We start from the raw sequence: 281,665 nt of genomic DNA on the forward strand, positions 1-281,665 counted from the left end.
TGATGTGCCATCATGGAGGAGGTGAGCTACCTGTGCACCTCTGTAGGGTCCAGGTCTCAACAGCCCAATGCAAAACTATTGAAAAAGAGTCAAAAAAAAAGAAGAGCAGGGAAAAATGTCAGCAGCTGTCACCAACAAAACCATTGCTGCTTCAGGGGTTGTCTCATTGTTGCCCCTCCACCGAACCTGCTGTTAATTCCATAAACACCAAAGCAACTGAAACTAATTAACTTCTGTACTAATTAAAAGACCAGATCAGTGTCCCAGAAGTTTAAATGTCTTGATATATACTCTGTTTAAAAAATGGTATTTTAATTGTTTTGAGCAGTTTACATTAAAGCGTATATTTTAATGTCCATCCATTTGTCTTTGCTTATCCTTTTCAGGGTTGTGGGGGATAGTGGAGTCTATCTCAGCTGTCTTAGAGTGGGAGGCAGGGTACACCCTGGACAGGTCACCAATGTGTCGCAACTATGGGCAATTTAGAGTTTCCAAATAGCCTATCCCCACTAACTGCATGTCTTTGGACTGTGGGAGGAAACCACACAAACACGGGGAGAACATGCAAACTCCACACAGAAAGCCCCTGGCCTGATGGTGGAATTGAACATTCTTGCTTGCTGTGAAATTGTTCTTGCACCGTGCTGCGCATAATTTAATGTGTTTTTTTTTTTTTTTTTAATGTCTAACTTTACCTTGTAGAATTACAGATTTCCCGCTAAAAGAAAAGTCCAGGTCAGAGTAGAGCTCAAAAGCTCAAGTGATTGATAGTTTGAGAGACTGTCCATCAGAAAATGAGCACCTACTAAAAAATATTCCACTAATTTCTGGTTTCAGTTAGGAACTTTAATCTTAGAACTGACCGACAAACACGTCATGAAAACCAACCAACAAACCATCGGACGTTTTAAGCGCCATTTCTGGTTTTAGTGACTCATAATTTCTAAAGTTTGATAACATGTATCCTGAAAGCATTTTGGCTGAGGACCAGTGATATCAAAACTTCTTTTAATCATTTAGTTCTGTTCTACGTTTACACACTGCCGGTGACACAGACTGAGGTTTGTGACATTTTCGATGAATAAAAGCTCGTTTCACACACAGACTGGTCTGTTACTGGGCCTGAACTGTGTTTTGTTCTGTCCCAGCTGCCAGCTGTGACTTTCTGTCTGCTGCATACAACAGCTGTTATCTCATCTAAACATTGAGTAAACACAGACAAACAAAGGCTGTACCAAGGAAGACATGTTACTGTGTGAAAACAGCAAATCAGAGTACTCTCACAGCTGAAATGCAGCAAAACAATGACTGCCACCGTGCAGGTACAGCAGGAAGAGACTAAGTAGGGCAGTAGGTCGTTTCTGTATGAGACAACTTCCTGAACAACAAACACTTCAACGTGCAAATTTTCATGTGTGAAAAAAACCCATCCATTCACAGCAAAGACGTCCACCTCAACATTTTTCTGCCATCACGCCCACTATCTCATCTAAAAAGTTTCTTGAACTTGCAAACGAGCCAAACTTGCCCAAGCTGTGATTGTGTTAGAGGTGAGTGATAGAGGATTTAGATATTTATTTATTTATTTAGATATTTAGAACATTTACATAATTTTCTATATTGAGACACTTTATTTTGCTTTTGTGGCTCTTTTTCTACAATAAATATATTGTAAGTAAATCCATCTTTCTTTCTAGGATATCCTAGGTTAGAGGTGAGTGTTAGAGGATAGAGATACTTTTCACCCCAAAAAGCCTAAATATGTAGTTTATTGTTGATTGACTGCTGCTGTGGCGTTCGTGTTCTTCATGTTTCTGGTCTTGGCCACTAGGTAGCAGCATAACTCCTCAAACAGAAGGCGAGCTGGAACTCGAGGTGACTGTTTACATGTCTGTATGAGCAGCAGCACGTACTTCACAATTTTAACAGAAGCTCTTATTATAAGGAAGGAAGCGGTTTAGTTTCTGAGTATTGATAAGAGTCTTTCTGTTTAATTTGTGCTCTTGTGCAATTTGTCCAATTCTAAGAGTTTTCATCTTGAATTTCAGGGTCTCTAAACTTCACTGAAGTACAGTCACACCCGTTACTGCCGTTTAGGATCCTAATTGAGTAAGACCAGAAGAATTCACTTCAAATATATCTGAAGCGTTGGCTTTTTTTCCTCTGATGGTCCTTTCACAAATCTTTGTCATCCAAGAGAATCACTTGCTCAAACAAATTCTTGTAAATTTCAAACAAAAATGTTCTCTAGAGAACTTTGAACTGGCTTACAGCGTAGAAAATGACTACAAGGACACTTACAGGAAACTTTCATGACTCTTCAAACTTCTTCAATTTCAAAGAGAAACTCCTCAGACCTCTCACATCTACAAGTTATTTTATTTTAAATATCCCGCACTGTTTGCTGCCCTTACACCACTGCACATACCAAACACAAAGAGCTATTTTGGTTTATTTTACAGAGCCAATAAACAGATCAGTAAGTATTTTGTTTTATTGATCTTTTATTTATTTGGACTTATTATTGCCATTATATTTACAGCATTGGACCGAGCAGCGAAGGAAACTCAGGCACAGGTTAAAGTCCAAAAAAAGTTGTTTTTTTTATTTAACCCAAAAACATAGTTGGTTAAATCATATAAAAGAAATCTAAATCTTGGGTCCATAAAAGATGCCAAAATAACAGAACTCCACTCGAAGTTGCCAACAAACAATACTGGTAACTCAAACAAACTGAGCTAATTAAGTGAGACAAAGGAAAAACTTAAATAGTGGCTGATCAGCCCACAAAAACACAACACACGAAACCTAACTGAAACTAATGTAACGAACTCCAATCCCCCCCATGATCCCGAGTTATGGAATGAGCCAATTTGCTGCTCTCCATATAGGCTTGCTCCGCCCCTTTTCCACCCCTTGGCTCCTCAATCAAGGGACTGCAGCAGCTGCAACTGACGTAACTCAGAAAACAAAGAGATTAAATCATACATAACAGTGTAAACTAAAATGTGCGCACTTATTTTAGAGTACAGTGTTATGTATGTGAATTAATTCTAAACCAAAACCAGTTATTCATTGTCCCGTAAATTAATTCCTAAAGAAAGACAAACGTCAAAGCAGTGTTTTGTATAAGCCTCAACACTGATATTACCACTGTGTGGCTGTAACTGCAGCCACACAGTGGTAATATCAGCAGCATATTTTTATCCAGTGAGACATTTTGCTTCACTTTTAGATTATTTAGATCATTTACATAATTTTCTATAATGAACCACTTTTATTTTACAGTGTTTTTGTGGCTCTTTTTCTAAAATAAATATACTGTAAGTAAATCCATCTAACTGCAGTCGATTAATTACCCAGGATAATATTTGAAAAGTGAAAAAATACTAAATTGATATCTCTCTTTAAATCTTGAGCTCTGTTGGTTTCTCTGAGCTTTCTGAAAGCACGTTGCACTCTTTGGGGATCTTGAATGCTCTGTTTTGCTGGTTTCATGGTTAAAGGATATGGGGGGGGGAAGCTAATATTTTGCATGCAAAAATCATTAATACATGAATTAATATAGTGAAGTAAAAGCATAAAGTTGCTCAGAGAGTTAGAGAGAGGGGAACTTTAGGTAAAATAAGTATCAGTGAAACAATAAAGAGCAGCATAAAAGAATACAACTTGCAGGTTTGCAGTCAGATTTACAGGTTTTGGATTTACAGAGCCGTGGTAAAATATTCTGTCTTTTATGAAATCAAAGTGAGATGCAGCATGACTCGGGAGTATCTGCATCTGAAAGCAATTTCATTGACCCAGGATCAGTTTGGAGTCGTGTGTGTGTTCTCAAAATAGGATTGCTGTCTGCATGGGGTGAAAATAAACATTCTTTTTTTATCTGCCGCTAATAAAGTTCATTTGTCCTCAAAAGAATAAAATTCTGTTTGTTTCCACATCAGTTTAGGACTTCTCTGAGGCTTAGACACGGTCAGGATGTAATCCTGGATGAGTTGTGAATCAGTTCAGTTCACTTTCTGTTCTATTTGCTCCAAAAAAAAAGAAATCTACTGTCAGCTTAACACTGTTTTCGCTTTAAATAATGTCAAGCTTTTAGCTAAGGGGTTCTCTCTCAAAAAGGACGTCAGTCTTTTGGTCAAATGCAGAGACACGACCAAAGCAAATCCAAGTTTTTCTAATTTTACAATGAAAAAAAACAAACAACCTTGGAACATATTTGTGATATAAAGGCTGCAACTTGGCAACAGTTTTATTGCTAATTGATCTCAACTGGCAATCATGAGCAGAAAAGGCCCAAAAAAACTGTTTATATTGAGCAACATCGTCTTCTGAGAGCTCTCGTTATAGTGCCTCAAATCAGAGTGGGGAGGAGGAGGGGTGGATGGGTGATAAAACGTTACAGATCAGTGTTGGCATCTTCAGCCTTTTGTTTGGAATAATCATTATCTTAAAAATCTTAAAATTAAGTTAAGATTAAGATTATAACTCCCCAGCCTTAAAATTTTGTGCATATATATGTAAGCGTACATTACCATGACATTGCCACAACATCAAAGCTTGGTTATAAATTTATATGTATCTTTTTTAACAGTTCAGTTTAAAAAGTATGTCAATCAGAAACAAATAAAACATATTTGTTAATTTGGACATAGCCTCTGGGTCTGAAAACTGAAGCCAAGAGAAAGTGCTTTATACCTGCATTCTTGTTGGCAGCCAGCAGGGGGTGCTTCCTTTCAACAAGGCTACTCCTGAATAAATGTTGCAGTTCAACTTTAAGGCCATCACAGCCTCGGTAAGTTTCCCTTCCTAACAAATGCTGCTGGGTTTTTTTTTTTTTTTTTTTTTAGTAAACCTAGGAGCTGAACTCACTAAACTGGGCGTCTTGACCGCATGTGTGCTATTGGTGCCTTTTTGAGCATATTAATGCAATTATTTAACAAATAATGCAGCTTGCTTGTTTTGGTGAGTGAAACGTACTTTATAAAAAAATTTACTTAGCAATAATTAGCATTAGCTTGGCATCCATGCTGCAAACATTGGCAGCATAATTTATGTCTATGCCATCTTTTATATACAGTATATGAATTTAATAAAAAATCCAACTGTATGGAAGTCAGTGGGAAAATTAGCTTATTTCTCACTGTGTATGTGACTTCTATCCTTCTATTCTTTTCTGCTTATCTAACATTTGGTCATGCTAGCAGCAGGCTAACCAGGGTATTTCAGACTTTTCAGTTCCTCCTGGGTGGTCCTGAGGTGTTTCTAGGCTTCTCCACCAGGTTCTGGGTCTATCCAAGGGTGTGTTCCCTTTTGGGTGTACCCAGAAAATCCCTAGGTGGCATCCGAACCAGATGCCCAAACCACTTCATCTGGCTTGGGGTAGCAGCTCTACCCCAAGATCCCTCCAGATATCAGAACTTCTGGTTTCAAATATTATTTTAAAAAGCAAGTTGTTCCTTTCACAAATTGTTCTCCCATTGAGAGTAAAACAAATGCTGAAGCAGGATTTGCTTAGGATCATGGCTACCTTTTGATTGACAACTTGTTTTGTTAGCATTTTTGGGAGGCATTAATCAATTTAAAGAGTACATCAGAGTTGTGTTCCAGGTTTACAATCAGTTTAAAACATCCTGGGAACATGAAGTGAAATCACAGGAGAGTCTTCTTGAAAGTGTCTCTGAAAGAATTGAGCGGCTGCTGAAGGACTTTCCTGGCTGCGCCATCTGTCAGTAAAGAAAAATGACGTCTGACATGATTTTGTCAAGGTCTCTTTACCTCAAATAAACATGGAGAATATGAGGACATCTGGTTGATCAAATTAAAATGTGTCCCTCATCTAATGACACCATCTGGCCCGCTGAGCTGTAAGCTTGCTAATTTATGATTTTTTTTTTTCACTGTGCTCAATGCTAAATCACTGCACATTAATTAAACGCACGGCACTTTCCTGTGACAGTCGACTGAAGTAATTCTGAATGAAACACAGAATCAGATCCAGATCAATCAAGAAGGGATCAATGAGTGGAAAGAGCCTCGTTCTAGGCCAGATTCGAACCTAATCTACTCCTCATGTCTCATGTTATGTAAAGTCAAACACACAGCTTTTAAAACTAGATTTGCATTCGGATTCTTCTCTTTCAGCTGATCTGCAAGGATGCTGCAAGAACATTAGCCAAAGCAGGAGGAGGGAGCACATTCCTCTGATTCAAACAGTTCAACTGTAGCAGGCTGAATTTTCTCAACCTGTAATTTTGGACTAACTAGCAGCACGAGACCTGTGATCTCATTTGTAGTTACAAAGCATTTATTGTTTACAGTATAATTACATGACATGAATAACCCGGCTGTACACATGGTTAATGTGTTAATGCCCTCAATACCCTGGCTTTTATTCTGCAATCACAGACTTATTCACTTGTCTTATTTGATTGTATATTTATTTATGTTTTATATAGTGTATATTTTGTATAACTTGTACAGCACTTTGGTCAATTAAGGTTGTCTAAAATGTGATATGTAAATAAATAAACCTGACTTGGTCATTCCTACCATAAAGTTGGGCATTTTCCCGCTTGTCTGTGGAGATAGGCTCGCTTTTGTATCAGTTTTTAACTTTTTTTTCAGTTTCAAAACATCAAGTTAGTGGCAGCGAGGATTCATAATGAGACTTCACTAACCGGTCTGATGTGAATTATGTCTTTTTTTCTCAGCACTGGTAAAACCTCTCACCCTGCTAACAGTACAGACAGCTGTGGTTCGTTATAGTGCACTGAAGATCATTATTGTGTAGAAAAACAGGACAGGGCAACGTATTTACTTTAAATTGTCCTTGTGAAATTTCAGTATTGGGTTTTAATAAAGTTATTTATTAGTCACCGACATAAAGGAGGCCACACGCACTCTTAGGAAGATGTTTAGTGTTTTATTTTCATTAAGTAAAATAAGGAAACCAAATAACTGTCTGCCAGCAAGTCAGTAAGTATGCAGTGTATGAGTGAGAGCATCCATGTAAAACAATAACACAAAGGTTTGTCAGTCAGTCAGCCTGTATTAGAGCTTCTGCCAGAGCTACACTACACTACGCCCAAACTGCTCAGGTGTGAGGCATCCTTAACGAGGTCAGCTCCACCCACTGATTACCTGGAAGAGACTGGCAGACAGAGCCAACGAGGAAAGTAAAGCATAAAAGGAAAATAAATGAAACTGGCTGCCTTCAATTCAATTTTATTTATATAGCGCCAAATCACAACAAAAGTTGCCTCAAGGCGCTTTATAATGTACAGTAGATGCAGAGAAAAGCCCAACAATCATATGACCCCATATGAGCACGCATATTGGCGACAGTGGGAAGGAAAAACTCCCTTTTAACAGGAAGAAACCTCCGGCAGAACCAGGCTCAGGGAGGGGCGGGGCCATCTGCTGCAACCGGTTGGGGTGGGAGAAGGAAAACGGGATAAAGACATGCTGTGGAAGAGAAACAGAGATTAATAACAGATATGATTCAATGCAGAGAGGTCTGTTAACACATAGTGAGTGAGAAAGGTGACTGGAAAGGAAAAACTCAATGCATCATGGGAATCCCTTGCGACCGGTGTGCACTGGTTATATTCAAATGACATCCACTGTAAAGTAATCTGTAACATTACGATTACCCACCAAGGAAAGTAACTTCTAAAAGTGCTTGGCTTCCCAAAAATGGTGAAACAATTACAGGGTAATGTAGTTTGATTTTTTTAGACTCCTCAAACAGCAGCTCCCTTCATTTTTTATCAAATTTGACCGAGACATGGTGTGTTTGCTGAGGACTTCTTTCAGCGGTGGATTAATACGCACTTCTTCTTCTTGCTTATGTCCTTCATGTCTGCAGTGAAGCACTTGTGGCACTTTCTGTGCTTTAGAAAGCCCTTTACCCTGTTTATTTTATTTCTGCATGAGTAGTTTTGCATCTTGTGTAACAAGAGTATGAACCAAAAGCTTCTCTGTGGGTTTTTTGTCCCTGCCTGTCAGCCCTCTTGCATACATACCCTGAAGCATTAATGAACAGAGATCTCGTTGTGAATAATGACACAGAAATGTCAGCATAAAGGCAGTGGCCTCCTTTTTGTTATCGCGTGTGCTGAAATATTGATGAGCCTCTCTTTTTCGCCATTGCCGTCTCAGATATTTGCCTCTGACTGATGAATGCTGGGGGATTTTTCCTGCCAGGCAACCAGGACTGTTTACTGTTAACAAGAGCCGCAATGCAGGCCTTGTTTTTAAAAATCACAAGGGGAGAGGATGGGTAACCATCCTGCGACGTGAACAGTTTGTCACTATTTTCATCTCACCGCGGTCTGTGCCCAGTTTGCCGCTTTCCTCGAGAGCTGCTTTACATGTCGCCTTTGTTTTTAGCTTCTGGAGTCTGGAGGAGACTCATTCTGCTGCTAATTTCACCGGCTCTCCCTCTGTGCTTCATTTGCTGAGCACATCACTACGGCTGTGATTTATCACCACTCTGTGGCTTTCTGGTAATTCCCAGGTGAAACTACCTGTCTTAACAACTGCCTAAAATAGAAGACTTATCACCAAGAAGTAGGCTACAGAGGATGTGAATTTTCCCTCCTGTGTTCATGTGTGCGTTTGGAGTTCATCCCACTGCTTAGAAATCATTTCCCGACAAGATTCACACACTACTGAAAGGGTTTCTCTATTCGTGTCGAGACAAATGAGGGCTCGTGAGTTGCTGCTGAATTAAAAAGATATTTCTGCAGCACATAATCTCTTTCAGTGTGATATGAAAGACCAAAACCGATAAATCATTCACCGAGAGGTGTGCTTACCACCCTTGTTCTTACAAGGGCTCAATCATAAGTAAGGATCTTTTTTTTTTTAAAAAGAAGAAGCTTTTCCTCTTCACAAGAAAATGAGGACTGTCTTGTCAGGAGAAGAATTTGCATTAACTTTGAGGGGAGACTGTATTTTTATTTTGTGCATAAAATTCCAGCACAGAAATTTTAAAAAATGGATGGACGCTCCTTTTTGTTCCATTTTACTTCCTGTTTTTGTTTTTCCCTCCAATGTGACCGTTTGCCTCACCCTGACTGGTTGTACTCTAGCTCTGTGTGCGTGTAGTACTGTTTCCCATTGTTAAATGTCAGTGAGCTTAAATGTGAGTATAGCTAGTAAAACAAACTTCAGAAACAATAACCTGAAGTAATTTTTTCAGAATAATTTTATCAGTTTCTCACAATGTTGTGGAAGAATTGTGGCCGACCCTCTTTACCGTACTGCTCTCAAAGTCTCCCAACACAGCATTTCAATTGGGCTGAGGTCTGGACTTTGCCTGGGCCTTTGCAACACTTTAATTTAATTTCTTTTTGAGCCATTCTGCTGTAGCTTTGCTCCTGTGCTTTGGCTCATTGTCCTGTTGGGTGAACAGGTTTGGCCTTTAACTGTCACATTTAAATCTGGAATACTTTGGTAAACAGAGGAGTTCATGGTCGACTCAGTGACTGCATTTTATGGCCTGAAGCTCAAGTGCATTTGGGTTATGCAACAGGACAAACCAGTACATCCACCTCTGAATGGCTCGAAAGGGAAAATAAAAAGAGGCCTAATAAAGACGTTCTTGACTTTCTTAGCAGTGCAGTTTCATTAGTGCTTCTCTCTTTGAAGGCTGATTTCCTAATAAAGACCAAACATGAATTAGATTGAGATACCTTTGCATGACCTTAAACAGGTATTCCGTGCCTGGAAATCCACCAATGTGTCTGAATTAAACCAATTCTGCAAAGACTGTGCCCAAGTAATGTGAAAGACTCATTGCCAGTTATCACAAACACTTGATTGTATACCGTATTTTCCACACTATAAGGCGCACTTAAAATCCTTTAATTTTCTCAAAAATCAACAGTGCGCCTTATGTCTGAATTCTGGTTGTGCTTATTGACCTCGAACCAATTTTATGTGGTACACAGCGCTCAAAAATCTGTCAAAAAATGTTTTAGTACGACTTTGGTAAGCTATGAAGCCGCACCGCTTTGATGGATTGTCGGAGAATTACGGCTGCCGTAGTCAGAAGACTCGCGGAGTAATCTGGGTCCAAAACTCCGCTTCAGGTCCCAAAGTCAAACAAACACTGCGGCATCACTGAGAGTTAAAAACTGTCTAAATTCTTTCATCTTTAATAAAATGATCAGCGTTGCTGCTTTACCAGGTGTAACAATTAAGTTTAACATCCAAGCATCCATGAAAACAGAATGTATTAAATTTAACAGTTAGAAGTTAGCAGGAAGTTAGCAGGAAGTTAGCTCGCTAGTTTCCACCTAAACATGATATAGCATGTTCTGACTGAGAGATTTCTGAAAAAATTAAGACATACAGCTTTGCTTTCACTTCCAACATAAATAAAGACAGAAAACTAAACAGCAGAGACGTTTGTAGGGTTACTGAAGTTGGACTAGCTGGTATATAATAATGTGATGGCTGCTACGTGATTGCTAGCGACACAGCTATGTTAGCATAACATAAACACAGTGAAGCTGTAGGATGAACGCTTATTTTTTTCCACTCGATAAAAGTTAACGTGAGGGTACCCGATGGTTAGGGACAAATGCAATCGCATGGCAGGATGCTGTAAACGGACCAAACTTCAGTCAGGAGAACAACTGAGAAAATCCATCTACAATACGAGGTTAGTCATTCATATATTGCAACATGGGAATAGAGCAGCTGTGAGAGAATTCAACATTAATGAATCAATGGTACAGAAGTGGAGGAAGCAAGAAGAATGACTTGAGTAAAGTTTGACGTATCTGTTTGTTTTGCTTAATGTGTCTTATGGTCCGAAAAATATAGTAGTTATTTATTAGGTTTAGGCCTTTTCCACACAGGTAGCATTGGATAGCTTTTATCAAAACATCATTTTATATTTATTCAGTTTATCTTTGCCTAATATTACAATTCGTTTGATGTGAAAGATGTAAGTGTATCAAATGTGGGGGGGAAAAGACATCAAGAAGGGAGCAAATACTTTTTCACAGCGTGAATGTGGCACTCTGATTTCACTGCTGTAAATGTTCAATGGATTTAATTATGTCATCATTGTGTTCTTCTCCGATGGTTTAAAGACACCCAGCTTGAAATTTAGCCACAACAAGATTACTGTTACTTGCATAATTATGGCCTTCAACAAAACAACCTTTCCTGCAGCTTCAGTGTTGCAGACAAATGTCCAAAGCTTTAATAAAATCAGAACAATTTTGTTCTTGGTATGAGATGACCATGAAAGCTGTCAGCCTTTTCTTATCTTGAAATTCCAATAAATTTAAATATGTTTAATATTTGCTTACTTTTTTTTTCTTGACATTATGCAGATAAATTCTAACCACATGAAATTAATTTCAGTCTCTCCATTCTATCCCAACTATTGCCACTGTCATAGCCACTATGTGCAGTGTCTTCTTTTTCTCGTGGACACACACACATTGGCAGGTCTGGCCAAGGGCAGGCATGCTGCTTTGTTCAACAGTTTTTCTTCTTGGAAATTTCCACCAAGGGCATTTTAGTTGTAATCTTGTAAGCAGTGACCCAGCAAGATTCCTGATCTTTGCAAAATCTCATGACTGTTATGTCATCTTTAGATTCAAGTGAGTGCTAGACCGTCTTTTCAGAGCCTTAAATAGATAATGGACATGACATCAGTGGACTGCAATGCTTTTAGATGCAAATCTTCAATAAATATTATTCTATTAATTCATTATGTAAACTCAGCCCTCAGTTTTAATTTGTTCTAAATCTAGAGAGGACAGAGGGCACTGAAGATGGGCTCTCCCAGCTTTTTAAGGAACCTAGACTGGATTATTTTGTGCTGTGTAAATTCAGAAATGTTTAAATGACGTTCTTAGCAGCGCAGTTTCATTAGTGCTTCTATTATAATCTCTCTTTGAAGGCTGATTTCCATGAACAGGCAGAGCTGCAGTCTCTTTTCCCTTCCATCAATTGGCCAGCACCTCAGCGAGCATGCAAACCCAGTCTGAGTTTCACAGCAGATGGATGAGTGGCAGCAGCATGTATATATCAGCACAGATGGATGGATGCCAGCAGCAGCAGAGAGACGGAGGCAAGGACTTTGCATGTGCTGCTGTTTTGTTTTTGTTTTTTTTTCTTTTGGATCAGACGGAGGCCTCTGGGCAGCTTTTAAATATAAATGAGTTAAGTATTGATGACACTTTAATGATGTATGAGAAAACAAATTGCCAACATCTTTAGTGCTCTTTCTCTGCATGAAGCCATAATGCTGCTCACTGATTCTCACTTCTCTTCTTTACGCAGCTTTGATAACTCTTTCATGGTACGGCTCATCAGCTTTACGACAGTTCTGCACTTCACCTTTGCTCTTGAAAATCAGAACCAATACACTTCTCCATTTCTCAGTCTCACTCTACAAGATTGTGTTAAACAGTCTGGTTAAAAAGGCTGCTGTTCTCTCTCAGGGACCAGCCACCACTCTTCATCCTCTTCATAGTTCCCATCACTTTTTCTTTACTAATACTCTGCACTTTAATACATTCATCAGCTCCTCACAGCACTCCTACCACCTTCTCAGCACATTTCTATCTCTGTCTTAATCACCCTGACCTGCTGAGCATCCTTTCTAAAAACTCCAGCCCCTCTTTACCCTCCACTGATTTCAGAACCTCTGCTGTGCATTGAAGTCTTTAGCTAATCTGTATCTCTTAATCTCCCATACAAGATGATATGATGTGCCAGGTTTCTAAAGACAGTTTGGGCACTTGGGGAGGCCTTTGATTGATGCCCAATCTGCAAATTACTGGGCCGACGGCTCCTTTGGGCCCAGCCACGTGTTTCTCACAATCAGTCCCTTACCCAAAGACATGGGCCCAGGGTGGGGCACTGGTGATCAGTAGATGTTGGCATCATAGGCATATTTTGAGTCACACTTAATTTAGACCCTCAAACAGAACCAGTTTTGCTTTGGAGACCCGACCAGGGTTAAGAAACCCCAGCAACACCCTCCTGGGATCACTCGGAAATGTGAAATGGTGGTGATTCATTGAGGAGGACAAGTCTGAGTCTGAATATCCTGTGTGGGAGGAATAATGTGGTAAGAGTGGAGCGGATGATTGGCAGATTGGTGCATTCAGCTTCTGCTGTGGTGAAAAAAAGAGCTGAGGGTGAACAGCAGTCACTTGTGTTCATCCATTCACAAATACCCACAAGCTGTGGGTAGTGATCAAGAGGAAAGGATCAAGTGTACAGGCACAGAAATGAGCTTCCTCTGTAATGTGTCTGGGTCAGCCTTAGACACAGGGAGAAGAGCTCAGTCATTTGAGAGGAGCTCAGTGTAGAGCTGCTGCTTCTCACTGAAAAGAACCAAATGAGGTGTTTCTGGCATTTTCAGAGCAGTCTGAGCCTGAGTTTGTGTCTCATCGGGATTAGCCGTGCAGACACTGACCTCATTATTTAAACTTTGGCTATGTTTAATATGGATGTCCACCAGTATATTAGAAAAAAAAAATAGGTCACCTTTAGGCTAGAAAATGATGGTAATTTAGGCTCTGGACATTTTTAAAAAGAAGACTAAGTAGTACATTTTGGGTTTTATTTAATAACATAAAATATAAGTGGAAGATTGTACCATTTTCTGACATTTTGTTCAATTCTCACTTTTTCAAACAGCTGTTTGGGGGGTAAAACTTCAAGGTTAAGCTTTGTTTTGTGATGCAGGCAGACTAAGAGGTTGGGGAATGGATTTTTTCACTAAGGGTTCTCACAGTTACAGAAGTACAAATCAGTGTCTGCAGACACGCGTGACAGTCTTCCATGTGTAGTGTAAGCATAAGCATCTGCCAATGCTTGTCTCGCAGTTTGTCCCCATGTATGTGTGTTTTTGTCTATGTGTGTGTGTGTGAGAGAGTGAGACACTGCAGCCTCTTCTGACCTTGGACGCCCGTGAAGCTGCTGGAAACATGCAGCAGCTCATCAAATATTTACGGCTCCATCTAATTCAGGACTTCATGTGGTCTTTCTTCCTCTGGCCTCGGGCGATTGGCCAGAGGCTGCCAGTGCAGGGAGGAAATCATCTGCTCTCAAGTCCAAACTTACTCTGAACACATGAAAAGCACCAGTCACGCATCATGCCTTTAGGAGCTGTTACACAAGCTTTCTGGGGTTTAAACTGTAGTCGGGTCTGTGCTCTGGAATTTACGTCTGAAGAATGTTTTGGTCTTAAAATGAAATGATTATTATAGTAATAACTGAGATTGTTTTGATGTTAAAATTAAAAATTTTAAAAATCTCAAGCCGGCTCTGTGACTGTAGGGGGAACAATACTGGTCAGATATTAAAATGGACTGAAATGTAATTAGAGATTCATCTCCCCCTTGTGAAATGTAATCATGTGTCACTATTAGATCAATATACCAATTAATGCAATTAGTATGACTTGCAAATCTTGTTTTGCAAGTTGCAACAGCAAAGTGTCTGCAGTTCCTCTAGTGGCCACTAGAGGCTGGCTCCACAGCTCCCGTGTTTAAACCTCACAGCATAAATAAACATGTTTGCAGCCTAGAAAACTGTTTTATTCACTGTAGGCAGTTTCCCCAATTTTGTTTCTTTACAAGGGTTTTTTTTTTTTAATAATCCATATAGAGACTATTAACAATTAAAGTGACACTGTTTCCATTTGATTGTGCCTTTTGACAAATAACATGGCCTGCTGTGTGGTACAACCCATGTAAGAAGCTTGTGCTTTTTTTTTTGTTTGTTTGTTTCTCTTCTCTTTACAGCTTCTATCCTTCCCTGCCTGTAGGCTCTGGGTTTGTTATAGTCCATATGTACTCATGTGAATAATAATAAAAATGAATAAATAAATAAAAAGGAAATACAATGTTTTTTGTCTTTGGGCAGGGGGAGCATTGACCCCTGAGGGTTGAAAGCCCTACCTTAGAGACAAGTCCACATAAGTACCTGTTGGGGTGGTGTGATCAGTCAAAACACCGTGGTTCACATTCCCATTCCCGCCTTTTTCCCCACTCACTGTTTAATTTTGTATTCACTCACTTCATGCATTTCCTTTCACTTGCTGATTAGAGTCAGTGACCTAAAACTATTTCATTAGGTTTAGGAAAGTAAAGCACAGCCATTCAAACTTTGCACTGAGAAAAGATGAGTTCAGAGTGACAACACCGTGTAACTAATGGCATCACCCTGTGCACACATACCACTGCTAACTGATCCACCGCAGCTGCTTTGAGAAACTTGCATAGTGTTACATCCTGAGAATGAGAACAGCCTGTGTGCAAACACTAGAACAGGACATCGACAGCCATACTACATGCATTACTGATTATATAAACTTCTGTGTGGATAACACTGTACCTACCAGGACTGTACGGTGTTTCTCCAACAACAAACCTTGGATTACCCCAGAAATTAAAACCGTCCTCAAGCAGAAGAGGAGGGCCTTCAAATCCAGAGACAAAGAGGAGTTGAAAAGGGTGCAGAGAGAGCTGAGGGGACTGATAAGGAATGGGAAGGAGAGCTACAGGCAGAAGATGGAGAACCAGCTTCAACAAAACAACGTTGGTGAAGTCTGGAGAGGCCTCAGAACCATCTCAGGCCACAAACAGCAGAACTCTCTGCCTGGGAGGGATGTGAGGTGGGCAAATGAACTGAATCATTTCTTCAACAGATTTGATTCAGCCATGAGACAGTCTGCAACATCGGCTGCAGACTCACCCACCCCCACTGCTGCTGTTCCACCTCAGACACTTCACACCTCCTCTATTCACCCTGCTCACTCCCCCCCACCCCCAACAACAGCATCCAATACACACTCAACACAAGGCTCCAGCCTGTCTCTCTCAACCACCCAGGTTAGGAGGGAACTGAGGAGGATTAATGGCAAGAAGGCAGCGGGCCCAGATGGCATCAGCTCGAGGGTCGTCAGGTCCTGCGCGGACCAACTGTGTGGGGTGATGGAGCACCTCTTCAACCTGAGCCTGAGGCTGGGAAGAGTCCCACAGCTCTGGAAAACCTCCTGTGTTGTACCAGTGCCAAAGACTTCACGCCCCAAGGACCTCAACAGCTACAGGCCGGTGGCTCTGACATCCCACCTGATGAAGACCCTGGAGCGGTTGGTCCTGGCTCAGCTTCGGCGCCTAATAAGCTCATCACTGGACCCACTTCAGTTTGCCTACCAGCCTGGCATTGGAGCGGATGATGCCGTCATTCACCTCCTACATCGTTCCCTCGCTCACCTGGAGACCGCTGGAAGCACTGTGAGAATCATGTTCTTTGATTTCTCCAGTGCCTTCAACACCATTCTTCCCTCGGTTCTAAAGGACAAGCTGGTGAACTCTGGAGTGGACCATCACCTCACTACCTGGATCCTGGACTACCTCACCGACCGACCACAGTATGTGAGGACTCAGGGCTGTGTGTCGGACAGGGTCGTCTGCAGTACGGGGGCCCCACAGGGAACGGTTCTGGCTCCGTTCCTCTTCACCATCTACACTGCAGACTTCTCCCACAATTCCACCCAGTGCTTCCTGCAGAAGTTCTCTGATGACTCTGCAATAGTCGGCCTCATCACTGATGGGGACGACAAGGAGTACAGAGGTCTGACCCAAGACTTTGTGGACTGGTGCCAGCTGAACTACCTCCAGATCAACGCCAGTAAAACCAAGGAGCTGGTGGTAGACTTCCGCAGGCACAAGCATTCTCCACTGCAACCACTGAACATCCAAGGTATGGACATTGAGGCTGTGGACAGCTACAGGTACCTTGGTGTTCATCTGAACAATAGACTGGACTGGACTCATAACTCAGACGCCCTCTACAGGAAAGGGCAGAGCAGGCTGTACCTGCTGCGGAGACTCAGGTCGTTTGGAGTGGAGGGCCCACTCCTGAAGACCTTCTATGACTCTGTTGTGGCTTCTGCTATCTTTTATGGTGTGGTCTGCTGGGGCGGCAGCATCCCTGCTGGGGACAGGAAGAGACTGAACAGGGTGATCCGAAAGGCCAGCTCTGTTCTAGGATGCCCTCTGGACCCAGTGGAGGTGGTGAGTGACAGGAGAACGGCGGCTAAGCTGTCATCCCTGATGGACAACATCTCCCACCCCATGCAGCAGACTGTGACAGCACTGAGCAGCTCCTTCAGTGGGAGACTGCGGCACCCACGGTGTGGGACGGAGAGATTTCGCAGGTCTTTCCTCCCCACTGCTGTCAGACTCCACAACAAAGACTTTAACTGAACAAGCACACACATCCACACATGTGCAATAACACTAAGTGCAATAATCCTTTCTGTCATCGTTGTATTTTTACTCAGTTGTATATAGTATTTGTATTTGTATTCTATTTTTATCTTATTGTATATTTATTTTATTTTATTCTACTGTATATAGTATTTTATTTTATTCTATTCTGTACAGTTGTGTACTGTATTTATTCTTATTGTATTCTAATTTTTGCCTCATAACTTTTGCACTGTCCACTTCCTGCTGTGACAAAACAAATTTCCCACGTGTGGGACTAATAAAGGTTATCTTATCTTATCTTATCTTATCTTATCTTATCTTATCTTATCTTATCTTATCTTATCTTATCTTATCTTATCTAACCAAAGCACTTTTAGCCACTGAAAGTTAAAGGTTTAGCATATAAATTCACACAGTTCTGTTTGATTCTTAAGGAAGATGCAACTTCGAAAGTTTTTTGTGACTCTTGCAGAAAAACTTCTCTCTGCACAAGCCCACGTGTAGAATAAGCCTCGTGTCATTAATTAAACTCAATCGAATGAGTTTAGTTTTGTCAAAAGTAGATTTCAGAGCATTCATGGTTATTTGTCACCTGCTAAGTTAACAGCACCAGCTTTATACTTAGCTCTGTACTTTGTAGATGTAGGACAAATATAAATTGCTACTGCCTTAAAGAAGGAGAAGCAAAAACAAGTTACTAGAACAAATAGTTGAAGAAATAAATACGACAATCCTTTTTTTAAAGCTTTTTGTCATAATCATGAGGGCCTCCTCTGCTAAAAAAAAATGCCAAGTTTGTGCTCAAATCCTATGCAAATTACAAAAGTAATAGATAGTAATAGATAAATAGGTTGGTGAATGTGAAGAATTGATAGGCAACGGATGTTGAAGAGAACTGACTGATACATTCTGAGACGGTTTTGGTTGCATGCAGTTAAACAGCACATGTGGAAAGCGAAAGACAGAATGGATTTGCCTATGTACAATCATGTGATGACATTATTACAAAAAATTGTAATAATAAAATATTATTGATGAAAAGTGTGTGATGTGCAAAGAACTAAGAAGCAGTTAGTTTAAATTTCAGATGGATTTTCACAATGGGTGAAACGCTTATTCAAACTTTAGTCAGGTTTCTTTACAGGCAGCAGCTGTCCTTATGTGTTACAGTTAAACACGTAAAGCGTATACTAAATAAACAAATTCTAATTTGAAAGAATTTACTCAAGTCCGAGCTTTAAATCTCCAGTCTATCAAATGTCACTAAGCAGTCTATAACTTCTCTTCATCCTCTCCTGTCATGCCTATCTTACATCTTTCTCCGTCTCTGAGTGAAGTTACCTCACTCCTTTCTTTCAGGGAAATACCTGTGCCCCCCAGCTGTGTGGAGTCTTTCATAAACTGTTTATGCTGAGTCTGAGTCTGCAGAGGGTCCCGGTGATGTGGAAGACATCATGCCTCGTCCCTGTACCAAAGACGCCACGTCCCAGTGGCCCCCAGGATTACAGGCCCGTGGCACTGACCTCTCACATCATGAAGACCCTGGAAAGGCTCATCCTGGACCAGCTGCGACCCATAGTAAGACCACATCTGGATCCCCTTCAGTTCGCTTATCAGCCTCGTCTCGGAACTGAGGACGCCATCATCTACCTGCTCAATCGTGTCTACACCCATCTGGACCAGCCGGCGAGCACTGTGAGGGTCATGTTTTTTGACTTTTCCAGTGCTTTCAACACCATCAGGCCGACCCTCCTGGGTGATAAGTTAGCAGCGATGCAGGTGGATGCTTCTCTGGTGTCCTGGATTGTTGATTACCTGACAGGAAGACCACAATATGTACGTCTCCCACAGTGTGTGTCTGACAAGGTAATCAGCAACACAGGGGCACCACAGGGGACTGTCCTCTCCCCCTTCCTCTTCACCCTCTACACCACAGACTTCAGCCACTGCACAGAGACCTGCCATCTTCAGAAGTTTTCTGATGACTCTGCGGTGGTTGGATGCATCAGCAGGGATGATGAGACAGAGTACCGGGCTGTGGTCGACTCCTTTGTCACGTGGTGTGAGCAGAATCATCTGCAGCTCAACGTGGCAAAGACCAAGGAACTGATCGTGGACTTCAGGAAGACCAGGAAACACTTGACCCCTGTTTCAATCCAGGGGGTCAGTGTTGACATTGTGGAGGACTATAAATACCTTGGAGTACACATTGACAATAAACTGGACTGGGCTAAAAACACCACAGCACTTTACAGGAAGGGCCAGAGTCGTCTCTATTTTTTGAGGCGACTGAGGTCCTTCAACATCTGCCAGAAAATGCTGAGGATTTTCTATGAGTCTGTTGTGGCCAGTGCGATCCTCTATGCTGTTGCATGCTGGGGGAGCAGGCTGAGGGTCACAGATGCCAACAGACTTAATAAACTAATCCGTAAGGCCAGCGATGGAGCTGGACTCCCTCAAGGTGGTGTCGGAGAGGCGGATGCTGTCCAAGATAAAGACAATGTTGGATAACACCTCCCACCCACTCCATGACATGCTGGTCAGTCACAGGAGCACGTTCAGTGAGAGACTGAGATTACCGAAAAGCACCACTGAACGACACAGGAAATCATTCCTGCCTGTGGCCATCTCCCTGTACAACGCATCCACTTAACACACTGTTTGCTGCTATAACTACACATGTTTCTTGTTCAGCTATTTATTTATGAGTGACTTATGTATGTATGTATATATATATATGTATATATTGTACTATTCTTAGTTAGTGTATTGTCTGTCTTGTCTTAATGTTGGTTTAAAATGGAGCACTGTAACAAAAAATAATTTCCCCCAGGGATCAATAAAGTATTCTGATTCTGATTCTGATTCTGATTCTGAAATACAGCAGCTGCACCTTTAGCTAGCAACACACTGTGCGACAAACTACACACAAACTGTGTTTACTGATGTTTGTTGAGCTGATAGAAACATTACATTTAAAATTACCTGCTGAAAGACTGTGACCACAATGTATGGACTGCTGTTCTGGATTGTTCTAGCCCTCTTTAACCGAGTCCAGGGCAATTAATGCATTAATCATTTATTTTTTACCTTTTTCATCTCTTCCTTGCGATAAGCCCGTTGCTGAATGCACAAATACGATTGTCTTGTGTTACTGTTTCCTTCATTTAGGTTCAAATGGGTTTAATACTGGGAGGGAGCTCAGTGAAGTGAATTATCTGTAGATATACATAAATATTGTTAGTATCTGTAGAACATATAGATATTTATTTAAAAACATAGGAAGCAAATGTAAAAAACCTGTCAGAAAAATAAATACTCAGAGTACAGATACATGAACACTCTAATTAAGTACAGCAACAGAGTATTTGTACCTAGTTATCTCTGTCTTTTATATACAGTCTATGGCTGTGTGAGGCAGAAGAAAGTTTTAAATTTCATGCTCCCTGAAATTTGTTATTCTTTAACAGGCACAGCTTCCACACTCACCTCTCCCACCCACTCCCACTCCGTCCCACACCATGACTGTAAATGTGTTCTGACACCGTTTCCATACAGATTTAAAGGTGTTATCACTGTCTCTACTTTTGGTACCTTGCAGAGTCAACCTGAGTTTGGGTGACAGAAAAGATGGAGATGAAAGCTGCTTCACACATTGGCAAGCTCCATCTGTCAGAAATACTGTGAGGTGACATGAGTGTGAGCGCTTTTATTGCCAAAGCAAGCGACGGGATTAAAGAGGAAAAGATTAATCACTCATGATTGTAGCTTCCTGTGAACGGAAACCATTTGTACTTCAGTTTTCAGCAGGTTTTGTAATCCAGCTCTGTTCACATGAATGTGCTAAGTCAAACTGCAAACTCTGGAGGGCTTTTTGATTTTATTCTCAGAGTAAATGTCTTGTCTGATAGTAAAATATCCAATCTTAGCCTTATCAGAGTTTTTTTTCCCATAAGGTTCATCTTAAATCTTTTCATGTGCACAGCAACGTAATGAATGTGGTTTATGGCCATGCTAGCATTAGTGTTTATGCTGAATAATCCAAAAGCTAATTGATGCTAAATGGTGCAAATGCAATGTCTCTCTGTTTGCGTTCTTTTCGCATGTTACATTCAACATACGTTGCCCTAAGTAACTTAATTTGAATATTGTTTGAATCACCACTAAATACAGAAAGAAGAATTTGAAAAAAGAGGCCTGGGAGGAAATCATCCATGGGACAGGTTTTTACCAGTTAGAACGAGCAAAAATCTGATCTATGGGGAGGCTTGTGTCTCCCAAAGACACCAACAGCACAAACACAGTCAAGGGGTCAAGTTCAGTAACAGGAATCAACGTGGCCACACCACAAGTTTAAGGCCTAACATCATCTGAATGAACAAATGATTAACAACAAAATAAATAAAATTCATAAAATTAACTTGATAAAAGATATTTGTGACACTGTAAAAATATTTATTTCTTCTGTAGTTGATGTCTGAACATGGGAGTCTCACGTGGCCACTAGAGAAAGTGGCGTTGCTTCTTCTTTAACTCGGTGCTTTGCGATGGGCAATAATGTGTTCATGCTAAAATGTCAAACGGAAAATCATCTTTTTTTATTCCGACTGAGAAAATTATCTCCGAATTCAGTCATTATCTATAAAATCCTAAGAATGAAGTGACTCACATGCTGTTTGTTACTTTGTTGCTGACAGTTACTTGCTACTAGATATTCAGAGCTCCCGTTGCCTAGGTAACCTGCTAATGTATTTTACCACCCTGCAATATATCAGTTAATGCTGTCCCTCACTGGTAATCACTTCAAAGTCCACCTCGAAGTTAAGAAAAGTTGAATTCGAGACTCGTCCACTACATGTTGCCATTTACGTCACTTTTAGTTACTTCCTGTGAGGACGCTTATGTACTCCACAATAAACAACCTTGGGCTTCACAAATCAGATGCTTGTGTCACCTTCACCAGGCCTGACAATCAAAATACACATTTTTACTTTTGTCTAATCATCTTCATCAAAACTGCAGATTAATGTGTAAATATGAGTATTAATATAGCCGCAGTAAACATTGATAATATTGTAACTGCTGCTTCTTGTTCGTCTTCTTCTTTCAGCTGCTCCCTTCAGGAGCCAGCACAGCACATCATCTGCCTCCATCTCACCCCATCCCGACTATCATTTCCTCTGTCATGCCAACCATCTGCATGTTCCCCTTCAACACGTCCGTTAACCTTCTCCGTGGGCTTCCTCTTTTCAGCTCTACCAAATTTCATGAAACAGAGCAGTGGTGCATCTTTCTTGGTCATAGTGATACTAGTCAAAGTCAGATTGATTCAAGAATTGAATGCCTCAATTAAAAATCAGCCATACGAAGGCTTTAGTTGGGATACATGCTTATTTATACTGATGCAGAGGATTTTAAGAAGAATATGTATTTGCAGCAGAGCACACACTGTTTTTGAACTTTATCCTGCTATTTTCCATTATACAGTAGATTAGCGCTAATGCTGGGTTTGCTTATGATTGCATGCATATACACACAGTCAGAGAACCTGGTGACCAGCATGTGTCCACATCCCTTCAAAACTTAAATACGCACATGTACAGCCAACACCACCTCACTGATTTTGTTTCACTGCTGTGCTCAGCTGCTTCTTGTCTTTTTAGTCTCTTCTGATCCCTTGATTGTAATTCAGCGGTGGAGGTGAAGGGCAGATGGAGGCGATGGGAAGATCTGCAGTGAGGAGAAAACAGAGGAAGAGGTTTCCTCAAGTGAAAGGTGTGATTAACAGCGAGGTTGAAGGTGACTCTGAGAAAAAAAAAAAAGAAAAGGAGCTGAGAGAGTGTAAGGATTTGTGCGTCGGTGGAAGTGAAAGTGCAAAAGAGAAAAGCAGAGGAGGGAGGTGATGTGTCGACAAGACGTTCGCTGCTGTTAACATCATGTTTTTGTGTCTGCGTGAGAACAGAGTGAAGACAAAAGCCACGGGAAGAGTTCAAAGCTCAGCCTGTCATTATTCAGATGTCAGGCTTTATTGTTTTCTTTTGTGAGCTTTTATGGAGAAATGTTAAGTCTCTCATCTCAACCACTAATCTACAAAATTAATTACACAGATTTACAGCACTGTGGTGCAATAGTCACAAACTGCCTTTCAGTCAGGACCACTTCAGTCCAAACAACATTGTTCCACCTTTCCACAGTTAAGGCCGGGCATGCAAATTAACCTTAAGTTCAGTGCACCTTTTTCCTTTACAGCTGTAAGCTTTCACCTTTTAGTTCAGCCTGAGGTCGACCCATGTGGTAACTCAAGAACGAGCCAATGTAGGTTTTTCAAATTCCTCCCATAGGATTTATCTACCAAGAATCTCAGATGAGTTTGAATCCAGGAGTTTTGTAATTTCAGAAAATCTTGTGATTACAATAACTCAAACAAGGCAATGTAGGCTTTGTAAATTCATCCCATAGGTCAATCTACCAGGTCAGCTTTTAGAAAAAACACCTTGTGCTTTTCAACTTTATGCTATAGGTGCTGTTAGAGTGTTAGAGGCTGTTATAAATGCTAATACTGATAGATCAATAAATAGCCAGTATTGGGTGATAATATTGGCCTTCAACAAATCACTCAGGCTCTCTAAAATGATATAGACTGAGCCATCAAAACTGCAATCTGCTCTTTTCAAGCATGAGTTTGGCTCCTGGCTAAAACTGAACAAACGTTGTGCTCAGTTTGTCTTGATTAAGAATATGAGCATGTCTGAAACTGTTTATCCAATCATCAAATCATCCGATCATTCATTACTTTTATGGCATTTGGGAAAGTCTTATAAAGTGAGCCAAAACTGCCAAATGCAACATGTAATAGACGATTTTTTAAAGTCAAATAAAATGATCTATGGAATATGTTCAGTGACAGCACACAACTGCAAAATGTTGCTGCAAAGCTCTGCATAGCACCTACAGACTACAGACACACAACCATGCTGGGAGTTTAATAGAGCACTTAATCACTCGGATTCTTGGTCAAACAGCCTTTGCAGAGCTGTCAGATGTATCTGCTGCTTGAACTCTGGGACGCACCGATGTGAGCGCAGATCTGAGCAGCTGTTAATCGCTGAGTCTTCGTCTTCCTTTCCTTGGGCAGTCATCCCGAGTCAATTTAGATTTTTTTTCACAGGGTTTGAACTTGAACTGAACTTCAAAAAACTTTAAATGTTATTGAAATCTTCAGCAGTTTTCTTATATTCTTATACACAGAGCTAAATCCATTCCCCACTGTGTGTTTACATTGGACTCAGAAAAGATGCTGAGCTTAAAGAACTCAGAATAAGCAGGGAGTAAAAACCCATCTATAACTCACACACCTGTGATCAGCAAAATGAAATCTACTTCAACTGACAGGACGTGCCTTGGGGTTTTCCCCTTGTCAGCAAGAATTAGGGTTTTGTCATGAACAGCCAAGGACCAGACAAGACAAGCAAACTTATTTTTGGAAGATGAATTATCTTATTACAGAAACATCCATGAGTGAGATATAACCAAAAGACTGGACTGTTAATGTAAGGTAGTCTTGACTTCATCATTCGATGTGTGGCAGTACTAAATGTGTTTGCATAATTCAAACAAATTCATGTAAAAAGTAAAATGCATTCATACAATTTGTGATAGGAACACACCATCACTATGATGGCAGCGTAACCTGAAGCCAGGTGATGCGTCTCATTTTGTAAACCAAATAGTGGGTATAAAAACACAAAGCCAAATATGCAGTAGAGGATTGTGTCACTGTAACTGTGAACTGTGTTTTTGTCCTACAATGAATTAGTTCATTGTGCGTGTCCTCATTCCTGGGGCGTCACTTCGTACAGCTTTACTGCTAATGTGGCTAATTTACAGACAAGGCGTCCTTAAGCATTTGTGCTTTGATGCATCGAGTTATGGCATAACTAAGAGTGATGTGATACTCACAATGCATCATTGTCAGGGTAACTATTATTCAATTCAATTCAATTTTATTTATACAGCGCCAAATCACAACAACAGTCGCTTCAAGGTGCTTTATATTGTAAGGCAGACCCTACAATAATAGATACAGAGAAAAACCCAAGAATCATATGACCCCCTATGAGCAAGCACTTTGGCGACAGTGGGAAGGAAAAACTCCCTTTTAACAGGAAGAAACCTCCAACAGAACCAGGCTCAGGGAGGGGCGGGGCCATCTGCTGCGACTGGTTGGGGTGAGAGAAGGAAGAAAGGATAAGACATGCTGTGGAAGAGAGACAGAGATTAATAACAAGTATGATTCAATGCAGAGAGGTCTGTTAACACATAGTGAGTGAGAAAGGTGACTCTCCCTCCCATTCTGCTTTTGAATACTCTAGTAAGCCTGCAGTGTGAGAGCGAAGTGCTCTAATAGGGTGATATGGTACTACAGGGTCATTAAGATAAGATGGGGCCTGATTATTTAAGACCTTGTATGTGAGGAGCAGGATTTTGAATTCAATTCTGGATTTAACAGGGAGCCAATGAAGGGAAGCGAATACAGGAGAAATATGCTCTCTCTTTCTAGTCCCTGTCAGGACTCTTGCTGCAGCATTTTGGATTAGCTGAAGGCTTTTCAGCGAGTTTTTTGGACATCCTGATAATAATGAATTATAGTAGAAGTAATAAATGCATGAACTATGAAGGAGAATATTTTAACCTATTGTACGCAGTGCCAAACCTAAGTGAGACATCCATGATGCCTAAGCCTAGAACCCAGAAGAAAAATCTTCTGGGAAAAATGTCAATGTTCACATTTTGGACAGAGAAGACAGATGGTTGAAAGAGGAGTGAAAGAAGCCATCTATGTCCACTGTGAGCGACCATCTTTGAACAGAGGTGGTATTTTAAGACACCAACTATCTGCCATCTATAATAAGACGCTTTAACACTCACTCACATCCTGGGCCATTTGACCTCAGTAAATCACATAATAGGGTGGGGCTAGGTTTCACAATGGGTTCACCTGAAACCTTAGCTTATTGTGAACCACACCCATTTTCACACCTTGGCTCGTGTGATTAGGTAGAGGGTCAATAGGGGGTCCATGACCCTCTTGGGACTCTCCACCAATTGCTCTTAGAACTGAAGAAGCTTCTCAGATGAGAGGTGAAACATCTTCAAGGAAACTTAAAGAAGTCCAGACGCTTTTCTTTCCAAGCTCCTTAGACTACGATTAAAGCGACAAGCCAAGAGATCACAGAAAAACACACTAGAGAAGAGCTGGGCTACACTAACTGAAAAGAGTATAACAATCCAGCGAAGGCCAGTACTCCACGAGGCCTTGAATACTGCCTGGAGTAATCAGCTGGGATGAACAACGGGTGAGTAAGTTGTGGGTGTTGAATCCAGGGGGACACAGAACCTTCAGGCGCCGCCGTGATGGAGAAGGTAAGCACAACCGCTAGAGCAGCATCCAAAAGACCGTGACAATTAGAGCCTCAGACTAAATTGCTTTATCTGGTTAATGCAAACATATCTAACTTCAGCCAAGTTAAACTGCGCTGATGAAAATATATTCCTAACAAATGCACAGAAGCAAGAGAAACGCTGTTTCACAGTGTTTGCAAGAATGATTCAGACATTTCATCAAGAAATTAGACTGATGGCTTTTTAGGGTTTTTTAATTAAGCAAACCTAAAGCTATTTTCACTTGGTTTCATAACTATAATATAATAACAGTGAAAAAAATGTATTAATGAGCCTCAGTCTTCACCTGCACTCTCGTGTTAGTCATTTCACATCTACACTAATTATTTCTGGTCAAAGGTAGAAAATAATGAATACCAAACAATGCAAATGAGTAAATAATTGATTTTCAGAAGCAAATAAAAAATAAATCATTGCTCTCGTGAAGCCTCACAGGCAGAGAGGTAGCAAAGGGCATCATTTTTCACTTTACAAATAAATAAAAATTCTCTACTGATCTTTGTGCTCATCAAAAGAAAACCAAATGCTAAATTTGCATTTGAATTGCCAAGATTATAAATGCCTTTTGTTTGCTTGCTATTAATAAACTAAGTTGTTCTTTTTCAAAGCGTGACTGCAGCAGACTGAGGGACTGATGTTGTGTAACAGCCCACTCATGTATTCAGTAAAAACACCGGCTATTCACTAAAGTCATTCTGTAAAGCTGAGTGATCAGCCACAAATTGCTTTGCCCCACATAAACCCAGTTAAGAAGGAATTATGAGGTTTGCTTAATTAATTAGTTCTGCGATTTTATCCTCACATAAATCATAAGTAAAGACAAACACGAGGTGCTTACGATAACAGCATTCAAAATTTATAATCCTTTATTGAAGATCCATCAAGTGATCGCCTAATGGGTGATCACAGTGCTGTGATGACTTATGCCAAGCACGTGACCTCAAAACCTCAAACATGTCCTTCTGGTAGTCATAAATCAAACCTGCAAACTTTTTGGAGGTGTTTTCTTCCTCCTAACTGCTTCATCTCAAATGTATCCTCAGTATTCTTTTATGTTTACAACAGCTGTCCTGCTACGTGATCCAAATTCTGCTGACTATCAGTAAAATTAATAAAAAACAACCCCCTGACATTACCCGTTTGGATACCTTGATAAAACTGAGGGAGAATACATTTCATTGAAGCTGCTGGGGTGGCTGTGGCTACGGAGGTAGAGCAGGTCATCTGCTAATCAGAAAGTTGGTGGTTCCATCCCTGGTTCACTGCTGTCCTTGGGTAAGATGCTGAACCCCAAGTTGCTCCTGGTCGGATTTACAAATTAATGCACAGTTCAAATTCAGCAAATGCACTGGTGATCTACTGAGAATGCTCTAACTGATAACCAAAGACACAGCCGGTTCATTCCAATAATGACCAGCAGCGTTCTCGCACCAGCAAACACAAATTAGTGGGACAAAAACAAGCAGACCAGATGAAGGACTGAGTAACACACTAAAAATAATGTTGTGTAAGTGTAGATTTCTTGCTGGAAACAGCATGGCAATTCAGAACCATGAGAAGCAGCTGAAGGGGAATCAATACAAGGGAAAACTCTTGTGTGGGCCTCTAGGTTGAGACAGCCGCAAAGCCATGAGCCAGAGGAGAGCTGGAGTGTGACAAACCATTCCACTATAATCTGTGTAGCAGCTGAATTATATGATATGAAGAAGAATGTAAAATATTTTTTAACTGCAAGATTCTTAAGTTAATTATGTTTTTGTGCCATGTGTCTATCCATCGCCCTTTTTCAGGCTGCAGGTATTTATTAAAGTCAATATTTCCCCTTTCATTTTACGATTCAGGTGTTAATCTAAACCACTTGAGGTCTACCAGTCACATTAATAGCTGCATTGCAGCAGACACTTTAATATGGTGTGCTCCAACAGAATATGCCTCAGCCTTGTAAGCAAGCCACGTTACATTTAGTTAAATTCTGCCCTGTTTCATCTAAAAGAGAAAGAAATAAACACTAACATTAACTGCTGGTCCTGGTCTATTTACAGGTTTTCTGCATTACTCTGTAGTTTCATGATTGCTAAGTCAGGCAAATTAACAAAGAAGCAGATGCACAATTATTTTTGTCCTTGAGATCACTGTTGGGCGCGTGATTCTAGTCTGTCTGGATTTTTATGTTCCCTCTTCTTGCAGTAAAACCGTTATCCTTCCTGTGATTTACTTTATGTGGAAGGTGATACTGTTATTATGCCTCTCAGCTGCTCACACCTGTACTTGCTTACAGACACCTCTACTGACTGGTGTAATCTCATGTGTGTATAAAACTGACTACAACAGTCTAATGTGAGTTAGTGTGTCTCAGTCTGTATACGTCCGCTAGTGCACTATGAGTACTACACCATGTTCAATATTTGGTATTCTGTTTGTAGTCCGTTTATATTTTGGTTCATTCTCTTGGTTTTGTATTACTCGGTTACCATCTTCTGTGATACCTTTCTGACTCCCCAGTCGTGTCCCTATATCTGCCCAGTCTGTTTGTGTTCTGTCTATGTAGTGATCTGATTACCCATTTCGTTTTGTCAAGTTTCAGATTCCAGTTACTTCCTGTTTTATTTTGATAGTCTCTCATCCTGTCCTATTAGTTGGATTTAGTTCAGCTGTGCGGTTTTCCCCAGGTGTATCTACTTGTCCCTAATCCCCTCTTATGTACTTAAACCTTCAGTTTGCTCGTGCCTTTGTTGTGTCCTCTCTCATCTCTCAATGCTCCTCTAATGGTGTGGCTGCTTCTAATTTTATTTTTCAGTCAATTTGCCAAAAAAATAACACCATCTGTTGCCAGCAAATAAAATCTGTGTTTTAAGCTTATTTCCGCTCTCATGAGTCTGGCTTTGGGGTCCAACAGGAATTTTTTAAAAAAAAATGCAAGCAATCATGGAGGGTAACCCATGAAGAAGAATAACAGACATGTTTACAAAAAGGGAAGATAGTCACTGAAGATAGTCCTATCTGTAGATTAGAGCATAAGAGTAAAACAGGTGTTCAGGTCCAGGCAGGCTTGGGTTTGGTATCTCCTTTCTTCTTCTGTCCATAGAAGGAAAAATGTCCAGGGCTGGCATTTCCTTGCTGGCCCACCTTGGGCTAAGTCTCTGTCACTTGGGCTTTTCTTCCCACATTTGCTGCAGTTCTCTGCCAGTGTCATCATGGTGGTAATCAGGCCCACTTCTTGCCCTCTAACCTTGTTTTTTATCTGCCTCTCAATTGCCTGCTTCAAGTCTGACCTGCAAACCTGTTTACCTGGATCCCTGCTCTCTGAGGGGTTTTGCAAACACCACAAGTCACCTGAACATGATTATCTCAGTCAGTTCCTTCACCTGCAAAGAAAAGTACTTACCAGTTACTCACCTAGCTGTCCACTCTTTCTGACTCTCATCCACATACTTGAGATATTCACCTGCCTGCCAGTAACCCCTCCAGAGCTCCTGTTTCAGAAAAGAAACTGTTCTCAATAATTACAATATTTCATTGAACTCACCTTGGCTACTCCTAACTCTCCTCCCTGTCTCCCCTCTCTGACAGGGATGCCAGGAATGTTTCAGTGTCCCACTGGGGAGCTGGAGGAGGTGGCTGTGGAGAGAGGGTCTGGTCATCTCCATTTAAACTGCTGACCCCACAACCCAGACCCAGATAAGTGGGAGAAAACAGATGGATGGACTTTTGTGACTGATCCTCTGTATAAAAGCTACAAATGCAATCCATGCAATGCATAAATTACAGTAAGAAAAGGGTGTGCAGAACACAGATTTTATGTCTGTGAAGGTTCTCAGTCATCCAGATCATTGTAGTCTAAGGAGCTTGGAAAGAAAAGCGTCTGGACTTCTTTAAGTCCAGACACTTTTCTTTCCAAGCTACTTAGAACACAGATTTTAAGACTTACCAAAACCTTGAACAAATCAATGAACAAAAGAGATCGTCAGCACAGATTCAGAGGCAAATCTGAACGTATTTACACACAAAAATGACGTAAAAATTCTATCATTATGTTAGTGAGGGCAGGAAGGCTCCTGGAAGTTTTGTAATTTGCATTTAGAAGTAGGAGGGGAAAAAAACTTAACGCTACCCAAGATTAATAAGCACTGCAAAATGCCCCTGAAAATCAGATTAATAGCTCGACACTATTTAATTTCAGGCCAGAACTCAAATTCAAAAACTGATTAAATTCTGCAATTAAGTACGCTGGACCCGAACCTGTGAACACTCCCACCAGAGCTGTCTGCCACTGTGTTTCACTGCTTCAGCCTCAGAGAGCACTGAATAAAAATCTGCTGCTTCTGGCTCGTCACGGGCTTTCTGAACATCCACTCGCTTGTCAAACAAAAGCTAAGCTCAGCATTTGTGATGGCTGAGTGATGTGTGCATCCAGAAAATGTCCATCTGGCAGTGGATTTCTCATCCATGTGTTTGTCTCCAGAGAGTTACTGCAGCTGAGTAATTTAACTGGGAACAGCTACAATGCAGAAACTCAAAACGCAAAACAAACACAAACATATTTTCAACAATATGAAGTTTACAAAACTTCATCTATTTAATTTCTCTGAGCACGCAGGTTCACTGTGTGCATTAGTTGCTGCTTTCCTCCAGAATGCACCGCTGTGAATGTGTCCTCTAGCTTGCGCTGAACAAATCTGTAGGGCTGCCTTATTTAATCTGTGCAATAGTATCAAAATAGAAGCATCCTGTCTCAGAGTGATGCTACAAAAAAGTAATGCATTTGTTATTTGTATGCTGGACTGTTGTAATTCCTTATTACCATAAGTACTAACAGGGACTAGAAAGAGAGATTATATGCATTTTAGCTTCCCTTAACTGGCTCCCCGTTGAATTATTCTGATTACATACAACATCCGATGATCAGGACCTGTCTTACTTCAAAGCCCTATTAGTATTGTATCACGTCGACCGTGCACTTTGCTTTTAGACTGCAGGCTTACTCGTGATTCCTTGAGTCTCTAAAAGTAAAATGGCAAAGCCTTCAGCCATAAGCTTCCTGGGAGCTCCCAGTTTGGGTGGAGGAGGCAGACACTCTGTTCTTTTTGACAAAGCTTTTAGTGAAGGCAGAGGTTAGTAAATACTAGTGATTAAATGCAGATTGGTGTATAAACACATAGTAAGTATCCAGCCCTATATGCCTATATTGTCAAAAAGCAAAGATTTCAGCCTAATCTTAAAAACAGAGAGCGTGTGTGTTTCCGAATACATACTTGGAGCTGGTTTCACAGAAGAGGGGCCTGAAAGCTGAAGGCTCTGCCTCCCATATCCTGGGAACCACAAGTAATCCAGCAGTCTGAGAGTGAAGTGCTCTATTAGAATTATGCAGTACTATGAGGCCTTTAAGATCACGTGGTGCCTGATTGTTTGTTGTTTTTCTCTGTCTATGCTCCTTTTTCTGTCTTTTTTCCCACCTTGTAGTTTTTCCTCCCCACTGTTGCCAAGAGCTGCTCAAAAAGGACCATCTGTCAACATCCTCTCTATAATATTGCAGGATCTTTACAATATAAATCACCTTGACATAGCTGTTGTTGAGAATTTGCACCATATAAATAAAACCAAATTGAACTGAACTTCATAAGTAGTCAGGGATCTCTTCCATATCGAATTCTCTTTTCACTGAAATCACAGAAAGAGAGGACTCCTTTTTTTTATTTGCTCTGCTGCGGTGAATCTGAACATGGCCTAAAAAGTAGTCAGACTTTGCATAATGTAGCAGGAATGAAAGTCTAAATATCTAAGTTTTCAGCTTACATAAATCCACAGGATTGTAATAAGTGTGAAACCAGAACGATGCCAAGAGTGGAACAATCCAAACTTGTGCGTGTTTATATGAAAACAGGCTGTAGGGTTGCAGCAGTGAGGGAGGCTCTCTCACTCCACAGTCCACCTGCTGCTAAGTGACGCAGACAGGGCTGCCACACACACGCGCGCGCAGGCACACACACACGCTCACCCCTGTAACCCGGCACTTTGCTGATGCAGCAGTACAACAGCCAGTGTGTCTCTCCATCTAAACAGTGTTACTTGAGAGCGGTGCAACATGACAGATAAGCCTCGTCCTTCTCTCCACTTGAAGGGCTGAGACGGCTGCTGATGCACACCGTTACAGATAGACGTGGGGGACCTGACGTCTGTGGCGTTAAACGCATACCAGATGGAGGGAGTCAGCTTTGTGCGTGTGTAAATGTGAGATTGTGTGTGCGTTTGTGTGAAAGAGACAGCTGACTTTAAATGTGAGAGAGAGAAAAAGAAATATCGTAGGAGAATGAGAGCAGAAAAAATAGCGCGAGTGTGTGTCTTTGCTGCAGCGTGAGAGATACCAAACACAACAATGGTGCGCACACACCAGTTCAAACCACAGGAGCCTAAATGATCAGCTGTCACATGTCGTCTTCATCAGCCCCAACTTTCAGCTGAACCAGAGTGTGATTATTAATTAACGAGAACAACCAGCTAAGCATGGAAATTGCTGCAATTATTGCAATTTTCAACATGACGTGGCATAAAGTCATCAAAATCAAATGCTCATTTGGATAATATGTGATGTATATTAGCACGCTGCACTTCTTAGTTTATTCATCTGCACGGTGGTGGTGACTCACCAGCAGGATTACTTTGTATTACCTGAATTGCCTGGGCTTCTGCTGCCAGAGAGCTTTTTTTGCCTCTACACCTGAGATCAGTCAAAAAAGTGAGATGCTCCACTCTGCTGGAGGATCTAGGAACCATAATCACCTCTCAGCATAACATTAATAATAATATTACAATATATCCATTATTGACAATATATCAATATTTCATCTTTAAGTGTGTCAGGATATGATTGGCAACAACAGGGAGACATATCTGAGTATATGGGCAGGACAGCTCGCCGTAGGGTTGGATGTGAGAGAGTGTGGTTGTTTGTCTCTCAGTGTTTTCCCTGTGATGGACCACTGACCCATGTAGTGTAAAATTCACAAAGAGCCACACTAGAAAATGGGAATCGGATCAAGGTCCTGACATGTTAAGTTTACTGAGAGGCATTAAAACAAAAGTTGCCTTCACGGCGCCTCATTTTAAGATTTGGCTTGAGATGACTCACTGGTGCACCGCTCGTTCCAGTTCAGTAGCTTTGTGTTTCCTGTCTGTAACTCCATATTTAGAGGTTTAGAGGAAAGAAAACAAAGTATATTGAATTAATCTGTATTCATTCATATCACAGCCAAATTAGAAACGAGAACAGTATGACAGAATTAACTGTCAATAATCCAGTAATTTAAAAAAATAAGGGGGTGTATTATAAAACCAGCTGGTTAGCACATCTGTACAATTCAGTGATTTGTCATACATGCTGATGTGAAAGTGCAGCTGGTACCTGCAGCTGTTTCACTTGCCAAACACTCGGTGGAAACTGGGGGTTTTCTCCTGGTGACCAGAATAATCGCTGTGAAAGATTTCATCACTAAAGTGTTAAAGGAATTATTAAAAATTTGTTCAGACCACAAACTCATCTCCATCAGACATGTTGGTAAATGTGATTAACAACAGAAAATTCATTTGTGAAGATGAGAAATCAGAGTAATTATGTATTCACTTGCTGCCACTACTTCTGTTTGCACGTATCTGATACACAGATCGTGGCTGATCTCAGGGCAGTCAAAGCAGAGCCAGGAGTAGCTTATCTAACATGCTGGTCTCCTGTCAGCCTCCCATCAAAGACCAGAGGGTTGTCCACAATATGCAAACAACCAGGAAAACCATACGCTTCAGAGCTTGACAAGCTGAAGCTTTGCAAGTGGAGCAAAGACACACCCAGGAATCATCTGTGGCTCAAAGTCGAGCTAAATCCAGAAACAATAATCAGCTGTAGCTTCGAGACGACAGTGATTTACACGATGGATGGAAATAGGCAACATGAGATCCTTTAGAGGACAGAAGACTGTTAGAAATGTAAGGAGAGAGGACACTTTTACTTTGTTGGGCTTTAATTGATGTCTATTTTTAGATGTCTCTGGGGAAGTATTACTTGCATTGGATGGATGGATGGATGGATGGATGGATGGATGGATGGATGGATGGATGGATGGATGGATGCATATCTATAGAGAGAGATCTATGTAGATATATACAGTTTAAGTGCTTGCATGGACATGCTCTACATTATCTCTCAGGTCTTTGACAATGAGGAGGTTAGTAATAGGGAAAGAGATCGCTTTCTTTTATGGAGCAAGACACATAAAAGTGTGTGTGTGGGGGGGGATCATGAAATCTACCGGCCTGTGGCTTCAACTGGACTGAAATCATCAGCAGACCTCAGTTTGAGTGTGTCACTGCAAACTAAACATCCCTTCTGAGAGAAAGCAAGGCTATTTGAATAGAATAGAATAGACAAGGAAAGCAAAGTGCAAGTTATATACTGGTGGAGTTATGAATTTAGATATCATAGATTTGATGCCATGTCCAGACTGCAGAAAGCAGCAGTCAGTACTGCCCTTATCTGACAGTGCAATCGAAAGAAGAACTCGTGCCAACTCAGATGAGCTGTTTTGTGCAGATGATTATTGTGGTGTTCCCTGAAATTTTAGTCCTTTGGTGCAAAAAAAGTTTGAAAACCACGGGTAAAGCTTTTTTCAGACATGGGATCATCGCTGGTTTCATCCAGTGGTTAAAGTGACATCATTCAGACATGAGTCACTTCTCTTTTAATGTTCCTCACAGCTTCACTGTAATAACACTAACTTGTGTTATTTTTTATTTTATTTAAATTAAATGACATGTAAATTTGATCTAAACTGAGTGACATGTAGCTGGCACAGGTTTGTTGGTCAGAGCGGTTGGAGGTGCTGCAAAATCTGCCCAGATGTTGTGAAACAACCTGGAATTTTTGACATACTGCTTTTAACATGCTCCGTATCTGGGTCAAACTAAATCTTCTTTTAGCATGCTAATATGGTAACTGGAACACATCCTCCATGTGCCCTGTTGGCCACACCTCAAAAACGATGACATGACTAGCAAGCCTTGTCATAAATATTCTTCCACAAAAAAAAAATCACGTCTTTTGAGATAAAAGGAGATATAAGATTTTTTTTTTTTTTAAATAAACAGAGAACCTGGAGTGTATGTTTGAATGCCGACATGCTCACAGAACATGTGGTTTCCCTTTTTCTGTAATTTACACAGACATGTAATAGTTGCATTGCTTGAAAATGAAACTTTAACAGTCTTCACACCTTTGCTGTGAATCTTCACACAAATTCCACTGTCCCTCTCTTTTATTTAAATGAGCCCCACATAACAGGATTCAGCAGGGAAAAAAGAAGCGTTCTTGAATTTCATCAGTTACAGGACAGACTGTCCTCGTGTCCCTGAAACAAACATTTCATGGTACGTGCAGCCATTTATAACAGTGCACAGGTTCTCTGAGGTCAGCGAGGGGTAACAAGCAAAGACCATCATGCACAAAATCCAGACTGTCCTCGTTTAGGTGAAGTGGGAAAGCACCTCCTTTGCCAGTGCACATCAATTTACTTTTTGTATTTATTTTATTTGTTTTTGTAGTAGTAATAGTATAAGTAGTGTATTCATCTGCAGATGTCCAGGTATCATAGGCTGAAAGGCAGCATACACCCAGGAAAGCTTTTGAGTCCATCACAGTGCAAAAACAGCGAGCCAGACAACCACACACTCACATCCACACTTAAGGCCAATTTAGATTCAACAGTTAACCTGAAAGGCCCATGTGGTCATTTCTATGGGGAAAACTAACATGGCTGATCACGCCTTCTGCCAGGCAATAATGAAAAGTGGAAAAAGGGTGAAGGAGAACACGCATGGGTGCACCTGACAACCAGGTTCAAACCCAGAACCCTTTCTTGTTTTTTTTTAAAGGATATGATCTAATAGCACTTCCTACCGGTATGCAATTTACAGCCTTTTGGTGACTTCAATATTTCATTGGCACAATTGTGAGTGCTGTTGTCTGTCTGGTTGTACTAATTACTGTTGTTTCTGTGGTGTTTGCTGTATGCACCTTAATCCATCTCTCACTTACTTGTAGCCTACAGTATACTCTATGTATAGAAGAATAGCAACAAAGTTGAGTTTATCGCCATCTGTGCTGCAGCACAATAACTTATGTTTAAAAGAGATTTAAAAATACTTTAACACAAACAGAGGTGTATTTAGAAGATACGTTTAAACAGAAAGCCAGATAGTTAAGTCAAATAAAATCAAGGTTAAGTTAAAGTAAAGTGCAAAAAAGGGCAAATAGGTGAATGTTAACATAAATAAATTAAATGAAGGAATAAAAGCAATAGAAGATTAAAATGTCAGTGTGCACGCTTCTTCAGGTTGTTTTACAAGTAGATGGTCCTGATGCCAAAACCGCAGTCACCTTTAGATCTAAGGTACACTCGCGCTGTCTTCACTTTAAAACTACAAATACACCCAGTGTCCATGAGGCTGATGTGTTTTATAACCCCTCAGTAGAAACCCAGTTTAAATCTGAAACGTGAGAGTTAGTGTTTTAGTCCAGACCAGCTGTGGAGAATAATCATGCAGGCACTCATATTTACCTCTTAGCATGACTTAAAAATCAAGTGAAAACACATTTCAGATAGGCTCACATTCCTTTTGTGATTTCAACCTTCACGTGTGGGTGTCTTCACATCGCCATGACTTTGTTTGGCAATGCTGGTTCTAGAATTGCTCTCATGCCATATTTGACTGGCAGTGCCAATGGTTTCTGCTCTGCTAATCTCTTTTTGCTGTTCTTGTTCATCACTTGTATTATTTTCAATGTAGAACCAAGCCTTTACTTGCATAAATGCATGCAAGCCTATTGCCCAGACACTCACCTAGACCTAACAAACAAAACAGGGTTTTGATGGTTTTATGTGGATGTGATCTTAGTTCTCAGCCATGAACAGCAAGAAGGGCCCCAGAGAAGAGAAGAGGTGAAACTAGGATACGAATTCTGCAATGCAGCCTGAGGCCAGACCCAGATGGGTTTTGAAAGATTACAGTAAAATCTTAAGATTCACTCTGAAATGAACAAAAAGTTAGGAACTGGGTGAGGCAATGATGCCACCTCACCCACTTCCGACCAACAGCCAAGTTACTCCCTTCAGAGGGAGCCTGAGTAAAGAGAATCCTTTATGGTAGTGTGTGAATGTGTGTGTGAATGGGTGAATGACTGAATGTAGTGTAAAGTAAAGCGCTATACAAATACAGGCCATTTACCCTTTTTTTTTTTTTTTTTTTTTTTTTAGAATGGAGGGAATTATGGAAGTCAAGGCTCCAGAAAATAAGAGGCTCAACTGAACGAATGGTTTATTTAATGGCACTAATTTTGTAGTACATGTTATAAATTGGATGTGTTTTTAAATTTTGAATTCATGTCTTTGAAAGCTGGTTGTCAGTTGGTGGGCATATGAACTGTACAGCTGTGTCACATTTTCTGTGGATAATTCAGCAGCAAAGTGATTCACACTAACTGGTAAGTGCACTGAGTGACTTTGTTGTGGGCCGAAGTCAAATTAGCTTTGAGAATATCGCGTTACAACCAGCCAGACTAGAGGTGCACGCCGGCCGCCGCAGAGGTCTGAGTGGTTGTTTTGCAGCAGCCTGCTATTGACTGGGCACAGCTTAAGAGTAAACAGTGCACCAAAGCACGGTGTGCAATGTCACGGCAGTTTTCAAATTAGAGGCTGCAGATGGAACATTTAAACAGTTGAATGGGAGGGCTTGCATGCACAGTAAGAATAGCTATGGACGATCATCCATTAATCTTCACCCAGCAGAGGCTAGCCTCCTGATGTAGCTACATTAAAGTTGTAATTTTGAGCTCTATTTTTAGTACAGCTGTGCCCAGAGTCCCTGAAAGTCCTTGGCTTGTGTTATCTAATCTGCAGGGAACTTACCTCCCCCTCAGCCTTTACACCTCAGCCTGAGTAAGCTGCACATCTCACAGAAAATCTTATCAACACTGCATCTAAAATGCAGAAAAGTACAGATTTACAAGCACAGTTTGCTTTGCTATATAGTGTACAGCACATTTAAGCCCAACAGTAGAAGCTCTTTTAGGCTCAAATTAAACCTGTATAGCCGAGTGAAAATCATGAAAATGCGTGCATGGTTGGTTGCAAATAGACAGAAGTTGCAGCACATAGATACAGTATCTGACTCAATCTAAATACCTGTGAACCCGAAGCATAACTGATTTATGAACTATGCCAAGGTACTGCAGATGGCATACCAGCATCTTCCATAGCAGCTGTGTGAACGAGTGAATGAGAAACACACTGTAAATAAGTTTGTAGAAGCACAAAGGTTAAATAAGCATAATGCATCTACCGACCATTGTTTCTGTGTTATAAATGAAATTGAGTTGGATGAAGAAAAGAAAAAAAAAACACATAAATAAACTGTAATCTGGAATAAAAATCAGATGGAATATTCAGTGTTCCCAGAGCACTGACTTTTCTATTATCAATAATCTTTATTATTCACCATTCATTACCAGCCATCACTAATGAGCAATAAAACAGCTTTTAGTTTTAGTACTAATTTCTATCATCCATGGAATCAGGTATTTTTCTGTGTATTACTGACTGAGAGTGAAACTGTCAAGAAGCTTTAGCTTTTGTAGCCTAGACATACACAACAAATCACATAAATATAGACTGCCTGAGCATTGTGCTGATTAGACACATTCAGTTTTTCCTAAATTTAAGAGTTAATAGAGACCAAGTGTGGGAGAAATTTATATGTTTAATCTCATTCATTTTAGATTATCTCAGAATATTTTAAGTTATACCTTTCTTTTCCAAGAGTCTGGGTTAACCACCAGGCACCTATTGAAACTCAATAAAAGGCTAGATTTTAGGGAAAATTAAACTGTATTTGAAAATATTTTATATACTATATCAAATATATGATAGTCATGGTAACTGGTGGGTGCAGACTTACAGTGTCTCTCTGATAGAATAGCATTAGCTTTTATGCAGTTTTCTGTGTGTTCATAACTTGAGAAAAACTCCAAACTGAATTATAGATGAAAAACAACTTGCAAAAAATAAGCAAATTTCTGATTTAATTTTAATCCAGTTCCATTCTTTCAGTAACATTTTTCCACTCAAAAGGTCCTTAAAGGATACAAAAAAAAATTCTACTGGAACCAGTCCCTGAGGATTTTATCAGAATGGACCTGGTGGGTTGTATGATATACGATCTTAACCTATATAATTTTAATATATTTAATCATCTTATAATTTCTTTTTTTTTTTTTTTTTTTTTTTGCCTGTCCCGTTTGGCTCTTTTGCCATCAGAATTGTTGTCTAAAGGCAAAGAAAGATGCCCAACGGATTTACTTTACCAAATTGACCATCCCAGCCTTGCCTTAATGGTCCATTTGATTCACCTTTTATTGTTTATTTTATTTTCACTTACTGAACATGGGACAGACTTGACTGGGGGAAAGAAGGGGAGAAAGAAAGAGGGAAAGAGAAACAGCTGAGAAGAGGGACGGGGGAGAAGGGCAAAAACCAAAAACCAACAGAATGAGCAGAAAAAGAAAAAAAAGAAGAAAAAAAGAAAAAAAATGCATATATCAATCACCTGGGTCACCTGCTGAGAAAGAAAAAAGAAAACAAGCAGAAGAGAACAAGAGTAATAGAATAAACAACATCACAATGATATATGGGAATATGACAGTAAATACTAAATATTAAACATTATTGTGCAGCACATAAGATCAACAGAACACAGTGTGCTTTGAGGTAGGAGCCAAAAAGGGTGTAGTTTGTGGGTGTGATCACCCGTGTGTACACCTGTGAGCATGGACGCGCTTGTTTTTTGTTTTTTAAAAGGTTCCTTCATGTAATGATCTGCTAGAGGGTGTGGGGGGGCCACAGCCCCGTCCTCCAGGGCATGAAGCAGGTATGGAGGAGATCAAAACTCCAGACATCCAGAGGCCCCCAGAACACAAGAGACCAAGGAAGACCAACAGAGGGGCAGCCGCGCCACTGTCCCTTATAGAAATCATCTTATAATTTCTACAGAATCATGGAGGAATTTAGTGTGCATCTCATTCTGCCAGATTATTCCTTGGGATTAAGTGGAATAGGTGTTGAAAAAGGGGACAAAGATAATTAAAGAATTAGTGTAATTATTAAAAAAGAAACAAGCCCACATTCTCATATGTTTTTACATTTTGGAAATATAATATAATATAATAACATAACTACAGAATTTTAAATGTGCACCTTTTAGACTTTTAACAGATTTAATGCTACCCCCTTTTATTAAAATTATGACTTAAAATTATGACTGCTCTGCAGGTTAAAATATTATATAGGGGAAAAAAGACTGGTCCCAACAAACAGATTTTTATGCCAAAATGTTTGTTTGTTTTGTTTTGCTTCGCTTTTTAAAAACTTTTTTAATGGGGGATTGCAGCTTTTATATTGCCTGGTCCTATTGATCTGAAAATGTAAGACTGCTTCCATAGGCAGAAAAGGACAGAATGTAAGAATATTGCTTGAATTCTTGAATGTCACTAAATCTGAAAGCTGTACTGTACTCTAAAGATAGTGTGACCAGGGCACAAACCCCATTTATAGAGACAAACTGGACTGCAACTGCTCATTAGACGATCTCTGTTTTTGCAGTAGCGATCGTCGTGCGCATGCGCGGCGTCAGTCTCCACTCTCTCTCCCTGCGCTGAACGCTGACAGGCAGCAGGCTGGCCGGAGACCGTTGGTGCTGCTGCCGTTGTTGTTGTTGCTTCCGCCGCCACCGGCTTCACTCCACGTTGTGAGCTTCCGTCCGGATACAAAGTGACGCCGGAGCGGGACTTACATTCAGTTAAAGGACAGAAACAACAGCAGCAAAGTGTTTTCGGAGGCTTTGGACTCGCTGACCGGCTGAGCTTTCTCCTCTCCCGTCCTCCTCCCGGTCGTCCGCGGACAGTGGTTTGAGGTAAGTGTCCGCTTTTTGTGACAGTTTTTGGGATGAGCGGTCGGCTGCTGCCCTGCGGGTGCCTGGTTTAACTTCAGACCGGCTTTAGCTCAGCTTCAGGACTCCGTGTTTTGTTTGAACGTGTTTGAACCAACTGCTCGTTCACGAGACGGACAGTTTAACGGGAAGTTTTCCTCGCGCGTGGAGACCCGCGAACCGTCCTGAATGTGGCTTTTAAGATAAAACAAACTGTCAGCACTCCTCTACAGGGTATAAACCCTCTCCTGTAGGTAGCGTGTGTACTACCTGCTAGTAAATGCCAAATGAAGTTTTCGCTGGCGTTCATTTGTGGCTCTGACCAGCGGAGAAAGAGCACCTGTTTGTTGGAGTATTTGAGGAGGACAGGTAGGCCCGCATAGCGCAGATGCACCTACACCCTGCATGATTTATCACACATTACCCTGCAGGTTTCCACTGAACAGCATCAGTACTTTGCAGCCTTGGTAATGCTGCATGTTTAGTCTGCTGCACTGCCTCATAGTAATGCTGTAAATACAGCACTCCATCTGCTAAAGGCTGAAATATGGATCTTTTGGACAAACAGCCTTAATATTCATGCTACTCTCAGAGGCGTGTCGGGGGGGTCATTGGGTGGTACTGAGCCCTCTTAGTGTAACAAACAAAAAACCCACAACAGGACAAACTAGGAAGTTTTCAGCAGGTGCGCATTTATTTACCACCCACATCAGAGGAGAAAACCTTTGCTTTCCATTGAATGTGCTTCCTTGTCAGGAGAACAGACTGTTACGTACATGTTGTAGCTGTGCAGTGTCACCAGGGGGCAGTGTCAGAAATGTGTGGACCAGGTCTGTGGGCTACTCAAGCTTGTGTTTATGTGGTTGCTGTGTCTTTGTAGCTATTGCTGTTCAGTGCATGACTGTATCTCAATACCGAAGTACGCAAGTTTGTACTTGTGTACTTTGCTAGTACTTCCAGTACTTCCAGAGGACAAGTGGAATGGCAGTGTATCTGATCACATGACATCTCAGCTCAGCCCAACTCATCTCCATGTTTTTACTCCAATCCATCCATCCATCCATTCTCTTCCGCGTATCCTTTTTAGGGTAGCGGGAGGGCTGGAGCCTATTCCCCCCACCTTGGCTATGTTTTTACGCCCATTCCCCCTTAATTTCACGGATTAATATTTACGGTGGAAATTGCCCATGATATGCTTAATTACTAGATTTCTTTGAAGAAGAACAATAAGCATAAAAAAGCCATCAAGGTGAAATAATATAGAAAGATTTAGAAAATAGCTTAATTTAGAAAAATTGCAGTAAACACTTGTCGTTGGCTGTAGCTCAGGAGGTGAAGCAGGTCATCTACTAATCGCATGGTTGGTGGTTTGATCCCTGGTTACTCCAAGTTGGCGTGCCAAATATCCTTGGGTAGGATGCTAACCCAAAGTTGCTTTCCGATGCATCCATTGGAATGTGAATGTTAGATAGAAAGCACTCACTAAGAAAAAGCATAGAAGAAAGTGTGAATGGGTGAATGAGGCGACTGTTCTTTAGATCTTAAAACAAGACTAATATGATAGTAGTCAGAACCTCTAGATTTAAAATGTAATTTATATGGCACATGTATGCACATGTTACTGAAATGGGAAGTGGACTGGTTGTTATATGGCACTTTTCTACTCTGAGCACTCAGAGCAACCTCACTGCTTTTAGTCTTCATGATTATTATTAGTGATTCATATGATCTGTTTCACACTGTTTATTGAACAAAGACAAACTGTTCAGATGCTAGAATGATTTCATTTTTATTCTGGTAGACTCTCACAACTTACAACAGACAGCTGGCGTTTAGAATAGAGTTGAGTAAATATTAAAAACATAATTTGATCATTTATGGTTTATCGTTTCATAGCTTGACATCTGTCTCCATGAACAGCATAAACATGCTGGCCCAGATGTTTCTGCTTCCAGAGAAAAGGCTCATACTTTCCTCCTGGATTAAAATATTTTTAATGTTCGTTTTAATTCAGGAAAAGCTGCCGTTACAATAAGTACAGCACATTTCTACTTTAGGGAACAAACCAATTTTCTCAGAAACAAGTAAAACACTGAAATAAACCAAACATCAACAGTTAGAAATCATATGAGTGAATTATATCTAGTGTTTAACTTTCACTGAGTGGCAAAAGGGTTTTGAAAATGATGTGCCAGGACTCAGATTTTCTGCCAGGTATAATGATCCTTGAATGAGTGGTCAGCTGACAGCTAGTGGGGTTAGACCAGCAGAAATGGATATCTACAAAAACATCGGAGCACTTTTGCAAGCAGGCAATGTCTTGCTGATAAATCAAACAGATATTTGAAGTTTACAAATCTGCATTCATGCCTAAAAACATTTTAAAAGTTTGTTTAATTCATCAAAGACAGTAATATTTTAAATTTTACTTACAGTTTTGGCCGCTGTCCTCCACTATTGCCGCTTTTGAGTTTCAGATGAAATGAATTCTGGGGTACTTGGCTGCACCAAGCACACACAAGTCATGATTAATGTACCCTCGATAGAGTGGGCGGAGCAAGAACACATCTGGGCATTTTCAGCAATTTTGAATTGGAACTGTACTGGGGTTGCTACTTATTACATTTCATAAGTACAGAAGTACACACATGTGTGCATTTTGAAAAACGGCCCATACCCAAAATAAGATTTGTTCTAGGAGTGTGCGAAAGGGCTCCTTGTTCCGTCTTTTCACAATAAAAGTTCTTGTCATACACTGTGTGACTGGGCTGTGCCATTTCATGTCATCCATGTATAATTTTTTGGAGTGGAATATTTCACAATATCATTGCTATCGCAATGCCATGTGTTTACATATCCAAGTGCACACAACAACAAGACAAGCCTCAGCAAGCCTCAGAGCTGGAGGCAAATCTCAGCCTCTGATAAAGATTTAGTACCTTCAGCAAACTCCACCAAAGCACAGTGCTTTGGAAGATATTCAAAAAAACCGTTCTGCAGCCCAAAAGTAAACAATATGATGGAAATTACTGATATGGTTATGTGGTGGAAAAGCAGCGATTTAAGCAGCTGGTTACAAAGACTTGAACGAAAATAAAACATTCAAGGTAAAAAAACAAAAACAAAAAACATTGTTTTATTTTGTGGCAGTGTTTTGCAGCGCTTCTCAAGTTATAAAGTTAAATTACTCTACTTGTTGTTAGTGTTACAGTTATTTTATACTTAAAAGACTGCATAAAATTTCCTGGGAAAACATTCCTACTACTACCAGCAGTTTGGTCTATAAAATGACAAAGTGGCCTGTCCAACACAAGCATACAATGTACTATAGTGAGTTTTAAGGTAGGGCTGCTCGATTATGGCAAAAATGATAATCACGATTATTTTCACTGAAATTGAGATCTCGATTATTTGACGATATTTATTTAACAATAACAATGTATTGAATAATGGCTTTAAAGATTGTCAAAAAAGAATATAAAATAGTGTGCAAATACTCCTGCAAACAGTGCAAGTGTTTGCAATATAAGAAATAAATGAAAAATGTAAACATCTATGTTTAGTGAACTTTGCAGTGTTGCTCTGTGGTGCAGCTACGACACCGCAGCAAAGTTTACACACTGTCTACTTGATCCACGTCTGACTCCGCGAACCCGTAATGTTTCCACACCACTGAAGTTTTTTTTTTTTTTTTTTTTTTTTTTTACCTCTCTTTTCAACCAACGGCAGTCACTCTCCTCTCCAAATAACTTCTGCTTAGCTTTCCGAGCTTCCCTCGGGTCCTCTTAATTGTTGTGATGCGTGTTCGAAATGCAGAGAGGTGCGCTCGATTTGCAACACGGAGCAGCGTGAGAGTAAAGCACGAGGGAGGTGATCGTTGAAAGCCCAGATCGTAATTTAGATTAAAATTCGATTAATTGAGCAACCCTATTTTAAGGTTTGAATAAAATATATGTAGGCAATGTGAAGATACATGGACATAAAATAAATCACCATAGTCCTGCTGCCATAAGAGTAAAAGCAACAAAGATCTTTCTCGTCTCAAAGGACTGATAATAATAAGTCAAATAATTTCATCATGGTTGTTGAGAATAAAGGCTCAGAGCTCTGCAGCCTCTGCAGCTGTAATGAGGATGTTCAGGTTACAAGGAGAAGGACTGGGTGAGACTACACTGGCTGTGTAATCATTGCCATCGCCTTGTGGTCATTTGAACACACCCTGGACCATGTTTGTTTAATGAGGAAAAGATTTGACATGCGGAAAAGAGTTTATGTAGCCATTGTTTTTGAAATGTCTCAGTTAGGGAACTTTAGTTTGTTTATATTTTATTTAAAACTGATTAAAAAAAATCATTAAAACCACAGGCATTCCTTAGAGAAAATGTCCTCATTTTTTGGAAATCTGATGTGTCATGTTCAAATGCAAAATGAGAATTCTTTCCTATTCAGACATTAATATTAATATGTACAATGTACCATTCATGCCTTGTAAATAATTCATTGTGTGTGTTAAATTGTGCCAGGCATCTTATAGCTGTTTAATTATTAATTGGAGGATTAATTCTTCGCGCTATAAATAGCTGCAGCTGTGATTGTTGGTGTGTAAAAATGGTTGACGTGCCCGGCGTTTTTGGCGAACCTTGCCATTAACCTTGCCGAACGTTTACTAATGTTTCTTTCTTTACATCTGCCAAGGTATTTTTCCCTCCATTACTTTTTCCCCATTTAGAAGTTTTTGTTCTATTCACAACCTGAAAAACCATCAAAAAACTCACATTTCTTCTCTCCGCTTTCTGCTGGTCTTTGTTGGCATTTTTTTTAACTTCTGGGAAAAAAAATATTTATAGGTGGAAATAATACAACGTGTGTGTGTGTGTGTGTGTGTGTGTGTGTGTGTGTGTCACACTACATGGCTATCTGCTGACTCCAAACACTGGCTCAGTCTGACTGGAAGAGACCTGGGCCATTTGCCAGTGATCATGTCTTATTCACATGTATAATTAGCCTGACAGTTGTTAAGTGTGTGCCCAATTTTAGACAGGATGCTACAAGATCATCATCAAAACAACAGATACCAGTATTGGGAGTATCTTTTGAATCTGCGAGGTTCAGTAGAGTTCTCAGGCAAACAATGCCAAGCAGCACCAAAGCTTTTGACAAAAGACGTTTCACACAAAAAAGAATTGAATAAGGATTTGGATTTACCATGGCAGTAGTTGAAGCTTTGTGACATTCAGGTGTGAAATTCATTTTAGTTAATTGGCTGCATACAGGCAGATATCAAGTAGGCTGAGCCGGTCAAACCTTTGGATAACAACTTTTATCTTTTTTTTTTTTTTTTTTTTTTTTTTTTTTTTTGTATGTTCACATTTCATGGGTTACTTGATGTTTTTTGTGTTAGTTACAGAAAAATACTAACTACTAAATACTAATACTAAAAATACTAACTGTTACTAATACTAATGTTTAGATTTGTATAGGGCTGAATGATAAACAAATTATAGCAGTACTAAAAATGCCCTTTGTTTAAAAAGAGTGTAAATCATTCAGAAATTAACTAAAACTATCAACAGAATGTGAAGATGGCATCTTATGTATTGTGCTGCTTTGATACTGGTTAAAGTTGAAATGGGGACCATTGCGAGAGGGGAGAAATTGAAACCTGGGGAACACAACAAGGTGGAGATAAAATGAGAAATCAAGACAAATCCAGTGTGTATTTATATCAGACATCACAACTTCTACTCTTCCCAGAAAGTTAGACAAATTGATTCATTGTATTAAAATGCTTAATGAATGAAACTGCACATTATATTTATATGTCTATGTAAACGGTGAAGGTCTAATCTGAATTTTAATCACATTCAGGGAATTTGTACAGTTTAGATTTGTGTCCAAGAAGAGACATTTTAAAAATTATTAAAACTGGTGTTGGCTCAAGGTTTGTGTAGAATTCATGTTATTATTGTAGACAGTTGACATATTTTGTTGGCTAGAAGAGCTGATATTCCATTTATCCAAGGTAGGGCCTGGCACTAGGAGACACAAGCTAGTGTCACAGACCCTGAGGCTTGTTCTCTTCCAGGTCTGAAAGAAGGGATCTTTTGATGTAAAGTGAATGTATTAACCAGTACACCAGGGAACCATCGCTTAATCAAACTGAGAAAAGTAAAGCAAAATAAAATATAAAAACACACCATATTTATATGCTAAAAATGGGTAATTGTAGCCTGTTCCTAGGTGGTTGCTAGGCAACATGATGGCATCATGATATCTGATATAGATACAAACCTTCAGGTTCCTAAGGTGTACCTGGTACAGGTAATCAAACAAACCCACAGACAGAGTTGTGGTCACATAGAGCAGACCAGCAGGCAACACAGCAGCAAAGAATCATACAGGAATCTTCCAAAACTCTGCCTTTAAACCTGAGAGAAATTATATTTTTATATTAGTGGTGATGGTATTTTTTTTTGCTTTGTCACCCAACCCTTTTCTTATTTTACATCCACTAAGGAGGTTGACTTGGTTTGGTTTGTCTGGATTTTTCAAAAATATCTGTATGTTAGCAAGAACGCTTAAAGTTGTGGGTGGGTTATTTTGCCTGAGTTTGGGCTTTGCCCAACTTGTAAATTATTAACCTTTAGAGTCATAACCAAGGACTCTTGATTCTTGGTACATTTGTCATCACATCTTCACAAATGCATATCAAATTAAGATAAGAAAAATTCAAAATTCAGAGTTCTTAAGAATTGCCCACACCCACCCAAGAAAATAATCCGAGACTGAAGTCATGCACTGTGTGGAGTGAATTTTTAGCTGTGGGGGAGGCTTGGAGTCTTGGACCGCTCTTATAACAAGTGAATCAGAGTCATTGGATTCAGAGGCCAAAAATAAGCCTTTTTACCAGATGTAAAGTAACTTAAAAAACCCTCATGCCTAATCTATGTTTAATTATATTACTCTGTCACATGTCTGTGCCAGATTGAACCAGCTGATTATGACTTAACAGTCACTTCTGAAGCTGCTGCTGTTTTAAATGACAGTTTGAGGCTCAAATGAAAGCAAGTTGGTATGGAACAGCAACAGATCCTCTCCTCCTCAGGTTTTACTGCTTGAAAGGCAACGGGGAAGAGAAATTGGGATCTTCTGGTCCTTACCTCTGCTGTAATGGACAGTCAGCAGCTTAAAACATGGAAATATTAGTGTTTGGGAACAAAGAGGAGCTCTGTACTATTACTGCTCCCCTGCATTTGCATTCCATGCATTTGCCTGAACCTGATAAATACACACACACACGCGCACACGTCACAGGTTCAGGTTTCAGATGGGGGGGTTGTACTCGGTGAGCAGAGCACTGCTCGAAGCAACTGGCTTCTCCAATCCCAAGGAAGGTAAATAGAAACGGTAACCAGAGCCTAACCTTGGAGCTCAGCCTCCTTGGGATGGGGTGCAGCTAAAAGTGTTGACGAGGATGCAACACTGCTCTTGTAAATGAGGATCAAGTGTGTGTGTGATATTTTGATTTCAATTAGAGTTGTCCTGTGCTGTATGTAAGGAATACACAAACAGTGAATACTAAGAGTTTATTTGAAGCTGTGGTGACCAGTGGTGCTGAGGTTGACTTCAGATCAGCACAAACTCATTGTGTCTGACATAAAAAACAAAAAAAACAAAACCATGCAGTGTTTATTTTTCCACCATAAGTGTCATGAGCTTTAATTTTTTTTCCTTGATACTTTTATTAACTGAGAAGTTAACAGATTAGGATGGGACAAGTTGGTAACTGTTTTGAATGACTTCCTAGTTCTTATGCCAATCAAGAGAAGAGATGTTACGTCACTGATATTTTTGTTGCACATTATGTAGAATTTCTATTGTAGTAAATCAAAGGAAACCCATTGGCTTGGCTTCTCTGGCCTAACTACTCAGAAAAATCTCTGGACTCATCACTTAAAGCATTAAATAACAGAGAACATTATCTATTATTAAAACTTTTTTTTTCTCAAATGTAGTACTGCCAGTAAATCTCTTGTAGTGGTGAATGACAGGCCAATGACAGGCCATGATAACTTTGTTATGAAAAAGACTATAAAATGAACAATGATCCAGATTCATCTCGCTCAAATGAAATGAGGAATTCAGACTCCATGGGCGTAATCGATTGTTAAGGACAAAATACAGGTAAAAGTTAAAAATGCACGCCCTCCTTTTTTTTTTTTACAAAGTCATCCAGTGGACGGGATTGGACGTTTTTGGTGGACTGCATGCTGGACATCCCAGCTGTGCAGCTGTCTAAAATCACTTCACGGTCTTTTCCCAACGTGTCGGTTGTGACATTAGCTCTGGAGCACCATCACATGGTATGTTTTTTTTTTTTTTTTTTTTTTTTTTTTTAGCTATCCCCAGCTGTTGTGGGTCACTTCAGGTTCTGCAGTACATGCAGGGGATGGCAGTGATGCTGTCCTTTTGATTTGCCCTCCCTGCAGTAGCACACAGTGTCTTTATAGCAGAGCTGCCTGCACTAAGTGAATATCTCAGGATGTTTTATATTCCCTGTTGATCTTCCATTTTCATGAATAACATATACTGAGCATGCCTTTATTTTTTTTTAGCATGGAAAGGCTTTGAAAACACATTTAGATGATCGCGGGAAGCTAAAGCGCTCCATGGAAACCAGCCTCATGAAAGTATTTGCTGTTAGAAGATCTCAACCCAGACAGACCTGCCACACTTATTTAATAACTACATGTATGAATGAGAAATGGTGGATTAACTTGCTAAAAAATGTGGTGATTAGGCCAAAACCGCTATTAAGTATTCACTGGGAACTGTTGTATAATGACTAGCTTCAAGGTAGCATTGTTTTACTAATTCTTATAACTTTTTTAAGGCTGTAGTCGTTTATTTTATATTATTTAATATTGTACTACACTATATTTCATTCATCTCATTCTCTTTCTCTTGACAGTAATGTCTTTAAAGATAAGAAATGTGTTTTGGGGTCAACTTGAAAAGCAGATACAAAATGTCAAAGTGAGATCAGAGGTTAAATGTGACATAATATTTGGATGCTAACTGTATGACATTTAGATTTCCCATATACCTTAGTCACCCTTTGTAAAAATACACAAAGAAATCTAGCAGTGAAGGTCATACTTTGCTTACATCTTGTGGGAATCTCACTGGTGCATATCAATAGTGAAATATCTCTGCATCTCTTTAAGCTACAAGCTTCTCGTTTTTGTTGAAGAGTGGGGGATTAATCCTTTTAACCTGAAAAATATGTTCATAAATTGACTGTGCATTATTGAGATGAGATTATACATTTTTCCACCAATAATGGTGATGTTTAAAACTCGCAGTCAAACAGTAAATTTAGAGTTTATCACAGAAATAGATTGTATTTTATGACGGTAAATAGCGGCAATAACAAGTTCCTCTTACTTTCTTCTCCAGTGGGGGAACTTCAACTCCACTGTTGGACTACGGGGCGGTAGTCCTTGTTCTTCTGTAGCCTCAGTGAGCTGCAGAGTTACAGAGCAGAAGAATTGGCATCGCCAGCCACCATCAAGAGTTCATCAAACTGAGCTGAAAGACCACAACATCGTCGACCTGTCAGTATTCTGGACCATAAGTCCATGACTGAAAGGAATCTTACATATAAGATGCATCTGTGATGCTGCAGTTCAAGAAATATCTAATAATGAAAACATAATCAAAAATCAAACATAAATAATGGAGATGGGAGCAATAAGATTTGATGTTCTTTAATAATGCATTATTACAGTGGAGGCCACAGATTCAGCCTGTTTTTAGAGACGGATAACTCAATATTTGGCTAGTAGTAGTAGTAGTATGGCTTCTGTAATTCAAACTGTTTTTCTTTTCGTTTTTGTCCTGATATTTGTAAATTTGTCAGATCCGCACAAACCCATTTGTCCTTTTAAAGGACAGCCAATGCCTGAGATTAAGATTAAAACTTCATTTTCTTTATTTCTTATGACAGAGAAGCTTTGCAATGCTGGACACATGTAATCACATAAATTATGAATTGAAACTAACATTTAATGAAAATTACATCAGCATATTGTTCTCTCGACCTGCTGCCAGCATTGATCTTCAGACTCCGGTCTGCTCTCATGTATTGGCTGGTCTGCAGAGGCTTCTTGTTCTCTGTAACTGAACAGAGCTGTTGAGGTAAAACTGTGAAACCTGAGTAGAGACTTTCCTACCACCATCAGCTCCATCTTCTCTTATTTCAGCTCATCCTTCGCCCTCATTTCACCAAGCTAGAGAGCCCGGCTCATCCTGCATTACAAACCTCAGAAAGTAACCTTGCTTTAGAGCCCTGATGATGACAGAATCCAGTTGGAGCCGGCATCTCTTTGGTTTTGCTAGGGTGAAATGAATATCTCATCATCTGAGACATTTTTTTTTTTTTTTTTATTTAACTTTTTTTCGAGAGTCCCTGAGGACATCTCTTCTCCTGAGCTGTTTGATGTGCTCTGAAAACAGAAACCCTGCAGCACTCTGGATGTTTGAATTGTGGTAGCTGCCAGTCAGTTTATTTCTGCCAGCACCAGAACTTGTTTACCAAACCCTGCATGGACTTTGATCACAGCCCTGTTAGCTTACATTTACACTCAATTCCTCAATGACATGCATCAAAAGCCAGACCTCTCTTGAAGTATTTCTTCATTTGCTATTTAACTATTTAATGTGTGTTGTGGTTGTGACTATGAACTTGTGTGGTGCTATTCAGCAGCTCACTGTGACTAAACTATGTCTGGTTGCTAATTTTATTTCTACTTTGCATGAGTGGCCAGTTTTCAAGTGGACAAGTCTCTTACTTTTATTTTGAAAGTTCCACTAACCAGCTAGCCCAAGCAGTACATCTCTGGAGTTGGAACAATTGGTGGTGGGCTATTTAACTGCTGGCTGGTATTTTGGCCTGAATTATAGTCAATATTTAACAGTTTAACTTTTTTAAAGTAGTGACTCGATGTCATAGCCTCTGAATAGCAATAAATGAATGTATAGATGGATGCTACCACCTGTGGAAAACCATTAAACCTGGAGCAGTAAAAGGTTGTGCAGCAGCAATAAAAATCAATGTTCCACCGAAAGTAGTGAAAAGGAAAAGATGGGCAGTAAAAAAAAAAAAGGTGAGGAAGGGCTGAACATATCAGATCTTTTAAAAGGGAAAAGAAAAAAGAAGGGCACAGGGAGATGATGCACCCAGATGTGCAAAACTGACATGTTTTCAACAGCACAAAGCAACTGGAAGCTGTGGATAAAGAGTGAAATGTTGAAGAGTTCAGACTTTTAAGTATAATACTTGTCAATCTTTTACAGAGAATTTTGTATGCGACATTTGTATGTGGCCAAATATCACAAATCTCTTTAATTTTTTCAAAGATGACTTGCCTATGAGAAATACAAAAATTCATTGTATCCATTGTCTTTTTATAGTGACAAAAACCCAAAGTCTTCCACCAATATTGACCTATAAATTAGCAATGATGATCTTAGAAATTACTTTTGTCCTGGCTCAGTGGCCAAGTTTCTGCCACAGAGGTAGCAAGTACTTCTGAAGGAAAGATAATGTACTCTGGTCAGACATGCTTCATCTCCACCAACTTGGACTCCAGCTGCTGACAGTACTGCTTGAGCTTCATGTAACAGATGATTATGTTGTTTAGCTTTTTATTGGTCATGAAATATTTTGCTAATACAATGATTGCAGGAGAAGAAACATGAACAAGATTGTTTGAGAGTTCACTTAGAAAAGCAAATGTACCAATTTTCACTTCATCTGTGCCTATGTGTGTGTACACATCGGATATTTCCTGACTCAAAATGCATTTTTAAGAGAGAGGCTATTGTGCTTGTTACCATGATTAGTGTATAGTTGATGCAAAGAGTCCATGCCACCTAATTGAAGACGTCTTTGCATTTTCCTGGTATTTCTGCTCATTTATTTTTATAACCTTGATCCACAGATAATGAAATATTGTTATTGCCACTCTAGTGATTTGACTTTGGGAGAAGTCCAGAGTCTCTTTGGGGAAGGGTGACAAACTTTTTTTTTTTTTTTTGTATAATAACCGCTGTCACAAATACAATGTAAGTCTGTGAGGGAAAAACTGTTCTTCATAGTCTGATTGTCCTAACATCACCCTGTAAGACTGCCAATACCTGATATGATTGCTGTGAAGATGGGTGGGGGAGGTGAGCATCATTTTAAATCCCTGTTTCTGCTGGAAATAAAACAGTGCAGTATGAGATGGGAGAGCCAAAACAATAGTACTCAGAATAACTGCAAGGTTACTAATAAATCTGTCACTTAATCACTTGAAACAACTCCTGTCACATTTATTGGGTTTTCTATGTAATTTCTAATGTAAAAATATTGATTAATTGATCTTTCAGAGTCAGCAACACATGAACCAGTCTCACTTTAGGAGTTTGTGTGCTGCCTTAGTGCTGTCTAATTTATAAATGAAGATGCATTAGTAAACTTATGAATTTTTTAATCTCTGTATGCTGAACTTGCACAGACATTAATGTATACTGTATTACATTTTGGCACTGGTGCAGCTTCCTGATCAGCTGTCAGGCTCAAATTCAGTTCTGATGTGTTTACAGGCTGCTGGAAATAATGCATTGATTATAATGGTCAAAGGTACTCACAGTAACATGTAGGGGGTCAGTTGTGAATGCTGGGTTGCCAGTCCCAATCAAAGTCTGACATATATTTTATAACAACCAATCAACCCTGCAAAGAACTAGGATTTGTACCAGTCCTAACAAGCTATACGCATCCCAGTGCATTACCTGCACTAACCAGGCTGTAGTCTCCAGTTCTTCCACACAAACTCCAGTTACTGTGCTGAATCAGGGGTGATGGAAGCCTCCCAGGGATACAGGACTAGGATGGAGGATAGTTGGTTTCCAGATTTGGCAAGAACAATGTTCGCCTTCACAGTAAACGCTGTGCCTTACCCCTGAAAGCAGCATGTTTCAACTAAATGCTTTTACTGTCAAAGCGAATTTCCGTTTCTGGTTTGCGTCATTCTCGTCACACTTTAGCTACCTCTTAGCGAGTAGCTGGTTTAGTTGGATACTCATTTATTCCTAGCGACCAGTGGTTGCCAGGCAGTTGCCAATGAGTCTCTAGACCGTTTGAAAGAGATGGACTTGAGCCACTGCTTGTTTGAGGTTTGCTGGAAAAAGGCGCATAGAAGCAGGGTACTTTGCACACAGCATGAAAGGATGGTCTTCACTTTCTCCTCTGTGCATTCGCGTTCATCCAGCTTCCTGCAGATGAAGGACAGAGCTTATACACTGGATAAGCATAAAAATGGATTTCAGGGTGACACTGGCACATTGAGCTGAAACTAGCCCTTTTATCTATCATCAAGACATCAGCAGCCAATGATCCCTAAACACAGCATGAGGACCAAAGAAATATGCTGTGACTTTATTTCTGTAGATACTTTTTGTCATCATTCAATCAGTCAGCAGGAAATACTATCAATTATCTGTTGACTAGACTGTTGGTGTCTATTTTTCCTAATATAATTCAGGTTGGTAGCTATGACACCCAATTAGGGCAATTAAACTGAAAATAATGTTAAATTGAAGCGCACACCACAAATGTAATTAATGCTATTGATATCTACGGTAGTTTTTTGGCTCTGATCCCAACCCAAGTTCAGTAATAGAGCAGACAATATTGAATTGACTGGAGTCCAGTGTTTACCACAGAACTGCTTTCTACTTGTGGTGATAGCAGGGGTGCATACACGTGTGGATGAGAGTGCGCATGAAAGATGGCGAATGCTGTTCGCATCCTAAATGACTTCTGTTTAATAAGTGATGACCTAATGATCCTATTTCTCGTTCCTTAAGCCTAGCGCATTGGATGAGCTCTCATCCTCATAATGAATATTTTCACCTAACAAAGCCACGCCAGGTGGCTGAGTTTGTTAGCTGCGTAAATCCATAATTTTTCGACAGTCCTTACTGTTATCATGGCTTCTCAGGGTGTGTTACCTGTTTTTGTGAAAACATGGTTTTGACACAGTTTAATGTGTATTCTGCTCTGTTCCTTTGTTGGGTTTTAAATAACTAGAATATCCCCACACTTCCAAATTAGGTCAAAAGGCGACAGTGTCCTCGTCTTTTCAGACTTGGGCTGTGTGTTGGGGTGCTAGCGCTGTTGCTTTAGTTTTCATTTTGTCTTTTTTTTTCTTCCTACGTAAAATCCTTACATACTAGTGTGTAGCAGCCCACACATTAGCACATGTGATGCTGCTGGCTATGCTCTGTGTATCAACCTAACCTGACATCGCTGTAACTCTATTGCAGCCACATGACTGGTCTGTGGGGTGCTATTACCATTGTCACTGGCTGTTCATGTTGTCTGTGAAAGTATGGATCTCTGTCAACTTTATATTGATGTTTTATATTGCGATAGAGGAACTTTTTTCACGATAATTATTTTAATGTTTTTATTGTCCAGCTGTACGTTGCTGTGCTAATATATTTATATTAGCATGCCTATAAGTCTTTTTGCTAGCCAAAATAAGCTCGACTTTACCTCCAGACATTGCTGGTATTTAGTTTTCCATCTTTCTACACATCCAAAGTTATAGCACTGCTCCTTTTTATTTATTTATTCTTTAATGGAAGCTTTAGAAACCAGATAACTACCCCAGACTCTGTTGATGCTTGTAAATCATTTTTTTCATGTCTATGTTGATATGAGATTTTCTTGTAACTGTTGGGAGAACAGTTACATGAGCTGAAAGAGTTAGCTCCCGGTGGTCTCAGTGTCTGTTTGCTTTTGGGAACTGGATCATTTGAATCTGAAATGAATAATAATGTCAGACTTAACAAGTGGATAAAGTAAGAGTCTCTACTTTTTGGAAGCACGCTGTCTTTTCTTCTAGCTGACAAATAGTCATTATTCTGCTCTGTAGCCCTGGTGAGCTGTAGGTTCTGTTTAGAGCGACCATGTTGCTCACAGTGGGTTTTGTAGAAGAACTACCATCTCAAGCTGTGATCCACAATAGTGGAGTTGAAATCCATCAGGCCACAAGAGAGACAACTTTCTGAAGAAGCATTTTAATGATATCAAGGACCACTGCGGTAGGGGTCTGCAGCTATTAGGAAAATCTGAAACTCTCATGTGAAATTTAGTATTTTGCTTAGTGTGGCCTGAGTTTGTTATAAAAAACCAGATCAAACTAATGAAGGAATGTAAATATTTGGTGATCAGATTAAAACCTGACAATTGAAACAACAAAACTGTCCAAATAACTTATTTGCAGGTTGTTTTTCTGTGTGGCTTAATATAACCACTTCAGTGCTTACATCTCGAGGTAAGGACTGTCTCAGGGTTTATACTATAAGATGGCTTCGACTGTCAGGCTGATGAGAGCTTACATTTCATCTCTTTGCTAACCCTGAGTGATATCTCTCATCTTTTGGTAGCATCATAGAGCTTTTTTTACTCAAGTCAGACTTTTGAAATTACTTGCTGCTGAACTTTAAATCAACTCATTAAACCAGGTTTAAACTGGAAGAAAATAAAAACACTTATTGGTGTATATGAAGTTAAAGCTGAGGTCATCTGATGCTGTTAGGATGGGTGATTTTTTTTTTTTTTTTTTTTTTATATTTTTTTATTTCCCCCTCCCTCTCATTTCTTCGCTTCTTTTATTTCACACAGCAGGAAAGCTGTGAATAGGTATGTAAGCTGTGAGTGTGATGAGGTGGAGTCAAGAGGCACACTAATGAAAGCCATCAGTGGACTGAACTACTTCAGAGGAGACTCTCCCACAGCTTCACCTGAGCGCTATCCAGTACGGGAATTGCATCATGGCCCTCAAAAGCTGCCAGGGCTCAAGCTTTCATCTTCACTGTTGAGAACATAAAAGCTCAACTTTCTTTGTGTTTTTCATAGTGTATTTAGGGCCTGACAGTGAGTAGGTTTGGCTCAGGGCTCAGGACTGTTTCAGGCTGTTCTGATGGCCCAGCTGGTGGAAAGTACAGCCACAGCAAGCTGGTTGAATCTCAAAATGCTCTTTATATGTGAAAAATCACTTTAAAGTGAATGGACCTATTATGCTAATTTTCAGTTACAAGTGTTTATTCTTAGACTCCACTACAGTGGCTTTGCATGATTCACAGTTATGATTCATTTATGTTCTGCTCGGCTTTGGTACAGCTCCTTTATTTATAAAAAATAAAATAAATTCCTGTCCTAGCTCTGAAATGTAAAAAACAAACAAACAAAAAAAGGTATTTGAGTCCCTAGTTGTTGTTGTTGTTTACATTTATAATAACAAGAAAATAATTTTTTTTTTTCCAAAGGTACAGAAAATTGTATACAATAAAAAAAAAAGTTTTTGTTTTTTTTACTTTTAAAGTTCATCTTACAAAACTAACTGCTGGTTTCCTGCTGTCAGTGTTGGAAGTCTGTGTGTGCAGGGCCACAGATGGCAATGGACTCTTGTACCTCAGGAGACCGGCAAAATGTAAAGCTTGTTGACTCTCCTTTGCATCATTTGGAAGAAGAATAGCTACTGCACTGCTGTCTCTAATGGCAGATCTTAATAAACTAAACTAGTCATCATGGCTCACGCTGAACTAAACTATATATGAGTTTGCACTTTGAAATCAACATTACAGTTTCCATGTCTTCAAATTTAGTAGGATTTTTGTGCGTGACCTCAATTTTACCGTAAGATGGTAAATGCAGCAGACTGTGCTGATGCTTTTGAAGTCATAACCTCTCTGAACTCGCCACTTTCCTACTTTACAGGTCTTTCTGTTTGTTTAGTTTGTTAGGGCTCTTCTTCTTCCTCGCATGTTTGGCATCATTTTGAAATGCTTTGTTCCTATAATAGGATCAACCAATCATCTGTCATTTGCATGTGACTGCGTATAGATCCACAACGGACTATAAAGGCAGGGAAAAATGCATCGCTATAAAGGAAAGAGCTGTGTTGATTTATTTAACAAGAATAAAATAGAGGAATAATGTTACCCTCATTATTTTGTTTTAATTGTTATTAGTGGCTCTATAGTGTGGTGGTGTACAGTACGTGTTTGCCTCTGATTTTGATCCTGGGAGGAGACACCTTTGTGGTTGCATCATTAAGGGCATCTGGTGTGAAAAGTCTGCCAAACCAAACATGCGGCACAACCCACTGTGACAGCCACCTGTGAAACAGGGAGCAGCCCAAAGTAGCTTTTTCATTTTGTTTTCATAGTCAATAAAAGTTAAAATCATAATGAAAATGTAAAATTCATAAGCAGCCCTATCTCAGTCATGAAAAACAGTTTTTCTTGGTGTTTGCTTTCATTTTCACATTCTGGTTAGGGAAGGTGGTCCACACTGCTAGGTTTAGACACCCAGTGTACTGTGCTGTGGAAAGAGATTAAACTTTAGGCCAAAATACATTATAGGAACATCTTACAAAGCTTAACACAACATTGATAATGAAACTTTTACTTGTGCGTCTTCATACGACCGTAACATCACCACCTCTTAAAGGCAACAGCCTACTGAGGCACCTAGAAGGTACAGAGACTCGTATCAGCTCAGGTTGGCCGTTCATTGAACTGAACTTTCAGTGAACACCGAGATCAGGTGCTGAAACCTCCAGAGATAATATTTAAAGAGCAACTCTGATGGTTTATGTGTTATGGTAAAGTCAGAGTAGAGAGACCGCTCAGGCCCTTGTGTGATTTGCTCTGTTTTGTGAAAGATTAAGGGATTCAAGGTAAAATCTAATGATGCTGCTGTACCTTGGATTTGGAAGCAGTATAAAAATGCATGTTTTTGTATTTGTTTCAAAGCACTATTTCTACGTATACTATCTCTTTTATGAAAGAAACCAACAATTTTCACCATTTGTGTTACATATCGTTTGAATTGAAATAAAATCCTTAAATTTCATGGCCACTTCATCAGTATTTTATTTTGATGCCAAATCTTTGCAAGGTTGCATAACAGAGCTCATGTTGGGAAATGGATTTTTAAAAAATAAAACATCATAATATCAGGACAAAAACGGTCCCTAAATCCCTGCATAGACTGCCCCGAACTTTGAAAGTGGATTTCAGAGTGCGGCTCACAGCTTTATTTGATTCCTCAGGTGTAGTGGCAGCAGGTCTGCTGGAGCGCCGCGAGGTGAAAAGTCTGGCGGTGAGATAACTCTCTCCCAGGCACTGGATTGTATGAGGTGAATGGTTGTACTGAATTGGGCTGAGTCCATGAAGGCTGCCTGGACGGGAGCCCAATACTACGCTGCTGTGTATTATAATTAGCTTCTTACACTGGAACCTTATTCAGGGCTCACACAGGGCTCCCAGGGAAGTTTGGGAAAGGCATTTCATTCTGTGCACTCCCTTCAAAATACACAACAACCACACTAAAATAACAATGAAGGCTATGCAAGAAGCAGAAAAAATAGATTGAAAGAAATTTGTTTGGGCTCATTGGTGAATGGGTCAAATGTTTCAGTTTTTATATCATAAAGGGATGAGCCAAATGCTCAAATAATTCTATCCACCATTTACTGTAGCACACAAATAACTGCAGTGGGTTTTTGGTCAGTTTCCACAGATGATTTTTGTGCTGAACTCACTCCTGAGTGGACATTATTTACCTCACTTTATTTGTCTAATCGTGAAAAAAATCTAGCTTCTTTATCTGGCGTATAAACACATATTACATTACAATGTTTTTACGTGTCATTGTTACATGTTTTAAGTAATCATTTGAAATTGATCTTAAATGACAGTTTTGGCTTCCAGTGTTTATTATAAAAGAATCTTTGTGCTTAAGATGGTTTTTCAGTGTTTCTTTTGACTTGTCAGGTGTTAGAAGGTGTTATTTATTCTTTTTTTTTAATGCCTACTTAATCATTTATAGCTTAACTGTAAATTTAGTTAATTACCAAAATGAACTGAAACATGAAGTTAGTCTTTTCTAAAGCTCCAACACTTCAAGTTCATATTTGTAATTTATATTTTATTGTGATTTTATTCGTACTGCGATTTTACTGGAAAGCACTTTGGTGTACTTCGGTCTTAAAAATGTGCTATATAAATAAATTTTGATTGATTGATTGATTGATTGATTGATTTACTTGTGTTCTTGCTAAATGAAAAACTACACTTGTGTGCTATACTCCGAATGTCAGCTTGTTACTCTAAGCAGTAGCCTGTAGTCAGAGTGATACTGACACCCATTTACTCAAATATATAGTTGTTCAACAGTGCAGATATGTGAAATCGTTTAGGAAGGAAACGGCCGAGTGTAAGTGTCCACGTTCTCTGCCCTCTGAGTTCCTCTCTGCTGAGCTGTGAGTGGTCAGCCATGCATGGCCACATGATGTCTCCATTACCTGGCTAAGAGGCGGACATGCTGCCTGCCACACGCACACTTATATACCACCTGCTGCTTGTGTTCACTGCAGGCAACTCGCTTCATTGTCACTCTTCTGATTGGTTGCAGCCCGTGCCATGAGGCGAAATTGGATACAAGAAGTGTTTTACAGCTGCACATATACCAAAGTCTGCTCGCCAGCTTATTTGTTGTTGTTTAAGGAGTCCTCTGCAGGGCGTTTTGCACTAGTTCAGTGGTTCTTAACCTGGGTTCGATCGAACCCTAGGGGTTCGGTGAGTCGGTCTCAGGGGTTCAGCAGAGCCTCCACCGTGACATGCACGGCTCATTTTGTGCACCAATAAAAAGCATATCTATGTCTTGAATTTGAAAAAAATCATATTTTATTTTTCACTAAAGAGGGGTTCAGTGAATGCGCATATGAAACTGGTGGGGTTCGGTACCTCCAACAAGGTTAAGAACCACTGCACTAGTTATTCTTTGAGGCTGTATGGGTTGCATCCCTATTGTTGTCTGTTTTAATTATTTGAAGCTGACAGCTAGGAGAAAATGAGCAATTAATGTGGACTTGAAAGGTAAAAAATGGGTTTATTTAATGTGAATCTCTGTTTACAGTAGGACAGTTCAAAGCAGCTCTTTAACCAGGGTACAATAAAGCTGGAGTTGCCATTAACAGTTTACTTTCTTGATTAAATTTTTTAAGCCTTTATGAAAGTTGATATTTTGTGGGTTTTTCCTTTTTTTCTGTTTCTCATGGGGGTAAGAATGAATAGTAAAAAAATAATATTTTTACAGTGATTATTTTGTTTGGTGAAGGACCCGGCTCTATGCTAGTAAAATTCAAGAATTAAACATAGAGCCGGATATAATCATAACAGGTCCGTGTGGAATAAAAACTTCAGGTATCTTTAGTTCAGTAAAGAAAAGATACCCAAAAGATATTCAAATTTAAGAGCAGCACAATTTAACAACTCTGAATATTTTTTTTTTGCTTGAAAAATTGCTAATTAATGAATAATTGTCCTGCCTATAAAAACTGACTTTTTTTATCTGGACGTAGTTCTCCAACTGGAAACGCTAAGTTCAGATGAACAGAACTGACTTTTCTTACCTGGATGATTGAGCATGCATCAAGAAATTTATTGGACTGGCTGTTCCTTAGATGAGGTGTGGCTTAAAAGCTGTTAATGGAAGTCAGGCGAAGGGCAGCCAGTCAGAAAAAAGGCTCCTAGGGAGCAGAGCTTTAAAGAGATGGGAGCAAAACGGCGGTTTTTCAGACAAAAGATGCACTAAGGCTCTCTGTGACTTCATGGTATAACATAAATAAGGATTATTGTGAATTTTGAATCGCGTAAAGCTATTATAAAATGGCTCAAGAATAAAAATATAGAGCTGGAAATGAGTTGGGTGAGGCAAACAACCTAAAATCTTCAGTGTGAAAAAACTAATACCTGAGTCCTGACATTGAAAAATTACTGCCTACCCACTGAATGAAAAAACTGTTTGGGTAAAATTTTAGCTTTGAGTTTCCATAGAACAGATGCAAAAAGGAAAAGGTTGCAGACTCCTGAAACTTTTCAAAGATTAATCCAGGCTTCATGTTCAGGTGACAGAATTTGAAGAATCCATAGAATCGACAATAAAACCAATGGATGTTAGAAATGCATTCAACAATGAAGACTAACCAGGCTTACCCTTACAAACACAGCGATACTGTCTGTTAAAACAGAAAGCGGGTTTCTATTCAATTACTGTTGGTAAATATCCACAGTGCAAACTCAACTTTCCTGTTAATTTCCTGCAGCAGTTCACACAAACAGAAACACACGTACATGCATGAAATGTAAACTTAATCTGCTGCATATAAAACTTTCTTGGGCAGAAGCAAAAGTGCTTTACAAACACTATAAGGATAATAAGGAAGATGGTACAGCAAGCAATAAAAATGCAAGGCAAGCTTCCTTCTATGGATGAGAATAATAAGGCAGAAGTGAAGAAAGCAGCTGCTCTCTGTTCTGTCTCACAATTTCCAGGCGGAAATTCTTCTTTGAGTCATTGTCGATACAGAGACAGCTTTATCTGGGAGATGGTTACACTTCTGTGCTATGACAACATCCTCACATTCACAGTTTGACTCAGTTTTCCTTTGCAGGAAAACTTTGGTGGGTAAAGTTTTGGCTATTGTCAGCAGAGTCTGGCAAGTTTGAAATCCCTTACCTGCAGGGAGAAAGAAGGACAGAGAAGCACAGCTTAGTTAATGAATTCAGATCCTGAATTAGCTTAAAATGCTCAAAAAAAGTTAAAGTAAACATCTATGATCAAATAACAGCCAAGTACAGTCCATCTGGAGAAGCTGGCAGCAACACAGCCAGACTCGAAGTTTGTGTCGTATTGTTATTCCGTCTTACCTGTTATACACTTTAGCTCAATTCCTTTGGGAGGGATTTCTATTTTCCTAAAAAAAGCAAGTGTGCACTCATCTAGAAGCCAAAACAACAACAACAACACAGTGCTGCTGAAGTATATTTGCTTTATGGTTTTTATTTTTCTCTTTTTTTTTTAACTCTGTCTGAATGCAGTGCAAAAAACGAGTGCAAAGAATAAAACACTTTAGCACTAAACAAATTTACAAATTATTATACAAGAAGCTCATTTTTTGTTATACATTTGTAAAATCTCTGCAGTAGATCCTGAGGTAGACATTCTGTATTAACTTAACTTAAATTTTGCAAATATATGTGACAGATTAGGTTTTTCAAATTAATAGCTCCAGAGGGACAAACAGAAATTCTGGTACCTTGAACCACTTTTGAAAAGGTTTTTTAGACCTGTCTGCTGCCCTGTTAGTGGGAATAAGTGGACAGATGGTAAAGATGGACAGTACTAGGTAATAACATTTGCTTGTTCCTTTTTTCCGTTTTTAAACTTCTTGGATGCATGAGCTAAACCCAGGCAGGCTTGAAGTCCAATGGCAAAAACTTTGCTGACAAAATGATTAGGCCTACTTGTGTCAAAGTACCACATTAATGGGTTATTGAAGGGTTTCACTTGCCTAGCTGAAATATAAGGTTCTTGTTAAAATGGTCCTGTTTGGAACATTTTGAGTTCTTACAACAAAACTGCTTAAATTTAGAATCTCTTCGTCCTAGTGTGACACAAGCCCAGTGCACAACATTTGTCTAAAGTGTGCATACAATTACACAAACATGGACACACACTGCTGCTGATGCTTTTTAGTATCAGCCAGGGATGAGATTGTTGTGCTTACTTGGATATTTTCAGGCCCTCAGTGCAGCGCTGATCCATTAATGCATTAATGAAGGCCTAATCCTCCTCTGGAAAAAAAAAAAAAACCCACTGAAGCTGCCGTTTCATAACTAAATAGTTGAGTTTCCTGAGCTCTCTGTGTGGGCGTCACCCGGCTGGGCTTTATAAACTTCACCTTCCTCCAAAGGAGCCTGACTGCAGGTGATCGTGCAGATAGTGGGCTCAGTCTATTGCTAAAACTGCTGCTAATGATCAGAGGTTAACCGTTCTGTGGAGAGACCTGAACACATGCCGCGAGGCGCCAGCCTAAAGCTTTATGTTCAGTGTGCATGCTCCAACACTGCAAAGATGACAACAATTACTCATTTATACATTTTTCTATCTGCTTGTTAATTTTTATTTATTTTTTGTTATCATTTTGAGAGCTTACATCTGTACACATAACTCCTGAATTAAATGTAGGCATGTTCAGCACCAGAGTAGTTCAGCTGATTGTTGTCTGCACGACTTTGATGGTACAATTTTAAACAGCTGTAGAAAATAACAGGACTGGAGGCTGAAGCATGCTGTGCCAGACTGCAAATCGGCAAAAAACACAGCAGGGTGTTCTCCATATACCTGCATATACAACTGACAACCACAGTAAATAAGTGAAAATTTAAAGTACCGTTATTTAGCTTTAGATGTACATTTATAATAAAATATTTAAGAGGAAAACATTATTAGAAACTGTTTATACAAACAAGCAGAACATGGGTCAATATGGGCAATGAATGCTCTGTCATTGTGCTACGGTGTGAGCTTTGCACCAGGTGTCCTTTGGCACTGATGTCATCACTACTGTTGGATGCAGAGAGGGATCACTGGCCTTCTAAAATGTTTCAGAGCCCACATTTGGATACTGGAGAGTGTCTCTTAGTGGAGACTGTGGTTAGGGTCCAGCTCAGGAGCTTTCGTGATTTTTGCTTTACTTAAGTGCTGCCAAGCATTGAGAATTAGTTTTATTTTTAAAATGTTTTTTCAGACACAAGCTAGCTCTGTTACACTTACTTATGTATTTAAAAGGCTCGCCATGACTGTTAATTACACATGTAATGACAGAAAGAGTTACTATGGGAAAAGAATGCAAAAATATCAAAAATCCAAATAAAAGTTCTCTGGGCAAAAAGGTCCTCAGCTGATATCAGTCCGGAGCGTGGTGCATGAAATGATTTACTGTTCTGTCATCAGTCGCTGTGTGTCTGAAGTAGCAAGAACTGCACCTAAACTCCCGCCAAACAGCTGTTATGGCTTTGTCACACAGTATGTAGTGTGGTGGGTGGATAGCCAGTGGGTCTAACACTTTCATGGTGGAAATCCAGAAAACCATCCACTGTTAGCACTGTCTTTTTTTTTTTTTTCCACAATCACTTATTCATTTTCATAGTCAAATGTGCAAATGTTTGTAATATTTGATTATATAATCAAATTTAGAATATTTTCTGACAGGCTTACCTGGCTCAGCTTTGACTCGGTGCCATTATGGTATTGGCTTAAAATACACTCCTTCAGAAAATTAACCCAGACCTTTTTTTTTTCTTTTCTTTTTCTAACAACCATTTAATTGTGACACCGGGGGATCCTTAACAAGCTTCCAAATATGGCAAGGCCAGACTTTAACAAATACTGCTGTTCTGTTAATTTTGTCCAAATGATGATTTCAACAGAAGCCTGAAGGCTCTAGTCAGTCTTCGGACTCTCCCTGTTGGTCCGAGAGTCTTGATGGTGCATTAGGGTTCAGAGCCAAAGAACAGAGCTGTGTGTTTGTTAAGGAAAGCTTATTTCCAACAGTGATACAATATATAATCTGCTGATTATTGAGGATTTCACACGTACACTTTTATTGCGCGGGCTGTCCTGGTGTATTGATGGCCATCTGTGCATAGTTTGTCACGTATTTTAATGTTTTATCCATCCGAGAACATGCAAACACACACGTGCTTCCATCCACACTTCAGCCGCTAATACAATCGAATTCTGTGGAAAACACCATCAATAATTTATAATTAGCAACTTTTCCTTAAAGCTAGTATGAAAGAAGCATGCAGTCACCCATTGGTTAGTGTGTTCCCACGACGAAGTCTAGAGCTGAGCATTGGTGGTCGGATCTCAGTGTGAAACTGTACGTTTTTTGGCTAAAACTTTAGTGCATATAGTTCATCATGGAATGAACTGTGTTCCAAAAACTGGGGATTGAGCCGATAAAGGACCAGTCATGTCACAGAGAAAGTAAGCATGTTTTCCCAGACATGCTCTTTTTCTTAGAGGAGTCTCCCCCTCCTGGCAAGGCCTTTTTTTATTCCTTACAAAACTGAGGCTCACACCCTCGGGCCCACCTGTGTTTTTTTTTTTTTGTGTGTTTTTTTTGTTGTTGTTTGTTTGTTTGTTTTATATATCTATACCCATATAAGCAAAAATACATAACAAATGAAATTTTTCCCCCTTTAAAAAAAAAGGTAGGACTTGTGTAGTTCATCTCACACAGCCAATAATCTAGTTACTATCTCAAGACACCTCAGTTGTATATCATAAATCTTGACCTCAACTAATGGATCTTTACAGCCAGTACCAATTTAAGATTTAAACGCAAACAATTGCAGAGAAAACAATTGAGCCCGGACAGGCCGTGGTGTGAACTGTTAGTCGATATGCTCTGTTTTAAATTGTGTAGACCGTCACCCTTTGCTTTGTCTGCTTAAACTACGACCAGGATGCCTGATGTTTGGAGGTCTCTGCCTCCAATTAGCACTTTTCTAGAGACCCTGATGTGGTCTCGCCTCTCATCTTTAAAGCAAATGTGTAGAAATTCTGCAGATCCCAGCCTGTGATATGGGATAATGGCTTCTTTAAAAAGACTGTGAGCAGCAGCTAAAACTTCACAGACAACCAGGTGTTAATTAACATCCCTCTTAATTTTGATGATATTTTACACGCTATTTTTATCTCTGGCTGTTAGCCCTGACTCTTCTTTCCAGTGCTTGGCTTTGTTAAGATCTAGAAATTGAGTCTTTTGTACAAATCTTTAGAGGCTCACTGAAATGTATAACACTTATTGTAACATTACTCCCTTTTTCTCGCATTCTAGTCTTACACAGGAAACTAGGCCTGGCTCAGACATCTCACCCTGTCTGCGACTCCTGGCTATAAATTCAGAGCATGCTGTGATATTTTTTTAAGGTAAATATTAGAGATGGCACGATACCACTTTTTTATGTCCGATACCGATATCATAAATTTTGATATCTGCCGATACCGATATGAATCCGATATAGTGGGTTTTTTTTAATCAATAAACTGTTTTTGTTTTTTTTTTTAATATCTTGCTGCATTTTGTATACGTTCATACTCAAGTTTAAATAAACAACAACACTAAAGCTCATCAATACTGATCAAACTAATAAAGTTAAACCTACTCCATCCTTCCTATTCTGGTATTTTAAAGAGTACTTAGGTTGCTTAATATTTCTGCTAACTAATAGGGTTGCAAACTCCCAGCAAAGAAAAATAGGGAACCACCCCCCACCCTCCACCTCATGATGCTTAATCGATGTAATCAAATTTAATTTGATGCAGTGTGAAAAAAAAATGCACAGAAATAAATTATTTTTCAAGAATAATTAAATAGATTCAACATCTTTCTTCAACAGAATTGCAGACTGCACAGATGGTACCTTCCCAAAGGAAAAAGTACTATAGCTTACTAGGGTAAATGGTAAATGGCCTGCATTTGTATAGCGCTTTTCTAGTCCATAGGACCCCAAAGCGCTTTACACTACATTCAGTCATTCACCCATTCACACACACATTCACACACTGGCGATGGCAAGCTACATTGTAGCCACAGCTGCCCTGGGGCGCACTGACAGAGGCGAGGCTGCCGGACACTGGTGCCACCGGGCCCTCTGACCACCACCAGTAGGCAAACACGGGGTTAGTATCTTGCCCAAGGACATTTGGCATGCAGCCAGGATGCAGCCTGGGATCGAACCACCGACCTTCTGATTAGTGGCTGACCTGCTCTGCCACCTGAGCTACAGCCACCCAGTATATTAGACTTAACAGTTACTATATACAGTAATGGACTTCTATATATTTCACACAAGATTAAAACTTTGGGTGTAAGATCCAGATAATTATTTATTAAAAGCTCGACATTTTAATGAGAATAAGAAAGAAAAGTATGTCTTTGTGCCCCCTTTTCCCTGTTAATGCCCTATCGGCCCCCCTGGCTAAACTTTGCTAGATCCGCCCCTGCACAGTTACCAGCCATCAGCTGCGTAGAAAAAGATCCTCGAGTAGAAAGTAATAATAAATAAATTCTAACAACAGCTTATCAAGCTTAAACGTGCTGCTGTTGTTCAGCCGCTGGTTTCCTCTTTCTGGTGCAAAGTGGGCCAAAAACAAAGAAGAGAGACGGACTCGCGACAGAAAAGCCGATCAGCTGATCATTGATCAGTTTCATGATTGAAGTAGCAACAGGAGAGGGAGGGAGAGAGAAGAGGCAGTCGCTCCATATATCGGTTGTTAAGCTTAACGTGTGGAATGCTTTACAAACATTCAGAGATCAACTTACACACTTGCTTTACTTCTCTCTGGGAAAACTTCCTCGGAAATGAAATGCTGGTTTGGTACCAAGGCTACAAATACACACAGCCGCTCTATCACGTGAGCACACTGCTCTGAGGTGCTACGGTTATGAGCCGAGTTACGCCATGTCGCAAGTTTTGCGAGGTGCTTTTTTGATATTTGATGGATCGGATTACATTTTTTATTTCTCTCCGATATCCGATCCAGTAATTTACGTCAGTATCGGACCGATACGTAATATCGGATTGGTCCATCTCTAGTAAATATAGCCTTGTCCCTAAAAGCATCTACCTTCGGATGTGTACCTTCGGATCTCTGTTGCTGAGTGTAGCTCTTCCCTGCCAGCTGTGGCTCACATTTATAACATTTGTAGTTGGGTTTATTGGCTCTGCAGCAGAGTCGGACATCTCGGGCTCTGCCAGGAGATCACAGAGGATCTGTGCAGCTGGTGAAATATGTTCTCTGCTGTGCTGTGAGGCGTCATAATGTTCAGGGTTACAGTACCTGCACTGAAACGCATTATGATTCTGCAGAGCTGGTGGGAGCGCCCACACAGATTGCCTCAGTGTTAGGAGAAAGCTGCAGAGAATGAGGCTCTGTCACCGAGGTTAGCGGGTCAAGACTCACATTGTTTTTGAAATTAAGTATAGAAGAAGGAGTTTCTGACCCGTCTTCACATCCTGCACATCTGTCATAATATGTGCTCTCACACTGAAAACCTGCAGCATGCCCCAAAAATATCCAAATCCGGAGTGTGTTCTGGAAATCACATTGCAGTCAGGATAAAGGAGTGAGTGTGCACAGACTGATGGACGGGGGAGATGGTGAATGAGGCTACGGTTTCATGTTGTCAGGACTTGCATGTATTTTTCTGTACAACCCTTATCAGTTTGATTTTACATTACACAAATTTTTCATAGTAAATTAGAAAAGTGTATACTTGAGTTTTTTAATGCTTATTTTTTCCTTTTTAAGTTCTCTTTTTTTTAAATGAAAGATGTTAATGTATGGAACATTACAAATAGTAATGAGAGAGAGACTAGGATGCAAAGGTGAGTCTCAGCTTGAATCTGATTGGCTTGCTGAAGCAGCCTAACAACTTCCTGTTTAATATTTGACACAGAAATCCAAACCGACAAGCATTTTGCGTTAGATTCATAGATTGTATAAAATATGGATGTAACTTTCTGGTCAGAAAAATGTCAATTTGGAAGTGCCTTAAACCTGCAATTTATCTGAAGGTCACCAGATGGCGATAGTTGTGGTTGCAAAAACGCTTGCAATTGGCTGGGAAATGGCTTTCTTTCTGGACCTCTGTAAATACTTACGAGTTTATGGGCTCAGTTGCTCACCTTGTGTCATACTGAATAAAACCAACACTCTTATTTTGTACATTTTGGTCATACCACGTTATAAAAAGGTGGATTAGCCATGTTTTCCACGGCACATCGACTAATGTCAATCACAAATCAGCGAGCAGTCAATTTGTTTTGGGTTTTTTTGTTTTTGTTTGTTTGTTTGCATTTTTGTGTAACCAAGATGGCGGAGGCCAAACTTTTTTCTTTTTTTTTTAAATAAACCATGCTCGATGTAGACAATTGGCAAATAAATAACATTAAATGTTAAAGATTTATCAAGTCAAGCTCAGAATGAAGTTTGAAAGGACTTCACAGGCAGAAAAACATATTTAAAAATGGGAGAAAATTAAAATTTATCAACATATTGAAAATGCGAAACATACAAATACACAAGGAAAAATCCAAAACAACCAAAACTTTAACATGCATTAAAACCAACCGAGAGAGAAGATGAGAAAGAGCGAGAGGAGGAAAAACACACAAACTTAGAAGAAAACCAAACAGCCAGCATGGTATAGATAAAGAAAATGTGCATCGGCTTGACCTGATTACTAAATGTGACTGAAACCTAACAGTTGGTGTGTCTGGTCTCTGAATATATGCTTGCTCAAATTGGATTCAGATTCATTTTTGACATTGGCTATTTGAGAGTTTGGCCTCATGCTTGGAACAAGCTGCATCCTGTTTTGAATGAGCTTCATTCTGCTGAAAGTCCAGCAAACAACCCTTGTAGTAATACAGCTTTCTAGAAAGGAAATGAGCGTGATGCATTGATTACTTGACAGTGCAATTCTGTCGGACACCTGGCAACAAATCTCCTGGGAAAGAAACTAAAACAGCCAGGCTATAGGCTTTTGTTTTCCCCAAGCTTTTGGTAGTTTTTCTCTGCTTAAGTGGTGGATGGTAAAACTGGAAAATACAGAGGAACTATACTTCACAAAATAAATTCCTGAGAGAGAGGGTCATGGAAACAAAAACTAAAACATGAAATCATGTTAATTTTATTCTCATTAGTTTTTGAGCCGTTTTACTTTAGTTTGCAGGTATCACTTCAGAAGCAAATCTCAAGTGTAGGAAACAGTGTCATTCTCAGCACTTGGATTATTATGAGAGAGTCTGGATTGTCTTTTGTCGTCAGATCAAATGTTAGTCAGAAAAGCTTTGTATAAGAGAAAAAGCCTTTTTCTTCTCTTCTTCCCATCCCCCGCTGGTGCAAGCTCACAGGATTGCGCAGGGCATTATTTGAAGTCTTGTATGAACATAAAAGCCTGCTCATAAAAGTTCCCTGCAGTGAAAACGACCTAAATAAACACAGCCCTGAAATAAAACTCTCCCCAGGTTCAGCTAACCTTTCCTCAGAATGGAGGATGGGGACAGGAGAGGCTAGAAGAGGCATTAGGGACCGAGTGCCTGAGCATGGGATGGTTTTGTAGTGGCAGAATGCAGCTATTTGGTGGATGTAGTTGTCCAGAGTGCATTACAGCAGCATGAGTGGTTGCATTTTTAGCCAGGCTACAGTCTGACCTCTGACGCTGGTAGTGATGGTAGTGTTTCAGTCCCACTGGGGATGGAACCAGTAGCACTTCTGCCTTTCTGCACACACAGTCGCACACATTCACAAAGGTTGTATGTGGAAGTTGTCTATTTGAATTTCAGTGAGATTTCTGAAAATATCTTGAGCTGTGAAGCTGTTTGTTTGTCTGAATGCATCATTCATTCATACCTTAGTCGCCTACTGTGGCTCACGCAATCCTAGCAATCTCTTACAACATCCTATATTCTGCCAGTTGTGTTTCTAGTTTCCAATCTTCTGACTGACACCAGGTTTACTGCATCTGCTCACGTCTCCTATCGGATTGCTTTCTGTATATGGCCACATTCAACAGAACATGTAAAATACAAACTAAGTGTAACACATCCGAAAATGTGATCTGCAGTATTGAAAATACTGTGTTATTCAGGCCACTCTCATTCCAAAATCTTGTGACGGTTTGTGTAACACATCCCAACCACCTAAACATTATTACTGCCCAGGGCACACCCAGATCTCATCAACCTCTCCCACAGTTCAAGGAACGTGCTCAGAAAGAGCCCATAGCTGAGTGACTGTCCAATAAAAGTATCTGAACATGTGTCAGAACAAGCCTGATCTGCAGAGGTCCCAACCCACAAGCCACAGTGCATCCTCTGCCAGTGGTGTGTGGTAGACACCAGAGGTCTTTTGTCCGTACCGCAAAATATGAGAGCTGTTGTGAAGCATGAGTGGGACCTACCCACTGTTACATGGTTTTAATTTTATAGCTGATCAGTGTGCAGACATTGTTTTTTTGGGCTCAGCCTATGACCTGTGCTTTTTTGCAACAAGCCTTGCCACTATCGCCCTGCAATAAAAGCTATTTTCAGTTTACTCTTTACCTGAACCATTACACACCTGTGCACACCAAGACAGAACATGATCTTAATATAAAAAAGGTGGCTAAATGGACCCCAATGACAGTGTAGTTCACTACAAATCATGCCAAACATATCAATAGTGTCCTTGCAGTTAGCAGTAATTAAGGATGCCTTCATTTCTTTGCCATAGCTGTTGCTTAATCCTCCTCCTCCTGGTTTGTATGTTTTTTTTAAATTCATGCATTGAAGTGCCACATTTCATTTTACAACCTTTCGAAGCCCCTGTTGGTAAAGTAATGAGAGCTCAACAGCAGTGTTGTGGGATGGTCACGACATGGGAAGATATAACTGGAGAATTCCTTTCACATTCAGTCTAATTTAGAATTCACGTTAATGTAAATCTAGACTACAGGATACTTTTAATTCTTATTGTTGGTTAAAAACATATTTTAATACATTTTAAATGCACATAATTTGCTTTGTTTTTCATGTAACTTGCAATAATTAAAGAAAGTGCCTCACAGAAGAAAAATCAAGCAAATATAATAAAAGTGTCATCACACTTGTTGGCAGATGCTAAATATTAAAAGCCTAGGTCTGGATTATGATATCTTTGTGCTCCTTATTATTTAATTAGGGACATGTAAGATCCCTTCGTGTAACTGATCCCCCTCTCTGTGCCTGTCCTCACAGCCAAGTTGTTGCCTGGCTCGACCCTCCTCTGTTATAAATAACCAGTCCTCATAAGCAACTAAGGTTATTTGTATTCCATGTGCAACAAGCACTGCATTTGTACCACGTCACTGAAGTGCAGTGAAACTAATTTTGCTTTTGTTGCTTAATTCTTGCAAACATTTGTCTTTGACAGGAGTTTAATGATGTTAATGACTGTTTGACAGAATCAAATGAAATGCATTTGCAGAGTTTTTGTTCTTGCCGAAGCTCTGAGATTGGGGAGTGCGTTTTAATTTATTGTCCTATAATGTGGGTGTTTTGAAGCCCTTTGAGACTCTAGCTGTGATTAAGTTTATGCAAATAAACCTGACTCAAAGAGAGTGGATGCATTTAACGCAGTGTTTACATCCTTTATTATGCAGGCTTTTCAGTGTAAAACATGTCAGTCCAATGATAAAAGTTGTGTGGAAAGTGTATTTTTAACAGTCTTGCTTGCTAGTGCTCGCTCCCTGGCCTGCTTTTTACTTTTTTTTTTCTTTTCTTTTTTTTTTTTTAAATCATCATTGTCTTTTTGTCACATGCTGAGCTCACCATCTGCCACTGCTGCAGTATCGTCAACGTCCTTAAAAAGTCATTGCTGTATACTTAATTATCTTGCTTTAATCACCTGCCCTCTTCAGGGAGATGAAAGGTTATTAGAAAATGAGCCCACACGGGGATTTTATTAAAACTGAAGCACAACTCTGTATGCAAGTGTATATACAGCCACGGTTGGGGATGTAGGTCCTGTTGTCCTTGTACCATGTGCTTCTTTTTTTCTTTTTCTTTTTATATGTGGTTGAAGCTACATCCATCACACTTGAATCCTTCCTCTGGCTGTATTTATATTAGTTCTGTATGACTTGTTTGTGTTGTTCTGGTTTTTGTAGTGTGATTGATTTTAGATCCTCCTACAGTTCTGATCAATTCCACTTTTAATCATAAAATGCTGATTTAAGAAAACAACACAGTCAATGAGATAATTTTGTTTTTGAGCATATTGAAGTTCCGACATGTCACGTCACAAGGAGGCTCGCCTGCTCTTTCTTAACGAAATTAATATAATATAATATAATATAATATAATATGATATAATATATGACACTAAATAATGGCACATTAATCAGCTGCCTCTGTAGTGAGTTTCCTTGGGATACCTCTGGGATCTTGGACTGCAGCGGTAGTCCAAGGAACACGAGGAAATCACCCAAGTAATAGCAGTGTGTTTACCTCCACCTGCAGCTCTGTAAAACGGTGAGAGCAATTTTGAATTTTTCTATTATTTTGTCTGCAAATGTGTCACTTACACGAGTGTAGAGAAACCCGTGGCCTGGTCCTCGGTCTGTCTGCCAACAAAAGAAGTGGTAACTACATCACCTTACTGCGTCCTCCATCCTCTTCCTCCTCAGTAATCCATCACTGGCACTCAGTCAAATCACACTTTTCATGCTAGAGATGTGTTAACCAAATGGGAGCAGAGATGTAGCAGAAAAGTGGAGCGAGGAGGCCTGAATCCTGTGGCAGAAATGCAGCTCTCTTAGTGTGAGAAGCAGGCTCGTTAGCATTCATGTGTTGCGTTCCTGGTCTCTCACACGTAGCAACATCCTCCATTATTGAGCAGTAGTAAATGCTTTGAAGTTGTGCTGTTTGGGGAGTTTGTGCTCCAAAAGAGAGTGGGAGTGGGGACGCGAGGCTTTGAAAGGCAGAAATCTCAGCTAGTTATTGTGTTGTATTGATCAAAATCCTTTTTCCTGATATTTCTCTGCCCACTGTTGCACTGTGTTTTTTCCTTTTACTGGATGGTAAAAAATGGCTGTTCCACATAAAGCAAAAGAAGCAGCAGCACCACCAGCCTGCTCTGGTCTGTCATTGAAAACAAGGTCAAGGTGACGGAGAATCTAATTGACGCTTGGCTCAACCCCGCCAGTCCCCCCGGGATGTTTAACAGCAGCGCTGCTCACTCACCCTCCTGCACCGCCATTGCCACGTGGTTACACCACAAGCTGCGACTTGCATCTCATTAGCATTTGACAGTGTGGGCCAAAGCTGCAGTTTCATCTAATGCATTTAATGGTGAGACTATATTCAGAGTAATTTAATTAATGCCTTAGTGTGAGTCTGCGGTCAGATAACATTAAAACAATTTCACAGCAGCGTCACAATCAAAGTGGTGTGTTTCAAATTGTTAATAGCTGGTTTATTTTTATTCATAATAGGGAGCACATCTTTGATATCATCCATATTAAACATAAAGCACCATCAGTGGGTGAATTTTTAGATTATTATAGCCAAATAACTTACACTTGGTACATGGTACATGTTTACAGGTCTGTGATTTGAAGGAGTTGTTGAGCAAACTGAAGAAATCCTATGGATGTCATCATATATCTTTTCTTTCTGTTTTTCTCTTTAATTTTGACTGTTTATTATTCTGCACATGTGAGAATTCAACCTGGTAAATATTTTCAAGGTGCAGTTGCTTAGTAGCGCCACATGGTAGTGGAAAGGCAGTTCCTGTTAATAACGTTGGACAGAAATTGGAGGCAGCCAAGGGTGTAGCAGGAGGTAGCCCTCGGCGAATGGAGCTAAGGGACTAAAATACTTATTTCTACATTTACACCTGCTTCTAGACTTTTTAAAAATAATTTTAATTTTCACAAATGTGAAATGGATGATCTGATTGGATTTATAACAGGACAGATTCCCCTGATTGCATTAATTTCCAAGCAATAGCTAGAGATTAAATCACAACAGAAACTTTGGTGCGTAACAAGCTGCTGACTTTCTTGTGTATAAAGTACAAAATCCAGAGTCTAAATTCCTGAATATATTAGAAATATTTTTGGTAAAGAGTTGTGGAAAGACACTGATATGTTTTGCTGAAATATTCTGCTCTTTTAAGACAATACGTTTATTGGTTTATTCATTCTTTTCAGTTATTGTGGAATGGAAAGCAACATTTCAGCAAAGAGTCGACCAATCACACACATTACTAATGCAAACTCCTCACAGAAAGTGGTTATGAAATTCAAATCTAGAAACAAATAATGCGCCATTGTGGCACCTATAAAAAAGAAAATCACTGCTCAGAATAATCCCCCCTGGGATTTACAGAGTATGTGATAGGTTACAAAAATTAGGTGGTGAATGATGGTTAGCTTTCAATTCAGTTTCATTCAGTTTCATTTCATTTCAAATCTCAAACAGTCACCTCAAGGCACTTTATTTTGTAAAGTTAAAGCCCTAAATTATTAGAGAGAAAACTCCAACAATTGAACGATCCACCCGTGAGTAGGCAATTGGTAACAGTGGGAAGGAAAAACGTCATTTTAACAGGAAAAATCCTCTGACAAAACCCGGCTCAGGAAAGGCCAGCCATCTGCCAAGAGAAGAGAGCAGAGGAAGGTGGGACAAAAGAGACACAAACGAGAGAGCTGGAGTTTAAAATTACTGACACATAACTGTAAACAGGACTTTAACTCGGGAGATTGTGGTTCATGCCCTGTGTTATTACTAGAGATGGCACGATACCACTTTTTTATGTCCGATACCGATATCATAAATTTGGATATCTGCCGATACCGATATGAATCCGATATAATGTTTTTTAATCAACAAAACTGTTTTTTAAAATATCTTGCTGCATTTTGTATAAGTTCATACTCAAGTTTAAAACAACAACTACACTAAAGCTATTCTGTTATACCTGTATACAAAAAAATATTTCATAGTTCAGCAATACTGATCAATCTAATAAACTCAAACCTACACCATCCTCCCTATTCTGGTATTTTAAAGAGTACTTAGCATAAATATTAAGCAACCTAACTAATAGGGTTCCAACTCCCAGCAACAACAAAAATAAATAAATAAAAAATAGGGAACCACCCCTCACGCTCCACCTCATGATGCTTAATCGACGTAATCAACCTTAATTTGATGAAGTGTGAAAAAAATGCACAGAAATCAATTCTTTTTCAAGAAATATTAAATAGATTCAACATCTTTCTTCAACAAAATTGCAGACTGCACAGATGGTACCTTCCCAAAGGAAAAAGTACTATAGCTTACTAGGGTATATATATTAGACTTAATAGTCACTATATACAGTAATTGACTTCTATTCATTTTACATCAAATTAAAACTTTGGGTGTCAGATAATTATTTATTAAAAGCTAGACATTTTAAATGAGAATAAGAAAGAAAAGTATGTCTTTGTGCCCCCTTTTCCCTGTTAATGCCCTATCGGCCCCCCTGGCTAAACTTTGCTAGATCCGCCCCTGCACAGTTACCAGCGTCAGCTACGTAGAAAAAGATCCTCGAGTAGAAAGTAATATTAAATAAATTCTAACAACAGCTTATCAAGCTTAAACGTGCTGCTGTTGTTCAGCCGCTGGTTTCCTCTTTCTGGTGCAAAGTGGGCCAAAAACAAACAAGACAGACGGACTCCCGACAGAAAAGCCGATCAGCTGATCATTAAGCAGTTTCACGATTGAAGTAGCAGCCGGAGAGTGAGAGGCAGTCGCTTGTTAAGCTTAACGCAGGAATGCTTTACAAACATTCAGAGATGGACTTACACACTTGCTTTACTTCTCTCGGGGATAACTTTGTCGGAGATGAAATGCCGGGTTGCTAGCGAAGCTCCAAATGCTATCCAGACCACCGGCAGGTCCTGCATGCCACAGCCGCTCTATCACGTGATGCATACTGCTCCGACGTGCTAACGTTCTGAGGTGAGTTACGGCGTGTTGCAAGTTTTGTGAGGTGCTTTCGTGATATTTAATGGATCGGATTACATTTTTTATTTTTCTCCGATATCCGATCCAGTAATTTAGGTCAGTATCGGACCGATACCGATACGTAATATCGGATCGGTCCATCTCTAGTTATTACCATTTTTTTATTTTCAGAGTAGAATTTCTGAAACAACAGTGGAGTCTGTGGCAGATTGACGTCAGCAACGTCAGATTTATGTCCCGCCCTCACATAAAAACTAAAAGATGTGGTGGATTTGTGGAAAGTGTGGTTCCACTCCAATCTTTGCTTTACTCTGATGCTTTTCTGAAAGTTTTCTCAGTTTTCATACCTTCTGTTTTAAGTCCACTATAGTTGTACGAGGATGGAAGATTTGTGATTAATAGATGTGCAACATGGAGCACAATGTCCAAAAATGTGACATTTGGGATTATTGTTTAAGTCTTGATAATGCAGCTTCACATTTATAGCATGTAGCTGATGTTTATTCAGAGCAGCTTAGAATAAGCTCTAAATCCTGGATCACCCACATTATAAGCAACAAACTGTACAAATACAAAGATTAAAGCAATACCAGCAATCCAACAAATGAATAAACTCTCTGAGTGTGTGGGTGTAACAAAGGTTAATGGAGGACTTAATCTTTATATTTTGTCTCCGCAGTGAGACTCTGACCGAGGAGCCGACAGTCGAGAGGTGTTCGACTGCATGAAGAGGCCGAGTGACGGGACTCTGGTCCTCACCTAAACCCCTCCCACGACCTCTCCAAAAGCCTGGACATGGTGAGTCTCCTGATTATGTCTGGTGTTTGTATATTTTGTGTGTTTAGCTATCAATAGTGTGTTTCCAGCTGTTATATACACATATTCACCTGTAGTGTGAACACTGATCAGGTACATGATCAGTCAGCACGATGACCGATCATGTCTACCTCGTTCAGGGAGAGGAAAAATACATTGAAAACAAAATTAAAATGCTAGAATTCTCCAGTATAGCACGACAACTTGATAAGAAGAATAACTCTACTTTTCCATGTCCTATTTTTGAGAAAAAGCTGATTGGATGATGCCCTGTGATCTTATCACCCCAATCATAGCTGTTATTAATGGTTATCAGTCACATACACATCCCCAGCGGGCATCTTCTCTCCCGTTGAGCAGGCTCCATAGACTCTTACCATTCATTGTAACCACTGACCAGCGGAGAAAACCAGATTATGTAGACATCTAGTGGTTGTGTGAAGAAGTGCATGTAAAAGCTCTGATGGTAAATGCTGTGATAAATGTTGTGACAAAGTTTAACAGGCTGGGTTTTAACCCAGACTGTGATTTATTTTTTATTTCCTCACCCTAGAGCTAATTGTCAACAACTGCAGTTCCTCTAGAGGCCACTTGAGGCTGTTTCAAAGGGAAGTAAATCCCTACTGACTCCCAGGTTACAATGATAAACTTTACAGCTAAAATAATAATGTACCACAAAAAAGGTTTTGGCCTGTATGCCTTGTTCCCTCTTTATATCGGCTTTATGGTGGATTGTTTCTTCTCCACTGTTGCTAAGGCTTTAGGTGTATGAGCAGTCAAACACCTAGTCATACAACACGGGCAGCTGTTCTTGTGATGCTTGTGGTTCTTGTGCCCTTTGGACCATTTATAATGGAATTATAATGGAATTATCTAACAAATAATTCCAGGAAGTTTGGTCTTGAGATTAGTCTGTCAATAGACTACTTGCACTAGGGCATGTGACGTATTTCCGTTTCCAAATAGTACCGCTTGTGCGTTTCCGGTACGTTTGCTTATCTATCGGTAGCTATGCTAATGTCGCTTCAGAATGAGTATAAAAAGGAAAGTATTTAAAACAGAACATTTTCAAAAACAGGAGAAGAAATACTCCGAGCATTGCTGTGTCCCACTTTGTTCAGCTTCAGCCAAATTTAATGGCATACTAAGTTTTCATGCCTTTCCGACCCATTCCGACTTGAGAAGACAATGGCCGGTAAACATACGCCGGGATCATTTCACGATCACCTCTCACACCAGGGTCTGCTGCAGACACTTTGCCAGTGATCAACTCATAGAGCCAACAACCCTCGATGGTCGAAGGAGGCTTATTAAAGGTGCTGTACCAACACTTTTTGAGTGGAATGGCTATAAAGTTGAACCACCGCGGCGTAGTGTTTGGGAGAGAACGGAGCGACGCCCTGAACTAGTTCCTCCTGACGATCAAGAAGAGCAAAGTCTTACAAGAGATCATGACTACTGCTCAGTCCCTGAGCCGTCTGCATTGGACATATCTGCATCAGCTGCAGAAGACCTGTCCAAAGACGTGGAGACTCTGAGGAAGGAAATACAGGAGTTACGTGTCCAGCGAGAATTTGGGTTACAGCGTTTTGCTGGCTCCGACACTGACATCCGATTCTATACCAGGTACACCTAAGTTCTATTCAAGCTAACTGTTTAAAATATACCAAGGTCACCATCAGTTAAATTTCGAAAGTTTTTCCAGTCTTAATGAAAACAAAATAGATATTTACTTTTCATCTCTAATCTGTATGCTGGTTCGGTTAGTGACAAGGAACTATTCAAACAATCAGGCATTGCTGAGAAGTTGACTGAAGACATGGCAGTGATGGTAGATAAGGGCTTCCTAATCACTGATTGTTGTAAATGCAAAGTGTACTGCCCACCTTTTCTATCTAAGCAGAAGCAGATGCCAGCATACCAGGTTAAGGAGACGCAGGCCATAGCCAGACTCAGGGTACATGTGGAGCGAGTCATTAGGAGGATCAAACAGAACAAACTTTTTGATAGCATCATTACCATGTCACATGTTTATAATATCAACCAACTGTTTGCAGTGGCATGTATGCTGTCAAATTACCAGAACACAGCATTAGTTAAAAAATGGGTTAAGTGAGACAAGATGGATTTTTCCCAAGACACCAGTGCCAGTACAAGTAACTTATGGAAAATGACCTGCAGCTGAGGCCACTACAGTTGCATTTCTTCCTTCTCAGCTGACAATACTTGATTACAGAACTGGTACTTGAGTGCTGATAGTTGAGTTTCAGTTATTGATAATTCAAATTCATTGCAAATGTTTAATGTTAATAATACTGTTTAATTATATTACTATATTACTATTCAGATTCAACAAAACTGTTTATCAAAATTATAAAGTAAATCACTAAATCGTTTTAAAATCATAAGTGACATTGAGCTTTTGGAACATCAAAAATACCATTTGTCATTTTCTACAGTTCAGTTGTGTTATTGTCTAAATGTATATCAGTATGCTAGGCATGGAGTTTTAAATACTTACCATGTAAATAAGTTCTGCACAAATTCAACGTTTTAATGTGTGTTTTTAAAAATTAAATTGATGCCATTGCTTAAATAACAGTTTATTGATGTCACATAAAGGTAACATGTAACAACAAAAGAATTCATGAAATATATTGAAAATAAAACATCAGTTATTTTGTTCCAGCCAGCCTGAAGGATCTGTTTTTCTTTTTGCTATGTTTTCACTGTTCATTTTTTTCAAACACAGGTATCTTGGCATATATATGTAAAAAAAGAAATAGTCTGCCTTTTCTCTGATTGCATTGTGCACATCTGTATCCATGTATATTCTTTGCACTAGGTAGTCCTCTTGTGCCCACACAACAAAGTCACACCACTGCATCCCACTGATGAGCAGTTGTCCTTGCACTTGCCAGTAATATGCGTGGCTCTTTTTTTAGTTTAGGGGTACCACATTCCATCTGCACATATTTGCAGTCAATAAAGTTTTGTACATTGGGACATTTGAATTCGACGAAGCCAAACTGGGGGTATTCATTGGGGTCAAAAACAACACCATCAGGAGATGCAGCAAGCAATGGGGTGAATGACCAGACCACAGGGTGAGTAGTTAACATTCATTAGCCTACTATACTCTGCTGCTATTGCAGGCTCCATCTCAGTTCCTCTCCTCATGTCTGCTGTCTGCCTTGTTCCCTTCAATATACGCTCTGCTAGTGACTCGGCCGAGCTCTGGCCTCTGACGTGACACACCTCCCGAAACCTAGAGGCAGTCACTCTGGGCCTGCGGAGCTGATGCCACTCAGACGAAGAGCTTTGCTCACGTGTAGCTTCCTCTATTTTGTGAGCCATTTTCAGAGTTACAGACAAGCTTTTCAGATGCAGAAGCTCTTCTTCTGAGCACACAAACACACAATCTGATGGCAAGATGTCATACCCCTCCAGAGGCAAGTGCGGTGTTGGTGGTGCATCGCGGTGTAGTGTGATGTACCGGGTTGTCAAAACCGGCTGCTGATATGACAGAACACTGCCCTCCTGCACCAGCCCAAAGGCACTTTCCACAAGGGGCTTGTCAGGTCTCATGTTCATTGTGGTCACAAGTGGCCTGTCCTCAATATTAAATTTTGCATATGCCTCCGTTATTCTGAACAAGCAGGGATCTGGTAACGGACCCACCATGCCTCTGTAGAAGCCACTCCTAAAGAAAACATCAATGACAATAATGTAAGGAAGAAGGTTGTTATACTGAACAACAACTAAACTAAAAACTAAAAGGTGTAAAACAGTGGTGCATAAGTTAGAGACTGGGATGTATATGTACATGACTGAGTTAGCCGTCTTCAGAAAGTGTAATGTTGTATGTAAATTAATACCTATTCTGACACATGTATGTATGAAAAAAATAGCAACATACATTTGTAACACGTGAAACCAAATTTTACAAATCTAATTACCGTACTCCAGTCTGGGCCATCCTATTTGGTACCGGCTTAGTGAAGATCATGGAGTTGATGGGTCCTGGCTTCACACCCTAACAGAAGACACATTTACTATGGATGGTGTTGCTGTTCATATGTAAACATGGACTAATTCAAAAACTTTAACCTCATTTAAATTACCACTGTCCGTGGCTTGTGCCATTGCTGTTCAGATTCCGTGCAGCTATGCACAGGGGGGACAACCGGCACTCTGAGTTGTGAGTAGTGTGCTGTTTGGAAGAGCAGTGCCACTGTGTGATTGCACATAACAGCGCCTGCCACACAGGAGCACTGGCTATGTGTCAGTATCACCGGCGATGAATCCAGAAGCTTAATCTAAGAAGAAAGAACGAAAATTAAAAATGTAACATCTTCATGGAAGAGCCGAACAGGAACATAGTTCAGTGTTATGGTTACGCACCCTCCTGAATGTGTTTCCTTCTCTCCCTATTAAAACAACTTAACCATGCTTGATAACTGTAATAACTTAGATTGTGTATATTTGCAGTATTAACTTGTTGTCAAATGTTTCTGATCACCCAAACACACGTTGATTTAACTATCTGACTAGTCAAATTAGGAGTGATAAAGCAGGGAGACAAGGAAAACATTCAAGTTGATGGGCCTTTAGGAATGAACTTAACTAATGCTTAAATGAACTGAACCCCACTGAACGGGGATTAACAACTTTACACAGCTTCCTGCCTACACTTAGTCTGTGTGGTGCCTCACTCTTCCTCATTGACCTGTAGCACAGGGCTCTCACACCGACCTCCCCTGACAACCTGTCTTTATTGGACACTGAATAAAGATACAAGTACCATTAGCATTATTTCTGTATTACTCATTTCAGCATGTCTTAAACATATATATTTTACACTTAGCAAGAGTAGCATTAGGTAGTTAACTACCTCCATAGTTAGCCAACTACCTAACGCCATTATAACAGTGTCTAACTACAAAAGTGACATTAGTTAAGAAAACCTCAACTATAGTTTAGGACGACATAAAACACCGTTTAAGAAAACATGTAATGTAGAGAACTGACATCAAATGAAGGACATAGCGGAGTAACGTAGTGTTTGCATTTGACGTTAGCTAGCGTTTCTTTGTCAGTTAATTTACGTTTTCTTACCTTCGTAGTTGTGTATATATGATGCAGCATATAACTTAAATCCTTTATCTAATTTGCTGGCGGGGGTAGTCGTCACTCTGCAAATCCGATGAACATCGGTGATGTTCAATTTTGGGAGCTCTTGTAGGCAGCGAGTGTAGAACGTCGCCATGGTTTAACCGCACCAGAAGCACTGGGGCAGGACTACATAGAATGCGGAAGTGTTAGTGCAAGTAGTCCATTGGCACTAATTGGCACGCAGGCCTCTGGGCTTTCACAACGCAGTCTTGTACTTAATGAATGACAACAACATAATCACTGCATATTGGGTACTTTCAGAATTGCCTTAAACTTTTATGGCATAGGTTCAAGAAGCATTTGTCATGAATTTTAGTGCATGTTGACATGATAGCATCACACAGGTGCTGCAGATTTTTCAGCTGCACATACATGATATGTATGTTCCAACACATCCCACAGGTGCTCTGTTGGGTTGAGATTTCAGAGATGCTGTTCTGCTTGCTTTGGTTGAAAGCAGTCATCTGACACTAACAAACACGTCACATTCAAAGACACTTAAACTGCCTTTCTTCCCCATTCTGATACTAATTTTGAAATTCAGCACACGACCTTGACCATGTCTATGTGCCTAAATTCACTTATTTTTACAACCATATGATTGGGTTGATTAGATATTTTACAAACAGTTTATCAAGTACACCTAATGAGGTAGCTGGTAAGTCTAGTCTATGAACCAAACAGAATTTGTGAAGGAAATGTTGTTAAATTGCAATCGAATGATGGATCCAGGCACCGCCACACCTCCAGCCTTCAAATGTAGATTTTTGTTGTTTTCTTTCTGACTCGAGACACAGCAGGAGAAGAAAATAACCACATTTGCATTAGAGTATACAACACTTTAAGCAGAAGAGGCCACCTGCGTCTGATAACGACTGATAACAGTCATTTAGTTAAGTAACGTTTTCACACTCATCCTGATGGTAAAGATTCTCTGAGGTAAACAACATCCAAGGAGTAGAGTCTTCAAGTACTTTTCTGATAAAAGTGAAGCATTAAACACAGTAATGGAGTCCAAGTCTTACACTCTCACCTGTCAGGCTTTTAAACCTCTGAATCACTTTCTCTTAAAGTCGCAGTTTGCACCCGGTCCTTTTGAGCTCCAAACAAAACCGTTTTGAATGGTGCCAGTCAATCATTCCTGGTGCTGAAGGACTCACTAAGAATGGACTGAAAACAGTCTTTACCATCAGACAACCCCCACCTTTTATTATTAGCAGAAAGTATCATCCTGTATGTGTCAGCCTGTAACATTTTGTGTTCACGCTACTTCCTAAGTTTTGTTTTTAACCAAACAGAAGATATTATCTATTGCATTTTTGTTTGTGCACTCACCAGAAATAATGTCTTCTGGAGAGTACTGGCAGGTTAGTGGCTTGTTTATGTGTCAGACAATATAATTAATCGTAGACATTGAATGTGCCAGCCAAAAGGATTGGAAGCTTGTTTATGTTTTGTTGGGGTTTTTTTGTTCATTATTTTTAATTTTGCCATGTTAAAAAACACTTGCCTCCTTTCCTGCTCTGAAATGGTCTAAAATTAGTGGAACTCTTGTCAGGCAGTACGCTGAGAAAACCAAAATAACTGCAATAATGCCTAAAGCTATATTACATTAAATTTCACGAATGCTAACTGTTAAAAAAAAAGTGTCTTTACTATACAGATTTTAAAAACAAATACAAATGTATATTTTACTTTGTGGTGGTCAAAGATTCCACAGGTGGTTTAATTACTTGCTTTCTGTATTTAGAGCACATTTGCAGACTGTCATGAATGAGGTGTGCGGACAGCTGAGGTAGGGCTGTTTGGTATAACGATCTATATCAGATGACGATGTAAAAACATCTATCGTTTCATTTTACGCTATCGTTTGTTTCGTGATGTCGCAAAAGAAACTGTTTACGGCAATATTTTTTGATCGTTTTGGTGGTCATTGTAGTGGCTACATATATATTTGTTTAAGTTCTCTCTTTCTCTTATATTTAATATAAGCACATTATGGACGGACAACCGCCTGTTTTTATGTGTTGTTGTTAGCAACGACGGTAAAACCATCACGTATCCACTAGAGCTGGGCGATATGAGATTTTTTCATATCACGATATGTTTTTTTCATTTCAGGCGATAACGATATCTATCACGATATAAGCCAAATAACTATATTTGTAAGATTTAAATGTGCCGTTGCTCACAAGTAAAATGTGAAATAATCAGCAGCTTGTTTTTATTTAAATATTTATTTCCCATAATAAGTTCAACAGGGTAGATGTACTTAAGGAACATGAGACTTTTTCAGATAAATAAAGGCAAATATTGCAAACTACACAAAAGGCAGCCACTAAAGCGTTTAAGTTTCAAAATAGAACAAACAAAACAGACTAAATTGTCAATTCCACTTAGAAACAAAATATTAATTCTAAAAATAAATCTTAGTTTGTTTTACAGAAGAACAGACAAAACTGACTAACTTTTGTCAATATCAAATAAACTGAGAACTAAAAGGAAATTCTCAATCTCTCCTTGTTGTATAGCTTAGCTTTTCAAACAGTTTTAACAGTTACTTTAGTCTGACAAAAGCCGAATGACGAATTAGCGCTTCCAGTCAGAGACTGAGGCTACGTCCACACGTACACGGGTATTTTTGAAAACTGAGATTTTCCGTTTTCGTTTTAAAAAATAATCCCGTCCACACATAAAGGCAGAAATGAAGGAAAACGCTGCTATGAACATGCCAAAGCGGCAGGTGGCGCTAGATTCCTAACCGTGCAGAAATGTTGGCCAATCAGAAGTCTAGAAGCCTCGGTGGGAAAAAGTAAACAAAGCTGGGGCATAGAAGCAGAACCGAGTCGTATGTGTGGAGGGACAGTAACTGTGTGTATATGTAAGCATTTAAACACTGCAGAGAGTAGAATTAACAGTAACAGTATTGTAGAAATTCATTTCACTGAAACAATAACGTGGCGCACAGTGTGACGCATGCACCAGTTTATTGTATTTCCAGACTTGCTTTCGGCACAATTTACAGTGCACGCTACTCTGTTTTTTGTCAGACTTGAAATAGCCGAAATACCTTCCCACTACAGAACTTCTATGGCTCTTCCGTTTGACAATCTCTCCGGCATTGGAACCATCATCTGTTTTCTCTTCGGTCACGCTCGGTTGATTTTTCTAGTCGGCACACTCATGTCCTCCATTATGCGCTGGCTCCATTACCCGCTGGCTGCTTCCCAAACAAACACACGTGCGGCTTGGCACTTGTGCTGTACCTAACAAGTCACGCGACGCGACGCTGCGGCTGTGATTGGTTCGGCTCTGCGCTACTTAATTTGGATTGGCTGACCTTTTTTTTTTTTTTTTTTTTTTTTTTTTTGAGGACAAGAGCGGCGAGGTCTATCGCGATAGCTTAATTTCTCTATCGAGTAAAAGTTATATCGCGATACATATCGTTATCGTTCTATCGCCCAGCTCTAGTATCCACTTGTTTATTTTCCACATAAACCTTTCACAATAAAGCTCAAGATCCTGTTGAGACTTTTCAAAATAAACTGAATCCCGTGAACTAGTATCCAGAGTGTTTATGGATGAGAAACAAAAAAGAGCCGCCAGGTGCTAAAAAATAAACCTTAGACTCAAACGTTAGAACAGGCTATTCCCCGCAGCACGCCGTGTAATAAATACTCACAAAGAAAACGGCGGCCGTTACAACTTGTGTCTAAAAATGTATCGTTTCATGCATCGGTTAAAACACTCGACTCCAGGTACACAACGCCCAGCTGGAAACACTTCACGCAAGTCGAGCTGCCCGAGATTCACAAAATTTACAGAAAATGTTAAATTTTTGTAATTTGTATCATTATCGGGACTGATAGATGTCTTATATCGGGATATGAGATTTTGGTCATATCGCACGGCCCTAACCTGAGGTCTGATTCATAGTAGGAATTTCTCGCATATCTTAGAGAGGAGATATCTGCAGACCCGAACCACCTGGGTGGACCAAAATAAGTATTTGTAGACTTGAGCAGAATCACTAAAAGTTTCCATCATGTGTCTTTTTTTTCCCGTAAGTGAGCCTCTATATTCAATTTTAAAGTAAATCTATATTCAAAATTGAAAAAATGAATATACTGCTCTTTGCCTTTGGCCACTAAATTAAATAATTGACATGGCTATAGAGTGAGTTCTTAAAGGCTGGATGTAAGGAGTTTTTGTTCTTATTAAATTCAACATCTGGTTAAGTCACTCATTGGTTTCTGAAGCATACAGAAGTCCCATTGACCTTGGCATTTTAAAACTGGATGTGATGAGCGAGTGGATCTGACTGTGATGCCACAAAGTTCAGGTTTAACTCACTTTCGAAGCCAAACATAAGTGAACTACTGTAGTGGCTTGCCGCTTGGTTTAAGCATGCAGCTAAGATGCGTTTATGTACATCTTTTTATCAATGAAGAAAGACTTCTGGATCCATATCTGTATATGTCTGCTGGCTTAACAGTAAACCCGGCTGATTTTACTCTGTGAAAACCTGTTTGTGTCAGGTATCATCCTCCTGAGTGATTCCACAGTGAAAACAAAATGTTAAAGGAATTACTTCTGATTTGTATGTTAGATTTAAGTACAAGACATCCTCCGAAAAACCTTGCAATGCAATTAATTAAAGCAGTAGATTTGATTATCTTCTAATTGCAGCGCGAGGTTGAACTCCCAGCTGACTCGTAGGCCACAAACAAAAGGAAGCAGCCCGATATGAAGCCAGGCTGTGATCCAAATCGGCGCCGATGCCATGAAACTCTTAATCTTTCATGTAGATCTTGTTAATGTTTGTGTGTTATGGTTGTCGACGCTGCCCACACTTGCCGCTACACAGCCACGAATGCCCCGTGGCAGTTCAGCGAGAGATTAGCTAGGTCGTGATGAATGACCCCCGCAACTCCAGCACAAGCCCTCGAGATTCGTGGCCATGAATTATTAAAGCACCGTCATAAATAACTCACCGTAATGAGGGGTGCTTACACGCTGCAGGCAGGGAGAACAGGAGGAGAGAGGGGAGGACTGGAGTAGAAGAGGAAGGGATGATTGAGAGAGGTAGCAGTTTGACCTTGGACTGAAAGCCTGCCGTGATGTTCGACCGGCGTACTCTGGCTTGTAAAAGCGAGTGCTGATACGCTTTGCACATCAGCCCTTTTTCATCTACCCCTCAGAGAGATGGGCTCCATCCCTAAGCACATGCCATAAATGTTAATGTTAAGTAACAGCAGCAGAATCTAGGCCACGCACAGATTGGCAGCAGCGCAGGTTGCTTCAGGTGTAATGCTGTCATCGTGCTGACTGTGAGGAATCTTTCTGACACCAGAAACAAGCATTTGCAGCAGCAACAGGAGAAGCACCGGGAATCGAAGTATAAACGGTGTGTTCAAGTTCAAAGAAATCGATTTGGCTTTGGATTTAGTCTGCTTCCTCCAACAGCGGCTTCAGCTTCAGCCTGCTTTCTCTGTAATTAAAAGGAGTTGGCAGTGCTTTGATGATGGTGTTTGATGAGTAACAATGATGATGATGATAATGATAATCCAAATTGCAACCATTGAACCAGTTTTCTGGTATTTTGGCATTGATGACCTTTAAAACTTGGCTGCTGAATATCTGCATATGTGAAATCTGTTATAATCATTGATCAAATTTGGCACTTTAGTGACATGGCCATAAAACGAGAGAGAGAGAGAGAATATTCTGCTGCTTTAAAAGCCTCCAGGTTTCTGGGAAGACCCTTCCTACATATGCAATTGCAGACTTGGTTTTTACCCTCAGTTCAGCTTTGGTCTGGAAGAAATTTGTGTTTTAGCCCCGCCCCCCTCAACATTGCTCTCATTGGCGGCCCCATGTAAACAAAAGGATTGAACAGCAGATGGTTGGGGCTGCAGTGTCTGAGGTGACCATCATGTTGTGTTATATAGTCCTGATCATTTTGTTTTACTTGTTTGGGAAGCAGGTTGTAAATGAGTAAATAAAACTGTGTGGGTGGACCTGTCCTGCATTTTATCTACTGTAAACCACATCAGCAGTTAGTTTGCTTATTAAATGCTCTATTTATGGCTTTAAAAGCAATGGACAATGAACACAAAGAGTAATGAACGCACAGAACACATTCTTAGTTTGAATCATTACTCTGTTGACAGCCTGGTGATGATCCAGATCATCAGCACTGAATAATTTCACTCATCACTGGCAGAGGAGTGAGTTAAGAGAACCTCAATTTCCAGGGTTGTTGTTGGTGAGCAGATTGTTGCTCCACTAACTCAACTGTCGTGACAGAGCCTGTAGAAGCCTGTAAAAGATTCCTGTTATTCAGTAGTTATTACCCCTTAGTTTTCCCTGTAAAGAAAGTAAGTTGTTATATTTTTGCAGTAATATATAACACTAAACTTTTCATATCTCCATGTATCTGTTTAAATCTCTATCCACATAAGCGTAAAAGGAGGGTTTTAGTAGCCTGTTTAAATAAAAGCTGACAGCCAAGTCAGTAAAAAATCAGATATAACCAAACAGATGTTGTGTAGAAATGCAGAGTCCTACAGGACGGTTCACCTCTGCTGTCGTCAATTAAGCTTTGGCTTCTTGGTTAGGGTCTGCATGCAGTCAGCTACAGGCTTTTAGCATCATAAATCCTGCCTGTGACCATGTTAACGTGTTGCTTTTGTAGAGCTTCGACATGTTAACTGGGGTTGTCACGATGCTAATTACCCAATACTAGAAGATACACAGGAATATATTCAATACTTGATACATTTTTTTGATATGACGGGAAAAAATTATAAAACAAAAATAAAGAGGCATTAACATAAACGATGGCACTAATTTTAATCTGTCGAATGTACTGCAAAGAAATATAGACATTAACATAATTTTAAGATGTATGTATATGACAGATTCTCGTAGGTAGTTAATAAAAAAAACCAAAACATTTTAGGCTTTTTGACTTGGTGCTGTGTTTCTGGTGACTTGGCTCCATATTGTCATTGCTGACCAGAGCTGGTAAGGTCGACTACACTGTTTTTGTCCAGCTGCTGCTAGACTTTTCACAGCCTCAGTCTGAGCTTTTAAGAGTAGTGTTACAGTTTCTAGACACAAACACTTGTATTATTCTGTTCTATTAATGTTACAGACAGGGACTGATAATGTTTGATGCCAACTCTCACATAAATATTATTTTATTATTAGCCATAGCTGCTAGCTGCTACCTTAATGATAAGTTAACAGATAGCATTTTTGATCTGGCACAGGTTTTATGCTGGATGGCCCTTCTTGACACAATCTTCCTGTTTATCCAAGCTTGGGACCGGCTGAGGCCGGTGATGCTAACAGTAAAGTGCACCGACCATGTTACCATTTATAAACACTGTTCAGTACCTGAGTGCTGTTAAAATGGGAGCTTTGCTGACCTCACAAAATTTCTCATAAAAGGCACGGTGCTTACCTGTCTGCAGGTGCTGCGGGGAAGTTGTGCATTAGCGGGAGAGGTGTTTAGTATTAATTAATATCTAAATAGTGACTTTTTTCCCCTTAATCTATTTTTTAAAATTGTTTTTCCTTTGTTTACGGTCATGTTTTGCTTTTCCCTCCATGCAATAAGAAGTTGTTGTTGCAATAATTGTCCTTAAATATTGTACACCTCACTGTTTTTCTTATTCTTATTCTAAATGACTTGAGTTTGAGTGAATGTTGCACACATATAATTCTTTCTATCTAACCATCCTGCTAACTGAATAGCTTGCATAGGTAAATAACAACTAGTTTAGTGATTAAGGGTGTAATGTGTGATGTTACCCAACACTGTCCATTCATGAACTTTACATGTATACGTCTAGTGTGGCTACTTGATTATGGCAAAAATCACGTTTTGATCGCGATTACCTAAAATCGATCAGTCACAGATTGAACAATATTAGACTTAACTTTGGAAAGGAAGAAAGTTGTCATCTTAATGAAGTCAGTTTCTTTGAAGTTTAGTCAAAATAAATAAATGATTGTGAACAGAAGCAAGCTTACCACAGGCTGCTAAGGAGTGAAGCACATGTAGGAAGACACTGAGGTGTTTCTACGCCAGACGAGAGACTTTATCTCTCCGGCATGTCCTGGGTCTGCACAGGTTCACGAGTTCCCAGTAGGACATGCTTGAAATGCCTGATCTAGGAGAGATCCAAGAGGCATCATATGCTTAAGCAGGCACCCTAACCACTTCAACTGGCCTCTTTCTATATGGAGGAGTAGGACCTCTACTTTAAACCCCTGCTGAATGAATTAACTTCTCACCTCATCTCTTAAGCTGACCCCAGTAAGGAAGCTCTTTTCTGTCGATTGTAGCCTTCTTTCAGTCACTAACCACAGCTCGTGACCATAGAGGAGGGTCAGAACAAAGATCAACCAGTAAATTGACAGCTTTGCTTTGAGCCTGGCTCTTTTCACATCAACGTTAATGCGTCTGTCGTTCCCTTTCTAGACTCATCCTCCAGAAGAAGCTGTGATACTCAAACTCCTGCACTTGAGGCAACGACTTATATTCTGCACTCCACACTCTGTCAGCTGACAGCCATATTTATTGCAATCAAATATTATTCTGCAAATTATTGTAGCAGTTTTTAGAATTTTTGTTTAATCTTTCTTGTGAGATAACAACGACCGACTAAGTTTCCCAACTAGCCTGCTCACTGCTCAGTCCACTGTTTTGGCTCTCATGAGCTTTCAGCTACCTCAAGACCAGTTTGATAAAATTCATCACTCTCCAACACTGCCTGTGGAAATCAGTGTCTCTCTGTTGGCTAGGGGCTAATTTCATCCGTGATGTTTGGTGAATACAAAAAAATGTGGATTCACAGTCAGGGAAATGGAGTCAAACATGCTCTCACAGTCGACAGAAAATCAGCAAAAAAAAATTTTCTGCTCTGTGGTTTTGTTTTAATAGGAAACTCTTTCTGTTATTTATAACTGAGAATGTTTTAAACTGTATCTTCAAGTCTTGTTTTTCATTTTAAAACATTTTCTACTGAAAAAAGAAAAAACATTACAGCCTCTTTTCAGTCATTGGGTCATTATGTGCTCACTGGTGTGATATTTATGCTGATTAATAACGTTAGATCAACTAGACCATCTCAAAGGTCACAAGTTGTAAAGGCCATGGGTCTGAGTCCATTTAAGTCCATCAGTGAACATATTTCCTGTCTCCATGTCTTTGAATCTCACTATGACCCTCCACCTGCTCTCTCTGTGTGATTCATGCCTGATGTAAGCACCAGCTGGAAAGACAGTAAAAAATTCTCTCTCTCTCTTTCTCTCCAGAGGTCGTTTCGGTCGTTTGCAAACGACGACCGCCACGTCATGGCCAAGCACGCCAGCATCTATCCAGCCCCTGAGGAGCTGGAGGCTGTCCAGACGCTGGTGTCTACCGTGGAGGGAGCCCTCAAGAAAGTCTCTGATTGGATGGATGACCTCAGCAAATCCTCAGGGAAGACATCCACCAATAACGAGGCCGGGGATGACACGGTGGAGGAAGATGCTGCTGAGAAAAAGTACGTCCCACGGCGAGTGCTCTTTAATGTTTGTACCGTGACCATGACTTTTATGTTCGTGCAGTATTTTACTTCAGCTCAGTTTTATAAGAATGCGTTTTCAGAGCGTAACATGACATAAATTTATGTCTTGTTCTAGTTTTTAAAGAATGTTTTTACCTTCAGCTGTTTCCTGTGCACAGCTCGCTCCCGTTATAAAACTGTGTCGTATATCTTCATCGGGTAGTGAGGTGTGATGACTGGGCAATTAAACACGCACAGCGGTCATAAATTCACTGCATTTGGCTTGTAGCCTAAACATCCACACAGAGCTTCTATATTAGCAAAACACCTATATGAAGATTTAGTGCAGAGCTGGTTTTATACAAATAAAAGGGAACCAGGACGGTTAAAGAAAATCTTTGGTTTTTCATGTGATGGTGCAGGTCAGTACAGACACATGTTAGTACACACATGAACTGTTTTTCTTTGGGAGGAGGGGATCCTGAAGGAGCTTTGTGAAGTACACGTGGTACCTGCCCCTTTGCTCAGCATGTCATTCACGATCTGCAGGACTTCTGCAAGTGACACGCACATACACAGATTGAATATATAAATACACCAAGCCTGCATTCTCTTTAATGGTCAGCAGGGGGTGACTCATCTGGTTATAAAAATACTTCTGGTTGTACTGAAGTCTATGGGAATGTTTGGCTTCCGTGTGCTTCACAGGCATTAAAAAATATAGTAAAAGTGGGAATGACCTGCATATTACAAAAATCCCAAGCACCCAACAATAATAAAATGGGCCAAATTTAGATTGGGTATGGGTATGCTTTCATTTTTATTTTTTTTATGGAAAGAGCTGCAAAACTCTGATTGCATACTTCATACCACATATACTACACATAAAGCATTTTTAAAAAATGTATTTTTATTAGCCTTGAAACTAATCAAACGTATAATTTCCTACTATTATCTCTTATTTTTCATATTTAAGGAACCATTAACAAAAGTTCTTGTCAATGTTTTCTGTTTTTAAGTTAAACAATTTTTAAATATTTATTGGCCTAAAAAACTAGTGAAAAAGCTAACCAGTGAGGAAAAATACATGAGAAATATTTGTTTTAGCTCAGATTTGTTTAAAAAAAAAAAAAGAAAAGAAAAAGGATCGTTACCTTTGCAGACAGCAGAGATCGTTCACTAGATTCTTGTTCAGCATTGTTCAATGTTGCTAATCCATTTGGAATATCAGACCCTGTTGAGCAGCCCAGGGCTCGTTCTCTGGCTTCAGTGTGTGTGTTATCACCTCTAAACTCTCTGCATGGCTGTGGGATAATCTGACGCTGGCTGCCTTCCATCTGCCCTCAGGCTGGATGCTGCATCGGTGCTGTGTGGGGTGACGCGTGTCGGCCTGGTAGCCAAAGGGCTCCTCATCAAAGGGGACATGGACCTGGAATTGGTTCTAATGTGCAGAGAGAAACCCACCAAACTGCTGCTCTACACCATCAGCGCCAACCTCCCCCTTCAGATCCAGGTACGCTCAGCCACACCTCCACCACTGTGGTGTTCAGCACTCCGCATTTAAAATGAGCCACGCAGCTGAGGGAGGCTTTAAAAAGTGTTTATGATCCAAGCTTCAGTGGAACAACACCCACAGAGGTTGTTTGGTGACATTGAAAAACAGACGTGCTCATAATGATGATGATGATGATAAGACCAGTAGAGGAGCTCTCATGTGGCTCAATGGGACAGTAATGTATAGTGTATAAAATGCATCAGCTGCGATGAATATCAAGCCTTTCCCTTAAAAAAGGTTTAAAGTAATTAAAAAAAAAAAGAAAAGAAAAAACAACTTCTTTATAGACAGTTCAAATAATTCTGTGTGCATCCGAGCGAGTGCTTCAATTAATGCTTCATATTAATTGGAAATCTTGGAGACTGTTTTTCACTTTGGTCTCTCCGACCGTCATCATGTAAAATGTTAGCAACCAGGTTTTTTGTGACTCACTTTCTTTACGACCACTCGCCACACAGTTAGAGGATAGACATTTTTCCACTGTACACTAGTGACTAATGGTTGACATGCAGTGGTGACTGGTCTCTTCGCAGGTGTGACTGAGGCCTTGATTAAAAAAATTTATGTTTTAAAATATATTCATTTGGATTTTTAAAATGATGCAGGCACTCTAATGAACCGTGGACAGTAAATGGAGAAAAGCAGAAATAAAAGTCAAGGTTTCAGACTCCGTTCAATCCAGAATCCAAATACTTTCTCTTCACTGTGATGTGTAACAAAGATAGGCTTTCAAAACTAGGAAGGATTACATGGTTTTGTACCACACTTGCGTTTGGCTTGTTTATAAAAGCCTAAATTTATTAGATCATTTTCATGTTCTTAGGTTAATTAATTTTAATATTTAAAATGGGTTGTTATTGATATTCCAATCCATGCAAAAAACAAATAATCGTTTAATCATTGTTTAGACCTCTAATTAAGACTCCTGCAGAGCTTTAGCAGCACATTTAAAAATAAATTTAAGCACAAACCAACGGAGGAGCGCTGCAGTCTGAATGGAGCACAGACTTTTATAGACATCTGTCTGGGTGACGGTGTTTCTTTTTTCTTAAACCAGATGAAAGGATTATTTTTAGTCCATGGGAGAGGAGAGGGTACAGAGGAGATGATTTGAAGTGGATATGATATAAGGAAGTGACTGCTGCTGCTGCTGAGATCGTACTTGATTTATGTCTGCCATTCTGTTTCCTTTAGACATCCAAAGCCCAGACTCTATAGTGTAAACTCACCCCTGCACCTCTGGCCACTGGGACTTTCCCTGCTTTTGCTCATTTCACTTGAATATGATGCATCCCGACACTCTGAGAGCTCAGCGAGTTTAAGCATCCCAGCTCTGAGCTCTGTGCTCCTGAGTCGTACAAATAATTTCATCAGACGATCGCCTCCCTACGCAGTGTTTCCCCAAGCAACTGCAGTCGCTAACAAAGCAGCAGTGTCATCCACAGAGCCTAAATTTCTTCCTCTTCCCCTCATCTCAGTTAATTACCTGCCAAAGCTGCCGTGCGTGCTTTATCATCAAGGGAGGAAACCATTTGAAGCTCTCGTTTCCTGGGCCAAACTGGCAGATTGGCAGGCAGTGGGGTGATTGATGGGGTAATTTCTCAGAGAGACGCGATAGAGAGAAAGCACTTGAAAACATGCCACTGAAGGTAACAGCAATCTTAAGGGTGGAATAAAAGAAAAGAGGCATGCTGGGAACCGGCTGGCAATAACAGGCGTGTAAACTCGAGATGAAAAGCTGCATGTAAACACAACTGTTTGTGCCTTTTGCCGCCTTGATGGGCCTGCTTAGTGTTTCATTGTTGAGATGTGCTTTGCCATTATTTCTTTCAGTGCCTAAAGGTCATCTTTCACACGCATTTCCATAAATTATAAAAAGATAATCTGTTATTTAAATAAAGGAATGGTTGCAAATGGGCAGAGGCTGTTCAATAATAAGGTCAGCAGGATTATTTAGTTTTAATATAATGACTCATGTACAGGTAAATTCCTGATATATATGTTCACAGCTGTTACAACCCCACTTTGCTACGTGAAGGGAGAGCAATATTCGTTAACCAGATGGCAGAAGGTTTCGTGAGCTAGTCCGAGCAGGTTTCACAGTCCACAGATAAAAGCAAACACACACAATAAAGGAAAGACGCGGGAGTGCAATGTGATTGGCTGCAACACAACGCAAAGACACAGAGTAATAAAAGCGTAAAAGCTACCAGAGGAAAAAAATTTAATCCTTAGGTCACTGACCTGACTGACTGATATCTAACAGCTTGGTGTTTGTAGAAAAATTAGTAACAGTTAGTACCTCATCCAGCTTTCTGCCTCAAACAGAGAGAAACATGAGCAGCTTACTGAAACTGAAACCTCGCTGGGAGAAAACCCACAGCACGCAAACCTTTCTATTGATGCCTGCTATGTTTGTAAAGGAATTAAGTAATTTTAATCAAGTACCAAACAACAAAGAGGAATGGGGCAGACCGCTCGCTGGACCAATCAAAGGCAGGACACAGGAGGAGTCAGGAGCTGAGGAAGACATGGAAAATGAACAGGTCTGCACAGACTAATCAGAATAAAAAACTGTTAAATTACACAAGCAGGGAGGATTGGAGTGACCTGGGGCCTTAACAAAAACACTAATCCCACCAATACGACAGAGGTCATGTGACACCCACCGATGGGGCGCTCTGAGTTTCTCTTTTTAACACAGTAATTTTTTTAATTCGCTCATAATTCATACATATTTTTCTTGCTTGTAATCACTGTAAACCCAACATTTCATGAAAATGTTCAAATTCCTACCAGGAAATAGACTGTTTATTCAAAATGTCTATTGTCTCAAACATTTGCTTCTGAATAAAATGTGATGCTCACTTTGTAAATAATGGACTCCATTAGAATAAAAATACAGCCACTGTCTTGTCACGTCCAACTAGGAGTAGGGAAAAAGTCAAACTCTAAATCTTTAATGTAAAGGAGGCAGGGGTCATACACAGGAAAACAAACAGCAAGACAAATATTCCATGAAATGGAACAAAAGGTCATACACGAGGGAAAATGAAAAACAAGAGGAACAACAGAAACCAGCTAGAAAGCCTGAGCCAAAAAACAAGACCATCTGGCGAGTGGAAGGTGAAAGCCGTGAGTTATATATACTGAGGTGACTGATTGAACACAGGTAGGCAAATTATACAGAGCTGGTACTAACAAGGGCGGAGAAGATAATCACAAACTGACAGTGTAAATAGACCAGGAAGTGTAACATAATAGAGGAAATTACTTTAAAAAAAAATCACAAAACATGCCGGAGATTCGTTTAGGAAGCCAATGAAAAAAGAAAGCTGATGATTTCAAAATCGAATTAAAGCAAAAGTATAGAGCATCACCTCTTTTCCTGTGCACTGATACTTTTTAACTGCACATGACCAAAGCCTACTCAAGCAGTAATTGAGCTCAGACTACAAGCTGAAAAACAGAAAGCAGAAAGCTCCTGGGAGGAAAAACTCTGGGATCTTGAGACAGCTGTGTGACATGAAGGACTCGGGGGGGAGGGGGAAACACCAACCCAACCGGAGATTTTCCAAAAATGGTAATGAGCTGTTGCATTCAGCAGATTAGGAATAACATAAATGTATGAGCAACTTCATCAAATTCAGTGCTTTTTAACACCCAGCATGTGGCTGCTGCTTTGAGTTTCTTCACATGGCTGAGACTTCTCATAAAACAAGAGAAAATACGAATAGCTCTGTAAAAACTAAGTATGTCCGTTCATATTTTACATCTTATTTTCTTAATTTAACAATAAAATCTGACCATTAGTTCCCTGAGCTTGAGGTAAAACAGTCTCCAAATAGGTAGAGCAGTGATGCCTTGTTACAAACAGCAGGAGTCAGTGCTACAACTGTGATTCGATTTTTAATTAATCGTGCAGTTTTGCTTTGCAGACAATGACCGACGACAAATACGAGGTGCGGTCGTGCGTGCCCGAGGCGGCCATCCAGGTCTGCACCACCAAAGACCCCCATCTCACGCTGAAGATCACCCTCTCGTCCTTAGCCATGAGGGACGAGCAGAGCGCCACGGAAGAAGGTATTGACTCCTCCTCCATTCCCCTTCCACCCCCTCCCTCCACCCACCTTCATCTGTGCCTCCTGTTTCGGCAAGATGCCTCACCTGTTTTTATCTGACCTTTTTATGACTACAGAAGGCTGAAAGGGAAGGAAGAGGGGAGGGATGTGAAGGTAAACCTGAGCTTAAACTAAAAGACAGTCTGGGGAAAACTGGAGGATGATACAGCAAGAGGTCTGAAAGCTGAGAGGCAAACGGGCAGAAAAAAGGAGAAGGGATGATATGGATCTGGGTCAAGTGTTGTGGAAATAGCCAAGGAGAGATGATTTCCACTGAGAATGTTTGGCTTGGATTGACGAAAAAAGATATTTCCGTCTTTGGTGTCCTTTTGTGTCATCCTGCATTCCTGCAACTCTGATAAGAAAAGAGTCAGCCTTCTTTTAAACAGAATAGATATATTTTAAACAACTCTGGCTGTACAAGTGAACCAATATGTGTCACCAAACAGATATTTCATCTCGTGTAACCAGCTGTGGAAAAAATAAAAAAAATAAAATCTCATTTCAGGTGACCAAATTTGATGGGAAACGTGCTCAAGAGCCGCCGGCGTTTGCCATCAGCGGTTTCATTGTTTGTTCTCAGCCCACAGATGGGAAGGAAATTAAAAATGAATGATAGGCGAGCTGGGACTGAAGAGCTGCCATTACAGAAGCGCGAGTCCCTTAGTGGTTCTCACTCACAGTGGGAAAGATTGAGCCTTCACAAAAAAGGTAAAAAAAAAATGGATTGTGCCAAACAGGAGAGAGGCAGAGCACAGCCGAGCTCAGGGCAACAAGGAAGGGAAAACTGTTTTTCTTCAGCTTCAGCACCCTGTCAGGACTCACAAGGACACAGTTTCTTTTGTTTCATTTCAGTGTGAAATGAAACACAGTGACATATTATACTGTTTTCATACACTTCAGCAGAATTTAAATGAAATATTCTAAATAGACTCAGGTGAACCACAGAGTAGCTCCCTGAAGAAACACTTCATTTAAACACCTTTTTTTTTTTTTCATGCTTGGTTTAATAATTTCTATTTAACGAGATATTATCCTGAGATATTAGGATTCTTTTTAGCAGGTGTGTCTCTGGTTGACCTAGCATGTTTTCACATAGTTGGATATTTAGATATAGCACTGTTAAACTACTGAATACATAAAGAACATCTTTTGGCCTGTCCCCAAGGTTGGTTTAAACGGCTGAAATCCAAACCGTCAAGTCCAAAAAGGTAACCTGCAACACTGTGAGCTGGTGTCGGAACTCAGCTGAAGCTTGTTTGTTACATAAAAAGACAGCACTCTGCAGCACCAATGCATCACTCTGAGTGTTTTTGTGCACTGGGCCGTCTGCTGTCAGTCAGCTCATTGCATAATCTCGGAGTCAGCGTTTGGAGTCTCCCAGTTACTCTTTCAGAGCTGTGACAAATAGGAATCCAAGCAAGAGGCTCAACGAAAAGAGAAACAAAATGCATTTAAACCAACACAGGACAACAATGGTGTGTGCAAGGCAGTAGTTTCATTAATTCAAGTAGTCAGTGGATGTGTTACTGTAAGTGATGGGTGGGTTTGTGGAAAGTGCGGACACAAAAGTAGGTTTATATATAGGGTGAGTAGATATGAAGCTGGAATTCAGACTTCGCTGGCCATTTAAACTGGTAGTCTTTGGATAACTTTTGAAGGCAGCTTCAATTGGCCATTAGAGGAAATGTAGTCTTTGTGACTTGACCGTTGGCTTCATTTGTCAGGTCCAGAGGCTGCAGCTTGGACCCACCTCCAAGACTGTGAGAAGGCTGTCACAATGTCATGTGATGTGAAAAGTTTTCAGTCTTCACTTGGAAGTACGGTACATCAGTGAAAGCAGAGGACTCCTGCACCTCCTTCCTGGCATCTGTACACATTCAAAGAGTGCTTTGGCAGTTTATTGAATGAATCTAAGGATTGACGCTGTTGATTGTTAAGCGACCAGCAGGATTATTTTTTGTTTTATTTGTTTTTGCTACATGCAGAGTAAAATTTGGATCCAACCAATAGAATTTGGAACAAGTAGATCTTAAAAAAATGGGAGAAAAATTACACATTTTAAGCAAGAATTACTCATTTTATTCAAATGTGAGGAGGATGCATGTATACAGTTGGACCACCCAGGAGGACGTTTCCTCTGCAGAAAAATAAACAGCAATTGTAAAAATTGCAAAGATTTGGGTATCCTACTAAGTTAGTACTCAGCAGTCCCTCTATGGCAGTTTGCAAATGCTTTTTATAGTCAGGTAATAGTCTTTTTATTCTGTTCTCACTTTTAAACCCTCTTTCTCCAGATTACTTTAAGTTCTCACTGCAGATGTTCAGCTCAAATGGCTGAGGGGAAATTCTGAACGCTCCAGCTTATGTTTCTTATAGTAGCTAAAAGTGGCTTTTGATGTCTTCTTTGGCTTTTTCTGCTGTTGCTGAAGTAATCTTTTCTGTTTCATTTTCTTGACTGACTGCAGGACATCAATGCAATTGAAATTTAGCGCAATCCATCCTTCCCTCCATCATTGTAATGTTTCTGTGCCACTAGCTGTTACACAAACCCAAAGCAGAATATTTCCACCCCAGTGCTAAAAAGTCAGCAGTTGATTCTTTCCATCAAGCACTGACTCCTTTTTTCCAAATGTACGTTTGGTGATTGTGGCCAAATGGCTCTATTTGTGTGTCATTTGATTCAGATGTTACTTTGCAGACTATAGATATTGACTAGTTAATTTTGTGATGAGCTGGCTCTGAGCAGCTTTGTATCTGTGCCCAGCAGACATGCAATTTTATCTGGTTTTATTTAGTTTCAGAAAGTGGAAACTGTAATGTGGAGGCACATTTTTGACTCTTCTTGCATCATCAGCCCTGCGTCAGTTTAGACTTAACAAGTTCATGAAGTTCTGTGACAAGCATGCCAGAACTGAGTTTTGTCTGTAGACAGAAACACATGCATGAGTGTTTCAATGTCTGCAATATAACATGAGATTTAAATTTTGTGTTACATTGTGCAGGTTAATAAACATTCGCTAACTGTGTAACTCCTTTTAAATTTGACCACATTTATTGTAGAACATTGGTTCTTACTTCACCTGTGGCATCAAGCTTTGGTTAGTTACTGAAAGATGATGTTTACAAATACCAGCTGCTGAAGGTGGTCTAATCTCAGCTTTAGAGAGAGGACAAAGAGCTCCGAGTAGAGATTTGGGTATATCTAACTACATGTAGATCTAACCTCCACCCTCAAGAAGAGCTGGTGGAGTCGGAGAGAGAGAAAAGTCTGAGCCTCTGGGCTTGTGATCTGGATGCCAATAAGAGGCAGAAAATATAGATGGATGGTTGAAATAGATGGATGGATCCATAAAAAAGGTATTTAGGACGGCCATAGAGTTTAACGTTTCCAAATACTTTGCAAACCTGAAATTACATCTGATTAAGGCTGTTTCCACACAGACAGTTTCAGGAGAATCAGGTCTGGAGAGATTACACAGTTGGCAGGACATGACACCCACTTTCTAGCTGCGAATTCACTGAAATGTTAGCAGCATTTTTCAGCACAAACTGAACTTACACAGACTTTAAAATAGAGAGCTGGCAGGTTAAACATGAGCTGTGCAGGGCATTTGTATTCGCACATGCAGCGCTCATGGTTGTTGCCTAGAAAAGTTGAGAACGTGTGGTGAGGTGAGATGCTTCAGACATGTCCAACCCTGACGCTTTCCAAGGCGGGGTTTCTGAATGCTTAAGTGTCACAGTCAAGTCCTGATAAGCAGTAGAACATGGATCATAATACAAATAAATAATTGATTTGATATGAAGGTCGTGAAACCACTGAAAGCGTCACTTGTTTAAAAAAGTTAAACAGATAACAATGCAAAATTGCTAAACCTACACTTGTAGAGGTTTGATTAATAAACAGTAGGGTTTTTAAATTCTTTGATTGAAACAGATTGTCTACTTTAACACTCCATACATCTCCACTGATGTGTACCAGTGCATTTTATTGAAAAATCCGAGCAATTAATTACTTAACTGCAGTTTTCAGGCTTTGAAAAAGCCATCTGGTGGGTTGAATAGAACCCTTTGGCAGGCTGAGAATGGCCCCAGGACACATGTTTGACACATACTGTTTGTTTCATTCTCTCTTTTTAAATAATAAGGTTACCAATGGGGTGTCTCTTCTTTCTTTGCCAAGTAAAGGTGGTATCAAATCAAAATCAAGTTTAGTTCTAACTTCAGCTGTTTCTGGGTTTTTGTCTTTTACACATGTTAAAATAGAGTTTTATCAGTAATAAAATGCCAGCCAAACTCAACCCTATCTGTGCTACCTTGCAGGGTCTCTGAGGGTCTTTTTTCTGGTGACTGACCCCTGACAGTCTAAGTGGTTCCCTGGTTTTTATCGTGTGCCTCCTGTAGCTGGCCGCTGCTCACTGACTCTTGGTTTTGTTGCCATAGCTCCGCAGGTCGCCTCGCTGCGTGGATTGGCACATCTCTGCGGCCCCGCTGCTGACGAGGCATCCCCCACACCCAACAGCAGGAAACCCCGGGTACAAGGGGCTTCCCCAACAACCAAACCAAACCAACCCACTCTCACTCTCTGCCTCAGACATGCTCCTCTACCCCCCTCCTTCTTCTCCCACCCCTTCCTCTGTTAACTGGACTTCTCACTGGGTCACCATGAAATTCTGGTCCATGTCTACTGATAGAGCACACACACCAAAAGGACAAAATGACTACATTACCCAGCAGCCCACATCCACACCTGTGCTCCCTTTGCTTTAATTACTGGGGCTGACCTCTGTCTGTTGATCAGTTGTTATTGGCTCAGAGTGACATCCCATAATTTCATGTTGGAAAAATTGTGTTAATTGAATTACTCTGATGTCCCGGTCACTAATCGAAATTCCCCTAAGCTAATGATGTCGGGGAGAATTTAGTGGGGGTTGTCCTTATTTGTATGTGGTGTTGACCTCTGACTGATGGTTCCTTCATGGCCTGCCTCTGGGAAATGATTTTCACCGCTCACTGTTTCACACACATACTCCTTATTTTTCCTTCATGATTAAATCTACGTGTGTTTTTAGCCCTCTGCTGTAGTGGAGCTTTGAGTTTGTTGCCAGAATAATTCACTTTTTAATGACTGGCCAGCTGGTCCATCTAAATCTGGTTGTTGCTGTCATTTAGATGTAATTTAATTTGTAGGTGGTGCTCGGCAGTCCTGTGAACTCAATTACAGGCAGTCATCTTTAAATGAAAGCTAATCAGAATATTTAAAACAAATGCCAAGCCATGAGACAAGCTAATGCCTCTAGTAGCTTCTTGTAGGTCTTAATTTTAAAATTTAACTCTGGTTAATTACTAAAATTTATCATTGGTTTAGGTTTATATTCAGTACACAGGATTAAAAAGAAGTTCAGTGTTGATGATGAATGATGCTTTAATCCCTGCAGTTTGTATCAAACTGACTTACAAAGCAAAGAGCAGAGACAAAGCTACACGTGTTAGATAAGAATGAACTGTTTAGTTGATTAAACAACACAAAATTGATATTTGGCAATTTTATGTCAGTCAGGGATTTTGAAAATACAAACACTCACTTTTTTCAGCTTCTCAGATCAGATAATTGCTAGTTGTCCAAATGTTTTTAGTTTTGTGTTGTTAGACAAAAAATATAAAGAAAGAAATAATTAAAATAATTGACGGGATGACATCAGTAGTTATTTTTGTATATAGTATTGCATCAGGCAAATCACAGCTGCCTGCATATTGTCTTTATTGAATAAAATGTTTTAAGTCAGTCTAATAAATAGTACTTATAGTAAAAGTAGCACATGACATCTGTTTCTACAATTTTGAATTTTGAAATTTATAACTTCAAAACAGCAAAACAAACAAGCCGTCTTAATAAATCTGATTGGTTTTTTTTTGTTTTTTCACAGTGTTCATACCAAGCAGAACAAGTTAAAAGCACCTTTTAAAACAACAAAACATAAAAACTCAAAATGGTTGAATAGAGCCTTAAGTTGAGAAAAATGTCATTATAGTTTTTTGGGGGGGAGGGGGGTTTATTAGGGTTCCTAATAACAACCGAGAATCACCAGTTAACCTAACATGCCTGCTTTTTGACTGTGAGAAGAAGCCGAAGGAACCCACACTGGTACTCGAAGAACATGCGGAGTCCAGCCAGTGGATCTGAGCCCAGTACATGCTTGCTGTCAGGTCACATTGCTAACTACTGAACCACTCTGCTGCCAAAATAATTAGAATAGTAATGATAATGAGGTGTATTTCAAATCTAAGGATTTAATTGGCTCCAAAGACTCCATAGATTTCACTATAATGAAGAAGATGTCATGCAGTAAAGGTTAGGTAGGTCTCTAATGATTTAGTTTTAGACTTTACATAAAACTGAATGATTGATTCCAACTTACAAAGAAAAACGATCATTAGCCTGGCACATTTAAGAGCAGAGGAATGCAGTAAATGTAAAGGTCTGACGTGTTTGTAATACTTTTAAGATTTTCCATTAAGTTAAATAATTAATTATTGAAAATAATAAGCACCTGTAATTAGCATGGCACACTTGAGACTCCATAGATCCACTCAGCCTGTCGTGTAGTGTGTAAAGTGTTTGTATCCATCATGCTCTGGTTTGTTGTCTGTTTATCTATATGGAACATCGTTTGCGTGACCCTGGTATCCAATTGTCTACTTTGTACTCCGTCTTTAGTTTATAGCCACAAACTAAGAGCCTCTTAATGGCTTGTTGTCGGGGTTCACTTCATTTTCATTTGTTTCCGAGGTCTCCAGATGCATCAAGCAAGCAGAACGTAAAGAGTGCGCCCACACATGCACGATTAAAACAAATCACGCCATTAGCTGCACACTTGCTGCCAAAGTGGTAAATAGAAGCCAGAAGTCCCGGGGGCAGAACATGAAGGTCCTCACTCAGTCTTGGTCTTGGAGGAGTGACATGGGAGAAATCCCCCGTCTCTCTCATCAGCTCCTTCGTTTGTCTTCCACCTCTTCCATCCTGTTCAGCTTTCACTACGGTCTCTACAGCAACAGACTGCCAGACCACATGCATCGCTCCTCGGCTCGCTTTACTGCTGCGGTGCCACATGGATAAATTGGAATTTGAATACTTGTGGATTTAGAGGCTACACTGCTGTTTCCTCTCTATGAGCAAGAGCCTTTTAATGCTCTGCGTCAGCACTCCTGTCAGCTTTAGTCCCAATTTAATCTCTGCTGGCTGTTGCTCATTGGAAGAGTGCTTTGAACCATAATGACACTGATTCGAGTGAGATGGTACATCAATCAATATCTGATATTTGCAACAATGTCTCAGCTTGCAGGGAACTCATTATCTTAGATTTATTTGATACGAGATAACCTGCGGGCCTTCACCGAGCTCTGCAGTGTGATCTGCGGTCTGTTCGCCCTTTTGTTCGTCTGCTTGACTGTCCCACAGTGGGCACCCCTTAGCTGCTCCTGAGAACAAACAGCCTTCACTTTCTTTCCAGGGTGGCGTTCTCACTCTCAGATGTTTATGTTGTCATCTGCTGTCACTCTTCTTCTGCTGTCGTTCTCCCATGGCTTGGCCTCCAGTCATGGCAGGAGTGCTCCCCACAGGAACCCGGTGTGGAGAGACTGTTTCAGTCAAACATAAACATCTGACCGACCCCCGCAAGAGTGAAAATACTAGCATGGCGCCCCAGAAAACTGCAAAGCCTTTTGAGCAGGATGACTTTTTCCCCCTCTTCAAGTGGAATAGCTAATGTCTCTTTGCATCAACTCTGCCTGTGACCCAAACTCAGACCCCCTTGAGCCAGTTTTTCTCGATCCATCCAATGTGTTCTTGTTCTAAAGTGTTATTTTTAATCTCTAATCTGGCTTTTGGTCCTGAGTCATTGCCATGCTCTCATTTTCGTCCTGCGCTGTAATCGATAACACACTAATCTGGCGTGTTCCATTGCCTTCCGCCACTGATCTGCATCTAGAGTGAGACTTCGGCCGGGCAGCAAGACGCATGTGCTCACGTCTACTCCGGTTCCTCCTGTCAGTGTCATGAAAGATCCTGCCTTGTGCATGAGAATCCTCCCTCTCCCAGAAAAATCACACAATTTCTCAAATTTCCCCTCCTCTTAGCTCATTCGGTCAGATCAGTGGGTTTGCCTAATAATTAGCTGTCCGACCCTGCTGCCTGTGTGTCTGTGTGTGAGTGTGAGAGGTCAGCGTGCTCACGCTCAGTCTGTCTTGTCTCATCCTGTCCCTCTCTCCAGAGGAGGGCGAGCAGGACGCTGACAAACGGAGACAGGAGGAGGAGGAAGAGGAGGACGTCCTGGACAGGCAGAAGTGCCAGGCGGCACTGGCTTCACTCCGACACGCCAAATGGTTCCAGGTGAGCACAGCTGGGCTGTGACAGATTTCTCTACACTGTCTTTATATTCTGGCAACCTGAGCATTCAGCCGTGTGCCTAAAATTACATTTGCTTGGCTTTAATGTGTGACAGCAACTTGGTTTTGAAGGAAACGTAATGGCACCTAGATTTTCTTTTTATCACCATAATAAATGACACAAAGTAATGAAGTCTATCATTAGCACGCAGGTGTTACGGCATTGACATTATGAAGCTTTTTACTGCTCAACTGATGCACTCATTCCAACACTGCTGCAGCAACAAAGACACAACCTGCTCCTTACGTTCAGAGTTTTTCGTTCTCTCTACTTGTATAAGCTGAGGCAGTTTTCCACCTAACACAGGAACTTCCCCTGACTTCTTTTAGGGCTAATTTCAGGGGGAGTCTGTTCACAGTCCTGTTAGTTTATGCAGTTCAAAACCACTAGCATGGATCATTTAAGGTGTTTTTTTTGTCCACATCTGTGCCCTAGCGCTTCAAGGTAACTAGTCATTTGTAGACTAGCAAGGTTACTGCTGTGCAGGAGGCAGATTTCAAAGTGTGTTCTATTCCTAACCATGCCCAAGTAATAAGTTAGAAAGTAGAAAAACAGCAGACCAAATGGGACAAGAACCAGGCTGTCTGATACACCTGCAATTACCCGTCCAACCGCCCGCTGTGGACGTTATTACTCAGCCGAAACACAGCTGTTATTTTTCTGCCATGAAGTTTTATATAGCAGTGGGACAAACAAGTGGTCAACAGAACGGCATTATAAGACATTTTGGGATGAACATGCATTATTTTGAATACAAACACAAAACATATCGGAAGGGGGAAGCACATCATCGCTGAGTATAGAGGGACTGATGTCATAACCAATACCAATTTCAGGAGCGTCTCATCGTGTGAACCTGTCTGTTGGCATGGATGTCTGTTTTAGGAGCCACTGCTACCAAATACACTCTGTGTTTTTCTTCAACTGTCTTCAATGTGGTCCTGAAAACCTGAAGTAATTTACATGAAAATAACACTTTCAGAAAAGCTGTTCACTTTGTTACTTACTCCTGGACCACGATGCAAGCACGTGTATAAAGGACATAAGAAGAAGACTGAATATGAGCTGGGAATTGTAAATTGTTCACAGCAGCAGTAAAGTATATTTGTTTCATTTCTCTTACATAGTGATAATGCAATTTTAAGACAGTATGCAAATGAACTAATGTGCACAATAGGTCTAAATTTATAGACATTCCAAGGTGGCCGACTGGGTGGTTGGGGGGCAGCGGGGTGCTCAGGAGCCGTCAGCTTGTGGGAAGAAACTGTTGAACAGTTTGTAGAACCTGCTTCCAGAGAGGGGTGTAAAGTATATGAGCTCTGGGATGACTCAGTGAAGCTTGTGCATCTCATTTCCCTGAAACTCATCAAGCCACAATGAACACATTAATGAGAGGTTGAAATGAAGCTCCTTTTTTAATCATTTAAACAGCAGATATAGGCATCATTCATCATGTCTTCTGTTCTTTACTCCTTTTCCAAAGCTGCTTTCCTGATCTATTAAAGACATGCATCAACATTTAATGACTGAAATCATTGGCAGTTATTTTTGCATTCGCCTAAATGCAACATTTGCAAAAATGTGGGGAGGAGAGTATTTAAATACGTGATTTAGTCATGTTTGTAGCAGTCTGTTTACTCCAAAATGCACCATTACTTAAAGTTGGAGAAAATGTTATTGTGCGCTTTATTTAGCTGCAGTAGTTGCTGTGAGGTATGCCAGGTAGTTATCCAAAGGAGCATGTAATTGATGTGGGTGGATTGCTTCAAACTGTGGGGGCTTTGGTTTTTCCCACTAGCTCTTAACCCTGAATATTTGGAGCATAGCCTCGGTTGTTCCTGGTCTTTAATAAAACTGTTATTTTAATACAACACAATGGAACTTAATGTGGAGTCAGAGTGAGAACATTGGCTCAATACAAAACACTAACAAGCAACTTGGGCTCGATTAAAAAGGCAGCAATATTGTATGAATTTTACAATGTGTCTTTCAGGTGTCACTGAGCGTAACTGATGCCCACAGGTGGAGCTAGATTCTTTCCTTCGACCTGAAATTGTCAAACCTCCCATACAGACAGAAAATTAGAGCCAGGTGTTGAAAAATTCTGGAGAGAAATGGATATAATATTTAAGATTTCTTGCTCCCTCAATGGGTCTGCTTTTTTGACTTTCCAGTTTTCTCTATTTTTGTTGTATTGCTTTTGTCCTTATTTGAATTAACTGATTGCAAATTGTTAGTAGATAACCTACAGAACAGTTCCTTCAACACAGTTTTGCACTTTGTGCATTATGCTAATAAATCTTATGTGTGTCAGAAAACTGCTCTGGATAACGACGCATATTCCTTTGCCCTTTCTTTTGTGAGAAACTTGACCAGTGAGTCCAACTGTGGAGTAACAGAGCTGAATATAGATGTTTCCAGGATGAGCTTGTAGAGTTTGTTAGAAAAAGAACAGGCAGCATGGGAATAGAAGAAACGGTAGAAGTAGTGAAGTTTTTATCAGCGTGAGTAGCTGAGGAGCCTGAGATATAGCGCCGACGGATACGGGGTCATGAAGAGGTTCTTCACCAAATCAAGTTTCAGATGAGCTTCAGCTCTGCTGTCCTGAATGAACTGAGCTTTTCCTCCACTTGAGAGGCAGGAGAGAGAGATGAGGGTCAAGGTCAGGTGAACCGGCCAGTAGTTTCCCTCGGGGAAGGAGAGCTAATTGACAAGTACTATCAGAGTGAAGGGCTGCACTGTGGCCTGAAGGTGTAGCAGCACAAGCCGGGTTCTGTTTCATCATATTCAGACGGGGCTGACATGACCTGAGGATCTCCACTGATTTGTAATAACTGTAGATACAAATGGCGACGTCTGTCTCATTCGCCCTGTCTGCGTAGTTTCAGTGAGACCACCAGAATGAAATTACAGTCTTGATTATTATGAAAAGCCATCCTGTGTAAATTAAAGTGTCAGTAATCTCAGGCTTAATTTGCTTTCTATTAAAGTCTAGATGTAATAGCCTCAACCACCGTCTTCTTTGGGTAGTTCAGTTACTTTTCTCTTTATATTCTTCAAGTGGTTTCTTTTAAACTTGAAAGAATTTAGCAACAGGTTTGCTATTTTATTAAATGTAAAGGTGTTGAGTGAATCATCTGTCCTGAGTTTAGACACTTTTTTTTCTACTCTTAGGGACTGTGTGGAGAATTATCGTATTTAAAAAGTGACAAATAACACTCTCTGTTTGCTTGTCTTTTTATCTGATCTGTGTTTGTACAGCGTGCACAGAGCACAAAGTTTCAGGTCGTTGGACAGAGCGGTTCGCATCATACTTTGGCTACAGTTTGGTCCCTCTCTCGTTACTGGTGTCCCCCCTAGTGACTGCTCCACTCTGTGTAGGAGGAGAGTCATTTCTGGGTTCCTAAGTGGTCCAAAAACAGCAGCCCGGGGCAACGCTTTGGTCTAAATGCACTGTTCTATCCACTCCATAATACATCAGCATCTTCCTTTGTCCACATTCCCACCTCTCTACCAGACTTCATTAAATCCAGATGGATTTAGCAGCTCTGGGTGGCAAACGATGCTGAGATGTCTGCCTCAGTAGAGGGAAAAGTAAAAAGAAATCGATGTGTCATTTTTTTATTTTTTTTCATCTCTCTAGTTTCCCTGTAATTCAAATTTTATCAATTTAATCATCTAAGAATGATGATTATGAGGAAAATGAACCACACACAAACTTGTAACAAACCAGCTATCCACCAAAATGAAATTATTCTCGATATGAATATTTATGCAGGCATTCTAGTTAATCACATTTTGAAAACTACATTTCGGCTTCACTTGTGTTATCTCAGTGTTGGCTGTTCATTTATTTCTTTGGAGAAATGTCCCATTCATTGGTCTGGTCAGGATTTTTTATTTTTATTTTTTTAAGATTTTGGTGGAGTTTTTCATTTTTCTTTTTCTTCTTTTGTGCCTTTTCTCTTTTCTCTTGTTCCACTTTGCTTTGTGTCTGTACCACAGAGCCCAGCAGTTAGCTGTGGTACATGCAGTGTTGCATAAATAGACAGAATAGAGAGATTGCAGAGCTTGTAGGGTGTTTGTGGCTCTCTAAAGAAGCACCTAATGCATCCGTTTTTGTCATACAATTGAACGATTAAGGAAAAAGATGTAAAAAGTACATATTTATATAACATATATACAATTTGTGAACAGATTAAGTTTGTCTTGCGCATTTCTTCCAAGTGCAAGAAGTCAGAACTGGACTACCAGGGAGAAATCTAAACATGGCAACCATGCTGGGAGTGGTCCAGCAGTGCATGAGAGGAATGCAGTCTTGAGGTGGGAGCTGCCCAAATTTTAATCAGATAAGGAGTTTGATTTTTGGGAGTGTGCAGAGTCATAAAGAGCTGTGCTCTCAACCCAAACTCTCCCTCAAGACAAAGTCAGCATGTGAAATTGCAGTCATTAATTAGGCAAAAACACAATAAACCACAGTTAACTTAAAGCTTAAAGTCAGCAGGAATGAGGCGACAGGATAGAAAAATTCAGATTCAGCCGAGGTACTCTAAGCCTGAATTTAGAGGTTGTGACAGAGGCAGCTGCTGCAGTATTTATTCCACAGCTGAGCTCCCCTGAATGTAATACGTCTGATATTTTCACATTGTCACGTTAAATCTCGCACTCAGTCTCTTAGAGATGTATTAGCAGCATATTGAAATTTCAGAACTCATGAAAATGCCTCTCATAACGCTGCACAATTTTCATCTTTCAGAGTCTAAAAGTTTCACTTTTTAGAGCTGGCGCTGCTGAGCCTGCAAGCACTTGCCTCTTTAAAATGCTTCTCGTGCTGTTGGTGACTTTTGCCCGTTTTTCCCTCCCTAGGCCAGAGTCACAGACCTCAAGTCCTGCGTCATCGTTTTGAGGATCCTCAGAGACATGTGCAACCGGCTGCCTGTGTGGCAGCCTCTCAAGGGCTGGGTAGGTGACGGCTCCAGAATCAGAATAATGTTTGGCGTAGATACATGGAAGATGCAAACTGCAAGCTTTATTTTAAGTTTGTCCTTTAAAAGTGCTTGGTATGTGTGACGTGTAATAAACTGCCCCAGTAACAGAATCAGGACTGTGACTGATATAGTTCATCCTTCGCTGAGTATTTTGTGTTTGTTCGTCCTCTGCAGCCTTTGGAGCTGATCTGTGAAAAGGCCATAGCCACCTGTAACCGGCCGCTGGGTCCAGGTGAAGCCCTGCGCCGCGTCATCGAGTGCATCGCCTCAGGGATTCTTCTCCCAGGTCAGCAATCATTTACACTTTCACTCTTTTCTCTCTGCTGCAATTCAGAAGCCACAGCTCATCCAGGAATATCTTAATATTCATGAAGTCATATAAAATCTGATGAATACCTGAGAGAAATTTAGAGGCAACTCAACAAATACAGAATTCACTGAGAGGTATGCACTATGAGTTGAAGAACTGCGGCAAATATCTGTAATATATAGACTTAGGATAAAATATAATCCCAGTTTTGCTTATATTTAGTTCATTCATTTAAACCTGAGCATGCACTGTTACTCTGCAGTGCTTACACACCTGATAACAGGTGTAAACTGTAAACTATCAGAACAGAAATCAGAAAAAAAAGCAAATAAACTAAGAAGCCAACGTGTACAGAAACTGATTTTCATTCAGAGTAACATAACATTACATAAAAAAATAAAATCTTACAAACAATTCAGCTGCATTCGATTTCATTTGTATAGTTGTCAACTGTCACCTTGATGCACTTTATATTGTAATGCTAAGACCCTACAATATTAGAAAGAAACCCCAAAGATGACGTGATGCCCTAAGCACGTGGCGACAGTGGGAAGGAAAAACTCACTGTAATCATTTAAAAGAAAAAAAACACAAGAGAGATTTTACCTGAGACATGAGTGGTATCCAGTAAGGTCATAAATGTTTAAGCCATTTCAGGTAACATTTGATGTTCACCAAGAATTAATGCATCACATAGTCCAAGTGAAACAGCTCCCGTGCCCTGGATTTTTACAATACTGTAAGGCATAGAAGACACTTGGAACTCGTTTTCCTCGAGAGTGCGTGGCACATCACTGAGGATCACTCACCCTTTTTCCATCACTCAACTCAAAGATGTGTCACAATACATGTTGACTTGCAATCTCACCAGACATATTTACAATCTTATTGAATTTGTTCTCGTTAACGTCAGGGAAATAAAGATACGAGGCAATAAAGTGGAAAGTTTGAATACTCTCTCCAAAACAACAATATAAAAGATCAAGTGTGTGTGGTTGCTTCCTAAGAGTCGCAGCTTCCGCATGGAATTCAATCGCTGCAGTGCGTCTTTGTAAATGACACTTGTTTGAATGACACAGTTTTTCATCGATTGCTGTCCCCAAGCATTTATTTTCATTTACAACCTCAATCCAGTCACCATTAATGTGTCTTCCTTGCCACTAAAATAAGAAATAATTGCCTTTGTTTTCTCTGTGTTTAACTGAAGAGACACAGATTTGTATTCAAATTGTGCATTTGTTTGTGAATGAGGCCCAGTGATGGAAAGGGTTAGCAGCAAGATACAATAAAGCAATACTTGGGTAAAAGGTCCCCCAAAAAAGTCAAGAAGAAACCCAAAGAGGACACAGTGAAAGTGGATAAGCATAACAGGTAGATACAATGGCCAACTACCACAGAGATGGGCAGGAAAACCAGCAACACAAAACAGCCAAATAAGACAGGAAACAGACATAAAGAAAGAAAAGCAGAAGACATCAGGAAAGGATGAGGACAAAAAACGATAAAGATGAACACAGCATCAAAACTCCTCAGACAGTTTTAGGACTTTGAGTTTTTGCATATGACATCATGGAAAATCACTTCAAGAGGTGTTTGCCATACTGGATGTGATAACTGTTAGCGATATCCAATAACGCAGGGGTGGGCAATTCCAGGCCCCGAGGGCCGGTGTCCTGCAAGTTTTAGATCTCACCTTGGGTCAACACATCTGAATCACATGATTAGTTCGTTACAGGGCCTCTGGAGAACTGCAGGAGCTAATCTAGCCATTTAAATCAGCTGTGTTGGTTCAAGGACACATCTAAAACCTGCAGGGACACCGGCCCTCGAGGCCTGGAGTTGCCCACCCCTGCAATAACGCGTACTTTGTTTACATAGAAATTATTGCTGCCATGTTTTTTGGCCTATATTCTGCTGCACTGTTGCATTCATCAAGAAAAGAAAGAAAATCTTTTTTTTTTTTTTTTTTTTTTATCGCTTTCCTGTTGATTTGGATAAAAGAATATGGGGGCTAAAAAACTCTGATACAGCCGTATCAGTCATAGTATCAGTTATAAGGTGTTTCTGCCATCCATCTACCAGCCTCAGTCCTAAACTGAAGTCCGGTTCTGAAGTTGGTCATCGTCAGCAGATCAGACATGTGACCCTCCTGTCTCCAGACAGCTGACAAGAGCCGGCTAAAAAACATAATGCTATAAGCTATGTTTATGCAAGCTATTTTTAATGTTATGCTAACGTCCTAAAACTCTTACTTTTCCTGTGATAAACAGTTTGATTACATTCTCACAGCACATGCTAAGTTCACGTCTACCCACGTTAGATCCACTCCAAAAAAGGGTTCAGTAGCAGTGAACAGAAGCTAACTGATGGAAAATTATGGATATTCTCAACAATTCGCCTCAGTATCACTCTCATCAATCACAAATGATCTACACTGACTTGTTGAGAATGTTAGGGATAATACGCAGAGCCATGTCAATATCAGAAATTTCATAAACATCCGTTGGATACCCGAGCAGTGACCACTTGATCCTGTGACTACAGTTCCAGGCAGAGTCCCATGACTGAGGCTTCTTACTCATCTTGACACAAAATACTGATAAGCCTCCAAACTTTTATAGGGCTTCAGATCTCATCCAGTATAATTTGAGGGGTTGTTGATAACAAAATGATGAAAATCGTGAGGCGTGAAGTTGGGAAGAGGGCCAGGGTTGCACTTCACAACATGAGTAAACACACTCAGAGGGAGTAAATAAACATCCATCCTCAGCTCCTCCTTTGCCCAATTTCTCCACATAACGAGCAAGACGCTTACCATGAAAGTGTTTTACTTCCTCTGAGAGAAACACTTGTTGTTTACTCATGATTGCCATAGTTTCTCATCTGCATAATGTTTAGCAGGTTTTTCACTCACTTGATGTGTCCAAAATGGCCGACGAATTAATGTCACATGGTAAGCTGTGACGTGTCTGCAAGACGTCAATAGGTGGTTTTTCTGCAATGTAATGTCTTTACATATATGGTCCTAAGATTCATGGCAGGCTGTGGAGTGCACTGTGATGCGTTCATGGTTTCCAAACTGGGGCACAGAGTCCCAGCGGGTTCACAGCAGCATGATTTCATTCAGTTAAAATTGGTGATGGAGTATTTTCCTGAATCATGGGAACATTTATCCCCGGAGACTCTGTTTTCATTTTCGTGCAGTCCACATGAAGAAATGTTTCCTATTTACCTCCAACAAACAGAAATATGTTCTCACGTTTATTTTTTCCACCGCTGTTCGCTGCCGTGTTTGAATGCTTCATCTGGGAAAACTTCAGCTCGAGCGAGTTCGTCCTTGTGATGATGTCACTGGACTTTTAAATTTTGGCTCCGAAGTTCCTTCAGCATTGAGGGCAGTTTGTTTCATGAATGCACTCGGTCACTGATGAGTTATTATTCAGTCTGTGCACATTAAAGTAAGGTGAGCTTGTTTGTAAAGCACCTTTCATGCACTGAGGTCTTACTGAGTGCTTTACGTGAGGCATAAAAAGCATTAAGGCAGGAGGAGAATAATTTGTTTACCTGTTGAGTGAAATAAAGTTCGAATGTCTGACTGTTTTTTCTTCTTTTTTTTCCTTCAAAGGGGGTCCAGGAGTTCATGACCCCTGTGAGAGGGAGCCCATGGACGTCCTGTCTGACCTCAGCGCCCAGCAGGCCGACGCCATCACACACAGCGCTCAGGTCAGTGAACATGTTACCCATCCGCCTGCTATGATGACATCACGGTTTCCTCTTCCTGCAGTGTGCATGCTAAGCTCTTCAACCCACAAAATTCAGAATGTATGTCACGTTTTTTGACATTATTTTTTCCCCATCCATTTCAGCTGCTGGTAAGTGAGAGGCAGGGTACACATTGGACAGGTTGGCTGTCTGTCACAGGGCTAACACACAGATACATCACCATTCACACTCACATTCACACCTATGGGCAATTTAGAATCACCAACCTAACCACACGTCTTTGGACTGTGAAGGGTAGGTGGAGTATCCGGAGAAAACCCACACAGGTACAAGAAGAACATGCAAACTGCTCACAGAAAGGTGCCAGCCAGCTGGAGGATCTGAGCCTTCTTGCTGTAGGGGAAGAGTCGACTAATTCACAGCTTAATTGATCTTAAGGCTTTGGTTTGCTCATTGTGTATCACTTTGTAGTTGAAGGCTCGTGGCTAAAGGACATTTCAGGCTCTGGTAACCATAGGCATATATAGTATAGGCATAGGTAACCTTTTAATTCAGTTCCGTTTTATTTATATCGCATCAAAGCACAGCAACAGTCACCTCAAGATGTTTTATATCATAAGGTAAAGATCCTACAGTAATACAGGGAAAACTCCAACAATCAGATGACTCCCCTGTGAGCAAGCACTCGGCAACAGTGGGAAGGAAAAAACTCCCTTTTAACAGAAAGAAACCTCCAGGAGAAATAGGCTCAGGGAGGGGAAGCAGTTACATAATAATGAGATGTCGTGTGGAGCCTGGTCCTGCATGTCTTTATAAGACAAGGTCTTTATGTTGTTAATAAAATAAATGCAGAATTTCACTTGAAGCCGGTGAAGAGAAGCAAGAATGGGCTGACGTGTGAGCGCTGACTAGTGTTTCTGGAACAGCTGAAAGACGAGCTCGGGAGGACTAGAGAGAGAGAGAGATCCATGTGAAAAGTGAGTCACAGTAATCGAGACGGGAGAAAATCAAAGTGTGTACTAAAAGTTCAGAATTACTGGATGACAGTAGAGGTTTGATTTTTGTGATGTTTTTTAGATGAAAGAAACTGGAGGTGCTTTGAGATGTGAGATTCAAAGTTCAAATGCTGGTCAAAAATAACACCAGGCGTCTTAGCAGAAGATCTGATATTGCTCGCAGGCGGGCCGATGTAATGACTGACCTTTTCAGAGAAACTGTCGGGCTGAACACCAGCGCCTCAGTTCTGCCAGGATTGAGATGGAGCAAGTTTAAAGACAACCAGTGCAGTGAAGGAATCACTGAGGTAGGAGAGGATGTTGAGTAATGGTAGTAATTACTCAGCAGATATCATACTGATATGTTTTTATTCACATAAAGGTACCGATTTTTTTTTAGTATTTTAGCCATCTGCCCCATAGTGCAGGACTTTTTCCCCTCGGGTGGGTTTCAGTGTGTTTGTATAATACTGTTTGCTTTGTGTGACAAAGGCGTTACTACTACATAATAACCACATTCTTGTTAACCGGTTATCTGAAATTGATCTGAGATTACTCAGTAAATATGACAAAATGTCTCATGTGTAATAAGATGAAGGCATGATGAAGCTTACAACATTCTGCAAGAACAGACTTTGAGCATATTTTACATTTGAACACCTACTAGTATAATATTCCTTCAGTCGAGCCTTCTGAAGGAACGGAATGTCTTATTTTGAAGGAAAAGAAGACACAAACTGTGGATTTAGTGAGCCGTTATGTCCCTTTTGCACAATGATACACAGTGAGGTCCATTAATTTACAAAAATTGTGTCATTGCCCAAAAACTTATGAACCTAACTGTGCTTACACCTTAATATTATATTACCCCCTTTAGCTCAGCCAAATTACTCTCGCTCTTTGACCGTAGCTGTAAAGAAGTTCCCATTCATAATATGCTGTTTGCTCCTGGGGGATGAACCTTGAAAGCTTCAATTAAAGGACTCCATGTCTCACCTGTGGGCCACAGCTAAGATAAGATAAGATAAGATAAGATAACCTTTATTGGTCCCACACGTGGGAAATTTGTTTTGTCACAGCAGGAAGTGGACAGTGCAAAAGTTATGAGGCAAAAATTAGAATACAATAAGAATAAATACAGTACACAACTGTACAGAATAGAATAAAATAAAATACTATATACAGTAGAATAAAATAAAATAAATATACAATAAGATAAAAATAGAATACAAATACAAATACTATATACAACTGAGTAAAAATACAACGATGACAGAAAGAAGCTGTCCAGGTTTTAACTGGTGCTGCTGAAAATCTCCAGTTTCATCGAGTCTGGGATGAGAGAAGAAGTAAAATTTTTTTTTTTTTTTTTTTAAACACTAAATCACTAAAAGAAAGATTAAAGTTAAGTTGAGAATATTTCCGTATTTTCAGAGATCAGTGACGTCCAAACTCGTTCCTCCCTGGAGGTGAATCAGTGCTGCAAAACCACAGATGTTCTGAATTTAGAGATCCATTTTCCATCTAAGACACTCTTCTTTATGGATGTTAGATTTACATCTTTCCCTCTGAGAAATTCCCTTCCTGCTTTCCAACTATAAAACCAGCCACAGACACTGAGAAAAATCAGTTCATGTGCCAAGAAAGAAAAAGTCAGACTCAGCCATGCAACTTGTGAGACCTTGAAACATCCCACTATGGTGCGTTTCGATGCCCCCCTCCACCCACTGTACGAAAGTCAGCATTTTTTCCAGTAAATCGGACATGTAACACTCCTTCCCGCTACACCGATTGATGGAGGGTTATTTAAAACAAGTCCTGGGCCTCCGCCGGTGGAGCCCTGAGCTCATGTCAGCACTATAAATAGCTGAGTGTCCACAGAAACACGGTTTCTGACCTCAGATAAGCAGCCCCTCAGTGCTGCAGAAGCTTTGACAAACTGGCAGCTTAATTAGCCAGCTAATGACCGTGGGAACGCTCTTCCTCATCTACACCCACACCAAGACTACTACAACTACTACCACCACCACCGCTGCTGCTCCACACAAAATAACAAAATCTGGCCCCCGGGCAGAAAGTGTAGGCTCAGCAGTGAGAAATATAAAGACATCCTCATCTTCATCTTTGTTTTGCTCTCTTGATGAAGTGCAAGTCTGGGAATATATTTTTCCCATTTCCTCCTTTGTTTGTGCCTCGTCTCCATAATGCATGAAGTTTCTCCCAACAGAATTAGTTGGTTTACACAAACGGCGAGCAGCTCGCTCAAGTTTCCCCGATAATTAAAGCACATTGATCTGAGAATAAATGGCCCTGCTCTCCTGTGAGTGCAGGAGGGTTTCTGTTGCTTTACCACCGCAGTGATGTGCCCTTATTCTGTCGGCTGTGTGTGTTTCAGCATGCGTTACGCCTCCTGGCCTTTGGACAGCTTTACAAGGTCTTGAATATGGATCCTCTGCCAGCCAGCAAGCCCTCACCGAGGCTGTTAGAAGGTGCGTGCAGACTTGTTTGTGCTCTCTGTTTTGCAAGTTTATTCGTTTCCCTGTTTTTACCTTTTTTAAATTCATTTTTGAGCCCTCTGTTCAGATACAGTCCTGGCAGCATTAATAAAAACAGCATGCTTAGACGGCATGTGCGTCTGAGTGGGCAGTGTGATGTTTTAAGTGCTCGGTCGTTTCCGCTCTGCAGGCGGCTGTCAGAAGAGGCTCCGGGAGGACATCGGGTCAGACGACAGAGACTTCATCAAAAGGATGAAAGGTGACTTTGACCGTCAACTCACCCGTATCGAAGAATCACTGCTCATATGATCGAAATCCTCTTCCTCTCACTTCTGAGGTGCAGCAGACACTTAGATTCAGGCTGATACACGTGGCTGGCTGTAGCTTTATATTAAACAGAGTTCATTGCTGGAAGCTCGAAGTCACACAGGAGAAAAGAGCAAGACTCCGATATAATGAATATTGATTAAAAACCTTATGTTGTGTGCTGTAATTTAACTTTAAAGTGGCTGAAGGGGCTCATTTATTAACCCAGTCCATATGTTTCTCTATGCTCTTGTGATATTTCCAAACATAAAGTTTCCTACATCAATCTACTTCCCATAGTCACTTAGATAAATTGGTTCATTGGTGTGCTGGTGGGTTTTTATAAACTTTATCAGGCTTTTGTTGTATTTTCCACATCTAAACTCTACATGTGCATGAAGGATATCTTTTCAGGGATTTTTGCATGTTTAAATATTATATCGCTCGTCCTGATCTCTGTGTGGATGAACAGTTGGTAGCTTTTCAGGGGCAGGTGCAGTTTCAGGCAATACATCCCTTCTAAACATGCCAAGTATGGCATAAAGATCTAGTTGGAGCTGTGATCCTAAAACTTCTTTCTGCATAAGAAAACTGAAAGCGTAATTCATTACATCATTATGAAAAGACAAAAAAGGAATATAAAGAAGACTATAGATATGATACAACATGAACAGAGCTGCTAAACTAGCCGGCTTTCTTGAAGGTCATAATTTATCTGAAAAATGCTTAAATAGAAGACAAAAAGAGACAAAAACACATATGCATAAGTGTAATTATTGCAATAAAACCACAGTCAGACACTTGCAGTACTGTGAGTACATGTGGGTGAAAGTATGTGTGTAATGTGAGAGTTCAGCATGCCTCTGGTTTCTGGAGCAGCAGGATAGCTGGGTTAGATTTATCATGAATTTATTATTGTTTTATATTTTACTAATGTTATTTTTATTGCATCTTATAACTATTGCTTTTTGGTCTTTTCATTCTGGCCAAGAGCCACAGAGAGGTTCTGGCACTTCTTGGAAACGGCTCATCAAATATTAATTATTTATACAACTGTAGATACCATATGCAGTGCCCTCCAAAAGTAATGCACAATAGTTAACTGCAAATTGTGTTTGAATATAAGATCATAATTTGACTGAGATGAAAGTTAGAGACTAGCTTCGGCGTTTATTTAAGACCATAAAATCATTGGATGCAGTGATAAAACCATAAAGCCTCAGCTAACTTACATTTTTAAGCTCTTTTGTTCACGGTCATCTTCTGGAGTTTTTGAAGATTTCATTTTTAGATCATTGTGATCAAAACTAACACAAAGAGCAAACATCAACTCTGTTTCAAACAGACTCAAATTTTATGAGGAGTGTCATCAAAGCTGGCTCTCCAGATACAACCGAGCGGTCTTCAGCGGAAGAACAAAGGCAGCTCGTCAGGCGATGAGCGAGACTTGAAGCATTTGCTGTTTTGCTTTGCACCAAGAATTCATTTCCCACTCGGAGACCGCCAGCCCAGAGTTTTGCTGTAATGTCCCGTACCATCTGATGGAGAAAACTCTGAGGAAATGCTCTGAACTGGTGCCTCTGAACTAGTACCTGCCAGCGTGCAATCTCGTGCCAACACAAAGTGCTTTGAAAACACTGGAGTTTTTTGGCCACACCAGCACAGTTTGTACTCACCATGCGTCTGCTTGCCAGCTTTGCTTCTCTGTGACTTTGTCCACTTCCAGAAAATGAAAATCTGATTGAAGGATCATTGCATTGACCCACTGGAGTTGATCCAGCACTCGTCACAGAGGTACAAGAGGGCATAAATGAATGATCTAAAAATAAGCCGCCACATTGGAACCTGCCAAATTTAAGTCAGATTTTTTTTTTTTTTTTTTTTATGAGCCCATTCCTGGAACTTTTTGGATTACAGCTGAACATTCATGAGTTAACATATGAACCAATGTGAAAGTAAGTTTGTTTTTTTTACTTCTTGTAGATAAACCCATTTTTATCTTTCTCTTTTAAATTTGCCTTTTTAATAATGATTCTTCTTAATACTAAGCTGATTTTTGTTCATTCAGATTTTGTTTAAACAGCGCGTTTGCTGTAATATTGTGGCAGCGGATTTTCCAGCTCTGTAAAAGTTATTAAGGCGGTGGTTAATTTCTCCTGCTCTCGATGAACAGTCGAATTACCCCATTGACAAACGTAATTTTCCAGCAATGTGCACTTGTGCATATCTGAGTGGCAATTAAAGTGCTGATGAAGTGCTTTAAAGCAACTCAACCCTGCATTTGTCTATAACAAAAGGCACGACGTTTAGTGACACAGCGCTAATGTGTTTGTAGGGACTGGCTGTTGCAGGTTGTGTCCTCTAAAGCGCTATTTCCACCATCATGATATTAAAAACTCTGGCTTGTCTTTAATGGAAAATGGCGGCATATTAAAAATGTGCACAAAAGATTGATCCTGTGCAGGTCACATTTGCCACGTCGCACAGAGGCTGACTTCCCTGGACAAAACCTCTTCACAGCAGATAAGTGGATATTGACTGACGACTAAGAGACAAGGCTCATGGTTCAGTGTGTGTTGGACATGCACTATAGCTGTCTGTAAAAGAGGTCTTTGTGTAAAAGGTGGAAAAGTGAAGCACTGGAGCTGAAAGAAGTGAGCAGCGACGCTGATCTTTTCTCAGAAACCGGGACGCTTTGTTGTGACAGGGATCAAATCGGCCTGTCAGGCCAAAGAATAACACGGCACATTCACTTCAATCTCTGTATCAGAGGAGAGAAAATGGCCTGACCCTGCTGAAAGTGATCCATTATAGTCTGGATGTGTAAAACCCAGCAGGCAGCGACGTCCGATATCTTCATGAGATCTTATTAGGAATCCATTTCAGGAACCAGGTCGCCCCCTTCACTGCATCTCAGAGCGGCGTTAGTCAGCAGCATGAAGCGGGTTAAGGAAGATTTCAGGCAGCAGTGGCTTTTAGGTGAGATGTGTCCTCGAAGCAGAAAATTGTGTGAAGTTATCAGATTTCCACAGAGCTGATAGAGAAGCTGGTGAAGCTTAAAAGACATTCAGCTTCAGACAGTTTTAGGAATCAATCAGCTCAGGTTGACAGAGGTCTGTGTGACAGTGGCTTAATGTCAGATTTCAGTCCTGAACACCAGAACAGTGTCAAACCACCCAGATTTTTATTAGCCTTCTGAACGCTCCCTCCTCACAGAGGGTTTTGTGGCAGCTGTTTGGACAGCACTTACACAGGCGGCGTCTTCTGTTGTGACAGTGTGTTTATCAGGCTAATTTTTTAAGTATGGCATCTTGTCATATTTCTTGGCTGACATAACTTCATATGGTGCTGTCAGGACATGATTTACAGTGTTGTGTGGCCCCCCTGCTGTGCTGCTCTGTTGACATATTACACAAAGTTTCACTCAAAACACAACTTCTCACTGATTTTTCTGCTAATGAGACATTTTTCCTCTAGTGCAGCGGTCCCCAACCTTTTTTGCGCCACGGACCGGTTTATGCCCGACAATATTTTCACGGACCGGCCTTTAAGGTGTTGCGGGTAAATACAACAAAATAAAACTAGTACCGGTACCGAAAAAAGAAGATTTATTCATAACACACGTGAAAAGACCCAGGAAAACCGAGTAAACGATAAAAACGATAACAAAATAACGCTGAAAACCCTGAAAACTATACATTTCACACCTGAGCCTCAACTCTCGCGGCCCGGTACCGGTCCGAGGCCCGGGGGTTGGGGACCGCTGCTCTAGTTCACTCAAATTCAATGAAATATTGATGATTTATGTCAATTTTTTAATAATAATTTTTACTTGCCCACTGATGTCTCAAAGGATTTTAACTTTCTCTTGGTTCAGACCATAAAATCCATAAAATCCACGTGCACAGGTCACCTGATATGCACAGATCACATCACCTGTGTTCAGACACTGAATGGTTTTAGCTTCTATGGTGTATTCAAGTGCATCACATCAGCTTTCACTTTCAGATCATATAGGTTTCTCTCCTAATGCACTACTTTAGTTCTGTTCTTTATATCCTGGTCTCAGCAACAAAAGAAAAAGAATCTTTGATCATGTACTGTGCTGCACACAGGCTAGTGTTGCATAAAATTAACTACAAGTAACAAATAAAAATGAAAACTTGCAAATAAACTTCAGTTTCCCTGAAAATCTCTCGCTCAGCTCTCCCCTCTGCAGTGAAGAAATCTCACTTTGAGAAAAAACATGTTTGGCTTTAGTTGCCTCTTCAGCTCAGCAGCTTTCTGCCTCGCGTCTCCTCCTCCGTGGCTCTGCATCTCTGCTGGTGCGTGGAGTTGAAATGTTGTTTGAATACAGAGCCTGTGTCGTGGTGGAAACGCAGGCCTCCCTTCACACACGCTTCTCAGTCTCCCATCTTTCTTTAAACCGCCTGCCCTCTGTACCAGTCTTTTTTTTTTTTTTTGCCAGTTTGTGTTCGTAAGCTCGGGTGCTGGGAAGCTGAATCCCTTTGTTTGGTTTGTTGTGTTCCTGTGCAGACCACAGCTGAGCTTAGGTGGACCAAAATGTGTTAGCCAAAAAGGGATGTTCCAACTGGATTAAAGCATACAGAGGGCTGTGTTTGGCCATGAGTTTGACACCTGTTTTGTACAGATATTCAAATGGATATTTTTAGCCATGGACTGCTCGTTAAACAAGACATTTAAAGATGTCTGGCTGCTTTTTCTGGTATTTTATAGACAGTTTAATCCAATAATTGCTAAAAAAAAAAAAAAAAAAAAAATCAGCAGATTAGCTGACAGTGAAAATAATAATTAGCTGCAGCCGTAAACTAAACGGTCTTGGCACTGATGGCTGCAGCCTTCGGCCTCTTCACTCCTCCTCCCCCTCGCTCTCAGAGTCTTGTCTGTCAGTGTCACAGTAATTAAATTGGCCCTCGCTGGGACCATCGTCTCCGGCAACCCTCATCTGCTTCCAGTTCAAAGGAGGTGACGGAGGCAGAGATAGAGGAGGATTAATACTGCTGGGCTGTTGCCACGCAATTATCTCACCACCTCCCACCACACACGCGCATGTTGGGTTTTACACACACACTTACAGTGCTTTAACACCTCCCCCTGTCTTCCTTCCGGCACCTGTCCACCAGCACCTCCACATTTGTTTTCTTACACCTCGTCTGCATCCATATTCATAGAAGTGACACTCAAGTCTAAAGTGCCTGTCAGAACCTTTCAGTAATTACACACAGTGGCTGCAGAACCAGGCGGCTGCACACTTCACAAGCCTCAAGTGTCCCCGCTGTGACACCTGTTACACAAAAGCTGAAATCTGTGGGTGGCCATATGCAAATAAATGATCACCTCAGCATCATCGATAACTCTGTAGTGTTTCTCAAGAATCTGAAATTACACATGAACGTTTCTGCCGGCCCTCTTCCTCTTCAACTTTGCCCAGTCCATTAACCCTGCGTTAGATTTGAATACCTGTAATAATGGTACAGGTGGTGACAGCTGTAGCCTTGAAGCTCTAAAGCATGTTTTTTTGTTTTTGTTTTTTTTAAAAAACTACAAATTAAAACTCAGATGACAAGAATAATTAAAAAAAAAAATCTAAACAGGTAACAGAATGTTTCTATGTGGATTTACTCGCTTTTGTGACGAGCCCCAAGTGGTCATTAGAGGAACAGCATCTGTCAGTCAGAGGAGCCATAACTTCTAGCCTTACCAGTATAACTCAAGGAAGAGTGGACACTATCCACAGAGGCCAAAATGGTTGTTTATTTGTTTTAATACCTGCAAGTTCATCTCTGTTTTAGAGTTGTACATTTTAACATACAAGTCTGTGGGTTTGACTCCGTTTTGAAGCCAGGCTCAGGTGGCCCTAACAGGAACTGCACTTTTTGGAAATTGATTTCATTTTTCTGCCCCAGATGTTTCCACTTGGTGACATCTGTTATCACCTCTCTATGAAACCCTGCAGGTTGTTTGAACAGTTTATTTTTTATTAAATTCATAGATTAATAAATAGAACTGACTGGATAAGTCCACGTACATGGATCTGTCTCCATTATATTGTGCACACGTTTATGTAATGAGCATTCGTCAGTTCCTTGGAAACAACCAGCACCTGTTTAATTGATCAGTTTTCCTGTGGGTCCGAAGAGTTTTTGTTTTTTTAAAGCATCTTGTTGAACTTGATTTCAGACTGTGATGTTGTTCCCATTTCTATATTAATATTAAAAGCTTGACAGCTGACAAATGTCATTTGACTTCAGTTCTGTCCTTTATAGATCTTATTTGTTTACAAAGTCAAATCTTTTGTAGCCTCATAGCACAGTTGACAGAGTTGGACTAAAATCTGCTTATTATTAAAAATGCTTATTATTTGGCGACACTCAGCACTTGTTTTGTAATGGATGTCACCAGGAGTGAGGTTTCATTTCCAATTCATCAGTGAGATATTACTGCTCAGGACTCCGGGGAGGCAGCTCATCTCTCGTCACTGTGTAGGTGTGAAGTGTCGCTGGCTGAAGTGTCAGTGGTGTAACACCCGGACGGTGTCATTCTAGTCCCATCAGCTAGCTGCTAATAGGAAAGAAGCTGGGCCAATGAAATGGCTTCTCTCACTTCCTGCTTGTGGAGTCATGAGGTCTCTGTTTCATTAATAACATGTGCATCTCTCCTCTTTAAGTGCTAGACTGGAGGATGACCGATCCAAACCATCCCATGAATGCTCTGATGCGTCTGAACCAGATCCACCCGGGCCTTCAGTACCGCCTGCTGTCCCAATCCGGCCCAGTGCACGCTCCAGTCTTCACCATGTCCGTGGAAATCCAGGGAACCACATACCAGGCCACAGGGAACTCCAAGAGAACCGCCAAGCTCCAAGTAGCTCTCAAGGTACCAACACAGTTCAAAGAGCTGCATAAAAGTCACAGAAGTCTGGGGGTTGTATTTTAATGAACCTTAGATGGGTTGTCTGATAGTCATCGGTTAGCAAATGTCTTCTTTGGGACATGTAAACACCTCAAAATCCAGAGTATGGGCTAGAGCCTATTCCTTTAGATACTGGGTTAACTGGGTTATCATAGATAGACCGATTGATTTATAGGGACTTGGATTCCACAGCACTAGCTCCATAAACACTTAGACACAGACGAGCAGATACAGAAAGATTAAAAAACAAAACAAACAGGAAACATCACAGAAAGTGTATTCGAACTGTCCTGCAGTTCTTTTAGGCTCTAATTTCAAATTCTAATACACATATAAGAGTTTTCAAACTGCTGAAAACTAATAATGATAATAATAATGGATTGCGTTTATATAGCGCTTTTCAAGGCACCCAAAGCGCTTTACAATTCCACTATTCAACCAGGACAGAAAGCACAGGGATCAAACCGGCGACCTTCCAGTTACAAATGCACTTCCCAACCTCCTGCGCCACGGTCGCCCCCCGTTTTAGTCTTCTAAGACTAAAAAGAACAAGAGAAATCATGAGAACAAAGGAAATCCGGTTTGTCGTTAGTTGCAGAAACTCCACTAAAAGCAAAAGACATAAAAAATAAAGGAAAAGCAGAATAGGTCCACTTTAATATCAGCACAGGTATCAAGTTGCTTTCTCTACTTTTAAAATTATGACATCTGTAAGTGAAGCAAGTAAAAGGGGGTTCAGAGGGTTAACAACACCACTTTAGCTTCCAGTCCTGTGTCTGCCTGTTAGTTTGGTTTGTCAATAATTTTGTACTCAGGTGTTTAAAAGCTGAACATTAAGTTGGACAAAGAAACAGCAGCTGAAGTTTTCTTCTAAATCGATACGAGAACACACAATGTTCTTTTTGTGACAAATCTTTTATTGAACTAGAAGTTTGACTGCTCACACCGAGTCTTTTTCACACATATTTATTCATTCAGTTGCACTTTCACACTCTCAGCACAGCCAGTCTTTCTGTTCTTGTTGTTCGCTTTGCAGCCTCACTGCAGCAGCTGGGGTTTGAGTGCCTTGTTCAAGGACAGCTCAGTGACAAATGATGGATGTGAAAGCGTGACTCATCTCCCATTTGCGGCTGTCAGGACGTCACAAAAAGTTTATCCGCTACTTTTGTAATCCGATGACTGTCGTGTTGAATGCAGCAGGAAGTCGTGCGGTGATGAAATTTAAATGAACGTCCTCTGGCTGTTTTTGTTTTCGCTGCTGTCGTCCTCAGGCGCTGCAGGCTTTGGGCTACGTGCTCGGCAGCGATGGAGACGTGGACTCGCTGAGTGCCGACGAGAAGTCAGATGGCGAAGGGAAGAACGACAGGATGTCCACCAGCTCCAGCTCCACCTCCATCACCTCCTCCACAGACACACAGGAGGTGAGGAACGAACACACACACACACACAGACTATGGCCTTTTGTGAAAGGTTCTTCCTGATTACAACACATCCATGAGGTTCATTAGAGATTCAACACAAAAATTCTTCTGCAGATTTTCGGTCGTCCTGATTACAAAGGCTGGAAACCTTGGATTTAAACATGTTCTGTGGAACTTTCTTTTCATGTATTACTAATTTTTTTTTCCTGTCCTTATGTGAACAAAAATGTAACCTTCCCCGACTCTGTTGCCTCTGAGAGCCTGAAGGACAAATTTTCTAAAAATCCAAAAGGCCGTCATGTTTCTACTCACTCCCGGATACCTCAATGCCTCTCTTAAAATCACCACTAAAATTCATTTCTGTTTTATTCATATGGCACCAATTCACAGCAGCAATCACCTCAAGATGCTTTCATCATAAAGTAAAATTTTAGAAAGAGGATCCCCTCTTAGGGGCAATTGGTGACTAGGGGAAGGAAAAACTCCCTTTTAACAGGAAGAGACCTCCAGCAGAGTGTGGGGAGAGTTTGGGTTTCACAACCACACTTAACTAATGTTAGGGATTACCCTGAGGCCAGCAAAACAGAAACATGTCATCAGGTATCAATAACATGAGCAGCGTGAAAGCAAGTTTTGCTTAATCATCTTATTAGTTCTTATATCTGTAGCTCCGTTTGTCCCCTGCAGTCCCTTGGTTGTTGAGGTTGTGTCTCCTTTTTACGTGTGTGTGTGTGTGTGTGTGTGTGTGTGTGTGTGTGTACACAGTAGGTTTACATACTTGCACACTCAATGAGAGTGAGACTTCACAGTCAGAGCCGCCCCTCGCTCGTCACGTCCGGCGTCAAACCACTGACAATGGCGATGGTGAAAACACTCAACTTGGGACTTCAAAAACGTTTGTCGACCTCACAATGGTTATGCCCGTGTTTTATAAAGAGCAGACGACCTTGCTTGTAGGTGTTGTGTGTGAAATATTAATCTCGATAGGTTTACAATCATTTTTTTAAAATGACAGATACAGCCATTTAAAATTGCTGCTCGGTCAGAGCTCAGCTGCTGGGAGTCTGGCGCCATATAAATAAAAGTTAATTGAATTTCATTCTTTTGATAGCTTTCATTGTAAACCTCCTCATCCATTAAAATATAAAAACTCAAAGTTGAGTTTTGAAAATGTAAAATAAATAAAAGTTTACTGTCAGTTTGACCATTCAGACATGTTATACTGCAAATCACCGAAACTATTTCCAGTAAGCATTTCTTCATTCATCCATTTCAGTCTAATCTAATAACATAAAAAAATAGATACAATTTAAAAGAAAATGAAATACAGTAAAATAATATTCTTACACACAGGTTTCCTCATAGATCCCAAACCAGATGTGGAGGTTATTTCTGAGACTGGTAGAACCTGATTTTTCATTTAGCCAGTGGTTTGCTGGGTTATTAGTTCATCAGACCATGAAGAAGCATGAGCTTCATTTTATTCTGTTAGGTTGCAACTTGATATTTTGATTTATTCTATAGATTTCTTTGAACTCTTCTTTAAAGTATTGAGCCAGACTTTCAGATAGTTTTTCTTTTATTTTAAGTGCTCTCCAACTTACATCAAGATGTTTCAAAGTTGTTATTTGAAAATACTTTTTTAAAATCATTTTCAGTCGTGTCCTCAGAACGTTTTTTCAAGCTCTGTTTTAACCTTCCAGTCATAGAAATTAAAGTGTGTTAGATCAGTGTTAACTTGATCGATGTGCATGGGTGTGTGACTATCAGTGGGCTGCGTTTTATGTGGGCTGGGATGATGTCTTTGAAAATGTGAGCAAAAACACAAAGAACCTCATAATATAGGCTGCATACCAAAACTTATTACTATGTGAATTCCATAAATTTTAACAAATTAAATTATTAAAGTGTTTATTTTTATTCGTGGTCAGGGTTCAGACAGGCCCCGGGGTTTCCTGTAAATTTTGCGTGGTTTATTCCCTACATTCAGGTTGAGGGGTCATATGATGATGATGCTTTGATTGAACAATCCCAAGAACCAATATAGAAAAAATATAATTTAAAAAAAGGTATCAGCTCTCAATAATCAGAATTGCATAGATAAAAAAAAAATATGGTAGCCTGGTGGTGCTGAGAGCACCGTCTGCATACTTCATTAAGACCAGGTTGAACGCTAATGACTGTTTTGGCCTACCTGTCAGCACAGAGTTTGTGCACTTATAACCATCTAACTAACTAAATAATTAAATACTGCGGGCTGGACACTTATTTGTTGGACATACGCCCGTTGTTGCATTTGTTGCGTCTCTTTCACAGCACAACTCCCACTAGGGCTTAAATACCTGGGACTCTCCACTTCTCCACTCTTTTTCTCTCTGAGAAGTGAAGAAACTTCTTGGATGAGAGAGTGAAACATCTTCAAGGAACTTAAACAGAAAACAGAAAAGAAGCAGCTTAGTAAAGATGAAAAACAAAAAGACTACATTTTCTAATTAGCTGTAATAGGCATTTGTATCTGTAAGCTGTGCAGCAAATACTGAATATCAGCAGCTTGTTCTTTCTCACTCTTCCAGCATGTAGGAGGTATACCTGATGTGAACGGGCTGCTTAGATAGCTTGTCTTACTTTGTGCTCAAGAGCTCATGTTTCCTCATTCGGGGGATAAACCGGATGTAAAGCCTGCAGCTGATTCTCTCTCTCTGCATGCGTCTGCAGTCTAGAGCTCCTGGACCGATCCTGACGGCAGGAGGTAAGAACCCGGTGATGGAGCTGAATGAGAAACGCCGCGGCCTCAAATACGAGCTGATATCGGAGAGCGGCAGCAGCTACGACAAACGCTTCATCATAGAGGTAGGAAAACAAACACACCTCCACTCACTGCTCCGCTCTGTCTCCGATGTCTTCTCTTATTAGGAGCAGATGAACGACAGAATGCGTTTTATGTTCAGAGCTTCCTGTATATGAAAACAGCTTTAAATGCCAGCAAACGCAGCCGAACATGAAACTAGTTTAGTCCCTGTAAAATCGCTGCTGTAGTTTGTTTTCTGCTTGCTTTTTAAGGCTATATGTTGTTGCAGTGCTTTATGCAAGAAGCTCTGTGTTTCTTTATGTGGCGATGATTTCCTTTGGCATTAACAACAAAAGAGCTGCATATGTAGATGTCTTATTAAGAAACAAAGGTGCTCCAGAGACTATGTTAACGACAGGTGTGGGACTGAATTACTCATATCACATAGCAGTTACTTTAATTTCCGGTTTCTCCCTTGTCGATTAAGTCATTATTAAAACAAAAGAAGAGCTTTTTCAAAGCGGTGCTTCAGGAAAAGGTTGTTTTTGACTTTTTATAGATTAAGCTGGTTGGCATAATCTATAATAGCGTGGCATAATTTATGAGATTTATTGTAACATTGATAATGAAAATCTGTATGTTTCTATTATATGTAAATATAACAGAAAAATGTAAATTTAATATGTAAATTTGTTTTTTAAATTTTATGAAAATTCATTTATCTTAAAAAACAGGGCCTTAACTGGTATTAGTCTACAGACATCAGGCTTAATCATGCTAACATGCTTTAAAGGGGGATTTAAGGAAGCAGGAGTTAATTGTTTTAAATAAAATTCTAATATTGCAATTTAAAAGTTGGATAAACAGTTTACTGCACTGTATGTTTGCTAGCAACAAAATAAAGAAATGCACATTCAATGAGAATCAGTTCTGCAGCTGTACTGAAGCCGTGTTGTGTTTGTGCAGAATGTGTTTTAAATTTTTACATGATGGGAATCGAGGCAGCCCGCTCAAATTCAAGCATTTTGATTTTCTTCTTTCTTTCAAACATAAACTTTTTCTCTAACCATCGGGGAACAGCGTTTTGTTCTTATTAATAAAGTTATTGTTGAGTCGATCTTGTACACAAATCCAAGTGGTTTTTTTGTTCTTCTTTGTCGTCTTGAAGACTTCAGTCTTTAGCAGGAGGAACCCTGTTAATATGAGCTCTCATCTCTGTGTGCGATAACAGGTTGAGGTAGACAAGCAGGTTTTTCGGGGAACGGGTCCCAACAAGAAAGTAGCCAAAGCCAGCGCTGCGCTCGCCGCTCTGAACAGCCTGTTCTCCGGCTCTAAATCTACGACCAACAAGAAGAAACGGCCAAACCCTCCAGTGAGTAAAACATTAAGGTTCTCAGAATGACTTTCAAATTAACGTCCTGCATTGTGTCCTGCAGATATTGACAGATGAGACAAATCAGAGAGTTTTAAACTTAAATCAGTCTTTTTCCTTTTAGCAGTTAGATCAGGATGTGAGTAAAATGTTGATAAATTCCCAGTGAAAGAAAACATGTATTGTTCTTACTGTGGTCTATTTTTTGTGCAGCCAAAGCGACCCGTGGCTTCGGTCCTCACCCTCCCAGCCCTCGCTGCCAGACCTCCACGGGTCCCCATTATCCCCAGAGCTCCCTACATCAGCACCCCACCCGCACATGGATACATCCCACCAGGTGAGTCACACAGCAGTCACATCATTGTTTAACATGTCCGTTACATATACCAAGGGGAAAATTAATAAATCAATACTCCTTCATTTGACTGACTGTTATTAAGCTGTACAAACCTGCGTTATACTGAATGATCTTTAATTCAGTGCTCAGGATTTACACCAGAGTGTAAAGTGTTTTAATTAGCTTCCTCTTGCTGTTAGCCTTCTGTATAAGAATCTGGAAATAAAATCAGTCCCCTACAAAACAAACAACCTTTATTTCCCACATACACAGTTATACAGGGTACAAGATGTAGTGAAATTCTTGCGTCCGAGCTGCAGACATAGCCGCGCCATTCCAGGGCTTGGTTTTAAGCATGGGGGGGGGGTCTAGCCAGGACCTACTGGATACCGGGTGGGAATTGAACTTGTGACTCCTGCTCCAAAGGTGTGTAGTCTTACCACTACACTATCCAGTGTCCAGGTCCAAGAGAATGGAGCAGATTAGCACCAAATATTTACCCAGAATAAATTTGAAGGACCTATCTCAAGTAGTTTTCTAGATAATGGATCTAGTGCTAAAAACACTTAACACCTCACCCTGATTTATTTATTGGAGAAAACTAATGACAGCCTGGACCCAAAATTTTGTATAATTCATATTAAGACATGTCTTTCCCAAGATTTCTTTCAGGCAAATTCATCTTGGTCTGGTAGGATTATTATTTTTATTTGATGAACTGACATGACCCTTGTGTCCACCAATTACAGTAGATTAGATCTTTTTTTTCCCCCATTTGAGAGTAACTTTAGCCATAATTCGGTGCTCTCTCACTGGTAAATACACACTCGTGTTCCATCTGCGCCTCACAATTAAAGCTGTAGCAGATTGATAGTGCTACATTAATTGAGTGCAACATTGAATTGCCCCCCAGTGCTGTACAAAGCTGCTCAGATTAACAAAGTTTCTGGCGAGGTTCATAATAAAAGGGCAGCTGAGCAGACAATCTACAAGGGAAAAAGGGCTGGAAGCACAACAGTTTTTAATATGATTCAACATAAATGTAGGTGAAAACTATTGCTGAGATGATAATAGATTACAAAAGCTGTGGGTGATATAGGTGCTATTTAATGATAACATTTGATTTATTTTATCCCCCCGCAGGTTTTGGTGCTCCTTATGGTTACAGCCCTGCAGGCACCCTCCCTGCTTACGGTAATTTCCTAGTTTCACTTTCGATCCTTAATCCATCCATTTAATCTATTCCATCACCCCAACATTTGAGTTTCTTTTTCTTTCTTTCACTCTTCCTCAGGTTTTCCCTCCAGAATGCCCTCAGTAGTTGTCCCAGTCATCAGAGTTCCCACAGCATACCCCGTCACCCACCTCTACCCCTATTAGGACTCTCCCTCACCCACTTCACAGGAAGTCACTTGTTAAAGGAATATCCTGACTGGCTGTGTATTCACGACACAAACCCAACCCTGCAGTCTACAAACCTTTAAGCATCAAATCAGGCAGTGGGATTTTTGTACAGCATTCATCCTCTGGGCTAAAACAGTTTCACAGTCATGTCATTACTATCCATGTGAACACAGTTTGACAAAAAAGCTCTGTATCATTAAATCATTACGCAATCAAAAGTTCAGCGTTTAATGAGCAGTGTATGGAAGACTGGTGAGGTAAATATGACAAATTAAACAGCCCTACATGTCCTGCTGGGTAATACATCCAGCAGAGAACACAATAATACAGTGTAGTTTGTTTTTCTTAAAACTTACTAAACAAAAATATATTATCCACTTAAATGTCATTAGTATTATGAGGCGCAATAAACAATAATTTATGACCATGGTTGAGTTTCGTATTGTGGGAATTTCTGTATAGGACGACTACATGATTATCAGTGAGAGTTTTTGCAGTGGGGGGAAAAGCAACTGGTTCTAATACATCATCCTACAGTGTTCCTAAATTATTTTAATGATCCAAACATTCCCTGTAGGATTAAATTAACAGGATAGTGATATATTTAGAGGCTCTTATTTTGTTCCCTTCGATCTACTGAAGATGGCTACTGCAGAGAATTAAATATGGCATGAGCATTACAAGGAAGTGAAGTGAGACTACTGAAAATACGATGCAGTAAATATGTAAATAAATACATTAAATGTTCAGAAGGGATTTAAAAATACATTTAACTAAGTATTAAGTATCTACAAAACAAATGTAATATACTAGCAGGTAGGTTACTTAAAACTAAATGCATAAATTCAGGTTTTTAGGGAACTAAATTAGCAACAACTACACACGGATGATGAAATGGCTCACTAAAACTAACTTTTAGCAAAAGAAACACAGATGACAAAGAATACGATGGGAATATTCAATAAAACATCATCTCTAGTTAAATTATTTATTTATTTAATTTCCCTAAAGTGTCCCAAAGCTTACCATATTCTATTTGATTTAATAGATTTAAAAACAAATGTTTAACTACTCGAGGGAACTAAATTAAGACCGGGTATAAAGTGACTACAAAGTAGCAAACTAAATTTTTTTTAATTATTTTTTTTATATATATTTTGAAAAAGAGAGAGTAACAAATATTCAATGTGGAAACTAGAGAACTAAAAATAAATCTGGAGGGAACCAAAGACCTTTCAAATCTAAGTAACTACTAAATACCAACAATATGGAGCTATACCGTGATTGTAAAGAACCAAAAGAGCCAACACCACACTAAACATACAATAATTCAGCGTCCCTAATAGAGTAAAAAAAAAAATCAGTTGTTGTAGGGAAATGAATAATTATAAACATACTTTGTTAAATTAAAGCATGTCCTTGAGGTGAAAGTGATCAGAGCTTCTTTGTCAAAAGGCTATGTATTCCTTTAACAATCATTCATATATGTGAATGTTGTTTTGTATTTTCATTTCTCTCCGTTTTCTGCAGATGTTTTGTTTCTGTTAGAGAGAGAAAAAAGACAGGTTTACAATATTCGGTTGCACTGAGAAATATTTTCCTTTCGTTTGGATATCGAGTGTCCGAGTTTACACTTACTGTTGAGTATGAGCCATTTTGTGTTGAGTTCAAATAATTTCTTCTCAGAGAGCTGTTTTATGTTTGTAGGTAATATTCTTTTTAAATAAATTAATATTTTTGTCAACAACTGATTAACTTGTGGTCCCCAGTTTGTTGCATGCTGAAATTTCTAATTAGTATATTGTATTAGTCACACTAATTACTCTGTTACAGGACAGGCTTTCTTGCCAAATATGTGAAACGTTTAGTTTTTCCCATGCCGATGGATATTCATCGCATTAACCAATGTATGGTATTGCTAAAAAGCCTCTGGACACCACAACCGACAGGCGAACTGGAGGGTGCTGACAGTCCGTGGGTGATACTGGTCACAGAGAGGTTTACAATGCTGCATCAGATCCCGTCTTTATTGAAGCAACGTCTTTGTGATCATTCTCACCTAGCGGCAGTCAACAACCACCCAGTTTCTAGCAACTAGTGGCAGGGTCGACCCCAACTGCTACTGGGATCGTATATGTCAAAACGTGGGTATGAAATAATTGTAAACAATAAAAGGTGAATCAAATGGACCATTACGGCAAGGCTGGGATGGTCAGTTTGGTAAAGTAAATCCGTTGGGCATCTTTCTTTGCCTTTAGACAACAATTCTGATGGCAAAAGAGCCAAACGGGACAGGCCAAAAAAAAAAAAGAAAAAAAAAAAAAAGAAATAAAGAACATGTTAACTTAAAAAAAAAAAAAAAAAGAAAAAAAGAAATAATTGTAAAGTATTGAACATCCACAGTCAGGCAAATATAACCTGAAGAAACTTTGTCCTGACTTGGGTAATAGAAATGCAAAACATACTCACCTATTCCATCTCACGTGTCCTCTAAGAAACCCTTAAACATGACCTCAAGTTTATTATAATTGTTACATCCAATTTTCATAGCTCTGGCTTTTGTTAGCATCATATTTTAAACTTTCAAGGCCAAGCACTTTTTAAAATAAAATCTCTGAATTGTTTGATGTACAAACAGATTTTTTTTTTAAAAATATGAAATCTGTCTTTCTGCAGTATTTATCAACTCAAAACCTTCTCATAATTTGAAGATAAAGTCCACCCGGTGCCTTCAGAAAAGAAGCTTTATTATCTTTGACATTAACAAATTTGTCATTGGCTAATTGAAGAATCTCAAGATAATTATTAATTTGAAGCTTCTAAAATTCATTATTTAAGGCTTTGTGTCAGAGGCGTGAAGGTTTTAGTCCTTGCAGTACATACAGAACAGTTGTTAGTTAATTAACTGTTAATATAGCGATAGCTTTAGAGCAGGATAACAGGTATTAATGTGCACAGGTCTTAAAAACAATTAAATTAGATTTCTAAACAATGCTAGTAAAGCCATGTCTGCAGTAATCTCTAATGCTCTTTCTGCCTGACTTTACATCGTGGTCACCAAGTACAAGGCTTTAATAGGTTTCTCTATTTATCTGTAGGTTTCTCTGTTTCCCTGTTTAAAGGGCTTGCATCCATCATGCATGCATTGAATCTACTTAATTCTTCTGGCCTTTAACAATCCTGAGAGCCAATAAAGCTTCCTCTAAAAACAGCAGCACCCTGAATGTTAGGGATCCGTATCCTGCTCTGCTCATGTTACAGGTTAAATTGATGACACTGGATGTTTGGTTTGTTTGTTTGTTTTTGTTAAACTGACTGCAGAGAGAAGAAAATATCTTAAAGGTGGAGTTTTAATGAACTGCATTAACACCATTTAAAAACCAAAACTGTTGCACTCGATGAGTTTTGATCCCCTGGGGCTTGTTCCAGTAAGTGAGTTTAGTTTGATAAACTTGTGATGAAGGAAACTCTGGGTTTTCTGCTCCTGAAGGAGAGCTCACATTCTGGGTAAGTTTCTACAACAAACTCCCCGAGGGCTCCACCGTGAACCTGCTCAGGCTGAAGCAACTGTCTCACATTCATTTCCTCACTCATACAGTTGATCTCCAAGCCCGTATCCTCGATCAACTACAGTATAGAGAAAAGTGCAGTTAGGTTCACTGCTTACACTGAATCGGGAAGAAAACCTTATCGCCACCTACAACATATTAAGACTTTTATTCATACTTTGACTTTACTAGCATAAAGTAAAGCCCTGCATTATTCACAGGTCTAAATAAGCTTCGTTTCTCTTATACTATGCCTCAGTGCAGCTCCCCAATTTATCCTCTGTGTTAATGAGCAGTTCGACTGTTAACACATCAATGATACAAATTAAAGTCGACTAAAACACAACATTTCCGAATTTTGTGCTGCCTCTGTTTTCTGTGCTGAAAGCGTCTCTCTTGCGACTTCCTGTTTGGAAACTCGTTAAACTCTGGTCAACCAAGACGACCTCTTACGACTTCCTGTTTAAAAATACTGCTGGATAAACTTCCTGTTTTGATGGTCCCCTCTTCATGACCATCATGCTACAGCTACCTGCGTCTCCACACAAATCTGCAGAATCAGACTGTAACATATGTTTATAAAACATGGGGGTAACTTCAACGTCTAAAAAAATGAAGCCAGCCTGGAAGTGCCTGTATTCTTTTCAATGGCCAGCAGGGGGCGACTGCTCTGGCTGCAAAAAAACGAGGCAACTCTCTTGTTTTGTGAGAAAGTGCATTACTACAGTTGTGAAGGAGGATTATCCTAGGTATGCTCATTGGCTAACTAGCTACACTAAGATGAAAATGGTAAAAACACTCTGCTCGAGGCGTCATAGAGACCTCATTAACCATTGGGTGACATCCTAGTAGCTGTGTTCATCTTTTATACCGCCTAAGGGCAGGAACAGCTCGACTAGCAAATGATTTTAACTTTTGAAAAAGTTCAAATCTCTATGATTAACAAGCTCCAGCTTTTGTTGACAGAGGGTGGACCATAACCCTTGACACGACAGATTCAGTGGCTGGTAGGCAAGCTAGCTTTCAGAGACAGTAACCAACTGTGGCCACAAGATGGCAGTAATTTTCAGATTGGATATAGGCTGAGATCCGCTTCAGAACAGCAGCTTTTGGTATGGACTTATTCTTAGTGGGTTTATCTACTCTCAGAAAAAAAGCCTTCCATTAGCTGATAATGATTCCTAATCATGTTAACCCTGCCTGTCTCCTCTCCGCAGGCGGCCTGTACATCGACAGTGCCTATTACCAGCCGCAGACCATAGCCACACCTATAATCATCCACCTGGGCCCTCAGGATCTTTTCTGACCCTTCCAGTCCACAGAGGAAAGACACAGCAACAAACTCCAACCTCCCGTTGAATCCCTCACCCTTATTAAACACTGTCAGCGCCCCTGGACTACAGCGGCACAGCTCTCCCGGGCTTCTCCTTCAACAGCAGCAATATTGAAAGCAATATAGGAGAAGGAAACGCCCCGGGCAATGCTCTAACAGGTCCAGGTCTGGTTTTTGGGGAACAGGAGGCTACAGTCGAGACTCACTTTTTTCTGTCAGAAAATAATAAAACACGAAGCAATACCCCTGCTGCCTTCGGGAATCTCAGCGTGTCCCAAAGCAGCTCGACTCGAAGCGCTATTTCCAGTCCAGCTGCTGAACTCAAACAGGCCATCAGCACATTCACAACAGTGTGACCTACTGTATGTAAATATGACATTTACATATGGATGTGTGTGTTTTAAATATATATATAAATATATAAACATGTTAATAGATTTGAATATGTAAAACCCAGCATTTATAATCTATCTGAATGTAAATACACTAGTGACTGAAGTAGGTTTGTATTTAAAGCACTCTCAGATATGATATCTATAAATATTGAAACTTACATTTTACAAATTGTCTATAACGCTGTATTGCTATGTTGATTCTATATAATCCCAAATTTAACATTATTGCATATCGTTAGCTTCATAGCATAAGTGCCTAAGTCATTGACTTAGTCAAATGACTTAGGCAATTATGCTATGAAGCTAACGATATAGTAGATTAAGTAGTAATTTTCCAATCTGATTGTCTTCATGTTTTCCATCTCTGCTGGTATGGTTTAATCAGTGGTTCCCAATATACGGGATAAGGACCCATAAGTGGTCACATGGCAAGTTTTTAAATAGGCAGTTTAAAGAAGTTTATTCTAAATCAACATTATTAAATCCTTAAACTAGATTAAATTTAATTCACACAGTGTCTATTCACAACAACAGTGGCTTATACTTTGTATAATATTAGAGATAAAACGGCAACAAACAGATAATCGACTATGAGAAACACTTGGAAACAGTGGGAAGAACTCCCTTTTGTATACCATCTACATCTATCTATATACGTACCATCTGCATTCATTCAAATATAACCCCAAGTAAATAAAGTAGTGCTTTCAGCGTTAATCTCGTTAAAATGGCGTTAACGCCTTAACCGCATTAACGCGGCAAATCTCCGTCTCCACCGTGCGTGGGGCTTCACGGCGTCAATGCGTTAACGCGTTAGCACCGTGCAGCCCCAAGCACGGAGCGATACGCACTAACTCGCTAACGGAGACGTTAGCGCCATAACTGCGTTAATGTGGTTATGGCGTTGACGTCATCTTAACAAGATTAACGCTGACAGCGCTAAAATAAAGTCTCAGCTTAAAAATCAAAGATGCCTGTTATTCTCATGGCGTGGTCATGTTCAATGAAAATTCTTTGAGTTTCGACAACAAGCCTTCATCAGGAAATAGTACCTCTTTGCTACTTCCACTAATAAGAGTCTTTGTTTATTAAAACAATAGCAAAGTTCCATTGCAAAGCACATAGCTGCCCGGGCGCTGCACTGGGTGAATGGGTTAAATGCAGAGGAGCAATTTCCCTATGGGGACTAACATATACACACAACCTGGTGTGAAGGATATTCCACCAATAGGATGAGGCGTACAAAAGGATGTCCACATAAAAAGACATCTTTGGATCAAAAAGGACAATCTACGGGTCATCAACCTGGACATCCAGAACCCATCCGAATTTCAGGTTTTGGAACGGACCACTTCGTTCTTTACATACAAAGAAGCAACAAATAAAGAAGATGTACACAAACACAAGCTTCGATTTATAAATTACAGACCAGCAAACACCTCGGCCTAAATGAGGGCTTTCTGTAGATGTGAGTGCTTTTTGTTGATTCCTATTGCTAGAAGATTCCTGTTGGTTGCACATGACTAGAGAAAAGCGACGGTTTCCATCCCTCTTTCTAATTTTCCCAGATTGAACATCATCGACTCCTCTCCCCACGTCCCTCCCACCAGCGATTCAAGCGGGGGAGGCGATGAATGGAAACGACAACAACTACAGCCCATCTACTGCCGAATTTATGACCTCAGATGTAACTGTGCTCGTGACATGTTTTATATTTAGGGCATTGCATCATGTTGTGAATTAAATTCATAATATGATGCAATGTGACAGGATATCATACCTTTTTTTTCAAAAATCTCACACACAAAGGCTGAATGTTTGATCCTCTTACATAACTGACACAACATATGAATAAAAAGATGAGTTCTCCTCTCTCCATGTTCTTCATAGTCCAGCTATGTGCCATGCTTCTTTTATAGTGAAGCTAAAAACATCTCCAAGGATATGTCTGTGCATCCTTAATCACAGCTTCTTCCTGTGCCTCGGCCTGTCCTCTCTCCTCTGTCCTCTTGATGCATTTTAGGAAGTGAGACATCCCTCAGCTTGGAGTACTGAGATTGATTCAGGGTCACAGCGAGGAGGACAGGGGAGACGAGGAGGCACAGATTAAAGCCTCATTAAATCCTGCTTGCTTGTGGAGTTTGTATGCCAAAGAGCATTAGAGTATTGGAGGTAAAACATGAGCATGCCATGTGAATAAAAGCATTTCAAGTCATTTTTAATAAGATTTTTAAGCTTTTCTATATCTGCCTTCCAAACTGCAATTCAAACAAAAACGACCTAAATGAAGAAAGCACTGCACCCCAAACGCACTCTAAACACGTCTCAGTCTTAGGTGAAAATTTTGGGAACCACTGGTTTCAAACGTTTGTAGACTTTCCTGAAAGAAAAGGTCCACAAGCTTGTTAACAGTGCCAATTCAAAATTCTAATATAATTATAATATTTATCACAGTATACATATATATATATATTAGGGGTGCAACGATACACAAAATTCACGGTTCGGTTCGATACTTTGGTGTCACGGTTCGATATTTTTTCGATACAAAAAATGTTCATGCCTTTTTAATTTGTCATTTATTAAAATTATAAAAATATATTTTAACTCAAAAGTACAGTTTTTAAAATTAATGTTGCTGAAACAACAAAGTAATAAAAAATAAATAAATCTATCTGATTGAGAAATCACTCATCTTTGGAAAAGAGAGTTTATTACAGAGAAATGGCTCTTTCCAAAATAAGCTATACTATACGCTTCTTCTGGGCTATATTCTCAGCAGCATATTAAACATATCAGGTGATTAGTAAATCTGCGTTCGACTACTCCACCTAGGCTGCACTGTCGAGCGCAGATCCACTGAGCGCTCAACACAGACAGCATCATCAGAAGGAAAGTTGATAAAATAAATTAAAAATTTTGTGTTGTTCGATACATATGCGTACCGAACCGAAAGCACTGTATCGAAAGGTTCAATATCGATACGAGTATCGTTGCACCCCTAGTATATGTATATATAAATATATATGTATATGTATATACACAGTATGTTTACAGAATATACTACAGAAAATCAATCAACAAAACAGAATTTGCCTTTTTTGGCTCATTTGGTATTAAATACATTTTATGCATTTCATGGTGCCGCAAAAATCAGTGCATGGCAAAACATATTTATTTAAATTAGCATTTTACCAATGGCATCACCATCAAAATTGTGCCAGACATTTGCTGCATTGCTAGTGTGCATTAAATACTTTTTATTTAGCGTGCCAGCCAATGAAAAAGAAGAAGAAGGAAAAAAACAAATAAATCCATGTCAGTGATTTGCTGTAGGTTGTTAGCTTTACTTTGATAAGCACAGATGAAATACAGTTTCCATTGTTCTTCAGTTACAGGTTTGTTGGTTTGTTTTTTTTACTTTTATTTAACCGGGAAGTGAAGAGTGCGTTTCTTAGGCCGATACAGGGAGCATTAATCTAGTAAAACATGCAAACTGCACAGAAAGACCCAACACATGTTTGAAACCAGCAGCATCTGTGCTAATCACTGAGCCACCGCGCTCCTCATTAAAACCAATGTGAGCAGCAGTCAAGCGCAAAGTAGCACTCTGAAGCTGCTCCAGTTCTACATGATTGTAGCAAGGATGCAACAATCCAACATTTTCCAGTTCACGTTTCACCACTCTGCTACCAGTGTTTAAATGAAACAAGGGCTGGGAAATCATTTCTATGGCATCATCAGACTTGACTCGAGATGTGAGTAAAATAAAATGTTACAAATAAATATCCAACAAAAGACAAAAGCGTAAATGAAATGTTATCACTCGTGCTTACAACACACATCAGCTTTCCAAGAAGTGTAGCAGCTCACAGCTGATCGAAATGAATTTAACAGATGACCTCACATCTGACCAATATCCAATCCAAATACAGACTACTTGTTGCATCCCTAGGTTATAAATACTCATTATTGTATAGACACTTCATTAACATGTTTTAGCTGTATACCAGAAACTATGTATGGAGGCACACAGGGCTACAGATGTTAATAGAATAGTGACTAGCTAACGTTAAGAGGTACCTAAAATATGCTTAAATTAACCAGTTTCTGGGGCAAAAAAAACTCTTCAAGACAATTTAGCAAATTTGGTGGGAAAAACAACTGAGAGACATTTTTTAAAAAGTAAGTTACAGCATCAGTACAATTTGATTTAAAAGAATGAAACATTTCTCGAAGCAGCAGCAGATCATATTACATTTCTGGTGACTGGAAGCACAACTGTCTCAAGCAATATTCAACTCAGGAACATCCAAACCATAAAAAACAAAACAAGAGTGCAAACTTGATCTGATTATGAGATGTGGAAATTCTCTACAGTGTAACTGCAGAAGGGATGAAACAATGTTCTGACAGATTATATTACAATGAATGCCACCGTGGATACAGTGGCATTCATTGTGATATCCAGATTGTTGTGTTGAATGTCTCTGGTAGAATGTAAAACATGTACAACATTTTTCCTTCTTGTGCAGATGATTTATCAGCATTATGTATCCAAAAGATGAAGAATTATTAAAATTATGTTTTTTTATTTCATTTTTCAGTTTATCATTTAATTCAGAATTAATTTTAAGGTCTAAGTTTAACTTTGAAGATTTACTTTTGGCTTTGGACATGAGAGTGATATCATGAACGACGCCTTTAGAGTGTTAAACGGTAACAAACCTACCACCCGTCGCTGTATGGAAGTTCATTAAAAACAAAAGTATAAAACCACAAAATGTGAACAAGTTTATTAAATTCAGTGTATTTTAAACCTGATAGGCCAGCACTACTAACTGGATCAAAATGCGAGTAGAAATTGCTTCATTATCTCACGTTTGCAACTTTTACATGTCAACATCTGTATTTACAATTCTCAAGATTTTTTTAATAACACCTTATCACAACCACTATGAATAAAGTGTGTATTAGTAGTTAATTATCTTCAATTAATAGTTATTTACGGCTGCTAAAAATAATAATAATTTGAGTTGGGTAATGGTTACTGTAACCAAGCTGCAATTTGACAAGAAACAACCAGATAAGTAACCAGATGACGATCTGTCCGATCAAAATAACATAAGATTGTGAACTTTTGTCCTGTTTCTCTTTGCTGCTGATTATTAGTGTTATCAACTTATCTGCTGCTCTCAGTCAAACACAGACACACATTCAACAAGTGTATTAATAAGTTATTAATATAGTTTCCCCACAAAAGAGTGTCAAATATAAATATAAGATAAAAAATGTAATATATTAACATGTTATATTAATAATTCAATTAAATACTATTAATTGTGCAAATAAGTTCATTATTTTTAATTTTTCAATGCTAAATTATTTTTTAATTAACTTACATTTATTTACACTTTTTAAAATTATTATTATGTTTATTTTTCCATTCAAATGTATCTTTTCTTCACATTTTGGATTAATTCATTCATTTACCTATTTATTTATATATTGTCACATTTCTCCTTCATTAAGCAAAGGAGGCACTTTTTGTTTTCAAATGTTTTTTTTTTTTTTTTTTAAATTGGAAATTATTTTCAAATTAATTTTAAAACATTGTTTTCATTCATTTCTTCTTCTTTTTTTTTAAATTTCATTATTTACTTTTTTATGCACTTAGAGCTGAGGCACCTATGTAATCCATTTGAGAACAAGTCCAAACTCAGAGTATTCAGTCATATGTACAGCATTTCATAATTCCCTATACCAACCCTAACCTGATCACATCTGCAAACACACCTTAATAACTGAGTCTGCAATCTCTCTTAGAGTGGAGTTCTGCAATCTCTTATTTCTTGTCTTTAATGTGCAAAATGAAAAGTGTTTTTCTGATTTGTGACACCAAAGCAAAACAGAGAAATTGATTAAAAGTGCAACATGAATAGAAGAAAGGGATAAAAGGAGGAGTTGTAGAAATGTGTACCAGTTGTTTGCTTCTAACCTCTTTTTCATCAGGGCGAGCGCTCCCCAAGTCACGCTCAGCTGCTGCGGAGCTAATTACATCTGAGAGAAGAAAAAGAGTGAAAGAAATGTCTGATTACACACTGAGAGAATCAGATAGCAGCACAAAACAAGACATTTAAAGCAGCTGTTTGTATAAAAAGCTGCAGCACTTAATGAGAAGAAATGTGTAGAAAGAGTGTAACTCTGCAGGATGCTTATTCGGTCTCCAGTATCCCACCGATGTTTCCTCCATCTCACCTCGATGCTACATGACAGCCAGGAGACTAAAAACAGACTTAACACATTTTAATTTTCCACTGAATTAAAACCAGTGTTACTGCTGTCGAGGTAACGTTCAGTTTTATTACAATCACTGATCAAAGTCAAAGTGTTGATGTTTTCACCTGCTGATTCATGTCTGAAATGTTTATGTGTCTTTTAAATAAACTTTCATTTCCCCTAAGGCAGCACTTTGTTCTGCTTTAGTGAAATTGCAAACGTCACATAACCAGAGATGGGCGAGTTACTGTGTATCTGATTACTTTTTTCAAGTAACGAGTAAAGTAAGGGATTACTATTGCAAAAACGGTAATTAGATTACCGTTACTTTCCCGTAGGAACGCTGCGTTACTGCGTTACTAAAACCGTGATTTTTTGCGAGAATGTCTCACGATAGTGACGTAAGCGAGTGCGCCGTTAGTGACAACAGCTGTGTGCAGATCAACAATGGATCACATATCGATTGTGGGAGAGAGTATGAGCGTGCAGCGTTTAAAGTGTGGAAGTACTGACCTTACTTTGAGTTTGATTCCATAAAAAGTGACAAAAACATTAGTGTCCATTGTGCGTGCGAAGAAAACTTCTTTTTACAGCGAAAAAAAACCCCTAAACTTCCGAGCAAGCGCCGAGTGCGCAACGACGTAATGGGAAACTCACAGAGAAACTCGCGGAATCTTCCACTGACCGCGGCACACCTGCACCAGGGTAACCCTCCGCCTACCCTACTCCTGCTTTACAGGTGAAAATAGAGCAACAGGACCGCTGAGTCTTTGATTTTATTTATTTTCTGCTGTGTTTTACTTGCATCTATTTGAAAGAGTGAGTGTAAACACAAAAAATATTTTATTTTATGTGCGGGAATGTGTAGAAAATAGGTTTAAATGTTAAACTAATTTATTCAAGTCAGAGAATGTTGCATATAATTAAATCTTTGCTTGATGCATAAAGTTAAAAGATTAAAACGAATAAAACAAGTTAAAAAAAAAGAGACTTTTCCATTTGATTACATTTTGTATGATGGATTATGCAGAAAAAGTAGAATTGGGCTGAAAGATCTATCGCTTTATCACCTATTCAGGTTGTAAATCGTGTTTTTAAAAAGTAACTAAGTAACTAAGTAATTAATTACTTTTGAAAATAAGTAATCAGTAAAGTAACGGGATTACTTTTTTGGGGAAGTAATCAGTAATTAGTTACTGATTACTTTTTTCAAGTAACTTGACCAACACTGCACATAACACATATTGATAAAAACTGTAATACTTCTGAGGCTTTTCTCTGTTTTTCATCAGGGGATCATGTGGAAAGTTATGAAAGCTTGAACTGATGAAAAACTCAGTTTAAGAAATGGTTGTAAAGATACTGAGGGAAAGAAAAAGAAAAAAAGTCACAGCAACAATCTGGATTTTCACTGGATAAAAACCCTGAAAAAGATCTAGGCTGGAATGAAAAGTGGAGTAAGTGTGCAGGTGTTACCAGTCCTGCTGTGTTTACAGTCAAGAGTTTCTCTTCAGGTTTGCACTTCTGAAACCAGAAGTCCAGAAAATCTGAATTCTTGACTATTAAAATAAAAAACTTGACCTTTGTGACTGCGATTTCACCGCAGACAGCAAACGTATGCAGAGAGAAATCATCAACTATCTGTGTACACTAAAAAAAACTAAAACGACGTTTAAAAAAATAATAAAAATAAAAAAATACTAGGGTTGATAATATCAGTCTTTGTTTATTGTGGCAAACTTTTTTGGCAAAAAGATTAAAATAAAATACAAGTCAGAGGGAGGCCATGAAGACCAAAACGAATAACTTCACAATGACTTACGGTGTGATGCAATGAATCGTTATTGCCTCCATTTTTGCAGCTCATGCTTCTTCCCCGTGTACCAGTTTGTGTCCGTGCACAGGAGGGTGAAGATTCTCCAGTTTGAAGGGGGAAAATTGTCTGCATTTGGAGCAATGATGGTGGCATATATGTGCAATTTTTAAAGTATTTCACGACCATCTGGTTCTGTTGTTTGCAGCAGAGGATAGAGTTTTAAAGAATGGCACAGACTTGCAGTCCTGAACGTGAGATTTTTGGCACAGTGTGACATGTGCTGTTTACATCCAGTATTTGCAGTCAGCAGTCTGAGTGCTGCTTCTTAAAACCACCATGAGCCGGAGAAAAGCCTCGACGTCAGCCACCCTGAGATCCCCTACAGCCGACCTGCAATCAGAGCTACAGTACGACACCTCTGCGTGAGATTAAAGCAGTCGTAAGGGATGGGTGGGGTTTTCTTTTTCTTTTTCAGTGTGAGGTGGAAGCATGCAGATGCAGACGGTGAGGATGGTATCAGATGGAGATCCAGATCCTGCTGGTATTTTTAGCTTTGAGAGAGGAGCCAGAAGGTGTTGGATTACGCAACGTGGGCACATGCCACCCTCACTGATGGCAGTTTGTCATCTTATATGAGCACCGAGGACCACGATGCAAGGAAGTATACTGCTTATTTATGTTCTTACCCAATCAAACACCTCAAACATCGGCCCAGAGCATGAAGAACAATGTAAAACATTTTGCTCTAATATTAATAAGAATAGAAACATTCTTGCTGTTGTTGGTTAAACTTTCACACTTCAACCATAATTTCGCAGACAGAAACTGTACATTATATATACGCACCAAGTTAATGGCATCAGTGTGTCTGTGTGTGTTTGTGCTGTTTTTTATTATTCGGTTCATCAGCAGTCAGAGTCCCTTTGTCAACACCCCTGATTTTTTATTACGAAACATATTAATAAATATTTTTTGTCCCATAATTAATTGATAACTATAGTTATATATCTTAGTTTAAAAAAAAAAAACAGTCATACAATAATATTTTATTTGGCTTTTTTCCTTAAGATCAGAATGAAATCAGACACTGAGCTTCAAAAATCTTCTCACAGGACTTTTTGAAGGTGCAGGCTGCTGCGAGTTTTACTGTGAGACCACAGCCTCCTCTGCTGGTCGTCTTACTGAGCCGACAACATTTACCTGAGAGGCTTTTTGAAGGTTGAGGTCAGTATTTCTTCATTTGTGTCTATCTGACTTAAGGTTTTCTAAGGTTTTTTCTTTCTTCTAAAGATGTGAAGCAGCAAGAAGAAAGCCTAACAAAGTGAAGATGGTAAAAAAAGAAAAAAGTTCAGTAGAAATGCAACAGAAACAAACAAAAAAAAAAACAGTTAACAGGAGGAAAGAGAAGAAATTCAGAAAGGAGAGAATAGCTGAGGAGGATCGTGGTTTTTAAGACAAGTGCCTCCTGTCTATCCCTTCTTCTTGGTCTTCTTCTGTTTTACTAGCAGTTGGCAACTCATTTAATTAGAGCAGGTAGTTGTACTGCCCTCTAGTGGAAGAGAATGTAACCGTTGTCCATTACTCACGCCGATCGCTTAGAGTACTAATCAGGTGGAACCAGATAATATTCTATGGCACACCCATGTGCTGCAGCACAGTGGTTGGGAAACACTGCTTTATAAAGCTGTATAATAACTCTTCACTCTGTGACAGGTAAACACACCTGTCAGGTAAAAGATTTTGTATTATGCAGCTGTTGTTTGTTTATTGTTTATTGTAGACTTTACTATTTTTACTTTGTATTACTCTGCTGTGGTATCAGTGAGGTATCTATCCATCTTAATCCACATGAAGACACATGGATGATCTGAGTTTGCAACACTGAAATTAAGTGTCACAGCAACTGGATGTCACGCACTACAGCTAAAGGAGGGATGCTGTTGTTTGCCAACAGCAACACTGACAAGCTGAACAGGAAATGAAGCAACAAGAAAGCATCAATCCCAAGACCCTCTGTGATCCAGGCCCTCCAAGATAAAACAGATAAAACCAATATCTGGCTATCAGTGCCTGTTTGTATTCCCCACAATAGCAGACATTAAACTGGTTTCATTTTGCTATTGAAACCATATATAGTTATATAGACTATATATACTCTGGTTATAGAGTAAAACATGGTGAACAAAAAAAAAGCTTGTTCTAGTTTCAGGTTGTCATTCTTTGAGTGGAAGTAAAACTGATTTCGTTTTTAACAGAAACTAAATGTGTGTTTTAGCCCTTAAAATCTGGAATATTTCCTGTAAGACACGAGGTGTTATAAATGTTGGAAAAAATTAAGTGATAAAATTTGACCAAACCCATAAATTACATGGCGCATGGCTTCATTAAACAGAAGATGGCAGCAGACCTCCGGCAGTCTGACTGAGCTGCGCTGCAGCTGCAGAAACACTGCCGGCTTTGTCTCCTTGAATTCGGTGAATGTTTAATTATGAAGTGAACAAAACATGTTATTGTCTGAGCCAAAGATTCGGCTGCATACACGCCGTTATCACAGGGTGTTTTCAGCTTATTTTAGTTACAGCTTCAGTGAATCAGTGAGCTCCTCCGGCCAAACACACTGGCACTTCTCCAAAAAGGTACCTTGTGTTTTAACCGCCAGCAGTAAATGGTTCTGCATGTTTATCACGAGGATGATCTAAAATTATGCAACCTGGTTAAAAAAAATAAAAAAATAAAAAAATCAGCTCATTTACTTTTTCTATTATGTGAAGTTACAGAAAATCAGGTCTGAAGTGAAGGCAGCTGTCTTTGGTAAAACACAGAAGACTTAAAGGATAGCGAAGCGTAAAAAAAGAGGTGTGTAATAAACAGAAAACATCCATTTAAAGTGTAGAATTGTTATTGATTTTGACCTCAGCGTAACCACCATCGTCCTCAGGCAGCTGAACGATAACACATGAGAAACAAGGAGAGTCAGGAGGAAGCTCAGAGAAGAGTTTTTATGCCTGTAAACCACTGCTCAAAAATTTTGGACCGTGTAGAAACGTCTGTGTTTTGAAATAATGTCTCAATAATATTTTTATTTAACAAACAAAGCAATTCATTCACAAATTTTACAGATAAATCTACAAAAGTGTACAAAGAACCATAACTGCTGTATTTTCTGTGCATTTTCAATCATCAACTTAAGAATTCGCCTTAAAAAGCTGTGTTTTTGAAGCCAAACATGACCACATTTGGATGAAACGGTAACGCTAATCAACTAATGCCAACAAGCTTAACCAGCAAGCTGAATAATTACTCAAATTAATCTAGCCAACATCATCTGCATCCCTGCAACCGCAGCACCAATCTGTCTGTCAATCTCCCCTCACTCATGAACAAACCCTGAGATACTTTAACTCCTCCACTTGGTGCAGGAGCTCATCCCTGACCCAGAGTGGGCACTCCGCCCTTTTTCAGCTGAGGACCATGGCCTCAGATTTGAAGGTGCTGATTCTCATTCCCACCACTTCACACACAGCTTGGAACTGTTCCAGTGCGAGCTGGAGGCCATCACCCGATGAAGCCAACAGAACCACATCATCCGCGAAAAGCAGAGATGAGATTCTGAGACCACCAAAGTGAAAGGCTTCCACCACATGGCCTCACCTAGAAACTCTGTCCATAAAAATTATGAACAGAATCAGTGACAAACGGCAGCCCTGGCAGAGTCCATCACCCACCGGAAGTCCGACATACTGCCAGCTATGCGAACCAAGCTCCTGCAACAGTTGTATAAGGATCGTAGCAATGGGCCAGAACACGTCATAGACACCTCAGCTTCACTACTGGAACTTCAACATTATGCACTCCACACTGTATATAAATGCCACTTGTTTTGCACATATTCATCTCTGTATATTTTATATATTTTATTATTATTATTATTATTATTTTTTTATTTATTTTTTTTTACTATTTAATTTGTAAAAATGTGTATACACACACACACACACACACACACACACACACACACACACACACACACACGTAGGAAAATATTTAGTATACACATCCAGAAATGCATACACTATTATATATTGTACATATATTTATTAGTTTCAGGTTGGCCATTCTTGTATTTTGCTCATTTGTGTTGTTGTGTTTGCACATCTCTGTTGCTTGTGGGGCTCGCAAACAAGAATTTCACTCGCATGTGCTGTGCCAGTGTGCCTGCACATGTGATGTGACAATAAAAGTGATTTGATTTGATTTGATTTGATTTGAATTGGTCCGTCATGATGAAGAGAGAGCTGAGGGTAAAAGCGAAGCACTCAATTTACCGGTCAATCTACGTCCCTACGGTCACGAGCTGTGGGTAGTGACCGAAAGAACGAGAAAGCAGATACAAGCGGTGGAAATGAACTTCCTCCAAAGGGTGGCTGGCCTCTCCCTTAGAGATAGGGTGAGAAGTTCGGCCATCCGGGAGGGGCTCAGTAGAGCCGGTTGAGGTGGTTCGGGCATCTGATAAAGATGCTTCCTGGGCGCCTCCCAGGACACGCTGGAGAGATTATATCTCTCGGCTGGTCAGGGAACGCCTGGGTGTTCCCCGGACAAGATAAAGGAGGTGGACAGGGAGAGGGAGGTCTGGGCTTCTGTGCTTAGGCTGCTGCTCCCACGACACAGCCCTGGATAAGCGGAGGGAGGAAGGGAGGAAGGAAGGATGAATGGATGGATGGATGGATGATCTCACCAACACTATAACATATTCTTCTTTGATGGCTTGTCTGTATATTATTTGTCAGAATAAGGCAAAAAGGCTCTAACACCACAAACAGCCCAGTTTGGTAACACCTGTTCATCAAAGGAGTCACAAACAACACTTAGTTTGAATAAATAAAGTTAATTTAGTGATCTTTGATCTGGCGACAGAGTAAAGGGATTTTCACATCTCCTATTTTTAGACTATGGGAAAGTGTCAGACCACTGTGCACACTGAGTAACATTCAGTGTTACTCAGAATATCAACTTTCAGAGCTCTGATGTGCAAACCAACAGAATCACTGAGAGCGAACAGAGCAGAAAAACAAATACCTCAAGATAATATTGTTTTTTTACCCACTCTGTGCATTTGTGATGATCATGAATTCACGTTCTGCAGCTGGGGTCTCGTTTGCTCTTGCAGATCCCAGTTGATCAGTTGTCCCCATATCTATCTATGACAGGGTTATCCATAAACCAGGAGACGACTGACTCCAGATATTTAACATCATTTTTGAATCAAATGTGCCAAAGTGATTCATCAGTGCATCTTTGTTCGAGCTACAAACAGAATCTATGTATGAACTTCTAGATTTGATTTCCTGACACGTCTACATCTAATCTTTTGTTGATTTACACTCTAAACACGGCCCAACGGACACATGCAAGAGTAGAATTGGTGTTTGATGGTCTATGTGCCAACTCACACAAGAAAGAGTGCCAGGTTGGTAATACACAGTCAGAAACTCTACCCGGAGGCCCTGTCAAAGCACCCAGATCTATCAAGCTGGTACCATTTCAGTAACACTGTGAGTCACAGTACTGATGCCAAGTGTATTTCTGCAAGAAGCTTAACCAGGTGTCTTATTTAGAAATTTGTTACTAATGTATAATTAACAATGTATTTTCATAATTCCTACAAATTAGCATTGTTGAGTACAATTTTTGCTGTCTCTTTGGACTTTGTTCTTTAATTCAGCAGCACTTCTCTGCTTCATTCACTGAGGACACAACTGCAAACGTGGAGGCAGCCAATACTGCTGAAGATGGCTAACATGACGCCCAACAGCTTTTGTTTGAATATGGACAAATGCACAAAAAACATCTGTCCCAATTCTGATAAATTGTCCAAGTATAAACAGAATAAAATGGTTAAAGTTCATGTTCATACACCCCAGTGAAAAAAAGCAGTCAGTCAATGGAAAGATCACACAACTAAAGTCTATGTGCAAAGAGACAAAACTGAAATTATTAAAAATAGATTTCACACTATTCGACCAAGAACTGATGTCTCGACTTCCTCTGCAGCAGCAGGAAGACCTGAACCTGAAATATTAATGAAACCACAGAACCAGAGCCGGTAACACTGTGCAGGAGCTTTAACTGCTTTATTTCATCTAAAGACAGCAGCACTGTAACCAACCTGTATCTCAGATACACTGAATAAAAATATCTATCATTCAGGAAAAGCCAGCAACCGCCCGAAGGAACAGAAATTTTCACTCTTATATGGTAACAGTTGAAGGTGTGTTGGCTCCATTTTAGTAAATACAGATCAGCACAGCAGGATGAATTTACTCGACTGATGTGTGTTTGCACCTGTTGCACTGTTAGTGGGTGTTCGTGCACCATTGCTTAAGTGGTAGGTATATGCAAATATATACCTACCACTTTACTTACAATTGTGTCACAACTAATTTAATATTAATTAACAGGTGTAATTTAAGGGGGAAACAATTATTTTATAGTGAGCAGCTGAATGCATATTGGGTTAAACATCATGTACTACAACATTCATTAGGTTTCAATCACATGTGGGATTATAACATTAACTTTCTTTGATTTTGTTTAAGTTTTACACCCAAGTTTCTCTTTATTTATTAAAAAAATCATGTCTCTACTCACATTTGTGATTTTCACAGACAGGACGAGGATGGCATCGGTTTGGGGAACCTCAGATTAGCATCCCTGTTTGAACCTGTGTAAACAGTCACTCCAGGATTAGTTTTTCTGTTTTCTTCTTATTTTTGTTTACAGTACAGAACAGCAGACCCACATGACAAAGAGCTGTTACGACCATTTACTCAATGCAGAGAAAAAATCCATTTGCCGTGTTGTCACATTATTTTAGTGATTGCTTAGCAGGATTACTTTCTAGAGGCCCTGTACAGCTGAACACCACAGAAACCAGTCGCCTGTGCGGTGCAGCTACAAAGGAGTCCTCCCAATGAGCAGAGCAGAGAGCCTTGTTAGTTTCAGCTCCTTGCACACTTCTCACAGTGCGACTGATTTTTGTCCACACATGGTCCATATCCTCCATTGTGGCCCATAGATTATGCTCCTGCAGTATTCGGTGACTCATTAGCTGCTGGTTCCATTATTGATGCTCTGTTTGCATGCCGCAGAGAAACCTCACTGAATAATAGATTGAACCCGACTGCTGCCGCTTTTGGGACAGAAAGGTGGGGAGCAAGAACAGAAGGAAAAAAAACGAGAATGGTCGTGGCCATCTTTATTTACTCTGCAGAAACCAAATGTAAGAATAATCATTTTGTACCGTTTTTAAAATGTAAAGCGTTTACATGATACTTATTATTAGAAAGAAACTTCTAAGTAATGTCACTTTTCTAAAAACAACTTCTTTACAAACATGTAGGACTTGAAAACAGACGCATAAGTGTGGTTATCTCGTGATATTTTCTTTCCAGAGTCAGCTGATATCTTGAATTTTCAAATAGCTGCAAATGACCTTTATCAGATGATGAGTCAGAAAAAGTATGTGCGGCTGTTTTGGTGCTTGTGTCCACTTGTGAATGATTTCCTGGAAAGTTAAACAAATAATGTGCTGCACCATTGTAGACTGTTTCTGTTAAAGAAACAATAAATACATTTAAATTATGTTAGCACTGGCTTGTGTAACGTTGCTAGCTTATCTGATAAACTGCCCCTGAAGTAACCAGCTAACATTAAAGGACCAGTTGTGTCCAGTTTTCCAGTCAAGTTCACCCCTCTCCACTCAGCCGGGCGCTTCGAGACTTTACCGACCAATATGTGATGTCAGAGTAGCCATGTTTAAATATATTTAATGGTCCTGAAAAGCAGTCCCACTGGAAAACCAGCTGGAAAATAACTGACGTCAAACCTACACTTTGCTGACAGATAAGATCTTTTCAACGTCAGAGTAACGTTTCATAAATAACTACTTAATTAAATCACACTCAAGAGCAAAAAAGACAAAAGGTCAGTTTTATAAATAAAGTCCTAGCAACGTAATCTGATACCAGTATAAATGCAATTTAAAAAGCAAATTAAAGAATCTTAAAGGCAATTTTGTTCTTAACTGGTAACCACTGAAATGAGAGGCCAGCAGAGCAGACATGGAGTCCCTTTTAGTGCTGCATTTTCCACCAGCAGCAGAATAATATGTCTGTTTTCTGCAAATCTGCTGCCACCTCCACAAATTTCCAACCAGTGCCTCCAACAAGGTGAGCTGTGCAACCGCCTTGCAATCAAAAGTCACCCAGAGGTTGAGGATGTTGTGTGCTCAACCTCTGGATAATCAGTGGACCTTTGCAAGTACTGTAATTGTTTGCCAAAAAGATGGAAAAAAAAAATCATCCAATCATCAGCAACCAATATTTCCTGGTTAAAAGACAGTTTCTGTCCCATCTTTTCTCTAGTGTTTGTAAGTCACAAGAACATTTGTACACTGATACTACAGGATGAGCCCTTTTTTAGAGTTGGAAAAGTTGCAATATAAAATCTGTCTTTTATATAACTGATGCAAGAACTATTACCCAAATAATTTATGTTTATTTTATTTTTTTTTTTTCTCTGAGGATTCAGAAGTTGTGACTACTGTTCAGAAAGTGTCCAACATCGTCTCACACAAAGATCCTCTTTGCTCCATATTTGGTTTGTTAGGATCAAATCACCCAATCCACTTTATGCAATAATCAAATAAAACTATCTGCATTGGATTTCAGTTTATTTTTACACAATCTGTAGCTGCAGCAGATGAACAGATGACAGTTTAATGACTCTCAGATATCAGGCGGGTAAAACAACCAAGTGTTACTGGAAGTGATGCCTGCTGTCGAACATGGTCTGTGGTCATACGCTCACAAAGGCTGTTAGCAAACATCGCTACGTCTTTCAGTAAGATGACATCCTCACATAAAACTCTGTGCTCGAGTCAGAAAAAGAAAACAAACAGCAGGGCGGTTAATATGATTTCACCGCAGAAAAGAGCAACGCTGAGTGGAATTGGACAGTGCTGAGTGTTATTACAACATTTATTCAAATCAATTCAAAGTGAAAACAGCTTTGTTAACATGACAGCAATGTTTCTGCCAAAGCTGCACAACAATCTCATTTGTCGAGCTTGGCAGGAGGAATGTGAGTTTAACGGTGATGAAAAGACTCATTATGATCTGTGAAGAAACCCTTAAAGGGAGTGTGTACTCTGGATTTTTGGCTGCTGTTGTTAATTTGTCAGTGGGATATCCCATCAGCTCACTAAAGGCTCATCAGGGCTTCCACATGTAGCTTTGTTTTTGCCAAAGTGCTGCAGTTTAAAGAAGTGTGGTTTACATTTTTCCCAGGCTACTTGAATTTTATTCAACTATTTCCATTTTCTGCTACTTTATTATACTCCACTTGTGTCTGCATGTTTTATGATCATTCCACTATTTAAAGAGTAGCCTAACACGGGCTAAAAAAGGACTGTTTTGCTAGCCTCTCTGCTTAAAGAGGACCTTTAGGGGGCTAAATAATGAGATCAGGATATATTCATGTAACAACTCTGAATCAAAATCTCAGACTAAATAGTGAAGTCTGAGATATATATCTCTATCTATCTATCTATATCTATCTATATCTATATCTATATCACTTCCCCAAAAAAGTAATCCCGTTACTTTACTGATTACTTATTTTCTAAAGTAATTAATTACTTAGTTTTTAAAAACACGATTTACAACCTGAATAGGTCATAAAGCAATAGATCTTTCAGCCCAATTCTGCATAATCCATCATACAAAATGTAATCAAATAGAAAAGTCTCTTATTAAAACTTGTTTTATTAGTTTTAATCTTTTAACTTTATGCATTAAGCAAAAATTTAATTATATGCAACATTCACTGACTGGAAGACATTTAAACCTATTTTCTGCACATTCCAGCACATAAAATAAAATAGTTTTTGTGTTTACACTCAGTCTTTCAATTAGATGCAAGTAAAACACAGCAGAAAATAAATAAAATCAAAGACTAGCGCTCCTGTTGTTCTATTTTCACCTGTAAAGCAGGACTGCGGTAGGCGGAGGTTTGCCCTGGTGCAGGTGTGCCGCGGTCAGTTGAAGAATCCGCGAGTTTCTCTGTGAATTTCCCATTACGTGGTAGCGCACTTGGTGCTTGCTTGGAAGTTTAGGGGTTTTTTTTCCACTGTAAAAAGAAGTTTTCTTCCCACGCACAACGGACGCTAATGTCACTTTTTATGGAATCAAACTCAAAGTAAGGTCAGTACTTCATTTGAAAATGCCGTTTTTGTGTCGCAGTGTGGACAACGAAAATGGAGGCGAAAACGATGACGTATTTTAGTCATGTGTTGCAGTCATGTGACCAATTAAACGAAGATTATGGAGGGCATTGTGCAGCAGTTGTTTTGTTTGCTCTCAATGTTGACAGCCCCATTAAAGATTAAAGTCAGTCTGTACATGCTCCAGATAGAATTAAAGAATTTGAAGAAAAGCTAACTCACTTTTGCAACTTTTGTATTACTCGCAGCAACAACTCCACCTCATTGTTAGTCCATTTAAAAAACTCGGTGCTTTTACTCGACATTTTGCCGTGACGTTTCAAAGAGCCAGAAATTAAATTAACGACAGACAGAAATGAGGCAGGTCGAATTGTCTTACGTTTCACACATGCGCAATACAGGAAGGCAGCATTTTCAGTGTGGATGAAAACGATTGAAAACTGATATCTTCAACGTCATGCTGCTCTGTTGCATGTTAATTGCCCCTTGGGGATAAATAAAGTCTTTCTGATTCTGTCCTGTAAATACTTTCTGTCAGTGATTCCTGAAATACTGTTTACATGTGTTAAAATCACAGTGATGAGATGAGAGAGAATATTTGTGCAGGGGTTTGGAAGTTGTTGGCCTTCTGTGAGGTTGGAGAGTTGTTTCAACGATTACCTAATGTGTGACAAAGGAACTCACTGTGATGCTAATGATAGTCTGCGCTCTTACCGGTTTGTAAAAGTTGGTCTTGGCCTTAAAATTACTGCAGCAGTTTATCAGAGATGTGCAGAGCACAGATGGGGAGTTTAGAAACTACAGGTGATTCATAATGGGCAACTTTAGTAAGCAGGCAGAGCTTTGATATTTTCCGCTATGACTGTGAATTTATTTGGAACTTGTAGATGGTGAGGATTACCAGCAGCTATGAGCACAGCGCCAGAGCTTCGTGGTTCTGTCCTACAGCAGCGTTTCACTGAAATTATTAATCACTTGAAATGTTTAGAACAAAGCGCCGCATATTTCTGGCAGAAATAAACACACATACATATTGCTGTGCAATCGGAGTGCAAGTGTGTATGAACCCTGTAAATCAGGGGTAGGCAACTCCAGGCCTCGAGTGCCGGTGTCCTGCAGCTTTTGGATCTCACCCTGGGTCAACACACCTGAATCAAATGATTAGTTCATTACCAGGCCTCTGGAGAACTTTAAGACATGTTGAAGAGGTCATTTAGCAATTTGAATCAGCTGTGTTGGATCAAGGACACATCTAAAACCTGCAGGACATCGGCACTCGAGGCCTGGAGTTGCCTACCCCTGCTGTAAATGAATGAATGCTCCTCCACACTGCTCCTCCTGGTGGATACACAATTACAACCAGCGTTAGTACTCATGATTGTGTGTAACCCAACCGGACTCTACCTTGTGTAATTTTGTCTTGGATTGGGGTGCACAGTAGAGAGACCAGTCGGATACAGGCGTTCAATTTGTGGCTTGGATGGCACCGTTTATTTAGATGCTGGGGCATAAACCATAAACCAGCTCTGCTGCTGGCCCTTGCAAAGCAATCACAGAAAACATTGAGCCAAGATGGCGCTCGTGCAAACAAGAAACTTGAACTACGGTGTCCTGTAGAGGACAAATGGTCAAAATTGCGCAAATCTACAGTGTCTATGCAGCTCAACAGCGGCACCCTATGATGTGTTCAACTCACTACCTTACAGATGAATCGTCCACGTGACAGGCGGAGGATATCATTATGGCCGTTGGTCAGGATTCCACTGTGCATCACATTCTCACAGGAACGTGCACATATCAATCTGAAAACTTACAAAATGTATAAATGTTGTTTTATCTGTTAAATCAAAGTAACGTCACCGACCCGGCGTCTCCTTTAGGCTGTAAGCTTCAATGTTTAAATGGCACCAGTTTAAAGCTTCAGAGCTCTAATGTGAAGCCATCACCTTAGAGATGAACATCAGCACCACCATCAGCGCACTCAGTGATAAAATAATTAACTTGAATTAGGTTTATTTTACTACTCCCTGTGCACTCCAGCATTCATCGCGTGTCCTTTTTCCAGCAGTGTTGCCTTTTGCTGTTATATTTTTTTATGTTCTTTATAGATTTTTGATCACCATTTTCTCATGATCCGATTGTGTCACTGATTAGAGTAGGTGGCACTCGGAGGGATCATTTTCTGTGGAACGAATTGAATGAAACCCCCCTTTTAGACCGGTCAGATGCTGCAAACGCCACTTTTTGATGGTCTCTTCTATTGTTAAGCTGCTGCTAGTCACTTCCTGTGTGGATGCCCCCAAAGCATCACATCCTTCATCTATCAGTAATAAAAACAAGCTTGAAAAATGTTGCATCCATTTACAGTGCAATCTTTTAGTATGACCCTTCTCCCTGCAGCTTGAACCAGTGACTGAAGCCTAATATCCCTCAGAAAGCACTTAAACTAACTCAGTTAACAGAATGAAATGGGTGGGTTACATCAGGAAGGACAGCTGACATTAGAGTCTGTGACAAATCAAATATGAGAATTTATTCGCTGTGGCAACTCCTTCGTAAATACAGGAGAAGCCAAGAGTGTCTTTGTTAATGTACAGTTTGTTCAATGCATACAGAACCAAAGACACTAAGTGTGTTGTCAAAAAAAATGACAGCACATGTATCTGCTTCAATGTGACGTTTCACATTGCGTTTGTATTTTCCTTAATTCCGTGTTTTTGCTAAAAAATCCACCATGAGCTCATAAATTCTACGAACTCGGGCTTACATAACAAGCAGATAAGATGAAGAATGCACTGCCATCTAACCACGTCCAAGAAATAACTGTTTGTTCCTGGGAAGCCAGTAATATTAGCGTGATAAGAAGCAGGCGTGTGACTGGAGAGCTGACAGGGAAAAGTGAAGGAGAAACACTTTGTCTCTCTCTTTAAAGCTGCCACCACGAGCGCTCGAGGAGAAATGCTTTGATGTAGTTAACAAAGTCAATACACAGTGCAAATCAAAGAACACGCAGATGTTTGGCATATTTGTATGACACACAAACATTAAATGTCTCTACGTTCAACTCTTTAGTTTTCCTAAAATGGTTTGTTTAAATTGTTAACACGCCTCATTTAAAAAGAAGAGCCAGAACCATCTGCTGCTCGCGGAAAGACTGAATGTAAAAAAAAAAAAAAAGCTACAGAGAGGGAGAAACTGCTTTAAAATATCACTTTGTTTTATTCATTTGATCTTCGCTTCTTCGTCTTTAGTTTGGTATTTTGTTATGACACGATCCAGCATATTTAGCACATACTCAAAGCTTGTTAAATAAATCCATATAATTAAACCAACAGACGTGCTTCAAACTTACGCAAAGAATTCCTAAAACCACTCTCTGGAGTTCTGGTTTCATGGGGCAGAGATAGCTGCACATGAATGAACGAGTTTACATTTTTGTAGCCCAAAAATGTAAACGCGTTTGTCACATTTTTGACTGTAGGGACGTGGACACGTGTTGTAGTTCAACTTTAGTATGAGACACTTTATGGCATCCACCATTTTTGTTCCATCAAGCGAGCAGTAGCAGACTCCTTCAACCACCACGATGTGATGCAAACACTTGTTTGCCTTTTCTGTCTAGAAGAAGCTGTGCGTAGTTATTTTATTATGAGCTGATTCTTTGAAGCATCCTTTTGTTTTGCAGGGATGGAGCAGCTCCCCCTGATTAGCCCTGAGTGAGTTAATTTGGTGCAAAACACGAGAGAGAGTTACCCAACATGCATGCTGGCCTTTCAGTTGCTGACCTCTTTTCGGCTAGCATCTACTCGAATGTGATGTCAGCAGACTGCATGCCACTGATTAGCCTGGGAGTGACGTCCATGGATGAGTCATGAGACCGACTCCTTCACAAGAATCAACTCTGCAAAATTTTGACACTCAGCAGTGAGCGAAATAGTTACACGCAATCACATTTTACCCAAAGTCTGACAAAAGTCGCAGACTGGGCAGCAAATACATGATCTACACGACTTAGCAACCCGAAACCACATTGGGGCGATAATGGAAAACAACAGATACTGAGTCAAGTCGATGCTAGCGGAAAAGAGGTACATACAATAGTGCAACGTATCACTGTTCTGGCCAATGAAAGTGTGAGTTGCGTGCAAGTGCAAGCAACAGAATCCTGACTGCAGTTCCCTCTGCAGCCCTGACTTCCATTAAAAACAATGATTTTTCTGAGATTATGCAGAGCTCCTTTAAGTAAACCGAGTAGTTCAGTCACATTTCTTTTTGCACTTAGAAATGCAAACACAATGCTCCATTTTATGGAAGTGCTAGTCATCTTACTTGAATGAAAAAGTCAGGTTAAAAGTGTGCTTGACCAGTGAGAACAAAGACAGCCCATGTAAGCGAGAGAGCTGAAGAATGACAGGAAGTATGGATAATAAAGCTGGAGGGAAACTGGGGAATTTCAGCTTTCTGTGTGAGACGTTGGCCTCATGGTGTTGCAGAGTTCAGACCGCACTCTTTTAAAAAAAGTCAAGTCTGTAAATATTTAATCTGGACAAGGAAATTTAAAGTCCTGCAATCTGAAATAAAGTGATCTTGTTTGTTTAGATCTACGCACAAATCATTTTTCTTCTTTCCTACAACTTACAAACAACAATTAGCTGAGCCTCTCTGCATTAGTTACTTCTACAGAAATCTATGCTTACTTCTTATTTTGAAGTGTCTAACCCTTATTTTGAAGTTTAAGAGTCTGGACACTAATAAAACTTAAGTGAGGATTAGAAAACTGACCTCACCTTCGCTGCTCAGGAGAAAAACTGCAAGCACATACATAAACTTGTTTCCCCACACACCTTTTTCTCTCGTCTTCTGTGGCAGACAATAATAGAATTCATTAACAGCAGCATGATGTAATCTGTCTGTGTGTGTGTCTGTGTATGTGTGTGAGACCCAGATAACAAGAGTAAACACTGCTGATTATCAAGACCAGACAACACTGTGCTGTAATAATAATAATAATAATAATAATAATAATAATAATAATAATAATAATAATAAAACTAATTTAATGAAGGTCCTGAACATCCATAAATCAAATTAAGATCCGTGTAAACAGGCGTCCCACTTCATATTGGACTACGCAGCATTTTTACACCACATTTTAATCTCCTGGTTTAATTTTGTCTCGTTTCCAAAACACACGAGTCTCCCAAGAAACGTGTGGCCATCCTATGATCCTAAAAACTGATGCCACCCTATAAATGGAATAAACTGAATTTAACAGCCGCTGAAAAGAAACAGTAACAAGGGGACGTCATAAGTTAGCTGCTTATCATTATTGTATTTGGGAAAATTATAGTAAAATAAAATGCGGGGAGGTTGTTCTGCATATGATCGTACCCAACCTCTGATCTGCATCGTTTCTGTCAGTTTATTATTACCTCTTAACATTAATACTCACACAGATATACTCTTGGCCTCAGACTTGCTGGGAACTGATCGATATGATTTTCTGCCTTTTACCCTTTTTATCTTTCACTTTGCTTTAGTTGAATATTTACTGGTTCACAGACAAACTGTGGAAACTTTCCACAGATACAGATCCACTGCACAGTCACCCAATGTGTGTGTGTGTGTGTGTGTGTGTGTGTGTGTGTGTGTGTGTGTGTGTGTGTGTGTGTGTGTGTGTGTGTGTGTGTGTGTGTGTGTGTGTATATATATATATATATATATATATTTATTTATTGCACATGGCGAGGAGCGTGTCAGGCTACATTTCACTGTGTGTTATACTTGTATAACTATGCATGTGACAAATAAAGAACCTTGAACCTTGAAGATAGTGTAAAAGATGCACGTACCCACCACGAGAAAAGCCAGAGATGGATCCGAGCTGTCAATCGCAGCTTCTAGCCACTGACCATCCTCTTTTCTGAAACTCAGAATAACCAAACTTTACAAAATGAACTCTTTTATTCAATCCGATGTGAAATAAGTGACTGAGCACGTAAACTCAGGAAAGTGTCTGCAGAGGTCAACTCTGAGGGACGTTTTCCCACAAACCTCTATAGGACTGGAAGTCTGCAGGGGATCAGTGAGTGACAGACTTTGGGGCGGAGAGTCGCTTTACCCTGAAAAACTGTATTTGGCTGGTGTACTAAACTTAATCTCAACTCATTTCTGCCTTTCAGAACTGTTTACACAGCTGTAGTCTTTATGTCTGTGGTTTGTTCCTGTCTGTTTATACATACATCTGTCTGTGGTAACAGATATACAGTATGTAGCTGTATATAAGAGACTAATTAAAGTTGATGTAGCACAGCACTGGGCCACCTCCTCGTACTAGAATATCTTCAGTCCCTATTTATGAGGCACTGTCACCATAGAAAGGAGCTTATAAAAATGTATATTTAGCCGTTTCTTCTCTTTCTTGATGTTTTAAGTTGAGTAGTCACAGTGGATGTCAAATAGCATTTTTGGTTGAAATGCCCATTCCAGCAATCCACTTCCATAATTTCTAAACTGTGCATTGCTCTGTTGTGACTCTTCACGCCAAGAGGACGAACGGACCCAAACCAAGCCGGCAGAAAAGCAAATTCCCTCCCTGCAGGGGTCGGATGTTTAGGTTTTCCTTGAATTTGAACGTGTGTGATAGCAGTCAGGTGAGTCCTCGTGACTCCAGGCTCTTTTCCTCGGTTCTAAGAATAACCACCAGCATGAACGGGCTGTTTTCACTGTGATTGTAGATAGGCCCAGCAACTTCTTATCGCTTTGGTTCCCACACATGCTCAGCTTCAGCACACACACATTCAAACACTGCAGCCACTTTCAAGACCACACTGCAAAAAGCAGCTCTTGTTTGTGTTTTTGACATACTTCTATCATGGGTACTTCTAATGATGATTTCCAGCCACAACTTCAGTTGACTCTACTACATTAGATTCACAGCAAATTCATCCGTATGTTACACTGGACCTTTCTGCAAAAGCTCAGCATGTATGCTAAATTACTCATTTTTTACTCCATTCTCCTCTCTTTAACTCCACGCTCTTCTGATTGGCCACCCCTCACAAAAAAATGACCTCTGTGTTCACAGCTATACCTGTGCCTGAGATGACCTCAACAGTGATATCTGCTCTGCTTGTTTGCTGTTAGATGCACATTTTTAATTTACAAAATTGTTTATTTATTTTGAGACATATTTAGTTAATTATTTGTGAGGACAATTTTTCATTTTCATTCATTGCCTTCTGTTATGGTTGTCATAAATGTCCCCACGATTGGACAGATTCTGACTCTACCCTGTTGGACTGCAGCAGGTAGTCCTCCTCCTGCTCTGGAGAGCCCAGGCGACCTCTGAGAAGATCATGCTAACCAGAACATGAACTCAGAGGTTGCAGAACATTTTGCAAAATACTATAACAATGTTTTTATTATCAAAACAAATAAGGTAAATACTTTTCTCATGGAAGTTTTCAGCATCCTTCTATTCATCCATCGATTCCCTACCGCTTTTAATGTCTTTTTGTCATTTTTAATGGGCGCCAAGAAAGGAGTCAATGCTGCAAATTTTTAATCAACCAATCATCGTGCAAAAAAAACTAACTGCATTGTCACAACAAATATGTGAGGTTCTTTGTGTAGGTACAGGTGTAGAGAAAAATTTTAGCTGTTTAAGTCAATTCATTCCTATTCAATCAAAGCTTTCCAGTGAACACACCCCGGTTTAACTGTAGCCAGCGTGTGGAATTAATAGAAAGTGGAATGGCATCCCTAGTTCAGCTCTGTTCCTAGTATGTGATCAGCTCTTTAAGAGCAGTCAGATGCTAATAAAACCCTGCAGTTCATCTGTACACATTTAACCCAGGACAAGGGGAAACTCCTGAAGTCATGGCAACCATGCATTGTCATTTGCATTGCCACAATTCTTGTATCATGACCATATTTTAAAATTAAATGAATTTAATATACAGGCAAAGTTATAAAATTTTGTCACAGTCCAAACATCCACAGCCCAGACTGTAAAACGCTACAATTAGACCTTCATTATGGTGCCAGTTCTAAAAAGAGTGTGGGTGGAAGAGACCCAGGATGGACGTTTCCAAACTAAATACATAAAAAAGTGTATGCACGTCTAACCTTAAAACTCCCTCCCTCACCTCTCCTTCTGCTCCCAGTCCTGGTCCAAATTTGGCAATGCTGGTCTCTGCGAAAAGGCATTTCCTCCTGGGGATCGTGGCTCTGTGTAACTCTTGACTGCCGTTTGAGTCTGACAACATCACGGTTTTCCCACACGAAAAGAAAAACAAGCCCTGACATAACATGTTTTTGAATTAAGGGATCAAAGCTGTGAGAGCAGAGGCTTCGTGGGAGCCAAGCATGCCACCCAAAAATACTCTATGTGAGAAGGGGGGGGCTAGCCACCGTTAGGTTTTAGGAGGGCATTCAGAAATACGGTCACATACTCAGAAATAAGTGATGCAAATGAAGTGACGCACCTATCGTGCCTGCGGCGGCAGAGTTATCTGAAGCTGCGTCACTCGGTCGGGTTTAGGATCAGCATGTGCCCAAAAAATGAGGCTCCCCAACTACATGAATATACTGAATGACCAGGGGGGTTTTCTATCAGTGGATTTATTTCTTCCCTGATGCTGCATTGATGCAGGATTCATCAGGCTCAGACTGTGAAAGAGTGACTGAAAGAGCATGAGAGATCTTTTTAGACATGGATTCATCCCCACAGAGAATCTTTGAGACCCGCTCAAGAAGACTTTATGCACTGGGCTGAATCTCCAGTGCAATAAGTAGTAAACACAAAGACCACAACTTTTTTTCTATATACCTCTGCAATCCTCCTCCTGCCCATCACTAATACATCCAACCATGGTAGAATCGTCAGAGTATTTCTGCAGCGGCATGAACGGAAGCTGTGCTGAGAGTCTGGGGCATACAGGATGAGAAGGAAGATGGAAAGAGAGCAGATGTGAAATAAAGATATAGCCAATGCAAAAGAGCCTTAAACTTGCATCCTTTCTCATGGTCTGCAGGGCGTAACTCCTCTGCAGAAAGAAGTCAGACTGTGTAGTTTATGGTATACAACCCTACTTCTCACTTGATTTCTGATCTTGGCAAACACTTTCCTGATGGGGCTACGGGTTCATTCACTGGTTTAACACCTTCTTTAAAACAACAGTGTTCATTTTGTTAATCATGGTCCCGTTAAGACTAAAGGAGATGATAAACGGAGGCATGATTTAAGGTGTGGCTACAATGTAACTGAAAAATCGTCACTATAGTCCTGTTTAGGTATCCTCATTTTCTCAATTGGCTCCACCACTCACTCATCTAATTTCACAACACAAAGAGGGTGACAGCAGCTGGATCGGTGATATTGGCAACTTTCAAAAAGTTTGGGCATAAAACAAAAAATATGTGATATAAGCAGGGAGACTGTTTTGATATGATTCAGTCCTTTTCTGGTCAATTTTAATGCTTCTTATTGATCAAAATCCATTTACATAATCACAGAATGTTCTCTGCGCTTTGTTTTTATCATTATAAACCAACTTCTGTACTAAAACGTCCATGTATTTGTGCTGAAGTAAACAGATCACACAAATCAAAGAAACGTCACTTAAACAATCCCACATTGTATAAGATGTTGACAGTACTCTCCCCCTATCAATATCTTTTTTGTGAGCCTAATCAATCGCAAACACAAACAGTCCCTTCATGTGAGCGCAGTCAGCCAATTAGCTTGGCACAGAAGAACAACAGTGACATGAGCCAAATAAAGCATGACTCTCCTCTGAGAAACAAACTGTAGACGGAGTCGGAGAAAGCTCAGCATGTGGGGGAATTACATTCATCATATCTGGGTTGACTCAGTAACCAAATTGTCCAGTCACACAGTAAGAAATCACTGATTATGTTTGTCCTTTAGAAAAAAATTTTTTTTTACATGCTTTGTTTTATAGTTGAGGGGAAAAGCTTAAACAAGCAGAGGATGCAGCTTTTTTTTTAAGTTTAAATGTTTAAAATATCAAAAGGCAAAAAAAAGATTGAATTTTCAAATAAATCTTATATTTACAGTACCTCTGTGGCCTGTGTCTAATTGATACCATTTCTTTGTCTATAATGAAGAAAAACTAAACAGTAACTATTGAAATATCACGACTATGAGTGAAGTACACGTGCTGGGGGCGTGTTCATGGTCACACTGAGCAGGTGTGCATGCAGGAATCTAATCCAGCGAAAAATCACCACTGATCCATCCCAAATAACTACTGAGCAGACTCCGACTCCAAAAATGCAACGTGGCAGTTTCCATAAGCTTCATTTTTGTACAGTGGGAGGAACTGGAGCGAAGTCATCCATCTTTTTCTTTAAAACAATCACAGCCGCTGACACAGAAGAATTGCATGCTAAACAGTAAACTACTGTCTTAAGTGGATAAGGTCAGCTAGGGCACCAGTCACATAGGCCTAGAGACTGGTCAGCTACACCCTGGCAACCTGCAGTTGCTAGGGAAAAATGTGTATTCCCTGACTGTTTGCGAGTGGAGGTTACTGGATGTCGTCAGGTGAAATTTGTTGCAATTAGCATGGTAAACTGCACCAGCGTCTGACTCACTGAGGTCTCACTCCTCCATCCTCCTGTGGATGGAAAGGGGCTTAAATTACTTTATAACCTTAGCTAATAAAGTAACCATTATCAAATTTGCATAACACAGCAAATGGACTGGTTCTTATATAGCACTTTTCTAAGAGCTATATAAGAACGAGTGCTGAAAGCACTTTGCTCTAAGACTGCAGGCTTACTTGCTTCCAGGTCCCTCTACTGTGGAATCAGCACCCAGTTTGGATTCGGGAGAGAGTCACACTCTCTACTTTTAAGATTAGAATTAAAACTTTTCATTTTGATAAAACATATAGTTAGGGCTGAATCAGGTGGCCCCTTAATGCTCACTTGGTTATGCCGCAATACGTCTAGGCTGCTGAGTGTTTCTGTTTCACTCACTCATTAGTTATTATTAATCTCTGATACTCTTCCACAGCATGTCTTTGTCCTGTTTTCCTTCCTAACCAGTCGCAGCAGATGGCCCCGCCCCTCCCTGAGTCTGGTTCTGCTGGAGATTTCTTCCTGTTAAAAGGGAGTTTTTCCTTCCCACTGTCATCAAAGCGCTTGCTCATAGGGGGTCATATGATTGTTGGGGTTTTCTCTGTTTACTTTGTATTGCTGTAGAGTCTTCACTTTATATATAAAGACCCTTGAGGCGACTGTTGTTATGATTTGGTGCTATATAAATAAAATTGAACTGAATTGAACTGAAATGAAATGAAAGTGATAGCTGGCTGACTACGAGTAGCTTTCTGCTTTACTAACATTATCACTCTATGATACTAAATTATTAATTTTAGCAAGAAAAAAAAAGATGTATACCAAACATAGCATATATGTATGCAGCTTGCATGCTCCCCCGCAGTCCAAAAGTCTGCTTTTTATGAGCCTCTCCGTGTTAGTCGTGTGATGGACTGCTCCCTGCACCTCACTCCGGGAGCTGGGAGAGATTCCAGCCAGAAGCAGTTAAGAAAACTAATGATTAGATGGTCTGAGATTCCAAAGTTATCAGTTTGGGAGACAAGTATTAAGTGTGTGTCACATTCAGTTAAGTTGGCAGAGCACAAGCACCAGAGATTATTTCTTTTTAAACAGACAAGAGCTACAACTTTTAATGTAAAGCAAATATTATTCTCAAAACAGGTTAATAAGTGCAGTTTTTCCACATTTTCCACATTTCTTCAGTCTGTTGTTTATATGAACAGTGCAAGTTCAAGTGTCTCTTAAAAAAAAAAGAAGGTCCAAATACTCCACATGTAGAATAAAAAGTAAACTAAAAATTTGCTTATGTATTATTTCTTTATATAATGGTAGTGCAATTTATTTCTAAAAAAGTAAATTACTGGTCATTTCTGTGCAGTTTTCAAACTTTGCAAAGTCATCCGGTGAGAAGATAGATGGCTCGCTGTGCAACGTTTGAATTTCTTACTCTTTATACCAAATCTGTTGTAAAACCATAAAATTGCAGCATATTGCATCCAGTAAAGGCTTTCCTACTGCACTAGTAGTGCAGTTCAAAGAATGTCATAATATGCAGTGCATATACTATATATAGACAGATAGAATCATTTGTGCTGAAGATACAGTCTAGTGGACTTTTGGATGGTGGCAGGAAGTTCAACCCGAAAATGAAAACCTTGAATAAACTGGTTGCTCTCCAGTTGCACTCCAATGCTTCGTTCACAGTTGTTAAGGAACTAATAACTAACCTCAGCTAGCTTAGATTTTTCCAACATTACTACAATATGGAGCATTTAAAGGATTTTGCATATCGAATCAATCCCAAACCACATAAACAGAAAATCTCTTTTTAATAATCAGACAATTACACCTCTATTTACAATAATGTTCAGCAGGTTTTCAAAGTTCGGGTCACAAGCTGAGAAGCAAACAGTTCAACCAGAGTAACAACATTAAAAGCCCTTCATTCAGATTTTTTTCTGCTACCACTAGTGATTTGTTGTTCGAGGGGAAGCTGGAAGTTGCATCACACCCACTCCCACAGATGAGCAGCACTGCGAGGCTTTCAAGGAAAATATCAGGACTTCAAAAGATCTGCATGTTATTAACATATCTGTTTTTTGCACATGGAACTCGTCAACGTAATCATACGACTTCTAATGACAAAAATGTCACTTTTGGCAGATGAATGTGATCTTTTCCTGACAGCAGGAAAAGGAGAAGGTCATTCCTGTTTCCTGAACTCGTTGCCATCATCAAAAAACAGAGTGAGCCATCTGTGTTATGCAACAGTATTTAGAAGACAAGAAGCACAGTCAGTAAATTTCTCTCAGTAGCATCATGAGACAGACGCACTGATCCAGACTGAACCAGAATCATGCAGGTAAAGTCTGACGATGAAGCATCCTTTGCAATAAATAAACCGGAGCGTCCGACATGTCAACATTTTACATTTCAAAGCAGATTCTGTAGACAGAACGCCACGAAATAGCACGACACAGAAAAATGTGCTAAAAATCTAAACAGAACATCTCAGGGACGTCTCCAGAAAGTCCTGCAGCTGAACCCTGAACCCTGACATCAGTCTGACCTCTGGCGCCTCAGCCCCCGTGGTGAAAAGGCATGTTTGTGTTTCTATTGGGAAAACTAAACACTGGTTAAAGTCACAATGAAATAAAAAGAGTAGTAATGATAATGATTTTAACAGTGTCACGTTTCTCTCGTTGAAACATTTTATAGTTCTCATTTATTTCCATGCACACTGTGAGAACATAATTAACAGTAAAACGACCAAATGGACATAAAAATATTTAAGACATCAAAGACAATAAAACCGCATGTATACTCAGAGTATATGTGAACTAAAGTATTATTAAGAGCATGTTTCTTCAGAAAAATGTTATTTGTCAATTACACACAGCACATTTACTCAAAAACAGCAGGCAAGCTGAAGTTTAGACTATAAATATACGATGGATACAACCATAGGGACTCAGTTTTTTTGGGTCTGCATGTTAAGACTAACTCTTGAGCCTGGAGTGATTCTATTTGGGAGTCGGGGTAGAGCGGTAAACACAGACACCTGCTAATTAGTGTTAATTAACAGACAAATAAAATGCTAGAATCTCACCACAACTGAAGCACAAACTTCTTGGACAGTCTGCAAACTATATCATTTGTCAGATTATTCCATTACAAACATTCTTAAAGGCACCAACTCTGCATACACAGCTTAGGGTGAGTTCAATGAATCAAGCAGCTGTACAAATTAACGTTACAGGAGCTAATTCTAATCAGAATTTGTAAGATCATAAAGTTATTAAAGTTTGCAAATTGATTCTGAAATTGAGGCGCTGCAGTATTGTCTTACTGGCAGTTCTGGGTTCAAATTTCCTGGTCAGCTAGAGGCCTACCTGTGTAGTCTGCATGCTCCCTCACAGTCCAAAGGTGGGCTTTATGTGTTAACTAGTGATTTTAAACTTGCCACAGACATGCCTCTCTGTGTTAGACTGCTCCCTGCACCTCACTCTATGGAGGCTGAGAAGCACTTAAGAAAACTGATCACCAAGTAATTGCATGCATATGCAGCAACTGTATTATTACTGGGAGGTGGCTGAGGTTTTTAACAGACAAGAGATACAACCTATAAAGCTACTGTCAAGCAAGTATCTTATTAGGCCTACTGTTATCTTTGATTACACATGACAACAGTCCTAAAGTTTATTAAAAAAAAAAGAAAAAAAAAAAAAAAAAAAAAAAAAAAAAGAATCGAGACAAATGGAAAATGCAGTTACTTAAAACCACCTGTGACCAGTAAGTAATCACAGCAGGCTAAATAATCCAGTGCTTTATGTGAACATTGATAATCGTGACTCGGTGTGCTCTAACTATTAAGGTCTTTATCTTCGAGCTGAAAGTGAGAAATAAACTCCTTGCTCCCCTGTGCACAGAGGTGGAGAGCAGCTATGTAGCATCTCTGGATCAAGTGAAATTTCGTGCCCGGAGCCATGTTTAACAACCTTTTTTGCAACCATATTACAAAATTAGCAACTGGCAAACATTAGCATTAACAGCTTGGCCCATTCCAGTATCTCAGACAGTTTTCCAATTCAGCATCATCATTTCTCCTTTACTTTAAGAACCGTCTCCAGCAGTGAAAGCTACTTTTACATTTTATTTTTTTGGTGCTATTTTGATTTCTTTTCTTTGCATGAGCACAGTTTCTATCTGACAGCTGTTGATGTTCGTGACAAGAATCTTTCAGAAGCTTTCAAATGCTTTAGCTTCTATTTGTGGTCCGATTCGCTCAAGAAAGGATCTTGTGGTACAAATTACATGAAACAAATGTGTCCAGGAAACCATTTTGCATTCTGTCGATGGTGTTATTCTCGTTACTGTTTCAAATTTACAATGAGCCATTACAGGAATGTGACTTCATGTTTTAGCTTTGTGGGGTTACTGCTCGAGTATAACTGCAAATATTTCAAAGTAAAAGGCTTGTTAAGAAATGGACAGACTTTTATTGTAACTATTTCAAATTAAAGTATCCCCAGGTGTTATATGTATGTTATGATTTATTCTCTATCATATTTAAGGTTTTGGTTCATATACTGTTGGTGGGGTGGATACTGGGTTTGACAACCATTCACATTTACACAAATGTGTGCATTATAAAAAGAGGAAAAGCTCAATATGATTTCACACTTCTGCCCAATAAGAGAGTTATTACTTCCTATTAGCTTAAGGCAACGTTGTATTTCAGTTGAAACAGTTGTTACCTGAAAACCATCACTTATGCTGGAGAAAAAGAGAAATAAAAGCTTGCCTTTCTTTGTGCTTGCTTTAAATAAAAGGCCTGTTTCGTTCGGCATCTGAGGTTATTAACAGCACCGGACACTATTCAAATAAACACAGTAAAAGCACTTGCTAATACAAACTGTGGCTAGCTTGTTTGAACACTCGTGTAGTTTCTCATTCACAAAGAATGCAGTACATGGCACACCCTCATTTTGGCTCATTTAAAGCTCTGTTTATTAATGTGAGCTCTTCTAAATGAGCCAATAAATTAATTAAAACAAAAAAAAACAAAAAACACTACGAACTATAGCCAAGTACAGCCAGTGCAGTTTGGATTTTCATTCAGTTTTGCAAGCAATTTTCATGAAAACATACATTTCTTTTAAATGCATATGATAAAAAACTTGAAAAAGTTTGATTCTACCTTTGAGAACAAACCAGCTAAATCCCAGAAAGACAGTAAGTAAACATGTGTGGCTTCTGGTCTAATACTCTTATGCATGAAATACTTGTAATGTTTTTTTTGTTTGTTTTTTGCCATCTAGGGGTGGCATATGAAGCAAAATGACTTTACAACAACACTTCCACATTCAGCTGTTCTCCAAAGATCACCCACCCACTCACCTGCTCTGAAATGACTGACAAGTAAAGGAACAGGTTCCCAGAATTCTGTGCAAATGTTCATCAAGACCATCGATGAGTTTTTGTTTATTCTTTAAAAGTTTTTGAAGACTGCAGTCACCTTCCACTTTGCATATCCATCCTACTTGTGCAAGTCACTGTGACACCCAACCCATCCTTCTACTTCTGTTGTTTAATGGTCACTGGCAAATAGCAAACACGTGGGAAAATGGGTAAATTACCGGCACCTTCCTATCATTATTAAACCTATCCCATTCCCTCTTCTTTGTCCAACTACAATAAAGTCAAATTGTCAAGATGCTTTCAGAAATTTCATTGTGACTTTAAAAACAAGTCCTGCGAGTTTTTAAACGCAGCATACAAAGAAATGCTTTGCCTTCTACTCAACACTAAATTATTTTTTATTTAAATGGCTCCAATCCGGAGGTGCAGCATGTCAGACCTCTGTGGCAAATAAATAATCTTAAAAGGCTTCTACTGATCCACAAGATCATCTGGTATCCCGCAGGTCTACAATAAATTAATAAAACCCCCGAAGTTAGCCATTGTTTAAATATTGATACTCTACGTGTATTTACATGAAACCAAAGAACAAAAAACAGAAAAAATAGAAACACACTCATTGGCTCTCAGAAACAGGCTTTGACCCCTGACACGGCGAGGTCGGGCTCGTAAAGCTGGGTGATATCCCTCTTGCTGGAAGAGGGCAGAAACACGAGAAATAAAGTTAGCTGAAACCAGATGTTAGGATCCTGACAGACAGCTGATTCATTATCGACACCGACTGCACTACAAGTCATGAGCTGATTACCTTACAATGTGCCTTTTGATTTAAAAGACCTGTGCTCTGTCAGCTGAGATCAAAGGCAGACAGCACAGAGGCTTACAAAAAGAACCGCTGATAAACCTGAGGATGAAACACAAGAATAAATCATATCATCTATTGTTTCTTTAACAAGGATTCTTGTCTGCTGGCAGAAAAACTTTCCAGGCCATGTTTAAAAAGTAATGCTAACTTTTTCATGTGAAATCCGATGCGTTTTCAGATTTTGAGCTTCTCACTAACACCAGAGAGAAAAATCCTCTTGATAAAACACACACAAGCTCCTAAATCTTCTTAATCTCTGGGAAATAAGTCCATCTGTTGTGCATTTTGAACCCACACACGAGCCGATGAAGTGACGATTTTAAGGTGAATGATTTTTCCTACACTCGTTGGCATCTGGAGTTCCCCAAAGGAAACAGATCAGAAGTCTGCTTCAAGTGTTTTAACATTTTTTGCAACACATACTTCCACCCTGAAAGAACCAAGACAAATTACAGATTTACAGTCAGGCTTGAAAAGATTAATAAATTATTTTTTGCATCTCAGTGGATTGGGCAGCCCAGCTCACATGTGCTATACTTTTTTGCATTTGGGAGTCATTGTTTATCAAATCCTCTGAACTTTCTTCATCAGTATCAAACTTATTATCTCTGTGTCATCAGCCTGCAGCCATGAAAGAGCAGAATCACACAGAGAGAATTTGAGAAAGTCCCAGCAGGAATGACACAGCCTCCTTTTTCCACAAAAATCATCCTCTTAAAACGGCCAGAAAGCTTCTGCACAAGCGCCTCCCTGTGCTCACCGCAGGACCAAAAAGACCTGTGTCATGCTACACAGTAGAGAGCAAAGCACACACAGGGGGCCGATGCCTCCAAAGCGACCGGAGCGAATCCATCCTAGTCAAAGCTCATCAGAGCTCACACTTGGCATCGGGGATCTGGTCTCAGGCTGACGGGGGCTGGAGCCTTTTTGGCCTCCGTGCAGCCATGGCAGGAAGGAAACAGTGGGCTAAAGAGGCGGCCGAGACCTTTACGGAAGACGCTGTTGGAGAGGCTGTAGATGAGACAATTACAGAAGCTGTTGCTGATTGCCAGCCATGTTGTGAGGAAGGACGCCACCTCGTGGTGATATAGGCCGGCGCTCTCTAGGAGGAAGTAGAGGATGTACGGCATCCACAGCACATAGAAGACACTGGTGATGCGGAAGAGCACCATGGCATAGCGTTTGTCCGGGCAGCCTTCGCAACGCTCTCCCCGCTCACCTTTATCACCCTCGGTCTGCGGGCTGAAGCGGGCTTGGCGTTGGGAGATCTCCCTTGTATGCTGCCGGCAGATCCGGAATATACTCCCATAGGTGAAGCAGACAGTAAGTGCAGCTGGTGCGTAGAGCAGCGCCACAATGAAGGTGCTAAATGCCGGGTTGGTTTTCCAAGAGAGTGCGCACCACTTAAATATGTCCCCATGATAACCTGGTTTCCCCCAGCGGAAAAACGATGGCAGGAAAATCAAAGCAGAGTAAACCCAAATGAGCACAATGCACACCCTCAGGCGGCATGGGGTGACCAGCGTGGTGTACGACAGCGGTCGTGTGATGGCGATGTAGCGGTCCACGCTGATGCAAGCTAGCGAGGCCATGGAAACACTCTTCAGCACAGAAACCATGTAGCCGAATCCCTTGCAGGTGAGCTCCTCATTCAGGCCTCGAAGGTAGTGGAGGAGGGACATCGAGGGCACGAGGCAGCTGACGCCCACCAGCAGATCAGCGTACGCCATGGTTTGGATAAAGTGGCTGGTGGTGTGGTGGTGCAGCAGCGGGGCACAATGGAAGACAAAGATCACCACCAGGTTGCCAGCGATGATGAGCACAGTGAGGAAGAGGATGACAACCACCTCCAGCACGCAGGTATCCATGCTGTGGGAGTAACCCATGGAGCCCAGCAGGCAGAACGAGGGAGAGCCGCTTTGGTTCGCATCAGAGGAAGAGTTCATGTTTGGACTGGAGAAGAGGAAGGGAGGAGAAGGGGGCAGTTTCAGCTCAACGCAGCCATCATCCTGTCATCCAAGTCTCTTTATTTTTTTAACCCTGAAGTTGCAGCTCCAAAAACAAAGCATGCCCCTGTTCTTCTATATCAGCATCTTTTCTCCCTCAGCGGGCAGCGAGCCTGTCCTTAAAGTAGCAGTAATCCATCGGTGCATGCAAAACGCAGCCAGCCACTGCTGCTGCTGCTGGGGGTGAAATATGTGCATGTGTGCAACCTCGAGAGGCAGAAAAAAAATGTCCCAATGTAGGACAAGAGATGCCCGTCTAGTGGTGCAGTGCAACCCGTCCTCCCCCCCACACAGCTGTTTATCATACCCCCCTCCCTTGACTACAAATCCCGAGGTAAGCACTGTTCTCCAGCGGGCAGGAACCAAACAATTCAAACATTGAAAAAATAAATAAAAAGAGCCATCCACTGGCACTCTTCAAATGCCGGCAAAAGGGTAAAAACAGGGAGAGGAAAACGATCCCAAAATTCCCAGCAGCTTCTGTGTGCCGGCACTGAATGCTTCCTCAGCAAAGAAAGTCAAGGCGGTCCAATCAAACGGCACATCTGAAGGTAGACGCCTCATCCGCGGGTCATTAAAACACAGATTTTCATGAGCAGACAGTGTCCTGGAATCCTGGAGGCAGGCAGGGCAAACATCCAAAGGTGATGGATAATGTCACTGGGAGCTCTTCTTGTCAGGCTCAGTGGCGGCTGATCGACTTCCAGTGTGTGTGTGAAGATGGAGAGATGTGTAGTCATGAGTGTGAGAGACAGAGAGAGATGAAGGAGGTAGACGGTGAACTGCTTCTCCTTTCTGCTGTAGTGGCGATACAGTGATGATGCAGCGCTGCCACTGCTGCTGCTTTCCTCTCCTCCCCCTTCACTCACTCGCTCTCTCTCTCTCGCTCTAACACACACACACACTTTCCTTCCCTTTCCACTCATTTCACTCTCTCTCTCTCACACACACACACACACACACTTCGCTTCCCCTCCTCCTCCTCTGTCCGTTTAAATTTTTTACTTCTTTCTGCCTCCCAGTGTCCCCACTCTTACTGTACCACAATTACAGAACTGAGAAGGAAAAGTTTTTAAATAAGCTTCAGAGCAATTGAAATTTATTATATATACACAAGAAAATATCTAAAATCCATAAGAAACTCACAAATGTTAAGCAGAAATCATGATTATGGCCTGGTGCAAATTACATCGGTGTGAGGATCATTTGTTTTGTAAGGCATCTATTGGATTTTGTTGATGCTTGAAATTAAGGTTGTGAGACTTTGATTGCATGGCTGCTTGATAGACTTCACATCCGCTAATGCGAGTCACCGAGGGAGATCTTTTAACAGTGTTTGTGGCAGACGTGTCATAAGAGAAAACACAGTAACGGGAAACGGACGATTAACTTCCAGAGGGTAGCGGGTTTGTTAAAAGCTTATTTTGCTCTTAATTTGAAGTTTTGAAATAAACTCCAAATTAAGAGAACAAAACCCATCATAAGATGACTGCCAAGTGGTGACCTGCTTCAACTAAGAGTTTGGCTTGTAGTGTTGCTTCTTTTTAATTTTATTGAAGGAAGTAATAGGCACATATTTAGGCTTTCAGTAAAGACCACCCAAAGGTTTTTGCTTTATAAATAAAAAGCAGCTTAGCAGCAGGTGAAGCTGCCAACATTTAAAATAATAACTCCAGACACAACAACTGGGTAACATCCACCTTTGTTATGCAGTCCAAGTTTTTGCTACAGACACTAAAGCTCATCATTTTAACACTGGCACTGCCGAATAAGTCAAGGTACTCACTGCTGCACTGTTTAAACAATTTAATGCTACAATATACACTCACTGACCACTTCATTAATCGCACCTGGCTAGTACTGGGTTGGACCCTCCTATTGCTGTAAGAACTGCTTTGTGACATATAATGAAGTTCTTTTGAAGCATAAATTATTCATTACAGTCTTCATTTTCTCTAAACATCTTTCTCTGCTCTCTTTCTTCCTTTGGGTCCCTTTCAGCATTACTCTAACCCCCCTGCAGTTCTCTGTAAGCTTCATTTTCATGGACCTCCATTTTGCTCCTAACAGGGAGCTCCTCCCCCTTCCACATCTGCTACCCAATAAACATCAAGCAGGATCCCCTCTGTACAGAGACCATACTCAACCCAACCACATGCACTCCGCACTCTCCCCAGCAGCTACACCGATCACATATGAACTACATATGTGCTCAGAGGCACTGCAAGCATAAATGTGTGTAAACAACACACAAGACAGTTTCTAATGGATGATTAAAATTTCTACAGATGCACATGCTAAATGTAGAACAAACACAGGAAAAGATGAAAGGAAAATAGGGATGCAAGAGAAAGGAATAAAGACCGGCATGGAAAAAGGTGAAGCACAATAGACCTGATTTTTTGGACCCAAAACACAGAAATTACAATAGCATTTCAGAAAATCTGAATCCAGCTCTAAATCAGAATTCATTTTAGTCATAAAACTCTTTACATTTTATTTTACACTTAAATTATTGTTTATATTTAATCAAAAGGTATATTTTTAAAAAGTCCTATAAAATTACTAATTTGGCAAAATTTAAGTGAACTTACTCTGATGATGTCTGCTGTGTGAGCGGAATATCAAGAACACAAACTGATATGGTATAAAGCACCAAAAGAGAATACAAAGACAAGTGAAGCAATATCCAAATATTCTGGCGCAGCTCTACTATCTGCTTAAGCATTCAGAAAACAAACTAATCAACTAGTTAACCCACAAAGTTAAAAACAGTCAGTATGTATGAAAGATAATCTGAATTAATTGTTTGGCAGCCTTTTGTAAATTATCATTACTCTTAGAGTTCACATATAAGCAACATTTGCAACGCAGAAGAGTGTGCGTGTGCGTTTTCTTACTATCTTGGTGGGGACCAAAATCTGAAATTTACTATACTGGTGGGGACCAAACTCCAGGTCTCCACGAGGTTGAAGACATTTTTCCCACTTAAAATGTGTTTTTAATGTCCGGGTTACCCTACACCTAACCATAACCCAATTGTAAGTGATAGGCATTCCTTTTATGATGGCTAGGGTTAGGGTAAGCGGCTAGGGAAAGCATTATGTCAATGGGACGCCCCCACGAGGATAGCAAACCAGACGAAATACCACACCTGACATTAGAGAAGAATAGAATTAGAGTAGAATATAAGTGCACATTTGGAAAGATATTTCTTCATCTCATCTGTAATGTTTTCTTTCCTAAAGTTGTTTCTGTTAATGAGACATAAATGTGCCTTCATCCTGGAAATGACTGTTTCATTCTCACCTGAGCACTACTGAGGTTTTACTGTTTGAGCCACACACTGTGCATTATGGAATCTGGAAAGTCCAATCCTGGTTTCATGTTAAACTCCTAGGCTGCCCTCACCTTTTAGTTCTTTGTTGCTCACACCAAGTCACAAAAACGGAAATAAAATTTTGGACACAATGTAACTGCTCTGCATATTTGAAATGTTTTACCCACAAAATCTTTTCCACTTTTTTAAGATTCTCCTTGCTGCTTGTAACTGTCACACCAACACTTGCTCAGTTGTTTTTAGGCTACGGTACTATAAAATAAGAAGCCCATGTCCTATATGCGTCATTACCAAACGGTATAGTCTGCTGATTCACCACATCAAACCAAAGCATCTCTTGTGATATTTGGTGCAGGAAGAACTGGAGGGGTCACCGCAAGAATGTCGGCTCCTTCCAGCCTAATGGTGGGGAACAGAGACATCATTCAGACACTGTTTGTTTTCCTGGTACCATATGGTGAGCACTAGCCACCATGTTAGTGTCTATTTTTGCTTTCATTTCCAGGTCAAGGGTCAGAGGTGCCACATCTGCCAGACTTGTGAGGCTGAATATCGAGGTACCTGAATAAGCACCCGCGTTATCTCAGTTGTAAAGTTGTTGTAAAACATCAATGTGAACACAGACATCAGCGCCTCGTGGGTGTTGCCAAGTCAACACAACAGCAGTAAACATCAGGCAGGCCGACGGGGGAAAGCCACCTTGTGACTGATTGTTTGGAAAAAAAGAGCTTGTTATCCTGAGCCCGCTGGAGGCCAATTTGAACATCAGCACATTTTTCTTTAATTATGAATGCAAAGTTGCTGTTGGACAGCACCATCAAAGACTTAAAAAACTACAGTGGTAAATGAACATGATTCATAGTTGGAGAGTACACACTACACTTCTTTGTCAGGTTACCCAACCAATACAGAGGGGAAAAAAAACTGGACTTCTTGCATAACAGCACAGACTTTGATTGCATTTATGATATATGAGAGAATAATGTGATCCGAAACGGCATCCAAGTTACTCACTTGGCATAAACAAGAGGAGAAAGAATTAGGCATAGGAGTTCAACAATTAACAGTAATATTACGTAATGTTTACAAGACTGATGAGACCTGCTATGATGGTTTGGAGACGATGAACATTGAACATCATTGAATAGCTCAGGTTTAGCAGTTTGAAGACAATATTAGAGTGCAAGGCTGGGATGTTTTGGACATGTGCATTGAGTATTTCTGCTTCAGTCACCTTTCTCACTCACTGTGTTAATAGACCTCTCTGCTGAATCAGATTTGTTATTAATCTCTGTCTCTCTTCCACAGCATGTCTTTTGTCTTGTCTTCCTTCTCTCACCCCAACTGGTCGCAGCAGATGGCCCCGCCCATCCCTGAGCCTGGTTCTGCCGGAGGTTTCTTCCTGTTAAAAGGGAGTTTTTCCTTCCCACTGTTGCCAAAGTGCTTGCTCATAGGGGTCATATGATTGTTGGTGTTTTCTATGTATGTAATGTTATAGGGTCTACATTACAATATAAAGTGCCTTGAGGCAACTGTTGTTGTGATTTCGGTGAAGTTTATTTATTTTGGTGTTGTATAAATAAAACTGAGTTGAATTGAAAATTGTTTCATGGAAACACAACTGAATTGAAAATAAAATATACAAAAACATTGTGTAACAAATTTGTCCTAAAAGTGTCTTAGAACTAAACAACCAAAAACAAACCCACTCAAATAATTAAGAATTCTGTCAACATCTTTGTTCAAAACTTTGAGTATATTTTTATTTATTAGGCTGATAATAAGCTGAAGTCATGTTTTTATACTCAATTTTGAGCCAGCACACTGGACCTCTCCTAGGAAGTCAGAAATTTAATTTCAACCACTAAAACAAATTTTTATGTTTAGGAATGCAAGCAAATAACTGTAATTTGGGATCTTAATTGAAAAAACAGTAATGTGCTTTACTTTTTCCCTCTGCTTTTTTGTAAGATAGTAAATTTGAAAATTACTGGATGATAAGAGTAATTATATTTTAGCATTAAAAACATACATATTCTAGAAACATAAGAAATTGTTTTAGTAATTACCAATACTGTTAATTTAGGGTAGCTTGACACCCTACATTGGGAGGTGTTCTATTTGGTGGGGGATTTGTTAAGCACTGTAAATAAAAACTGATTAGAAACTACAAAAAAACATAAATATGCACCAGGCTTCATAGATGTTCTTCTTTCTGTATTGAACAGGCCTGTCAGTACAGTTGTTGTGTCCGTGGATGCTTCTCTGCATGTATCAAACAGAGCCTGGTGCCTTGTTTTTCTGCAGACTTTTGATGGCATTACTCATCTTCTGTTGTTAGATTTATCCTTTGTGCATTGTCATATCCTGGGGCTGGAGATATATCTTCTTATATTGGCAGTGGTGGTATTATTTGATAGTCACAATACCAGTTTTGACCTTGTTTTTAAAACCTAACGACCCTGCAGTGTGGCGGTAAACATCACTCCTGAGTAACCCCCTGCTGCAGCTGACCTTTTAGTCTGCACTTGAGCTGTAACAGAGGCAGGAAAATTAGGTCAACCTTTGTACATTACCTCTCATCCACCCTTGTTTAACATCTCCTTACAACCTTTTTTTAAGCTGATGAAGGGAAGGCATACGCTGCTTATTATGATTAATCTTCTCAGTGTATACATTTCCTTTTTGGCAGGCACTGACCATAAGGAATATATTTATTTTGACAGAATGTTTAGGTTAATCATGGTCTTCAGTTGCTCCCTCTGATAGGTGAAGGTAGAACTGAAAGATAGAAAGAAAGACTCCAGTGTTTTAATATTTTTAAGTTAACTTTTTTGCAGATAATTGTTTAATTTGACATGAACCATGTACAGGGACAGAAAGGCACAGTAAGCAACAAGTGCAAAGTTGCCCTCATGTGATATGTTCTTTAATAATTCGGACAGTTAATGCCCTCAACCCAAGAGACTTCTTAGAAATCTGGCCCATGTGGCCTATGGGTTGTGATAACTTGGGACTCATTGGCTTCTTTGTTAGAGATTCTGGAAAATTGTGCAAGCCAACTTTCCAGATAATCACAGTTTTTACATGAATCATTTCAAGTCAGTTATTTCAAATAATCACAGAAACAAACCAAATGGGAGTAAATTATTGCTAAGTGTATCTAAATCTGGGTCAGCTTGTTTGTTGACCTAATTGCTGTGCATATTCATCAGTTTACAGTCTGGGTATGTGCTGACTTTCACTGTGGTTAGGCTGTTTTCTAATGATACTCAAGAAGGCCAGTGCAGAGGGCTGAAGCATTGTTTGCAGTTCAAAGTGTCACAGACATACGGCAAAAGACTATTCTTCTTTTCAATTCCCAAATGATTTATTATACAGATTAATGAGGACCTATCATGCTAATGTTTTTATTCTTGGAGTCTGCTAGAGTACCAATGCATGATTCAAAGCTGAAAATTATTATTATTTAATTATTATTTATCTTTTACTCAGTTCACCCTCTGTCAGAAACAAGATGTTTTAAGTTTCCTAACATCTCATTTAAAGCAACTGTCTTCTGATTGGCTGCCCTTCGTAATCAGACACAGGTGGGTTGGGCTTCTGTGCTTTAAATGTCAACATTATGGTTGTCCCATTTGTATGACACAAACTTGTCACAAAGTGTTTAGACAAGTCTGAGCCTTTGGCTAAGAAAGTTTACTTGTGCATACACTGAGATGATTATTGGCCTTGTTTATGTGTGCATCCAGCATTGCGACAGGAAATGATGCCTGTTGTACAGGGTGGGCCATTTATATGGATACACCGTAATAACATGGGAATGGTTGGTGATATTAAAGTCCTGTTTGTGGCACATTAGTATATGTGAGGGGGCAAACTCCTCAAGATGGGTGGTGACCATGGTGGCCATTTAGAAGTCGGCCATCTTGGATACAACTTTTGTTTTTTTCAATAGGAAGAGGGCCATGTGACACATCAAACTTATTGGTAATGTCACAAGAAAAACAATGGTGTGCTTGGTTTCAATGTAACTTTATTCTTTCATGAGTTTTTTAAAAGTTTCTGACCACTTATAAAATGTGTTCAATGTGTTGCCCATTGTGTTGGATTGTCAATGCAACCCTCTTCTCCCACTCTTCACACACTGATAGCAACACCGCAGGAGAAATGCCAGCACAGGCATCCAGTATCCGTAGTTTCAGGTGCTGCACATCTCGTATCTTCACACCATAGACAATTGCCTTCAGATGACTCCAAAGATAAAAGTCTAAGGGGGTCAGATCGGGAGACCTTGGGGGCCATTCAACTGGCCCACAACGACCAATCCACTTTCCAGGAAACTGTTCATCTAGGAACTGCTCGGACCTGGCACCCATAATGTGGTGGTGCACCATCTTGCTGGAAAAACTCCGGGAACGTGCCAGCTTCAGTGCATAAAGAGGGAAACACATCATCATGTAGCAATTTCAAATATCCAGTGGCCTTGAAGTTTCTATTGATGAAGAATGGACCCACTATCGTTGTACCCCATATACCACACCAAACCATCACTTTTGTTGTTCCAACAGTCTTGGAGGGATCCATCCAATGTGGGTTAGTGTCAGACCAATAGCGGTGGTTTTGTTTGTTAACTTCACCATTCACATAAAAGTTTGCCTCATCACTGAACAAAATCTTCTGAGTGAACTGAGGGTCATGCTGCAGTAGCTGGAATTTGTAAGGGTACCATTTGTGAGTAGCTAATATCCACCGAAGGGATGTTCGACTAATGCCACTCTCCAGTGACATGCAGCTCTTGCTGAATGAAGCTAGGACAGCCACTGATGTTTCTTCATTAGTGAAAGTTTTCTTGCGTCCACATTTTGGCAAATCCAACACTGAACCAGTTTCACGAAACTTAGCAAGCAGTTTGCTAACTGTAGCATGGGAGATGGGTGGTCTCGTAGGGTGTCTTGCATTGAAATCTGCTGCAATGACCCGGTTACTGCATTCACTAGATATCAACACAATTTCGGTCCGCTTCTCACGTGTTAACCTCTTCGACATGTCAATGGTTGTGAACAAGAGAAACTTGTAAATAACTCATGAAAGAATAAAGTTATGTTGAAACCAAGCACACCATTGTTTTTCTTGTGACATTATTAATAAGTTTGATGTGTCACATGGCCCTTTTCCTATTGAAAAAACAAAAGTTGTATCCAAGATGGCCGACTTCTAAATGGCCACCATGGTCACCACCCATCTTGAGGAGTTTGCCCCCTCACATATACTAATGTGCCACAAACAGGACTTTAATATCACCAACCATTCCCATGTTATTACGGTGTATCCATATAAATGGCCCACCCTGTACTTTTAAATACTCTAGAAACAACAAGTAAGCCTACAAGTGCGATAGCCAAGCACTCTAATGGGTTGATATGGTACTACAAGGTCATTACGATAAGATGGGGCCTGATTATTTAAGACCTTGTATGTGAGGAGCAGGATTTTGAATTCAATTCCGGATTTAACAGGAAGCCAATACAGGAGAAATATGCTCTCTCTTTCTAGTCCCTGTCAGTACTCTTGCTGCAGCATTTTGGATTAGCTGAAGGCTTTTCAGGGAGTTTTTAGGACATCCTGATAATAATGAATTACAGTAGTCCAGCCTGGAAGTAATAAATGCGTGAACTCATTTTTCAGCGTCATTCTGAGACAGGATTTTTCTAATTTTAGAGATGTTGCTCAAATGGAAGAAAGCAGTCTTACATATTTGTTTAATATGTGCATTGAAGGACATGTCCTGGTCAAAAATGACTCCAAGGTTCCTCATTGTCTTACTGGAGGCCAAGGTAATGCCATCCAGAGTAAGAATCTGGTTAGATACTATATTTCTAAGATTTTAGGGCCAAGTACAATAACCTAAGCTTTATCTTAATTTGGAAGCAGAAAATTTGGTCATCCAGGCATTTATGTCCTTAAGACATTCCTGCAGTTTAACTAATTTGTGTGTGTTATCTGGCTTCATGGACAGATAGAGCTGGGTGTCATCTGCATAGCAGTGAAAATGTATGCTATGTCTTCTGATGATACTACCTAAGGGAAGCGTGTATAATGTAAACAGAATTGGTCCCAGCACTGAACCCTGTGGAACTCCATAATTAACCTCAATGTATAAAGAGGACTCTCCATTTAATTGAACAAATTGGAGTCTATTAGATAGATACAATGATACAAACCACTGCAGCACAGTACCTGTAATATCTACAGCATACTCTAATCGCTTTAATAGAATATTATGTTCAACGAATGCTGCACTAAGGTCTAGCAGGACAAGCACAGACACGAGTCCACTGTCCAAGGCCATAAGAAGATCATTTGCAACCTTCCCTAAAGCTTTTGTTGTGCTGTGATGAGCTCTGAATCCTGACTGAAACTCTTCAAATAACCCATTCTTCTGAAAATGATCTGTTAACTGTTTGACAACTACTCTTTCAAGGATTCTTGAGATCAAAAGAAGGTTGGAGATTGGCCTATAATTAACTAAGACAGCAGGATATCGATGCATTATTAATTTTAGTTTAGCTTTTATTAGTTTACCTTAGCTTTTTTCAGTTATTAGAATATGAAGCCTACTTGTCAGGGGCAGATTTTAGAGGTTCACAACAAAAACAATGCTGTGTAAACCCAGCTGATTCGCGGTCATGTATTCATCCTGAAGTAAACAAACACCAAAGCCTCACCAGCCTTTGACCAAACTGACCAAAGACTGAAACTAAAGGTATTTGCAGTACTGTTTTTAAATTGAATCTTATTAATACACATTATTGTTTAATCTAGTACTTTTTTCCCAGCATTCTAGTTTTTTGTTTGTTTGTTTTTATTTCAGCTAACCAAAGTGTTTCATCACACCTACTTTCAGTTTAGTTTTACATAACTGTAAAAATCATGAAAGGCATGTTATTAAAACTACCAAAGAAGGGCATCCTAGACCTCTCCATCCACATTAGCTGACCAGAGTCAGCATTGCACTCCAGCCGGAAGGGTTCAGATGGTGCAAACGATATGATGAACAAACCTTTGCTTTTCACAATATCCTTGAGGAATCTCAAGCATTGTCTGGAATCGATTGCATTTCTCTGCATCAACTTCAAAGACCTCAATTTAGTAAATGGTAAATAGACTGTTACTGCTATAGCACTTTTCTACTGCAAGTCTTGTTCACCTAGTCACACATAGTCGCACTTGCACCCTGACTCAGGCTTCATTATCTTCCCCAAGGATATCTTGACATGTATGCTAGATTTAACCATCCCATTGGTAGAAAACTCACTCTACTTCTTAAGCTATGGTCGCCCCATCTGACAATATTAATCTTATGAGCCAGTTTTACCAAAAGTTCAAGTGTAGCATCATCTTAGTTCACAGATTGACATTGACTGAGAATCAATCAAAGTAAGGATGGCTGTAGCTCAGGAGGTAGAGGAGGTCATCTGCTGATCGGAAGGTTGGTGATTTGATGTCTCCATATCTTTGGGCAAGATACTAACTCTAAGTTGCTCTCTGATGCATCCATTGGAGTGTGAATGTTAGTTTGAAAGCACATAAAAGCACTGAATGCATAGAGTGAATAGGTGAATGGGTGGCATTGTATAAAGTGCCTTGGGTGCTATGTAAGAAGTCCATTTACCAAAGTATTTCATTGTGATGTCCACAGACATGGTTATGTGTGAAACCACAGCAAATGTACAAAGTAGTATATAGTAGATTAAGTTTGAGGACCTGAATTATTAATAAACATAATTAGTAACAAGACAAGTAGCAAAACAGTTGGCGATAGGAGAAAAACGAGCATCTCACCAGAACACGGTAACAGTTACATCAAGCTTGAACTTAAAAATCAAAGATACAGACATAAACAGTTCTATTCCCTCTAGTCTAATCCTTTATCCAGTCTCATTGGGCTTAAAAATCCATTTTTCAAGGTTAATTTGACCAGAAGAGCAGCAGAGACTGTAACAAATATAAACGTAAATTAAAAAAAATAACACATGACACAGAGTGAACACAACATCCAGATCATATGAAATAATTTCCCCCAGGGATCAATAAAGTATTCTGATTCTGATTCTGAATAAGATATTATGAACGAGAGCAATTTCCAGAGCAATGACAAAGAGGACCGCTTCCTTAGTTCTTTATAATGTCCTAAAACGCCTCCACAGTAATCACTTGTGATGGCTTCAGATCATACGGCAGATTATTCCAGGAAACAGAAAACACATATTTAAAAGCATTTTTTCCTGATTCTGCTCTGATTCTGGGGGTCAAAACAGGGCTCTTTGAGACCAAAGGTTGTGTGACTATTGTTTTTACCATAACCAGTATATCCTCAGATAACAGTCATGCAGAGATTTATAATTTCCCACGCGTGGGACTAATAAAGGTTATCTTATCTTATATACAAAAACCATGTAAAGGGAAAGTGTGGCCTTACAGAGACAAGAGCATACAGAGAACAGAGTTGTGAGATGATAATGGATCAGACACACAGAAATCTGTTATTAGCAAACTTACGGGAGAAGGACAGGCAAATGGGACTAAAGAGAGGATCACCCAACCCTTCTTCTTATCTAACATCCCAAAAGGTCACCGTTTCATAAAGGGAACTCCTAAATCAGACTAATTAACTTAAGTGATTAAATTACCTATACAACTACAACAACTACAAACCATCAATAACTGCTGAATTGTTCGTTCGAGTTCTTATTGAACCTTCAGTCAGTTTCAGACTGACGGCAGCAGGTAGAAGAATCTTTTCTTTATTCTTTAAATAAGTAATGAAATAAGTGTTCTCATCTGAAATCATGAGGGATGGCTGTTTGAATGATCACATATTAGTCAAATGTACACTGTTAACAAGCCAACAAGCTCACTTTTTTTCCCCACCGGCTCATACATGATTCATGATGTCATAAATTCGCGCTGATATTTTTCCCCCCTGTTTTAAACCACCCTCTCTGTTTTTTACCCCCTCGGAGAAACATTGTGACCTGCGAGAACTCCAGTTAAAATTGAATTAACCTCAGGCACATGGTTCATTAGTGGAAGGCCTGCCTGGTGCCATAGGCAATTAGCTTTTACAGTCCAAGTCTGCACAGTCAGTTCTGTGTTCTGGATGTCACACAGACACACACAGAAACACACAAATGCAGGATGCAGCCTATTAGCATCAAAAAAAAAATAGAGAAAACAAAATCTAACATGTCACATCCTCTTGGTTTTCAAATCTTTCTGTTCTTCTGAATTGAAGCCTTACTCCTGATCAGAGTAGCCTTGCCTGTAGATTTGTATCTTTGAAGCAGTTCAACTTCTGGAAACAGCAGAGGAAGTAAGATAGAGACACACACAGCGAATCAGATGTTGTCCAGGTGCTGGCCCACCTTTAATAAGAGTCTTGTTCTGCTCACTGCGAGCTAGAAGGCCGCTCTAACCAGAACCTGTACATGATGGAGAACTGCTGCTGTGAGCTCAGGTCAGCATAGCTCACCAGACTGCAGAGCAGACGTGGGGAGTTCCTGCTGCAGTGAGTGCAGAAAGAATCAGGAACTGACTGCAGCAGACTTTTTGCACCATTACTTATTGACACATAATGGAAATTATTCAGGCCAATCACATAATGTTCATAACTGCAGCTTCTCCAATGTCCACTTGAGGATGTCTTTAAAAGAGAGTTAATCCCCACAGACTCCCATGGTATAGTCCTAAATTTACAGCACAGTTAATAATGTTACTGCCTCACAAAAAAAATAATTTTGATCTCTGCAGATAGTTTCCAACTTCATAACAACTCTGAAGAAGATGAATTTTTTCTAACTCATTCACCTGAGTACTAGAGATAGGCACATAGTGACTCTGACAGCTGCCCCATGGTCACATCAGGTTCCCAACATGGCAGCAGCTAAAACATAAATGTTCAAAACCAATCACATCCATCTTTAATACTCACTATGGGAAATCCAACTTGGACACTACTTGGGCTGCTCTCTCTCCCCCCTACCCTTCCTTCACTGTTTCAGGAAATCTCAATATCAACATAGACAGGCTTCAGAAATGTGAATCTAAAGGTTTGCAAATATGGACCTCAAGCTAAAAATGTAAAACTAACAAGCTCACAGTGAATAGCTAAAACTAAAGCAACATGAATCCTCACGACCCTCAACATCATGACGGTGAAGTAACCGTCCAAAGACTCTGCTTGAGTTGTAAAATATACAGACCTGATGTGACAAATGATGAGGGAATGAAGGACACTAAAAGAAAACAGGTAAGCAGACAGTACAGCAATGATGGAGTTGGAGTAAAATAAAAAAGAATTACACTAGACCTGCTATTAAATAGTTCCTGCACCTTAAAAAAAATCCATCATTCACCAGTGTTGGGTGCATTTAAGTTTTTATTTATGATTTTGAAGCCTAGTATTTAATCAGCAATCAGGTTGACACTAAACTGGCCAACTATTTTCATGACCAAATAATATTTCTCTAAGCAACGGTGGTCAAATTTTGATGCCTTCCTTGTCTTCAAGAAAACTTCTTCATCTTTAGATAAATAGACAGACGTTTTCTATCATTTTCTATTTACTCTATTAAATTGTTAAGGTTAAACAGCTGAACACAAAATGAGGCTGTTTTGAAGCCAGATTTTGTCAGACTGTTTGTAGTTAAAAGGGGAAAAAAATCTGAACATAAACATCCTTTAAAATAGTGACTAAACGTTGCCACAGAAGTCACAGAAGCTGACTGTGTTGAACTCCCCACCAGCTGCTGAGCAGTGCAGTCACATCATGCAGGGTTTGTTATGTTCATGGCAGTGGTTTACATTTTCTGAAAGGTGTCAGCAGATAAAGGTCAGAGGTCAGCGGTGTTCATGTAAACCTACCTGAGTGATGTGGACCAGAAGACAGAAAAAGTCACTGTGACTGCTTAATGAAACCTTAAGTCTTAAACTGAGTTAAGGTTAGATTAGAGTTTTCTATAAGTTTGTTTGGGTTTTTTGTATTCTTTGCACAAAAAAAGCTTAATTTAATAAAGTAGTAATGAAGGGTTTGCTCATTTCAGTAATACAGGGTTTGTTCATTCTATGAGAATGTTTAGCTTGGTTTTTATTAAAAACAAAATGTTTTGGAACTTTGTGAAGGCAGCTGACTCAAGTCAGAAGTGGGAAGTAACGAGGTACAAACACAGTAGGGACGGGAATCAATGCAAATTTAGCAATTCTGATTCCATTATCGATATCACTTATCAGTTTGATTTCTTATCGATTCTCTTATTGATTCTCATTGGATTCTCATTAGCTTCACTTTGAGAGCCACCACTATCGTTAAGGCATCAAGCGAATTAATTGCATGCCTTGCGGTTAAATGTTAGGTAACTTACTATACATGCACTAATTACTCCCAGGAGAAAGTAATTTGTTATACCACTCGTTACATTACTTTTGCATTTCTCCGTAAAATGAATTGACAAACACAGTCTCATAATTACCATTTAATAATATAAACATATAGGCTAGAGTTTCACAGATCAATACATTTTCCTATCATAATGAGGACACATATAATCTTTCTCTTAGCATTTAGGTATGAACACAAAGCACAGAGCAAATATGGGAACCGGCACAAAGAGACTTCAAAGCAATCGCCATGGTGACGCTGGAAAAACTTGCCACCTGATATTCGTACTTCAGAGTCTATACAGTCTTTCAAATCCCATCGTAAAGCTCACTTTGTTATGTTGGCTTTTAATCAGAGTTCATTTTGAGTACCATCAGTTTCTTTTGTTTATATTAAATATAATGCATTTGCTTCACCTCATGTCTTATTCTTCTGTATTTATTTTTATATGGTTTCCTCTTGTTCATCAACTAACTTGCGATGCACTGTGGTCAACTTGCTTTTAAATGTGCCATAGAAATACAATTGACATTGACCTTAAAATTTTACCAGAGCATCTTTTTAAGTGCCTGTACTACTTCTTCACTATACAAAAACTTACCTACTTTTTCCAATTATAAATGCTGTATTGATTGTTAACAGATTTGACTAATCCTACAAAACTGATTATACGCTAAAACTGAGACGTTTATTTCAGCTCACGCACGTTTGGAGGGTTTCATGGATACTCTATCTTGGAATACATTAGGTCTCTTAGTAGCAACTGAGCATTAGTTAAATGCCAGAGCCTGCCGGAGCAATATTGTCCACACCTTTATGACCAGTACCCATCGTCTGACGGCTCATTCTGCTGCTCATTTCAAACTGATTTCTTGAACATGAAAAAAAAAGAGTTTAAATAAGTGAGTGGGTTCATCACCATCATTCACCTCCTCATTATCATAAGCTGCAGTGCACTGAGTGGAGCTGAGGAGTTTGGTCATTCAGGACCTCAGAGCAGACCCACTACTCCTTCACGGCAAAAGGATCCAATTGAGGCGATTCGTATTTCAGAAACTGCTGATCTACTGTGATTTTCCCACACTACCATCTCTACGGTTCACAAACGTCAGAAAAAAAGAAAATATCCATTCAGTGTCAGTTCTCTGAGTGAAAATGCCCGGTTGATGTTCAGATCAGAGGAGAATGGACCACTTCAAGCCTATATGATGGAAACAGAAGCTCAAATAACCACTTAGTACAACCAAGCTATGCAGAAGAGCATCTATTCACGTTAAACCTTGAAGCAGATGAGCTACAGCAGCAGAAGACCTCACCCGGTGCCACTCCTATGAGCTGAGAACAGAAAACGCAATAGAAGACTGGAAAAATAAATGCTGCCTGGTCTGATGAGTCCTAATCTCTGCTGTTATATTCAGACGGTATTGTCAGAATTTGGTGTGAACAACATGAAAGCATGGATCCACCCTGGCCACAGTTTACCCATCTTTTGATGCCTGTTTCCAGTATGATAACACATTATAAACAAAGCTCAAATCATCTCAAACTGTCTTCTTGAACATGGCAATGAGTTCACTGTACTCCTGCGGCCTCCACAGTCACCTGATCGGAATCGAACAGAGAACCTTTGGGATGTAGTGAAATGGAAGATTCACATTATGGAGTGTGTAAGTGTCTTTTTACTTTCTGCTCACTGATACCAACAAAAATCAAATGAAAAAAGACAAAAACTAAATCAATATCTGAAGCCAAAATTAATTATTCCTTATTATAGCCGTCTAAAATAACACCAGTATCTCTGTTGATCTTACAATCGTGTGTGTGTTATACCTACGGAGCAGTAAGAAATATAAAAGAGTGGAAGCCACCCTCTACACATTTCAGAAAATCTTGTGTTTAATGGGATAACCATGACAATTACATTCTGAAGCAAATTTCTAAATAGTTTCTAAGCATTCTTGGACAAAACATTCCACGAATTGGACAAAGAAAAGAGCTGATACTTCCAAGTTTGGTTTGTTTGATATGAAAGCATCCACTGAATGCCTTTAACTTAATTTAATCATGACTTGGAAATTCTCCACCACTGCAGCTGCTCACCGAACCAACATAATAACTTAATAATCATAATTGCATTGCATTGTTTAAGTGGAGGCCTGTAGATTAGACAGCTCCCCGTGGGCTAAGCACACTTTTCCAAACGGGCGTTTCAGTTAATGGTTCCCTGGAAAGAGCACTGTGCTAAAGGCTGATAAATGAGCACCTCCATTTATGGTACTCAACACACCCAAACACACACGTGTACACACACACAGCTGGCAGACAAGCACTAATTTTAGTTTTAATTGAATTCACCACCTCTTGAATTCATCTCAGGGTTGTGATTAAGAACAAAAGCTGCGCTGTGAAACAATCACGGCTGATTTCTCCTTCACAGCTCAGAAACACCTCTGCTGTTCCCCATGACTGATTTTCAGCTGAAGTGTGCAGTGAGGGGAGGAGACCAGTGTGTATAACAGGCCTGTGTTTTTAAGACTTTTTTCTTAGCAAGAAGCACATGTGTGGGCATGTGTTCATGAAGACACCGTGTGTTTGCATGCTTGAGTGTGGATACCCGTCCATCTCATGCATTGTGCTTTCAGCAGCCACAGTTATTGTCAAAATTGGCCCGGGTTCCTGCACTATTAAAATCCCCAAATCAATGCTTTTTTAAGACCTTTTTAAGACTTCAATTAAGGAAATGCACTTGTGAAATGATGACATATTGACCCAGTTTCCTGCGCTTGGATGGAGCCTCTCGTTTTTTTTAAATTGTGACGCAGTTCTTTGTCTTTTGTTTTTTTTAATAAACACAAGCACCCAAAAACCATTTGGAGCCTCTCTAGCTTATTATTCATGCCTAGCACATCTTTAAACTAACTCACAGTGTGCATGCAATATTCCGGACACCAAAAATTCAACGCCAAATATTCAGAAAGCAATCGTACTCACGCTGAGTAAAGTGTAAATGAATACACTAAGTTTTGGATTAGAACTTTTTTAAGTGCAAATAGTCCAAACTGGTAAAAAGATCTTAATGACCACAATGTTGTGGTTTGTTTTGTTTTTGGTGAATTCTTCCTGCTATATGTTGTTGTTTGCCAATCAACGACCCTGAATATGACCTGTTATTAAGGACAATGTAACCGTCATCCTTTATATTAGGGTGACTACAGCTCTGTAGCTAGAAAATAAGGTTGCACTAACCCTCCAAATATTGCTGGTTTTTAGTTTGTGTCCGAGTCAAATAATTTAGTAAGAACATGGTATATCATATAGCTACTGTTAGCTTCTAACTCAGCCGAATAAAATTCCTGGACATTAAGCTTTACAAAACATGTCTTTCTAATAAACAAAATCAAAAGCAACAACAATACTGAACAAGTGAATATATAAATATGACATCTTGTTGTTGAGAAAATGTGACATTTTAGACTCTTGGTCTTGCCAATTTAAATTTTGGATTAGATGGGAACACACACTGCCACAAACACAGCAACGTAACAAATGTTTGTTTTTTCTGCAGCTGACAGAAAGAAACATATCACCCGATATCACAAATCATCAAATACTGGTCAAGCTTTAATCCATGTGCTGGTTTCAAATATTTAAAACAATTTACCATTTTTTACAACACTAATCAACAAGTGCACAGAGGCTCTGGGACATAAATATACTCAGTTTGAAACCAGAATAAGTTAAAACATCAATGTTCTGTCATGTGACTGTAGAACAGGGACTACAAGAGAAAGAAATGGAAAAGGACAGTAATGACGGAAAGAAGGATTCATTTCAGTGACTATGATGTTAGGAGGAAAAAAAAAAAAAAAAAAAAAAAAAAAAAAAAAAAAAAACACACAGATGAGAGACTGAGGTCCCAGAGTGAAATATCTCATTAACTCCAGAGGTCAAATGTTACAGTACCTTGTGCCACATTTAGTGTTCTGTTAAATAAAAACCAGGTGTGTGCTAAAGCTGAACAGACCTGGAGATAAGTTGGGACCTAAAAAGATTACAGCTCCCCCCTGGGCTGGGTCTTGTTTGTAATGTATACTTGAGCAGAGGTTCCCAGGCGCTCCGGTCTGACCTACTTCCACAGTCCTGGCAGCTGAACTCAAGAACCCCTGCATCAACACCGCCCATCACACTCCAGATGTGCTGATCTGAACTAAACTGGAAGCTATTTAACAATGCTTACAACATAAAAATCTATATTACTGTAATAAATCTTCATTTGGTCTAGCTTGCTCCTTTATAACAGCTAAACAGTGAGCTTTTCTTCAAACATGAAATGTGAACTTCGGTGAATCTTAAAGTTAGTGACATGGCTGCTTACACAGCTGTAGCTGCTAGCTGTATGCTAGGACTCACCTTCACTAACTTCAGTTTATTGTCACTGAGCCTTACCTTTCAATTGTGTTTTTATGTTTTTTGAGCAAGGAATTCTCTAACAAATCATTGCCTGAATGAGTCTAAGCACAACTCGTGGGGACTTGACTCAATTGGTTTTATTCTACTTACATTCCTGTTTAACAGGAAGGTTACTAAGTGCAACCGTAACTGTTAAATATTAATTTATGTAACGTAGACACATGATTTTCACTGATTTAATCAAAGTTAATTTCTGTTTTACTAGAAATAGATTGTATGTAACATAATCAAAACCCTTTTCTTCTCACTCAGTAGGGGCTTCTAGCTCATGAGTCATAGTTTGTTGTTTGAGAAGACCGGTACTTTCTTGGAGTAAGTAAAGATCTTTTTTTTTTTTAAAAAAGCTCACTTTCCCTCTCATAAACAGTCTACATTCATTCACATCATACAAACACCATGAATTTGTATTCTCTAGTGCGTGCATGAGACAAACCCAGGCATGTCTGAAAGCCAGAGTCACGCGTCTTTTCTGATACAGACTTAGCATCTGAAAATGAACTACTTCAAAAAACTGTTCCTGCTAAAAGTGGAAACAACAAGGTTGTTTCACCACTTGAGGCAAGAACACAGTGTCAAGTACAGCCTGGTTATGAAGGAAGTGATAGTGGTAAGACACAGCCATGCTGATTCATCATGGAAATGACTGATGTGGTTTCATCATGGAAAAGCAGTGCTTTAGCAGCTAGTTATAATATCCTAGATATAAAATATTTCTCAGTGTTATTGTGTGAATATATAGCGCAAATATATAACGCAGGCATCTGATGAGTTACAAGTTTTAGCTACTTTCGCTGTTGTTAAACTAAAGTGTAAATGAGTTATTTTAAACTTCATTCTTCAAGTTTGCTGGAACAGAAATTGCAAATGTTCTTGAAATATCATGTCATAATTATGAGGCTATATCGCTGCCCCCCAAGCATTAGCCAATTAGAAAAGAGAGGGATTGTCAAATAATAGTAATGGAGACACAATAATATTTGGAAACAACTTACCACTCTCACTCAGAAAGGAAACAAAGACAACAACAAAAAGCATGAGCACAGAGGCGACAGGGTCTAATTAGCAGGATTTCTGTTTTACTAGAAATAGATTGTATGTAACATAATCAAAACCCTTTTCTTCTCACTCAGTAGGGGCTTCTAGCTCATGAGTCATAGTTTGTTGTTTGAGAAGACCGGTACTTTCTTGGAGTAAGTAAAGATCTTTTTTTTTTAAAAAAGCTCACTTTCCCTCTCATAAACAGTCTACATTCATTCACATCATACAAACACCATGAATTTGTATTCTCTAGTGCGTGCATGAGACAAACCCAGGCATGTCTGAAAGCCAGAGTCACGCGTCTTTTCTGATACAGACTTAGCATCTGAAAATGAACTACTTCAAAAAACTGTTCCTGCTAAAAGTGGAAACAACAAGGTTGTTTCACCACTTGAGGCAAGAACATAGTGTCAAGTACAGCCTGGTTATGAAGGAAGCGATAGTGGTAAGACACAGCCATGCTGATTCATCATGGAAATGACTGATGTGGTTACATCATGGAAAAGCAGTGCTTTAGCAGCTAGTTATAATATCCTAGATATAAAATATTTCTCAGTGTTATTGTGTGAATATATAGCGCAAATATATAACGCAGGCATCTGATGAGTTACAAGTTTTAGCTACTTTCGCTGTTGTTAAACTAAAGTGTAAATGAGTTATTTTAAACTTCATTCTTCAAGTTTGCTGGAACAGAAATTGCAAATGTTCTTGAAATATCATGTCATAATTATGAGGCTATATCGCTGCCCCCCAAGCATTAGCCAATTAGAAAAGAGAGGGATTGTCAAATAATAGTAATGGAGACACAATAATATTTGGAAACAACTTACCACTCTCACTCAGAAAGGAAACAAAGACAACAACAAAAAGCATGAGCACAGAGGCGACAGGGTCTAATTAGCAGGATTCTGTGGCCCATGCAGCAATACAGCAATAATAAAAATTTAAAACATGAAAATCTGGTAAACTTACCTTTAATACTGCGACATTACTGCGACTTAAATCCGGACATAAAAGCCACTTTGTGAGGTCATTCAAGAGCTTGTAGCCTCTTTAGCTTGTTAGCAAACATTCCTCTTCGTGTTTTTCTGATATTCATTTCCTGTTATTTGTTTTGCTTATTCACTGTAATGGATTCAGTTAAAGGTCCATCCGTATTTAATGAAATCCCGCGTGACACCTGCGTCATAGACGCTGGCCCCTATATGAACTTTAACCTTTGGCAGGAAATACTCCCACAAAAGTTGAAACAAGCCAAAAATACTTGAAGTAGAAAAATAACATAAAAGCCGTTTATCTAAAGTTACATACGAAAAAGTGGATTTTTTTTCCCTTTTCTTTTCTTTTCTTTTCTTACTTTTTTTGCATTAAAAATCAAATAGCTGTGAGTTATCAAAGTGGTTAATCACCTAATCATTTCAGTTTGACTACTAGGGTAGTTAAGCAACACAATAGAGATTAATATTTTATAATTTCATCAATTTTTTGTTTATTTTTGTGTTTTTAAAGGTGTGATGGAAAATTAGGTAGTATTTTTTTTTGAAAAGTGTTATTAGTCGAAGAATGAAGGCGTACATAATTTTAAAAGTCTACGTATATTAAAGGAATTTTTTAAATTGCATAAATACATTTAGCATCTTTACATTACATCCACAGATCAGAGTAATCCTTCAATGAACCTTCGTCCACTTAGTTTTAGCCTTTCCTTCTTTCTTTAAACCAATTTTCTGAGTGTTTAGAGCTTTTGGTTCACATTAGATTACCTGTACAAACACTGACTTTGTTATTTTAAATGTTGGCATGTTTCATATGAGCATCCACCATTACAGTAGTTTGTATATCACAGAAAGTAGAAGGAGAATAATAGAAAAATTGTATTTCCTGCAACCTTGAGCCCTTCACTTGGCTGACTGTTTAAGTCAGGCTGAAAATACAATGATAGTTTATATAAAACATTAAACACAAACCTAAAAAAGGAGGTTTTAATGTAAAATCACATTGTACAAAAAAAAAGCATGTGGATGTTTGAGTGCAGGAGGAAAAAAGAAATGATGTTTAGACTGAATGTGATCATTTTCTCACAGGTTACATTTTAATATTTGGGTCCCACAGGTCACTAATAAAATGTTGCATTAAATATTTACCTTTGACTTCTTTTTATATAAAGTCAACAAGACATTTTTGTTCTTATGAATATGCTGTTATATAACTACTGAGAATCTGTTTTTCTTATTCTTATTGTTTCTAAAAACCTAAAGACCATCTTACTCCATGAACAAAATCAGGATCTTCCAAGAATGATGAGGCTATTATCCAGAGAACTGACTGGTCAGGTGCTGGTTTTTCACCTCTTGAACTCTTATCTCGACCTAACCTTCTCTGGATCATGTTAGGCCACCTTTATAAAAAAAAAAAAAACCCCAGAGTTAAATCTCAGGTAAACTCTGAGGTTTTTACTCTGAGTAAGCAAAGCTACAAAGGAGCAATAGTTCACACTTACTGGACCTTTACGTTATAGTTCATCATCATGTTTTATGTCCTAGTTATTCATTCAAATGTATTAAATCCAGCTGATATATGTTATTTTAGAGTACTGATAAATTAGTCTGAGTCATAACGTTTTTTTGCAGAAACTCCACAGGGGCATCTCCAGTTTCACCCAAAATTTACTTTTTTACATTCATAATAAATGGAGTAAAAACAACATTTTTAACAAATGATTCTCCCCAGGACACTGATATAATGCTTTAAGGTTTAAATGTGTGTTGGCTTTGGAATATGAGTCCAGTACTATATAGCTGACCACGTGTGATTTTATTGGCGGACAAATTGCTGATGAAAGTAAATCAGCTTGTTATTTGGCCATTAATTTTATTAGCAGAGTTACATTTAATGGTTTAATTTAATTTGATATGAGCCTGAGGGGATCGTGAGGACATGCCAGACTGGGATAGAAAGGATGATGAGCCAGAAACAAACAAATAACTGAAGAATCATAAAATGCAGCATTAGTGCTTTACAATAATGACCCGAACCTGAAGCAACATCAAACCTTTGAAATTTAGGTTGCTGTGATGAGGCGCTGCAGGCTTTGAATCTGCCTCAGACCTGTTCCTGTGAGCTGGAGGACCTGAGGTGAACCAAGGCAGGCATGGGAATCCATTCAAACTCCACACAGAAAGGCTGGAGCTAGCTTTTTAATATGCATGTTTTTATATATGTTTTTGTATCAAAACAACAAATAAAGATTAATCTTTTGACATAAGTGTAACACGTGTTTGTTCATTTTTAATTTTCATGTCAATCATCTCTATATCCTGACCTCTTAGGGGCCAAACATGGCTCACAGACTGTCAGGGGCTCAGTATAACCTACGATGGACATAATATTAACTACATCCAGATGTGGGTACACTCTTTAAAAAAAAAAAAAAATCACAGCACAGGGCAGCTGGAAATCATTACTGTATTTTCCCAAGGATAATACAGCCTTTCCAATTTCTATAGAGACAGATAATCCAGTATGTAACATTTGACTGAAGAATTCCACCTTATAACAAGTCAGTGAGTTTAAATATATCGGAACTACTGTGAGTAGAGATAGAAGATCATTGCACAAAATGAAGATTTAGATTGCAATTGCAAAGAAAGCATTCGCTAACTTAGCAGAGACTTTATTCAATCGACAAATTTCTTTCTAGATGTCTGAATTATACCGATCATCACGTGCTGTATGAAAGAAGAGCATGGACAACAAACAAGAGAACTGCAGATACCATCCATGTATTATCGATATAATGAGAATATCACACTGAAAATTCTACTTTTTTTTACTCTTAGTTTGGTACATGAATACAGGCCCACTGTCTTTGTGATTGACAGCCAGTCAGAAGAAAACTGGCTTAAAAGTGATGTGGGCGGAGCTAAAACAGTTTGATTCAATAAGAAAAAGAAAGAAATTAGTTTATGCAGTTAATCATACAAAGCTAGTCTAGCAGAGTCCAAGAATGTAAATGAGAAGCTGTAAATGAACAGGATAGGTCTATTTGAAGTCTTTTAAGCCCCCATAAATGTGTCCAGTCCAGCAGAGACAATGCACGCTTTTAATGTTCATCCATTTACACGGTTAACTGTGCTTTGTCCATCGTCCATCCATTTGTAAATACATCCATTCATCCGTCCAGCTGCCCACACTGTGAATCAGAGAATCCTTCCAAAATGGCCTTAAATCCACCCACATACACTCCACATGCCTCCACCCACAATCTGCATATTAACACTATTAGCATAATTAGAAAAGAGTAAATAATTATTTATATTTAGCTCTACAGGCTGTTAGTAAACACACTGCCTGATGTGGACGTAATGGAAACGCACATTCTTAAAATATATTTCTTCAGGAGGAATATAGGTTAATCTAATTATCTTGAAACCAAAGAGTGATTCCTCTTTCCAGGCCTGTTTCAAAATAAAGTTAAAAAGACACATGCTAACAGATTAGCCACCTTTGGCTCTTGCATCCTCCTGAGGCTAGAGCAAACAAAAGTAGGGGGTCAGTGGATGAGTAATGGGAGGAAAAAGGGATATCTGCTACTGAGACCAGTCATGGAGGCTATTTCAGGCCAGGGCCTGTTTAACAAAGAGTCCTTATTCAGTTCAAAAAGGCCATTTATAAAAACAATGGTCAAGGTCTGGAGCCAGACTCTGGAGAGTGAAGGACTGAAAGTGCTTGTATATGTCAAATAAGCCACCTGAAGAATGGCAGCGGTACAAACAGCTAATATTACTCCAGCTATTATTGTCCTGGATTGGACAGAGGAAGTTAGGGTTGTGTAAAAGATGACGGCAGAGCTATATTTTAAAACTAAAGTGGATTTTTGCAAAAAAATATGGGAGGAAAAATCAAAGCTGGAGCTTCAACAAAAGCCATCATCCAACAGCCAGCTGCAGATCTGATCCTATTCATAACTTTTACCATTGCTTTTTGAGCTACTTGCAGTCAGACTGGGTGTTTTATGCTACGGCGGTTAAGAAAAAATACTATTAGTACAAATTTGATGAAATTAGAAATGAAGACGTGGCATTGAGATCCCAAATGTTAGCACATACCAACTTAACTTATTATCAGATTGTCAAGGACCCTCACTGCTCATTTTCTGGATAAAAACAAGCTGGATAATCAATGATTTTTCCATCACTGTTGCACATCTCAGGGTGTGATATAAGGCCATTTTGTCAGGGAGGATTCATATGTAGTTGTTGTTTCAGACTTTACCGTGTCCATGCTGGGCACAATGTTTATAGAGACAACAGCCAGTGAGCCTGAGCAGCAGGCAGGTTATCTTAGAGATATGAGACATGTGCAAAACCACCACCCACTGACCAATAAATTATCTGGATAAAAGTGGTTCAAGTGTCGTCATTCCTAGAAGATCCCTCTGATGTCAATGCACAGACAATAAGAGAAGATTTAATTTCAAGAGACCATCTAAATCCTTTGGTTTAGATTCTTAGGGGAAAAATTATTCCTTCCAGTTTTTCCCTCCAATACATTTTATTTATAGATATATTTAGCGTTTCTATGAGATACATGGAGATGTAGTCCTTAAGTAGGGCACCTATGTCAGCTCATAGTCAATGAAAAAACAAAGAGTTGATTCATCGTCAGCTTCTTGCAACCAGTAATCATGACTGATGATGTTAGGGGTGGGTGAAGCCAGATAGGGAACATATTTCCTGGATATGTTGGACTTGTTTCAGAGGACAAGCCCCAGAGAATGGTTTGCATTTGAAATTTTCACTTTTCTGCTGGTTTGCATCTTTCTAAAAAACTGTCAAGGCAGCATTTGTTCATACCAGCTGTATTTGTCCATGTTAGGAAGGCTTGTCTTCAATGCACAGGAACAAATACCATCCAATTGTTCTTTTCTGTTTCTAAAATCACAATTGCACTCTCCTTGGAGTCCCAGGGCTGAAGAGGCTCAACTGTATTCATATAAATAGGTGCAGGCAGAGCAGCTGGGTTTCTTCTGCATTGCCAGCAGCCTTTTGCTTACACTGCTTTTTGCAGTTTTGACTGCAGTCCTGTTTTACACTCAGTTTTATTAGTTTGGTTTATTAACATACCTGCTGAAACCTGTATAAGACAGCACATTTTATGGTTGGTTTAAACCATTTTCTCCCCCTCTCTCTCCTTGCTTTTTCTGCTGAAGCTACAATCTCACACTAACATGGCTCCATAGTGTATTGGTTTACCCAATAAGCTTCCCAGTTTGAGCCCAGATGGAGAGATCTATCCCTGGTAGGGTTATGTCCAGAAGGGCATTGTTGGGTGTAAAAAACAAACAACAAAAAAGACAAATCTATCAAATCTTGTGAATCACACTGCTGCAGTGACCCATGGTGAATATGGGAGGAAGTTAAACAAGTTTCTTTCTTTTTCTCCTTTCATAAACCTTCCCTCCTAAAACATTTTTAAAGTGCAGCAAAGTTTTGTAGCATGTCATATGCTGAGTTCCTTTGAGCCACAGATTTGGGGACTCCAACAGAAAGGGCTGAAACTAAAGACAACTGGTCTCTTTTTGTGCCACGATTTTCTAATAGATCCTGAACTGCAGATAAGTGACATCTCTAGGACTTTACAGTCTTTCCTTACATTGTTCTGCAGGCACTGGTTGTCAAAGGCAGCACCTAAATGAAGAACCAAAATATACCATGCATCTGAAAGAACTGAAACTTGTTGCCGTGCCTGTGCCATTTCTAATTGGCTGATTATGAAAATTAAATAGGCAGCCGACAGGTATCGACAGGCCAAGCGGAATGCGGCTCGGGCAGTGGCTGAAGCAAAAACTCGGGTGTGGGAAGAGTTCGGAGAGGCCATGGAAAAAGACTTTCAGACTGCCTCGAAGAGATTCTGGCAAACCGTCAGGCATCTCAGGAGGGGAAAGCGGTGCTCTACCTGCACTGTGTATAGTGCTGGCGGAGCGCTGCTGACGTCGACTGAGAAAATTGTCAGGCGGTGGAAGGAATACTTCGAGGACCTCCTTAATCCCACTGACATGTCTTCCGAGGAGGAAGCAGAGTCTGGGGATGAGGGGAATGACCCGCCAATTTCCGGGGGCGAGGTCACTGAGGCAGTTAAACAGCTCCTTGGTGGCAGAGCCCCTGGTGTTGATGAGGTCCGCCCCGAGTTCCTGAAGGCTCTGGACGTTGTAGGGCTGTCCTGGTTGACACGCCTCTGCAATGTTGCGTGGAGATCAGGGGCAGTACCTGTGGACTGGCAGACCGGGGTGGTGGTCCCCATCTTTAAGAAAGGGGACCGGAGGGTGTGTTCCAACTACAGGGGGATCACACTCCTCAGCCTCCCTGGGAAAGTCTATGCCAGGGTGCTGGAAAGGAGAGTTCGTCCGCTAGTCGAACCTCGGATACAGGAGGAACAATGCGGTTTTCGTCCTGGTCGCGGAACACTGGACCAGCTCTTTATCCTCTCCAGGATACTTGAGGGTGCATGGGAGTTTGCCCAACCAGTCTACATGTGTTTTGTGGACTTGGAGAAGGCATTCGACCGTGTCCCTCGGGGTGTCCTGTGGGAGGTGTTGCGGGAGTATGGGGTGTCTGGCCCATTGCTACGGGCCATTCGATCCCTATACAACCGTTGCAAGAGCTTGGTTCGCATTGCCGGCAATAAGTCGGACTCGTTCCCGGTGGGTGATGGGCTCCGCCAGGGCTGCCCTTTGTCTCCGGTTCTGTTCATAATTTATATGGACAGGATTTCTAGGCGCAGCCAAGTGGCGGAGGGCTTTCGCTTTGGTGGGCTCAGAATCTCATCTCTGATTTTTGCGGATGATGTGGTTCTGTTGGCTCCATCGGGTGAGGGCCTCCAGCTCGCACTGGAACGGTTCGCAGCCGAGTGTGAAGCAGCAGGAATGAGGATCACCACCTCCAAATCTGAGGCCATGGTTCTCAGCCGGAAAAGGGTGGAGTGCCCACTCCGGGTCGGGGATGAGTTCCTGCCCCAAGTGGAGGAGTTCAAGTATCTCGGGGTCTTGTTCGCGAGTGATGGGAGAAGGGAGCCGGAGATCGACAGACGGATTGGGGCTGCAGCTGCAGTAATGCAGACGCTGCACCGGTCCGTCGTGGTGAAGAGGGAGCTGAGTGTAAAAGCGAAGCTCTCAATTTACCGGTCGATCTACGTCCCTACCCTCACCTATGGCCACGAGCTGTGGGTAGTGACCGAAAGAACGAGATCGCGGATACAAGCAGCAGAAATGAGCCTTCTCCGAAGGGTGGCTGGCCTCTCCCTTAGAGATAGGGTGAGAAGTTCGGCCATCCGGGAGGGGCTCAGAGTAGAGCAGCTGCTGCTCCACATCGAAAGGAGCCAGCTGAGGTGGTTCGGGCATCTGACAAGGATGCCCCCTGGGCGCCTCCTGGGTGAGGTGTTCCAGGCATGTCCCACCGGGAGGAGGCCCCGGGGCAGACCCAGGACACGCTGGAGAGATTATATCTCTCGGCTGGCCTGGGAACGCCTTGGTGTTCCCCCGGATAAGCTGGAGGAGGTGGCTGGGGAGAGGGAGGTCTGGGCCTCTTTGCTTAGGCTGCTGCCCCCGCGACCCGGCCTCAGATAAAGCGGATGAAGATGGATGGATGGATGGATGGATGAAAATTAAATAGAAGAATAGACTAAAAACTTACATGAAAAAAAAACAGTTCAGTGAGATCTTCTGTTTTATTAGAAATGTATAATATAAACATTAAAGTGCCCTCACCACTATCAACACATTCAGATGTGGCTCTGTAAAATTATGGCGTGTCATTACTCATAAAGCGGGATTACGGCTGATGTATGACCACCTTCTGCTATCACCCCGAAACCGTGTCACTGTATAACAAATGAAGCGTCTTATCTTTATGTGAAGATGTATGTACTTATTTTGGACTGTTAGAGGTGTTTTCTCTTTCCCAAGCCAGAGCAGCTGCTCCAACTCTTGTGTGTGTTCTGCAAAACTGCTGATTTCAACACAGTTTTCACACCAAACAGCTCTTCCCATTTATCATCTATTCAAAACAAATAAACAGGTTGAACAAGGGAAGACACAAAAGATAGCGATCAAAGATAAAACAGCAAAGGTTTAAAGAAATAGCTTTATTCTTTTTTCTAGAATCTAAAATCAGATGAGTGAGTCTAAACTAATGTCTTGGTACTGAAATTTAACAGTTTGGGGGATAAAAAGCTCATTTGTTGGCTGAGATTAGGCGACAGGACTGAAACCACTTTACAGCAAATACACAGCCAGCAGCTGATTCACTTAGCACCTCATTAAAGGCGTGAATACAGGAAAGAGACAGTTTGACTCCCTTCAGATGTGAAAAGAATCAGCAGATTGAACCTCAAAGTTCAATATGTCACAATCTATTAGTATAAACAAAAATTCACTCTTTATGTACAGGGCCCATGAATGTGAGGGCTTAGAAGGACATAGCAAGCATAACATGCAACAGTGACTGCACTATCAAAAAGAAAATGCCAGATATTTTAATCAACATAAAAGCAGCAGTACAAAATCTCTTTGTAACGGTCATACCGCATATTAAAGATGGATGTGAGCGTTGTGACATCACCCTGAAGGCTCAATAGCTGCTACCATGCTTTTTAATCTTTTAAGAGACCAGTGGCATCCAAATGGACTACATTGTAACATTTTAAAGGGTCCAGCTTTGGTTAAGAAGTGCCAGATGTGTAAACTTTCGTGTACAGCATTCACTGACCTTAGATAGATAAGGATAAGATGTGTTGCTGTCAAAACTTAATTATCAAGATGGTGTATTAAAAAAAAACCCAAAAAAAACCCCACATAGACACATACACATTAAAAAAGGGTGAAGAAGATGTGAAAAAGCTGGAGTCCCCAAAGTCCTGAAACTAGCAGATTTGGTAGCAGAATAATGCCACGTTTAAGATAATAAAAAGCACTTTCAGTCAGCAAAACTGGAGCACAGACCCCTTAGACATGCTGTTAGTACAGTTAACCACAAGCCACGATAATTACCCATTCAACACATTCAACAAGAATCACCAGTTCAAATCCATCACTATCTGACTAGTATGGCATCAAGTACCTACAGGGAGTGCAGAATTATTAGGCAAATGAGTATTTTGTCCACATCATCCTCTTCATGCATGTTGTCTTACTCCAAGCTGTATAGGCTCGAAAGCCTACTACCAATTAAGCATATTAGGTGATGTGCATCTCTGTAATGAGAAGGGGTGTGGTCTAATGACATCAACACCCTATATCAGGTATGCATAATTATTAGGCAACGTCCTTTCCTTTGGCAAAATGGGTCAAAAGAAGGACTTGACAGGCTCAGAAAAGTCAAAAATAGTGAGATATCTTGCAGAGGGATGCAGCAGTCTCAAAATTGCAAAGCTTCTGAAGCGTGATCATCGAACAATCAAGCGTTTCATTCAAAATAGTCAACAAGATCGCAAGAAGCGTGTGGAAAAACCAAGGCGCAAAATAACTGCCCATGAACTGAGAAAAGTCAAGCGTGCAGCTGCCAAGATGCCACTTGCCACCAGTTTGGCCATATTTCAGAGCTGCAACATCACTGGAGTGCCCAAAAGCACAAGGTGTGCAATACTCAGAGACATGGCCAAGGTAAGAAAGGCTGAAAGACGACCACCACTGAACAAGACACACAAGCTGAAACGTCAAGACTGGGCCAAGAAATATCTCAAGGCTGGTTTTTCTAAGGTTTTATGGACTGATGAAATGAGAGTGAGTCTTGATGGGCCAGATGGATGGGCCCGTGGCTGGATTGGTAAAGGGCAGAGAGCTCCAGTCCGACTCAGACGCCAGCAAGGTGGAGGTGGAGTACTGGTTTGGGCTGGTATCATCAAAGATGAGCTTGTGGGGCCTTTTCGGGTTGAGGATGGAGTCAAGCTCAACTCCCAGTCCTACTGCCAGTTTCTGGAAGACACCTTCTTCAAGCAGTGGTACAGGAAGAAGTCTGCATCCTTCAAGAAAAACATGATTTTCATGCAGGACAATGCTCCATCACACGCGTCCAAGTACTCCACAGCGTGGCTGGCAAGAAAGGGTATAAAAGAAGAAAAACTAATGACATGGCCACCTTGTTCACCTGATCTGAACCCCATTGAGAACCTGTGGTCCATCATCAAATGTGAGATTTACAAGGAGGGAAAACAGTACACCTCTCTGAACAGTGTCTGGGAGGCTGTGGTTGCTGCTGCGCGCAATGTTGATGGTGAACAGATCAAAACACTGACAGAATCCATGGATGGCAGGCTTTTGAGTGTCCTTGCAAAGAAAGGTGGCTATATTGGTCGCTGATTTGTTTTTGTTTTGTTTTTGAATGTCAGAAATGTATATTTGTGAATGTGGAGATGTTATATTGGTTTCACTGGTAAAAATTAATGATTGAAATGGGTATATATTTGTTTTTTGTTAAGTTGCCTAATAATTATGCACAGTAATAGTCACCTGCACACACAGATATCCCCCTAAAATAGCTAAAACTAAAAACAAACTAAAAACTACTTCCACAAACATTCAGCTTTGATATTAATGAGTTTTTTCGGTTCATTGAGAACATGGTTGTTGTTCAATAATAAAATTATTCCTCAAAAATACAACTTGCCTAATAATTCTGCACTCCCTGTAGATGTAGAAAAGCATGCTTGTGTGAATGGGTGTGAATGAGGAATGTTGTTTAAAACACTTTAAATGCTCCAGTAGGGAAGAAAAGTCCAGTCCAAAAGAACCAGTCCAGTCCAAATCATATAAAAAGGCACCAACAACACAAAAATAGTCAAGTGTTCCATTTTTGTGACATGAATTTGCTTAGTGAAGCCCAGCAGACTGCCTATATGGGCGCACCTGTCAGTAAGCTTGATAAAAGTTAAACTGGTCAGTTATATAAAAATGTACCCTCTGTGCAGTAGACCGTTTCTTTACATGCAGAATGAAATCAGGAGTACAGAGTGAAATGGCAATACTGAAAAACATAAACCCCAATAACACGATGACTTTCCTTTAACCCAAAAAAACCAGCTGTTGTTTTTAGTCTCATCTGTGTACAAATGAAAATACACACTCAGGCTCCCCACCTTACTGCAGTTAGTGAACCTTAGCGGAGATAGGAAAAATATGTCAAATCTACTCAGGGCTGTTTCTCTCCCATCCTGGAACAAAACTCTCCATCTTTCCATATAATTTGATGAATGTGAACACATTCCTGGCAGGAGAAAATCTTTGTCTGAGCCCGATTAGAGTTATTCCTGCCCTATAAAGGCAAAAAGCAGCATAAAGAGAGAGAATGTAAGAAAAATGGCAGCCAAGCAGCCAAACGACTTGACAGATTTGAGAAAATGCAGTAATTTATTGACTTAGTGAAGTTTTCCTTCACCGAACACAAGCTGACAAACTGATTAAGTTTCATTTTCCGGACAAATGAGTAAAGTTGTTGCATTTTTGTTTTGCTTTGTAAGGCAGACAGTACATGAACACTGTTAGTAGGTCAGTTAGTGAGGGCTTCCCTGCTCTGTAAATTGAAAACACTCCTTTCATAGTTCTCCGTTTTCACAGGCTTGCATGGAAGTCATCTTTACAGGTCTGAAACCACTGTACTGTCCATCTGGGCTCGGGTACTCCCTCCTGATTCTCCACACGCAGCAGCTAGGAATGGCAGGATGGGTGTCATTGGGTGGGACCCCAAACCGCCAGCTGATGTACTCTCTGTAGGCACAGTGACGCAGGGCGGCAGTCTGAAGCTTTTTCACTGAAGGAGACAGGGGATCCTGGTACAGGAGCACTGCTTCCAGCAGGGAGCGCCGCAGCACCAGCTGCCCAAACAGAGGAGACGAGGTGATGCAGGTGCCCTCGGTCCGCCTGCAGCACAACTCCTCCTCTGGGAGGGAGGAAGGAGCACAGGAGTCACACATACACCAGGCTGGACGATGGGGTTTGGCATTTGGATCGGTTTTCTTGCCAAGGGAAGGCTGAACATCATCATTGGTGTCATCACTTGGCTGTAGGAGGCAGAGAATGGCTCTCAAGTGTCCTGGATCCTCCTGCAGAGATGAGAGCATCATTTTAAAAATCTGTCTCTACAGCAAGAAATAATGTTGCATGACATCACACACAAAAAACACACAATTAGGTTTTGTCATCATTTTTTTTTTGTTTTATTTTTTTAAATTGTGCTTATTCCGGTCCCTCAAAAAGGACCGATTTGCCTTAGGAGATAGTACCAAGTTCCTGGGATCACCTAAAACCCCTAAAACACAATAAGGTAGTGATTCATGGAGAACTCTGGATGCCTCAAACAAGAGGAATTCTTGGAATGTCCAAGTGAGAGAACTCGAGGCCGACCCAGGACACGTGAGAGGGATTGTGTCTCTCAGCTGGCATGCAAACATGTCTCCCAACAGAAGAACTGGTGAAGGAGGAGGTCAGGGTATCTCTGTGGATGGATGGAACTTCTTTTTGATGAAGATGCTCAAAACTTTCCTTATATTTACATCATGTGTCTATCAGATATAATTCAATTCACAATAGAATTTTCAGCGGTAGGGTATGAATTACGACCTCTTTGTGTTTTGGGAGTAGAAAAGACCTGCTGTGAGTGAAGAATGTGCTACAGGTGAGCACAAATATTATTCTCATCTCGCTGCCATTTATAATCTGGGTTTGCTCATATGGTGTATTTAAAAGCAGTTGAATTAGCCATTAGCATCTCCCGTTTCTTTCTGTAGGGTTGTATGTGCAGGCTACTATCAAGCATCTTTTTTTGTACATTTTCCTCATTTACACTTTGATTTCTGCACTCTGTGCTCTGTAGGTTTACCTTACGTGGCTGAACAGACATCGGTTTGATGACCTGTAAACTTTTCTTTTGTGAGCGTTTTACCAGTCGAAGGTTGTTCTCATCAATGTAGGAAACACAAAGGATGCACTGCAACACACGGTCACATGAAATAACATTAATCTATTACATTCTTTGTCACTGGTTCAGAGCTGCAGTAAACACAAAATCAAATCAAAACACCTTCACCTTCACTTGATCTTGGATTGATTCCACTTTCCTTTCAGAGTAGTTTTGACCGACCTCTGCAGAGTAACAGCTGGTTACAATCAACCAGTCGATCAGGATGGTTGTCTGGACGGAAAGACAGACTTTCACATAAATAGAGATGAGGGACACTTTCCTTCAGTAAATGTGAACTTTACACTAAATACGATAAATTACATTAGACATGTACAAAATACAATCAAGTTGTTTAAATCAAAATTAAGTCAAAAAGTTACAATTTGGACATAAAACCCACATTTATGACCAAACTTTTCTTGCCAAATTAAAAGGTTCACTTGCCATATGTAAACAAAACTAAAATTACTTAATTTCTTTTTTCTTTTTTTACTGTGGATATTTGAAAGGTAAGCTTTTAACTTTTTGAAAATTTTATAAATTTTGTAAAATTTTATTAAAAATCTGTCAAAAGACAATTTCAAAAGTTTTTAAATAAGTTCTTAAAATGTATTAAATAATAAGGTAACTATGACATTCAAAGGACAACATCATGTAAAAATGTTATAAAACTATAATTAAGGTAAAAGTATACATACAAAAATGTTTCTAATGTTAAGTCTTACGTTAAAAGACACTCTACACATGAAACTTATTTGGACTTTTTACTGTGAGCAATTAATACAATATAAGAAGATTAAAATCATGTAAATTTTATGAAATCATGGATAACTTCTCGATTTTTTAATGACATTAATAAGCTTGCTTTGATATTTATGGCTGCTCCCCTGCATCTGCAGAGGAGTTGAATATATTTTCCATGCGCTGCACTCCCACTCTGGACTTTAACACTGAGTCCCACTGTGCTCACTCCTGAAGGAGGATAAAAGCATGAATGGACATGTGTGTGGTCTCTCACCAGAGCATAGTAGGACAGCGTTGAGCCGATGTAGATGATGAGTTGAATGAAGCTAAACTTTCCCGCCTGAAAAACAAATCACATTTTCCCCTTTACATTCTCCTCTTGCCAAAAATTTGGATATACTGACGCCAGAAATTCCCCAAGAGCAAACAGGCAAGCACAAATTGAGTTACTGATAAAGTACATCTTGTATGACTTGTCAGTAATTTTATTTCACTAACAAGATACAAAACTTTTTCTCTTTCAACTGGAAAAAAAAAAAAAATGCACATAGCCCGCTAAACATAAAAGCCAAAATTCACAGATACAGAGTCTAAAAATATTACCAATCATATAAATCTGATTTGTCTGATTTGATTACATTTTGATTCTCTGTCCAACATCAGTTTGAATTTTCCAGTGTTAAACTTAGATTATTTCCTACAGCATCACACAATCAGTCCAATTTTAAGCATTTTTTAATTCAGATTCCAGCTGACTTGACATTTGCACAGTTTTAAATGGAGTCAAAGTTGCATAACAGGAGTAGGGAAGAAGTAAATACATAATTACATTAAAACAAAGGGGGGGGGGGGGGGTGGGATGGCAAAGAAAGTAAAAGAAAAAAAAGAGGTTATGAATGAGTTTTTCGAGAATAGTTTGAAAGAGTTTTTCAAAAAATAAGTCATGTTAAAAAACTGGAGGCTTATGCAACCGATTTCTTTGAATCCAAAAATTGTTTGACATGCAAGGTCAAATGACCCAACTGTAATACATTATACAGTGAACTAATGGTTTGCAGAAAATCTGATCTCCTGGAAGTACATCTAAAATGACCACAATTTCTTCACACAAGGCAACAAAATGACAGGAAGCAGGTTCTATTACAGCTGTGTGAAGTTCAGAATTCAGAACATATCAGAAATGACTGGTATGAAATAGAAAGGTTAACTATTAACATTTACATTTGTCAGTGATGTTGACTGTTTAACGGAGCACCTCATTGCTGTGCATTGCCGTTATCGCCTTCTAAGTGGATTCACTGCTAAAAGAGATAAAGGAAGCACTGACCAACAATCAGCTCTCAGATACTTCAGGGTCACTTCACTCATTTCAGAGCCTTCCTGAGAAAAGTTCACTTTTCAGCCACAGTCCTGGAACTTTTGTCTTAATGAGGGCTTTTTGATAAATTATTAAATAGGAGGAAAATATACGGTGGCCCTGAGAGGCCAAACGGACTTCAACTTAAGAAACACCAGCAAAAAGAAAAACGCTGCAAAAGCACACAAAACACAACGGAAATAGGAAAAGGAAAAACAGATTTCCAAAAGCACAGGGGAAGTGATTCTGTGGAGACAATAACCCGACGGACCAGTTGGAGGAACCAAAATATGCTAAGAATTGCCCTGGGAGACACTTAAAAGAAGTGGAGGATCTATCGGTTTTGTGAGGAAAGAAAAGATCAGAGGTAAGTGTGTTAGCCTAACTATTAGCCTAAAAACCCGTCATCAGTATTATATGAATCATGATAAAATACATCTACCATGTTTTGGGTTCCTGCAACTGGTCCGTCGGGTAATAGTCTCCCCAGAAACACTTCCGTTGTGTTTTTTCCTATTTCTGTTTTCTTTTTTTGTATATCCATTGTCGTTTTTCCTTTTTCCCCCCCTATGTCCATTGTGTTTTGTGCACTTTTACAGCGTTTTTCTTTTTGCTGGTGTTTTGTTAAGTTGCAGTCCGTTTGGCCTCTCAGGGCCACTGAAAATATATCATAAACTCACATTTTTCCCACTGGGAACCCATCAGCTGATCTAAACCAAACATTTCCCAAATTAGCATGCCAGTGTGGCTACAGTATGCAAGGACTATAGCAGTGCAGTGATTAAAACCGCTGCCTTGCAGGAAGCAGGTTGCTGGTTCAAATATCCTGGTTGGCTTGGGCCTTTCTGTGTGGAGGTGTGTACAGTGTGCTCCCTGTGCCTGCGTGGGTTTCCTCCCACAGTCCACAGGCATGCATGCTCGATTAACTGGTGGTGCTAAATTGGCTGTAGGTGTCAGGTAGTAGTGTTTTAGGTGAATACTGTGAGTGTTTTGTTCTAATATGATTTGTAATCTGAAGTTCTTTGACATTACCATGATCGATATCATGGTTTGGGGTTTTTTTTTATGGTTTCTTGCTCATTTAATGAGAGTCATGCTAATATGCAGTAAAAAAACAACAACAAAAAAACAAAACAAAACAAAAAAACAACAGCAGCAGGAGCAGATTGATTTCTCCCAAAACAATCATCTCAAGGGGGGAATAATTAAACTATTCTGAAAACATGACAACAAAAGAGAAATTTTCAGTTTTGTTGTGGTGTCTTATATTAATATTGTATTTTTTTACTCCTCTGGGCCACAGTAGTACATTGTTAGATCGATTCAATGGCTCAATACTGTGATTTTCTAACGAACAGCAGTCTTACTCATTGATGAATTAATTGTTCTGCATTAGCAGTCAGCTTTACTTTAACCCTTTAACAGAGGGACGAAACAATAAGGAAATAAAAACCTCACCTGTCCGAATACCATGACATCAAATCTGATCCCAAATGCTTTGTAGAGTGTTCGCTCCTCCACTCCATTCACAGTGTTGTACTTTGCAAACCTGGTGAAAAAACACAGGATGTGACAGATACAATAACTTTGAAGGGCTGACGTAAATATTAAAGCAAGAGAAGGTTTGTCACCGCTTGTGTATAGCTTTAATTGTTTTCATTGTTCCTTTGGTGACTCTTGACTGTCCACTGCACACAGAGCACGATGAAGGTGACCTTTGACCTGCGCTCACCTGAAGTTGAGGCCTGGATAGAGCGTCTTGTTGCTCTCTTTTTCATCTAGTCGCTTGAAAGAGTATCTGGGAAGGCAGCGCTGCATGAGCCTGTCGAGGTTGCAGTCCCATTTGATCAGGATGCCGATGACGCCTCCCTGTGGTCAAAAGCGGGACTACAAAAGCTCAACATTTACAGAGGAAAACCCAGAACTGATTTTTTACATCAGTTCATGTTTCAGAATTTAGAGTTTTTATTGATTACTGTGCTTGTGTAATAAGGTATATTTTTCCCAACATATTAAACTTCAAACCTTCAAATAAGAGTATTTCTACTTATGTCTGAGAAAGAAAGAAAAAAAAAGCAGGACAATAGCAGCAATTAAAGTGCACCCTGAAAACAGAACATAAAACAAAATTAAACTATTTCTTTATTTTTATGTCCACACACAGTTTGTTGTGGCAACGCTTCCTTTTCTTTCTTTCTTTTTCGCCCATCAGCGGTTTTTCATTTCTATTTGATGACAGAAATGGCTCACAAAGAGGAAGGATGTCCATTTTACTGACTTTAAAGTTAAAATCTCAGGATGGAGAAATATTGTGGTACCAAACCACTTGGGGATGAATTCTGCTTTCACCTGAGAGACCCGTGAACACATTAACTCACCTCCACTGACATCTCAGAGAACCTTTCCCCGGCCTCTCGGACGATGTCTCCCAGTCTGAAGATGGGGCACAGGGAGTCGTTTCCTCGGTGGCAGTTCCTCAGGTAGGCGTCGTTCATCTCTGGGAGGATGTTCCTTCTGTAAAAGAAAGAGGACTTCAATATTTAATTTAAAAATCTGAAGTTTCAGTTCCCTGGTAATGAAGAGGGTCTTTCTGAATGTTTTTTTATGCCAAATGCAAAATATTAGCATCATTAAACACAATGTGCAGTTGCAGCAACCCAGCAACAAGGAGCAAAGGTAACACAGCAGCATAGGGGTTTCTGTATGCATTTGTGCAAACAGATTTGTAAATGCATGGACTGCTGAACAGTTTTGCTCCTGCACAACAGCACAGTAAACCTGAAGTGAAACAACTGTGATCCAGTTTAAGTGATATAACATCATTGTTTTCATTGAAGATAAAGATCTGCAAGATGAACTATAAAAATAAAATAAAATAAAAAAAATCTCCTTAGCATTAAAAAGAAATTGTCACAATGATCAAGTTCCAAGAATTAAAAACTAACTCCAAAACTGCTGATGCAAAAAAAAAAAAAAAAAAAAAAAAACCCTGAAAGAAAAACAAACTCATTGAAAAAATACAAAATCTCTGCATTTCTTAACTGAAGCAGCTGAAGGGGAGAAACTGAATCTGCTGTATCCGCAGGCACAGAGCAGTCTCACCTGATGTAGTTGAAAGCTGGGAATCGGATGTTGTTTTTGATGAGGACAGTGAAGTTCTCAGCTGCTGCCAGCAGAGCAGGTCTGCGTCACATGAAGCGATGATTATTAGCCAAAACGCTTTTGAGAGCAAACTAGGCCAATTAAAAACTGCTGGGAAGTCCTGTCAGCTTCTCAAAATGCTTCTTGCTCTGTATAATCCATAGATGTTAATATTTATATGAGTGGTAAATGTATGACTCTAGTATTCGAAGATTGTGTGGTGGTTTAAACTTGGTTTCTACTTATTGGAGGGGGTGTGATGGCATGTATTAGTATGTTTTTCTCCTGCTTTACAGTCCAAGCTTTTGCAGAGGACTACTTGTATGATGTGTCTTCCAGCTGTTATCATAACAGAGCCAAAGAGGGTGTGGAAAGAAGGGAACAAATCATGGAAGAATAACAGCTGTGTCTCTTGCTCCCGATTGAGTTGGTATAACCACTGCACAGTCTACATGCATCTAACTAGATGTTGTACCCATGTTTTTTAGATCGAGCTCACATGATGTGGCTGTCAGTGAACTTCAAAGACTTCTGAAATGTCACATTGTGTAGAAAAAAAACATTTCTCTTACCTTGGAGGAGTCGATCTGGTTTCGATCGGACACCACGCAGAAACTTCACAGGTTTTCTTCGATAAATCAAACTTCACACACGATCCCGTTTGAATCCCTGCAAAAGGGAAGCAGTCGTATAAACCCTAAAGGATGTTTGATTCCTACAGCAGACTCAGAGCTGCACAGAACTACAACCATCTGAGCTGCAAACCAGAAATTATTAATTCCTCTGATTTCTGTGGACACAGGACGTCACTCTCATTTTGGGAACAGCACAGGGATCCAGTGGTTAGCAGAGTCACGTCACAGTGGGGCCTTTCTGTGTGGAGTTCTCCCTTCACATTGGGCCTGTGTGGGTTTCTCCCAGCTTCCTCCCACACAAAGATATGCATGTTAGATTAACCGGTGATTGTAAATTGGCCGTGGATGTGAGTTGTAATGTGGGAAGTAACCATTATATAATATAAACACATGGTTAAAGGTGCTTTGTAGTCTAAAGCACTTTGAGTGGTCAGTATAAAATGAAACATACAATATTTTTAATGCTGTGTTTTTATGTTTTGTTACTCTCGATTGTCTCACAGTTTCAGTAAAATGGTTTAGCTGCTCTACTGTTGTGTATGAACCACCTGAAATTAGTTTTACATTTCTAATCTTTACAGAAAATCTATTTAAACTGACAAAAGCGGGATAAACTGACACCAACAACGTGTCAGTTTATCTTTTAATACTTAATGATGTCTTTATTCTTAGCTTCAAGCTTATTTATTGCTACTGAATTTCTAATTAAATACTAATTAAAAACTAAAGTTGGATCAAAAACTGCAGTTCCCATATCACTGGTGGAGGCTGACTCTAAGACTGAGTGAATCTCCATAGACTCTCATGTTAAAATGCCCAATTTTAAAGTAGAAACAAACATGTTTAAGGTGAACTGGACCCCTTCTTGTTTGCTGCCCTTCTAGCAGCTAAAAAACCTGCAGTCTGTTGGCCCTGGACATGAAACAAGGTGTATTGAAAGAAGTCACTGTACCGTGTTTCTGCTGGTCCCAGGCTCCTTTCTCACAGTCCTTATCAGTGTGACAGAATCTGCCTTTGAGAGGAACCTGAGAAATAGACAGTGCAGAAAATTGGAGTTACTCTTATTAACAACATCTTCTATTTACTGTAGTCTTTGTTAGCAATACAATATGTGATGTCATTAAAACAAGATGAACACAGATAATAATAAAAAATATAAATGATGAAAAAGCACCTGCGCACATTTCCCCTGCTTCTGATTCTTTGTCACAATTGCGTTGGTCACCACAAAGAAGGTGTTCTTCCCCTACAAAGATTTTTAAATAAATAAATAAAGGAATTTTTATTTTTAACAACCACAAAAAAAACCTTCACAGCTCAGCACCCAGAGGATCAAGTTCCCACCTTCCAAGGCCCGCTGTAGTCCACCTCATCCCAGACCATGTTCCCGACCTCGGGCAGGGGCGCCTGAGCCACACCCTTTACCTTTGTGGTAACCGAGCTGACCACCAGGTCAAACTCCTGGTACTTCCTGTTCCATAACATCATGATACTGCAAGATAGGAAATAAATGAAATTTTTAAATGATTAGAGCTTGGGGATTATGAGTCACATTGTCTGGTTTAGAGGATAAAGACTCAAAACTGAAGGAATACGTTCAAGTTGTAGATATTTACCGGACACTGATGGTCAGCTTTTTGTAGCTTAACCAGTTTTAGGCACAAAAAAAGCTGCAATTAGCTTTTATGGTGATTAATCAAAGGCCATTTTGATATCTTCTTGTCTAATAACAGAAAGGTCATGTTTTCCTGCAGCTGTCTCTGCTACTAGCTATGCTACTAGGATGTTTGGTGGGAAGCAACAGAAATGCTCCTTTTCCAAATGGAAATCAATCAAAATGAGTTAAAAACTTGCTGGATATTAAATTTGTTCCTCCACTAATTGAAGATAATTTTAAGGATCTCAAACTGGAGTTCAGACTCAGTCAGATATTCATAAACGATCACTCGTGTCTGTTTCTCCCTGCAGACGCTTCGAGCTTTAACGGGACTTGTGAAAGTGCAGAAGTGAGAAGTGTCAGCTGAGCCGCACTGTGCGTGCGTGCGTGGGCTCAGATATTTCACATCCACTCACCAGATGAAGAGCAGAATGGCTCCGTTCAGACTCCACTTGAGTGAGCCGAGCCGGACGCTCTGGATCCGGACCAGCTTGTTGGTTTCATACTGACACAGAGCGCGCAGCCTGCAGCACGGCATGGTGATGATGGAAAGGCGCTCCGGGCTGGATTTTTAGGACTTTTTGTCTGATTTCTGTGCGGAGGAGGAATCTCTGACTCATTTCTCAACTCCTCTTCCTGTGTGGATGGTCACATGGCCACACTTCTGCAGATGCACCATGCGCTCTCACGGAGGGAATTAAACTGCAGCGCATGTCACGATATCAGGATTTGTATGTCTAACAAATGTAAAAGGTAACCTAGACATCCAAATTAGTTTTCTCTGTCGTTATTTAGTGTTCCAATATTAATGATAGCCCTTAATTTCATTTACTGGGAAAAGCTTCCTACGGTTCCCAGTCTCATTCCCCTCCTAGATAATTTGTTTAATCTGTTCTGCTGATTTTATTTGTGATGTTTAGTTGAAATGTTTCCTGTAATGAGGGATCATTAAGTCTGATATCAGGCTGCTTTTGACTCTTTTTAGCGCGAATTTATGAGCTCAGGTGTGTTTATTCTATAAAATGTTTGCATGTTCATACATATTTATGCTTTTTGTTGATTTATTTTTGATTCATCTTACTGAAACTGCTGTTTTGGTTTTTGTTTTGTACATGATAAAGGTCGGTTGGACCGGAACGCTGATTTAATAAAATAATAATAAGCGAGAGTGTGTGGAGGTTAGAATTTATCATTTATCCTTTTACTAAGACTGCAACGCACTTATTAACTCACAACCGTCACCGAGCAGCTTAGAGATCAATGTGCACAGATGGTTGAGTCTGAGCCGTTTTCAATAACTGGAAGTAGCATACAGGACATATACAGGATGTTTTTAAAATATGGAAAATGAAAAGTGACACAAGAATAAAAAATCATTAAAAAGTATTTTAGCTTTTCCATGTTTGTTATTCCACTGCAGTTGTGAATTGCTGCTGCACCGCGCAGCTCATGTTGTTGAATATTTTCTCAACAGTTTTGGAAAATATACGTTCATATTTTTAGTAATATATAATTTCAAAACACAAAATTAACCAGGTCTTTTTGTGTGTGTGTTTATTTCTCGTCTCTCTTGTGAACAAACTTACTTGATTTTTAGAAGAAGAAAAAAAAATCGAATTTTTCCTTCTGGCGTTTTGCCTTTGTCCACCTGCCTGTGTACACAGAGCCAGAGGAGAGGAAATGCTGTGCCACTGCTGACACTGTGTTTGTGTTGTTGTAGAGGAAAATACATTTACCTCTAGACTCATTCGATTGTTCTGTGAACTCATAGTTCAAAATCATGAAAGGAGGTTCAGGATGCAGAGGGGATCGGGAGAAACCACTTTAGGACTGTCAGAAAAGTTCCAGATGAGGACATCAAAATGATTTTTGAGAGGACGAAGAATAAAGAAGAAGGTGTGAAGCTCTTATGTTCAATGTGTAACACAAACATGAAAAATAAAGGTACCAAGACTTGAATCTTTCTTCTGTTTTTTTCTTCGTCTTTTAAATAAACGCCTTCCTGTACTCTAGATGGCAGTGTTGTCTCGAATGAGTTTAGGGGACTCTAATCAGATCACTGTGGAAGGATTACCTCTCTCTGTCTCCATGCAGGCTTATTAAAATTATTTTTAAAAATGTATTAAATTAAAAAATACCAAACTGAAACTTCTTTCCATGCAGCAAAGAGAGAAAACTAAACAGCAACAAAATGAAGAATTTGGTTGTTCCATGTTTGCTTATCTTCCAGATAAAGAGCTTCTTGTCCCCAGCAGGACAAATGGATTGTTGTGACGGGACAGACTTTCCCATGAGGAAACAATGAAACAGTCATGTGTGCAGAGCTGGAATGTCAGTGAGAACATTTCACTCAGGTCAGGGTTTCTATCAGTGCATTAAATGTCAGACCTTTTCCTTTCCATGCAGTAGTTTAAAGCAGGAACTATAGAGCCAGTATCATATTTATTAAATGTGCCTTTAGCATAAATAAGATCAAGGTGGCATCCAGAATTGAACCAAAAATCTCTTGATTTGCAGTCAAATTCTCTACATCTGAGCTCTACCCTACATGTCCCCAGCCCTGTGCAAGCCCATCATACAGTGTGGGTTACAGCGAGCCTGAAGGCAGCACTTTCGTAATCATACAGAGAAGAGGACACACAAAGAGCTCCAATCCTGACATCTCTTCTCTTAGTGGTATTAAAAGTATCACAGAGCCATGGCATCCCCTCACTGCAGGATTCAATAATTCATTTTATTTGTCCATTTTGCCCAAAGTTCCTACATCTAATTTTCCAAAAAATAAAAATAAAACATGATGCCCCCTCTCATATCAGAATTACAGCTCAAATCCTGTTTTCCCTCAATTTGAAATTTTTTTAGAATCTACACATCTTACACAATATTTTTTCATCCTTTTAAAATTAGATCTAACCTTTTTGCTTTAGACGTCCCAAACAGAGTTCCATCAAGACCCTCGGTGCATGAACGGAGATGGAGACTCAGCTGTCAACCTCTCCAATCATGCTATAAGGGACTCTTATTTTAAATCCAGGGGCAACGTTTGAGTTTGTTGAGAAATTTTTATAATTTGGCTTTTTCTTGGTCATTCATCTTGTTTGAAAATGCATGTGCGTGGTGTACAAACATATGCAAGAACCTAAGCTCGTGTCAGTGTATTTAGTTTGGGATATTTTTATTACTGTGTAGAATTTATCTAAATTGTGAAGCATTTTTTAACTGTAAGTTAAAAAAAAGTGATACTGAAATTAGGTTATTATTGTATTTTTTAAAAGGCTGCGGATCTCCTATGGTGAGCATCAGTTTTCTTAAAAACTCACTACAAATGTTTGATTTCAGACGTTCACTGCTGGAGGATGGTGTCTGTCAGTATCACAGATCTGTGGGGGAAAAGCTGAAGATCAGGTTTTAAAATATTTTCTGGGGAGGATAGCCTTCTTGTGACCTTATCTTGACTTTGTGATAGCCACGGGCTTTGTTATTCAAAGTATTTCACCCGTTACATTTGTCTAAATGGAAAAATGTCTAAATCTGTTCTTACATAAGAAGTGATTTCCAGAAATTCTGTGACTGGCTGACAACTTAGTTTTAATCAGATGTAAATTTATTTATTTTTTCTTTGTACAAAGTGCAGATGGTTAAATGCTCATGATTTCTTTAAGTATGAAAACATCCCAATAAAAACAAACTGGACTGATCAGTCCGACCAATAAAGTTTGATTTTGTCGGTTTGCATACAGAAACCTCCTCAGTGGAAAAGCTTCTGCAGTATAGGTTTAAGCTGGGCAAAATTGCCGCTGTTCTTCAGCTTCTGTGGCATGTTGCTGGACTTCATGAGCGCCTCGTGAGCTTCTTCAAATAACTTCTCACCGAGCTCTTTCTTCACTCTGTCCCTCCAGGCGATCAGCTTCGGGCGACCTTCAAACCCATCAAAACCAGTTCCAAAAGGCTGAAAAACAGACAATAGTGCAGTTATATTTGTGGAAATCAGCTGGCAATTGTTAGAATTTAACAACAAATAAAAACTCAGAAGACAAAATAAAGTTAGAACAATCCGAGCATATCATTTTCATTCAGACAATTCACCTGATGGACTATACTGCAGTTATGACTGTCTGCCAGCTACACGCTTATCATCTGGCCCTAATGTGCTCCATGTGAAGCAGGCTTAATGTAGGAGTGGCCCTAATTTAAATATGGTTTTATATGCTAGACATGCAGATGAGTTGAGGTACTCATCACAAACTCATCACAAGTCAATGCTGCCAGTCAAGGCCAAATGTTGTCCATGAAAACAGTTAGATACGACTTTTGACCAAGTCCAAGGGATTTAGACCCGGAGTAAACTGCAGTTTAAGACAACTTAACTCGACCACAATGGACTGGTAACACAAACCAACTGAGCACAGTACCATGGATATGACTAAACTAAAGACTAAAGATTAAAACCTGTACACACGAATGATTTCAATTGGCTTAAATGTGACAAGACTCTTGGAGAAGAGATTTAAAGCTCCCTCTTCACACACGCTGTGGGAGTTTAATGTATACGCAGTGTTTACTTATAATTTTAGTTTTAAAATTAGTTACGACAGGCAAAGTAGAAATCCTGCGACAGAAGCAGCAGTAGTGATGGAAATATTAGTACCTGCATGATCTCCACTATGGCCACCACATCAGCCACAGAGATTTTGTCCCCGAGGATGAACGGTTTACTCTGGAGGAATTTCTCCTCCAGCAAGTTGAGCGACTGCTTCACATTCTCAACAGCAAAGTCCATCGTCTCCTTCGGGATTTCAGAGTCCATGACAATCTGATACAGAGCCTGCCATCACAGACACACAGAGATTAACTGTTGGCACCGGCAATCAGAATCAGAATCAGAATACTTTATTCATCCCGAGGGAAATTAGGGGTTACAGCAGGCAGCACGCTAATGGCGCATGCGCACTCACAAAGGAACCTTCTGACCAACTTTACACAAACATCACATTGGGCAGACATGTCAGAAGGTAGGCTGATAGGAAAAAAACAACGAAAATACACTACATGAGGTAAGAGGAGGAGAAAAAAAACTCCACTCAGACTGAGCTCCTAGTGGGAGAACAGTTTGATAAAAGAAAAAACACCTCAGCACAAAAGCACATGACTATCAATACACCATAGAAACACGAGACAAGCAACAGGGGCGGGTAAAGGGTAAGAGAGCCGGCGTAGACAGCGCATCCGGTCCTGCAGCATCTGTGCTGGTCCAGTTGACTGCTATCATCCCCGGTAGGGCACAAGCATCGAAGGCGTTGGAAAGGGAGGGGGATGAGTGAGTGCTTATCAGTGTAAGTGTGTGTGTGTCCATAGTTTAGCTGAGACAGTGTCCTTCGGCCTATCAGGCTAAGTAAACAGTCCTCCAGCCAATCCAGGTGTCCTTCATGGGGCGGGAAGAATAGTCATCACACAGTCGTTATCAGGGAGTTGTTTTGGTGGGCTCCAGCCTTGGGCCTGCAGCTGGGGCCGTGGTGTCCAAATGTTGAATATTGTTGATTTCTCCTTTGTGAGCAGCTCGAATTCTAGCACTCCGAGGCTGGTCTCTCGATCTCCCGTTGAAGAGCTGCGAGCCTCCCCATGATGGTATCAAACTTCTGTTCCGTGGTGTTGTCAGTCTTTTGATTCTGAGACCTCACAACTGCAGTGATCCGTTCCGCGATGTTTTCCAACTGTCGCTCAAGGGTGTCATTTTGAGCAGGCCTCTCTCTGATGTTTCCCCTCATACGCTCAATGGTGTTGTTTTGAGCCTTCACAGCAGCTGTAAGCGTCTCCAAGGTGTTGACCATATTACGTTCGTTGTGAGAGGTCGCACCTCGTCCCGTCGCTTCGAATCCAGCGGGCAGCCTTGTGGGGGTTTGAACAGCCGGTTCCGCTTTCTTATTTCTCTGATAAACCAGGGCTAAGCCAACGCCGATCAGCATGAACCCTGTTATCATGGTTCCGAATAGGTAGATATCTTCAGCGTCCTCGATCGACAGTCCCGCCAGGCACACGGTCCTCCAGTTCTGCCACCCGTCCATCGTGTAACCGGCAGGGAAAGTCCCTCCAGGGCACTCAGGCTCTCCCGAGCCCAGACTTCTCGTTGAGAAAAGGGTGTCAATAGCACTCAGAGACCAGTTGATCAAATCCATAATTCTCTTTTAGGTTTAGAGAACGACAGTGAGAGACTGTTCCAGGGAAAGTAAATTCACACAAGACAAGACAAGGACATAGAGGCGAAGCAGGGAAGATAAGGGTGAGGAGGAGAGGAGAAAGTGCGACCGCCTTCGCTGAGAGCTCAAGAAGGCAATGCAGTCAAGAGCCTAAGAGAGGTAGTTATTGCTGATCCAAAGAAAGAGCTTCAAACTTTTCTGTTTAGTTTTGTTTCTGTTTTTCTTAGTTGACTCTTTTAAATGTTTTTCCGTGTGGAATGTGCATAGATTTCCAAATGTTCTTTTGGATATCGTTATGCTTAAAATCTTTAATTGTTAGTGTCTGACTGCCAGGTGGTCATAAACTCAACATTTACTGGATGGACATTCATAGCACGCAGAGGATACACTTTTTGACTTTTCCTTTTGTGGCACCAGCAGGTGATCCTGTGAAGTATCTCAATATCCTGGCACACTGTTTACTGGAAAGTATTACTGTAAATATTACAAACAAAACATTGTACTAATGGTGCTTATTCTGTGGTTTTTTTAGAAGTGCCAGTTTTCAGCTCAGCCACCCTGTGTCATTTAAACTTCATGCAAAGCTGCTGACTTTGTGCCACATTGTGCCTTTCTCTGAAAGAAGAGTCAACTCTAAATTGGTGCAAAAGTCTAAATCCAAAGTGAAACTGGTCCACTGAAACGTCCAAACAGACGTGTCAGTGGGGACCGTAAATCATATCATATCTACAAAAGGAACCAATCAGACAAACGAGGCTGATGAAATGTGTGTGTTGAAAAGCGTCAGGTGAGGACAGTTGATTGAACTGGGACACGAACCCTGAGCAGGAAGACCTTTGAACAGTGAGCTCTGAGGTTCATGTGCTGCCAGGAGAAGTATTCGTTCACACGTGCTCGCTGCTGCAGATCAGCAGGAAACCAGTGATCTGCCACTGACCCCGAGTATTTCTGCATAAGGTACTCCAAGATCGCAGTACTGCAACACAAGAGAGAACAAAAACAAATGATGTTTTAACCCCTACTTGCTAAAGTGCTGAATTTAACGATTCTTAATTATCTTTTAGTTTGAGAAACTCTGTTTTGTAGGTTCAGTTTTAGCATTTAGGATGTCACAGTCCTGTTTTTTGAGCTATAAATGACCATATTTAGATTACTCTCACAAATATCTGCCAATTACTGCCAAGTATCAAACAAGTGAAAAACTCAAAACTCACTGAGCAACACTGAGGCATAGACTTCTTAGATGTACTCTTAGTACAATTACAGTAAATGCACAGGAAGCTGTTTAACGTGGCACAGAACTGCATGCACAATGGTCCAAAAGGCACAAATGTGGAACATGTGATATTAGCTATGCTGCAATCTAAGTAAAGTATGTCAGAGATACAGGACAAGTAAAGTATTTCAATTAAATTATGTATATAATTATATCATTTAAATAATGTGTAAAGAAGCCAGACCAAAACTCAGACGCCCGATGTACCTCTCAGTCAGAATGAAGCCTCCATCCTTCATGACAGGAACCTTTCTCACGATGCTGAGGTCCCCAAACTCCTTGCTGTACTGCTGCCCTGAGACAAACACAGAATCCATGCACACGTTACAACACGTTAAAAAAACAGGTCTAGACTGCACAACTCCATAAATTGTTTCAGAATGTGGGAAAAGAGATCAAACAGACTAAACTGTCTGGAAGTAGAAAGCATTGCAATGTTTCTCTGTTCCTTTGTCTTGGGTTTTTCTCTCTCCCTGTTTTACTTGCTTGAAAAACGTCCCTGTCTTAAAGAGTCGGGTATCTCAGAGTTAACAAAACTCTTTCTGGGTGAAATGTGAAAAATGTAAACTGATATCCCAGAGGGAGATTTTGTGAATGTTAGCAATTACAGCACAAGTTAAAAGCCGTGGGGGCATTCATCTCCTCTGAACTCTTGCGAAATCCTTTTCCAGTCCAAATTATTCGCAGACAAAGAGAACAAGCGGAGTTCAAAGTCTACAGATCATTTAGCTCTATATTTTTTTCCAAAATATACAAATGCTACTATTTTAGAATGTGAGCTGAAACTTTTACAAAAGCATGCATGAGTCAAATATAAACTATCATCTCTGTCCCCAGCAAGATTACCTGTGGCAAGGTCGACAACCTTGAACTCAAAGGGAATCCTGAGCGCTCTGGCAAACAGAAAGACAGAGCGGCAAGGTGGGGATATCAAATCGAGATAGAGCTCCATCATGTCGGAATGTGACGGCTGCAGATGCTTCCCTCTGTGTTGTGGCTACTCTCCTGCCTAGCCTGATATAGTCTATCTGACCAGAACTCCGCCTCTACTTGCTACATGACCTACTAACGTTTAAGTGATAGTGATCGTTCAAAGTAAGCAATGGTTGAGCAATCTGAGCTTTGGTCTCAACTTAACCAAACATTTCATGAACTCTAGTCACTTTTTCATCTACTTTATGGGTCTCTTAGCTCAGCGGTCCCCAACCTTTTTTGCGCCACGGCCCGACAATATTTTCACGGACCGGTCGCGGATAAATACAACAAAATAAAACTAGTACAGTGCCAAAGTAGTTACCCCCGTCAAAAATTGTTTCCCCATTCACGGGAGCGCGCAAAGTAGGAGGAGCCACTTGCCCAGCTCCGTTCTGTACGCTACTTGTCACTGATCTGCAGTCGACGCGATAAAGAGTAAAAGCTGGAAAACAGCAGACTCGATGAATTTAATATTAGTTTCGTGACATTGTAATGTGCCGTGTGGAAGACAGTTTACCTTATACTGTACACTGAAATAACCTGCTGGGAGTACTTTGTCTAGAAAAAGACTTTGATACTATAATACTGTAAAACCAGATGCGATCATGGAAACACGTCGCTCTCCAGTGAATTTACACTCGGTTTACATTTTGTAGCGAAGCTATCACGAATGAGTTTATTTGCAAAATCAAAATCAACCCCCCCCCCCCATCTGTAATCCATGTTGCCTTTGCCATCCCAAAGGGAATATTTGCCAAATAAGTCACAGTATAACCAATAAGTACAGTAACTTTGGAGAAGATGTCTTTGTTAGGTATTTTAGTACCATGGGAGCATTTACTGGATATTGTTTTATAGTGACATTATACAGGAAAACTCTGTCATTCAACAAGGTTGAAATACCACAGAGATCACTCCCTCAGCTACATTAGTTTCTTAATCTTTTAGACGCCTGTTGAAGGCCAAATGGTTTGTTTCAGATTTCACTAATGAAAGAACTCTTCGTTTTGTGCCTTGAAAATATGTCGCTGAGATAATCACAATTGTAGCTGAACTAATAAACTACACAAAGGATGCTTCTTCACCCAAGGGCAGGAAGACGCTGCCTTATCTTGGTCTGTACTGGTTTAAACTGATAAATCTGCTGTCTCATGAATTTTACCCTCTATATAAACTGTTGTACTTGTGAATAAAGTTGAGTCACTTTGGGAAGACAATCTAAAGCAGTCTCTGTTTTCTTGTTCTCCCAAGCTGCTCCCGAGCTGCTCGTACTAACACGCTGAATGGCATGCTTGAATATTACTTGAGAATATATTTGACTGTGTTACAGACTAAGGGACATTCTCTGCTGATAGGTGAAGGTACATTCTCTGCTGATAGACGTCCACGCCTCGGAGGAAGCCGATCCACGGAGTAGGCCCTGGAAACAGTTTCCTTCAGTCTTATTCACAGCAAAAGTTATGGAGGGATACAGATTTTATCAGGCTGTGTGGCATCGGCTGCCAAAATGTGTGCCCCCCCCCCCATCAATAATGCACCTTGGTTTTGCTATCACGAAAGAGTTTATTTGCAAAATAAATAACAGTATAACTAATAACTACAGTAACTTTGGAGACCATTTGGTTTTTTTAGACTTCTTAATTTAACATCTATATATGTAGATATGTGTTCTCGACAATGTGTGCCATAAGAACACTAGCTGTGGACCTTTAGTGTCAACTATGTACAAGCGAGACAAATAAACACATCTTCTGGTGGTGGGCTTTTCACGCAGAGCTGGTGGAACCACTGCAAACACATCTCAAACTGAATCTGTAAAAAAATAAATAATTACAAATCCCAATGTTAAAATTTCATTTATGGGAATTGATCATAACATTTAGCAGTCTTTCTTGATGTCATTACCCATTTGTTGTCAGTTTCATGCTCTTCTTCCCCGCAGAAATGACAGATGTTTGTCAAGTCATCTGTTTTAAAAAGTGAAAAAATAGCACATAGAGTATACTACCTACTGCACTTATTACTTCATTCAAACAACTATATGGTTTGTTTCTACAGCCATCATGATGAAAATATTCATGATGTGAGAACATTGAATGGTGGAAAATGAGTTACCTGTCTCTAGGAGAAGAGTGGTGGCAATTTGCAGCCTGTGTGTGTTTATGGCCTTTTTTGTAGACGGAAAGTCTATTGACTCTTTTCGCAAGATCTTTTCAGCAAACTGAAAAAGAGATTCTAAGATGACTAAATAGGCTAATATCGTAAATGTTATTTTATAGTAATTTGTTTCCTGTGAATCAATTTCTTTCTTTTATTGTGTAATTATCTTATATTCCTTTTCCTGTCATTAACATTTATTACAACACAACATTTCCAATATTCTCGTATATATGTATGTATTTCGGTTAAGACTCGTACTTTCAATGCAAAGACTCCACATGAGGTAGCGTCCACTTGTTTTGGGTGTTTGACTGTGTCACAAGTCCATCTTGAGACGTTGCATCCTTTTTTTCGCATGAATGCCCTGAAAGATAAGTACAATAAAAACAAATAACATGTTTTAAAATTTTGGTGACACAAGAAGGTGAACAGTATGGAGAGCTTAAGTGTCTGTTGAACATCAAGTTAAGAACTGACCACACTGTTTTGTTAAAATCATTACTTTTTAAAAGTCTACAACGCATTTCCGTGGACAATTACTTGTGCTTTTTTTTTTCCCGTTTCCGCCCATGATATAGAAATCAATCACTTACACAGTACACTTTGAAGAGATGTGGAGGAGGAGCAAAGATGAAATTCACACATGTATAACCTATGTGAAATTATTTTAGACATTTGTCTGATGTTTTAGTGCTAAACCTCCGCAACACTTTATGCGACTACTAAACATTATTCTCCCCGTGCTATATTTTCTAATGTAAAAACATCATCTCATACAGACATCAGGTCCTCAAATAAACATTGAAACATGGGGAGACTTCTCTGTAAAGGCAAAATTAACCCATAACACCACAATATCAGAAGGCCAACACAAAAATTCAAACCTGTTGCTGCTATTTTTTTAATTTTGAGTGCCAATTTTTTTTAAATTTTTTTTGATTGACATCATACTTATAATTGTCATAATAAACACAAAAATAACAACAGCAACAAAGCGTTTAATAAAGGGTCAAAATAAATTTCAACATTTATCCTTACCTTGTTGATTCCAAACAATTTTGGATACCTTGTTTAGTTTCTCCGAGTGGATCAAGATACAGTGACTTCTTTTCTTGTGGGTAAATGACCTACAGCAAAATTATGTGGAGAATTACATGTAATAATTCAAGACTTAAGATTATCTGCATGCCATGCATTTGTCTTATAAAACTGATTTGATGAATATTGTAAATGCAATTATTTTTTTACCACTAATGTCCAGTGATGATGTTCATTTACAATTCCCAGAATGACTTCATGCTCCATGGGTTTGATCTTAAATTGAAACAAAACAATAAAAATATTCACTTCAGAAAGAAATGCAATAACATGTTGTTTAGAGTCCTTTTTTATTAAAGCAATTTATGATATATTATATATCATCCACTTATAAAGTACTCTGCGACAGCCATGATTCACCCCTCATTTCTTTAACCTGTGCAAGAAGCTGGACTATCTTATATTTTTTATAAGTGGTTTTGCACATTACTTCCTCCAAGACTAATAAAGGTCTTTCTAAGGATTTTTTTTGGACATGGAGTTCATTTTCAATCATTTTCAATGCGATCCTTTTACCATCTGCAGAATAATGTTTAATGCTTTCTTAAGCCTCTTTAACAGTGACGTATGAATCACTTGATAATAAAAAGGTACCTATTAAAGAGATGAAGCAGTGTTGATGATTTCAAAAGAGATATTAGCCCAAATGTTTGAAAATCTCAAATCAAGCATTGATTGGAGTGTGTACAAAAAGAGGAGGAAACCAGACAAGCAGAGAACAAAAGAGAACTGTCAAGTCTAATAAACTATCCACATCTACTAACCCCAGTCTCAATTCATTCTTTCTGCATAAGCTGTTATCCAATCTAAATCTGGATGTGGATATGATCTGAGATACTTAAACAATACACACAAGATTCTTTCTAGAGATACCTACCTTGAGTCTTGGAGCTTTTCTCTTCCAAATGGCAGTCATTGAAAATGAATCAATGAATGCTGCTTTTGCTGAATTATGACGATTGCATTGTCTCACCATGATCGCAAGATATGCATTAATAGACTGCGAATACAAAATGTAAACATTTGTTAACTGTTGTCAATGAATAAAACACTGATAGTTGCATTGTTGTCAGTAAAGATCACTGTACCTCACTTTCCAACTCCATGTCTGGACCAATTTGTTGGATATCCCAGTAGAATAATTTGTAAGCACCAATTCTGGAGAGTAGAATGTGAGGACTCTTTCCAGCCCAGGCATCCATTATATCTACAAAAAGTAATGAGAAAAAGAGATAAGTCAGCAGGACTAAATGTAAATCAAAATTTCAAATGCATAATTTCTTATGTAGTTGTCTGACAAAAGACGTGTTTCAGGGTAAATACTTTTAAGACGCTGATAAAATGGGCACATGGTTTAACATTGTATTTTGTAAAAAAAAAAAGGAGAACTTAAATTTGCTTTTATTTGGGGGTAAAGTTACACTTGCAATGTTCTACAAAGAAATTTAAATAAATTCATATTAATAAAAGAAAAGAAATTTAAATACATAGCAATAGAAATGCTCTTGCCCCCTATCATATCTTTTTTCCAGCAGAAACACCTATTACAACAATTTTTTAAAATTATGTTTAGTTGAAGCTACATGGCTAATTTGAAGAATCTAAGATATAAAACATATTTTTGGTTCTTTCATACTTTTTGGTTTACTACATCATTTGTGTTAGGGTTAGTGCTCCATATGTGTCCATTCATAGTTTTGATGCCTCGAGTTCTAATCAACAATGAATCTACAAAATAGACAAGGAAATTAAGAAGCAACATTAAAATGAAGGTGTGTCCAAACTTTTCACTCTTAGTGTACATCAGATGTACAATATCAATCATGAACATTCTGGGTTACACAACAACAAAAGAAAGATTCACAGTTTTGAAGGACTCACTTTTTCATTTGTGTAATTTTACACATGTGGCTTACATCCTTTTACAAGTTTTCTATAATGTTTTGCCCCATGAATGTTTTTTTAAAGCATTAACATATTGTTAAATTTAAATATTCTGTTAGGAAATATACCTAACAAAATCTTTTTAAAGGTGTAAAATTTCCTATGCCATGATCTACAGAGTACTGAAACAAACACTGTCATAGGAACAAAAGTCCTTTTTTTAAAAATAAAAAAATAGTATATTTATTTACATTTCTCTGCAACTGTTGGTTCTATGGTTTGTGCTGTAGATTGCTGGGCTGTAATCTGTGGACCTGAGGCTTGTGTGGTTGTAGCATTTGGAGCTGTGGTCTGTGAGGCTGGGTCTGCTGTTGTGGTTTGTGAGGCTGGGTCTGCTGTTGTGGTCGGGTCTGCCGTTGTGGTCTGTGAGGCCTGGTCTGCTGCTGTTGTGGTCTGTGAGGCCTGGTCTGCTGTTATGGTCTTTGAGGCTGGGTCGGCTGCTGTTTTGGATTCGGTTTGTAGAGCTGTAGCGTGTTCTGGTGCTGTAGCACTTGTGGCTGGTTCTGGTGGTTCGTTCACTTTCTGTGCTGTTGCTCCTGACTCTGGTTCTGATACCGTTATTGGTATACCTTGTGGAACTGGAGATGGATGTTGTGTTTGAACTGGTAGTGATGTAAGTGATGCCATTGGTGCTGTAGCCTGTGTAGCTTTAGGAGGAGGTGCTGGTGCTACCGCCACTGGTGCTGCTGTAGCCTGTGAAGCTAGAGCGGATGCTGGTGCTGCTGGATCTGGTTGTGCTGTTAGTAATGTGGCTGCTGTTTTCTTTAAACCCCGGTGTGGCACTCTTGGCATGCTGTCTTTGCTTAACTTTAGTTGGTCAATATTTACTTTTGGAATGATTGTCCCATTGGAATCCTGAAGATCTGCACTTTTACCTTGGATTGCTGTAATAATGTAGGGGCCTAAAAAGTTTGCTTCAAGTTTCCCCCCTTTCCTCTGCTGGCTTCTTATGTTAGCTCTTAAAACTTTGTCACCAACTTTGAAGACGACATCTCTCTTCATCATTTTTTATTTTGCCCTTTGTTTTTTCCTGAGCTTTGACCACGTTGTCCTTCACCAGTTCCAACAGTTTTTGATGCTTTTGAATGTCTTCCGACACCTCCTCCTGCCCCACAATGTCTTCCACAGTCTCATCAACCTTTGAATCAAAAGACATGTCTATCATTACTATAATTTGTGTACAATACACAGATAATACATAAAAGAACTGAGAAATACAGTGAAAATTTACATTAAGTGTCTTTGGTAAGGTTTTAAGACACAATGTATTTCTGGCAAAGCTTCAGTGTATCCTGGAATTGATTGGACATGAAGAAAACTGTTATTAAGGGGTGGAACAATCCATAGAAATATTCAGTGTTGTTGTCCTTTTATGGCGGTGACATAGCATCCATTGAAACTGATCTGCCTGCGCCTCAAAAACTAAAAAAGTTTCGTTGTGTGGGATTTCCGTGTAGTTTGTCACAGACAAAAAGACATACCATGAACTCTTCTGGGATTTCGGAAGGATAGCGAGCCTCTCTGCCAAACATTAGGTAATAAGGCGAGTATTTGGTGGTCACTTGTTTTTTAGTTCTGAGTCCAAACATTACAGCATCCAGGTACTCATCCCACATTTCTGGTTGGTCGCCAACGACTTTACACAGGGCTCTGACAATGAAAGCACATAGAAGACATTCATATGAAAGATCATTTACATTTTTTAATAGTTTAATGTCATGCATTAATGTTTTGTTTGAAGGGAACCCCCATAAATGTATAACATGTACTCCAAGAATTTACCTCTGGATGGTGCCATTCATTTTCTCCACCAGCCCATTCGTTTGAGGGTGATAAGGGGAGCAGAGGCTTCTTTTAATTTTTAACAGTCCGCAAACCCTTTTGTTGAGCTGCAAAAGAAAGTTATATACACTGGCTATAAGCACATTACAATAAGAATTTAAATAAACAGCTGTCATACTAATATCTCAACAACAGATTTATAAAGACCAGAAAATTAACCATTTTCAAAAAATTATTCAAATATGAGTTCACATATTTTTGCCAAAGACTAAAGTACTTACAGAATTGACAAATTCTTTGCCTTGGTCAGTCAGTAAGAATCCTTTTCGGGGCTTCGAACTGGTGGACGAATTTTATGAGACAGTTTGTCACTTCCCCGGCTGATTTTGACTTTAAAGGGTATGCTTGTGGCCATTTTGTAAAATAATAAATAAAAACACATATGTATTGATGTCCATTGTTGGTTTCAGTAGGTTTTCCAATGAGGTCCATCCCAACCAGTTCAAATGGCTGAGAGACCTTAAAAAGAAAATCATAGTTAAGTTAATAATACTGAAATTACACAGAATGCTAGTCTACTGTTATAATTTTTTCAAGTATATAATCAGTAGGTTTCTAAGCAATGAAAACGTGTGATTAAATGTGATTATTTGCTATGGTCGATGACTAATCTTTATCGGAATGTATTCTGCTGGTTTTTTAATTGTTGCAGCACTTGCCTGGCAAAGTGCGCACTGTGAAACCTAATCAAAAATAAAAGCAATTCAATAACAAACACAATAGTTGATGATCAAGGTTTACATAACTTATTTTGAGAGATACAGAAACATTGCTGTGTTCCTCTTAAAATAATTTAGCGGTAGTCGAATTACATAGAGTTTGTTTTGGAGTACCCACCCAATTGTTGATGTCCACTGACATCCCTGGCCAGTAGAACCGCTTTGAAATGGCTTCTCTTGTTTTTGTTTGCCCGCAATGGGCCCCAGTAGGACTGGCATGAAAATCTGAAAAAATTGTGTTTGCCTCATCAGCCCCACAAACTACCGTTGTCTTTATGGTTTTGTCTGTGCCTTTGTAGCGCCAGTAAAACAGCTGCTCCCCTAAACATAAACAAGAAAATAGAAAAGTTTATTATAGCTGTTTAAACCACGACAGGTCTATATGTGGTAAAAGTCATGACAATACATCTTGAATGTAATGAATCAATTATGTATGTGATATAATTTTGGGGTGACTATTGGACTGGTTATCTATATTTATGACAGTATGACTACTTCAGAAACCAAAAAGATTATGCCACACACAAGACTGTATTACTGATACTAAAAAAAGTGATGGGTGTGTGAAGTCATTATGACTAATGGCCTTCAGATATAATGGATTTATTTTTAATGCAAATATCAATTCGAAGTAGTTTAATTCCAAATTTCCTGCTGTCAGTAATTTTCCACATATGTAATTTAAATAACAGTGGGTACACCTGCGTAAAAGGCTGTGGCACATACCAATCCAAAAGTAATTACGACGTAATATATTGTAGTTAAGCTATAAAAAGACAAAAACAGTTCTTAGTTAACGCTGTCTAATTAATAGCAAACCTTAAAACTTTTACTTTAATAAACGCACATGTGCCAATTAACCGGGGTTAACTAGGTCAAAGAAAGGTCAAGCTAATTAAATCGGTTAGTGCAAATTAAGACTACACATTACGCCATTGTATATGTATTAACAATGTCAGAAGGAGAGAGGCACTGAGGCACCGTCTTCCGCCCCCCGACGCTCCTGCTGTGCCTCCTCCTTCTGACAGGAACTGCCTACAGAACAAGTATGAATGATGCCTGAGTGGACACACACAACTCACAAGTTCCTGGCTCTGTCGGCTCCTCTGCAGAGGGTTTCCCTAAGAAGGTGGACCTAGCAGGGTCACCGGGGGACGGGGAGCTGTGCCTCACGGCCCTCACTTCGTCGGAGAAACCCTCATGCAGAGTTCAGAAACTTGTGTGTTGAGTATGTCGCTGTGAGCCTCCACCATTTCCTGGTGGGTGCAGCCTGAACTGTCTAGAGACAGAGCAGACCAGCTGCACAACACAGACACTTCAAACCTGAAGACAAATCTAAGAGAACAGAAAAAGGAAAGGAAACTTAGCTTAGAACCATGCAGCGCTACAGGAGACGGCAGCACTGCAGAGGTGAGGACCGGCACCTGTTTGAAAGAGACAAATACACACAAACACACACAACAACAGACGAGAAACAAACACAGAGAGAGGAAAAAGTGGTTATACAGAACTTGAGGACATTACCTACATGTAAATATATAAAAATAATTATAAATTTGTTGGGTTTTCTTTAACAATGTCAGAAGGAGAGAGGCACTGAGGCACCGTCTTCCGCCCCCCGACGCTCCTGCTGTGCCTCCTCCTTCTGACAGGAACTGCCTACAGAACAAGCATGAATGATGCCTGAGTGGACACACACAACTCACAAGTTCCTGGCTCTGTCGGCTCCTCTGCAGAGGGTTTCCCTAAGAAGGTGGACCTAGCAGGGTCACCGGGGGACGGGGAGCTGTGCCTCACGGCCTTCACTTCGTCGGAGAAACCCTCATGCAGAGTTCAGAAACTTGTGTGTTGAGTATGTCGCTGTGAGCCTCCACCATTTACTGGTGGGTGCAGCCTGAACTGTCTAGAGACAGACCAGACCAGCTGCACAACACAGACACTTCAAACCTGAAGACAAATCTAAGAGAACAGAAAAAGGAAAGGAAACTTAGCTTAGAACCATGCAGCGCTACAGGAGACGGCAGCACTGCAGAGGTGAGGACCGGCACCTGTTTGAAAGAGACAAATACACACAAACACACACAACAACAGACGAGAAACAAACACAGACAGAGGAAAAAGTGGTTATACAGAACTTGAGGACATTACCTACATGTAAATATATAAATAATTATAAATTTGTTGGGTTTTCTTTAACAATGTCAGAAGGAGAGAGGCACTGAGGCACCGTCTTCCGCCCCCCGACGCTCCTGCTGTGCCTCCTCCTTCTGACAGGAACTGCCTACAGAACAAGTATGAATGATGCCTGAGTGGACACACACAACTCACAAGTTCCTGGCTCTGTCGGCTCCTCTGCAGAGGGTTTCCCTAAGAAGGTGGACCTAGCAGGGTCACCGGGGGACGGGGAGCTGTGCCTCACGGCCCTCACTTCGTCGGAGAAACCCTCATGCAGAGTTCAGAAACTTGTGTGTTGAGTATGTCTTTGTGAGCCTCCACCATTTACTGGTGGGTGCAGCCTGAACTGTCTAGAGACAGACCAGACCAGCTGCACAACACAGACACTTCAAACCTGAAGACAAAAACTAAGAGAACAGAAAAAGGAAAGGAAACTTAGCTTAGAACCATGCAGCGCTACAGGAGACGGCAGCACTGCAGAGGTGAGGACCAGCACCTGTTTGAAAGAGACAAATACACACAAACACACACAACAACAGACGAGAAACAAACACAGAGAGAGGAAAAAGTGGTTATACAGAACTTGAGGACATTACCTACATGTAAATATATAAATAATTATAAATTTGTTGGGTTTTCTTTAACAATGTCAGAAGGAGAGAGGCACTGAGGCACCGTCTTCCGCCCCCCGACGCTCCTGCTGTGCCTCCTCCTTCTGACAGGAACTGCCTACAGAACAAGCATGAATGATGCCTGAGTGGACACACACAACTCACAAGTTCCTGGCTCTGTCGGCTCCTCTGCAGAGGGTTTCCCTAAGAAGGTGGACCTAGCAGGGTCACCGGGGGACGGGGAGCTGTGCCTCACGGCCTTCACTTCGTCGGAGAAACCCTCATGCAGAGTTCAGAAACTTGTGTGTTGAGTATGTCGCTGTGAGCCTCCACCATTTACTGGTGGGTGCAGCCTGAACTGTCTAGAGACAGACCAGACCAGCTGCACAACACAGACACTTCAAACCTGAAGACAAAAACTATGAGAACAGAAAAAGGAAAGGAAACTTAGCTTAGAACCATGCAGCGCTACAGGAGACGGCAGCACTGCAGAAGTGAGGACCAGCACCTGTTTGAAAGAGACAAATACACACAAACACACACAACAACAGACGAGAAACAAACACAGAGAGAGGAAAAAGTGGTTATACAGAACTTGAGGACATTACCTACATGTAAATATATAAAAATAATTATAAATTTGTTGGGTTTTCTTTAACAATGTCAGAAGGAGAGAGGCACTGAGGCACCGTCTTCCGCCCCCCGACGCTCCTGCTGTGCCTCCTCCTTCTGACAGGAACTGCCTACAGAACAAGCATGAATGATGCCTGAGTGGACACACACAACTCACAAGTTCCTGGCTCTGTCGGCTCCTCTGCAGAGGGTTTCCCTAAGAAGGTGGACCTAGCAGGGTCACCGGGGGACGGGGAGCTGTGCCTCACGGCCCTCACTTCGTCGGAGAAACCCTCATGCAGAGTTCAGAAACTTGTGTGTTGAGTATGTCGCTGTGAGCCTCCACCATTTACTGGTGGGTGCAGCCTGAACTGTCTAGAGACAGACCAGACCAGCTGCACAACACAGACACTTCAAACCTGAAGACAAAAACTAAGAGAACAGAAAAAGGAAAGGAAACTTAGCTTAGAACCATGCAGCGCTACAGGAGACGGCAGCACTGCAGAGGTGAGGACCAGCACCTGTTTGAAAGAGACAAATACACACAAACACACACAACAACAGACGAGAAACAAACACAGAGAGAGGAAAAAGTGGTTATACAGAACTTGAGGACATTACCTACATGTAAATATATAAATAATTATAAATTTGTTGGGTTTTCTTTAACAATGTCAGAAGGAGAGAGGCACTGAGGCACCGTCTTCCGCCCCCCGACGCTCCTGCTGTGCCTCCTCCTTCTGACAGGAACTGCCTACAGAACAAGCATGAATGATGCCTGAGTGGACACACACAACTCACAAGTTCCTGGCTCTGTCGGCTCCTCTGCAGAGGGTTTCCCTAAGAAGGTGGACCTAGCAGGGTCACCGGGGGACGGGGAGCTGTGCCTCACGGCCTTCACTTCGTCGGAGAAACCCTCATGCAGAGTTCAGAAACTTGTGTGTTGAGTATGTCTTTGTGAGCCTCCACCATTTCCTGGTGGGTGCAGCCTGAACTGTCTAGAGACAGACCAGACCAGCTGCACAACACAGACACTTCAAACCTGAAGACAAAAACTAAGAGAACAGAAAAAGGAAAGGAAACTTAGCTTAGAACCATGCAGCGCTACAGGAGACAGCAGCACTGCAGAGGTGAGGACCGGCACCTGTTTGAAAGAGACAAATACACACAAACACACACAACAACAGACGAGAAACAAACGCAGAGAGAGGAAAAAGTGGTTATACAGAACTTGAGGACATTACCTACATGTAAATATATAAATAATTATAAATTTGTTGGGTTTTCTTTAACAATGTCAGAAGGAGAGAGGCACTGAGGCACCGTCTTCCGCCCCCCGACGCTCCTGCTGTGCCTCCTCCTTCTGACAGGAACTGCCTACAGAACAAGTATGAATGATGCCTGAGTGGACACACACAACTCACAAGTTCCTGGCTCTGTCGGCTCCTCTGCAGAGGGTTTCCCTAAGAAGGTGGACCTAGCAGGGTCACCGGGGGACGGGGAGCTGTGCCTCACGGCCCTCACTTCGTCGGAGAAACCCTCATGCAGAGTTCAGAAACTTGTGTGTTGAGTATGTCGCTGTGAGCCTCCACCATTTCCTGGTGGGTGCAGCCTGAACTGTCTAGAGACAGACCAGACCAGCTGCACAACACAGACACTTCAAACCTGAGGACAAATCTAAGAGAACAGAAAAAGGAAAGGAAACTTAGCTTAGAACGATTGCAGCGCTACAGGAGACGGCAGCACTGCAGAGGTGAGGACCGGCACCTGTTTGAAAGAGACAAATACACACAAACACACACAACAACAGACGAGAAACAAACACAGAGAGAGGAAAAAGTGGTTATACAGAACTTGAGGACATTACCTACATGTAAATATATAAATAATTATAAATTTGTTGGGTTTTCTTTAACAATGTCAGAAGGAGAGAGGCACTGAGGCACCGTCTTCCGCCCCCCGACACTCCTGCTGTGCCTCCTCCTTCTGACAGGAACTGCCTACAGAACAAGCATGAATGATGCCTGAGTGGACACACACAACTCACAAGTTCCTGGCTCTGTCGGCTCCTCTGCAGAGGGTTTCCCTAAGAAGGTGGACCTAGCAGGGTCACCGGGGGACGGGGAGCTGTGCCTCACGGCCCTCACTTCGTCGGAGAAACCCTCATGCAGAGTTCAGAAACTTGTGTGTTGAGTATGTCGCTGTGAGCCTCCACCATTTACTGGTGGGTGCAGCCTGAACTGTCTAGAGACAGACCAGACCAGCTGCACAACACAGACACTTCAAACCTGAGGACAAATCTAAGAGAACAGAAAAAGGAAAGGAAACTTAGCTTAGAACGATTGCAGCGCTACAGGAGACGGCAGCACTGCAGAGGTGAGGACCAGCACCTGTTTGAAAGAGACAAATACACACAAACACACACAACAACAGACGAGAAACAAACACAGAGAGAGGAAAAAGTGGTTATACAGAACTTGAGGACATTACCTACATGTAAATATATAAATAATTATAAATTTGTTGGGTTTTCTTTAACAATGTCAGAAGGAGAGAGGCACTGAGGCACCGTCTTCCGCCCCCCGACACTCCTGCTGTGCCTCCTCCTTCTGACAGGAACTGCCTACAGAACAAGCATGAATGATGCCTGAGTGGACACACACAACTCACAAGTTCCTGGCTCTGTCGGCTCCTCTGCAGAGGGTTTCCCTAAGAAGGTGGACCTAGCAGGGTCACCGGGGGACGGGGAGCTGTGCCTCACGGCCCTCACTTCGTCGGAGAAACCCTCATGCAGAGTTCAGAAACTTGTGTGTTGAGTATGTCGCTGTGAGCCTCCACCATTTACTGGTGGGTGCAGCCTGAACTGTCTAGAGACAGACCAGACCAGCTGCACAACACAGACACTTCAAACCTGAGGACAAATCTAAGAGAACAGAAAAAGGAAAGGAAACTTAGCTTAGAACCATGCAGCGCTACAGGAGACGGCAGCACTGCAGAGGTGAGGACCAGCACCTGTTTGAAAGAGACAAATACACACAAACACACACAACAACAGACGAGAAACAAACACAGAGAGAGGAAAAAGTGGTTATACAGAACTTGAGGACATTACCTACATGTAAATATATAAATAATTATAAATTTGTTGGGTTTTCTTTAACAATGTCAGAAGGAGAGAGGCACTGAGGCACCGTCTTCCGCCCCCCGACGCTCCTGCTGTGCCTCCTCCTTCTGACAGGAACTGCCTACAGAACAAGTATGAATGATGCCTGAGTGGACACACACAACTCACAAGTTCCTGGCTCTGTCGGCTCCTCTGCAGAGGGTTTCCCTAAGAAGGTGGACCTAGCAGGGTCACCGGGGGACGGGGAGCTGTGCCTCACGGCCCTCACTTCGTCGGAGAAACCCTCATGCAGAGTTCAGAAACTTGTGTGTTGAGTATGTCTTTGTGAGCCTCCACCATTTACTGGTGGGTGCAGCCTGAACTGTCTAGAGACAGACCAGACCAGCTGCACAACACAGACACTTCAAACCTGAAGACAAAAACTAAGAGAACAGAAAAAGGAAAGGAAACTTAGCTTAGAACCATGCAGCGCTACAGGAGACGGCAGCACTGCAGAGGTGAGGACCAGCACCTGTTTGAAAGAGACAAATACACACAAACACACACAACAACAGACGAGAAACAAACACAGAGAGAGGAAAAAGTGGTTATACAGAACTTGAGGACATTACCTACATGTAAATATATAAAAATAATTATAAATTTGTTGGGTTTTCTTTAACAATGTCAGAAGGAGAGAGGCACTGAGGCACCGTCTTCCGCCCCCCGACGCTCCTGCTGTGCCTCCTCCTTCTGACAGGAACTGCCTACAGAACAAGCATGAATGATGCCTGAGTGGACACACACAACTCACAAGTTCCTGGCTCTGTCGGCTCCTCTGCAGAGGGTTTCCCTAAGAAGGTGGACCTAGCAGGGTCACCGGGGGACGGGGAGCTGTGCCTCACGGCCCTCACTTCGTCGGAGAAACCCTCATGCAGAGTTCAGAAACTTGTGTGTTGAGTATGTCGCTGTGAGCCTCCACCATTTACTGGTGGGTGCAGCCTGAACTGTCTAGAGACAGACCAGACCAGCTGCACAACACAGACACTTCAAACCTGAAGACAAAAACTAAGAGAACAGAAAAAGGAAAGGAAACTTAGCTTAGAACCATGCAGCGCTACAGGAGACGGCAGCACTGCAGAGGTGAGGACCAGCACCTGTTTGAAAGAGACAAATACACACAAACACACACAACAACAGACGAGAAACAAACACAGAGAGAGGAAAAAGTGGTTATACAGAACTTGAGGACATTACCTACATGTAAATATATAAATAATTATAAATTTGTTGGGTTTTCTTTAACAATGTCAGAAGGAGAGAGGCACTGAGGCACCGTCTTCCGCCCCCCGACGCTCCTGCTGTGCCTCCTCCTTCTGACAGGAACTGCCTACAGAACAAGTATGAATGATGCCTGAGTGGACACACACAACTCACAAGTTCCTGGCTCTGTCAGCTCCTCTGCAGAGGGTTTCCCTAAGAAGGTGGACCTAGCAGGGTCACCGGGGGACGGGGAGCTGTGCCTCACGGCCCTCACTTCGTCGGAGAAACCCTCATGCAGCGTTCAGAAACTTGTGTGTTGAGTATGTCGCTGTGAGCCTCCACCATTTCCTGGTGGGTGCAGCCTGAACTGTCTAGAGACAGACCAGACCAGCTGCACAACACAGACACTTCAAACCTGAGGACAAATCTAAGAGAACAGAAAAAGGAAAGGAAACTTAGCTTAGAACGATTGCAGCGCTACAGGAGACGGCAGCACTGCAGAGGTGAGGACCGGCACCTGTTTGAAAGAGACAAATACACACAAACACACACAACAACAGACGAGAAACAAACACAGAGAGAGGAAAAAGTGGTTATACAGAACTTGAGGACATTACCTACATGTAAATATATAAATAATTATAAATTTGTTGGGTTTTCTTTAACAATGTCAGAAGGAGAGAGGCACTGAGGCACCGTCTTCCGCCCCCCGACACTCCTGCTGTGCCTCCTCCTTCTGACAGGAACTGCCTACAGAACAAGCATGAATGATGCCTGAGTGGACACACACAACTCACAAGTTCCTGGCTCTGTCGGCTCCTCTGCAGAGGGTTTCCCTAAGAAGGTGGACCTAGCAGGGTCACCGGGGGACGGGGAGCTGTGCCTCACGGCCCTCACTTCGTCGGAGAAACCCTCATGCAGAGTTCAGAAACTTGTGTGTTGAGTATGTCGCTGTGAGCCTCCACCATTTACTGGTGGGTGCAGCCTGAACTGTCTAGAGACAGAGCAGACCAGCTGCACAACACAGACACTTCAAACCTGAAGACAAAAACTAAGAGAACAGAAAAAGGAAAGGAAACTTAGCTTAGAACCATGCAGCGCTACAGGAGACGGCAGCACTGCAGAGGTGAGGACCAGCACCTGTTTGAAAGAGACAAATACACACAAACACACACAACAACAGACGAGAAACAAACACAGAGAGAGGAAAAAGTGGTTATACAGAACTTGAGGACATTACCTACATGTAAATATATAAATAATTATAAATTTGTTGGGTTTTCTTTAACAATGTCAGAAGGAGAGAGGCACTGAGGCACCGTCTTCCGCCCCCCGACGCTCCTGCTGTGCCTCCTCCTTCTGACAGGAACTGCCTACAGAACAAGTATGAATGATGCCTGAGTGGACACACACAACTCACAAGTTCCTGGCTCTGTCGGCTCCTCTGCAGAGGGTTTCCCTAAGAAGGTGGACCTAGCAGGGTCACCGGGGGACGGGGAGCTGTGCCTCACGGCCTTCACTTCGTCGGAGAAACCCTCATGCAGAGTTCAGAAACTTGTGTGTTGAGTATGTCGCTGTGAGCCTCCACCATTTACTGGTGGGTGCAGCCTGAACTGTCTAGAGACAGACCAGACCAGCTGCACAACACAGACACTTCAAACCTGAGGACAAATCTAAGAGAACAGAAAAAGGAAAGGAAACTTAGCTTAGAACCATGCAGCGCTACAGGAGACGGCAGCACTGCAGAGGTGAGGACCAGCACCTGTTTGAAAGAGACAAATACACACAAACACACACAACAACAGACGAGAAACAAACACAGAGAGAGGAAAAAGTGGTTATACAGAACTTGAGGACATTACCTACATGTAAATATATAAATAATTATAAATTTGTTGGGTTTTCTTTAACAATGTCAGAAGGAGAGAGGCACTGAGGCACCGTCTTCCGCCCCCCGACGCTCCTGCTGTGCCTCCTCCTTCTGACAGGAACTGCCTACAGAACAAGTATGAATGATGCCTGAGTGGACACACACAACTCACAAGTTCCTGGCTCTGTCAGCTCCTCTGCAGAGGGTTTCCCTAAGAAGGTGGACCTAGCAGGGTCACCGGGGGACGGGGAGCTGTGCCTCACGGCCCTCACTTCGTCGGAGAAACCCTCATGCAGAGTTCAGAAACTTGTGTGTTGAGTATGTCGCTGTGAGCCTCCACCATTTCCTGGTGGGTGCAGCCTGAACTGTCTAGAGACAGACCAGACCAGCTGCACAACACAGACACTTCAAACCTGAGGACAAATCTAAGAGAACAGAAAAAGGAAAGGAAACTTAGCTTAGAACCATGCAGCGCTACAGGAGACGGCAGCACTGCAGAGGTGAGGACCGGCACCTGTTTGAAAGAGACAAATACACACAAACACACACAACAACAGACGAGAAACAAACACAGAGAGAGGAAAAAGTGGTTATACAGAACTTGAGGACATTACCTACATGTAAATATATAAATAATTATAAATTTGTTGGGTTTTCTTTAACAATGTCAGAAGGAGAGAGGCACTGAGGCACCGTCTTCCGCCCCCCGACGCTCCTGCTGTGCCTCCTCCTTCTGACAGGAACTGCCTACAGAACAAGCATGAATGATGCCTGAGTGGACACACACAACTCACAAGTTCCTGGCTCTGTCGGCTCCTCTGCAGAGGGTTTCCCTAAGAAGGTGGACCTAGCAGGGTCACCGGGGGACGGGGAGCTGTGCCTCACGGCCTTCACTTCGTCGGAGAAACCCTCATGCAGAGTTCAGAAACTTGTGTGTTGAGTATGTCGCTGTGAGCCTCCACCATTTACTGGTGGGTGCAGCCTGAACTGTCTAGAGACAGACCAGACCAGCTGCACAACACAGACACTTCAAACCTGAAGACAAAAACTAAGAGAACAGAAAAAGGAAAGGAAACTTAGCTTAGAACCATGCAGCGCTACAGGAGACGGCAGCACTGCAGAGGTGAGGACCGGCACCTGTTTGAAAGAGACAAATACACACAAACACACACAACAACAGACGAGAAACAAACACAGACAGAGGAAAAAGTGGTTATACAGAACTTGAGGACATTACCTACATGTAAATATATAAATAATTATAAATTTGTTGGGTTTTCTTTAACAATGTCAGAAGGAGAGAGGCACTGAGGCACCGTCTTCCGCCCCCCGACGCTCCTGCTGTGCCTCCTCCTTCTGACAGGAACTGCCTACAGAACAAGCATGAATGATGCCTGAGTGGACACACACAACTCACAAGTTCCTGGCTCTGTCGGCTCCTCTGCAGAGGGTTTCCCTAAGAAGGTGGACCTAGCAGGGTCACCGGGGGACGGGGAGCTGTGCCTCACGGCCCTCACTTCGTCGGAGAAACCCTCATGCAGAGTTCAGAAACTTGTGTGTTGAGTATGTCGCTGTGAGCCTCCACCATTTCCTGGTGGGTGCAGCCTGAACTGTCTAGAGACAGACCAGACCAGCTGCACAACACAGACACTTCAAACCTGAAGACAAAAACTAAGAGAACAGAAAAAGGAAAGGAAACTTAGCTTAGAACCATGCAGCGCTACAGGAGACGGCAGCACTGCAGAGGTGAGGACCGGCACCTGTTTGAAAGAGACAAATACACACAAACACACACAACAACAGACGAGAAACAAACACAGAGAGAGGAAAAAGTGGTTATACAGAACTTGAGGACATTACCTACATGTAAATATATAAATAATTATAAATTTGTTGGGTTTTCTTTAACAATGTCAGAAGGAGAGAGGCACTGAGGCACCGTCTTCCGCCCCCCGACACTCCTGCTGTGCCTCCTCCTTCTGACAGGAACTGCCTACAGAACAAGTATGAATGATGCCTGAGTGGACACACACAACTCACAAGTTCCTGGCTCTGTCGGCTCCTCTGCAGAGGGTTTCCCTAAGAAGGTGGACCTAGCAGGGTCACCGGGGGACGGGGAGCTGTGCCTCACGGCCCTCACTTCGTCGGAGAAACCCTCATGCAGAGTTCAGAAACTTGTGTGTTGAGTATGTCTTTGTGAGCCTCCACCATTTACTGGTGGGTGCAGCCTGAACTGTCTAGAGACAGACCAGACCAGCTGCACAACACAGACACTTCAAACCTGAAGACAAAAACTAAGAGAACAGAAAAAGGAAAGGAAACTTAGCTTAGAACCATGCAGCGCTACAGGAGACGGCAGCACTGCAGAGGTGAGGACCAGCACCTGTTTGAAAGAGACAAATAAACACAAACACACACAACAACAGACGAGAAACAAACACAGACAGAGGAAAAAGTGGTTATACAGAACTTGAGGACAATACCTACATGTAAATATTTAAAAAATAATTATAAATTTGTTGGGTTTTCTTTAACAATGTCAGAAGGAGAGAGGCACTGAGGCACCGTCTTCCGCCCCCCGACGCTCCTGCTGTGCCTCCTCCTTCTGACAGGAACTGCCTACAGAACAAGCATGAATGATGCCTGAGTGGACACACACAACTCACAAGTTCCTGGCTCTGTCGGCTCCTCTGCAGAGGGTTTCCCTAAGAAGGTGGACCTAGCAGGGTCACCGGGGGACGGGGAGCTGTGCCTCACGGCCCTCACTTCGTCGGAGAAACCCTCATGCAGAGTTCAGAAACTTGTGTGTTGAGTATGTCGCTGTGAGCCTCCACCATTTACTGGTGGGTGCAGCCTGAACTGTCTAGAGACAGACCAGACCAGCTGCACAACACAGACACTTCAAACCTGAAGACAAAAACTAAGAGAACAGAAAAAGGAAAGGAAACTTAGCTTAGAACCATGCAGCGCTACAGGAGACGGCAGCACTGCAGAGGTGAGGACCGGCACCTGTTTGAAAGAGACAAATACACACAAACACACACAACAACAGACGAGAAACAAACACAGAGAGAGGAAAAAGTGGTTATACAGAACTTGAGGACATTACCTACATGTAAATATATAAATAATTATAAATTTGTTGGGTTTTCTTTAACAATGTCAGAAGGAGAGAGGCACTGAGGCACCGTCTTCCGCCCCCCGACGCTCCTGCTGTGCCTCCTCCTTCTGACAGGAACTGCCTACAGAACAAGCATGAATGATGCCTGAGTGGACACACACAACTCACAAGTTCCTGGCTCTGTCAGCTCCTCTGCAGAGGGTTTCCCTAAGAAGGTGGACCTAGCAGGGTCACCGGGGGACGGGGAGCTGTGCCTCACGGCCCTCACTTTGTCGGGGAAACCCTCATACAGAGTTCAGAAACTTGTGTGTTGAGTATGTCGCTGTGAGCCTCCACCATTTACTGGTGGGTGCAGCCTGAACTGTCTAGAGACAGACCAGACCAGCTGCACAACACAGACACTTCAAACCTGAAGACAAAAACTAAGAGAACAGAAAAAGGAAAGGAAACTTAGCTTAGAACCATGCAGCGCTACAGGAGACGGCAGCACTGCAGAGGTGAGGACCGGCACCTGTTTGAAAGAGACAAATACACACAAACACACACAACAACAGACGAGAAACAAACACAGAGAGAGGAAAAAGTGGTTATACAGAACTTGAGGACATTACCTACATGTAAATATATAAATAATTATAAATTTGTTGGGTTTTCTTTAACAATGTCAGAAGGAGAGAGGCACTGAGGCACCGTCTTCCGCCCCCCGACGCTCCTGCTGCGCCTCCTCCTTCTGACAGGAACTGCCTACAGAACAAGTATGAATGATGCCTGAGTGGACACACACAACTCACAAGTTCCTGGCTCTGTCAGCTCCTCTGCAGAGGGTTTCCCTAAGAAGGTGGACCTAGCAGGGTCACCGGGGGACGGGGAGCTGTGCCTCACGGCCCTTACTTCGTCGGAGAAACCCTCATGCAGAGTTCAGAAACTTGTGTGTTGAGTATGTCGCTGTGAGCCTCCACCATTTCCTGGTGGGTGCAGCCTGAACTGTCTAGAGACAGACCAGACCAGCTGCACAACACAGACACTTCAAACCTGAAGACAAATCTAAGAGAACAGAAAAAGGAAAGGAAACTTAGCTTAGAACCATGCAGCGCTACAGGAGACGGCAGCACTGCAGAGGTAAGGACCGGCACCTGTTTGAAAGAGACAAATACACACAAACACACACAACAACAGACGAGAAACAAACACAGACAGAGGAAAAAGTGGTTATACAGAACTTGAGGACATTACCTACATGTAAATATATAAATAATTATAAATTTGTTGGGTTTTCTTTAACAATGTCAGAAGGAGAGAGGCACTGAGGCACCGTCTTCCGCCCCCCGACGCTCCTGCTGTGCCTCCTCCTTCTGACAGGAACTGCCTACAGAACAAGTATGAATGATGCCTGAGTGGACACACACAACTCACAAGTTCCTGGCTCTGTCAGCTCCTCTGCAGAGGGTTTCCCTAAGAAGGTGGACCTAGCAGGGTCACCGGGGGACGGGGAGCTGTGCCTCACGGCCCTCACTTCGTCGGAGAAACCCTCATGCAGAGTTCAGAAACTTGTGTGTTGAGTATGTCGCTGTGAGCCTCCACCATTTACTGGTGGGTGCAGCCTGAACTGTCTAGAGACAGACCAGACCAGCTGCACAACACAGACACTTCAAACCTGAAGACAAAAACTAAGAGAACAGAAAAAGGAAAGGAAACTTAGCTTAGAACCATGCAGCGCTACAGGAGACGGCAGCACTGCAGAGGTGAGGACCGGCACCTGTTTGAAAGAGACAAATACACACAAACACACACAACAACAGACGAGAAACAAACACAGAGAGAGGAAAAAGTGGTTATACAGAACTTGAGGACATTACCTACATGTAAATATATAAATAATTATAAATTTGTTGGGTTTTCTTTAACAATGTCAGAAGGAGAGAGGCACTGAGGCACCGTCTTCCGCCCCCCGACGCTCCTGCTGTGCCTCCTCCTTCTGACAGGAACTGCCTACAGAACAAGCATGAATGATGCCTGAGTGGACACACACAACTCACAAGTTCCTGGCTCTGTCGGCTCCTCTGCAGAGGGTTTCCCTAAGAAGGTGGACCTAGCAGGGTCACCGGGGGACGGGGAGCTGTGCCTCACGGCCTTCACTTCGTCGGAGAAACCCTCATGCAGAGTTCAGAAACTTGTGTGTTGAGTATGTCGCTGTGAGCCTCCACCATTTACTGGTGGGTGCAGCCTGAACTGTCTAGAGACAGAGCAGACCAGCTGCACAACACAGACACTTCAAACCTGAAGACAAAAACTAAGAGAACAGAAAAAGGAAAGGAAACTTAGCTTAGAACCATGCAGCGCTACAGGAGACGGCAGCACTGCAGAGGTGAGGACCGGCACCTGTTTGAAAGAGACAAATACACACAAACACACACAACAACAGACGAGAAACAAACACAGAGAGAGGAAAAAGTGGTTATACAGAACTTGAGGACATTACCTACATGTAAATATATAAATAATTATAAATTTGTTGGGTTTTCTTTAACAATGTCAGAAGGAGAGAGGCACTGAGGCACCGTCTTCCGCCCCCCGACGCTCCTGCTGTGCCTCCTCCTTCTGACAGGAACTGCCTACAGAACAAGCATGAATGATGCCTGAGTGGACACACACAACTCACAAGTTCCTGGCTCTGTCGGCTCCTCTGCAGAGGGTTTCCCTAAGAAGGTGGACCTAGCAGGGTCACCGGGGGACGGGGAGCTGTGCCTCACGGCCCTCACTTCGTCGGAGAAACCCTCATGCAGAGTTCAGAAACTTGTGTGTTGAGTATGTCGCTGTGAGCCTCCACCATTTACTGGTGGGTGCAGCCTGAACTGTCTAGAGACAGACCAGACCAGCTGCACAACACAGACACTTCAAACCTGAAGACAAAAACTAAGAGAACAGAAAAAGGAAAGGAAACTTAGCTTAGAACCATGCAGCGCTACAGGAGACGGCAGCACTGCAGAGGTGAGGACCAGCACCTGTTTGAAAGAGACAAATACACACAAACACACACAACAACAGACGAGAAACAAACACAGAGAGAGGAAAAAGTGGTTATACAGAACTTGAGGACATTACCTACATGTAAATATTTAAAAATAATTATAAATTTGTTGGGTTTTCTTTAACAATGTCAGAAGGAGAGAGGCACTGAGGCACCGTCTTCCGCCCCCCGACGCTCCTGCTGTGCCTCCTCCTTCTGACAGGAACTGCCTACAGAACAAGCATGAATGATGCCTGAGTGGACACACACAACTCACAAGTTCCTGGCTCTGTCAGCTCCTCTGCAGAGGGTTTCCCTAAGAAGGTGGACCTAGCAGGGTCACCGGGGGACGGGGAGCTGTGCCTCACGGCCCTCACTTCGTCGGGGAAACCCTCATGCAGAGTTCAGAAACTTGTGTGTTGAGTATGTCGCTGTGAGCCTCCACCATTTCCTGGTGGGTGCAGCCTGAACTGTCTAGAGACAGACCAGACCAGCTGCACAACACAGACACTTCAAACCTGAGGACAAAAACTAGGAGAAAAGAAAAAGGAAAGGAAACTTAGCTTAGAACCATGCAGCGCTACAGGAGACGGCAGCACTGCAGAGGTGAGGACCGGCACCTGTTTGAAAGAGACAAATACACACAAACACACACAACAACAGACGAGAAACAAACACAGAGAGAGGAAAAAGTGGTTATACAGAACTTGAGGACATTACCTACATGTAAATATATAAATAATTATAAATTTGTTGGGTTTTCTTTAACAATGTCAGAAGGAGAGAGGCACTGAGGCACCGTCTTCCGCCCCCCGACGCTCCTGCTGTGCCTCCTCCTTCTGACAGGAACTGCCTACAGAACAAGCATGAATGATGCCTGAGTGGACACACACAACTCACAAGTTCCTGGCTCTGTCGGCTCCTCTGCAGAGGGTTTCCCTAAGAAGGTGGACCTAGCAGGGTCACCGGGGGACGGGGAGCTGTGCCTCACGGCCCTCACTTCGTCGGAGAAACCCTCATGCAGAGTTCAGAAACTTGTGTGTTGAGTATGTCGCTGTGAGCCTCCACCATTTCCTGGTGGGTGCAGCCTGAACTGTCTAGAGACAGACCAGACCAGCTGCACAACACAGACACTTCAAACCTGAAGACAAAAACTAAGAGAACAGAAAAAGGAAAGGAAACTTAGCTTAGAACCATGCAGCGCTACAGGAGACGGCAGCACTGCAGAGGTGAGGACCGGCACCTGTTTGAAAGAGACAAATACACACAAACACACACAACAACAGACGAGAAACAAACACAGAGAGAGGAAAAAGTGGTTATACAGAACTTGAGGACATTACCTACATGTAAATATATAAATAATTATAAATTTGTTGGGTTTTCTTTAAAAATGTCAGAAGGAGAGAGGCACTGAGGCACCGTCTTCCGCCCCCCGACGCTCCTGCTGTGCCTCCTCCTTCTGACAGGAACTGCCTACAGAACAAGCATGAATGATGCCTGAGTGGACACACACAACTCACAAGTTCCTGGCTCTGTCGGCTCCTCTGCAGAGGGTTTCCCTAAGAAGGTGGACCTAGCAGGGTCACCGGGGACGGGGAGCTGTGCCTCACGGCCCTCACTTTGTCGGGGAAACCCCTCATACAGAGTTCAGAAACTTGTGTGTTGAGTATGTCGCTGTGAGCCTCCACCATTTACTGGTGGGTGCAGCCTGAACTGTCTAGAGACAGACCAGACCAGCTGCACAACACAGACACTTCAAACCTGAGGACAAATCTAAGAGAACAGAAAAAGGAAAGGAAACTTAGCTTAGAACCATGCAGCGCTACAGGAGACGGCAGCACTGCAGAGGTGAGGACCAGCACCTGTTTGAAAGAGACAAATACACACAAACACACACAACAACAGACGAGAAACAAACACAGAGAGAGGAAAAAGTGGTTATACAGAACTTGAGGACATTACCTACATGTAAATATATAAATAATTATAAATTTGTTGGGTTTTCTTTAACAATGTCAGAAGGAGAGAGGCACTGAGGCACCGTCTTCCGCCCCCCGACGCTCCTGCTGTGCCTCCTCCTTCTGACAGGAACTGCCTACAGAACAAGCATGAATGATGCCTGAGTGGACACACACAACTCACAAGTTCCTGGCTCTGTCGGCTCCTCTGCAGAGGGTTTCCCTAAGAAGGTGGACCTAGCAGGGTCACCGGGGGACGGGGAGCTGTGCCTCACGGCCCTCACTTCGTCGGAGAAACCCTCATGCAGAGTTCAGAAACTTGTGTGTTGAGTATGTCGCTGTGAGCCTCCACCATTTACTGGTGGGTGCAGCCTGAACTGTCTAGAGACAGACCAGACCAGCTGCACAACACAGACACTTCAAACCTGAAGACAAAAACTAAGAGAACAGAAAAAGGAAAGGAAACTTAGCTTAGAACCATGCAGCGCTACAGGAGACGGCAGCACTGCAGAGGTGAGGACCAGCACCTGTTTGAAAGAGACAAATACACACAAACACACACAACAACAGACGAGAAACAAACACAGAGAGAGGAAAAAGTGGTTATACAGAACTTGAGGACATTACCTACATGTAAATATTTAAAAATAATTATAAATTTGTTGGGTTTTCTTTAACAATGTCAGAAGGAGAGAGGCACTGAGGCACCGTCTTCCGCCCCCCGACGCTCCTGCTGTGCCTCCTCCTTCTGACAGGAACTGCCTACAGAACAAGCATGAATGATGCCTGAGTGGACACACACAACTCACAAGTTCCTGGCTCTGTCGGCTCCTCTGCAGAGGGTTTCCCTAAGAAGGTGGACCTAGCAGGGTCACCGGGGACGGGGAGCTGTGCCTCACGGCCCTCACTTTGTCGGGGAAACCCCTCATACAGAGTTCAGAAACTTGTGTGTTGAGTATGTCGCTGTGAGCCTCCATTTACTGGTGGGTGCAGCCTGAACTGTCTAGAGACAGACCAGACCAGCTGCACAACACAGACACTTCAAACCTGAGGACAAATCTAAGAGAACAGAAAAAGGAAAGGAAACTTAGCTTAGAACCATGCAGCGCTACAGGAGACGGCAGCACTGCAGAGGTGAGGACCGGCACCTGTTTGAAAGAGACAAATACACACAAACACACACAACAACAGACGAGAAACAAACACAGAGAGAGGAAAAAGTGGTTATACAGAACTTGAGGACATTACCTACATGTAAATATATAAATAATTATAAATTTGTTGGGTTTTCTTTAACAATGTCAGAAGGAGAGAGGCACTGAGGCACCGTCTTCCGCCCCCCGACGCTCCTGCTGCGCCTCCTCCTTCTGACAGGAACTGCCTACAGAACAAGTATGAATGATGCCTGAGTGGACACACACAACTCACAAGTTCCTGGCTCTGTCGGCTCCTCTGCAGAGGGTTTCCCTAAGAAGGTGGACCTAGCAGGGTCACCGGGGGACGGGGAGCTGTGCCTCACGGCCCTCACTTCGTCGGAGAAACCCTCATGCAGAGTTCAGAAACTTGTGTGTTGAGTATGTCGCTGTGAGCCTCCACCATTTCCTGGTGGGTGCAGCCTGAACTGTCTAGAGACAGACCAGACCAGCTGCACAACACAGACACTTCAAACCTGAAGACAAAAACTAAGAGAACAGAAAAAGGAAAGGAAACTTAGCTTAGAACCATGCAGCGCTACAGGAGACGGCAGCACTGCAGAGGTGAGGACCGGCACCTGTTTGAAAGAGACAAATACACACAAACACACACAACAACAGACGAGAAACAAACACAGAGAGAGGAAAAAGTGGTTATACAGAACTTGAGGACATTACCTACATGTAAATATTTAAAAATAATTATAAATTTGTTGGGTTTTCTTTAACAATGTCAGAAGGAGAGAGGCACTGAGGCACCGTCTTCCGCCCCCCGACGCTCCTGCTGTGCCTCCTCCTTCTGACAGGAACTGCCTACAGAACAAGCATGAATGATGCCTGAGTGGACACACACAACTCACAAGTTCCTGGCTCTGTCGGCTCCTCTGCAGAGGGTTTCCCTAAGAAGGTGGACCTAGCAGGGTCACCGGGGGACGGGGAGCTGTGCCTCACGGCCCTCACTTCGTCGGAGAAACCCTCATGCAGAGTTCAGAAACTTGTGTGTTGAGTATGTCGCTGTGAGCCTCCACCATTTACTGGTGGGTGCAGCCTGAACTGTCTAGAGACAGACCAGACCAGCTGCACAACACAGACACTTCAAACCTGAGGACAAATCTAAGAGAACAGAAAAAGGAAAGGAAACTTAGCTTAGAACCATGCAGCGCTACAGGAGACGGCAGCACTGCAGAGGTGAGGACCGGCACCTGTTTGAAAGAGACAAATACACACAAACACACACAACAACAGACGAGAAACAAACACAGAGAGAGGAAAAAGTGGTTATACAGAACTTGAGGACATTACCTACATGTAAATATATAAATAATTATAAATTTGTTGGGTTTTCTTTAACAATGTCAGAAGGAGAGAGGCACTGAGGCACCGTCTTCCGCCCCCCGACGCTCCTGCTGTGCCTCCTCCTTCTGACAGGAACTGCCTACAGAACAAGTATGAATGATGCCTGAGTGGACACACACAACTCACAAGTTCCTGGCTCTGTCGGCTCCTCTGCAGAGGGTTTCCCTAAGAAGGTGGACCTAGCAGGGTCACCGGGGGACGGGGAGCTGTGCCTCACGGCCCTCACTTTGTCGGGGAAACCCCTCATACAGAGTTCAGAAACTTGTGTGTTGAGTATGTCGCTGTGAGCCTCCACCATTTACTGGTGGGTGCAGCCTGAACTGTCTAGAGACAGAGCAGACCAGCTGCACAACACAGACACTTCAAACCTGAAGACAAAAACTAAGAGAACAGAAAAAGGAAAGGAAACTTAGCTTAGAACCATGCAGCGCTACAGGAGACGGCAGCACTGCAGAGGTGAGGACCGGCACCTGTTTGAAAGAGACAAATACACACAAACACACACAACAACAGACGAGAAACAAACACAGAGAGAGGAAAAAGTGGTTATACAGAACTTGAGGACATTACCTACATGTAAATATATAAATAATTATAAATTTGTTGGGTTTTCTTTAACAATGTCCGAAGGAGAGAGGCACTGAGGCACCGTCTTCCGCCCCCCGACGCTCCTGCTGTGCCTCCTCCTTCTGACAGGAACTGCCTACAGAACAAGCATGAATGATGCCTGAGTGGACACACACAACTCACAAGTTCCTGGCTCTGTCGGCTCCTCTGCAGAGGGTTTCCCTAAGAAGGTGGACCTAGCAGGGTCACCGGGGGACGGGGAGCTGTGCCTCACGGCCCTCACTTCGTCGGAGAAACCCTCATGCAGAGTTCAGAAACTTGTGTGTTGAGTATGTCGCTGTGAGCCTCCACCATTTACTGGTGGGTGCAGCCTGAACTGTCTAGAGACAGACCAGACCAGCTGCACAACACAGACACTTCAAACCTGAGGACAAATCTAAGAGAACAGAAAAAGGAAAGGAAACTTAGCTTAGAACCATGCAGCGCTACAGGAGACGGCAGCACTGCAGAGGTGAGGACCGGCACCTGTTTGAAAGAGACAAATACACACAAACACACACAACAACAGACGAGAAACAAACACAGAGAGAGGAAAAAGTGGTTATACAGAACTTGAGGACATTACCTACATGTAAATATATAAATAATTATAAATTTGTTGGGTTTTCTTTAACAATGTCAGAAGGAGAGAGGCACTGAGGCACCGTCTTCCGCCCCCCGACGCTCCTGCTGTGCCTCCTCCTTCTGACAGGAACTGCCTACAGAACAAGTATGAATGATGCCTGAGTGGACACACACAACTCACAAGTTCCTGGCTCTGTCGGCTCCTCTGCAGAGGGTTTCCCTAAGAAGGTGGACCTAGCAGGGTCACCGGGGGACGGGGAGCTGTGCCTCACGGCCCTCACTTCGTCGGAGAAACCCTCATGCAGAGTTCAGAAACTTGTGTGTTGAGTATGTCGCTGTGAGCCTCCACCATTTCCTGGTGGGTGCAGCCTGAACTGTCTAGAGACAGACCAGACCAGCTGCACAACACAGACACTTCAAACCTGAGGACAAATCTAAGAGAACAGAAAAAGGAAAGGAAACTTAGCTTAGAACCATGCAGCGCTACAGGAGACGGCAGCACTGCAGAGGTGAGGACTGGCACCTGTTTGAAAGAGACAAATACACACAAACACACACAACAACAGACGAGAAACAAACACAGAGAGAGGAAAAAGTGGTTATACAGAACTTGAGGACATTACCTACATGTAAATATATAAATAATTATAAATTTGTTGGGTTTTCTTTAACAATGTCAGAAGGAGAGAGGCACTGAGGCACCGTCTTCCGCCCCCCGACGCTCCTGCTGTGCCTCCTCCTTCTGACAGGAACTGCCTACAGAACAAGCATGAATGATGCCTGAGTGGACACACACAACTCACAAGTTCCTGGCTCTGTCGGCTCCTCTGCAGAGGGTTTCCCTAAGAAGGTGGACCTAGCAGGGTCACCGGGGGACGGGGAGCTGTGCCTCACGGCCCTCACTTTGTCGGGGAAACCCCTCATACAGAGTTCAGAAACTTGTGTGTTGAGTATGTCGCTGTGAGCCTCCACCATTTACTGGTGGGTGCAGCCTGAACTGTCTAGAGACAGACCAGACCAGCTGCACAACACAGACACTTCAAACCTGAAGACAAATCTAAGAGAACAGAAAAAGGAAAGGAAACTTAGCTTAGAACCATGCAGCGCTACAGGAGACGGCAGCACTGCAGAGGTGAGGACCGGCACCTGTTTGAAAGAGACAAATACACACAAACACACACAACAACAGACGAGAAACAAACACAGAGAGAGGAAAAAGTGGTTATACAGAACTTGAGGACATTACCTAGATGTAAATATATAAATAATTATAAATTTGTTGGGTTTTCTTTAACAATGTCAGAAGGAGAGAGGCACTGAGGCACCGTCTTCCGCCCCCCGACGCTCCTGCTGTGCCTCCTCCTTCTGACAGGAACTGCCTACAGAACAAGTATGAATGATGCCTGAGTGGACACAAACAACTCACAAGTTCCTGGCTCTGTCAGCTCCTCTGCAGAGGGTTTCCCTAAGAAGGTGGACCTAGCAGGGTCACCGGGGGACGGGGAGCTGTGCCTCACGGCCCTCACTTCGTCGGAGAAACCCTCATGCAGAGTTCAGAAACTTGTGTGTTGAGTATGTCGCTGTGAGCCTCCACCATTTCCTGGTGGGTGCAGCCTGAACTGTCTAGAGACAGACCAGACCAGCTGCACAACACAGACACTTCAAACCTGAGGACAAAAACTATGAGAACAGAAAAAGGAAAGGAAACTTAGCTTAGAACCATGCAGCGCTACAGGAGACGGCAGCACTGCAGAGGTGAGGACCGGCACCTGTTTGAAAGAGACAAATACACACAAACACACACAACAACAGACGAGAAACAAACACAGAGAGAGGAAAAAGTGGTTATACAGAACTTGAGGACATTACCTACATGTAAATATATAAAAATAATTATAAATTTGTTGGGTTTTCTTTAACAATGTCCGAAGGAGAGAGGCACTGAGGCACCGTCTTCCGCCCCCCGACGCTCCTGCTGTGCCTCCTCCTTCTGACAGGAACTGCCTACAGAACAAGCATGAATGATGCCTGAGTGGACACACACAACTCACAAGTTCCTGGCTCTGTCGGCTCCTCTGCAGAGGGTTTCCCTAAGAAGGTGGACCTAGCAGGGTCACCGGGGGACGGGGAGCTGTGCCTCACGGCCCTCACTTCGTCGGAGAAACCCTCATGCAGAGTTCAGAAACTTGTGTGTTGAGTATGTCGCTGTGAGCCTCCACCATTTCCTGGTGGGTGCAGCCTGAACTGTCTAGAGACAGAGCAGACCAGCTGCACAACACAGACACTTCAAACCTAAAGACAAATCTAAGAGAACAGAAAAAGGAAAGGAAACTTAGCTTAGAACCATGCAGCGCTACAGGAGACGGCAGCACTGCAGAGGTGAGGACCGGCACCTGTTTGAAAGAGACAAATACACACAAACACACACAACAACAGACGAGAAACAAACACAGAGAGAGGAAAAAGTGGTTATACAGAACTTGAGGACATTACCTACATGTAAATATATAAATAATTATAAATTTGTTGGGTTTTCTTTAACAATGTCAGAAGGAGAGAGGCACTGAGGCACCGTCTTCCGCCCCCCGACGCTCCTGCTGCGCCTCCTCCTTCTGACAGGAACTGCCTACAGAACAAGTATGAATGATGCCTGAGTGGACACACACAACTCACAAGTTCCTGGCTCTGTCGGCTCCTCTGCAGAGGGTTTCCCTAAGAAGGTGGACCTAGCAGGGTCACCGGGGGACGGGGAGCTGTGCCTCACGGCCCTCACTTCGTCGGAGAAACCCTCATGCAGAGTTCAGAAACTTGTGTGTTGAGTATGTCGCTGTGAGCCTCCACCATTTCCTGGTGGGTGCAGCCTGAACTGTCTAGAGACAGACCAGACCAGCTGCACAACACAGACACTTCAAACCTGAAGACAAAAACTAAGAGAACAGAAAAAGGAAAGGAAACTTAGCTTAGAACCATGCAGCGCTACAGGAGACGGCAGCACTGCAGAGGTGAGGACCGGCACCTGTTTGAAAGAGACAAATACACACAAACACACACAACAACAGACGAGAAACAAACACAGAGAGAGGAAAAAGTGGTTATACAGAACTTGAGGACATTACCTACATGTAAATATATAAATAATTATAAATTTGTTGGGTTTTCTTTAACAATGTCAGAAGGAGAGAGGCACTGAGGCACCGTCTTCCGCCCCCCGACGCTCCTGCTGTGCCTCCTCCTTCTGACAGGAACTGCCTACAGAACAAGCATGAATGATGCCTGAGTGGACACACACAACTCACAAGTTCCTGGCTCTGTCGGCTCCTCTGCAGAGGGTTTCCCTAAGAAGGTGGACCTAGCAGGGTCACCGGGGGACGGGGAGCTGTGCCTCACGGCCCTCACTTCGTCGGAGAAACCCTCATGCAGAGTTCAGAAACTTGTGTGTTGAGTATGTCGCTGTGAGCCTCCACCATTTACTGGTGGGTGCAGCCTGAACTGTCTAGAGACAGACCAGACCAGCTGCACAACACAGACACTTCAAACCTGAGGACAAATCTAAGAGAACAGAAAAAGGAAAGGAAACTTAGCTTAGAACCATGCAGCGCTACAGGAGACGGCAGCACTGCAGAGGTGAGGACCAGCACCTGTTTGAAAGAGACAAATACACACAAACACACACAACAACAGACGAGAAACAAACACAGAGAGAGGAAAAAGTGGTTATACAGAACTTGAGGACATTACCTACATGTAAATATATAAATAATTATAAATTTGTTGGGTTTTCTTTAACAATGTCAGAAGGAGAGAGGCACTGAGGCACCGTCTTCCGCCCCCCGACGCTCCTGCTGTGCCTCCTCCTTCTGACAGGAACTGCCTACAGAACAAGCATGAATGATGCCTGAGTGGACACACACAACTCACAAGTTCCTGGCTCTGTCGGCTCCTCTGCAGAGGGTTTCCCTAAGAAGGTGGACCTAGCAGGGTCACCGGGGGACGGGGAGCTGTGCCTCACGGCCCTCACTTCGTCGGAGAAACCCTCATGCAGAGTTCAGAAACTTGTGTGTTGAGTATGTCGCTGTGAGCCTCCACCATTTCCTGGTGGGTGCAGCCTGAACTGTCTAGAGACAGACCAGACCAGCTGCACAACACAGACACTTCAAACCTGAGGACAAAAACTATGAGAACAGAAAAAGGAAAGGAAACTTAGCTTAGAACCATGCAGCGCTACAGGAGACGGCAGCACTGCAGAGGTGAGGACCGGCACCTGCTTGAAAGAGACAAATACACACAAACACACACAACAACAGACGAGAAACAAACACAGACAGAGGAAAAAGTGGTTATACAGAACTTGAGGACATTACCTACATGTAAATATATAAATAATTATAAATTTGTTGGGTTTTCTTTAACAATGTCAGAAGGAGAGAGGCACTGAGGCACCGTCTTCCGCCCCCCGACGCTCCTGCTGTGCCTCCTCCTTCTGACAGGAACTGCCTACAGAACAAGCATGAATGATGCCTGAGTGGACACACACAACTCACAAGTTCCTGGCTCTGTCAGCTCCTCTGCAGAGGGTTTCCCTAAGAAGGTGGACCTAGCAGGGTCACCGGGGGACGGGGAGCTGTGCCTCACGGCCCTCACTTCGTCGGAGAAACCCTCATGCAGAGTTCAGAAACTTGTGTGTTGAGTATGTCGCTGTGAGCCTCCACCATTTCCTGGTGGGTGCAGCCTGAACTGTCTAGAGACAGACCAGACCAGCTGCACAACACAGACACTTCAAACCTGAGGACAAAAACTATGAGAACAGAAAAAGGAAAGGAAACTTAGCTTAGAACCATGCAGCGCTACAGGAGACGGCAGCACTGCAGAGGTGAGGACCGGCACCTGCTTGAAAGAGACAAATACACACAAACACACACAACAACAGACGAGAAACAAACACAGACAGAGGAAAAAGTGGTTATACAGAACTTGAGGACATTACCTACATGTAAATATATAAATAATTATAAATTTGTTGGGTTTTCTTTAACAATGTCAGAAGGAGAGAGGCACTGAGGCACCGTCTTCCGCCCCCCGACGCTCCTGCTGTGCCTCCTCCTTCTGACAGGAACTGCCTACAGAACAAGCATGAATGATGCCTGAGTGGACACACACAACTCACAAGTTCCTGGCTCTGTCGGCTCCTCTGCAGAGGGTTTCCCTAAGAAGGTGGACCTAGCAGGGTCACCGGGGGACGGGGAGCTGTGCCTCACGGCCCTCACTTCGTCGGAGAAACCCTCATGCAGAGTTCAGAAACTTGTGTGTTGAGTATGTCGCTGTCAGCCTCCACCATTTACTGGTGGGTGCAGCCTGAACTGTCTAGAGACAGACCAGACCAGCTGCACAACACAGACACTTCAAACCTGAGGACAAATCTAAGAGAACAGAAAAAGGAAAGGAAACTTAGCTTAGAACCATGCAGCGCTACAGGAGACGGCAGCACTGCAGAGGTGAGGACCGGCACCTGTTTGAAAGAGACAAATACACACAAACACACACAACAACAGACGAGAAACAAACACAGAGAGAGGAAAAAGTGGTTATACAGAACTTGAGGACATTACCTACATGTAAATATATAAATAATTATAAATTTGTTGGGTTTTCTTTAACAATGTCAGAAGGAGAGAGGCACTGAGGCACCGTCTTCCGCCCCCCGACGCTCCTGCTGTGCCTCCTCCTTCTGACAGGAACTGCCTACAGAACAAGCATGAATGATGCCTGAGTGGACACACACAACTCACAAGTTCCTGGCTCTGTCGGCTCCTCTGCAGAGGGTTTCCCTAAGAAGGTGGACCTAGCAGGGTCACCGGGGGACGGGGAGCTGTGCCTCACGGCCCTCACTTCGTCGGAGAAACCCTCATGCAGAGTTCAGAAACTTGTGTGTTGAGTATGTCGCTGTGAGCCTCCACCATTTCCTGGTGGGTGCAGCCTGAACTGTCTAGAGACAGACCAGACCAGCTGCACAACACAGACACTTCAAACCTGAAGACAAAAACTAAGAGAACAGAAAAAGGAAAGGAAACTTAGCTTAGAACCATGCAGCGCTACAGGAGACGGCAGCACTGCAGAGGTGAGGACCGGCACCTGTTTGAAAGAGACAAATACACACAAACACACACAACAACAGACGAGAAACAAACACAGAGAGAGGAAAAAGTGGTTATACAGAACTTGAGGACAATACCTACATGTAAATATATAAATAATTATAAATTTGTTGGGTTTTCTTTAACAATGTCAGAAGGAGAGAGGCACTGAGGCACCGTCTTCCGCCCCCCGACACTCCTGCTGTGCCTCCTCCTTCTGACAGGAACTGCCTACAGAACAAGTATGAATGATGCCTGAGTGGACACACACAACTCACAAGTTCCTGGCTCTGTCGGCTCCTCTGCAGAGGGTTTCCCTAAGAAGGTGGACCTAGCAGGGTCACCGGGGGACGGGGAGCTGTGCCTCACGGCCCTCACTTCGTCGGAGAAACCCTCATGCAGAGTTCAGAAACTTGTGTGTTGAGTATGTCTTTGTGAGCCTCCACCATTTACTGGTGGGTGCAGCCTGAACTGTCTAGAGACAGACCAGACCAGCTGCACAACACAGACACTTCAAACCTGAAGACAAAAACTAAGAGAACAGAAAAAGGAAAGGAAACTTAGCTTAGAACCATGCAGCGCTACAGGAGACGGCAGCACTGCAGAGGTGAGGACCAGCACCTGTTTGAAAGAGACAAATACACACAAACACACACAACAACAGACGAGAAACAAACACAGACAGAGGAAAAAGTGGTTATACAGAACTTGAGGACAATACCTACATGTAAATATTTAAAAAATAATTATAAATTTGTTGGGTTTTCTTTAACAATGTCCGAAGGAGAGAGGCACTGAGGCACCGTCTTCCGCCCCCCGACGCTCCTGCTGTGCCTCCTCCTTCTGACAGGAACTGCCTACAGAACAAGCATGAATGATGCCTGAGTGGACACACACAACTCACAAGTTCCTGGCTCTGTCGGCTCCTCTGCAGAGGGTTTCCCTAAGAAGGTGGACCTAGCAGGGTCACCGGGGGACGGGGAGCTGTGCCTCACGGCCCTCACTTCGTCGGAGAAACCCTCATGCAGAGTTCAGAAACTTGTGTGTTGAGTATGTCGCTGTGAGCCTCCACCATTTACTGGTGGGTGCAGCCTGAACTGTCTAGAGACAGAGCAGACCAGCTGCACAACACAGACACTTCAAACCTGAAGACAAAAACTAAGAGAACAGAAAAAGGAAAGGAAACTTAGCTTAGAACCATGCAGCGCTACAGGAGACGGCAGCACTGCAGAGGTGAGGACCGGCACCTGTTTGAAAGAGACAAATACACACAAACACACACAACAACAGACGAGAAACAAACACAGAGAGAGGAAAAAGTGGTTATACAGAACTTGAGGACATTACCTACATGTAAATATATAAATAATTATAAATTTGTTGGGTTTTCTTTAACAATGTCAGAAGGAGAGAGGCACTGAGGCACCGTCTTCCGCCCCCCGACGCTCCTGCTGTGCCTCCTCCTTCTGACAGGAACTGCCTACAGAACAAGCATGAATGATGCCTGAGTGGACACACACAACTCACAAGTTCCTGGCTCTGTCGGCTCCTCTGCAGAGGGTTTCCCTAAGAAGGTGGACCTAGCAGGGTCACCGGGGGACGGGGAGCTGTGCCTCACGGCCCTCACTTCGTCGGAGAAACCCTCATGCAGAGTTCAGAAACTTGTGTGTTGAGTATGTCGCTGTGAGCCTCCACCATTTACTGGTGGGTGCAGCCTGAACTGTCTAGAGACAGACCAGACCAGCTGCACAACACAGACACTTCAAACCTGAGGACAAATCTAAGAGAACAGAAAAAGGAAAGGAAACTTAGCTTAGAACCATGCAGCGCTACAGGAGACGGCAGCACTGCAGAGGTGAGGACCGGCACCTGTTTGAAAGAGACAAATACACACAAACACACACAACAACAGACGAGAAACAAACACAGAGAGAGGAAAAAGTGGTTATACAGAACTTGAGGACATTACCTACATGTAAATATATAAATAATTATAAATTTGTTGGGTTTTCTTTAACAATGTCAAAAGGAGAGAGGCACTGAGGCACCGTCTTCCGCCCCCCGACGCTCCTGCTGTGCCTCCTCCTTCTGACAGGAACTGCCTACAGAACAAGCATGAATGATGCCTGAGTGGACACACACAACTCACAAGTTCCTGGCTCTGTCAGCTCCTCTGCAGAGGGTTTCCCTAAGAAGGTGGACCTAGCAGGGTCACCGGGGGACGGGGAGCTGTGCCTCACGGCCCTCACTTCGTCGGAGAAACCCTCATGCAGAGTTCAGAAACTTGTGTGTTGAGTATGTCGCTGTGAGCCTCCACCATTTACTGGTGGGTGCAGCCTGAACTGTCTAGAGACAGACCAGACCAGCTGCACAACACAGACACTTCAAACCTGAAGACAAAAACTAAGAGAACAGAAAAAGGAAAGGAAACTTAGCTTAGAACCATGCAGCGCTACAGGAGACGGCAGCACTGCAGAGGTGAGGACCGGCACCTGTTTGAAAGAGACAAATACACACAAACACACACAACAACAGACGAGAAACAAACACAGAGAGAGGAAAAAGTGGTTATACAGAACTTGAGGACATTACCTACATGTAAATATATAAATAATTATAAATTTGTTGGGTTTTCTTTAACAATGTCAGAAGGAGAGAGGCACTGAGGCACCGTCTTCCGCCCCCCGACGCTCCTGCTGTGCCTCCTCCTTCTGACAGGAACTGCCTACAGAACAAGCATGAATGATGCCTGAGTGGACACACACAACTCACAAGTTCCTGGCTCTGTCGGCTCCTCTGCAGAGGGTTTCCCTAAGAAGGTGGACCTAGCAGGGTCACCGGGGGACGGGGAGCTGTGCCTCACGGCCCTCACTTCGTCGGAGAAACCCTCATGCAGAGTTCAGAAACTTGTGTGTTGAGTATGTCGCTGTGAGCCTCCACCATTTCCTGGTGGGTGCAGCCTGAACTGTCTAGAGACAGACCAGACCAGCTGCACAACACAGACACTTCAAACCTGAAGACAAAAACTAAGAGAACAGAAAAAGGAAAGGAAACTTAGCTTAGAACCATGCAGCGCTACAGGAGACGGCAGCACTGCAGAGGTGAGGACCGGCACCTGTTTGAAAGAGACAAATACACACAAACACACACAACAACAGACGAGAAACAAACACAGAGAGAGGAAAAAGTGGTTATACAGAACTTGAGGACATTACCTACATGTAAATATATAAATAATTATAAATTTGTTGGGTTTTCTTTAACAATGTCAGAAGGAGAGAGGCACTGAGGCACCGTCTTCCGCCCCCCGACGCTCCTGCTGTGCCTCCTCCTTCTGACAGGAACTGCCTACAGAACAAGTATGAATGATGCCTGAGTGGACACACACAACTCACAAGTTCCTGGCTCTGTCGGCTCCTCTGCAGAGGGTTTCCCTAAGAAGGTGGACCTAGCAGGGTCACCGGGGGACGGGGAGCTGTGCCTCACGGCCCTCACTTCGTCGGAGAAACCCTCATGCAGAGTTCAGAAACTTGTGTGTTGAGTATGTCGCTGTGAGCCTCCACCATTTACTGGTGGGTGCAGCCTGAACTGTCTAGAGACAGACCAGACCAGCTGCACAACACAGACACTTCAAACCTGAAGACAAAAACTAAGAGAACAGAAAAAGGAAAGGAAACTTAGCTTAGAACCATGCAGCGCTACAGGAGACGGCAGCACTGCAGAGGTGAGGACCGGCACCTGTTTGAAAGAGACAAATACACACAAACACACACAACAACAGACGAGAAACAAACACAGACAGAGGAAAAAGTGGTTAAACAGAACTTGAGGACATTACCAACATGTAAATATATAAAAATAATTATAAATTTGTTCGGTTTTCTTTAACAATGTCAGAAGGAGAGAGGCACTGAGGCACCGTCTTCCGCCCCCCGACGCTCCTGCTGTGCCTCCTCCTTCTGACAGGAACTGCCTACACAACAAGCATGAATGATGCCTGAGTGGACACACACAACTCACAAGTTCCTGGCTCTGTCGGCTCCTCTGCAGAGGGTTTCCCTAAGAAGGTGGACCTAGCAGGGTCACCGGGGGACGGGGAGCTGTGCCTCACGGCCCTCACTTCGTCGGAGAAACCCTCATGCAGAGTTCAGAAACTTGTGTGTTGAGTATGTCGCTGTGAGCCTCCACCATTTACTGGTGGGTGCAGCCTGAACTGTCTAGAGACAGACCAGACCAGCTGCACAACACAGACACTTCAAACCTGAGGACAAAAACTAAGAGAACAGAAAAAGGAAAGGAAACTTAGCTTAGAACCATGCAGCGCTACAGGAGACGGCAGCACTGCAGAGGTGAGGACCGGCACCTGTTTGAAAGAGACAAATACACACAAACACACACAACAACAGACGAGAAACAAACACAGAGAGAGGAAAAAGTGGTTATACAGAACTTGAGGACATTACCTACATATAAATTTGTTGGGTTTTCTTTAACAATGTCAGAAGGAGAGAGGCACTGAGGCACCGTCTTCCGCCCCCCGACGCTCCTGCTGTGCCTCCTCCTTCTGACAGGAACTGCCTACAGAACAAGTATGAATGATGTCTGAGTGGACACACACAACTCACAAGTTCCTGGCTCTGTCGGCTCCTCTGCAGAGGGTTTCCCTAAGAAGGTGGACCTAGCAGGGTCACCGGGGGACGGGGAGCTGTGCCTCACGGCCCTCACTTCGTCGGAGAAACCCTCATGCAGAGTTCAGAAACTTGTGTGTTGAGTATGTCGCTGTGAGCCTCCACCATTTCCTGGTGGGTGCAGCCTGAACTGTCTAGAGACAGACCAGACCAGCTGCACAACACAGACACTTCAAACCTGAGGACAAATCTAAGAGAACAGAAAAAGGAAAGGAAACTTAGCTTAGAACCATGCAGCGCTACAGGAGACGGCAGAACTGCAGAGGTGAGGACCGGCACCTGTTTGAAAGAGACAAATACACACAAAAACACACAACAACAGACGAGAAACAAACACAGAGAGAGGAAAAAGTGGTTATACAGAACTTGAGGACATTACCTACATGTAAATATTTAAAAATAATTATAAATTTGTTGGGTTTTCTTTAACAATGTCAGAAGGAGAGAGGCACTGAGGCACCGTCTTCCGCCCCCCGACGCTCCTGCTGTGCCTCCTCCTTCTGACAGGAACTGCCTACAGAACAAGCATGAATGATGTCTGAGTGGACACACACAACTCACAAGTTCCTGGCTCTGTCGGCTCCTCTGCAGAGGGTTTCCCTAAGAAGGTGGACCTAGCAGGGTCACCGGGGGACGGGGAGCTGTGCCTCACGGCCCTCACTTCGTCGGAGAAACCCTCATGCAGAGTTCAGAAACTTGTGTGTTGAGTATGTCGCTGTGAGCCTCCACCATTTCCTGGTGGGTGCAGCCTGAACTGTCTAGAGACAGACCAGACCAGCTGCACAACACAGACACTTCAAACCTGAGGACAAATCTAAGAGAACAGAAAAAGGAAAGGAAACTTAGCTTAGAACCATGCAGCGCTACAGGAGACGGCAGCACTGCAGAGGTGAGGACCGGCACCTGTTTGAAAGAGACAAATACACACAAACACACACAACAACAGACGAGAAACAAACACAGAGAGAGGAAAAAGTGGTTATACAGAACTTGAGGACATTACCTACATGTAAATATATAAAAATAATTATAAATTTGTGGGGTTTTCTTTAACAATGTCAGAAGGAGAGAGGCACTGAGGCACCGTCTTCCGCCCCCCGACGCTCCTGCTGTGCCTCCTCCTTCTGACAGGAACTGCCTACAGAACAAGTATGAATGATGCCTGAGTGGACACACACAACTCACAAGTTCCTGGCTCTGTCGGCTCCTCTGCAGAGGGTTTCCCTAAGAAGGTGGACCTAGCAGGGTCACCGGGGGACGGGGAGCTGTGCCTCACGGCCCTCACTTCGTCGGAGAAACCCTCATGCAGAGTTCAGAAACTTGTGTGTTGAGTATGTCGCTGTGAGCCTCCACCATTTACTGGTGGGTGCAGCCTGAACTGTCTAGAGACAGACCAGACCAGCTGCACAACACAGACACTTCAAACCTGAAGACAAATCTAAGAGAACAGAAAAAGGAAAGGAAACTTAGCTTAGAACCATGCAGCGCTACAGGAGACGGCAGCACTGCAGAGGTGAGGACCGGCACCTGTTTGAAAGAGACAAATACACACAAACACACACAACAACAGACGAGAAACAAACACAGAGAGAGGAAAAAGTGGTTATACAGAACTTGAGGACATTACCTACATGTAAATATATAAATAATTATAAATTTGTTGGGTTTTCTTTAACAATGTCAGAAGGAGAGAGGCACTGAGGCACCGTCTTCCGCCCCCCGACGCTCCTGCTGCGCCTCCTCCTTCTGACAGGAACTGCCTACAGAACAAGTATGAATGATGCCTGAGTGGACACACACAACTCACAAGTTCCTGGCTCTGTCGGCTCCTCTGCAGAGGGTTTCCCTAAGAAGGTGGACCTAGCAGGGTCACCGGGGGACGGGGAGCTGTGCCTCACGGCCCTCACTTCGTCGGAGAAACCCTCATGCAGAGTTCAGAAACTTGTGTGTTGAGTATGTCGCTGTGAGCCTCCACCATTTCCTGGTGGGTGCAGCCTGAACTGTCTAGAGACAGACCAGACCAGCTGCACAACACAGACACTTCAAACCTGAAGACAAAAACTAAGAGAACAGAAAAAGGAAAGGAAACTTAGCTTAGAACCATGCAGCGCTACAGGAGACGGCAGCACTGCAGAGGTGAGGACCGGCACCTGTTTGAAAGAGACAAATACACACAAACACACACAACAACAGACGAGAAACAAACACAGAGAGAGGAAAAAGTGGTTATACAGAACTTGAGGACATTACCTACATGTAAATATTTAAAAATAATTATAAATTTGTTGGGTTTTCTTTAACAATGTCAGAAGGAGAGAGGCACTGAGGCACCGTCTTCCGCCCCCCGACGCTCCTGCTGTGCCTCCTCCTTCTGACAGGAACTGCCTACAGAACAAGCATGAATGATGCCTGAGTGGACACACACAACTCACAAGTTCCTGGCTCTGTCGGCTCCTCTGCAGAGGGTTTCCCTAAGAAGGTGGACCTAGCAGGGTCACCGGGGGACGGGGAGCTGTGCCTCACGGCCCTCACTTCGTCGGAGAAACCCTCATGCAGAGTTCAGAAACTTGTGTGTTGAGTATGTCGCTGTGAGCCTCCACCATTTACTGGTGGGTGCAGCCTGAACTGTCTAGAGACAGACCAGACCAGCTGCACAACACAGACACTTCAAACCTGAGGACAAATCTAAGAGAACAGAAAAAGGAAAGGAAACTTAGCTTAGAACCATGCAGCGCTACAGGAGACGGCAGCACTGCAGAGGTGAGGACCGGCACCTGTTTGAAAGAGACAAATACACACAAACACACACAACAACAGACGAGAAACAAACACAGAGAGAGGAAAAAGTGGTTATACAGAACTTGAGGACATTACCTACATGTAAATATATAAATAATTATAAATTTGTTGGGTTTTCTTTAACAATGTCAGAAGGAGAGAGGCACTGAGGCACCGTCTTCCGCCCCCCGACGCTCCTGCTGTGCCTCCTCCTTCTGACAGGAACTGCCTACAGAACAAGTATGAATGATGCCTGAGTGGACACACACAACTCACAAGTTCCTGGCTCTGTCGGCTCCTCTGCAGAGGGTTTCCCTAAGAAGGTGGACCTAGCAGGGTCACCGGGGGACGGGGAGCTGTGCCTCACGGCCCTCACTTTGTCGGGGAAACCCCTCATACAGAGTTCAGAAACTTGTGTGTTGAGTATGTCGCTGTGAGCCTCCACCATTTACTGGTGGGTGCAGCCTGAACTGTCTAGAGACAGAGCAGACCAGCTGCACAACACAGACACTTCAAACCTGAAGACAAAAACTAAGAGAACAGAAAAAGGAAAGGAAACTTAGCTTAGAACCATGCAGCGCTACAGGAGACGGCAGCACTGCAGAGGTGAGGACCGGCACCTGTTTGAAAGAGACAAATACACACAAACACACACAACAACAGACGAGAAACAAACACAGAGAGAGGAAAAAGTGGTTATACAGAACTTGAGGACATTACCTACATGTAAATATATAAATAATTATAAATTTGTTGGGTTTTCTTTAACAATGTCCGAAGGAGAGAGGCACTGAGGCACCGTCTTCCGCCCCCCGACGCTCCTGCTGTGCCTCCTCCTTCTGACAGGAACTGCCTACAGAACAAGCATGAATGATGCCTGAGTGGACACACACAACTCACAAGTTCCTGGCTCTGTCGGCTCCTCTGCAGAGGGTTTCCCTAAGAAGGTGGACCTAGCAGGGTCACCGGGGGACGGGGAGCTGTGCCTCACGGCCCTCACTTCGTCGGAGAAACCCTCATGCAGAGTTCAGAAACTTGTGTGTTGAGTATGTCGCTGTGAGCCTCCACCATTTACTGGTGGGTGCAGCCTGAACTGTCTAGAGACAGACCAGACCAGCTGCACAACACAGACACTTCAAACCTGAGGACAAATCTAAGAGAACAGAAAAAGGAAAGGAAACTTAGCTTAGAACCATGCAGCGCTACAGGAGACGGCAGCACTGCAGAGGTGAGGACCGGCACCTGTTTGAAAGAGACAAATACACACAAACACACACAACAACAGACGAGAAACAAACACAGAGAGAGGAAAAAGTGGTTATACAGAACTTGAGGACATTACCTACATGTAAATATATAAATAATTATAAATTTGTTGGGTTTTCTTTAACAATGTCAGAAGGAGAGAGGCACTGAGGCACCGTCTTCCGCCCCCCGACGCTCCTGCTGTGCCTCCTCCTTCTGACAGGAACTGCCTACAGAACAAGTATGAATGATGCCTGAGTGGACACACACAACTCACAAGTTCCTGGCTCTGTCGGCTCCTCTGCAGAGGGTTTCCCTAAGAAGGTGGACCTAGCAGGGTCACCGGGGGACGGGGAGCTGTGCCTCACGGCCCTCACTTCGTCGGAGAAACCCTCATGCAGAGTTCAGAAACTTGTGTGTTGAGTATGTCGCTGTGAGCCTCCACCATTTCCTGGTGGGTGCAGCCTGAACTGTCTAGAGACAGACCAGACCAGCTGCACAACACAGACACTTCAAACCTGAGGACAAATCTAAGAGAACAGAAAAAGGAAAGGAAACTTAGCTTAGAACCATGCAGCGCTACAGGAGACGGCAGCACTGCAGAGGTGAGGACTGGCACCTGTTTGAAAGAGACAAATACACACAAACACACACAACAACAGACGAGAAACAAACACAGAGAGAGGAAAAAGTGGTTATACAGAACTTGAGGACATTACCTACATGTAAATATATAAATAATTATAAATTTGTTGGGTTTTCTTTAACAATGTCAGAAGGAGAGAGGCACTGAGGCACCGTCTTCCGCCCCCCGACGCTCCTGCTGTGCCTCCTCCTTCTGACAGGAACTGCCTACAGAACAAGCATGAATGATGCCTGAGTGGACACACACAACTCACAAGTTCCTGGCTCTGTCGGCTCCTCTGCAGAGGGTTTCCCTAAGAAGGTGGACCTAGCAGGGTCACCGGGGGACGGGGAGCTGTGCCTCACGGCCCTCACTTTGTCGGGGAAACCCCTCATACAGAGTTCAGAAACTTGTGTGTTGAGTATGTCGCTGTGAGCCTCCACCATTTACTGGTGGGTGCAGCCTGAACTGTCTAGAGACAGACCAGACCAGCTGCACAACACAGACACTTCAAACCTGAAGACAAATCTAAGAGAACAGAAAAAGGAAAGGAAACTTAGCTTAGAACCATGCAGCGCTACAGGAGACGGCAGCACTGCAGAGGTGAGGACCGGCACCTGTTTGAAAGAGACAAATACACACAAACACACACAACAACAGACGAGAAACAAACACAGAGAGAGGAAAAAGTGGTTATACAGAACTTGAGGACATTACCTAGATGTAAATATATAAATAATTATAAATTTGTTGGGTTTTCTTTAACAATGTCAGAAGGAGAGAGGCACTGAGGCACCGTCTTCCGCCCCCCGACGCTCCTGCTGTGCCTCCTCCTTCTGACAGGAACTGCCTACAGAACAAGTATGAATGATGCCTGAGTGGACACAAACAACTCACAAGTTCCTGGCTCTGTCAGCTCCTCTGCAGAGGGTTTCCCTAAGAAGGTGGACCTAGCAGGGTCACCGGGGGACGGGGAGCTGTGCCTCACGGCCCTCACTTCGTCGGAGAAACCCTCATGCAGAGTTCAGAAACTTGTGTGTTGAGTATGTCGCTGTGAGCCTCCACCATTTCCTGGTGGGTGCAGCCTGAACTGTCTAGAGACAGACCAGACCAGCTGCACAACACAGACACTTCAAACCTGAGGACAAAAACTATGAGAACAGAAAAAGGAAAGGAAACTTAGCTTAGAACCATGCAGCGCTACAGGAGACGGCAGCACTGCAGAGGTGAGGACCGGCACCTGTTTGAAAGAGACAAATACACACAAACACACACAACAACAGACGAGAAACAAACACAGAGAGAGGAAAAAGTGGTTATACAGAACTTGAGGACATTACCTACATGTAAATATATAAAAATAATTATAAATTTGTTGGGTTTTCTTTAACAATGTCCGAAGGAGAGAGGCACTGAGGCACCGTCTTCCGCCCCCCGACGCTCCTGCTGTGCCTCCTCCTTCTGACAGGAACTGCCTACAGAACAAGCATGAATGATGCCTGAGTGGACACACACAACTCACAAGTTCCTGGCTCTGTCGGCTCCTCTGCAGAGGGTTTCCCTAAGAAGGTGGACCTAGCAGGGTCACCGGGGGACGGGGAGCTGTGCCTCACGGCCCTCACTTCGTCGGAGAAACCCTCATGCAGAGTTCAGAAACTTGTGTGTTGAGTATGTCGCTGTGAGCCTCCACCATTTCCTGGTGGGTGCAGCCTGAACTGTCTAGAGACAGAGCAGACCAGCTGCACAACACAGACACTTCAAACCTAAAGACAAATCTAAGAGAACAGAAAAAGGAAAGGAAACTTAGCTTAGAACCATGCAGCGCTACAGGAGACGGCAGCACTGCAGAGGTGAGGACCGGCACCTGTTTGAAAGAGACAAATACACACAAACACACACAACAACAGACGAGAAACAAACACAGAGAGAGGAAAAAGTGGTTATACAGAACTTGAGGACATTACCTACATGTAAATATATAAATAATTATAAATTTGTTGGGTTTTCTTTAACAATGTCAGAAGGAGAGAGGCACTGAGGCACCGTCTTCCGCCCCCCGACGCTCCTGCTGCGCCTCCTCCTTCTGACAGGAACTGCCTACAGAACAAGTATGAATGATGCCTGAGTGGACACACACAACTCACAAGTTCCTGGCTCTGTCGGCTCCTCTGCAGAGGGTTTCCCTAAGAAGGTGGACCTAGCAGGGTCACCGGGGGACGGGGAGCTGTGCCTCACGGCCCTCACTTCGTCGGAGAAACCCTCATGCAGAGTTCAGAAACTTGTGTGTTGAGTATGTCGCTGTGAGCCTCCACCATTTCCTGGTGGGTGCAGCCTGAACTGTCTAGAGACAGACCAGACCAGCTGCACAACACAGACACTTCAAACCTGAAGACAAAAACTAAGAGAACAGAAAAAGGAAAGGAAACTTAGCTTAGAACCATGCAGCGCTACAGGAGACGGCAGCACTGCAGAGGTGAGGACCGGCACCTGTTTGAAAGAGACAAATACACACAAACACACACAACAACAGACGAGAAACAAACACAGAGAGAGGAAAAAGTGGTTATACAGAACTTGAGGACATTACCTACATGTAAATATATAAATAATTATAAATTTGTTGGGTTTTCTTTAACAATGTCAGAAGGAGAGAGGCACTGAGGCACCGTCTTCCGCCCCCCGACGCTCCTGCTGTGCCTCCTCCTTCTGACAGGAACTGCCTACAGAACAAGCATGAATGATGCCTGAGTGGACACACACAACTCACAAGTTCCTGGCTCTGTCGGCTCCTCTGCAGAGGGTTTCCCTAAGAAGGTGGACCTAGCAGGGTCACCGGGGGACGGGGAGCTGTGCCTCACGGCCCTCACTTCGTCGGAGAAACCCTCATGCAGAGTTCAGAAACTTGTGTGTTGAGTATGTCGCTGTGAGCCTCCACCATTTACTGGTGGGTGCAGCCTGAACTGTCTAGAGACAGACCAGACCAGCTGCACAACACAGACACTTCAAACCTGAGGACAAATCTAAGAGAACAGAAAAAGGAAAGGAAACTTAGCTTAGAACCATGCAGCGCTACAGGAGACGGCAGCACTGCAGAGGTGAGGACCAGCACCTGTTTGAAAGAGACAAATACACACAAACACACACAACAACAGACGAGAAACAAACACAGAGAGAGGAAAAAGTGGTTATACAGAACTTGAGGACATTACCTACATGTAAATATATAAATAATTATAAATTTGTTGGGTTTTCTTTAACAATGTCAGAAGGAGAGAGGCACTGAGGCACCGTCTTCCGCCCCCCGACGCTCCTGCTGTGCCTCCTCCTTCTGACAGGAACTGCCTACAGAACAAGCATGAATGATGCCTGAGTGGACACACACAACTCACAAGTTCCTGGCTCTGTCGGCTCCTCTGCAGAGGGTTTCCCTAAGAAGGTGGACCTAGCAGGGTCACCGGGGGACGGGGAGCTGTGCCTCACGGCCCTCACTTCGTCGGAGAAACCCTCATGCAGAGTTCAGAAACTTGTGTGTTGAGTATGTCGCTGTGAGCCTCCACCATTTCCTGGTGGGTGCAGCCTGAACTGTCTAGAGACAGACCAGACCAGCTGCACAACACAGACACTTCAAACCTGAGGACAAAAACTATGAGAACAGAAAAAGGAAAGGAAACTTAGCTTAGAACCATGCAGCGCTACAGGAGACGGCAGCACTGCAGAGGTGAGGACCGGCACCTGCTTGAAAGAGACAAATACACACAAACACACACAACAACAGACGAGAAACAAACACAGACAGAGGAAAAAGTGGTTATACAGAACTTGAGGACATTACCTACATGTAAATATATAAATAATTATAAATTTGTTGGGTTTTCTTTAACAATGTCAGAAGGAGAGAGGCACTGAGGCACCGTCTTCCGCCCCCCGACGCTCCTGCTGTGCCTCCTCCTTCTGACAGGAACTGCCTACAGAACAAGCATGAATGATGCCTGAGTGGACACACACAACTCACAAGTTCCTGGCTCTGTCAGCTCCTCTGCAGAGGGTTTCCCTAAGAAGGTGGACCTAGCAGGGTCACCGGGGGACGGGGAGCTGTGCCTCACGGCCCTCACTTCGTCGGAGAAACCCTCATGCAGAGTTCAGAAACTTGTGTGTTGAGTATGTCGCTGTGAGCCTCCACCATTTCCTGGTGGGTGCAGCCTGAACTGTCTAGAGACAGACCAGACCAGCTGCACAACACAGACACTTCAAACCTGAGGACAAAAACTATGAGAACAGAAAAAGGAAAGGAAACTTAGCTTAGAACCATGCAGCGCTACAGGAGACGGCAGCACTGCAGAGGTGAGGACCGGCACCTGCTTGAAAGAGACAAATACACACAAACACACACAACAACAGACGAGAAACAAACACAGACAGAGGAAAAAGTGGTTATACAGAACTTGAGGACATTACCTACATGTAAATATATAAATAATTATAAATTTGTTGGGTTTTCTTTAACAATGTCAGAAGGAGAGAGGCACTGAGGCACCGTCTTCCGCCCCCCGACGCTCCTGCTGTGCCTCCTCCTTCTGACAGGAACTGCCTACAGAACAAGCATGAATGATGCCTGAGTGGACACACACAACTCACAAGTTCCTGGCTCTGTCGGCTCCTCTGCAGAGGGTTTCCCTAAGAAGGTGGACCTAGCAGGGTCACCGGGGGACGGGGAGCTGTGCCTCACGGCCCTCACTTCGTCGGAGAAACCCTCATGCAGAGTTCAGAAACTTGTGTGTTGAGTATGTCGCTGTCAGCCTCCACCATTTACTGGTGGGTGCAGCCTGAACTGTCTAGAGACAGACCAGACCAGCTGCACAACACAGACACTTCAAACCTGAGGACAAATCTAAGAGAACAGAAAAAGGAAAGGAAACTTAGCTTAGAACCATGCAGCGCTACAGGAGACGGCAGCACTGCAGAGGTGAGGACCGGCACCTGTTTGAAAGAGACAAATACACACAAACACACACAACAACAGACGAGAAACAAACACAGAGAGAGGAAAAAGTGGTTATACAGAACTTGAGGACATTACCTACATGTAAATATATAAATAATTATAAATTTGTTGGGTTTTCTTTAACAATGTCAGAAGGAGAGAGGCACTGAGGCACCGTCTTCCGCCCCCCGACGCTCCTGCTGTGCCTCCTCCTTCTGACAGGAACTGCCTACAGAACAAGCATGAATGATGCCTGAGTGGACACACACAACTCACAAGTTCCTGGCTCTGTCGGCTCCTCTGCAGAGGGTTTCCCTAAGAAGGTGGACCTAGCAGGGTCACCGGGGGACGGGGAGCTGTGCCTCACGGCCCTCACTTCGTCGGAGAAACCCTCATGCAGAGTTCAGAAACTTGTGTGTTGAGTATGTCGCTGTGAGCCTCCACCATTTCCTGGTGGGTGCAGCCTGAACTGTCTAGAGACAGACCAGACCAGCTGCACAACACAGACACTTCAAACCTGAAGACAAAAACTAAGAGAACAGAAAAAGGAAAGGAAACTTAGCTTAGAACCATGCAGCGCTACAGGAGACGGCAGCACTGCAGAGGTGAGGACCGGCACCTGTTTGAAAGAGACAAATACACACAAACACACACAACAACAGACGAGAAACAAACACAGAGAGAGGAAAAAGTGGTTATACAGAACTTGAGGACAATACCTACATGTAAATATATAAATAATTATAAATTTGTTGGGTTTTCTTTAACAATGTCAGAAGGAGAGAGGCACTGAGGCACCGTCTTCCGCCCCCCGACACTCCTGCTGTGCCTCCTCCTTCTGACAGGAACTGCCTACAGAACAAGTATGAATGATGCCTGAGTGGACACACACAACTCACAAGTTCCTGGCTCTGTCGGCTCCTCTGCAGAGGGTTTCCCTAAGAAGGTGGACCTAGCAGGGTCACCGGGGGACGGGGAGCTGTGCCTCACGGCCCTCACTTCGTCGGAGAAACCCTCATGCAGAGTTCAGAAACTTGTGTGTTGAGTATGTCTTTGTGAGCCTCCACCATTTACTGGTGGGTGCAGCCTGAACTGTCTAGAGACAGACCAGACCAGCTGCACAACACAGACACTTCAAACCTGAAGACAAAAACTAAGAGAACAGAAAAAGGAAAGGAAACTTAGCTTAGAACCATGCAGCGCTACAGGAGACGGCAGCACTGCAGAGGTGAGGACCAGCACCTGTTTGAAAGAGACAAATACACACAAACACACACAACAACAGACGAGAAACAAACACAGACAGAGGAAAAAGTGGTTATACAGAACTTGAGGACAATACCTACATGTAAATATTTAAAAAATAATTATAAATTTGTTGGGTTTTCTTTAACAATGTCCGAAGGAGAGAGGCACTGAGGCACCGTCTTCCGCCCCCCGACGCTCCTGCTGTGCCTCCTCCTTCTGACAGGAACTGCCTACAGAACAAGCATGAATGATGCCTGAGTGGACACACACAACTCACAAGTTCCTGGCTCTGTCGGCTCCTCTGCAGAGGGTTTCCCTAAGAAGGTGGACCTAGCAGGGTCACCGGGGGACGGGGAGCTGTGCCTCACGGCCCTCACTTCGTCGGAGAAACCCTCATGCAGAGTTCAGAAACTTGTGTGTTGAGTATGTCGCTGTGAGCCTCCACCATTTACTGGTGGGTGCAGCCTGAACTGTCTAGAGACAGAGCAGACCAGCTGCACAACACAGACACTTCAAACCTGAAGACAAAAACTAAGAGAACAGAAAAAGGAAAGGAAACTTAGCTTAGAACCATGCAGCGCTACAGGAGACGGCAGCACTGCAGAGGTGAGGACCGGCACCTGTTTGAAAGAGACAAATACACACAAACACACACAACAACAGACGAGAAACAAACACAGAGAGAGGAAAAAGTGGTTATACAGAACTTGAGGACATTACCTACATGTAAATATATAAATAATTATAAATTTGTTGGGTTTTCTTTAACAATGTCAGAAGGAGAGAGGCACTGAGGCACCGTCTTCCGCCCCCCGACGCTCCTGCTGTGCCTCCTCCTTCTGACAGGAACTGCCTACAGAACAAGCATGAATGATGCCTGAGTGGACACACACAACTCACAAGTTCCTGGCTCTGTCGGCTCCTCTGCAGAGGGTTTCCCTAAGAAGGTGGACCTAGCAGGGTCACCGGGGGACGGGGAGCTGTGCCTCACGGCCCTCACTTCGTCGGAGAAACCCTCATGCAGAGTTCAGAAACTTGTGTGTTGAGTATGTCGCTGTGAGCCTCCACCATTTACTGGTGGGTGCAGCCTGAACTGTCTAGAGACAGACCAGACCAGCTGCACAACACAGACACTTCAAACCTGAGGACAAATCTAAGAGAACAGAAAAAGGAAAGGAAACTTAGCTTAGAACCATGCAGCGCTACAGGAGACGGCAGCACTGCAGAGGTGAGGACCGGCACCTGTTTGAAAGAGACAAATACACACAAACACACACAACAACAGACGAGAAACAAACACAGAGAGAGGAAAAAGTGGTTATACAGAACTTGAGGACATTACCTACATGTAAATATATAAATAATTATAAATTTGTTGGGTTTTCTTTAACAATGTCAAAAGGAGAGAGGCACTGAGGCACCGTCTTCCGCCCCCCGACGCTCCTGCTGTGCCTCCTCCTTCTGACAGGAACTGCCTACAGAACAAGCATGAATGATGCCTGAGTGGACACACACAACTCACAAGTTCCTGGCTCTGTCAGCTCCTCTGCAGAGGGTTTCCCTAAGAAGGTGGACCTAGCAGGGTCACCGGGGGACGGGGAGCTGTGCCTCACGGCCCTCACTTCGTCGGAGAAACCCTCATGCAGAGTTCAGAAACTTGTGTGTTGAGTATGTCGCTGTGAGCCTCCACCATTTACTGGTGGGTGCAGCCTGAACTGTCTAGAGACAGACCAGACCAGCTGCACAACACAGACACTTCAAACCTGAAGACAAAAACTAAGAGAACAGAAAAAGGAAAGGAAACTTAGCTTAGAACCATGCAGCGCTACAGGAGACGGCAGCACTGCAGAGGTGAGGACCGGCACCTGTTTGAAAGAGACAAATACACACAAACACACACAACAACAGACGAGAAACAAACACAGAGAGAGGAAAAAGTGGTTATACAGAACTTGAGGACATTACCTACATGTAAATATATAAATAATTATAAATTTGTTGGGTTTTCTTTAACAATGTCAGAAGGAGAGAGGCACTGAGGCACCGTCTTCCGCCCCCCGACGCTCCTGCTGTGCCTCCTCCTTCTGACAGGAACTGCCTACAGAACAAGCATGAATGATGCCTGAGTGGACACACACAACTCACAAGTTCCTGGCTCTGTCGGCTCCTCTGCAGAGGGTTTCCCTAAGAAGGTGGACCTAGCAGGGTCACCGGGGGACGGGGAGCTGTGCCTCACGGCCCTCACTTCGTCGGAGAAACCCTCATGCAGAGTTCAGAAACTTGTGTGTTGAGTATGTCGCTGTGAGCCTCCACCATTTCCTGGTGGGTGCAGCCTGAACTGTCTAGAGACAGACCAGACCAGCTGCACAACACAGACACTTCAAACCTGAAGACAAAAACTAAGAGAACAGAAAAAGGAAAGGAAACTTAGCTTAGAACCATGCAGCGCTACAGGAGACGGCAGCACTGCAGAGGTGAGGACCGGCACCTGTTTGAAAGAGACAAATACACACAAACACACACAACAACAGACGAGAAACAAACACAGAGAGAGGAAAAAGTGGTTATACAGAACTTGAGGACATTACCTACATGTAAATATATAAATAATTATAAATTTGTTGGGTTTTCTTTAACAATGTCAGAAGGAGAGAGGCACTGAGGCACCGTCTTCCGCCCCCCGACGCTCCTGCTGTGCCTCCTCCTTCTGACAGGAACTGCCTACAGAACAAGTATGAATGATGCCTGAGTGGACACACACAACTCACAAGTTCCTGGCTCTGTCGGCTCCTCTGCAGAGGGTTTCCCTAAGAAGGTGGACCTAGCAGGGTCACCGGGGGACGGGGAGCTGTGCCTCACGGCCCTCACTTCGTCGGAGAAACCCTCATGCAGAGTTCAGAAACTTGTGTGTTGAGTATGTCGCTGTGAGCCTCCACCATTTACTGGTGGGTGCAGCCTGA

The 281,665-nt window shown here is 41.3% G+C and overlaps 7 protein-coding genes and 1 long non-coding RNA gene across 12 annotated transcripts; 1 reads left to right on the forward strand and 7 right to left on the reverse strand.

Annotated features, from left to right (window-relative positions):
- The first annotated feature begins 41,440 nt into the window (after positions 1–41,440).
- On the forward strand, positions 41,441–140,280 carry LOC146697547 (spermatid perinuclear RNA-binding protein-like). Of its 2 annotated transcripts, none has more exons than XM_085476339.1 (18): positions 41,441–41,735; positions 78,958–79,076; positions 93,600–93,829; positions 95,180–95,345; positions 99,326–99,470; positions 107,782–107,900; positions 112,824–112,919; positions 113,120–113,231; positions 116,881–116,978; positions 120,369–120,462; positions 120,659–120,727; positions 127,463–127,671; positions 128,979–129,128; positions 131,844–131,978; positions 133,148–133,288; positions 133,502–133,625; positions 134,769–134,819; positions 139,795–140,280. In XM_085476339.1, the coding sequence occupies exons 2-18, from the start codon at positions 79,074–79,076 to the stop codon at positions 139,881–139,883; spliced, it is 2,031 nt and encodes a 676-aa protein (XP_085332465.1). In that variant the 5' UTR covers positions 41,441–41,735; positions 78,958–79,073; the 3' UTR covers positions 139,884–140,280. The 2 variants fall into 2 exon arrangements, with proteins under 2 accessions (XP_085332465.1, XP_085332466.1); XM_085476340.1 differs by lacking the exon at positions 139,795–140,280 and adding an exon at positions 134,920–136,780.
- LOC146697548 (uncharacterized) lies at positions 81,110–84,370 on the reverse strand. Of its 2 annotated transcripts, XM_085476341.1 has the most exons (5): positions 84,213–84,370; positions 83,787–83,878; positions 83,219–83,413; positions 83,054–83,130; positions 81,110–82,797 (listed from the first exon to the last, which is right to left on the reverse strand). In XM_085476341.1, the coding sequence occupies exons 1-5, from the start codon at positions 84,361–84,363 to the stop codon at positions 82,158–82,160; spliced, it is 1,155 nt and encodes a 384-aa protein (XP_085332467.1). In that variant the 5' UTR covers positions 84,364–84,370; the 3' UTR covers positions 81,110–82,157. The 2 variants fall into 2 exon arrangements, with proteins under 2 accessions (XP_085332467.1, XP_085332468.1); XM_085476342.1 differs by lacking the exon at positions 83,787–83,878 and having other exon boundaries at positions 84,213–84,301.
- A 6,041-nt stretch (positions 140,281–146,321) lies between the features above and the next one.
- On the reverse strand, positions 146,322–198,995 carry LOC146697549 (uncharacterized). 2 transcript variants are annotated; one of them, XR_014923415.1, is made up of 2 exons: positions 198,828–198,995; positions 146,322–146,365 (listed from the first exon to the last, which is right to left on the reverse strand). It is a non-coding gene; the product is annotated as an uncharacterized LOC146697549 (long non-coding RNA). The 2 variants fall into 2 exon arrangements; XR_014923414.1 differs by lacking the exon at positions 198,828–198,995 and adding an exon at positions 155,049–155,150.
- Positions 173,012–178,398, reverse strand: LOC146697550 (putative G protein-coupled receptor 21). The gene has a single exon (XM_085476338.1). The coding sequence runs from the start codon at positions 177,505–177,507 to the stop codon at positions 176,437–176,439; it is 1,071 nt and encodes a 356-aa protein (XP_085332464.1). The 5' UTR covers positions 177,508–178,398; the 3' UTR covers positions 173,012–176,436.
- An 11,241-nt stretch (positions 198,996–210,236) lies between the features above and the next one.
- Positions 210,237–220,266, reverse strand: p2rx7 (purinergic receptor P2X, ligand-gated ion channel, 7). The gene is made up of 13 exons (XM_085476344.1): positions 219,755–220,266; positions 219,026–219,173; positions 218,856–218,927; positions 218,634–218,706; positions 217,619–217,715; positions 217,008–217,088; positions 216,284–216,419; positions 215,638–215,774; positions 215,364–215,454; positions 212,823–212,888; positions 211,931–212,035; positions 211,724–211,831; positions 210,237–210,947 (listed from the first exon to the last, which is right to left on the reverse strand). Exons 1-13 carry the CDS (start codon positions 219,874–219,876, stop codon positions 210,441–210,443), a joined length of 1,743 nt encoding a protein of 580 aa, XP_085332470.1. The 5' UTR covers positions 219,877–220,266; the 3' UTR covers positions 210,237–210,440.
- Positions 220,267–222,909: 2,643 nt separating this feature from the next.
- On the reverse strand, positions 222,910–227,825 carry LOC146697552 (glutathione S-transferase theta-3-like). The gene is made up of 5 exons (XM_085476345.1): positions 227,655–227,825; positions 227,016–227,103; positions 226,352–226,508; positions 223,987–224,163; positions 222,910–223,287 (listed from the first exon to the last, which is right to left on the reverse strand). Exons 1-5 carry the CDS (start codon positions 227,761–227,763, stop codon positions 223,087–223,089), a joined length of 732 nt encoding a protein of 243 aa, XP_085332471.1. The 5' UTR covers positions 227,764–227,825; the 3' UTR covers positions 222,910–223,086.
- Positions 224,170–226,345, reverse strand: LOC146697553 (uncharacterized). Its single transcript, XM_085476346.1, has one exon. The coding sequence runs from the start codon at positions 225,509–225,511 to the stop codon at positions 224,903–224,905; it is 609 nt and encodes a 202-aa protein (XP_085332472.1). The 5' UTR covers positions 225,512–226,345; the 3' UTR covers positions 224,170–224,902.
- A 1,515-nt stretch (positions 227,826–229,340) lies between the features above and the next one.
- Positions 229,341–235,368, reverse strand: LOC146697554 (uncharacterized). Of its 2 annotated transcripts, none has more exons than XM_085476347.1 (12): positions 235,049–235,368; positions 234,768–234,874; positions 234,467–234,635; positions 233,177–234,123; positions 232,130–232,248; positions 231,919–232,041; positions 231,192–231,257; positions 230,982–231,070; positions 230,202–230,307; positions 229,899–230,004; positions 229,689–229,750; positions 229,341–229,595 (listed from the first exon to the last, which is right to left on the reverse strand). In XM_085476347.1, the coding sequence occupies exons 4-12, from the start codon at positions 233,988–233,990 to the stop codon at positions 229,503–229,505; spliced, it is 1,578 nt and encodes a 525-aa protein (XP_085332473.1). In that variant the 5' UTR covers positions 233,991–234,123; positions 234,467–234,635; positions 234,768–234,874; positions 235,049–235,368; the 3' UTR covers positions 229,341–229,502. The 2 variants fall into 2 exon arrangements, with proteins under 2 accessions (XP_085332473.1, XP_085332474.1); XM_085476348.1 differs by having other exon boundaries at positions 234,217–234,635.
- Positions 235,369–281,665: the final 46,297 nt, after the last annotated feature.

The sequence above is a fragment of the Copadichromis virginalis genome, linkage group LG12 (assembly GCF_057382275.1).
Source record: "Copadichromis virginalis isolate Kocher_CV1m ecotype Utaka linkage group LG12, C_Virginalis_male_GT1.1, whole genome shotgun sequence".
Classification (NCBI taxonomy): domain Eukaryota; kingdom Metazoa; phylum Chordata; class Actinopteri; order Cichliformes; family Cichlidae; genus Copadichromis; species Copadichromis virginalis.

What these genes read in the sequence shown, in the direction of transcription:
- LOC146697547 (XM_085476339.1), top strand. An exon ending in CTCAGGGATTCTTCTCCCAG is followed by an intron (nt 113,232 to 116,880) that starts GTCAGCAATCAT and finishes TTTCCTTCAAAG; the next exon opens with GGGGTCCAGGAGTTCATGAC. An exon ending in ACAAACGCTTCATCATAGAG is followed by an intron (nt 131,979 to 133,147) that starts GTAGGAAAACAA and finishes GTGCGATAACAG; the next exon opens with GTTGAGGTAGACAAGCAGGT.
- LOC146697548 (XM_085476341.1), bottom strand. Translation starts at nt 84,363, where the DNA reads ATGGCGACGTTCTACACTCGCTGCCTACAAGAGCTCCCAAAATTGAAC. An exon ending in AGGCACCACACAGACTAAGT is followed by an intron (nt 83,414 to 83,786) that starts GTAGGCAGGAAG and finishes CTTTCTTCTTAG; the next exon opens with ATTAAGCTTCTGGATTCATC. An exon ending in GGCACAAGCCACGGACAGTG is followed by an intron (nt 83,131 to 83,218) that starts GTAATTTAAATG and finishes GTCTTCTGTTAG; the next exon opens with GGTGTGAAGCCAGGACCCAT.
- LOC146697550 (XM_085476338.1), bottom strand. Translation starts at nt 177,507, where the DNA reads ATGAACTCTTCCTCTGATGCGAACCAAAGCGGCTCTCCCTCGTTCTGC.
- p2rx7 (XM_085476344.1), bottom strand. Translation starts at nt 219,876, where the DNA reads ATGCCGTGCTGCAGGCTGCGCGCTCTGTGTCAGTATGAAACCAACAAG. An exon ending in TCTCTGAGATGTCAGTGGAG is followed by an intron (nt 215,775 to 216,283) that starts GTGAGTTAATGT and finishes TTTTGACCACAG; the next exon opens with GGAGGCGTCATCGGCATCCT. An exon ending in TATCCAGGCCTCAACTTCAG is followed by an intron (nt 215,455 to 215,637) that starts GTGAGCGCAGGT and finishes TTTTTTCACCAG; the next exon opens with GTTTGCAAAGTACAACACTG.
- LOC146697553 (XM_085476346.1), bottom strand. Translation starts at nt 225,511, where the DNA reads ATGGATTTGATCAACTGGTCTCTGAGTGCTATTGACACCCTTTTCTCA.
- LOC146697552 (XM_085476345.1), bottom strand. Translation starts at nt 227,763, where the DNA reads ATGATGGAGCTCTATCTCGATTTGATATCCCCACCTTGCCGCTCTGTC. An exon ending in GGTTGTCGACCTTGCCACAG is followed by an intron (nt 227,104 to 227,654) that starts GTAATCTTGCTG and finishes TGTTTGTCTCAG; the next exon opens with GGCAGCAGTACAGCAAGGAG. An exon ending in CCATAGTGGAGATCATGCAG is followed by an intron (nt 223,288 to 223,986) that starts GTACTAATATTT and finishes TCTGTTTTTCAG; the next exon opens with CCTTTTGGAACTGGTTTTGA.
- LOC146697554 (XM_085476347.1), bottom strand. Translation starts at nt 233,990, where the DNA reads ATGATGAAGAGAGATGTCGTCTTCAAAGTTGGTGACAAAGTTTTAAGA. An exon ending in CACTCTTCTCCTAGAGACAG is followed by an intron (nt 229,751 to 229,898) that starts GTAACTCATTTT and finishes TTTTTAAAACAG; the next exon opens with ATGACTTGACAAACATCTGT. An exon ending in ATGAAACTGACAACAAATGG is followed by an intron (nt 229,596 to 229,688) that starts GTAATGACATCA and finishes ATTTTTTTACAG; the next exon opens with ATTCAGTTTGAGATGTGTTT.